Below are 218,386 nucleotides of genomic sequence, written 5' to 3' on the forward strand. Positions count from 1 at the left end.
TACAGTTAATCTCCCAACAAGGAAAACTCCAGGCCCAGATGGTGTCACTGATGACTCTTTTCTCTTCCCACATCTCACTGGTACTCTGTGGCAGCAGTGACAGGAGCCACTGTCATGACTGGCACCTGCACCCGAGGTAGCTGCATGATGTGCCACTCCACCCTCCTTCCCCCACCCTCACCCCATCCCTGCCTCTGCTGAACCCCCTTTGATTCCCATGAGACCCCCATGTCTTTCTTTCCCCTTTGCCTCTCTAGATGCCACACAGGAGAGAAAACACACTTCTGAGTTTGGCTTATTTTGCTTACATGATGGTCTCTAGTTCCATCCACTTTCCTGCAAATAACTATTTCATTCTTCTTTATGGCTGAATAAAACTCCTTTGTGTGTGTGTGTGTATACACACACACACACACACACACACATATATACACACATATATATATACATACATACATACACACACACACATACACATACTTACATTATTCATCCACTGAGGGACCCCAGGATGGTTCCATAGTTTGGCTATTGCAAATCATGCTGCTATTAACAGGGGATGCAGGCATCACTGTGGCAAGATGACTTTGATTCTCAAGGATTGATACTGAGGAGTGCATAGCTAGGTCATGTGGTGGTCCCTACCTACTCTTCTGGGGAACCTCCATACTGATCTCCATGGTGGGATCATAGGTATCTGTCACCATGCCCGGCTGTGTTTGTTTTCAGCACTGAGAATAGAGCCCAGGGATGCCCTATTGCTAAGCTACATCCCAGCCCTTTTTATTTTGTCTTATTGACTCAAAAGTTGCTGAGGCTGGCCTTGAAGTAGCAATCCTCCTGCCTCAGCCTCTTGAGTAGTTAGGATTCAGGTGTGTGCCACCATGCCCAGCCTCTGCTTCAAAAAAATTTTTTAATCAATGTAAATCACCTTAACAGACTAAAGAGCCAGAGTTTGAATATGATGATTTGTTGTTTGCTGTTGACACTTTCCAGACTTGAGTGAACACTCTGGAGATAATGTTTCTTATTTGGGAGTGCTGTTTCAGCCCATCCATGATTCACTGTGGAGCTGTGGATGGAGACCAGCCCTTTGTGCATGCCATGTGCACTCTGCCCCTGAGCTGCAGCTGAGCTGTTGACCAGGTACACCAGCAGGCCATTGAGGTCTAGGCGTGCAGGAGCTGTGTTGCCTCTCGAGCCCCATGACCTAGCAGATCCAGTGATGCCTGAGGCATCGTTGGCAGAGGGGGCTGCCTGGACCCTCTGGCAGACCCCATAGGTGAACTATAATGTAGGCCCTTAGGACTTTGGGGCAAGGCCCATGTTTATGTAGATAAGTAGTCTCCTTTTGAGAACCAGCTTTTGGCTTGCTACGGCGCCTATTAAGAGTTGCTTTAGGAGGCTGGGGCTGTGGTAGAGCACTTGCCTAGCATTGAGTGAGGCACTGGCTTCCATCTTTAGCACCACATAAAAATAAACAAATAAAAATAAAGGCGTGTTGTCCATCTACAACTAAAATAAATAAAGAGTTGTTTTAGTTTTAGTTGGGGTTTTTCAAAGAAACAGAACCAATAGGATATATGTGTATGAATATTCATGTGTGTATATACAGTTGGCTCACAGTTTGAAAAGTTACACTACAGCTGCTTACAACCTGGAGAGCAGAGAAGCCTCAGAAGCAGGAAGGCCAAAGGTGCAGCCCCAGTCTGTAGTCAAAAGGCCCACAAATCACTGGAGGGCTGCTGGTACAAGCCCCAGAGTCCTGGAGTCATGTATCCAAGGGAGCAGGAAACCTGAAGCTCAGGAAGAACCGGTCTTCCTCTTTGGCATTCCGGTTCCATCTGAGCCTGTCCCAAACCACCCCCACCCCCGATTGGATGGTGAATGGTGCCTTCCCACACTGAGGATGGGTCTACTCTTGTGTTTGCTCACTGATATGCCAGTCTTCTTTGGAAACAACCTCACAGACATGTTCAGAAGTAAAGATTTTCCAATTCTCTAAGCATCCTTCAATTCAGTCAAGTTGACACTCAAAGTTAACCATCACAGGGACTGAATGTTACCAGAGTCCTAAGCCAAAGGCCTGACTCTGGGGCTCTAACAAATCAGGTCTCCATTAGCCCCAAACAGCAGGTGGAAAAAGTAATGATGATGTGCAGTGATTAGTGCCACTACCCTGGGAAGACGGGACTGTGTCCTCAGCCCTGTCTTCCAGGAGTTGGCAGTGGCTTTGAGGCCTGATAGACATGGGAATGGAGGCTCTACACAGCTGCTGAAGCAGGGGACCTTGATGAGGTGTGGTCTGTCCATCATTATCTCAGGACTGGCTGGGGGGGTCTTGTCAGAGGTAAGAAGGTTGCTGTTACCTGGCTTAGTTTTGGTTCATCTCAAGATGTTTATTGATCAGACCAATTGTCCCTGGAGTGTAGGGTCACTCAGAACAAAGGAGACAGATGCAAAATGAAGGAGGAAGGGCAAGCAAAACTTAACAGTGTAAGTGTTTGCTACATGAATACTTAGCAATGGAGCACCAAGTCATTGAATGGAAAAACATGAGAAAATGGTGATGTCCCCATGAATGTGCTCTAAAGGAAGGCCTCAGCTGAGCGGGGCTTCAACAGTCAAGTGCACAGGGCAACCTGGTATGTGAATGTCAGCCTCTCTCCCCAACCTCCCATGTCACTACTCGAGAGCTCATGAACAAAATGGCCACAGTGATGGGGATGGAGGTTACTCATGGGCTCAGCAACATTGACTTCCTCTCACCAAGGCGGACCTGGCCATGGCCACTGCTGAGTGCCCATCTGGCAGCAGTGGAGATTGATGCCAAGCCTCCCTATGGCATCCTTTCTTAGGGCATCACAGTGGACCACTCCGTCATGGAAGGGCAGCATGCTGTTCATACTGGAACAGAAGCTCTGCATTTGCATCTGTCTTCCTGAATGCTTCATCTCTGCCAAAACCACCATCCAGAGATTCATGGATGCCACGTCCCTCATGGTATTCCACACCACGCCAATTCTGAGCAAGGAACCAACTTCACAGGAAAACAGGATCACCAAGGGCCCATGGGTGATGGAATTCACGGGTCTTGCTGTGCTGGGGACGTCATCTTACTCATCTACTTCTCTGGTGGAATCCAGAGAAGTAATACATTGGTTAACGTCAGACCCCATATACAATTATGGTCCCCTAAGATGATAATGGGGCTAAAAACTCCTATTGCCTATACTCTTACTGTTCCTTTTCTGTTTAGATATAGAGATACCATTGTTACAGCTGCTCACAGTATTCCATATAGTAACATGCTGTACAGGTTTGTGGCTTATGAACAAAGGTCTAATAGTGTACACCCCATGCCCAGCACACTCCTGCACCCAGGCTTTGCACATATACCCTGATGGGCACACAACACTGCCCAGTGAGGCATTTCTCAGACCACACCCCGTCTTGAAGAGAGGCAGGGCTGTGTGTGGTGACAGATGTCTCATCACTCCCTCCACCACAAGTCCATGATATCCCAGAGGCAGTCACTGCTGTTCCCTTGTGCAAACTTTTAGAAAATTTTAGTAGGAGAAGGGAGGGTGTTATGTGTGGGCAGGGGAGTATTTGGGGTCTGCCCTGGGGTCTTGCACATCCTAGACAACAGCTCTACTACTGAATTGCATGCCAGCCCTTTTATTTATTTTGAGACAGGGTCTCTGCTAAGGTGCCAGGCTGGCCTTGAACTTGTGATCCTCCTGCCTCAGCCTCCTCAGTCCCTGGCCTGCCTTACTACCATGTCTCAGAGATGTTCTTATTTTTGCAAATATAGGTGGAGATGCATTTACCCACCTATATTTACGAATGTTTATATATGTATTATTATTATTATTTTATTTTATTTTTTTTTACAAAAACTGGTGCCTACCTCACACTTTAATACTAAATTCGGAGGTCTTCACCAGTGTAGACCGCTGCTTGGCTCCTCCGAGCCGCCCAGAAGGCATGTGCACAGCTGTGCCCACCATCATTTGGTTCTCAGTCATGTTTCAAGAGGGCAGAGAACGTTGTTCTCTGAACCACACCCGGGAGTGCCGCTAGGTTCCACGAAGTGGGACAGCCGCGTCAAGGAAAGGGAACTGCACGTGGAAGGACGCCGCAGACCCGCCTCGGAGCTGGGCTCCCACCTTTTGCTCCCACCAACCCTGTCTTTCAAGGGCGAGAGCTAGCCCCGACCGCCAGCCTGTCCCGGCTCGGTAACCCCTAAGTGACAACGGGGTATGAAAGTCATCCCATTTACATTTATCTCACTACAGGTAAAGCGCACCGTCGCTTCTATCGCCGAAAGGCGTGTGGATTTCAAGTAAGGCTTTAAGAACCGTCGCACGTCCAATCCAGAAGTCACTGCATGCCCTTTGCCCCAACATAACATGGCGCCCACCGCAGCTACTTCCGTGATCCCAGAAGATGAAGTTGTCCCTGCCAGCACCAAAGATGGCGGTCTGGTCCGCAGCCTCTCGTCTGCGCACACTCCGCTGGTCGCAGGCCGACTCTTCGTGGCCGCTCCCCGGGCCGCTCTAGCCGCCGCTCTCGGTGCGTGTCGCCGCCAACCAATCGCAGGGCGCGCCGGGCGGCCCCGCCCGCGGATCAGCTGAGGGCCGCGATGTCTGTTGACAGCGGCGGAGCGGCCGGTTCCGGGGCCGGCGCGGGGCGCGGGGTGAGTGGAGGCTGTGGGCCGGAGGCCCGGGGGCGGCGGGCGGCGGCGGGTGCGCAGAGTCTCGCGCGCCTGCGGGCCGACGGGGCCTCCTTCAGCAGGCGTTTCCGGGTCTCAGTAGGCGTGAGTCCGATGGAGCCGCCCGGGGGAGGCGAGCAGCCGCCGCAGCAGCCCTGGGGGAGGCTCCTCCGCCTGGGCGCAGAGGAGAGCGAGCCGCACGTCCTGCTGTGGAAACGCGAGTGGACCATCGGGCGGAGGCGAGGTGCGCGGCCCGGGGCGATGGAGCGGAGCCGAGGGGGGACAGGGACCGACCGGGATTGGCACCGAGGGCAAGACGCGGGTGGGGAGGGACAGGACCGAAGGCGGGACCAGCAAGAGAGACGAGGACTGGGAGTGGGTGGCGGGGGAGCCCACCAGGCTGCTGGGGGTGTACTGTGCTTTCCACTTTCATGAAATGGGCTCATGTAAGACCTGCCATTTATTAATATATTCGTCTGCCCCAGGTGCAATTCCGAATGCTTCGTGTAGTTCATTTATTCCTTATTCATGGCTTATAGACTAGTTTCATTAATATATCCTTCAGAAAACAATTTCTCACGTTCGTTACTATACAAAGTTTCTTCTCTAAAAATGGTGGAATGAAATTAGCAAATTCACAGTTATGTAGGAATTAAACACAAATCTTAAATGATGGGGGTCAAAGAAGCCACAAGGGACATTAGAGAATACCTTGAAACAAATGAAGACAAAGAATATACTGATATTTATGGAATACAGGTAAGCAGCGAGGAAGGTCAGTTTATGGTTGTAGTGTCTACATTTAATAAGATCTCATTCCTAGCTCCTAAAATAATTATTTGCTTAATGAGTATTGGAAGCTAAAGACTTGAACAAAATTGCACACAACTAGGGAGAGAAAGTACCTTCAACTTCTGCACTACTTGTTTTTAGACTCCTCAGCTGCCGTCTGGTAATTTGACTTCCCTTGTAGCTTTCCTGGTTGGAGAGAAGTAAGCTAGTCAGGTCCATAACATGTTTAGTTTGTCTGAAAATTAATATATCTGACTTCATAGGTTTTTGTTTTTGTTGTTTGTTTGTTTATTTGGTTGGTTGGTTGGTTGGTACTGGGGATCAAACCCAGGAGCACTTATCCACTGAGCCACATCTCCATCCCTTATAAAATTTTTAAAAATTTTCAGACAAGTTCTCACTAAGTTGCTTAGGGTCTCACTAAGTTGCTGAAGCTGGTCTTGAACTTGAAATCCTCCTGCCCTAACTTCCTGTCACTGGGATCACAGGCATGTGCCCCCATGCCCCACTGACTTCATGCTTTAAAAGAGGGAGAATGAGCCTGGTGCCTTGGAGTATGCCTATAATTCCAGCTAATTGGAAGATTGAAGCAGGAGGATCACAAGTTCAAGGCCAGCCTAGGCAATTTAGTGAAACTCTGTGTCTAGATGTAAAAAGGACTGGGAATGTAGCTCAGTTCAGTGGCAAAACACCCCTGAGTTCTATCCCTAGTACTGAAAGAAAAAAAAAAGAGGGAGAGAGAATGGGAAAGATTGTTATCCAGAAACAAATATTTTAGGTTAGTTTCACCTTTTACAATGTGCCTGCAACTTTATACTAAGATTTGGTGAGAGTAGAGGCCTTGGAAGCAGGCTTCCTGGTTTCCAACCTGTCACCAATACAGTTAACAACATACCTTTCCAAGTCTTTGTGTCTCCTTCGTAGAGTAGCTGTAAGAATTAAATAAGATCATATGTGAACTGCTGAAACAAGCCTGGCTTATAGTTAACACTTTCATCAGTCACTGTTATAGCACATTATGCATGCTATTACATGTCAAGACATTCAACTTCATTTTGAGGCAGGGAGGAAAAATCTGCTTTAAGAAAAGTACTTTCAGTAAATGCATTAATAATGGTGCTATCAAAAACATAAAGGTGCTGTATTAGTCTGTTCTTACTGCCATAATAAAATACACATTCTGAGTGGCGTAAACAGCCACATTCTGAGTGGCTTAAACAGTGGCTTAAAAGCTATTTCTCAGTTTTGGAGTCTGGGAAACCCAGGTAAAGTCCATGCTGGCCACTTTGGTTCCTGGTGAGAATGGTGTTCCTGCAGGGGCTGCCTTCTAGCTGTGTCCTCTTCTGGTAAAGAAGGCACATGCTGGTCTCTTTCCCTTTTCTTAAAAGAGCACTGACCAGGGCTGGGATTGTGGCTTAGTGGTGGAGTGCTTGCCTAGCATGTGTGAGGTGCTGGGTTCTATCCTCAGCACCACATAAAAATAAAATAAAGATATTGTGTCCATCTACAGCTAAAAAAGAACACTAACTGCCTGGCACATGTCTATGATCCCAGCAACTCAGGAGGCTGAGACACGAGAATGGCAAGTTCAAAGCCAGTTTTGGCAGTTTCGTAAGTCCCAAAGTATCTTGGCAAGATCCTGTCTCAAAATAAAAAATAAAAAGAGCTGGGGATGTGGCTCAATTGTTAAACATCCCTGGGTTCAATCCCTCATACCCTCCCCAACAAAAAAAAAAAAAAAGAAAGAAAGAAAGAAAAAGAGCACCAATTGCATCAGATCAGAGCCATGCCCTTGTGACCCATTTCGGTTTTGTCGACTCCCCACAGGTCCTACCTTTAGGTAGTCACTTTGGGGCCTCTACATGAGTTGTGGGGGACACAGCCTTGGGTCCTCAGAGTTGTGTGACTGGATGTTTATCTGAAAAGAATGCTTGCCTGCCACGTGCCAGGCACTGGGGAGGAGCACCGAGCTGCATCTAGGAAGGAATTTAAGAACCTCACCCACAGTGGCAAGCAGGGCAGATCATCTTGGTTCCAAACTAGAATGTGCGAGTGCTGGCATATGGAAGCCTGTCTTGAAATCTATACTGGTGATGCAGTTGGCACCTGGGGCTTGGCTATGAGGGGATTGTCCTGGTGGATATGCTCGGTGGAGTGAGAATATCTTGACCACAGGTGATATTCACCTTGGATAAATGTAACAAAGTAATTCCAAAAATATATAAATTGAACCCAGGGGTGCTTTATGACTGAGCTATATCCCCAGCCCTTTTTATTTTTTATTAACGAGACAGAGTCTCATTAAGTTGCCAAGGCTGGCCTCAAACTTGCAACTCTCCTGCCTCAGCCTCCTGAGTCACTGGGATGACAGGCATGCACCACTGTGCCCAGCAAAAATATGATTTTTAAATCTATTTTTATAGAGAGATTTACATCTGTTTTGGTGTTCAGTTCCAAAAACCAGCTCCACCAGTCAAGATGTAGAATATTTCTAGCATCCAGAAAGTCCCCTGGTGACCATAAAGAGCACATCTTGGTCCCACAGCCCCTTCCCTCAACCCCGGCTCCTGGAAGCCACCAGTGTGTCCACTTTCTATCCCTGTGGCTCTGACTTTCTGGAGTGCCATCCAGGTGGAATACAGCATCCCCCGCAAACCTGTACCCACTCTGCAACTCTCCTTGGAGGGGTGTTCTTTGCTCTTGCTTGTTTCCGTGATTGTTCCTTTTGTGGTGGGTAGTATTCTGCTTTTGTACATACCACATTTTGTTTGTTAGTTAACTACCAATGGATGGACATTAGTTTGTTTCTTGTTTTATCAGAAATAAAGCTATTATACATATAAGTTTACAGGTCTTTTTTTGGACATGCATGTTTATTTTTCTTAGCTAAATACTTAGGAGTGGGATTTCTGTGTCATGTGTTAAGTGTATGCTTATCACCGTCAGAAGCTCCCAAAGTGTTTTCCAGAATGGTTTGCTGTTTTTCATTCCCCCTAGCAGTGCATGACTGGTCTGGTTGTTCCACTTGCTTTTTGGTAGCCTTGGATGTAGTCAGTCTTACTTTGAGCCAGTTCTGTGGTGGTGTTGGAAGGCTTTCACTTTCATTTCTCTGACTAATGATGTTGGAAGTTTTTCATCTGCTTAGTTGCCATCCACATCTCAAAGAGATTATCAAAGAGATAAAGTGTTTGAATCTTTTAAAATTGCATTGTTGACTTTCTTGTTATTGAGTTGCCAGTGTCAGCCGTAAATTCTGGATACAATACCTTTATCAGATGAGTGTTTCACAAATATTTTTACTAGTCTGTGGCTTGTCCTTTCATCTTCATAGGCAGAGTCTTTTGAAGAACAGATGTTTAATTTTGTTTGTTTGTTATGGTGCTGAGGATACAACCTAGGGCTTTGGAGATGATACACAAGTGTTCTTCATTGAGTTACATCCCCAGCCTCACAGCCCTCCCCTTTTGAGACAGGGTCTTGCCAAATTGCCCAGTCTGGCCTCAGACTTGTGATCCTCCTGCCCCAACCTCCGAAGTATCTGGGATTACAGACAAGAACCACCACATCTAGCTAGATATATATTTTGGATGAACTTCATTTTATCAATATTTTTCTTTCTGGATTATACTTTTTGCATCCTGTCTAAGAAATTCTCACCAGAGCAAGCATCAGTAATTTTTTTTCTTTGTTTTCCACTACAAACTTCGTAGTTTTAGGTTTTGCATTTCTCTATGACTGGCCATCCTTACACCAACATAACACTGTCTTTCATGCTAAGTTAGTCAAGATATCTAAATCTTCCAACTTTATTCTTTTTCAAAATTCCCTTGGATATGCTAATAAATTTTTTCCTATGAACTTTAAAATCAGTTTGCAGTTTCTGTAAGCCTTCTGGGCTTTTGGTTGGAATTGCATCAAATATGTGAAATAATCCAGGAGAGAACTGTCATCTTTTTTTGGTGGGGGGAGGGTGGATACTGGGTATTGAACTCAGGGGCACTTGACCACTGAGCCACATCCCCAGCCTTATTTTGTATTTTATTTAGAGGCAGGGTCTCACTGAGTTGCTTAGGGCTTCACTTTGGCTGAGGCTGTCTTTGAACTTGCAATCCTCCTGCGACAGCCACTGGGATTACAGGCGTATGCCACCACATCTGGTGATAACTGGCATCTTTTTTTTTTTTTTTCTATCTTTTTTTGGAACTGGGGGTCGAACCCAGGGCTTTGCGAATGCAAGGCAGACTCTTTGCCACTGAGCTAAATCCTAGCCAGAGAATGGCCTCTTAACAATAGTGAACTTCTGACTACTTCTGTCATCCACAGCTCCCAGACCAGTGTTGCCACATCCTCAACCTTGCCATGACCTCCTCCTACAGCTATCTCAGTTCTTGGCCACTTTATCCTTTGGAAGCCCATATGGCAGCTCTGTGTGTTTTGGGGTTGGGGGCACCTTCCATGAAACCAGCTTTCATGGGACTTAGATGGGCTGTGACATGTCCATATCTTCCACTGCTTTGGGTTGTTGGTCTCCTCTGGAGCTGTGAATTACAGGTGTGTGCCATCATGCCCAGTATCAATTCCTTTTTTAATTGCCCTTAATTCTTTAGTATCATTATGTATCATCTTAGACTGCTCTTATAAGCAGTGGTAATTAGTGATTAGACATTTAAAAGCTTCTGATAGTTTTCCTTTTGATTTAAAACGAGAGCAAGTAAGTATTTGAAGATATCCCCTCTTATATGTATTGAGACACAATGACTTTAGTCAGTTGTGGACACATTCCCCTTCTGTTTTATATTTTCTTATACATGTGCCTATGATAATTTGGTTTTATATATTCTGTGACTGTCATTGCTTCAGTTTTGTGATGACTTATGAAACCTAAGTTTACATAGAGAAGAAGTTAAGGAGTAGGTGAAATACTGAAGAGCTAATTAAGCCCCTGAGTTTTTTTAAAACTTCTGATAATATTTATTGGACTAGATGTGCATGTGGGCATGCTGTAAAATTGCCCGGAAAAAGCTGTTGAGGTGTTGATGGGGGTGGGCCATACCCTGTCCCTCTGGATTAACGCTCTGGCACACGAGTACTGTTTCCAGGGATGTGTGCCACTGTCACCTGCTTTAGTGAAGCAAGGCAGTAGTGTTTGCCGAACCCGAGAGTCATGTCCAGTGTCCTGCTACCCTCTCTGTTTTAGGTTGTGACCTCTCGTTCCCTAGCAATAAACTTGTCTCTGGAGATCACTGTAAAATACTTGTGGATGAGAAGTCTGGCCAGGCAACACTGGAAGATACCAGGTGAGAGTCCTGCACTAGTTTCCTGTGAGCTTGTGTGGCTCAGGAGACTGAGGCATTGTTTTGCGTGCAACCCCATGGCTCCTTCCTCTGACTCAGGAGCTCCTTGTGGCAGATTTCAGGTTTCCAGCAGGGACACCTGGGTGATGTGTGGTGTCTGTGGCCCATGCATTCCTATTAAGTTAAATATGGCTCATAAAAAAGACTCACAAGCAATGGATGCATTTTTGGTTTGAATACAGGGATGCCCTATGATGTCTGATAAATTCATCATCTTAGTTGTGTAGTTTCAAAGTCCAACATGGGTCTAACTAGGCTAAAATCAAGGTTTGGAACAATACTGACCAAATTATAGTTATATCACACACACATGGAATGTGTGACAATGAATCCCATTGTTATGTGTAATTGCAATGCACCAATAAAAAGCAAGGAAAAGATAAAATCAAGGTCTGGACCAGTGGTTCCTTCTAGAGGCTCCAGGGAGACTCCACTCCTTCCTTTCTCTAGCATCCAGAGATGCTGCGTGCCTGGGCAGAGGCAGGCTACAGGGGAAGGGGCAGCCGGGCAAGAGGCACTGCATGGCCAAGGCCCAGAGGTACTGGGATATGTGGTCAGAGTGGTGCACGGGAAGCCACTCCAGGGAGTGTGGGCTCCAGCTGAGAGCAGTAGGAAGTCATTGCAGGAGCTGGGGAGGAGGATCGTTGAGGGTAAGCTGTGGGGGCTGAGGGCCTGCTGCGCTGCATGGTCAAGGTCAACGCACTGATGCACTGCTTGTTGCAGGTTTTTTTTCTTTTTCTTCCAGTACTGGTTATCAAATCCAAGAATGCTTTGCCAGTGAGCTATATCTCCAATTTTTCTTTTGAGACAGGGTCTTGCCAAGTTGCTGAGGCTGGCTTTCAACTTGCAATTCTCCTACCTTGGCCTCCAGAGTAGGTGGGATTACAGGTGTGCACTACCACATCTAGCTTTTTTTTTTTTTTTTTAATACCAGGTATTGAACCCAGAGGTGCTTAATTACTGAGCCACACCCCCAGCCCATTTTATATTCTGAGACAAGGCCTCACTAAGATGCATGGGGCCTCTCTAAGTTGCTGAGGCTGGCTTTGAACTTGTGATCTTCCTGCCTCAGCCTTCTGAGCTGCTAGGATTACATTTGTGAACTACTGTGCCAGCTCATATCCAGCTTTTGTTGTAGGTTTACTGGGCAAGGCTGTGACTGTTTACATGCTGTCATTGGCGGCTTTTACATTATAGCAGCAGAGCTGAGTAGTTGGACAGAGACTTTGTGACCACAGAACGGGAACTCTTATTGTCTGGCTCTTTACAGAAAATGTTTCCTGTTCCCTGACCTAAGTGAACTGCTCAGATGTGAATCCCCTCCTCCTAGTGAGCCTGCAAAGCTGAGGCATGTGGTGGTTCAGGTGCTGAGTTTTATGCATTCAGTATCTGTCATGTAGCTGACTCCTGGACACCATTAGTTCTTCCCCAGGAAGCACTTCCTATTCCCTCTTACTTGGTCCTCCCCTTACACCATGGGCCTTGACCTCTCCCATCCAGCAGTGTGGCCACTGCTGATCCAGGCTGTGTATTCTGAGCACAGGGGCCAAGTCATCTTCCCAAGAGCCAGCACCCATCTCTTAGGAGGCAGCTATGCTTATCTGGGGGATGCGATGCCAGGGTGTACATGTGGACAGTGTTGCCCACAACTCACAAGAGGCTGGAAATGGAAGCACGATGCTGCTGAGGGGCCTCGGAACCCACCAGGAGGCACGCGAAGGGAGTCTGGCATGGGAGTAGCAGAATTATTAAAACACTCGATGAGACAAATGGTTTGGTTGCCAGGTAGGTTGTCAGTAAAGGAATAACAGGCAAGCTTTTCCCCCAAGAGAATTTTAAGAAGGTATTTGAATATGTGCATTGTAAAATAGTTACATCATTCCTATGAGTATTTTCAAAATGATAATATTGAGCCAGTTTCCTAATGGTGGTAGAAAAATAATTTAATCCCAAGTTACTTTGAGAAGGATAAATTGCACTTTGTTTTCTTTACAGTACCAACGGAACTGTGATCAACAAGCTGAAGGTGGTTAAGAAGCAGACTTGTCCTCTGCAGACGGGGGATGTCATCTACTTGGTGTACAGGAAAAATGAGCCCGAACACAGTAAGAGAGGAAAACATACTGGCTAGACTCATCCCCAGTGCTGTGCTAAGGGAGTGTCCAGCTGAGGCTGGGGCATATCTTTAGAAAGTGTTGGCACAGGTGTCTCCTGTATATATTCCCTTTGTTGTTGTGTGAACTCTTGGTGTAAACAGCTGGAGAATGGTAGCGTCAACCACAGTCAGAGCCTTTCTTCAAGAATGCCTCCATAGTTGTGAGCAGCGCATCAAAACAGCCGAGGAGGAGCAAGTAGGGCCAGGTGGAAGAACTGGAGCTGTGGGGAGCAAAACCTAGGAAGAGGGCCTGGGCCCTTGTTGGCTCTGCTCTTGGAGACTGTATAGGAGGCAGTGAAGGTCAGCTCCAGGACTGTGTGTGTGTGTGTGAGAGAGAGAGAGAGAGAATGATGTATATTCACAAAATTGCATGCCCATGATCACTGAGTAGGACAAGGAGTGCTGGGAGCCCTCTGATTTAAAGGCATCCTTGAGACTCAAAGAACACAGGAAGATCTTCCTTGGTAAGGAAGAAGAAGCAGGGGCAAAGGTTCCTTAGGGCACAGTGGGCATAAAACCAGCCCCTTGCCACATGGAAGAATCTTGAGTTTGTTCTTTTCTTTAATTATGAGCAGCATGTATTATTTGCCTTAGTCTGCCTCCTGAGGTCATTCCCTGAGGCTTGCTTATTTTAGTTGGCAAAGATGTTGCATGTCAATTGTGTTAGAATGTGGTTACTGGCTGGTAAGTGAAGATAATCAGCAGGTAGATGGGCTTCAAGATGAGGGGCCCCTCCTACATGGCCACCCTCTGATAGGGTTGATTTACTCCTAGATGTGGCATACCTCTATGAATCTCTACATGAAAAGCAAGGCATGACACGAGAATCCTTTGGTAAGTGATCTTGTGGCAAAGACATGGATGCGTGGGGGGCAGTGTACTTTGGTTTCAGCCCTGGGATGTCTTCCTGGGCTCTCAGTATGTGTTCCTTGTGTTCCTTTTGTGCTTGCAGAAGCCAATAAAGAAAATGTGTTCCATGTGACCAAAGAGTCCTCAGGTCCAGGACGGGGTGACGACCCCCGGGTCCCACCTTCGTTGTCTCCCGCCACTCAGGCATGCTTGGAGGAACCACAGCCATCAACGTCGACATCAGACCTCTTCCCCAGGGCCTCCACCTCTTCCACAGAGCCGACTGCCACAGGGCGAGAGCATTCCTTCAGCTCTGGTGAGTTGGAGGAGGTCACAGTGACAACCACGGTGCTTTGTTTCCTAATCTTTACCACATTGTCACAGACAGAAAAGCCTCAACCAAGGCTCTCCTTAGCAGGAGTTCTGTAGTGGCAAGTATTGACCTGTCCTTCCCCAAGAGAAATGCTGCAGGTACCATGGTATTCTATATTCTCTTATTTCTTATTGAGGTATGCTCCATATACTATACACATCACACAATTACAGTGTACACATCAGTGGTTTTTAGTATATTCACAAAATTGCATGCCCATGATCACTGAGTCTGTAACATTCTGTCACTTGAAAGGAAATACGTTGCTTTACATTTGCCTGTTTTGGACATTTCACATATGTGGAATCATACAGTATATGGTCTTTTGTGACCAACTTCTTTTACTTGGTATAATATTTCAGGGTTTATTCAGGGTAGAGTATATTTAAAAAAAAAAAAAAAAAGTGGTACTGGGGATGGAACCCCAGGCATTGTGCTTGCTATACAAGTGCTCTATCACTGAGCTATATACCTCAGTCCTTTTTATTTTATTTTGAGGAAGGGTGCCCTAAGTTGCTGAGGGTGGCCTCAAGTTTATGATTCTCCTGCCTCTGCCTGCCAAGTCACTGGGACTACAGGAATGTACCACTAAGCTCATCAGAGAAATGTATAGTTTAAAACCAATTTTACATGCCTTGTTCCTGATAGCTTAGCTCTTTTTGGCTTCCCCCACAGTTATTGGGATAAAGTCAGAACATCCAGGTGCAGTATGATATGAATGTGTCCTTGCAGGTGGTGTATACATGTATTCAGTAATTAGACCACAGTCTATGCTTTGATTTTTTTTTTTTTTTAGTTTCTCAGTTTTTCACTTGTATTTTTCATCTAGATTATCTTTAGAATTAGCTTTTCAAGTTAAAAAGAAATCTTTTTGAGATATTGATTTGGGGAGAATTGATATTTTTACAAAAACCAGGAAGATGTTATTTCTCCCTGGTTATTAAGGTCTTTGACATTTTTTTTTTTTTTTTTTTTTTTTTTGCTACCAAGGATTGAACCCAGGGGTGCTTATCCACTGAGCCACATCCCCAGCCCTCTTTATTTTTTGTTTTGAGACGGGGTATCATCAGGTTACTTAGAGCCTTGCTAGATTGCTGAGGCTGGCTTTGAACTTGTGATCCTCCTGCCTCAATCTCCCAGGCTACTGGGATTATAAGCATGTACCACTATACTTGGTGTTCTTTGATTTTTCAATGAAGTGTCCCCCCTTCCAAATACTGGGGTTGAATCCAGCCAGGGGCACTCATATCAATGAGCTTTTAAAAAATTTTTTGTTCTGAGATAGGGTCTTGCTAAGTTGCCCAGCCTGGTCTTCAACTTGTGGTCCTCCTGCTCAGCCTCTTGAATGATTGGGATCATAGGCATTGCCACCATGCCCAGCCCACGTAAACTTTTAAACTAAAGCCCAAGCTTCTCAAAGTCTCTTGATATGCCTTCATTTTAACATAATTACCTCAAATTTATGAATGAAAGAAATTGTAATCACACTCAAAAGGCAAACATGCCAGACCTGAGTGATCAACTAGACAAAGTCTTAAAGCTCTCTAGGCCTGTGTACCTTCACCAGGGTTCCTCAAGTATAGATAGCACAGGTGGGATGTGTGCTGGCTCTCCACAACTGGTTCCAACACCTGTGACTCATTCCATGCGATTATAGTCCCAAAGAAGTAGAAGTGCTACTCAGTCCATTTGCATGGCTCATCGCACTCAAGGGCAGGCTCTGGATTGGGTGCAGCTCTCTAGCCACATGCTTAGGTCAGGCATGCCACATCTGTCATCCTAACCTGGCATTTTATGAATATTATAAGGAATTCCTCAGAACTCAGGCATGGGACAGTTTAAAGAGAACCTTAAGTTAGATAATCTTTTATTCCGTCCATCTGTGTGCATTGTGTTTAGTCTGATAAACTGTGATTATGTTCTAAGTTCTTTAAAGAGGTAATGCATTCATATATTTGTAAATTTTAAATAATAAATTTTTTTCTGTCCATATGCTTAAGCATATATGTATAATATGCTTACAAATGCTAACACTAACACTAAGAAAACAATTATACTTATAAACATTAACAGTAGCAAAACACTTACGCTAACAAAGTAACTATGGTGAAGACTTGTTGAGCACCTATTAGACATGAGATAGTGTAGTAAGTGCTCTTTTTTGGTTAAGACTCATTAATGGAGCCAGTCAGGGAGGAGCCATTACCATGCTCTTTATGCTGGAGATCAAAGCACAGCAGCCTCTCACAGTTGTAGTGTGAGTGAGTGGTGGGGACAGGAGCCAGCCCAGGAGCTGTTAGCTTTTCCCCTCAGTACAGGGGTTCAGCTGTTTCCAAAGTCATTCTTTTCTCCTCAGCTACTCTAAGTCAGTTTATCATATAACATGGTTTGAATATCATGGACTACATACCTGTCATACTGTGATATTCCAAACTAGATCTCAATGAAGACAGAGGATGTAGTAAAGTGCCAAACTCCTTCCAGTTATGTGTCTCTAGCTTCTTCTGCTATGCCTGCCAATGACCGCCCTCTTCCTTCCCATGATCATACAACTGCTCCACTCCTGCCAAAGGCCTCTGCTTCACATGAGCCTCTATTTGGAACATTCGCCCTGAAATGTGCACTGTGTGATTGTTGGCATGTGGGTTTGCACATGGTCCACCAGTGCTCAGGGCTGGTCCTGTCAAAGACATCTCTGCATTTCTTCCCTTGTGAATGTGCTTTTGCCCCCAGCTCCACTCACACAGAAATGGGCCCAAATGCATATAAGACATGTGGTTCATGGTATTGACATAGCAGAAGTAGTGTGTCATTCTTACAAACTATGACATCTTGGACTGCGGATTGCATTTGGCTTAAATCAGTGATACTTTACCAGCATGATCTCTCATGAAATAGAGAAATTAGAACCTGTCTTGTTTTTCCCTTTTCACAGGACCTGGGGGTACAGGCTTCTCCCTAAAAGGATGTGGTCCATCTGTGGGAAGTAGTGAACTCTCCAGCCTTACGTCAGCTCTTCCAGACAGAGAGGGAGCACAGTTTTGTTTGCTGGAACCCCAGAACCAGGAGGATCTGGAGCCCATGAAAAAGAAAATGAAAGCAGGTTGGTCTTGCAGCTCCATGCATCCTCTGCCCTCTCCACGAGATGCTAGGGGTACTCTGGGCTTGGTGGCCATGGCCTTGCATGTGGCTTCATTTGTGCTTACCCATGGAGACCCCCTCAGATGATTACTGCAGCACCTCACATTTGCTAAATGAAATTGGGGCCTTTTCTTTCCCATTGTGTGATCTGGATGGAACTGCTTGCCACCAGGCTACAGTCTTGGATCTAGAGGTAGTATATTCCTGATTGCAACATGGATGCCAGAGTTCTCTCTCTAGATTTCTTTTTTTTTTTTTTTTTTTTTTTTTTTTGTGTGTGTGTGTGTAACTAGGATTAAACCCAGGGCTTTGTGCATGCTGGACAGTGCTCTGCCACCGAGCTGCAACCCCAACTTATTTTTTATTTTGAGAAGAGTCTCTCTAAATTCTCAGATTGGCCTTGAACTTGCAATTCTCTTGCCTCAGCTTCCTAAGACTTATAAATGTGCACCACAATGCCCTGCTTTGATGTTGTCTTAGATGATAGTTTGAACCTTCACATTGAAGATGATTTAGAGAAAAAAATGTCTGTACTTTAAAAGCCAAAATTTAAGACATTATGTTTAAGATGTGGAAATGTGGTGGATAATGCTGGCTGTGCAACAGGCCCAGGGCACTACGGGACCCAGGAAGTTGGTCTTTGGGAGAAATGGAGCTATGTGAAGACTGGGGAGTTAGTTAATCAACTTGGGGAAGGCGTGAGAAGAATCAGCAGCAGTTTTATAGCAAAAAATACACACATATAAAAACTAGGCAATTATATAACTCCAGAAAGATGAAAAAATGTATAAATCAGAAAAGGTAATTTTGGTATATTGCTCGGCCCAGCAGAGAATGCTTACATAAACACAATGAAAGCCATTTGCTGCAGTTAACCCACAGTCCTGTTAGATAATATTGGGAAGAAGGTTTCAGGGGCCAAAACACCTTCCTGTGTTGGTAGATATCAGGTGATGATTTCTAAAATGGGTAAATCAAGGCTGTGGATGTAGCTCAGTGATAAAGCATTTGCCTAATGTGAGTGGCCCAGAGTTCAATTTCTAGCACTAAATGAAACAAAATTAATAAGTCAATGTAGCATTATAATTTAAATACATGGAAATGAATACCAAAAGGTGCAGTAAAAGACGTGGAAGTGGTTTCTTCACCTGGTGAAATTGCAGTGAAGGCAGGCTGGGCAGAGGTGACTGCATTCTTCTATATGACTTAAGTTGAATGTTTAATATTTCTTTAAAAATAAAAATTACCAGGCATGTGGCACACAGGCCTCTATAGTCCCAACAACTTGGGAGGCTGAGACAGGAGGGTCACAAGTTCAAAGCCAGCCTAGACAACTTAGCTAGACTCTGTCTCAAAATAAAAAATAAGAAAAGGGTGTAGCTCAGTGGTCCAGTACCCTGGGGTCAAACCTCAGTACCAAAATAAATAAATTAATTGACCTGTGACAACCAACATCTGAGCTTATACCTGAGCAATAGAAACATAACAGGAGAAAGAGCATCTTAAAGCCACTGGTGCCATCTTAGTCTTGTTTTCTAGCATGTTCCTGTGTACTCAGGCATCATGCTTTTTCATTTGTTTTTTTAAAAAATTACATTTATACAAATACTATTTAACATGGACTGGGGATGTGGCTCAAGCGGTAGTGCGCTCACCTGGCATGCGTGCAGCCCGGGTTCAATCCTCAGCACCACATACAAACAAAGATGTTGTGTGCGCCGAAAACTAAAAAATAAATAAATATTAAAATTCTCTCTCTCTTAAAAAAAAAAAAGACAAATACTATTTAACAGCTGGCCCATCTCTCTCTCTCTCTTTTTCTTTCTCTCTTTTTTGTAGTAGAAATTCTATCCAGGGGTACTTAACCACTGAGCCACATCACCAATCTTTTGTATTTTTTATTTTGAGACAGGGTCTCACTAAGCTGTTAGGGTCTTGCTAAATTGCTCAGGCTGGCTTTGAACTTGCATGCCTTCTACCTTCCAACTTGCTGGGATTACAGGTCTGTGGTCCCTAACCCGAGCCTCTCAGCCTTCCCCCCCACACACACTTTTTTTTTTTTTTTTTGAGGTAGAGTCTTGCTGTGCTTCCCTGGCTGACTTTGATTTCCTGAGCTCAAGTGACCCTCCTGACTCTGCCTCCCAAGTAGCTGGTAGTATAGGCATGCACCTAGCTTATCCTTTCTTTCTTAGCTATACATCGTGTGTGTCATATTATGTCAGGAACTGTTCCTCTACACCAGAACGTAAACATACTGGAACATGAGCCTTATCTGGAGCCACCCTAAAAATGGTCTTTGTAGATACAAACGTAAGGTCAGCACTGCGTCTGCAGCTTGAGGAGTCCCCTTGTCTCCAGGCTGGGCTCTATAATACGAGGCTGTGCATCAAGTTCTGCTGTGGTGTGCCTGTCACAATATATGCCTTTCTCTCCTAGGTGAGGCACTTGACCCGAACCTGCAGCAGTTGGTTGCAGACCAGGATAGAAATACTCAACCTCCCCGTGAGGACGTCAGAGCTGCTGCCATGAAGCCAGACAAGATGGAGGAGACACTCACATGCATCATCTGCCAAGACCTGCTGCACGACTGCGTGAGGTGTGCTGCCAACCACCCCCAGCTGGCTCATGGTGGATCGCGGGGGCAGGGGGTGAAGAGGGGGTTTCCAATGGAGCAGCTGTCAGGTCTTTTTTGGCGTGAGGTGTGTCGCTGACACCCCAGCTGGCTCACAGTGGACCCTGGCCACTGGGAGGAGGAGGCTGCCAATGAAGCAGCTGTTAGGTCCTCTTTGGCATGGGGACTACTAAGGTGCTGTTTTCATCGTACTTGAAGAGCCACCCAGGAGACTAGGGCTATAGAATCCACAAGATTTTGGCAGTATTGGTTTTGACTGACATGGGTTATGGGTAACCCAGTGAACCCAAAGTCTAGCTTGCAGACAGATCAGATGCACTATACCAAGTTTTAAATGTTTCCTGATTAAAGAAATGTTTAACACTGTCATAGAATGTATATCCCAGGAGCAGCCCAGGTGAGCCTTCTCCTTACTCTAGTGTCTACTTAGAAGGTGTAGCCTTACCCAGCTTCCAATCCTGAGATGCTGGTTCCTATTGCCCATGTTTCTGCAGTCATAATCTGCTTTCCTCTGTCCCTTTTGATGACACAGAAGCAGTGTGACCTCTAGTTTCTTTTTATCAACAAGCCTGATTAAAGTGTTTTCTGTGAGAGTGATGGCCGGGCTCCACAGTCAGCCCCTAGCTTTGATCAGCTTGCCCTTCTGCCTGGGAAGGCCTGCTGCATGTCTTGCTCCAGGGGTCCTAGTGGCCGATCTTTGGAGGTTTCTGTCTGAAGAGGGGTTCCTCTTGTTCTAGCTTGCAGCCCTGCATGCACACGTTCTGTGCAGCTTGCTACTCTGGCTGGATGGAGCGCTCCTCCCTGTGCCCCACCTGTCGCTGTCCAGTGGAGCGGATCTGTAAGAACCACATCCTCAACAACCTTGTGGAAGCATACCTCATCCAGCACCCAGGCAAGTGGGCCAGCCCCCCCAAGACTCTCCCTTCCTCAGGGTGGGGAGCTCAGCTCTGAGGAGAGAAGGCTGTGTGTCTCACTGGTCATGCTTTGCTGTCAGTGAAAGCTACTGTGTTCTTTGAATCTAGACAAGAGTCGCAGTGAAGAAGATATGAGAAGTATGGATGCCAGGAATAAAATCACCCAAGACATGCTGCAGCCCAAAGTCAAGAGGTCTTTTTCTGATGAAGAGGGGAGTTCAGAGGACCTGCTGGAGCTGTCAGATGTTGACAGTGAGTCCTCAGACATCAGGTAGTCCCTGTTCCTGCCTGGGAATGGGGTCTTGGAGCCAGAGGTGCAGCCAGTTCTCTGATTAAGAGTTTGCTGTGGGGTGGGTAGCTGGGTTCCTGTGGTCTGAGCTTGTTTTCTGATGCTGGAGAGTTGCCAGGACTGGGTGAGCTGGCAGAGAGTGGATGTGCAGCCTTGCATGCACACGTTCTGCGCAGCTTGCTACTCTGGCTGGATGGAGTGCTCCTCCCTGTGGCCCACCTGCCGTTGTCCACTACTACAGGTAACAGAGACAAGCTCTGTACCCTCTTCCAGTGGAGCCAGTTGCCTCACATGGGTCCTGACTCACTGGTCCTAACAGAGTGTTGTAATTAAGTTTTACTTTTTCCCCACATAAGCACGATGTTTCCCTGTAGTTTATCTAGTGACAGTGTTGTCTTCTACCATAAATGGCAGTATCACAGAAAAGGCACTGTCCCCTGGCTAAGAGGACATAGCCCTAGATCTTCTTCCCCAACTCTGAAATCAGAGTTTTCATTTTTGGTCAAGGCTATGATATTTATTTATTTATTTTTTAATATTTATTTTTTAGTTGTAGATGGACACAATATCTTTTTTTAATATTTATTTTTTAGTTGTAGGTAGACACAATATCTTTATTTTATTTGTACATGGTGCTGGGGATCGAACCCAGTGCCTCACGCATGGCAGGTGAGCACTCTACCTCTGAGCCACAGCCCCAACCCTGGATACAATATCTTTATTTCATTTTTGTGTGGTGCTGAGGTTCAAACCCAGTGCCTTACATGTGCTAAGCGAGCACTCTACCACTGAGCCACAACCCCAGGCCTAGGCTGTAATATTTAAAAAGACAATAAACAAAGCTCAAAACTTTTAATCATCTTTATTTGTTTTTGCAAAATTTAGTGATGGTGATCCAGCAAAAGAAAGAAAACCCAAGAATCACTTAAGTGTTGACATTTTATTTCTCTTTTCTTCTTTTTTTTTTTTCCTTTGGTTCTGAGGATCAAGCCCAGGACCTTGTGCATGCTAAGGCAAGTCCTCTACCAGCAGTGACACCCTCAGCCTGAGTGTTACCACTCACTGTGTCCACTGGGTTTTTCGTGTGTGTTCATCCGTGTGCATCTTTACAAAGTAGAATGTAAGAACCAATTGAGTGTTTTGTAAAGATGGGAGCATGTTGCACTCAGGATTCTGAAGCCTTCCCAACACCCTGCCTCTGGATGCAGTGCTGCAGGCCGTCCTGTGGTCACCCCTGTGCACACGTCCAGCAGTTTCACCAAGATGACTGTGGAGATGGGCATGACCAGGAATTTTACCTTGCTGGACTTTTATGCATGTTATCCAGTGCCCACCAGAAAGGTCACTTTAATGCTACTCTCTGAGGTATATGTGAAGGATGCTCTTTGCCAGCTTAGTATGAGAAAACAGTAATGTCCTTTTCATTTACATTTTTTGTTTACGAATGAGCATCTTTTCACTGTGGCATTTTTTATCTGATCAGCTTATCCATTCCTGACCCTCATTGCCTTAGAAAGCATTCTCTAAGATAAGAGCCTCCTACTTTTTCAGAGGATTCTTTTTTACAGTCTACCTTTTTGCCTAGTAGTTTCTGGGGTTCCATAAAGACAAGCAATCCACGGCAACACGGGCCATAGAGATGAGCAGTGCGGGGCTCCCGCTGTCCAGTTGGAAGGTCACTAGAGGAGGGTCTCTTCAGACGTGGCACGTGCGCTGGCTTTAACAAGGGGAAGCAGTGCCTGTGCTGTGGTCTCATGTGAGCCCAGGCCCCTCGTCAGCTCAGCGTGACCCAGGATCTAGTGTGCTGAAGCCTGGGGATGAGCAATGGCACAGGGTGGTGGCCTACATGGGTGAATGGGTGCCCACCCTCAGATTCCTGTTTGGGTGGTTTTGGATAATGCCCTCTCCAGCAGCTGGGGCTGGGCAGGAAAGAAGGGCCTACCCTGTCCTTTACACGCAGTGGTGGGAGTGGAGCTGTGCAGAGCCAGAGAAAAAGTGTGAAGGGGCTGAGGCCCCACAGAGGAAGACAGCTTCGGGTCGGCATGGTAAGGTGCTGCCCAGGGTCTGTCCTTGTCTCAGATGCAGAGCTGCACCAGTGCCTGGGGGCCTGCTCCTCCATGGCTGCAGCTCTGCCGCTTGCTCTTCCTGCAGTCAGCCATACATCGTGTGCAGACAGTGCCCCGAGTACCGAAGGCAAGCGGTGCAGCCCCTTCCCTGCCCAGCACCCGACAGTGAGCTGGGGGCCCAGCAGGCCCTTGGTGGGGATGCACCATCAGCGTCTGCCAGCTTCACGGCAGGTGAGACAGCAGCATCTAGCTCCACGTCGCGTTGTTGTGACCCCTGTTGTTCTGGCCTCCTATACTGTTTCCACTTGTGGGGCTTCTGCCCTCCAGTCCTTGGCCTGCATGGCCCACTGCCTCTGAGATCCTCTCAGTTTTTATAATCTGTCTCAGGGAGGATCTGATAAATACCTGCTGTTTATGTGGGGGTCTCCTCTGGACTTGCCTGGGAATTACTAGTCCTGATTTTAACACTTGGTCCATCCCCAGTCCTCTGCTTTAGGGCAGGTGATGTCTCAGTGGGGTTTGCCAAAACCAAAATGGGACCACACATCTGTCCCTCCATGAGAGGCTGGCCTCTCTCCAGCAGTGGATGCCCAGTCCTCAGAAACAGGCTCACATCTCCAGAGTCGCCCTGAGCTCTCTCCTGTCAGTTGCCCATTTCCAACAGGTGGATCTCCAGATGCCTCCCAAAAATGCAAGAGAGGGGCTGGGGGATCTAACTCAGTCTTAGAGCACATAATTAGCATGTGTAAGGCCCTGGGGTCAAATCCTAGCACCTGGAAAAAAGGAGCACTCTTGGCTCCACCCATTCTGTGGTCTCTGCAGAATGTAAAGATAGCCTGAAGCCCCTAGCCTCTCAGCCAGGGCTCAGCCTGGGCTTGTCATGAGACCACCAGCTCAAGATTGTGCCTCAGAGCCATGTCCTTGACCACCCTGCTGCACTGTAGCCACAGTTCTCCTGGTGGCATCTAGGACCTGTGTATGGGACAGGCAAGGCAGTGTTCTGCTGTTGGCAAGGGTACTCAGTACCCAGTGACTTCCCCACTCTGCATGTTCCTGTCTTTCATAACAGGATGCACCAGTGTCTGGCCTTGGGCCGTCAAATTACTAATTAGGCCCATGCATGTAGAATATGTGTCACACACAGATACAGCCTGAGTGCTGTAGGTGCTCTGTGACCCTTAGAGTGGATTGAGTTGTGATGGTTGGCATGGTAGCCTCCCCATGGTCTCCTCTGTATGGGTGGTAAGTGTCTAGGGAACGTACCATGTGGACAGAGTTCCTGATGCCAGATCAGGTGGTCCTTTGCCCACCATGCCTGCCTTTTGTTATTGGAAGGACATAACTGTTCTCTTGTCTCAGCAGAAATTAAATATGTAGCATGTTTTGTTGTTTTATAATATACATGCTTTTCCTTTGTAGGAAATATTAGAAAACCTCTGACTGATCTTTGAAATCTGGTTACAACCCCTGAACCAAAAAACAGTTTTTGGTTCTTTCTATTTTTATTTTTTTTGGTGCTTGGGATGGAAGCAGGACCTCATACATGCTAGGCAAATGCTCTACCACTAAGCCAGACCCCATTTTTGGTTATTTTTCAATCTACTCAAAATCTCTTAGTTTACATGGCAGGATATCATCTGACTCCTCAGGGATAGTCTGAAAATCTCCTGTCCTCTCTCAAGCCTGTCTCTCCTCCTGTGTGCTAGCTGCTTCTCTAGTTGTGAATCTCTTATCTGCCGTCTTTCTGCCTATGTCCCAACATGCCTGTACCTCAGCAGCCCAGGATTATGTGTGCCCTCTACAAGGAAGCCACGCCATCTGCACCTGCTGCTTCCAGCCCATGCCTGATCGGAGAGCAGAGCGGGAGCAGGACCCACGTGTGGCCCCTCAGCAATGTGAGTAGGCCAGGCTGCCTGTGGTGCCCCTGGCTCATGTTTCAGATGTGTTGACCTTGTGTGAGGTGTGAAGTAAGATGTAATGTCGTTTCTTCCACACCCCCACCCCAATACTGGAGGTTGAACCCAGGAGCTTTTACTTGCTGGCTAAATGGCCCACCACTGAGCTGCATCCCCCTCTTTTTATGTTTTATTTCATGGCACAGTCTGGCCAAGCTGAGATGTGATGTCTCAGTGGGGTTTGCCAAAACCAAAATGACCTGAAGCATGGGACCCTCCCGCAGCAGCCTCCTGAGCTGCTGGGATCATAGGTGTTGACTCCATGTGACTGTGTTGAACTGTACTAATGCTGCCCTGTGGAGACCAGGTCCTCTTGGGTTCTGGATCTACAACCATCCCCACATCAGCACCAATCACTGTATGATGTGTCACTTATAGATCTAACAGATGAAATAGGGTGTTTTTAGTTTACAGTTCTTGCCATCAGATCAAAGCCCATCATTTATTTGATGGCCATTTGAATCTACTCTTGCCTGAAATGTCTGTCCATGTACATAGGCTTCTTTTAAAATATTTCCTGACCACGTGAGCTCTGCATGTGTTAAGCTGTTGCTGTTGAATGAAGAGAAGCATGGACCCAAATGGCACCATCAACCAGTCCCTGCTGGGCGCAAGCTGCTGTCCTGGATGCCAGGGGCACAGCACCAGCACACCATCCAAAGTGGCCCTTGGAAGGCACTGCTCTTGACACTGAGCTTGGCAGGCTGGAGGGGCCTGGCAGGGTGGTGGGCTGTGTATTGCAGGTCAGGCAAAAGGGCACTAGGGTATCCTCTGGGCAGTCACTGCCCACTGCATGGTGTATGACCAGCCACAGAGAATGCTCACCTCAGAGTGCCTGAGGCACACAAGATGGCCAACAAGCCACAGCTCAGGGAATAGCTCTACAAATTGTCAAAACTCCAGCTTTGCTGGGTGCAGTGGCCACACCTATAATCCCAGCAGCTCAGGAAGCTTAGACAGGAGGATCACAAGTTTAAAGCCAGCCTCAGCAATGGTGAGGCACTAAGCAACTCAGTGAGACCCTGTCTGTAAATAAAATATAAAATAGGGCTGGGGATGTGGCTCAGTGATCAAGCGCCCCTGAGTTCACTCCCTGGTACTACTACTACTACTACTACTACTAATAATAATAATAATAATAATGACAAAGGCAATAGTGTGACAAAATACTCAGGTAGAACAGATGCTCAGAGCCAGAGGGAATCCCTGCAAGCTGTTTGGATGATGGGACATATGTGGTCATGGGTCTGGCTTTTTTCTAAGGGCTTAGTCATTACAGTTCAGTCAGCTTTGATGCTAGGCTTTGGCTGGAAAGTCACCTCTGTGCCCACTTCCTTGGAAACCCCTTCTATGTTGTTTTCAAAGAGGTGAGCCCCTGAGTCTGGTGCTGAGTGTTCTCGCAGCACTTGGGACCTGACTGACTGTCCTCTGTCCACAGGTTCAGTATGCCTACAGCCCTTCTGTCACCTGTACTGGGGCTGCACCCGTACTGGTTGCTTTGGCTGCCTTGCCCCTTTCTGTGGTAAGATCACCTCTTCAGCCCTGCATGTGTTCTCTTGATGACCTCAGAGCAGGTGGTGGTGGTGTTTGTGGCCTGGTGTGTGCAGGGGCAGGGGTGGGCCCTGTCATTCACTAGGTACCCACCTGCCTTCTCCTGCTAAACATGTTGGAAGTGCGGAATTCATGTTGGCTCACAGTCAAGCCACGTGGAGCAGTTAAGGAGATAATGAACTTCCAATGCAGGAGGGTTTATTTATGCATATAGAATTGCCTCTCCTGAGAAAATAATCTTCCTCAGTGGTCCCGATTTTCTGACACCAAGCCAGGTGTTCACAAACTCAGACTTATCATTTTAAGGAGGGAGGGTGATGGAAATAATTTTTCTGTATTATAATCTCATTTTATTATGGAATTTTTAGTTTTTGCATAATCTATAATGAAAAGAAATTTGGTTATCCCATCAGGCAAACAATTCTTTGATGCAATGTTGTCTTTATAAAACAGATAACTCTGCTTCCCTTCCCCTGGCAGAGCTCAACCTGGGGGACAAGTGTCTGGATGGAGTGCTGAACAGCAATAACTACGAGTCAGACATCCTGAAGGTGCCTGTCACACACGCCTGGCTCAGTGCCAACAGGAGGCCTCCCCCTCACTTCTGTAGTTACTTTCAGTGAATCCTTGTAAATTTTCTGAATAGTGATCTGCTTAGCTCTGCCCCTCCCATTGGTATATGTCTGTTTTTCCACATATTTCAAAAATAGGCATTTCCTTTTTGCCATAGTGTCATGAATCCATAGGAATTGGTTCCTGCAGTTCAGAGAGGGTTTCTGGGAAGTTCTGGCCCTCCTCTCTGACTGTATTCCTTCCCATTTCAAGTGCTTAATATGTACCTGTGCTTCCTACTGTGGACCTGGCTTCCCTCCTGCTTGCGTCCAGCACTATTGACGGCCCAACAAGAGCAGGGCTTCCTGTTTGCCATGGACATTTGACAGGCATGGTCCTCTCAGCAGCTCTACACCTGCTTTTGGGTCTATATGGGGTATTTTTCTTTTTTTCTTTTTTATTTATTGTTTTAGTTTTTGGCGGACACAACATCTTTATTTTTTATTTGTATATGGTGCTGAGGATTGAACCCAGTGCGCCGCACGTATGCCAGGCGAGCACACTACTGCTTGAGCCACATCCCCAGCCCTATATGGGGTGCTTTTCTGTAGGCTTCCATGAGAGGGGCCAGCTGCTCCATGTTTCCAGAGGGCAGACAGCAGATGCCAGGTTTTCATCCTCTCTTGTCGTGGGACGTTGACAAGGTTGTTTCAGCTGTACCTGTGCTGTGAATGCCTTTGTAGGATTTTGAGAGACTCTGATGCCTCTTCCACCTGGGGTTCAAAGGCTAGCCCTCTCTGAGGCCCAAAGAGGCTCATACCAGAAGCTCTGTGGGCCAGGGCTGCCCATGTGCAGCTGTGCCATGGGTTCAGCCACCTCAGAGGCTTCTCATGAAGTGCTTTCTCTCTTATTGTTTAGTGTTTCTGCCTCTAGACTAGTCTTTATTCTTATTGCCTTTTTTTCCCCTCCAGAATTACCTGGCAACCAGGGGTCTGACATGGAAAAACATGTTGACAGAGAGTCTTATGGCTCTTCAGCGGGGAGTGTTTTTACTGTCTGGTGAGCTTTATTTCATTCACCTTGTTCTACTTGCCCTCTGTAGAATGGAAATGATTTCTAAGGCTGCCTTTGCCTCCTGCCCAGCAGTGAGCACCTGGCAGGTCACCCTGGGTAGTACTACCTGTCTGCTTTCCTACGTTTATGACTTGAACCTCCACCCACCCCAGCAGAGACAGAAAGTCTTCATTTTTGAGTTTGAAAAGCACTGTGCTTATGCCTGCATGACATACTCCAGAACTGACTGCTCTGTAGGGATGGGAGGAGCATAGCTTGGGAGACTCCACCACTCACCTACACCAGTCCTAGGATGGTTTTTCCCAGACCCTTGTTTGTCCCTTGGTGTGTGAATCCCTCAGTGGGGGCTGTTCCCCCCCCCCCCCCGCAGGGTAGCACAGGTGCCTTGTAGTGTATGACTTTTGCCACCCAGGGAGGCCGAAGGAATATTAACAAGCAGGTTTTTTTTTTCTGAGGTATTAATTATTATGAGAGAAAGACTTGAGAGATTTGCTTAAAATTCCATCGAGGGGTTGGGGATGTGGCTCAGTGGTAGAGCACTTGCCTAGCATTCATCAGACCCTGGCATTAATCTCTAACACCACAAAAAAAAAATAAAAATAAAAATATGCAGAGATGGTATTTTTGTGACCACTCTTCTAGGCCCTTCCAAATACCTATTTGTGGATGGCCTTCCAGATAACACCCTCCTGTGCTGTTTGTGTATGGTTTTCCCTCAGCAATGTATCATGCACTCCTTCTGCCAAGAAAGGTCTGTACCCTGGTTTGCATGGGTGCATGTGGTGCTGGGAATCCAGCCTGGGCTTGTGCGTGCCAAGCAGGCACTCCACTGCTGAGCTGAAGACGCATTCCAGTCTCGACTTTTATTGTTATGCAGCCTTCTAATGCCATAGTGTATTTAGCTAATTCATTAATAAAGGGTATTTCAGTTATTTCCAGTTCTTCACTATTTTAAACAATGCCACATTTGTTGAGCATGCAGTGTTGTAGATCCGAGAAGTCATCACCTTAGAGTAAGCAGGACTCTCAGGGCAGGTGGAGACTTTGTCATATGAGCACGCTGTCCTTCCTGAGGCTATGTAGGCTATGTAGGTTCCCACCAGTGCCTCAGAGCATGAGGGTGAGCATCTCTCTGCCTGTCAATTCCACATGTCTCTCTAAGTCTTGTTAATGGGAGAAAGGTCAACAGTGACATGTCGTCGTTTCATTTGCCCATATTTAGTTATTATTGACAACTGTAGCCAGTCTTTTTTGCATTTGTGTGGCATGTGCTTACCTGTGATCTTGGCCTTTATTTATACTAGGTTTTTTTTAAAAAAATTTTTTTTAGTTGTAGATGGACACAACACCATTATTTTATTCATTTATTTTTATGTGGTGCTGAGGATCAAACCCAGTGCCTCACACATGCTAGGCAAGTGCTCTACCACTGAGCCACAACCCCAGCCCAATATACTAGGTTCTTTAAGGGTTTGTTTTGATGTGGATTTGTGGGATATCTTTGTTAATTAAGTACATAGCATTGCTGTTTGTGTTTTAAATATATTGCCACTTATAGTCATATCATGAGTATTTCACATTTGTTATGTTTCCATTTTGATGTAGTCAGATTTACCTAGTGTCCAATTTATTTTTTCTCTTTTCTTTCTTTCAACATTGGAGATCCCACCCAGAGTCTCATGCACTCTAGGCAAGCGCTCTACCACTGAGCTATATCTCCAGCCCTTTTTATGTTCTAAGTATGATCTCCAATATTGAAACAAAAAAAAAGAGAAAAATTAAGTTGGAACCTAGATTGGTTCTGATGTTCTTTTTCAGCTTCTGTGTCCCATTGTGTGAATCAGTGTCCTTAGCATTGCAGGAGTTTGAGGTGCAGCATCTGTTCTGTTGTTTGAAAAATGACATTGCCCGATAACCGACTGTGTTCCCTGCAGATTACAGAATCACTGGGAACACTGTACTGTGTTACTGCTGTGGCCTGCGTAGCTTCCGTGAGCTGACCTATCAGTATCGGCAGAACATTCCTGCTTCTGAGTTACCAGGTAAAGAACTCCACAAACTCCAATTCTGTCCAGTCCAATTCAGGATTGGTGTCTGTCCTTAACAGGTGCTTGTTTGGGCTGTGTTCTTGTCAGAAGTCCACAGCAGAAGTGGGAAGAGCCACCCAGGCTGCGTGAGGCCATGTTTGCCTCCACCAGTCAAGACAGTGTGTGTTGCTAAAGGAGAGGTGCATGGACACTTTGGATAGAGTGCTAGAGGACTCCATTTCCTGAATGTGTCTTTTACCAGTTTGATTTCCTTTCCTGAAATCCTGCACAGTCCTAAACTGGTGATGAAGAGTGACAGGGCCCTTTGTGCTCAGTGGTGGCTTCCTTGGGTATCTATTTAAATGCAGCAGCTGAGTGGGGGTGTTGCCTGTAATGGCTGTGCACTGTCTTCTTTTCTAGTGGCTGTGGCATCCCGTCCTGATTGCTACTGGGGCCGTAACTGCCGCACTCAGGTGAAAGCCCACCATGCCATGTGAGTGAGACAGGGGTACCAGGCTTGGGGAAGTCACTACAGTGGTTCATCGTCTGCTAAAAAATATGCTAATTTTGGTGGGGCACAGTGTCATCCCTCTGTAATCCCATCTATGTGGAGGCTGAGGTAGGAGGATGGCAAGTTCAAGTTCAGTCTGGGCAACTTAGTGAGACCCTGTCTCAAAATAAAAAATAAAAAGAGCTGGGTAGGTATTTCTGTAGTAAGGCAACCCTGGATTTAATCCCCTTATTTAAAAAAAAATTGGAGGGAGGTGTATACACATATGTAAATGTATATGCATATACATACACAGACAAACTAATGTATGGGGCTGAGGTGTAGCTCAGTGGCATTCAGGGATGTAAATAAAGATTCCATTATTGGGGCTGGGGACATAGCTTAGTTGGTAGAGTACTTGCCTTACATGCACAAGGCCCAGCAACACACACACACACAAAAGATTCCATATTGCCTCTATGACCTTGGAAAAATCTCCAGAGTGCATGCATAGTATGTGTAAGGCCATAGGTTCCATTCCCATCACCACCAAAAAATGTGTGTGTGTGTGTGTGTGTGTGTGTGTGTGTGTATGTGTACAGTAACATTATGCTTATGTAAACTCACACAGCATGTAAAGTAGAATCTTCATGGAGAGATTTCACCTCTTTTGATACCTCATTTCCTGTTTTCTTTTTTTTTTTGAGGGGGGATGGTGCTGGGGCTTGAACTCAGGACCTTGTGCCTGTGGAGCAATGCTCCACCCCTGAGCTACATCCCCAGCCCTCATATCCCAAAATTTCTATATGCAGACGTTCATTTGCTCTCTGTTTTCTTGGCTGGAGTCACCTCTGACAGCTTCCAGAGCACAGCAGACATGAGAGGTTTAGCACTGAGACAGTGGCTGTGGTCATGGAGAACATCTGTTGGAAGCCATAGGCCCGCAGCGTAATGCTATGACAGCTGGTTGTCTTCCATACTGTATGTGGGTGTTTGTGATCACTGTAGCGGGGTCACCTCCACTGTGGTGTCTTCAGTGTGTCTTTAAAGGTTGTTCTCAGAATTTAGGACTAATCTCTCTGCCATCTCCTTAAACAACTGAGTGAGATGATCACTCTCAGTCAATTCCTTGGCCTATATATAATCCCCAAATAGGCATGTATGTTTCAAATTGAAGTAGTTGAGACAATGAGAGAGATGTGGACTTGGACAAAGACAAATTCCATCAAGCAGTTATTTCTTGGGATAAAATCCTTGTGTTATATTTGAGCTTAAACAGCGTTGGAAGAGGCCATTTTTTCCCTAAAAAGGAGATTTCACTAGTAACCAACATTTCTTATGAAAGTAGGGATTCAGGTAACACAGACACATCCCATCTCCCTCCTCAATGTCTCTGCTCTTGCCCATGGCTTGTGGAGAGGGGAGGTGCCACCGTCACCTGCCTGGTCGCCTATCTTCACCCTGTCAGGAAACACACAGGGTACTCAGGCTCTCTCTGAAAAGGCACAGCTCTTATGCTTTTCTCTAAGGAAATTACCCAAGATGTTTTCACCTCTATTTTAAAATTTAAAAAAGGAAAAAGGCTACTTTGGGGTTTCATTTCTTTGATGTTATTAAAAACATACTGCTGTGAGTCCACAAACACACGCACTTACACAATTCTCATGTGGTTCCTCCAGTTTGTGGTTTCAAATCCTTGTTAATTTGAATACTTCTCTGATGTTGTCTTGTGTGATGTGACCAAATTCTTTTTGCAGGAAATTCAATCACATCTGTGAACAAACCAGGTTCAAGAACTGAACATCAAGGGGACATACAGTCTGATTGAAGCACTGGAGGCAGGGACGCTGCAGTTAAGAATTCTGAACACCAACACATTAAGGGCATTTTTACAGTCCCCCTAAGCAATGCTGAGTCTCTGGTCAGTTCTGTTGTGTGACTTTTCCTTTTGTGGAGTTTATTCCCAGGCAGCCTCTGGCCACAGCCATCCTCCTGGTGAGTGGTAGTAGCAGCTGGCTGAGGCCTCCTGCCAGGTGCACAGCTGCCCCACCCATGGAGGTGGTGTAGTACAGGTTTGCTCTTTATGTACCTTTTCCATAACTGCAGTTAAAATGGAAATCTCTTTGCAGGAAAAATTTCACGGGAGAAAGAGGAAGTTTAATCAGAAGCATTCTGCTTAAGGAAAGGGAGAGTAAGTTTACAGCCTACAGGATGTACAGAATACAACGCTGTTGAGGAAACCATACCTTTTATATATTTTTAATGGGTTTGGTGCTTATCTGATAAGATTTAAATATTACAAACTGTAGCACAAATAATATAATTTGCAAATTTACTAAAATCGGGGATAGTATGATATCTGAAAGAATGAGCATATGTTTCTATTTGTTAAAACAATCATCAAATGTCCACAACAGCTAACCCTGGATATGACTTTCAGGTTAGCAGCTCCTTTCTAAAGTGTGTGAGTTGCGTCCACTATCCTCAGTGCAGGGCTGGCAGGTCCTTTTGTGGAGGGAGGATGAGGTTGCCAGCCCTGCGAGATCCCCCTGCAGCTGGGTGGGTCTGGGGCCATTGCTTCCTGATTCCTTTCCTCCTCTGTTAGGTTTGCCATGTCATCTGGAATAATACTTGAAATTTTGGTTTTTGTTAAAAAAAAAAAGAAAAAGAAAAAGTTTTTTTATCTTTTGTCAAAATCACCTGTTAAGTTTGTTTGCAAACTGGTAACTTTTTTGCTTCTTCTCAGGAATACAATTTTCAACTGTTGTCTTGCTCTTGATACAGATTGAGAGGCAGTATTCTGTATTTGTGGGAGAAAGTTCTCTTTTTTGATTCTAATAAACAAGCTGTGTTTGTTTCTCCTCTCTGTATGGGGTTCTGTGTGGGGCTGCCCTGTGTTCCCCATCTTGATGGAGATAGGCTCCATGAAGATTTGCTAGTTCTTTACTGCTTGTCCCATTTATTGCCTTCTGGTCCATCTGTGGCTCTACCAGCAGACTAACTGATCACTTGGAGTGAGCTCACCTCTGGAGTCACACAGGACCTGAGGTTGGGCCTAAGCATCAAGGAAAACAGCAGAGAGTCTCTTTACCCTTGCCAGCCCCAGGAGCCACAGCCTTTTGTCCAGTGTGGGTACTTTATTTTCAGCCGGGTAGGGAGGCCTGCCATGGTCTTGCTATAGAGACGGACCATACCTACTCCCAGGGATTAAGATGAAAATGCCAACCTTATAGAGGATGCAAAACAATTTTTTTTTAATGCTGCTCTGACTCAGACCCAAGGCAGTTGCACAGAAGGCAAGTGATCTACCACCAAGTTGCCCCTGAGCCCTACAGCAAGCAGTTCTTCATGCCCAGGGTGAAGTGGGACCAGTACCTTTGCTCTGGTCTCACTGGACCAAGGTGGGAGCACATCCCTGGGAGCATTGAGCTTTACTCAGTCCACTAAAGAACTGGACACTCGGGCTGGGGTTGTAGCTCAGCGGTAGAGCGCTCACCTAGCACATGCAAAGCCCTGGGTTCGATCCTCAGCACCACATAGAAATAAATAAAATAAAGGTATTGTGTCCAACTACAACTAAAAATAAAAAAGTAACTGGACATCTGGTCCACACTGAGGGGACTCCAGTAGACTTCTGGTGAGCATGTGACAGAACAAAGCTTGCATCCTGCTCTAACTTGAGGGAGCCTCAGGCCAGCATGGTCATTTCCGTGGTGTGACCTGAGCTGTTTAGAGAGGCAGGTGGGCAGGGCTCATGCAGTGTTTATATGTTTTTCTGAACTTCTCTTAAAGACCCATCTACCTTACACTAAAAATCACAAAATCTTCAATTGCATGGAGCTTTGCTGACCCTGGGGTGAATGTATGGGTTTCCTCACAGGCTTGCCTTGCAGGGGGGTGGCCATTGTAGCCGCTGCAGATGCCCAATGCTTCTGTGTGGCTCTTCAGCCCAGTCTCAAAGCAGACTCAGAGCTAGGCCTCAGCTGTCCACTACCCTCCTGTGCTCCTGGTGCCAGTAAGGTCACCCCATTCTCCCAGTGACCCTGCCCAGTGCTAGGTGAGTGTTGCCTACCTCAGCTGCACACCCTCCAGTGGGCTATCCGGAGAGCCCTTCCTGGTCTGAAGGGTCTGAGATTCAAGTCAGAGGAAGCGGGCCTCAGGGGCTGTGGGCCTGGGGGGTTTCTGTTAGTTGGGGGACCCTGGTGACAGTCTATCCCTTGTTTTGGTCTGGCAACCCAGGAAAGGGTGACACTGCTCTTCTCACAGTCTGTAGCTGGGCTCAGAAGAGACCCGGAATCTGGGTCTCCAGAAGCTTGGCAGTAGAAAACTAGACTCTCAGGAGAAAGAAAGCAAAAAGAGGAATTTGCTGAATTCAGAATGCCCAGAATAGATTTGATTTCAAGTGTGGCTTGATGGAGGAAACTGAACCTTGTCCCTAGAACCATCTTCTCCCTCTGCCCTCTCCACTTTGGCTCCACTTTGGCATGAACAGTAGTTGCTTTTCTCCCTGAGGTTGTCCTGGCTGTAGAGAGGCTGGGTCTTGCTTTCCTGAGGACAAAGGCCCATGTGGGGGGCAAGGCCCAGTCCTGTGGGCAGCAGCATAGGTGAATCCAGGTGATCTGGCAGGGCCACCTCCCAGGAGCCAGTGCCGCCGAACACAGCCAGTGCTTTAGAAATCATGTGAACTTAGAACTAAATCAGTTGTATTTAAGAAAAGTAATAAGCACTTGGCCTCACCACTTCCTAGTTGGGGGCTGGAATGTCTGCATATGACCAAAGGGTTTGTAGGAAGATGTGCAGCTCTGCAAGCTTTCTGAAGTAATCACTGAGTTGTATGCAGGGCACATTTTGTGGTATGTAAGCTATGTCAGATCAGGCGAGGCAGGCAGTGACCAAAGGAGGCATATTTAAAAGGGCCGCTGAAAGAGGCTTTATTGAGATATCACTCCCGGTCGGAACTCCTTCAGACCCACAGAGTGGAGAGGGGAAGGGTCTGAGGAGAAACCGCATGGAAGCTCGACTGGACTGGACTTTTATGGGGCTTACAGCAGGAAGGGAAGGGCTTGGGACAGGAAAGGTGTTTTGGGGGTCCTTTGCCCCCTTGGAGTTGGTCAGGGGAATTGGCTGAACTCCAGGATTGGCCAGGGGGTCCTGCTGATTGACAGGAGTTAGTCAGGAGATCTGGCTGATTGACAGGCATTTCCTCCGGCATCTGATTGATGTTCTTTTCCCGCGCGGGCTGCTTTGCTCTAAGTTGCCACTAAGTCACCACCACCAACCTAACAAGCTATACCTTAATAATGCTGCAAAAAGTTTTCCTTAGGGCTGGGGATGTAACCCAGTGGTAGAGGCTTGTCTGGCATATGCAAGACTCTGGGTTCTGTCCCCAGCACTATCAAAAAAAAAAAAAAAAAAAAAAATCAGTATTTTTTTCCATGTGGACATGGCTATCAATTTAACATAATTTGGTTAGGGTTGGGGTTAGAGTGTTTGCTTTTAGACTTAGTAATTGTCACATTTTATTTGCTGATTAAGACTTGCTCCAGTTCCCCGTACATCTTACTTTACATACTATAATATACCAGTCAGGAAGCTAACACTAATCTTTTTTTTTTTTAATATTTGTTTTTTAGTTGTAGTTGGACACAATACATTTATTTTATTTATTTTTATGTAGTGCTGAGGATCGAACCCAGGGCCTCACAAGTGCTAGGCGAGCACTCTACCGCTGAACCACAATCTTAGCCCCTGGATTAAGATCACATAGTCTTAAACGAGTTTATAGATCCATGTCGTTTAATGTCACATGCAGATCCATCGACACTATCACGAGATACACATTTCCATGCAAAGACTCTCCCCCGCCCCAGCCCCCTGCTACTGCTTTTCCAACCCCATCATTACTAATCCCTGACAACCAGTGGTTTGTTTTCCGTTTCTCTAACTTGTCACTCCCACAGTGAACGTATAGTATAAGTGGAACCCTCGTTCAGTACAGGCCTTGAGAGCTCTCCCTCCGTGGAATGCCCTTGGAATTCGTGGTGGTCTGTGCCTTTCACCGCCCACCCACGGACACATTTGGTCGTTTATTCTTTGGGGCCGTTACAAATGATGGTGCTAGGAACAATTATAGGCAGGTTTCTGTGCGGGAACAAGCTTATTTCTCTGAGATAGGTGTCCAGGAATGTGGATGCTGGGCCATATAACTATAATTTGGAGGGGAGGTACAGGGCATGGAACCTTGGACCACTCTACCCCTGAGCTAGGCCCCCAGTCCTTTTATTTTTTATTTTGAATCAGAATCTCGCTAAGGTGCTCAGGCTGACCTCGAATTTACCATCCTCCCGAGTCACGGGGATCACAGACGTGTGCCACCGCGCCCATCCGTGTGTCTAATTTTTTTGAGAAATCGCCGAACCATATTCCAGAGCGGCGGCGCGACCTGTGCCTCCCGCCCGCCACCGACGTCTGCTAGCAGAAAGGCAGACCCTCGCCTCCCGTTTTCCGCTTTCCGCTTTCGGGCGGAGCCCAGCAGACAGCCCAGCGACGGCTGCAGGCACCCGGCCGGCCTTGGGTCTGGCAGGCGGTGACGCAAGCGTGCCACGCCCACCAGAGGCGGAACCCATGCAAGCCACGCCCGCCTACGACTGGGGAGGGGCGGGACGCCGCTCTCCCTGACCACGCCACTTCCGCCGGAAGGTTAGTTGTCCGTCTTTCTGTCGGAGTTAGTCCTGCCAGTCTGGAAAAGAGGCAAAAGAGTCGCAGAACCTTAAAGTCTCTTTCCGAAGCCTGCCTCGGTCCTGTGCGGGTCAGCCCAACACCGCTTGGGCCCGAGTGCGGCTGCGAACAGAGAAAGACACTTTTATTCCGGAACGGAGATCGCGCGCAGGCTGTTTCCGGGGGCTCGAGGCTGTCGCACCGCTGTGCCCCGCCCCTCGTGCGGCCACGTCTAGCCAAAGCCGCAGAGTCGGCGGTGCCGGGTGAGGGCCGCGGGCGGGGTTTGTAGGCGTGAGGGGCGAACGTCCAGGGCAGCGTCGGAGCACTGGGGTGAGGGTCTGGGGCTGCGTCGGGGGAGCAAGAGGGCGGTGTCTGGGCAGCATGGGGGCGAGTGTCGGGGGCCTCGTAGGGGAAGCCTGGGGATGAGGGTCTGGGGGCACGTCGGGGGAGCTTGGAGGCGGGGGCCGGGGCGGCCACGAGAGGGGCCGGGGAGGCGCTGGTCAGCGGCGGCCCGCTCCAGTCAACCCTCTGTGTCCCGGCCTGGACACCTCCACTGGTCTCGGCATTGGCTCTATAAACATGGAGGCTCGCTCTACGCCTCTTGAATGCGATCTGCCCAGAAGACGTCTGCTGCTGCCGCTTCTGCTGGGCCAGCGTATTCAAAGTCTGGTCCTTTTACAGCTGATGACAAACGTGACGTGATGGCGGGTACTTCCTCGTTTGCCTCAGCCCTGGGCGGACTTACTCTTTTGATTCTGATGCTCAGATGTGCTTCACCATTTAGTGCCATGGTCCAGACAGAGAAGGACAAGGCACTGTCCCCAAGCGTGAGCCAGACCAACAGCTCACTTCTTTGCACAATTGCTTATTAAGTGCCAGTGGAGTAACAAGCCTTGTTGCAGATGTTAGGATATAATGGTGTGGTCTCTGCCCTTACCCTGCTCACCTTCTAGTGGAGGGACAGGAATATCTAATAGGGCCATTACCAAGAAGATTGGATGGTGGTTGGGTGGGGTGAGCCTTTGGCGGAGATGATCTCAAGTCCAGACCTCCGTGTCAAGAAGCTACTGTGCAAAATTGTCAGCGAAGCATTTCAGGCAGAATGAACAGGAAATGTGGAGACACTATGGAGAGCTAGTTCCGTGTGTCTGGGTATAGAATGTGGCTAAAACATGAAAAAGGAGGAAGGCAGTAAGAGTAAGGGTGTAGAAGTAGGCAGGAGCCACATGGAATGTGGCTTCACAGTTTATGGTGAGAGTTTTGTGTTTTATTGTTAATAGGACATTGTAAACCATTTACAGGTGCCTCATGGCCATTGCCTTTATGACCCTTTAGCTTTCAGTTACAATAAACTTTGAGTGGCAAGAAAAGGAAATGAAAATCATATTAACTCTAAAGTGGCTTAGTGGTAGAGCATTTGTCTAGCATGTTCAAGGCCTTGGGCTTGATCCCCAGCACCACAACAAAATAGACAAACAAAAATAGCTGTTTTTCTCCAGTTGCTTTAGGAAGTTGTATTCTTTCTCAAGTGAGAATATCTTTCGTTGTCTTTTACTGTCAGACAGTAGTTGAAGGGAAAATGAGGCTAATCATTGCACCTGTTTATTAAGGGCATGAGACAGATACTACCTGATTTTTATTTGGCAGAGTTTTGTATTCATTTCTCTTTTATTGATGAAGAAACAGGTTAAGAGTAGTTCAGAAATCCATCCAAGGAGTTGGGATTTGAGGCATACGTGTCCAGTTTGTAAGACTGTCCTTACATCCCCATTGTAGAGTGACCTGAGGCTCTCCTTTGGTTTTTATTTGCATATATCCTATTTGTATTTGGCTACTAGTGTGGCCTCAGCCACATTATCTTCTTCAAAAAATTCTGTTTTGTCTTTGGCAATGTTCTGTTTCTAATTCCTGATAGGAACAATCTCAATATGGAGGTTGGAGCTGTTTGATGAGTATATACTGAGTTCATGGACTCTGCTGAACAGGGGAACTGGAAGTTCTGTAGGTGTCTGAATTGATGATTTCCCAGTATGAAGTCCTTTGCCTTTAGGCAGGAGTGAACCTGAGTTTTGTATACCTTCTAAAGTTCTTGGTGCAGCTTTGCTCAGTCTGCTGTCTAGGAAACTAGGAATGCAAGTGGTCAAAATGATCTATGGTGAGTCTGGCCTCTTTTTAATTAAAAAAAAAATCATGAAATGGAGTGCACATTACTAATAACAGCTTCCATGTGACACATCCTTAGCTGTCTAATCCTCCAAGTTGCCCAGAGATTTGCCTTGACCAGCAGTCTGAAGTATTGGGGACCTGAATGACTGCGTCACGCTAACTAGAATTCAAGGGAGACTAATGCTGGACAAAGAGTGCAGTTTATTGCCCTTCAGGGAGAAGGACACTGCCCCAGGTTCTGCACTAGGCACAATCAGGAAATTCTGTCTGCTTGGCTGCTGAAGGAGTTGAGCATGACCATGGGCCATCTTCACAAGTTTCTAGAGTAAGTCTCAGTCTTGGGTTCTGTGCTCTGGAGGTCCATAGCATCCCAGAATCTAAAGGTGTCTTTCTCAGCAAGAAGTCAAAGAAGGGGAATTGAGGGTGGAATATGTAATGGCTGTGGGCCCAAGCTGTTGTTGCCATGTTTGTTATTACTAATGGAACTTGAGCATCCTTTGCTGGTGTTCTTCCTGGACAATGTTAGATGAGGGTACTGTAATTACTTGCTCTAAGGCACATTTTCTTTGGGACTCCTGGCTGCCCTCTTTTGCATATTCATCTTTGTAGATAAGTGTGGTCTCCTGAGTCCTGCTCCTCACTAGGTCACGGGGCTTCTCTGGACTGTGCCCCTTGTGTGCTGCTTTTCAGTTTGTAACTCCAGAAGCCATTCTCTGACCCTCTTTGGAACTGGAGTTTCCAGGTATTTTCAGTATGAATAGTTAAGAGCTTTTCTGTACTTGAAAAGACAGTGTTGATACTCAGGCATTCAGATATTTTGTCACTTTGTTTTGGAACCATTAGCTTAGCTGCAAGGTGGAACTTGGCAGAGCCAAAGGTTAAGTCAGAGAGGTGTGCTGAGCACTTCTGTGAATGGGGAGTGTATGCAGTAGTGGGGAGGCTGACTTGGAGTGATGGAGTCTGCTTCTAGGGATCTTAGGGTACAGTGGAGTAGATGGAACATGCTGCAGTGTGAGTGCTGTAGTGGGGCCAGGGGAAGTGTAGTGATAGCAGGTAGAGTGGATGAGACAGAGGGACTGGCTTCTGCAGTCACACTTTTCATCTGACATGCAGTGCATGTGGGAACTGTGGGAACATATAGTGATTTGGACATTAGCATCCCCACACAGGGCAGAGGTAAAGACATTTCAAAGCTAAACTTTTGCTAAGAAATTTTGCAATAGGAAGATATCTGCATTGTACTGGTATTCAGTGGTACAGTGGATTTTCCATTTCACAATATTTATTCAGGTATGTCTGTGTATCATTCATCTGTCCTTTAAGAGGCAAACTGAGAGGAAGGGGTCACCTGGGGCATTGTTTGATAAAGTGCCTCACTTGCTTTGGGGTGTCTTCACTGTGTGGGGTCCTGGCTTAGCCGACTCACACCAGCTGCATCTGGGATTGTAGCTGTGGATCAGGCTTAGTGGGTGCTCAGTGGTTTTCCATGTTCCATACAAGAACCTATAAAATGACGATGTTCAGAGAGGTCTGTGGGATGTATGTGGACAGGCTCCAGGGGTCTGTTCACCCCCCACCCAGCTTGTGACCAGGCTCCAGGAATCTATTCACCCCCCACCCAGCTCAGAAGTCTCCAGTGGTGAACGGTGTCTCTGATGGCACAGACCAGAGGGAGGTGAGAACTCACTGCATACGGGATCATGTTTTGGCCAACCTCAGTGACTCCCTTCATTTTTGTGACTCAGACAAGCTTTTCGTCTGACATGTAGATGTTACGTGTGCTAGGCCCTGTCAGTGAGGCAAACTCCCAGAGCCTGTTCTTTACAGTACTTTTGATTAGCTGCACTGGATTTGTAGTTCCTGTTGCTTTCACAGGTTCTTATCAGTAGTGCCTTCTAGTTACAAGCCCCTCAGCTGGTTTCTCATTAATGTTCTGTTTGTTTACGTTGTCGATGGACCTTTATTTTATTTATTTATATGTGGTGTTGAGAATCGAACCCAGTGCCTCATACATGCTAGGCAAGCGCTTTATCACTGAGCTACAACCCCAGCCCTCTATTCATGTTCTGAACAGCACTGTTATTAATTCATTGTCTCTGGCCCATAGGGTGCAGAGAGGAATAACTGGTCATTAGTTATGAACAATAGGTCTGCACAGATGGCACTTGAGTAGCTAAGCCATGGGTCATGTAAATAGGTGGGTTCTGCCCACCGCCAGGGGTGACTTCTTTCACGGGTGAATAGTGATGGAGGATGGGTGGAGTCAGATGCGCCTGCAGTATAGGCTTATTTTGTGTCAGCCTTTTTTTTTTTTTTAGAACGACCTACTTGGGATTCTTACCTGTAATTTCTATATGGCATTTGTAAGGTAGGAATGAAGGTTATATAAGTTTTTCTTATCTACAAAACACGTTAAACACATTAAACAAAACATAGAATAATATGAATTTTTTTTTCCTTAGTGATACTAGGTATTGAACCTATTGATACTAGGTATTGAACTCTACCACTGAGCTACACCCCCAGCCTTTCTTATTTTTTATTTTGAGACAGGATCTTGCTAAGTTGCTGAGGCCTAGAACTTGGGATCCTCCTGTCTCAACTTTCTGGGTAGCTGGGTTCATAGGCATGCGCCACCGTACCCAGCATAAAACTTATTTTAAAGGAAATAAACGCCAGCATTTCTACAGAATTCTACATATACTTTATACATTTCTACATATACTTTATCTGTTGATAAGAAAGAATTAATCATAGTATCAGTACATTTCAGAGTTGATAAACAAACTTAGGGTTAAGATTTTCCCTTAAATTAAGCTTAGGAGGACAGATCAAAAGCCTGAGTTTGTGACCTTGGAAGTTCCCCCAGAACTCTCTTTGGCCAGCCCTGCAGAGACAGGAGGTGCCTTCAGGAAAGAGTTTAGGTGTGACTGAGTTAGCATTTTGTCCTCAAAACCCAGGAATTCTAGGGGCTGAAGAATTGCTTATTGAATGAGTCAGTCTCTACTTATTGGCAGTACAAATGCAAAGTGGGAATCAAATGTTAATTTTGTAATTTTTACTTGAAATCTGTCAAATGAATTTTCATAATATATTTTCTTTTTTATTCCTATCAGGTATCATGATACTGGTTGGTTTGACTTCAAGCCATTTATGAGACTTCAAATCACCCCCCAAATGGGAAACAGAGTGAGGTCTTTCCCAGGAACTCTGGGCTGTTGCTGATGGTAGAAACCGAATGCACCTCAGGGTCACTTGTAGTCCTCAGTGTCAGCTCAGCCTGGGCCGTCCTGAACATGGACAATATGTTGGCCAAGCAGGACGGGCTCCTGGAGGACAATGCCAACAGTGGCACCTCAGCTTGCCCCGAGGCCCTCCTGCAGCCCCTGGACTTGCTGGCACCACCTGACCAGCTGGACAAAGCTCAGTGTAAGTGGCTTACCCCCATGGCTGGTGCTGTGCCTGTGAGCATAGTGTGGCCAGCTTGTGTTTGGAGAAGGATGCAAACATTTATTCATCCAGAGTGTGTGTAAGTAATCCAACAAGTGTTGTTTTCAGTTGGCATTAACTTAAATGAAGCACTGTTTGTATTCGACCACCTGGTTGTGCACCTTTTGACCCTAGTGGCTTCTGTGGGTCTTCACTGATATGTTATTGTTCCATACCTGGAATTCTGCTGTTTTGGTTGATTGATCACTGAAGGTCTCTCTCTTTTTTTCATTTCCTTTCCTCCCTCTCTCCCTTCCCACTCGCCCCTCTCGGGGTTGGCAAACTTCTGAGGAAGAAGGGCACTCTACCTCTGAGTCACATCCCCAGCCCTTTTTACTTTTTATTTTGACACAGGGTATTGCTAAGTTGCTTAGGGCCTCACTCAGTTGCTGAGGCTGCTCTCGAACTTGCAATACTCCTGCCTCAGTGTCTTGAGCCACCATATGCACCACCATGCCTGACTGGTTGCTAAAATTTTAATAGCTAGAATCCAGAAATGGTTGAGCAGAGATCTAAGGATTCTTGCATCGCATTTTTACATTAGCTGCTACATGGGAAGTAAAAGGTGAATTATGTACTTTGTTTCCATGTCCCTTCAGTCAGAGGCTGTTGATGCAGTATGTACCTTTAAAATTCTAGATTTTTACCATGTAAATACATGTAACTTACTAGCAAAAATTGTGTTCTAAGATGGTTCTGTTGATTATTGTTACCTAAGTGCCAGGTGAGGCAGGTAATGGCATTCAAACTGAGACAGTGCTTCTGAGTTGGACAGATGTGGAAACAGCTATTAGGTCTGCTGCTTATGCAGATTCATGGTACCCATACCACAGGGGCTTGTGAGCATTAGAGGGTGCACAGCATGCCAAGGGGGCTGGAGTGTGGCTTGGTGGTAGAGTGCTTGTCTAGCCTGAGTGAAACCCTGGGATCCATCCCCATACTTGATGAGCAACCAGTAAATGGTTATGTCTATTTTTGTTGTCTTCATCCTTAATGTTTATCCATAATTTGTCTTGTGTTTGGAAACAATTAAGTCTTAATATTTTTTTATTTTATTTTTTAATAAAGTCTTAGCATTTAATAGACTTGTAATAAAGTCTTAGTATTTATTGGGCCTTTTACTTTTAGACTTTTTAAAAAGTACAGTGTGATGCGTAAAACTTAATTTGTTATCTAAACAGAAAGTTTAGAGACTCAATCATCATAAAGTGGTATTAACCCAAGTAACATGAGTGTGAAATGTGGACCCCAGTGGAACTGGTGTGGGGTGTACAACAGACAGTTCTGTGGGGTATTGGCTTTGCTCCTGTTTGAGATCCTCGTGTGTCCTCTGGAGACAAAGCTGTGAGTGCTGTGTCAGCAGAGACTGACATCTGCAAGTGACAGGCTCCGACTGGCTGACTAGAGCTAGGCATCTCCTGGGTGCATCCTGGTGCATTATTGTGCAGCTCATGGGGCCCAGTAGTGGTTAAGGAGAGGTTGGGGCTTCTGGGCCTCCTTCCTCCTTCTCCTCAGCTGACAAGCTCACAGGTAGGCTTTCACCCAACAGGTGGTCATCAAGCCTAGAGCATTTCTTTGCAGAATTGCTCCCATCAGCTTATCTACCTCTTTGCCTTAGATTTCTCATTTTTGAAGATAACATGTGCTTTGAATTGACTTTGGAACCAGCCCTTGAAAATGTGAGCAAGGACACTGCCAGTTAGAATAATTCTCAGCTTTATTTCAAGCTTTTGTTTCTTTTCCTATTTTTGAAAACAGATTCTTATGAGATTTCTCATTGTTCTTGTTTAAATGGAAAGGAATTGCCTTAAATTCTGTAGCCATGGCGTGAAGGGTGAGGTTACTTACAGGGGAGGCTGTAATGGAAGCCCATTGTGTGGCTTGCCCCAAGAAGGAGGCATGGGCTGTCTCTTCTCACAGGGCTCCGTTGTAACACATGGAGTTGTTCCTGCTCCTACATAGTTGCCTGTCTGAAATGAGCTGATCTTGCTGCCTATCTGAAATGACCACCATGGTGGTCCAATATGTTCTCTCTTTTCAGGTACCAGCATTGAGGCTGGCAAAACTTCTGAGGAAGGAGGAAGCCTTGATGGGCCTGGCCAAGAGACCCTCTGTCAGAATGGGCCTGCACCACAGTTCCCAGACCCTCTGCTGCCTCTCACCTCCACGACAAGCCCAGTGGGTCCTGATGCCTCTTCAGGTGTGGCTGGTTTCCATGACAACCTAAGGAAGTCTCAGGGAACTAGTGCTGAGGGCAGTGTTAGAAAAGAAGCTTTGCAATCTCTCAGACTCAGTCTTCCCATGCAAGAAACGCAACTGTGTAAGCATCTGCTCCTGCCGGGCCCTTCCCCACCCTCCAGAGTGGGTGCCTGACTGCTCCTTTGTGGGCAGTGTGCCCTGCCCTATGCCATCTTCTTACTGGGGGGCGGGGTGGTGTATTTAATGAATAGCTTCATTTTAAAGACTGAAAATACTGGTGGGTGTTGGAACTTCTCTGCTATTTGGTATTAGTGGTGTTTCTAGAGTCCCTGTCAGTCAGCCTAACTCTTGTGTCCTTTGTCACCCATTGGCCAACAAGCAGATAGGGGGATCAGTCCTGAGATAGTTCTAATTATACTTGAAAGTATTCTTTTATGCCTTTTTTGTTTGTTTATTTGTTTGTGTTTGATACTGGTTATGGAACTCAGCCTTGGGCATGGTAAGCAAATGCTCTACCTCTGAGCTACAGACCCAGCCCTTTTCATTTTTTATTTTGAGACAGGGTCTCACTATGTTGCCCAAGCTGGCCTGGAACTTGCCATCCTCCTGCCTCAGTCTCCCAAGCAGCTGGGGACAAGGTTGTGGCCACCGCACCTAGCTTTTTTTGCATTATTTCCATCAGTATTTACTTTCTGATGGTCTCTGGCATTTCAAAGTTGAACAAGTTTTGCACTGGCAACCTTTGAGCCCTAGAAACCTCAAAACCTTTTCCTTAGCTTTGCATTTTGTGTGTACACATACATCAAATTTTACATGATGAGATTGTGTCCTCAGCTCCCTCGTTGTCTTGCACCCCAGGTAAGCCATATTTTCACAAGGTTCTTGCGGGCCTCTATAAACATGCTCAGGGCTTGGCTGTTGTGTGTGGTATTGGGAGTGAGTGCTGATCCTGTGTTGCAGTTTTCCCACTGGGCTTTATTCCATGGCATGGAATCTCTTGGCCCCAGCACGACCAGGTCAGCCCCTGGCCCCTACTGCCTGCAGTCTTCCTGTCCATGGCAACAGTCAGCATTGCCGTGGCCAGCTTCCTGGCACGCGTGTTTTTGGGCCTTTGACTCTCTGCTCTGTGGGCCATGCCTATGTTTGGTGCTGTCCCACCTGGTCAGATGCCAGGCACTAGGGACCTGTGTTGACACCTTTTCCCACATGCCTTCACCATGTGGACACTGTTTTTCTGCTTTTTGTATGTTTGTTTTTGAGACAAAGTCTATACAGTGCCCAGTCTGGCCTCAAACTCCTGGGCTCAAGCAATTCCCCCCATGTCAGCCTTCCAAGTAGCTGGGACTGCAGGTGTGCTCTGTCCACATGTGGGTGTGCGTGGTGAGTGATCCACTTTCCTCGCCACAGTCTGAGCATCTTGCTCTGCTGGCTACCCTGGGCAGTCTTTCTTGTGTGTTGTCTCTTCACACCTTGGCCTTTGTCTTCCCAAGTGTTGTGTTTTTTAAGGTTTCTGAAAATGGGCTACCAACATTTAAGTCAAGCAATGTCATATAAATGCTGCATTCCTGATCCTACAGATTTTGTGCTCTGGTCTCAGGTGCCCACACGGCAGCACCTGCCCAGTCTGCACTACCCTGTTGTGGGGCAGTCTCCCACCGTCACCCTGACCTGAAGCTCTGTCTGGGTAGTTTGTCATCTAGCTCTGGTGTTGTTTAATTTACAGCCGTCCCATTTTGCTGATTGATGGCAACTCCTTGGTGGCCAGGAGCCTTAAGTGTGCCACTCAGATGAACTGGCCATCTGGGCCACACAGCCTTGCAAAATGTACTGGAGATCTGTTTGGTGATCAGAACACTAACAACAGTGGTCAGCTTCTGGTGACCTTAGCACTGCCTCGGTTTTAGGGATTTTTTAAAAAAACTATTGCTTTCTTAGAATCCAACCATGTCTGAAGAGGGTATAAAAAGTTGTTAAAATACTGCATTTATCTACTTTGGTCAACAGCTGGACCGTCTGGTGGAATTCCACCTGCAGGGCTGCAATGTTAAAGAAGACTAAAGCTCAGGCCCAGTCCTGGGGAGAGCAGCCCCAGGTTTGAAGCTGTAATACCTCTGCACTTTTCATTCAACCTTTTAACTACTCAAAGTAGGATGTTTGGGTTTTAATAGTTTGAATTTTGTTTTTGGGTACAAAGTTATTTCCCATTCTGTCTTTGAGCACAACCTCTGGATTGGAGTCTGTCAGGAAGTGAGTTGGCCAGCCCACCTCTGCTGTAGATTCTCCTGGGTCTGCACTGACAGTTCCCTGGAACCAGACTGCTCAGTCCTTTCTGTCCTTCAGGGAATAGTGCACAGGTCCTGCTGGCTTATGTAATTTTGCAAAGCCCTATAAGATGGCACGTTTCTGTAGGAAATGAAACAAGCTGTGGATCAGTCGTATCCCCAGGTGTGAGTGCATGGGGGAAAATGTCCTATGTCATGATCCCATGGTGGCTCCTTATATTGGTTGTCCCTGAGTATAGCCCCATTGTGACTGCATTTGGGTCATATTCCACCCACAACATCCCCAGGGGGTGAGCGCCTTTAGCAGCTTCAGAGCAGAGTCCTGGCCCACACCAGCAGAGGGTCTTGAGCCTGTGCACACCTAGCTCTGGAGCCAGCTTTAAGTTCACCCCTTTATGTTACTAGAAGGCACTTGTCTCCTGTCTCTGGTTTTGCCAGGCAGATGCCTGTCTTGAGGAGCAGCAGTGACCAGCTCTTGGATGTGTCTCCTACAGGATGGACCCTCTCTGTGGTCAGTGGGCCAAAACTTATAGTTTTCTCTCAGTCTAGAAATTAGATGGCTGTGCATTTTTTAGGAGCTAAAATATTGGCAATTAAACACAAAACAGCCACATTCTGGTTGCCAACTTGTTCTCTGTGCCCTGCTCCCTTATGTGCCTCTTAATGGACATTTCCCCTGAAGGCTCCACGATGTCGTCACTGCCACTGGAGGAGGAGGAGCAGGTCCGACTTCAGGCCCGGAAGCAGCTGGAAGAGCAGCTCAGACAATACCGAGTAAAGCGCCAGCAGGAGAGGGTGAGTCTCCTCCTGAGCCAGCTCAGAAAAGCTCTGCACGTAGCTGGGCATGGCAGTGCACGCCTGTCATCCCAGCAACTCTGGAGGCTGAGGCAGGAGGATCCCAGGTTTGAGGCCAGCCTCAGCAATTTAGCAAGGCCATAAGCAACTTAGCAAGACCCTGTCTCAAAAAATAAAAGGGGCTAGGGATGTGGCTCAGTAGCTAAGTGCCCCTGGGTAAATCCCTGGTACAAAAAAAAAAAAACAAAAGCTCTGTGTGTGTCGGGTGTGCACACCTGTTAATCCCAGTGACTCAGGAAACTGAGGCAGGACAATTGCAAGTTCAAGGCTAGCCTGGGCAACTTGGTGAGACTGTATAAAAATGAAAAACTAAAAAGATCTTTGGATGTGGCTCAGTGTATAGCACTCCTGGGTTTAGTCCCTGGTACCAAAAAAGAAAGAAGGAAAGCAAGCTGGCCCATGCTGTGTGAGGTGATCTGTCAGCGCTGGCTCAGGCATGCAGATGGGTGGGGCTCTCATAGCTGCTGCTGTGCATGCATCCCCTTGGGAGACTCCAGCAGGGTCAGGTCAGTCCCATCTGGTCCTGCTGCTTTTGGAAGGAGTGCATTTTATTCCTGCATCTGAAAACCAGAGAAGCTGAGCTTGTACCTTTGCTCTCAGACCTGAGCCACCAGGCTTAGGTCTCCATTTACTTCATGAGTGACAATCCCAGTGAACTCTACTGCTGTACATGGTTGTGCCTTCTGAAGGCCAGGCACAGAGCTTCTGCTAGGATCACTTAAATCGGTCTCCTAAAGCCCGTCGCTTGGCTCTAGGCAAGGTTCTATGAGTGCTCCATTTTTAGTTCTTCCAACTTTTTTGTGGGGTTAAAAATTTTTAAATGAAGTTATTTAAGATTTAAAGTAAACTAAGTTAAAAACTCATTCAGTGAGATTTTGTAAAAACAGTCTCCACCGGGTTAGCATTGTTCTCCTAGAAGAAAGTGCTGTTTCCAAGGTGCTTCTGCTCTGCAGGGGATGGGGCTCTGCATAGCCAGACCTGTCTCTAGGGTGCTCTGCCAGGAGCAGTCATAGTGCAGGACAGTGTCAGGGACTGCTACATGCTGGTGTTGTGTTAGTTCCCTGTTGCACATGGGCCAGTGAAGAGGTGACTTTCAGGAGGAGAAACAGACTGAGTTAAGGACCTTGCTGGAAGTCACTCAGCAGTGATGCGGAACTCCTGTGAGGTGTGCCTCCCCGAGCCTGTATGGAAGTTCCAGACCTGCCCGAATCTTCTGGCATTAATTGATGAATGTGTCAGTAGTAGTGTAACACTCCAAATGTGAAATTTTAGGACTAGTCCTCATCTTAAAAAATTAGGTATCCAAATAACAGGTAAAGAAGTTGCATATAATTATGTAACAGGGGAGTGCTTCCTTAGTCCTGGACCTTGAGACTCGCTCACCATGTCAGGTCTGACATCAAGTCCCCATTCCCAATCTCCCACTTGCTCAAGGAGGGCAGATTGGAAGAGGCCATACTTCCTGCCTCAGCCCCTCTCATTTAGTCGTCCCCACATCCTGGTGTGGGAGCCGGGGTCAGGGTAATGTGGTGCTCTGGGTCAGCCGCCCCACTATCCCCACCGGATCGAGGCCACATGAGCATGGTGCTGTGCTTCCTGCTAGTTCATAGAGTAAGAGGTTCCCTTTGAGACTGAGGTTAGTTCAGAGTGTGAAGTCACAGTAATGGGTCCCCATGAAGACTCCTAGGGTCGTGTCTGGTGGAGTTGAGAGCGCCGAGTGAGCGAGCAGCAAGGGACTGGACCAGGAGTGTAGACTGTGCAGCCTGAGCAGTGCCTCAGGAGTCCTGCCAGGTGTGGTGTGGCCAGGGCACGCTGCCAGGTCTGCAGGACCCGGGCCTGCATGCTCTCATCTACACAGACAGCTGAGAGCGACCCTTCCATGTAAAATCTGCCAGCATTTAATCAGTTTCTAGATTTGGACTGTAGTGTTTTATATCTTGGTGTATCTTGGTTGGTAAATCTTTTTTCTGGAGGGGGCTACTGGGGATTGAACTCGGGCACTTGACCACTGAGCCACATCCCCAGCCTTATTTTGTCTTGAGACAGGGTCTCACTGAGTTGCTTAGCACCTCACCATTGCTGAGGCTGGCTTTGAACTCTGGATCCTCCTGCCTCCGCCTCCCAAGCCACTGGAATTATAGGTGAGAGCCATTGTGCCTGGCTCGGTTGGTAAATCCTTGACTATAAAATTATGGTAAAAGGTTTGGGGTATTTGTTGTTTTGATATTTATTGCCCTCCATGTAAGCTGAACTAGTTTACGCTCTGGTTTGCGGTGTGTAAGATTTGTCAGTTTTCTTACCCTTGGCAGCTTTGGAAACAAAAGTTGAATGTTGAATTTTTCTCTCCTGGTGGTTCCTAACGCTGTCATCCTGTGTATGGGCTTTCGGTTCTTTTCATGGGTGTCTTTACTGTGTATGCCAGGAATTGATCACTTCTTGGTGTATGTTGAAAGGATTTTTTCCATGTCTTTTGACTTCTAGCAACTTTTTTTTAAGGTTATCTTTGAGTAAGCATGATGATGAAGTTTTTTGTTTTTTTTTTTTTAATCTATTAAGTTTTTTTTAGTTGTCAGTGTACCTTTATTGTATTTACATGTAGTGCTGAGAATTGAACCCAGTGCCTCACACATGCTAGGCAAGCGCTCTACCACTAAGCCCCAACCCCAGCCCAATATATATATATTTTTTAATTTGACTGAAAAGCCATTTGAAATATTCATTGTCAAAATCTGTCTGTTCTTATTTCTTTTGGGGTCTGTGTCATATTTCTAGAAGCTCTCCCTACTGGGAGAATATAAATACATTTTATATTTCAATGCTTTCTTATTATACTTTTAAAATGTTCTTTTTTGCAGTACTGGGGATCAAACCCTGTCTCACCCATGCTAGACAAGTGCTGTGTCACTGAGGCACATCTCAGCCCAAGAATATGTTCTCAGTATTTGAATCTAACCCATCTGGGGTCTCTGGGCATAGAGGAAGAGGACAGAATTGGGACGCCTGGGGTATAGCCAGTCAGTCACACGCGCTGGCTGCTGCCCTGCACGTCACACCTGTCAGGCTGGTGCTGGGCCTGCACCCTGTCTCACTGGCCTGTCTGCTGCTATCAAGTTCTGTGGCCCCATGGCCCTTGTACACATCTGTACATTGCCCACCCCTGCCCTTCTTGTTCTTGTCCAGCTGCATCCCAGTATCCCAGGCTCTTCCTGCAGAGTAACAGGGTTGGACATTTCTCTGTGGGAGAAAGTCAGATCAACTTGGCAGGAACACTTCATGTCTCACTCAGGGCCAATTGAAAGGTCTGGCAATACAGTAATACTAGAAGTGAAGGGGACATTGACATAGGAGAAGCCCTGCTGGTGTTTGCAGATGTCAGTGACTTCTTAGAAAACATGAGAGTCGACTGAAAACAATTGTTTGATTATATTTGGGTTTAGAAATTGTCTGTGTGTAAATACAAATATAAAAATCAGCAGTTACTCTGCCATAATCAGTTATAAAACCAGTGGGAAAAATAACAGAAATGTCGAAAGAGAATTAAAGAAAAATGATAATGAGAATTAAAGAAAAGTACGATGTATAACACAAATGATAAACATGAATCAGAGGGTTCAGGATCTAGATGAGAACTCCACATGACTTCTGTGTTGAAGGACATGTCAGATGTGAATCCAGGGGGATAGCTCTAATTCAAAAGGACTTTAGGTGTGTGTTTGGGAGGGTGTTGGGGGTTGAACCCAGGGTGCGGGTCATAAAAATGTACACAGCCATTTTTAATTGCCCAGGCTGTGCTCCTCCTGCCTCAGCCTCCGGAGTTGCTGGGATTATAGGTGTGTGCCATCCTGCCCAGCTAGGACTAATTTTTTCTTAACCTTGAAAATGTTATGTGTATTAGGAAGAAGGAAGCACAGTATTGGAGGGAAATCTTATCAAGGAAGCACAATGGGGAGGAGCCTGCTCGGGAGCGTGTGCCTTTGGCTTCTGGTTGCTCAGACTGGTCACGGAGCACCACCCTGAAGCAGTGCACACCTGAGGACTAGTAGGCTGACCACACCTGCACAGCAGATGCTTGGCAGATCCTGGTCATCAGTCAGGGGGATGCCAGTGTGTGCAGGTTTGTGGGTGACAGTTTTAGGATGTTACTTGCTGATTTTAAACATTTTTGTACTTTTGTTTCCTTTCAGTCTAGTCAACCTTCAACAAAAATGAGACTTTTTAGCACACTGGATCCTGAGCTCATGTTAAACCCTGAACACTTGCCAAGGGCCAGTCCCGTGGCTCTGACCACAGAGTACTCCTTCCTGCGCACGAGTGTCCCTCGGGGGCCCAAGGTGGGCAGCTTAGGGCTGCTAGCACATCCTAAGGAGAAAAAAAGTTCCAAATTAAGCAAAATTCGGTCCCTGGCTGATTATAGGACTGAAGGTTCAGGTGATGCTGGTGGCCCTGGTCCCACTGCTGATTCTGTCAGGGGCTCCCTGAAGCAGAGCAGAAGTAGTACCTCTATTGTTTCTGAGGTCAGTCTGTCTCCTGAGGCTGATGGCCGCCTGGAGAATGCCTCGCTGACTGGGGACAGTGTGTCTGAGGCTGATGGAAATGACAGCGACAGCTCCTCACACAGCAGCCTCTCCATCCTTGGGACTGGTGGCATTCCAGGGAGCATGGCAGGCACCCAGGGAGCTGCCTATGTGATCGGTGGCCAGGAGATTGCTGCAGAGGCCCTGGGCCAGTTCCCCTCAATCAAGGATGTGCTCCAGGCGGCAGCAGCTGCGCACCAAGACCAGGGGCAAGAAGTCAGTGGGGAAGCACGGAGCCGCAGAGACAGCGTCTGTAGCAGGTGGGCAGCAGCATGGCCCTCGGCACTGCACTCTGGGGCAGGCCTCATAGTGTTTCCTTTCTAAGGCCACTTCCAGTCTTCACCTGACATTGCATTCACACACAGATGTGTTGTTCAATGAGCAATAGAATTAGGTCTCATCAGTGACCCTTTGTAGCCAGGAAGACCTGTGGCTAAGACTGCACGGGTGTCCCTGGAGAGGCCTACAGTGGAGGCCACACAGTCTGAGCTCTGCTCACTGTGGGAGAAGGAAGCAGGGGTGTGAGATTTGGAGAACGTGGGGAAAGGTGAAGGAGAAGTAACCACTGGCCTGTTCTCTGTTGCTCCCCAGCATGTCCATGGACAGCTCACTTACAGAGACACAGGATGAAATGTTGCAGGTTCTTAAAGAGAAAACGAGACTTGAAGGACAGCTGGAGGCTTTATCCCTAGAAGCTACTCAGGTGAGTGATGTCAGGTTGGTGTGTCTTCAGGAGTGGGCCACAGCTCCTTTGTCTCATTTGTCCCCTTGATGTGTTAGCCCTCTTGCTATTTGTGTTAGTCCCTGCCCTCTGCCTCCCTGCATCGTCTTTGGGACTTGCCCAGAATGTTTCCTAGATGTAGGTACCTCACAGTCCATAACAGTTCAATTCTTCATGCAGTTTCTTTTTCTGAAATAGAGAGGTTTTCATCTTCCTTCCTTTTTTTTGCAGTGGGTTCTACTTTGTTCAACGTTAATTTTGCTGTATCTGGTTAGCCTTTGCCTGAAGGTGCTTTTCCCTCCCTTAACTTTGAGCCTTCGTTTTTGGTGTGTGGGGTATAGTAGAGAAGAGCTAGGTGGTTGTCTTTCTGTCCACAGTTAGAGCAAGTCAGTTTAGTGGAATTCAGCCATGGCACTCAACTTGAGAGAGGAAACACCTCTGGGGTCCAGAGCCCATTTCCAGTGGGTCCGTGCTGCAGGGTGGAGGGCAGCAGGACGGCACCACGCCAGGTGCACATGGGGAAGTCAGCTCGCCTAGCTGGCCACTGGGGCTGTCAGGGTCCTCAGTCACAGCAGCCATGTGGAGGCACGTGGAGCTGTCCATGGAGTGGTGGTCTCAGGTTTCATAGGTGGCTCTGGGGTATGTCCTTGTGCTTCATGCACTGCTTCAGAGTGCAGCCGTCCAGCCCCGCACAGGTCCGTGTCCTCCATGTATGCCATCTCTGCAGTCAGGAGCTTCATCACACTTTTTTCTTCTCCTGGGATGGCGCATTTGTGCTTTGGTATGTCAAAGCCAAATTGTTTCAGTTTGTATGGTGATACTCTAGCACCTCTGCGGATGCCAGCTATCCTTGTTCTGCACCCTATAGAGCTCACTCAGCGGGGTTTCTCTGGGTGTTTTTGGACTGTTGGCAGTGTGGTTTACCCTCGTGCATGAGTTTTGGACTCCCTCAGATACCTTTAGATAGATCTGGGGGTGAGCAGGAGATGCTGGTGGCAGGGTGGAGCGTGTGCCCCAGCTTGCTTGCTTGTTTTATCGTGGGGGGTGCTAGTGTTAGAACCTGTGGCCCTCAACATACTACGTGAACAGTTGGCCACAGAGCCACCCTTAGCCCTCACTTGTCGTCTTGTTGGGGCTGTTCTCAGCAGCTGCTGGGGCCAGCCCTCTTGCCCTGCTCTGTCCAGTGTCACTCCTGGCTGCTCCTGTGGCCAGGCTGGAGCCCTGGGGGCCTCCCTCATAGCAGCAGCCTTTCCCTGCAGATGTGTGTGCCCATTTGCCTTGGATCTGAGCTAGAATGCCTTTGCCTGGGGAATCCCTGTTCCTATCTGGTGTTCTCACTGTGCAACTATGTATGGTTTGGGAACAAATGTGCTTTCCAGTGTCTTTAACAGGGAATAGGTGCTCCCACAGCTCTACCTGAGTGCTGCCCTCTTAGACTGCTCACTCCCCCTCCTGTCTCCTGGGATTTTTTGGAAAATTGTCTTCTTTTAGGATAACAGTCATAGTGGAGTGACTAGGTGGCTTGGGGATCCAGGATTTCAGAGTAAAACTCACCTTTCTGTCTCACTGGTCATTCCAACAGTCTTGATAATACTCTGGATGGAAGTGAGTCATTTTTCTGAAGCTGTTGTTGTTGGGGGTCTTTTCAGGCACTTCAGGAGAAGGCTGAGCTGCAGGCCCAGCTGGCGGCCTTGCACACAAGGCTGCAGGCACAGGTGGAGCAGACCCACAGCAGCCAGCAGAGGCAGGACTCCCTCAGCTCCGAGGTGGACACTCTGAAACAATCTTGCTGGGACTTGGAGCGAGCCATGACTGACCTGCAGAACATGCTGGAGGCCAAAAATGCCAGCCTGGCGTCCTCAAACCATGACCTGCAGGTGGCAGAGGAGCAGTACCAGAGGTTGATGACCAAGGTGGAGGACATGCAGAGGAACATGCTCAGCAAGGACAACACAGGTGAGCGTACAGCACCCTACTCCCGCCTCTGGCCACTGTGGCCTGGCTGTGGCTGTGGGATGGGTTAGCTTAGAGTTGATGCCTGGGGTATTGATTTTTGCATAAACTCGGGATTCTCTTCATTTTTGTGTGAGCATCCAGGGGGATGGGTTAGATCTCAGAAATTGAATTTGAGTCCTTGACGGTCAGGAGTAGTCATTCCACTCATTGCTTCTGGTGCCTCGTAAGTCCAGTGTGGTGGGGGAGGAGCACAGCCTCCTTGTCTTCCACTCACTCTACATGCTTAGGCCTGGATTGCTGGTTGGTCATCCTCCTCCCATTGTGAAGTTCAGCATTTTAGTTTGTGGGCTTACTAGAGAAAGCCAGGGAACTGCCCTAAGTGGTCACACACAGATAGCCCCTGCCCTTGGTCCCCTCCATTTGGGTACTGAGAAGACTGGTCTGCTCACACCGTGTTGTGTGAACAGGATGGGAAAGAGAGTGAGGCAGAGTGGGAGACTGAGGACCAGAGCATTAGGGACACAGAAGGCCGCAGGCTGCTCACCTATAGCTCTTGTCCAGAGTTGTGAGGTCTCAAGGTGGAGCTGTGAGGCTGGACACCATCTCCTGACCCGAAGGAGAATCACGTGCATTGTTGTCCACAGAGAGGGCCTGCTGAGCCACGAGGTGCTCTTTTTTTTTTTTAATTTATTTATTTTATTTTATTTTTTTAATATTTATTTTTTAGTTTTCGGCGGATATAACATCTTTGTTTGTATGTGGTGCTGAGGATCGAACCTGGGCCGCACACATGCCAGGCGAGCGCGCTACCGCTTGAGCCACATCCCCAGCCCCAAGGTGCTCTTTTGATTGCTGTTAATTTTTCAACTATTCAGCATTATTGATACTCAACCCCTTAAGAAAACTAAAATCCAAAAATTCCTGAATACCAAGATAGCTTTATACCTCTTGGGGTTTGGGGCCTCACTGGACAGTACTTCTGGGGCAGCAGACACCTAAACATGGGTGAGTGACTCAGTCGTGGTCAGCAGCCCTGCTGAAGGTCCCGCCTGAGCTACAGGCTTCCCTGCTATGTGTGTTGTGGTTATAGAGTGAGGCCGGTCCTTCTGTGGCCTAAGGACCACACCACTCTGAACTCTGAAGCACTGCACATGGACTCATGGGCCCTCTTGAACAATCTTGTTCATCTTTCTTTAGAAGTTTAGGAAAATATCTTCAGAATGACTAATGCTTTCTTTTTTTTTTTTTTCTCTTTTATAGTTTTAGATGGACACAATGCCTTTATTTAATTTGTTTATTTTTATGTGGTGCTGAGGATCAAACCCAGTGTCTTTTGCATGCTAGGCAAGCGCTCTGCCACTGAGCTACAGCCCCAGCCCCATGACTAATGCTTTCTTGAATTTGAAGTGTAATTCAATTTTAAAATATGTGGCTTTTTTTTTTTTTTTAAATACTGGAATTGAACCCAGGAACACTTAACCACTGAGCTATACCCCTAGCCCTTTTTTTTACTTTAAGACAGGGTCTCACTAAGTTTCTGAGGCTGACCTCAACTTGCAGTCCTCCTTCCTCAGCCTCCTGAGTCAATAGGATTACAGGTGTGCACCACTGCACCCAGCCTAACTTATTTTATTGGTATTGGGATTTGAGTTGATATGGCTTCTGTCTCTCCTCCTCGCCCTCCTTTCATCTTCCCTTGCTAGTGTTGAGTTGGCCATATGTGCAAACCAGCAGGTGCTGGTGTAGAACCAGCCATATGTTGCCATTGCCCAGTGTGTATGGCTGGTGGACTCAACAGGTGGTTCTGAGATGATAGCCATGGTGTCCACAACAGTTTCATGGACGCAGTTGCTTCTCAGCAGCACTCACAGATGCCGTGACTTACAGTGTGACTTTAAGTAAGCTTGCATTTATAATCCCCAAATCAGGGCTCAGGGCACTTCTGTGCTCATTCACTCTAAATATGAGAGTGGAAGATTTTATTTATGTATTTATTTATTTGGTACTGGAGCTTGAACCCAGGGGTGCTTCACCACTGAGCAACACCCCCCCAGCCCTTTTATTTTTTATTTTGAGACAGGGTCTTACCAAATTGCTGAGGCTAGTCTTGAACTTGTGACCCTCTAGGCAGGATATTTGAGATTCCAGATGCACGCACTCCCCGCTGAGGCATTAGGAGTGACGTTGCACTCTCTTGCTTTCCCTGAGACTTGCCCTCAGCTCAGACTATGAATAGGTGTTCCCTCTGTGGTCTGTTTGGTATCCGTTGTGCATTCTGTGCTTTTTGCAGGTTGGTTTTGGCCCCACACACTGTGTTTTTAAGTGTGAGGAGGCCAAATTACTTCATGGAGACACATTAACTAGAGATATTTTTTTGAAGCCTGTTGGCTAGTGGATAGAGCAGCTGGCTTTGAGCCAGCTGTTCATGAGTAAACAGATATTAAAGAGGTGTCTTTAAATAAAATCACATGTAAATGAAGTTTTATGTTGGTGGGGTGATGAAAATATGAATGAGGCTTAGAGGAACATAGCCTTGTGTCTCCAGGAACAATGACAGTGCTATATTCATGGGAACCTTACGAACATAACCACTGAGGTGGCAGCATCACCTGTACATCTTACTCACTGTGGAGCTTGACTGTGTGTCAAGTGTCTGTGGAGAGGCAAGGCTCCTGGGATACCAGATAGCCAGCTGAACGCGACTGACTGTTCCCTTCCAGTGCACGACCTCCGACAGCAGATGGTGGCCCTGCAGAGCCAGCTGCAGCAGGTACAGCTAGAGCGCACGACCTTGACCAGCAAGCTGCAGGCCTCCCAGGCAGAAATCGCGTCTCTGCAGCATGCTCGGCAGTGGTACCAGCAGCAGCTTGCCCTGGCTCAGGAGGCCCGGGTCAGGCTGCAGGGCGAGGTGGCCCACATTCAGGTACGGCCCTGGGACTCCCTTCAGAGAGAAGGCATGTGGTGGGCAGGCATACTTCCTAACTCCTTGTGGAAGGACACTTCTGCCAAATCATGGGTGCATTTTACAGTCTACTGACCACTAGGAGAACCCACACCCTCTCCTCTGCAGGTGCCTTCCGGCTGCTCTTTGGATTTGCTTCTAAAGTGCCTACTTTAGGAAATCTCCAGCCAGTCTCTTCCCACCTCCTTGGCCTTTACCTTTGTGTCTGTGGGGTCTCGGACTCTCCTTCCCTGGCTGCTCTGTGGAGTCCCCTCCCTCACCTTCTCCATCAGGCACTAAATGTGGCACGTGCTCCTACCCTGCTGGAGCCTCACCTTTTTCTGGCTGCTTGAACTCAGAGATGTAGAGTCATCAGACCGCCTTGGAGGACACTCTCCTCTTTACTCTTCATTTGTTAATGGATGTAGACTGTTAGCTGTTGGTTCTTGTATGTGGGAGTCTGTGCTGACCCACATGTCTTCGGGGCCCAGGCAGCACTGGTGCAGTGCTTCAGCGTGAGGCCTGGCCCGTGGCCTGTGGCAGCCTTTCTCTTGGTATAGTTTTGGTTCTGGGGATTGAACCCAGGGGTGCTCTACCACTGAGCCACATCCTCAGCCCTTTTATTTTTTATTTTGAGACAGGGTCTCATTAAGTTGCTGAGGCTGGCCTTGAACTTGTGATCCTCAGCCTCTAGAGTCTAACTAGTTAGAAAATTTAATGTACTGTCCAGGCTACTGTGCATGTATGAGGCTGGACTATTTAAAGCCACATTAAGGTATAAATAATTGAGAGGCACTCTGGAAGATGAAAGTAGAGGAGTGGAGGTAAGTGGCAGTCCTCCCTGCCTGCCTTGTGCCTCTGGTGCAGGTACAGTGTTCTGAGTTAGGTTTCAAACTGCTTCTGAGCTTCCCCTTCTGTTCTGATAGAGGATGCAGGTCAGGCTCTCTGCTTCCATTATCTTGAAGCAGCCCCAGCAGATGTTTCCCTCCCTTGCTCCAGCAGCTTTTCTCAAGCCCTGCAGCCCACTGCTCTGTCACACCTTACATCTTGTGGTCCAGGAAGGCCCACTGGGGATAGTTGTGGCATGGGGAGGACCAGCCACAGCCCTGTGCCCTTACCTTTATTCAGCTCTGGCTTCCCTTTGCTCCTCTCCCCTGAGGGTCCTGGCACCAGGCTGAATGAGATGGTCAGCTGAGGTAGCATGACTATCCGTGATGCCTGTATGGGTTCAGCTGGGCTTGGTCAGTTCAGATGAGCTGCTTACTGGGGTTCAGGTGCCCTTGGTAGGAATGCCTGTGTAGGTCCACCACACTACACAGTCTTAGTTTGATGACCTGACTCTGGGTGGCCTGCTTCCCCTATTTGGCCCACAGGATCCATAGTTTAGCCCAACATTTGAGGTGGGATGACTTGTGGTGGGCACGGGGAGCAGAAGCAAGGCATGCGGGAGCTTGCCTTGTTGTGAGTGCAGCGAGGGACCATTGGTGGGCAGAGCCTTGCTTAGGTGGCTTGGGATCTGCTCTTGGTGCCGGAAACTGAGCACCTGCTGCCTCGGGTCTCTCTGTGAAGGTCGGACAGATGACGCAGGCTGGTCTGCTGGAGCACCTGAAGCTGGAGAATGTGTCCCTGTCCCACCAGCTGACAGAAACACAGCACAGGTCCATGAAGGAGAAGGAGCGCATAGCTGTCCAGTTGCAGAGCATCGAGGTGAGGGTGCCACTGGCTGCCAGTTTCCGCCTAGCTTTGGGTCACGCTGGGAAGTGTGAGAGGCACACATGTACATGTTTGAACCCACACTGCAGGTTTGAGGTATACACGCATGTGTGTTTGTACCCATGACTCCAGCTTAAGGTGTACATGCATGTGTGTTGGTACCCACAATGCAGGCTTCAGGATGTATACGTGTGTGTAGATGGCTGCAGTACCTGGATGTGGAGAATATTTAAGAGCATTTTGAAACATTGTTTTGAGCAGTCTGCAGTGACAGCTGTGCAAGTTTGGGGACCCACCCCTCCTGGCCCACAGGTCAGCAGTACCTTGAAGCCCTTTTCTTCCAGTCCCCAGCCATGGATCCTTGTCACCTGGGAATAGAGCTGGGCCCAGAGTCGCTGTGGGGACAGTGTTTCAAAGCCAGGTGCTGATAGGTGTTTCCACCTGCTGTACCCGTACGGCTGTGCCACCCTCCACTGTCCTCCCTAGGCACAGGAAACACACTGGCTGAGGCCTTGACCAGATTCCCTACCTGTGAGAATCTGGGTGGTTTTTAACTTCTGTTAGTCTAGTTTCCTTTGTATAAATCAGGTAGTAACACCTATTCAATTTCCTTGTTAGCAAACCTGTAGCAGAGAACAGTGTGAGCCATCTGGTCATTTTGTGCTGAAAATACCACCAGGCTGCCTGTCCTGACCCTTTGTGGTCGTGCAGGAAGCAGCTGCTGTGGGTTGTCTGGTTTCTCGTCTTCTCATTACTCTGCACCTACCCTTTTCCCTGTGGACCACACAGCCATTCGACTTGGATGATGGAAGAGAGTCTGTTGAGTCAGCCATAGTGATTAAGGGCTCAGTGTAAAAGAGCCAAAAACATTTCGAGTTGTGAATTGATGTCTTTTTTCTTAACAGTTGTGCCAGGAACCAGATCTGGTTGGTCAGTCTGAATGTGAGGAATGCCATGCTTGGGGTACAGTCCCTACTGTCTCCCTGTGTTCCTAAGTGGTGCTGGGTCAGGCGGCAGTCTTGTCCAAGAGAACATCCTGTGAGGCACTGTAGGGGAGAGGGTGCCACCACCTGTCCTCGTGAGAGCAGTGGCTGGGAGGCTCACCCAGCACTTGATCCCATTTCTTCTTTTTCTGTTTTTGAGATGGGGTCTTGCTGACTTGCTCAGGCTGATCCTGAAGTCCTAGGCTCAAACCATTCTCCTCCCTCAGTCTCCTGAGTAACTGGGACTATAGGTGCTGCCACCACAGCCAGCTTGATCCCACTTCTTTTTTTATTTGGTGCCAGGGATCAAACCCAGGGGCACTTAACTATTGAGCTGCATCTCCAAGCTCCTTTTTTTAAAAATTATTTTTGTATCTATTCTTAGGTGTTGATGGACCTTTATTTTATTCACATACTTATATGCAGTGCTGAGAATCGAACCCAGTGCCTCACACATGCTAGGCGAACAACTCTATCACTGAACCACATCCCCAGCCCTTTTTTTAATATTTTATTTTGAGATGGGGTTTCACTAAGTTCCTTAGGGCCTCGCCAAGTTCCTTAGGGTCTCACTAAGTTGCTAAGCCTGTCTTTGAACGTGCCATCCTTTGACCTCAGCCTGCAGATCACAGGGGTGTGCCACCACGCCCAGCTCTGAATCTAGTTCTTAAAACTGGGTTGTTTGCCTGCTTCTCTCAGGTTGGTCTGGGCCAACTGGGAAAGGAGCTTCATGCCTCATGGGAAGGGCCAGTGTGTTAACCTCTTAGGACTCCTGGAGCAGTTGAGACAGGATGGAGGTGTGATTGATGGGCCTTTCATGGGAAAGTGGGTTTTCCTGTGTAGTGTAGGGCTTCCTGTCCACTGTTGATGACCAGGTTTTCCTGCTCTCTAAAAAGCAATTGTTTCCTGGGTCCAGGCCGACATGTTGGATCAGGAAGCAGCCTTTGTGCAGATTCAGGAGGCAAAGACGATGGTGGAGGAAGACCTGCAGAGGAGGCTGGAGGAGTTTGAAGGCGAGCGGGAGCAGCTGCAGAAGGTGGCGGATGCAGCAGCCTCTCTGGAGCAGCAGCTGGAGCAGGCAAGTTGTGGCTACCATCCTGGGCCCCAGGCCTACAGAGCCTTGCTCAGACTCGTGAGCATGTCCAGCTGCACATAGTGGCTGTGGGGTGGCACTGACAGCACAGGTTTACATTGGGTTGTCTGTTGAGTGTGTGTGAAGGACCATCACCAGACCATTGCCGCTGCCTGCGCACCGTGTTTGGGTTCTACTTCTGTTCATGTTCTTCAATAGAATTTTCCATAGAAAGGACCCTGCAAGGAGATCACCAGAATTATTTGAGTCCTTACAGGGCAGAGGTGTACATTCTTGGGGCAGGGTGAAGAGAGCCTATGAGGCCTGTCTGCTGTTTTGCAGGTGAAGCTGACTGTGCACCAGCGGGACCAGCAGCTGGCGGCCCTACAGCAGGAACATGTGGAGCTGATGGGGCAGCTCACCGCCACACAGGAGGCCCTGCAGGCCCGGGGGCAGGCCCTCGATGACCTGCACACGCGCTACGATGAGTTGCAGGTGCGGCTGGAGGAGCTGCAGGGAGAGGCTGCCTCCAGGGAGGATGAGATCCACTTCCTACAGAAAGAGAAGATTGTCTTGGAGGTGGCTCTGCAGGGGGCCAGGAGTGGCAAGGAGGTTCTGGACCAGGAAGCAAGACGCTTGGAGGAAGGTACCGAAGAGACCTCAGGACGCCTGGAGCAGTTGAGACAAGAGCTGGCTGTGAAGTCCAGCCAGGTAACCCTATCGCCTGCTGTCATGTCTTGAGCTGATGGTGACCACTGGGTCCTTTATTTTGTCATATTCTTTCATAAATGTGGGTGAACTATGGAGGAATGCCAGTGGCTTGTGCTCTGCCTGCTCTTGGGCTTGTTGCTGAGTCTGGAGAAACCAGTTGTGGGCAACTGAGTTTCCTTTGGAGCTGTTGAAGGTAGTCTTCCAAGAACCATCAGTTCTGTTGAGGTTGTGGACTCAAGGAGAAGCTGCAGGAAACATGGTTTCTTGTAGTGTGTGGAGTGGGACAGGCAGTGGCATGACTGACATAGGCCTGGGTCCTCTGCCATGCTATGCTGCTGGGTGAGAGCACAGTCTGGTGAGCAGGACATAACTTGGGTAACTAGTGCTGGGACTGGGGGCAGATGGGAGGAGGATGACCTGGAGGTAAGGTCAGCCTCTGGGTGGCTGTCTTTAGATTAGCTCAGAAGGGTCACAGAGAGGGCTTCACTGGTACCTTTTCCTCAGGGGTGACCAATTTAGAGGGAACATCAGAGATTTTTATTGTCATCTGGTAAAAGGACTTTGCCTGCATTGCTACTGATAGTTGCCTGTGGATGCTCTCGGGTCGTGATGATTTCCCAGAGGTAGCTGGAGGGTACAGGCTGGTGCTGCCAGCACAATGGGAAGCTGTTCTCAAGTCTCATTGCTGACCAAGGGGATCAGAGGCAGTCCAGCTGGGAAACAGAGCTGCCTTCCAGCCACCGAGTGCCCAGCAGCTAGCCATCCCTTCTAGCCTCGCTCAAATGTCACATCTTCAGGCCTCTGAGACAACTCTGTCCACATAGAATTTCAAGGCTTGAGGACTCTGGCTCCCTTTGCCTCCTTTCAGTCTTTCACTGCTTTAGGGTCACAGGCATGTGATGAGTAGGGAGGTAGCATTTCTGAGCAGCAGGGGGATTCCTGGGGAGAAACTCAGAACCACCCATGCCAGGGAAGAGTGGCCCCACGACCCCTGGGCTTTCGGGGAATGATGTCGACACAGAGCTGCATCCCTGAGCCCATAGCCCCAGACGGGTCTGATGATGTCTGCTGTTTCTGTCACTTGGTAGCCTGGGGAGTCTTCCTGCTGTGTCACATGGCTACTTCAGGAGCATTTGTTGTGGTGGCTGAGAGTGTAGCCTGGCAGTGGGGTGCTTGCCTGGCATTCCCGAGGCCTTAGGCTCCATACTAGCACTGTGCTAGTTTTTGAATCCTGGGACTCTCCATGTGCAGATCTGATAGGGCCGCTCTAGCTCCTGGGAGTGTAGTCCTCACAAGCTCCTGGGCAGTGGGGGTGGGTGAGTAGTGGGTATGTAGGGCCTGCAGGCCTTCAGACCCTGCCGTGGACCCACCTGCCACCTGTTTTATAAGTTGAGGCTAACTGGAATAGGCCCTGCTTAGTCCTTTACACACTGTCTGTGGGGTTTTTTTTGTGTGTGCTGCCAGATGAGAGCTGAGAAGCTGTGGCAGACTGTGTTGTGGTTACAAAGCTGACGATGTTTTCTCTCTGGCCACTCCAGGAAAGACCCACAGACCCCTAGGCTGCAGCATCCCTTCCCTGCCCCTTCCCTCACCTCCTGCTCCCTTCTCAGCTCCCTCCCTGTCCCTTCACCTATGTGCTGTTAGTGGCAAGGAAGGAGGACACAGGGGCTGAACCGTTGAGCCCTTCTGAGCAGCCCTTGGGCATCATCGGCCTTTGGTTGCAAAGCCAAGGCCTTCTCTGCAGGAGGCTGGCTCATAGGAAATGCAGCTGGTCACAGGTCCTGGAACCCAGGCCACTCTGCAAATCTGTCCTGCAGGTAGAGACCTTGCAGCAGGAGATGGCCTCCCTGAGGAAGCAGATGCAGAAGGTGAAAGAGCAGTTTCTTCAGCAGAAGGTGAGACTCGGGTCTATTCAGGGGAGACAGGCATCACCCACAGTCCTTGAGGCCTTTGTGCTTCAGGGCAGGAGGCAGGCACCAGGTCCCCCTTGCCCTTTTGCAGCTTTTGGCTAATTCTGTGTGCACTTCCCTCTCCCATTGCAGTCTCTGTGAGGTCAGCCTAGCTCGCAGCAGTGAGGAGGGGGCTGACCTTCACAGGGTGCTTGTGGGACCTATAACTGCAGTGCTGTCAGGATGCCCCATTACTGTCACTCAGAGAGCTGGGTGTGCTCTGCTGTTACTACCACATTGCGTTTGCTGTCTTGGATATCTTTGAAAAATTCACACCATGGTCCACCATTAAAACAAGTTATAGTGTACCCAAAAGGCACAAGACATACACTCTGAGAGCCTATGTCCCCTGCTGGAGGAGCGGCTCTGACTCCACACTTTCTTGCAGAGCACCAGACACCCCATGGGGTCTGAGAAAGGAAGACCCCTCAAAGCAGTGCCATGAATGGTGTTTCATTTTATTTCTGAGGGGCACACAAGGGATTATCTGTCAGAAGCCAAGCAACATAACCAAAGGGAGAACTTTCTAGAGTCCTTGAGGTAGACAAGCTGCCTAGGAAGCCGACAGGATGCCTCAGGTCACCTAGATTTGTCAGGGCTTGGGCATCGTCTAGTGCTTAAAGCAGTGGTGTGCCTTGGTCAGCAGTGTCTCACCTTGGAGAGTGGGTGCTGCCTTCAGCTCAGAGTAGTTACTACCTATGTAAATGGCAAGTATTTTTATTTAAGCCAGTTTGACCCTGGAGGAGACCCCACTTGATCGTTGTTATGTGGCTCATGTCTCATCTGGCAGGTGATGGTAGAAGCTTATCGACGAGATGCCAACTCTAAAGACCAGCTTATCAGTGAACTGAAGGCCACAAGGAAGCGGCTGGATGCAGAGATGAAGGAACTGAGGCAGGAGCTCATCAGAGTGCACGGAGAGAAGAAGGCTGTGGAGGTGGAGCACTCTCGCTTGCAGAAGGAGGCCGCCCAGGCCCACCAGCAGATGGCGGGTCTCCAGGGGCACCTCCAGGCAATGCAGAAGGAGCGTGATGAGATGGAGATGCACCTGCAGGTCTGCAGAATGGGCCAGAGGGCTTCTGGGGAGTTGTGGAGGTGCAGCTGAATGTGCATTAGGGTGGGGGGGTAGCCCAGAGAGGCTTTTGAATACATAGTCTGGAACAGGGTTCCACCTCTGGGAGTCCTTGCTATCATCCTGGTAGGGCAGACAGGTAAGGCTGTCACATGAAGGGGACAGGCAAGGTACACTGCATGAGTCTGGAGGTACCACCTTTGTGATAGGATGTGGGTAGCCATTGTCTGAGCTGAGAGCTGCACAAAGTCAGAGGTAGGCAGAAAGATGGGAGGGAGCCCTCATAGAGATCCTGAGTTCTGGCAGGGTGGGGGCCAGAGGCATCATGGAGCTGCCATAACACCTTGGCAGCCTTGCTGGGGCAAGCCTGGCTGTCTCCTAAGCAAGGGGTGCTGGTGAGCGAGGGTGACTGGGTGGTGGGACAGGTGAGCCTGGAGGCAAGGGTCAATGGGGTGTGGGCTGAGAGCCTCCTGTCCAAGTGCAAGCTGGATGAGGCTTCCTGATATTAGAAGTTGAGAAGAATCATGCTATTGGGGATGTGGTAGGCAGGATATTAAAGGGCTCCTTTTGTAGATGATGTATCAGAAGGCCCTGAGAGACCAGGTTGCTGACGTGTCCCTGAAAGGATCACTGTTGAGCTGATGATGTCTTGTCAGCATCGGGAAGCACAGGTGGAGTGGGGCCTGACCCAGGGCACAGGAGCAGCCTCGGCCAGCCAGGGTCTGGTGGAGGGTGAGGTTGGTTGAGGCCAGGATCAAGCCCAGGTCTGGGTGGAACTTATTCCCTGTGCTGCTATGGCTGAGCCACTCCTGGAAGACTCACTTCAGAATGGACCAAAAAAGCCAGCAAAAGAGAAGATAGGAAGCCATACAAAGAGCAGGTCCTGGTCAGGTCTGGGGATGGTCCGGGGGCTTTCCCCACTGTGCCCTGGTGTGCTGGACGTGGCATCCAGGTCCTTGGGCCTGTTGAGCGTCACTTCTCAAAGGCACAGCTGCAGAGCGGCTCTGCATATGTCACATGCCTTCCTCTTCTTGAAGTCCTTGCAGTTTGACAAAGAACAGATGGCTGCTCTGTCGGAGGCCAATAAGGAGCTGAAGAAACAAGTCGAAGAGCTACAGCAAGAGGCTAAGAAGTAAGTCTGCCATGGTGGCAGTGCCATCTGAGCACAAGGTCCATCCACATGTGGCTGGAGGCCCTGATGCCTTGTTCTCTTGGGCCGTGGAAAGGCTGTCTAGAGTGTTAGGTTCCAAATCTGAAGTCCCACTGTGATTTGGCACTCGAATTTTCTGCAGAGCAATCCCAGAATTGATAAGTAGATTTGCTAAGTCATCTCTAACAAAAGCTCCCCGTTTTAATTGATGATCATTTTTGTGCTACTTGGGGATGGCACCCAAGGCCTTGTGTATGCTGAGCAGGGACTCTAACCAACTGAGCTACCCCCAGCCTAAAATTTCTCCTCCTGATTTTATTTCTGTTCAACCTTTTGTGCCGTGCTCTTGCAGTAGTATCTTCCTTCCTGTTCCCTCCCCCAGAGGTGGGGCTTAGGCAGTTGTCCTTTGCACCTTTATGCTCCTGTCATCTAAGCACACAGCCCTCGAGGCAGCCTTTGGGGCCTTCCTGCTCCATGCATGTGCTGTGCCCCATGTCTTTTATCGGCTGGTGGTGTGGCTGGCTGGTGGTGTCCATGTGAAATCTTGAATTCCTTGGTGATCTTTGGGAAGGATGTTGGATCTTTTTGGTAGGAGGAGGCTGTGTCTTTGCCCTCACGAGATCGTTTTAAAACCACCTGAGCAGCAGCAGATCTGGTGGTGGTGGATGTGGTTCCCAGCCAGGGAGCTCTTGCCAGTGGGCTCCACAGGGATATCTGGCACAGGCGTTCCTTTCCTTCACTGCACCTGCACCAGGACAGGCATGCGCTTGCCCAGGCTTTTACACAGGAGCCAGGCGGTGGGGTTGAGCTGAGGCAGTGTCTCCTCTCGGGTCTTGGGGTCTGCTTCCCTGCCTGGCGCATGAGGGTGGACTGGAATGTACTTTGCTCACACTTGGTGTGCCAGGAAGTTGGGCAGGCACACTACCAGCTCAGCTTCCTCCTCTGCCTCTCTGGTGGTGTCCAGGGCCATCACAGAACAGAAGCAGAAGATGAAACGGCTGGGCTCAGACCTGACCAGCGCCCAGAAGGAGATGAAGACCAAGCATAAAGCTTACGAGAACGCCGTGAGCATCCTCAGCCGCCGCCTGCAGGAGGCCCTGGCTGCCAAGGAGTCTGCAGACACAGAGCTGAGCCAGCTCAGAGCTCAGAGCGCTGTTGGCGGCAGTGACCCTGCGCTACATGTAGGTAAACACCACACTCCTCCTGCTCAGGGTGCTGAAGACCAAGTGTAGGGAAAGGACTTTCATAAACATTTTCTCTCTCTAAACCCTCTTGGTCCTGGTCTTTGAACTCAGGGGAGCTTCCCCAATGGACTGTACTCCCAGCCCTTTTTCCTGTTTTTGTTTTTTTGGGTACCTGGGATTGAACCCAGGGGTGCTTTACCACTGAGCTGCATCTCCAGTTCTTTTTATTTTCTATTTTGGAACAAGGTATGGCTAAGTTGTGGAGAATCTCAGTAAGTAACTGAGACTGGGGTTGAGCTGGTGATCCTCTTGCCTCAGCCTCCTAAAGTCACTTGGGATCACAGGTATGCACCACCACACCTGCTGATGCTTTCTGTTTGAGACAGGACCTTGTTAGTTGCCCAGACTAGCCTTCCTCTTGTGATCTTCCTGCCTCAGTCTTCAGAGTTGCTGGGATTAGAGGTGGGCGCCACCATGCCTGGCTCTGTAATGGGGTCTTAAAGGTGGTGGTGGTCTCCCACCTGTTCCTCAGCCCAACTCGGTGTTTGCCTCTGCACGTTGCTGCAGTTGTGCTTGTGGGGCTGGGCCTGGGTCTCTGCATCCTCTGCCTTCCATCCACCCCAGGGTGGTCCTATAGACCTCCTTGCTGTTTCCTGCTGGAGGGGGGCTGCAGGGCACCTGCCAAGTAGGGGCATTGGCCCTTTGGTCTCAGCCCCAGGAGAGCCCCAGCTGTGGGTCCTTTTCTTTACTTACCCAAGACTCCATTTAGGGCTTTCCTACTGTCAGGGGAGGCCCAGCAGCTGGGCAGGTGGAGAGACCACCACCTTCTTTAAGACCCCATTACAGCTGGGGAAGAGCAGGCTCAGGTGATGCAGCCCAGCCGGCTTCCCCCGTTCTGGCCTTCATCCCGGCTGTGGCCTTGGTCCAGCTGCCATTCTCGTCCCCTTCTCTTTATGTGAGCCTGCCTTGCTCACCCCTGCCGACCCCTTCAATCCAGCGGGGGCAAGATGAACGAGTAGAAGGGGTGTGAGGCTCTGGTGCCCTATCCACAGGATAAAGCCCTGGACTCTGTTACCCTCCTCCAATTTTTTTCCTTCTCACTTGGGCCAGGCTTGGGAGAGGGAGCAGTTGGGCCAAGGAACCTTGCCCACCAGATCTCACCTCACAGGGTGGTTTTCAGGGATTCTTTAGAGCAGTGGATTTAAATCTCGCCAGTCGAGAAACTGACAAAAAGTTTCCAAGCAATACGTGGTTCTCTTCCTCTCTTATTTTTAAAAAGAAAACCCCAGAAACATGTTGTATTTGTGTAAATGAGGGTATACCAAAGGGTGGCCAGTTTTGCTTTATAAGCTTGAGAAGAATATTGGTAATTCTACACATACATATGTACACACACTCGAGAGCATACTTATGTATGTCCCAAGCCAACAATGGGACTTTGTTTTCATTGCAAATAAATATTTTTTTCTTTTAAAACAGAAGAGGGGGCTGGGGATGTGGCTCAAGCGGTAGCGCGCTCGCCTGGCATGCGTGCGGCCCGGGTTCGATTCTCAGCACCACATACAAACAAGGATGTTGTGTCCGCCGATAACTAAAAAATAAATATTAAAATTCATTCTCTCTCTCTCTCTCTCTCTCTCTCTCTCTCTCTCTAAAAAAAAAAAAACAGAAGCGGGAAGAACTGAAATGAGTAGGTGTGCTGTTGGTGCATGCCTTTAATGACGTGTATGTAGTATCCCACCTGGCCCTCCTGAAGTGTATGTGGTCTGTGGTATAGACTGTGCATCCAGGAGCCGCAGTGGTTTGGAGACATTCAGCCACTACCTGGGGGAAGGGGAGCGGAGGCAGGCCCTGCCCCTGAACTCCCATTGTCTCTGCACTTCCCAGGGCCTGGGAGTGGAGGCACTGACAGAGGAGGCATGGTGACTGGTGCTCACTGGGGCTTGTAGTGAGGTACAAGGGGCCAAGGCCAGTGTCAGCATGGTCCAGGAAAGCTTTTGAGGACAAGGAGGTGCTGGAGGGACAAAGGGGGCATCTTGGGTGGGCAGGTGCAGCGATGGGGGCTATCACAGCTGCTTGGGCTTGGCCTTGCCCATGGTGAAACTCAAGACAACTGTGTGGGGTGTAAGTCCAGTACTCTCCTGTCCTGGGACAGTGACAGGCAGTGAGTTGGGAAAGTAAGGTGGGCAAGGCTGCAACAGGAAGGCCGGGGGACTCTGCTGCAGGTGCTGAGAGCTGGTGAGAGTAGGCTGAGCACAGAATGGGAAGCAGGCTGCTGGGAGCAGCGGGGTGGGTGGGTTTGGGACCATCTGGGGTGAGGGGTGGACAACTGCATTGGGTGGCTGGGAAAGAATCAGAGCTTGAGGTCAGGGTTGAGAAAGCAGAGGCTCAGAAATGAGGGCTGGGCAGGACCAGGTGGGATGGTGCAGCCAGAGCTTTTCCTGCTGCTCTCAGCACCATGAGGGAGCCTTTCCCTTACTGTAGGATGAACAGAGGCTGTGGCTGAGGGTGGTGGAGGCCCAGGGCCAGAGGGGCATCTTGTGCTCCCAGGAGTGCCCAGCACTCGCTAGCAGGAGACCTGCTCCTGTATTTCCTCCTGGACAGCTTTGATTCTTACTGTCTTTCATTTTTACTAGTAGGTGTTCAATTCTATCTGACTGAATTCCTCTTTGCATCACATTTGATATCTTGTCTTCATCATGACATCTCTTCTTACGTGCGGTTTTTCTCCATCTCCCATTGTCCTGTCCACATAAGAATTTATGAGTAGAAAGTGACTACATCGTAACATGGTGCTTTCTTGGCCAGTTGAATAAAGTAAACATTCCTCCCAGATACTCTATAAAATATCAAGGGGCGTCTATTCAATCATGCTCCTTTCTGCTATAAAATGTGTCTTTTTAGCCCGTTGGGTCACCTGGTGAGGGCAGCAGGCTCAGGGCTCTCTGGAGGCTTTGGCTAAAGGCAGGCACAGCTAGCAGCTCAGGCTGTGTTCCATCTGCAACACCACCACTATTAAGGTGCTGCTTGGGCAGGTTGTGGGTCTTCTGATGCTGAGCATGATGAAGCCAGGGCTGGCACCATGGCCCCACCTGTAATCCCACCCACTCAGGAGGCTGAGACAGGAGGATCTCAAGTTCAAGCCAGCCTGGGCAACTTAGCAAGACCGTGTCTCAAAATAAAACATAATAGGGGGATGGAGTGTACCTCAGTGGTAGAGCACGGCAGCCAAAAAAAAAAGAGTCAAAGAGTAGAACCTTCTCCTGAGGTGACTGAGTGAACCTAGAAAGTGCTTGAAACAGTCTGTCACTATGGTGGCTGTAATGCTGGTGCACATGTGTGAGCGCAGGCATGAGTGTGTGAGCAGTGTCTGCAGAGATGTGCATGCATGTGAGCAAGCATGTGTGCAGTGTTCTGTTGCACTGAATGCTGCTTACTTGCTATTTGATGATAATTTACAGCCCCTCTTGTGGGTCAGAGTTCTTTCTGTGTTTTCAAAGCATTTAACTCAAAAAGGTTTCTTCATTTATCCTAGTAGTACCTGGGGGTCACTAGTACACATGCCGTGGATAATGGTCTCACATCCTTTCTCAAGAGAGAGGGAAGCGTTGTGGGGATGGGATCAGGCCTATGGCCACAAAGCTTCATGCCTGTAGGTGCCGCAGCAAGAGAGTGGGTGAGGGCCTGCCCTGGGCCAGTGATCAACATGCTTTCCCATCTGGCTGTTAGGAGAGGATCCAGGCCTTGGAGGTGGAGCTGCAGAGCGTTGGCCACAGCAAGATGCTGCTGGAGAAGGAGCTGCAGGAGGTGATTGCGACGACCAGCCAGGAGCTAGAGGAGTCCCGGGAGAAGGTGCTGGAGCTGGAGGATGAGGTAACTGCCATGCGTCCTGGACACCGAGCCTCACGTGGCACGTGGTCACTTCCTAACAGTGGGCAAAGTAGACTGTTACCAGCACTATGGCAACAGTGACAATGGTTATAGCCACTAACGTGCCTGTAGAGCAGCCATTGGGATAACCACCTCCCAGTTAAAATGCCAGTACCAGGGACTGAACCAGGGGTGCTCCACCACTGAGCCACATCCCCAGCCTTTTTTATTTTTTATTTTGAGTCTGATTAAGGGTCTAAGTTGCTTAGGGCCTCACTAAGTTGCTGAGGCTGGCCTTGAACTTGAGCTTCTTCTGCCACTTCCTGAGAGTCACTGGGATTACAAGTATGTGCCACAGCTGCTGGCAGGAGTGCGGTTTGCACATTAGAAACCCAACTTAACCTCTCAGATGTCTCAGAACTGAGAGACAGTTAGGCTCCCATGCCCTGACTGTCTGTACTATACTGTTGACACTGTCACAGCTGCTTACCTGGCCCATATGTCAGGTAGGGGTTGTCAGTTTCTGGGGCTGGGTGCTTTGTTTAAGCGTCCTGTCCTGTCCTGAAATGGTGTGGCTACAGCTAGCTTGGTTCTATGCCACATGCCGAATGCCTTGGCCTAGGCTGAGGCAATGGCCAGACCAACTTCTGGAAGCCTGTGGTATCAGGAGAGCAGTGGCCACTAAGCCTCTTGGGTCACGAGCCAAGGGAAGGTTGTCCTGTTTCCATATTGGTCCTTCCTGTCAAAATTGTGGTGTGTGCCATGATTCCATCCAGCAGAGCTTGTCATTGCACAGTTACTCTGATGATGTGTTTCAGCTTCAAGAGTCCAGAGGTTTCAGACGGAAGATAAAGCGCCTTGAAGAATCAAATAAGAAGCTGGCTCTTGAGTTAGAGCACGAGAGAGGGAAGCTCACAGGCCTCGGACAATCCAATGCTGCTTTGCGGGAACACAACAGCATCTTAGAGACAGCGCTGGCCAAGAGGGAGGCCGACTTGGTCCAGCTGAATCTCCAGGTATTCACACTCATCTGCCAGGACGGAATGAGGGCTGCTGAGGGCTGCTGTGGGCTGCGTACACTCAGTGCCCTGCTGTATCAGATCATTGTAGTTCCTCCAGGAGAGGCTCAGCATCTATCAGGGAGAAGGGAACAGGCTTAGAGAATCTGGTTATTCCATGGCCTGAGTCCCTAGTCAGTGTGCAGCTTCACAGGTTCTGTGAGGGGGCTGTGAGGTCAGGCAAAGTGGTTTTCAGCTGTGAACGGTAATGTGTGTGGTAGACACTACCTGAAGTCCTAATGTGTGTGTGGTGGACACTACCTGAAGTCCTCGTGGGATTCAGAGCAGGATACCTGGAGCCCTGGCTGCATCTTGCTGCAGACCTTGTTCTTGGCTTCAGTTACATAGCGGCTGTGGGAATTGCAGCAGTGTCTAGGTGTCTCAGGGAATTCTTCACAATGGCTGCTCAGGACCACAGTGCCCCCAGCCTTTGAGCATATAGTGTTTGGGGAGTTTGGTGATGTGCATTCTGCCCTGGCCTCATCCCTCTATTCTTATTTTGCTTTCTTACATTTGTGTTTGTAGCCTGATGTCTGTGGCCTTTGTGGTACCCACCAATCTTGAATGTGACCAAGTAACCATACTCTCTGTGATTTCAGATTTCTGCCTTTGTAGCAGTTTTCTCCAGAGGTGGGCTTCTCTCTCCTCTTCTGACTAGTGCCCTCTCTGGCGAGGCACTGTGGCCATGGTGTGTGTGCTCGCTATTAGGGGCCCCATGCTTCATCACAGGTTACGTAGGTGTTGGGATTCCTGAGACATCTGTCTATCCCTATGCACTGCAACCTAGGTACAGGCAGTTCTGCAGCGGAAAGAAGAGGAGGATCGCCAGATGAAGCAGCTCGTCCAGGCTTTACAAATCTCCTTAGAGAAGGAGAAGGTGGAGGTGAACAGCCTCAGGCAGCAGGTATGTGGCCATGTCCAACTGCTTTCAAATTTGTAGAACCTTCAGCTCTTTCAGTGCCAGATAGTCACCTGGGTGCCCTTTATATCTAAGCTTCTCTTCCAGAACTTTGCTGTAGGGAGAAGAGTTGTCATCACAATGTTGTAACAGGCTACAGAGGACCTGGCATTGTCAGCAGAAGAGGGTGTCAGATTAAGTGACCATATGGGGTAGCCTGGGCCATATGTACATATGCATGTTCATCTTTACTAGAAAAAATTGTTCTTTTGTAGACGAGTTTCAAAAGCATACTTCCTGTTGGTGTTAAGGAGCAGACGGAAACATGTTTGCATCTGACCTTTTTATGCAGAGAGACAGCTTCTTGTGGCTGGCTCCTTCTCCTGCTCTGTGTGTTTGCTGATGTGTCAGGTGAAACCCGTCTCAGCAGTGGCATGTCCTGACCACTATTTGCTCCACCATAGGCCTATTGGTGCTCACCTTTCTCTGCTGTTAGAATGTGCACTTCCTGGCAGTGCCCCAGTGCACATCTTCTCCCCCACCACTCACTCTCTTTTTTTTTTTTGTGGTGCTGAGGATAGAACCCCAGGTCTAGCACATGCTAGGCAAGCACTGTGTTTCTGAGCTACACCCCCAACCTAACACAGGTGCATCTCAATGCTTACATACCAGAGGGAGTACTTGGGAAGAACTGTCTTTATTTCTGGAAAAATGTGGGAGGGGACACATTACTTTTCCTTTGAACTTTGAATTGCAGCTGTGTTTGGTAGTATGTGTCTGTTATCCCATCTATTCAGGAGACTGAGGCAGGAAGATCTCAAGTTCCAGGCCAGCCTGTGTAATTTAGTGAGACCCTGTCCCAAAATAAAAAGTGAAAAGGGATGGAGCTTAGCTCATTGGTAGAGCTGTCGGTTTCTACAACTAAACACTCAGGGTCATTCCAGGTAAACTAAGCTGCATGAAATAACCACACAGAGACAGAGAAGTACGTTTTTCTTTGGGTCCTGTGATGGCTTCTCTGACCTTAGGGGTCCATACAAAGAGAGAGAGGAGCATTTGCTGAACCCTTTTAGTGGGAAGAAGCCATTCAAATGAGGTAGGATTACAAGGGAACCCGTGAGTGTAGCTCAACCCTTCTGGGTGCCGCCTACACCTAGGGCCACACATTATTATCCCAGTGACGGAAAAGACTGAGTCAGGTCCATGGCACTACTGCACCAGACTACAGTGATCTTTCAGATCCCCGTGGTGCATCAGGACTTAAAGGTGAGTGCATTTGGAGTGGCTCCCCAAATATAGCCCCCTGAGTTCAATCCCCAGTGCCACAATCGATCGATCAATCAATCAGTCAATAAATAGAAAGAAATTCATAATAAAAATACTGGGGGAAATGATATATGCATACTTCAATTTCTTTTTCTTTGGTACCAGGGATTGAACCCAGGGGCACTTTACCACTGAGCCACATCCGTAGCCCTTTTATTTTTTATTTTGAGACACGATCTTGCTAAGTTGCTGATCTGACCTTGAACTTGGGATCCTTCTGCCTCAGCTTCCCAAGTCACTGGGATTACAGGCATGTGCCACTAGGCCCAGCTATTACAAATGCTTTTGTTAAATTTTATTTTAAAATAAAGTACTTGGTAGGACAATTAGACAAGAAAATTAATGTATTGGAAAAAATATAAATGTTTGTGATACTTAATTACTTATCTTTTTGGAAATATTGAGAGAATTTATTTTAACAGCAGTGAGATTTCAGAAAGGAGACTAGTTACATCATAAATAGAATTAACAGCCACATTATTGTTAGAGGGTATAATGCAAAAGTAGATTGCTCTCAGAATGCACAAGCTGTGGATAAACTCAACTGGAAACATGTAGATATGTTGGAAGAATTTGGAAACCGTTTAGACTAAGGGAACCATGAATAGACCTGTAAATTTGATAGGCACTAGCAACCACTTCTGATGCACTCCCCCGAGCTGAGCATCAGGGCAGGGGATTGATGGGGCTTCAGTGCTGGTGCTTGGGCACCATTGAGCCTTGGGTGTCCTGTCCAGAAAAAGGTATTTCTCTGTCTCTTGTGTGTTTATTTCATCATTATAACATCAGCTTCCTGCCTCCTTTCAGGTGGCTGCTGCCAGGGCAGAAGCTGGACACAACCGCCGCCACTTCAAGGCGGCCGCTTTGGAGCTGAGCGAAGTGAAGAAGGAGCTGCAAGCCAAGGAGCACCTTGTGCGGACGCTGCAGGCTGAGGCTGATGAGCTCCAGTGAGTGCCAAGGCCTGGGGAGGGCCAGCACTGCCAGTTGGGGACCATGCGCGCGCAGTGCATCCTGAGCAGGCAGAGCTATGTGAGCCCTTCCAGGTCTCTAGTTCACACCCACATAGGGAGACTCCTGCCTGCTACCAAACTGCTGAGTACTGAGGGGCCAGTCCCAGTGGCCTGACCCCCTCTGAGAAAGCCCAGGCTTTACTCTGGTTGCCTCACTCCTTCCTGCCTTGCTTGACCTTCCCAAGCAGAAGCTGCCCAGGGCAAAGACTCACCCTGGGACTGTGCCCTGGACACTGAGAGGATCACTGATCTCACTAGTGCAGCATAGTCAGACACGTAGAGGGTCTGGCTGTGCCATGCCCAGAGCTGCGTGTGCACACACACACGAGCAGCTCTAGAGGTCCCTCTCACTGGATCTTGGAATGGTCACTCAGCACCATAATATGAATTGTATGAACAATGCATGTCTCTTGGAGGACTTTGCAGGGTTGGTCAAGGCACCCAGTCATCCATTGTCTCTGGGGAGCAGTCTGGGTCTCACCAGGATGGCCATAATCCACAGGCTTCATTTTAGAATGGGGTGGCAAGTTGGGAGGATGCTGACATTTCATTCTTACCTTTTTTTAATGCCAGGATTCGGGAGGGGAAACATTCCCAGGAAATAGCACAGTTCCAGGCAGAGCTGGCAGAGGCCCAGACTCAGCTTCAGCTCCTGCAGAAGCAGCTGGACATGCAGCTCAGCCAGGAGCCCACAGGGAGCCAAGAGGTGAGAGCTGGGCCCTATCTGCTTGGAGAATAATTTTTTTTCCTAAATATGATATTAAAAGATGTGCAGAAACCAGGTGCAGTGGTGCACACCTGTATTCCCTGCGATTTGGGAGGCCAAGGCAAGAGGATTGCGAATTTAAAGCCAGCCTAGGCAACTAAGCGAGTCCCTATTTAAAAATAAAATAAAGGCTGGGAATGTAACTCAGTGGTAGAATGTCCCTGGGTTCAATCCCCAGCACCACCAAAAACAGAAGAATGCCTCTTTAATGTTTTCTTGATTATGTGACTTTTTTCCACTTTAGATGGAAAATCTCAAATGGGAGTTGGATCAGAAAGAGCGAGAAATCCAGTCCTTGAAGCAGCAGCTGGACTTGACAGAGCAACAGGGCAGGAAGGAGCTGGAAGGAACACAGCAGTCATTGCAGGTAACCATCCCCAGACTCTAGGGGGCAGTTGCTGCAGGTGGCTGTCATGCAGGTGGACTGCGGGCTCTGGAGTTTGAGTTAAGAGTGTGCAGGATGTGATCATCACTAGATCCTTCACAGCCAGGAGAACTGGAGAGGGAACTGCTGGGCTGGAAACATCCTGTGATTCACTGTGTAAAAGTCAGGCCCTCACCAGCCCATTGGTGCATGCTTACAATCCCAGCAACCTGGGAGGCTGAGGCAGGAGGATTTCAAGTTTAGCAAGGCCCTGTCTCAGAACAAGGCCTGACTTGAACCCGGAGGTACACTTCCTGACTCTCAGGAAGTGTACCTCCGGGTTCAATCACTAGTACCAAAAAAGAAAAAAGAAGAGTCCTTCGGAACTGATCTAGAAACAGATCTTAGCAGTGTTTAATCATTCCCTTTTCTGAATCCAAATCTACTTTTCTAGAATATCAAGTCTGAGTTGGAGACGGTCCAGGAAGACCTGTCCATGACCCAGAAGGATAAATTTATGCTTCAAGCCAAAGTGTCGGAACTGAAGAGCAACATGAAGACTCTGCTTCAGCAGAACCAGCAGCTGCAGCTGGACCTCCGGCACCGTGTGGCCAAGGTGGTATCCAGGCCCACCACCTTTCAGGCTGACTGACTATGCCCAAGGTTTTCCTGAGCGAGAGGCTGGCAGACTTTCTAGGCACGCACACATGGCCGCTACATGAGACGATATGGGGCAGCTGCTAGGGCAGAGTCCTAGTTTGGTGCCTTTTCCAGTAATGTTGGCTTTTCCAAAATTCAAATTCCTTCTGCATTCCATCTTTGGGAGTTGTCACAGGGGCAGGTGCAGAGAATTCTCTCAGGCATCATTTGCTATCTGTGGAAAAGTTTTGGGTTTAGAGAGTCTGAGCAGCTGGGAAATGTACCTGATTTCCTAGGGAAGCCCAGTGTCGAGGCTGTGGGTTTAGGGGACGCTCTTGAATGAGGCTCTAGGGTCCGGTGGATCCTCCCAAGGGTCTGGACTCAGGTTGTTTGCGTTTAGTGTGTGCATTCGGAATTGAGCTGTTTACCAGCCAACTTCTTCAACTCCTGTGATAGTCGGGCTGTGCTGATGCGAAGGCTAGGACAGTCTCCTTTCTGGGGTCTTCTGTCATGTGGGGGTCTTCTGACTTCTTGTTGTGTCAGCAGTAACTGATGGGGGGTGGACACGGGGAAACTAATGACATGTTTTTAATGAACAGAGGAAGGAGCCAAAAGGTGAGGCCAGTTCCCCAGGCCCTGCAACACCCATCAGGATCCCAGACTGCCCCGTCCCAGCCTCACTGCTGGAGGAGCTGCTGCGGCCTCCACCCGCCGTGAGCAAGGAGCCCCTCAAGAACCTCAACAGCTGTCTGCAGCAGCTCAAGTACGGTCCACATTCTGTGCTTTTAAAACAAATGGCTTGTCTGGCTGGAGGAGCTCCTTGTGCCACAGGGCGTGCCCACAGTGGGGGGCAAGCTTGCTCACAGGCAGGCCCTCACGCCACACCAGGCCAACACTGCTCAGAGCAGACTGCCCTGACCAGCCTTTGGAGTGAGAGACCACACATATTATGCCTGTGCACTGTGGGTTGAGCCTCCTGACTCAGGACAGCAGAGGCCAGCATTGCAGAGCACAGCCACCTGGGAGACCTCATAGGTGATACTGGGGGTGCAAGTCACACTGCACTGGCCTTGGGGGACAGCTTCCACACAGCTACTTGGTTGGCCTGGGGCACTTAGGTCTGTTTCACACGGTCCCAGTGGAGGTAGGGCTCTCCTTGAAGCAGACACCTAAGCTAGACAGTATGCTGGTCTCTGCACAGAACAGAGAACAATGCTGAGAGACCTGACCTATGACTGCAGCTGATTTTGTGGGACTGTGATAGAGATCCACTGTTATGCAGACACGGGGGATCCTCCTACCACACCTGAGCTTGGAAGGGGCTGTGAGTGTTGGCTCCTGCTTGGCCCTCCTGTGACCTGGGTTTCTCATGCTTCCTCCCGTCTCCCCAGGCAGGAGATGGACAGTCTGCAGCGCCAGATGGAGGAGCACACCTTCACTGTGCACGAGTCCCTGTCCTCCTGGACGCAGGTGGAAGGCCCCGCAGGAGAGCAGGTGAACCCCAGGGCAAACCCAAGGCAACAAGGTGGAAGCCGGGCTCCCCAAGGAGGACTGGACCAGTGACCGCACGGTGCTCACACCATGTGTACACAGCTGCTCCAAGGAACGCTCTTGCATCAGTGCTACTCCTTTGATCGTGTGCTCCGCATTTTCTGAGAGTGAAATTTGAGTTTTGCTTTTGCCTTTGATGAAGAATGAAACAACAGAAGGAGAGTTGAGGATTAGAGGAGTAGTCGTTTGAAATCACAAATGGCTTCCCGCGAAGTAGCCAGACCTCAGGCCTGGCTTCGGGCTCAGTGAGGACTTGTATCTGTCTGACAGGTTATTTGCAGAAGGGGGCATCTTTGATTGACAGGGATGCTGCTCGTGGAGGGCCATGCCAGCATCCAGCCCCTGCAGAGACTGCTCAGTAGGATCCTCGGGCAGCACATCCGGGCAGGCTGGGTGCGGTTCTCACTGTCCTGTCCACTCAATAAGAGCTCTCCTTTTCTGCAGAATGAATTTTTATTTGCACCTTTGGATTTTTATTTCATTTTTTTCAATAGCCATCCCATAATAGGATGTACATAGAAATACTGAAAATCATAACCTTTTAAAAGCATATGCCTATATTATTTAAGAAGAATCTAATTGTCTTTTTATTGATTGCCTTTTGAAAAATTACTGTTGGAAAATAATGTACACGTAGGATGTAGGGATATCAGAAAATTATATTTTAAGAAGTATAGTTATTTTATTTACTCTACCTTCTAAAACCAAACATTCTTGCCCAGAGGAGGCTCCTTGTTCTAATTTTTACTTTTTCCTGAGGGTTTTTGCTTCCTGCCCAGTAGTCTTCCTAAGTTTGTGACACAGGCCTGTCAGGTGCTGGCCCTGTGTGGGCCCACCCACTTTGGCTGACCACTGGGCTGGAGCAGGTGGGACCCTCAGTCAAGCGCAGTGGTCCTAACAATCCCCAGGGGAAGAGGGCCTAACTTGTGTGGGTCACAGGCTTCTTGCTGTGCCCCCCACACCATGGTCATCAGGAGGCCCTGGTGTTGCCAGTGTCACCTGGTCAGAGGCCATGTCTGGAAGAGACGTGGTGCCAGGGGAAGGCAGCTGTGGTCTCTTGAGGAATAGGAGGTTCAGAGACAAGTGCCTCTTCACTGTGGCACGTTTTCCACCTAGAGGCAGTGCTGTATATGCCAGCTGACTGGGAGAGTCCAGGTCTTTGTTTCTCCCTCAGTTGCTAGGAAAATCTAAAAATAGTATTTATTGTTTCAAGGTAGGAAGGAGAAAAAGAAGGGAGGTCCAGGTACCCTCGTTCAGATCTGCCAGTCTGCAGGTGAAGTTCTGTGGCAGGGACCCACCTAGGCTCGCTGTGTCAGCAGGGTACTGGTGTCCTGGAGAGAACAACATGGAGTTTCCAAGCAGTTTGTGGTATGTTGTTAGAGGGTTGATTGATACGGCTAAAGTGGCATCACCATGAAGATGTGTGGCTTTTAAAAAAGTATTCCCTAGCAAATATTAGAACTTGTAAAATGTATATATCATCTGTACAGGGTTAATCTTGAAATGATACTTGAAAATTTCATTTTAAGTATATTTTATTTCTTAAGTTGGAAATTGTTTCTGACTAAATTTGTTCTTGCACCATTAGAAAAGAAAAATGGAAGTTTATGTTCTTATTTATTTTGGCTGTTACCTTTTGTCTAGTCTGAGGCAGGACACGTCCCTGGACTCACTGGGGTGGCAAGGCTGCCTTCTCCCTCTGTCTCAGCAGAGTCTCTGCACAAGCTCCTGTTTCTTCCTCCTAAGAGAGGATGTGCTCGTGGCCACCACTGCGCCCCATGTCTGTCCCCCTCCCTTGCTTGGCAGTCCTGGGCCTCACCTACCCTAGCTACCACTGCCCCGTGTGGGGCCCTGGCCAGCACTTCTGGGTTCTACCAAGGACCTGGCCTGTCTCGGCTCAGCCTGTGCAGCTGTGGCTTGAGGCTCATGCTGGAGCTGCCACTGCCCTTACATTCTTTGAGGTTTTCTCGCTGCTGTTTTGGAAGGTTGAAGGCACTTTTCTGTCTCCAGGGGATCCCGGTTGGAACGAATGTTCCTCTGGGTGAAGTGCAAGTGACGGGTCTGGGTCTGGAGTGTGGTTCTGCCAGGGTGGCTGTTGTCTGCATGGTGTTCGCCCTGTCCTGTTGCACAGAGCCATGGTACATAGTTCAGGATGCCATTGCCTGGATTGCAGTGGGTCTCTGTTGATCTTTTTCTATGGTACCCATCAGATTGATGCCCCACACATCTTGCAGATTTATATAGCTTCGTTCCTCTTTAGAAGATGTTTTGATAGAATGGCAGCTGACTACCCAGGCCTGGGTCAGGGAGAGGGGCAGCCTATGGGCAGCCTCTGTGCTGGGATCGGGAAGCTTGTGGCTTGCCCTCGGCGGAAGGCTTATTCTCTGCAAAAGCCACAGCCTACAACATTACCATGACACAGATTCCTATTTACATTTTTTTTTTTTTTAAACAAAAACTATCAAGTGTCAAGGTTCTGGGGATGAAGGGGACCAGCGTATCTGAAAGGGAAGAGTCCTGGAGCCTTCCTACCAAGGACCCAGCAACATGGATGCCTGTGGTGTGGGATCTTGGGTCCCATGCTAACAAGATCTCATTCTGTGGTGGTCTCAGGTTCTGATCGGATTCTTGAGGGTCCGTGTTTTAGAGGATCTAGGAAGTTCGTTGTTCACTGCCTTCTGCTATTCCCTCATTTCTCATTCAGAGTTAGTCATTTCTATAAAAAATCTTTTCACAAAAGGAGTCACTAGCTGGGGGCTGTTTGTGTGAAAGGTGTCACTGTGTGCAACAGATTGTAACTTTAAAAAGCATGTTGATTTTTTTTAATAATATAAGCGTGCTTGGGAATTCCTTAAATTTTGTGCAATAAACTATTTTTGGTAAAGGTTTTCATATTTTATTGAGGGCATCATTGTGATATTTACATTTTGTCATTTGGGAGTGACTTTGTCATCTCTGTTGTCACACCCTGTTGTGTGTTAAGGAAATGCTGTTCTGCCGAGTTTATGGCAGGACGTGGAGCGTAGCTCCCTGTTGTTGCTGTGGATCTGCACTTGACCGGCCATCACATGGGCCGGGAGAGAAGGGGGCACGTGAGGCCACAGCTGGAGCTGTGGCTTCCTGGCCAGGTTTTTTTTTTTTTCCTTTCTGAGATGTATTTCTTTAAAATAAGTCATACAAATGGTTACAGTCACAAACATGATTTTAACCAAAGTATTGCTAGCCTACCACATCAGCAGGACAGCGCAGCACGGGCAGCACTTCACCGCCGTCTCCATTTCGAATAAGGGGGTTCATGCCAAAATCAGGAAAAGAGCTGTTGTTTTTCTGAATCATTCTAAAAATAAGACAAGCAGGGAGAAAAGACAGTGCACTGTGCCACATGAAGGAAGCGGGAAGGACCCAAGTCCTGAGAAGGGGCTCCAGCGTCCAGCAGAGGGAGCTGAAGACTGTACACAGACAAGACATCCATGATAGAATTAACTACTAACTTTTGCTCAAAAAGGACACAGGACAGTGAGCCAGCCCATGGGACAGGACAACTACAGTCAACACGGGAGGCTGCACTGCCTTTCGCCCTGCCCATGCCTGGGCCAGTCTCTGGGGTGCCAGGGCTCTTGGCACCTCTCGGCACACTCCTGGCTGAGGTGCAAGACGCCTTGAGGCTCACCGCTCCCCACAGACTACAGCTGGTCTCTGTCCACCTTGAGCATGACAATTTGCTGGCCAGAGTCCTGCATGCCAGCTGCAGCTCTACCAGGTGGTCCCCGAGAACACAGGTCATGACGCTCCCATATCAGCACTGTGGCTCTCCCAGTGTCTTTTTTTTTTTTTTTTGTACTGGGGATTGAACCCAGGGGCACTCGACCACTGAGCATACCCGCAGCCCTATTTTGTATTTTATGTAGAGACAGGGTCTCACTGAGTTGCTAAGTGCCTCCCATTGCTGGCTTTGAACTTTCCATCCTCCTACCTCAACCTTTCCAGCCACATGCGTGACATACCTTGCTTCCCAGTCTCTCTCGTCTTTTTCGTTCTTTTCCTTTCTGTACTGGGATTGAACCCAGGGGTGCTCTACCACTGGGGCACATCCCCAGGCTTTTTTTTTTTTTTTTTTTAAGACAGGTTCCCACTAAATTGGCCAGGCTGGCCTGGAACTCACCATCCTCCTACCTCTGCCTCCCAAGTAGCTAGGACTATGCCACCATGATTGTCCCACCCTTTATTTGAGGTCTGCTGACTGCAGTGCTGCAGTCTAACAATGCCCTGGCCACCTTTTCTGCCTTAACTTCTTTAGGCATTGAGGTTGCACTGTTTCTGTATGCAGTGACCATGAGGGGTTTTATGTATTCAGAACTATTTCCAGCTGTATAAAAAGTTGATAAGTATTAGCAGGCACAGAACTAGTTGGCATATTAATCTTTGTTAAATAGCTGCTCTGTGGTCCAGCCTCTTACAGTGAGGATGTGGGAGTGGGCTTTGGTGGGACTTACTTTGGTGGGCTTTGCAGGGGACTGTCAGGGATGGCCATACCCTACCTGCGTACGGCTGCCACCCAGTTAATCCTTATCAGTGGATTAATCTGCCGATTGGTTCACCCTAAAATCTAATCATTTCACCTCTGGAAATTCTTGCTTGCCTCACTTAAGAGCTTTTGGGGGATTCTTCACATCTAACCTGTAATGACAAATGACGCAGACTCTGAGTAAGTGTGCTTTGACAAAGTCCTTCCTCCTGGAAGTGGGGTGGTGTTAACTGTGTTGTCAAGAGCTGGGGTGCAGCTCAGTAAGAGCACTCGCTTGGCCTGGATTCAGTTTCTAATACCAGGCATTTTTCCTTTAAACTGTTGACAAGCCATCTGTGCTATTCTTTGTCTCACTATCCAGGGGGCCCAAATGCACACTGTCTCCATCCCCACGACCCTTAGGATGGAGCAGACTCAAGCCTGGCCCACCACACTCTGGCCAGTGACTGCAGGCCATCTGCTTTTCCATGCTCCATCTGCAGCTAAAGTTAGGCCTGAAGATGGTGCCTCCAGGAGCCCGAGAGTAGGGGGATCTGGAGCATTGGCCCCTCTCTGAAGACAGAGCTGTGTGTGGTGGCGGGGCAGCTTAGCAGGCTGAGCCAAAGACCCTCCCATTTAGTCCTCCTCCACCTGGGATTGCAGCAAGTGGCTTGTGGCTTTCTCACACATAATCTCTGCAACATCACCTTCACAGCAGAATAGTTTTGAGTGTTGCATCTGAATACCCTCAAGTGTGGCAGAGTTCTGTCAAGGGACAGTCCATAGGGAGGTGTGTTTGTGTGTTCAAAGGTCTCTTCTGAAACCTTTGAACACACAAACACAGAGGTTTCCAGAGACTTGCAGGGGGTCCTGGGATGGAGCTCTACCACTGGGCTACTTCCCCAGTCCTTCTTTCTTTGAGAGAGGGTCTTGTTCAGTTGCCCTGCTGGCCTCCTGCTGCAGCCTCCCGAGCAACAGGGATGACAGGTGTGCACCACCCAGCATGCAGACTGGACAGACCAAGGTGCTTTTCCCCAGTACTTGGATGCCTCACCTTCATCCAACCCACAGAGCGCTTCCTTTGGCCTCCATGTATGGGACAGGTGCTTTAGCGCCTGCAGGACCCACCTTAGCATTTTGGGCCCTGCTTCAGTGCGTCATTTCCTTGGCTCTGTGTGCCTGCCAGTCTTACCATAAGATGTGAGAAATCCAGCTAATGCAAAGCATGCTGAAAGTGAGAGAGGAAGGTGTCACTGGATGTTCCCGGATCCAGAGCTTATTCCAAAGCAGCCCCCCACCTCCCGTGGATTAATACTGCTTTGCCTCACCTGCCTCAGTTTATCGTGAGGGTTAAATTGGAATATATATCTTTGGCTTATAAAGCATAAACCCTGGGGCTGTGAAGGGTCACTGGAAGTTCTTGGTGTGGCTCAGTCCACGGTTGCACTATGCCCACCTGGGCCATTTCCTTTGATGGTGCCAGCCTCCCTGAGTCTGCTCTGAGGTCACATCATGAAGGGAAGCTGCCTCGGGAGCATTCTTCCCCATAGTGTCTCCACAGCTGGCTATGGGCCAGCCTTCAGGTCCATCTGTGTGGCATGCACAGCCCCCATGGGCCTTTCCAGGGCACTTCTCGGGGCCTCCCCAAGTCCTCAGCAATGTCTGGGCCAAGGAGGCAGCTCCTGTCTCCCAGCACAGCCCCTCACCAAGATCTTCACGTGCCACTAGGACACACAGGGCCTCTGCCCCGTCCCATCAGGGACAAAGTGAAGCAGGAGTTCAGAAAACTATCACCAAGAAAGAGAGAAGTACCTCAAACCGCTCCTCCAAGGCTGCCATTCTTCCAAGCTTCATCAGCTCAGCCATAGGGATCCAGCGCCACCTGGTGGGCAAATCCTCTCACTTCTGCCTCATGGTAGATGGAGGCCAGCAGCAGAGCAGCTTACCTGGGGATCCTGACCTCCACCGTCTGACTCCTTCTGTTAACTGCACGTAGGTGGCACTGGGTGGGAGTGAGAAGACGGTGCCATCAGGACCCCATCATGACAGTACAGTCAGAAACCCCATACTCAAGTGACTGCAATGAGACACTGGTCTTGCCGATGGCAGGTCAAGCGTAAGAAAACTGATGAGGGAGGCTTCACAGCTCTGGGGAGGAGGACCACTGTGGGCTCTCAGGCACGGCTGTTGTGAAGCGTGAGCACAAGACCCTGGCTCTCCTGTTGCATGGAGCAGCCCAGGAGCTGGGCACCACTTGCATCTGCTCCTTCCTGTGGCAGCGCTCCTTGCAGAGGACATCTCTTCACCGTGGCTTATTCTCGCGACGGTTCTCTCGGCACTCCAGGAATCCTGGGTGACTGGGAGACCTCTGCCCCACTGAGAGGCCTGTGTGTGGATACAAGCTGGCAGCCGGGCTCCAGCAAGGACAGCTTCACAGGACAGAGGCTCTGTGGCCAGGGCATGGCACACGCTGCCTCACCTCCAAGACAGGTACTCATTCCTGCTTCACCACAGGAATCGAGTTTGTCACCTAAAGTCACCCAGAAGGCAGGTGATCTGGCCAGGCCTGGTTGGCGAGACCTGGTGCTGTCACAAAGGCTGAATGGTAAATGTTGGGGACAGCCACGCTCACGGTACCATGCTCCCCAACTTAGGGTGGGGTTACCTGCTGCTCGATGAACTACTATAGGTTGAAGGTAAGTTGGAAACGCACTCAACACACCTACCCCAAGCACCACTGCCCAGCCATGCAGCTCACGCCCTAAGCCAGTGCTGGCTGAGAGCTGTCCTGCTGCTGCCGGCACTAGGAGGTTTTCTTGGAAAGCTGGCCACTTCATACCACGGGAAAGCTAAGAGGGTGTTAGAGTGGGCAAGTCGATGCACACCTGTGGTCCTAGCCACGCCCAGGCTGAAACTGGGAGATCTCCAGCTACAGCCCCTTCAGCAGCTCAGCAAGGTTGTGTCCAAAGAGTAAGGCTGGGGGTGTAGCTCAGTGGTGGAGCACCCCTGGGATGGATCCCTAGTACCATAACAGAACACAAAAGGGCATAGTACCAAATGGTAAGGCTTCATCTAACGTCATTCTGTAAAAAATGTTGGCATAAATCAAAAACCACCTTTCAGTATGTGGTTTTATGAGTCTGACAAACGTGTGTCATGGTGCCATAAACCCTAACAAGTGGCCCAAGGCTCCAGTCAGCACCCCACTGGGGCCAACTGCTGTCCTGAGGCTCACCACCATAAGCTCTGCCTATGCCTGCACTACCTTGTGGTCCTACACTAACAAGACAACTCCAAATCTGTGTACCCATGTATGACATTTGGGGTGTTCCCAGTTTTGAGGCTATTAGAATAACTTTGCTATGGACATTTTCAAATGACCCTCTGTTAATTTCCATTTTCACTCCTGAGTAAGTTCCTAGGGCTGCACTGTGGAGCCACAGGGAGGTGGTCTTGGTTCCTTGGGTCGGGGACTAGGGACTGTAACAAAGTGCTCTAAGGTGTGTGGCTTATAGACAATGGGAAACTTCTCAGTTCCTTTGGCTCGAAGTCCAATATCAAGACACCTGTAGACGCAGAATGCGTAAGGGCTGGGAAAGGCTAGGGGTCTTAGGCTCCTTTTCTAAGGGCTGTAATCCTATTTATGGGGGTTCTGCCCTAGGATGGGATCACCTCCACTGGCCTCACATCCTGATACCATTACCTTGGGAGTTAGGGTTTCAACACATTAAGTTTGGAGGACATGAACATTCAGACAAGGACAGAGTGACATCTTTAAAGTTTCTGCAAAGTGGTTATCTCACTTTACACTCCCACTAACAGTGTCTGAGAGTTGCAAACCTTCTACATTCCTCATAAAATTTGATATTGTCATTCTCTTAATTTTAGCTATTCTTGAAGGTATAAAGCAGTATCCATTGTGTGTGTGTGTGTGTGTGTGTGTGTGTGTGTGTGTTTGGCAATACTGGGAATTAAATCCAGAGATACTTTACCACTGTGCTACATCTACATATTTAAGACTTTTTACTTTTTCATTTTGAGACTCTTACTGAATTGCCCAGGCTAGCCTCAAAATTTGGATCCATCTGCCTGAGCCTGAGTGGCTGGAATTACAGATATGTGCCACACACTTGATTTCATTGTGATTTTAACACATTTCATTCTTTTCAAATTTACTAACCCTTTCTTCTTTGTTGTTCGATCAACTGTTAATACCATTCAGTGATTTTTTTCTTTAATCTGTGTGTGTGTGTGTGTGCACGTGCGCGTTATTGAACCCAGGGGTTCATTCTAAGCTTCATCCCCAGGGCACCCCCCATCAACTGCTGTTTTTGAGACAGTATCTTGTTAAGTGCTGAGGCTGGCCTTGAACTTGTCATCCTCCTGCCTCAACCTACCCAGTTGCTGGAATTACAAGTGTGCATCACAGTGCCTAGCTCAGATTTTTTTTTAAATCAAGGACATCAATTATATCTTAAAATTTTCCATTAAACACATACATGCTGGGTGTGGTGGTACACGCCTGTAATTCCAGCTATTTAAGAGGCTGAGACAGGAGGATTGCAAGTTCAAGGCCAGCCTTAGCAGCTTAGCAAGATCCTGCCTCAAAAATACATATATATTATGAACTAATATATATAGTTCATAATATATATATATATATATATATATACACACACACACACACACACACACACACACACATATATATATGAATGAACTAGGGATAAAGCGCCTCTGTGTTGAATCCCCCAGTAACACAGGCACAAAAAGTTTCTATATAAATCTCGTACACTTGGGGGTAAAAATGGGAGTTCATAATCCACTTGATTCTAATATATGTAATATGAGATGTCAAGAGCTTTGTAATATTTTGAACAACCAATAAAAATCAATCAATCAATCAATCAATCAATCAATCAATCAATCAATCAATCTCGTACACACCTGACGGGTTTGAGAAGGGCAGGGCCCAGAAGGGCCGACAACAAGGGGCAGGACTGCGGGGGGGGGGGGGGGGGACGGCGGCGCGGGGGTGCGGGGCTGCCGGGAGGGACGCGGCTGCCGGGAGTGGAGGGACGGCGGAACGGGACCCCTCGCGGCTGTCCACAGCTTGTGGCCTCAGGGACACCGGGCTAGTTCCTGTTCAGCCGTGAGATGGGCCAGGCACGTCCTGCACGGCTGTCGTTGAAACCGCACCTGTCCCTCGTGCGTGGCCACTTGCCCTCTCCTTCCGGCTCGTCCCGCCTGACAGCCCGCCTAGACTCTCCGGGTCCCAATCCCCCCTCCGCTCCCGGGCACTCGCCTGCCCTCAGGTCTGGAGGGCCTCGTAAAGGCTTCTCCGACTCCGGCTCTGGCGCTCCTGACACTTGCACCCGGACCACTGGAGCAGCCTGGGTTGAAGCGCCTCCCGGCGGCCGCCCTGGGCGTTGCGCCCGACCCCGCCCAGCCGAGCGTGGCTGCGAGTCAGGTCCCCGCGGCCGCCCGCGACGCTGCCTGAGCTGCTGCCTACGCCACTGCCTGAGTCAGTCCCCGCAGCCGCCCGGAGCCGGGGCCGCTAGCCAGCCCCAACCTGCCCCGAGCTGGAGCCGCTGGATTGGGAGGGGCCCCCGTCCCACTCCCCGGGGGGAGCGCGGCGCAGGCGGGGCGCGGGCAGCCGGGGGCCTGACTCGGCGCGGCGCCGCTGGGCGCTAAGGAGGTGCCGCAGGACCCGCGCGGCTCGGCCGGGCGGCGGCGATGCTGTGGCCGCGGCTAGCGGCAGCCGAGTGGGCGGCGCTGGCCTGGGAGCTGCTGGGTGCCTCGGTGCTGCTCCTCGCGGTGCGCTGGCTGGTGCGACGGCTGGAGAAGCGGCCGAGGGGCCTGGGCCGCGGCGGGACTCCGACCCCGCCGCCCTGCGCGGCCCCGGCCCCCGGAGCAGGTAAGGCGCAGTTGCCGGTGGGACCGCGGCCGTCGCGAGGCGGGCGGGGCGGCCTCCGGGGGCCGCTGGCCCCCAAGAGTTGCGGGCTGGAGCTGGAGGAGGTTGCGGGAGCGGGGCGGGGCTGCGCGGCGGGAGGCCGGCGCCATATGGCCTGGGGCTCCGCGGCGGGTTAGGGAAGTGGAGCCCGGCGCGGCGCCTGGAAGTGCCCGAGATGAGGGCATCCGGAGACGTCGAGGAGCAGAGCTGGCGAGTCGCGGCGGCGCGGGGCTCGTGCGCGGGTGAGGGCGTGTCTGGCGCACCCCGGGCCGGCGGCGAGGTGGGAAGTGGGGGGCTTCGTCAGCGAGGTTCGGTGAGAGCTGGGTGGGCACAGCTCCGGTTCTCAGCCCGCTATTGCGCGGGGAGATCTGGAGAGACCTGGAGTCCCCAGTGTGTGCACAGTGGATCGGCTGTAAGGCTGGAGTTCTCGCAGGCTGCCCCAGCGGATTTGGGAGTTTCTTAGTGGAACCCCAGGTGGCCCTCTTTTGGCTGTCGCCTGCCTCCTCTACTGCAGTCCACTGCTTGCCAGGTGGTGTGTCCTGCATTCATCAGGGAACGTGTTTTATTTACACACACAGATCCACCCCGCAAAGTCTGACATCTTCCTGAGTTGTTTACTCTGATAGGGGACACTTGGCAGTAAACGGCTGATGACAGGCCACTTTAGACCTAAGCGCTGAAGGGATGCTGAAGGGTTATTTTATTTCTCACATACTGGATTTGCAGCTGAAGAAAGGCTCCAGGAGGGTCAGGATACTGCTGAGCAGCAGCCTGATGGGATGTAGGCCTGTGGACACTGGGCTCTGTGCCTTCCATCCTGTCGAATTTTACCTTCTCTCAGCCCCTTAAGGAGGTATCAGGGGCATCTTTTATAAGTGGAACCCTGATTTGTCCATTTACACTCAATATTGCCACAAACTCTGAACAGGACACAGATTGGTAACCAGACAGTGAAGAAAACCCCATGTGTTGCTAGTAAGGTATAGAGCTGAGAGGTGGGAGTCTGAATGTCTTTTTTTTAATTAATTTTAAAAATTGGCAGAAGTGGCAGAAGTTGGGCGGGCACAGTAGTGTACATTTGTAATCCTAGCAACTGGATAGACTGAGGCAGGAGGTTAACAAGTTCAAAGATTTGTGTTGTTTTTAAAACTTTGTTTAAATTTGAAATTATATCAATTGTATAAAAGATTATAGACTTAGTACACACCAACTTAACTCTTGTGAAAAGATGTTCAGTATTGCCAGCTGGTAGGGAAATATGAGTTAAATCTGAAATGCAATATCACTACACACATACTGAAATGGCTAAAATAAAAAATATAGGTAGTTCCAAAATGGCAGAGGTGTTAAGAAGCTGGGTCCCATATGCTGCTGGTGGAGTATTCAGTAGTACCGTCCCTGTAGGAATCAGTCTGGCAGTTTCTCCAGAAAGTTAAATCTGCCCTGCACTCATGCATTTGTCCTAGATAATTGAAAGCTTATTTTCACATAAAAATCCATATGCAATTTGTAATTGCCCAAGACCAGAAATGACCCACATGTCCCTCAAAGGGTAAATGGTTTAATAAACTAGCATGTTCACATCAGGGGTATGCCTTAGCAGGGCCCGTGGCATGATCTGTGTTGGCCTCAGGGGTGTTGTACTGAGTAAGGCCACTCAGAAGGTCTTTCCAAAATGATTTATGTAACATTCTTAAAGTGCACTACTCAGAGTGATAGAGAAGAGGTTGGTTGCCAGATCCTAGGACAGTGGGCAAGACTGAATGTCACCATAAGGTGCAGGAGAGTGATCTTTGGTGATTGTGGGATAAGTTCTCATGGTGGTAGGTACACAAATCTGTACATGTGATAGGCAAGTGTCAGCCTTGGAGAAATGTGAGTAAGGGGTCCTCAGGATCTTTCTGTATGATTTTTATAACTTCTTATGGGTCTATAATTATTTGAAGATAAAAAGTGGAAGTAACTGTGCACACTATTCTATTTGATTCCCTAAATGTTAGTATCTTGGATGACCACATACGAGTATGAAAATCAGGAAATTAACATTGATGGATCACTATCATCCAGTCTACAGATCTAACTCAATTTCTCATGTCTTTGTCTAAGACCAGTGAGGTCATACTGCTTCATCCAATTCCAATGTAGCAGCACTAAGTTGTTCTAGCCAAGGGTCAGCAACCTGTGGCCTCCACCTGTCTTGTGAGTAAAGTCCTGCCCTTTCCTTTACTTGTCACCTGTGGCTGTTCTTGAGTGCTGGAGAGGCTCTCTGGCTAGCAAAGTCTTGGGTGCCTTCTCACGGGCCCTTCCAGGAGTGGTTTACTGACCCCTTCCTTTCTCTGTCAGTGAGAAGTCTGCCTCTCATTAGCCACAGTCTGTGCCCAAGTACACATAAAGTAGCTTCACAGTGCTGCTCTACACTACTGGGGAACCTCCAGCTGACTGGATTGTATGATTGCCGAAGTGCTGCTTGTCTTTAAAGGTCACCATGCTGTCTTCAAGAGTCACTTGGGTTGGTTCTCCCTACTCTCACATTATCCATTTGCAGTGTTAGCTTTGTTTGGTTTGTGTTCTGTGTGAGCATCTCTATCATCTTTTCATTTGGTTACTTGAGTGTGGGAATCCCAGACGTGTTTCCAAAAGTTAAAACTTTTCTTCCACTTGGTTCCCCCACCTTATAGGTAGCCAGGAGTTTCTCTATACACAGGAGCAGACCCTTATGTCTCCTAATAGGAATAATCTATCACTGTCGGACCCAGTGGGACAGACTTTGTGTGCAGTACTGCATGTTCTCCCTATAGCCTGAGGATAGATCCATCCTCACCATTTTGTTGGTGAGGAAGCTGAGGCTAAGTGTTGGCATGACCTGCCCAGGCTTGCAGCAGGAGGTTTCAGGAGGGGTTCAGTCCTGTGGTGAGGCTTGCCTGCCTGCAGAGGACAGACCTCCCTCAGACTGCCAGCCCAAGCTGAGAAGATGGCTTTAGAGTAAGGACACATGGTGTGGAAAGTGGGACCTGCTCTGCCCAGCAGGTTGACTTGTTATTTTGGACCTAGGTGACATGACAATGGATGCTGTTTTGGCTCGGTTAAAACTCCTGAGTCCAGATGACCTCAGAGAAGAAGTCTTCAGAGCTGGATTGAAATGTGGCCCCATTACATCAACCACAAGGTTCATTTTTGAAAAGAAATTGGCTCAGGCTTTACTAGAGCAAGGTGGAGTGCTGCCTGCCTCTCTTCCCAACCTCAGGGAGACAGCTGTAGCACTCAGCCAGGACACACAGAGGACTCTGCCATCTGCTGAAGGAAACCTGACTGTGCAGGCCAGTTTTTCTGAAGACAGAGATTTTAATTACAGTGTGGGCTTGAATCCGCCAGAGGAGGAAGCTGTGGCATCCAAGGCACGCCCAGAGCCCCTAGGTGCCTCCCTCAGGAGTGACACCCACCAGGCTGGAGCAACGCCCTCTAAGGAGCCATCCCTGTACTACGGAGTGTGCCCAGTGTATGAGGACGGCCCAGTGAGAAATGGTAATGGGGCCGTCAGGATGGGGTGCCCTGAAAATTCAAAGTTACAAATTAAAAAAACTGTCCAACCTTTTTAGTTTAGATCTTTAATATTGAAATTCATGTTTTGGTACAGTGTAGTATCATAAGATATGAAGTTACATAATAGGTATACAATAATATCGTGCTTTGTACAGATATATATAATCAAATTTATTAATGTGGTTCTCTTTGCTAGCTGAGCCGCTCTTGCAAGCTTAAAAATCTGAACTGTGAGAGTAAAATCAGGAGACTGGGTAACACTGTTTGAGTCAACAGTTGGCCCAGGTGTGATAAAGCGACAAAGCTCCAGTTTCTTGTTGCTAATTGTTTTGTTGCTTTTCCCACCCAGAAAAGATCCATGTTTATGAAGATAAAAAGGAGGCATTGCAAGCTGTCAAAATGATCAAAGGGTCCCGATTTAAAGCTTTTCCAACTAGAGAAGATGCTGAGAAATTTGCTAGAGGAATTTGTGACTATTTCCCTTCTCCAAGCAGAGCTTCGTCACCGCTGTCCCCTGTGCGGGCAGCGCCACTCCTCAGCAGTGGTGGGTTGAAAGGTAAATCATGCTACCATCAGGCTCCCCAAGATGCCTTGTGCCCTCCTTCTGACAGATGGCATCTTATTCTCTCCGTTTGTGGGAGAAGTCTGGTGTGAGCAGAGGCCCCTGCAGTGGGGCAACAAAAGGGGAGAGTCTCAGGGCTTGGTCAGGAGGTTTGGAAGGCAGGGTGGGACCTTGGAAGCCTCCTGGGGTCTGGAGTAGACAGGCCAGGACTTGGCAAGAAGACTTCTATTGGCCCTTCCATGTGTGCTTTGTCCACCCGCTGCCAGCAGGGTCCAGGTCTCTCTGAGACAGTCTGCAAACCCATCTGAAACCTCACCTGCTTCTCGGAGCATAAGATGGGCTCCCCTGGGGGAACCAGAAGTCTGACCACACCTGCGCCCTGCTAAGAGCTGGGATCTGTTTGAGAGGCCTGGCCTTGGCTCTCCTTACCTCCTTGGCTTTGGTTCCCTCTTCTGTGCATTTTTCTGGGCTTCCCCACTGGCTGTGTTCTGGAGGGAAGTCGCCCTGTCGGGAAGGGCTGGTCTTCAGTCAAGGGCCTTTCTGTTGACTATTCTCTTTTCCCTTGCTTAGCCTTACACAGTCCACTCCTCACAGTTGTGAGAGTTCGGCTGAAAGACATTTAAGACATTCTCAGGTGTTGTGATTAGACTTATAGAAACCATATGTGGAGCCCCCCTTTCTGGAAATTCTTGCGTGCTGGAAGTCATAGCAGTTCGAGGCTGCTGATCCTGCTCCACCTGCCAAGCTGCCTGGTTAATTTATTCACTGTTTTGTTCAGATCGCACTAAAGGACATGTCATTCACACAGCCACTCCTGGCTGGACTTGGTTGGTGGGTCTGTGCATGAGCACAGTGCACAGGTGCTGCCCTTGGTTAGCTGCAGCACACCCACAGCTTTCCTTGCTTCTCGCCTGTCCCTCCTGAGGCTGCCACACTGCCTGGGAGGTCACACATTGCAGCACAGAGAGTGGTGAGGAGGTGTAGTGAGTGTCCTTCACTTCTGTGTCCCGATGGCAGATGGTCTGTGCTTATCTGAACCAGAAACAGTAAACAAGGAGCGAGCAAACAGCTACAAAAACCCCCGCACTCAGGACCTCACTGCCAAGCTGCGGAAAGCTGTGGAGAAGGGGGAGGAGGACACCTTTTCTGATCTTATCTGGAGCAACCCCCGGTATCTGATTGGCTCAGGGGACAATCCAACCATTGTGCAGGTGAGTCAGCTTTCAGCTTCTCTTCTGCCATGTGGTCACCGCACTTATGACAAAGACCATTTGAAATCAATGGGGCTTGCAGTGTGCATTTGTCTTTCAGGAAGGGTGTAGGTACAATGTCATGCATGTTGCTGCCAAAGAGAATCAGGCTTCTGTCTGCCAGCTGACGTTGGAAACACTGGAAAACCCCGAGTTCATGCGGCTTATGTACCCGGACGATGACCAGAGTATGCTGCAGAAGCGCATCCGCTACATCGTGGACTTGTATCTGAACACCCCGGACAAAGTGGTGAGTGCTGCTTCAGCCTCAGGCAGACTTGCTTTCTGCACAGTGTGCTGGGCCCTGGAGAGCAAGCAGCTCTGGTGGACAGAGTGCTTAGGGGGTGGGTTGAGAAGGCAAGGCCCTTCCCACAGGAGCCTCCCAGGGCCTGGTGTGGCATGGCCCAGGTGTGCCTGTGTAGAGTGAAGGAGGTTTTCTGCTTTGTGTTCTAGTGTCCTATGTGTGTCCTCCTCCTCCTCACTGAATGTTGTGTGAGGTGTGTTGCCTGTGGGGTCACAAAATTCCAAAGGCATAAATTCTGGTGACTGCGTAAGGTGTGAGGAAGGGATCTTGAAATGAGTTTATCTGCATGAAAGCATCCAGTGGCAGGTTGGAGCCAGGGCCGGAACTCCCAGCAGAGCCTGGCAGTTGGGAGTGTCCTGGGTAGAACTGCAGGAGGACATGGTGATGGGTGTGGCTTTGTGACAGCGTCTTGTGCAGGTTCTTTTCCTTGTTTCCTAAGTGGTGTAGTACAGCAGCTGTTAGCACAGGTTTACCCTGCGTTGGGGATTATAAGTGAGTAGAGGTTATTTAAAGTGTGTGCTGTTGTATATAAGGACTTGAGCATTCAAGTGTTTTAGTGTCTTGTGGGGAGGATCAATCTCAGGAGGCCATCAAGGGACTACTGTAAGTCACAATATCATAGGTGGTTTCAAAAAAGTAGTAGCAAACATGGAACAGGAAAGAATGGATATAATAAAAGTGTGCTGAACTAGTAGTAAACTGAGCAGAGGCATCACATTTATGTACTACCACCCACAGCCAGTCTGCACAGCTGTGTAGGGCTTTGTGTCCCACAGAAAACACCTAGCAATACTAGGATTCGAACCCAGGACTCCAAGCTAGCTAGACAAGCACTATACCACTGAGCTACACTCCCAGACTTTTAAATTTAATTTAATTTAATTTTGAGACAGAATCTTCTTAAGTTGCTAAGGCTGGCCTTGGACTTGGCGAGCCTCCTGCTTCAGCCTTCTGGGTAGCTGGGGTTATAGGTGTGGCCACTGTGCTAAGCCATCTGTTTGTTTCTAAAGGATCATGCAAAATTCATAGAAAATGTCTGTGTTAGAACTAACAGAGCTAGTCATGGTGGCACACTTCAATGATCCTAGTGACTAGGGAGGCTGAGGCAGGATGATGAGAAGTTCAAGGCCAACCTCAACAACTTAGTAAACCCCCAAGAAATTAGTGAAACTGTCGCGACCCCTTGCCCGCAAGGAAGACGCAACTCAGGAATCTTCTTTCAGCAGTTTATTCAGGCCTTGATTTAAGTATCTTTTAGTGACTCCCTTTTTTTTTTCTTCTTCCTTCTCGAGGGCCCAAGCACAGCCTAATAAAGCCTCCCACGTACCAATCTTAAACCGCCGCGTGGGTCTTTCTTATATGGTGGCAAGAGATAGCGTGCCAACTCTCCACAAAGGAATTTGATTTATCACAGGCCACAGTGGAAGCCGGCACCATCTTCTAATGGCGGCCACAATTTACAACAATGGCTTACTACAGTTCCCCCTTCTAATTTATAAAACAATGCAGGCGAAAGTAGAGGTCCTATCCTACTGTGTAGAAGTGGCTGCAATGTATGGTTCAGTCCTAAGGAGGCGCCTTCCCCAGACCTGACCCCATATCAGCCGACGCCTTTTTTCGTAGGGCGGGGGTGTGGACGTCAAACCCGCATGCAATAGGACATGCTTTCCTTGAGGTCCGTTGAGGGATCACTCAAGTGCAGTGCTTTGCCTCGCATCCTGCATCGTGATGAAGGTGGACGAAGGGGGACAGCTGAGGCTGTTCTGTGGCTGTACACAATGACAAACGAGTTGACAGCACCCTGAAAGAAAGGCACGGACTTTAAGGCGATAGAGAAGCATTAGTGTGGAAACCCACCTGTGTGCAATGGCAGCAAGACCGGCAGAGTGCAAGGGCTTTCCAACACTAAGAGAATAACGAGGAAAGACATGTCGATCCCAGTGCAATGTTATAACAACTTGGGGTGCAACGACCATGTCAAAGATTTATTGTTTAAGCTGCGCAAGCCAGACTTGAGGTGAATTGCCATTTTCTAAAGCTGCAAGAGCTTGGATGATCATAGCCTTATCGTGAGCATTGCGGGCCTTGAGGCGACAGAGAAACCACAAACAGAGAAACATACCGAAGCAACACATTGCACCAAAAATGTCTACCCCCACCCACTCTTTAAAAAAGGAAAAAGCAGAAGATATCCAATCGGTGAATTGACCCAAAGTCATGGGATCAACACGGGTGTTATTCAAGACAGCTATCTGGGTTAGTTGAGACTGGATCATGTCTTCCGCTTTCATGGACCAATTTCCAGCCAAATATTCGCCAATGATGCGGGAAGCATTTCTGGAATCATTAAATCTGACAGAGGTTATGTAAAAATGTGTACGTTGGTCAACACAACTCAAAAGTACTAAGTCAGCCAATTTTTTTACCTGAGTTTGGAGTAAATCTATTTTTTGGTTGGCAGCTAAAATCCCTGACAAAATATGTTGATTAATTGTATTTTGGGATTCAAGTATAGTGGAAGTTTGTTGGATAACTTGATTAATGGTGGCAGCAGTTTGTACTTGATTGGCCATAGCCATTCCGGCCGTAACCGCTGTAGCAGCAGATATCGCCACGGCTGTCACTATAGCCGCTGTGATTCCAAAATCTCTGTGGATTCTAAGTAGCTCAACAATAGGGAATTTATCAGGATCCGCAGTGACCGGGATTGGGACAAAAGTTGGAATTTTTATAACCACTGCTACAGTCCAGGAACCATTCCAACACTCAGATAAGAGACAGGTAGTATGAGAACAATCCAGCATGCCCGATGAGGTGGCCTCAGCCAAAAGGAATAAGAAGGGGGATTGGACACAGACCATTGCAGGAGGCAATGTGGCATTATACAACAGAGAGTTGAATGAAACAGATGTAAGTCTATTACCTTGTTTACTTTTCCTAACAGTACCAGAAATATTAGCCAGCCAACTTTTGGCTCCTAGCAACTGAGCCAATGCAGAAATATCGGCTGAAGCCCCCTTTTTATTGGAAATCAGCCACTGAAACCAGGACCAACCTACTCCTGTAGAGGAGCTGGCACTATTGTTAAAGTTATAAACATACCTCTTAAGAGAGGGGGAAAGGGAGAAACCTTTAGCAACTTGATGTTTCTCCCAAGAATGATCCTGACAAGGCGTAAATGTTGGGGGGAAACCAAGATTAGGGGAACAGTAAGGAGAGGCCTTAAAATGAGTGGCCTTATAAATACTACTAGAAGAAGGAGGCACTGGGATTAGTACCTCGGAGATAATAGCCAAGGTAGTTATGTTGAGAGCAGAGCTGCTGTTTGCGGGGGTCCCTGAGCCTGATTGCTTCCCCGAAGCTACTTTGTTCAATACAGCACTGATAATGCTTCCTGAGACCTGATTGGACCGTAATGGCTCCTCCCAGTTAGTCAAATTTTTGGTCTTAAGGCTAATGTAATTAGCGTTTCTAAGGCTGAAACAAAAAACTCCTGTAAGATTAACTTGAGATTGATTAAAAATTTTCTCCATGTCCCCTCTAGGAGAGGCACAGGGAGCAGACATCTCACATGAGGTAGAAAAAAGAGTGGGGAGGACATTAGAATTACCATGAACCGGCATCGGCATTGGCCAGGCCCGTGCCACTGCCCACCACCGCATTGGTGTCGCCTGTGCCATCGGCACCAGCACCAGAGCCAGAGCACTTAGCAGAATGAAGATCCTCATCACAGGATTGCTGTGGTATCTCTTGTTGCTGGTCAGCTGATGTCGAGACTCTTTTTGTCAAGCGTTCAGGGACCCACAACGGTTCCGTACGATCCTGGGGAAAAACACATACAGATCCTCGTGCACATGTCAGCACGGGGTCAGGGCCGTTCCATTGGCCCGTAAGAACATCCTTCCACTTAACATAGCCAATCACAGAGGGCTGAGGGGACACATGTCTATCGGCCGCAGAGCGACCATGAATATCCAAATTCAAAAAATTAATGGTAAAGAGAGCTAAGGACAGGCGTTCTTTAGGAGTGTGTTCAGCTCCTATTCCCCCTTTTTGTTTTTGTAAAGTTTCCTTTAAGGTGCGATGAGCACGCTCAACAATGCCTTGTCCTTGAGGATTATAAGGTAAACCATGAGTAAGTTGCACTCCCATAGTAGAACAAAAAGCTGTAAATTGTTTGCCAGTATAAGCAGGTCCATTATCAGTCTTAAGGGATGCAGGTGCACCCCATGTTGCCCATGTCTCTAAACAGTGAGTAATGACATTACGTGCCTTTTTTCCCGATAAAGCAGAAGCATGGATAATTCCAGAGCATGTATCAACGGAAACATGTACATACTTAAGGTTACCAAAGTCAGGTATATGTGTCACATCCATTTGCCAAACAACCAATGGCTTTAATCCCTGTGGGTTTACTCCATAATTAGGGGGATGAAGAAATGTGACACAATGGGGACATTGCAATACTATCTGCCGAGCATCCGCTCTTGAAATGGAAAAACGCCTGCGCAGCGTTAATGCATTAACATGGAAGTTTTGGTGAAACAATTTAGCCCCCTCTAAGGAGGAAGCCAAGCATATCAATTGACTTCTAGTGGCTAAGTCCGCACAGGCATTACCTTGGGATAACGGACCAGGAAGAGAGGTGTGAGCCCTGATATGCATTGGATAAAAAGAAGCAGTGCGGTTAGAGATAAGCTGTTGAAGCTGAGTAAAGTAAACAGACACATTGTGGGCATCACTAATAGTTCCCACGGCCTCCAGGACTTTTAGTGCTTGTACCACATAGCTGGAGTCTGAAATAAGATTAAAAGGAAAAGAACACTGTTTAAAAACTTCAATAACAATTTGTAGTTCTACCCATTGTGGATTTCCAGGAGCAAATTGATGTTGGATAGGGGGAGAGTCATTAATTACGTAAGCTCCCATTCCAGACTTGGAACCATCAGTAAAAATGTTAACAGCCCCCGGAATTGGACTGGATGAAGTTACCTTAGGGAAAATGATGGGATGTTCTTTAACAAAATGGAGTAATGGATGAGAAGGGTAGTGATTATCAATACTCCCTTGAAACGAGCAACACAGAATAGCCCAGTTGTCTAGAGTAGCACATAAAACATTAAGTTGAGCTTTAGTGTAGGGTATGATAAGAGAAGAAGGTGATTGGCCGAAAAATTGAATGTTTTGTTGAATCCCTTTAAGTGCCAATGCTGCAACAGCATCAGGATAATATTCTAAGGATTTTCCTGGGGATACATGTGGGTGGATCCATAGTAAAGGCCCATCTTGCCACAGTACTCCAGTAGGCTGCCGCATAGTGGCAAGCACACATAACTGGAAAGGTTTATCACTCTGGAGCCTGCATAGAGTGGCCTGCTGTATAGCTTGTTCTACTTCTATAAGGGCCGCTCTAGCCTCAGTAGTGAGGCGACGAGGGGAAGCAAGATCTGGATCACCCTTAAGAGTAGCATACAAAGGCTGGAGCACAATATTAGGAATATGTAAATATCCTCTTATCCAATTAATATCTCCCAGCAATTTTTGAAAATCATTTAGAGTTTGGAGATCTTGAGTCCTGATGGTAATTTTTTGTGGTTTTAATTTGTCATACCCAATTGTCGCTCCCAAGAACCTGATAGAATCCCCCGTTTGAACCTTTTTAGGTGCGATGTGCAGTCCATGTTGAGCCAACAGCATCACGAGTTCTTTATAAGCCTCATAAACTGTCTGTTCTAATTTTGCGGCCAATAACACATCATCCATATAGTGAATGATCTTGGTGGAGGAATACTTATGTCTGAGAGGTGCGAGTGCCTTCCCCACATACATCTGGCACATCGTGGGACTGTTAGCCATCCCCTGTGGCAACACCACCCACTCAAACCTTTGATCTGGTTCCTCATGATTACACGAGGGAAGGGTGAAAGCAAAACGTTGGGAATCTTTAGGATGCAAAGGAATGGAAAAGAAACAGTCTTTAATGTCAATAACAATTATATGTCAGCCTTGAGGAACAGAGGAGAGCAGAGGCAGCCCTCTTTGAATGGGCCCCATAAGCTGCATCTGAGCATTAACTGCTCGTAGATCATGCAGTAGGCGCCACTTCCCTGATTTTTTCTTAATGACAAATATGGGAGTATTTCATGGAGAAGTAGAAGGTTGGATGTGACCCAAATCAAGTTGTTCTTTGACTAGATCATGGGCTGCTGCCAGTTTAACCGAGGGAAGAGGCCACTGAGGCACCCAAACAGGCTCCTCGGTGAGCCATGTTATGGGTATTTGAGCCCCAGTGGCCCCTAGGAAAAACCCAGACCAAACCTGTTAAGCTTTTGATGACCTTGCACAGGATGCTTACGTCCCTGTAGGTGCCTTCCCAGTCCTAGACCTGGCTTATACCCCATATTTTGCATGATATGTTGAGACACTGGGGAATAGTCATTACTAAGAGTGAACCCCATGTCTTTCATCAGATCACGGCCCCATAAAGAAATAGGTAAATCAAGTACATAAGGCTGAAAGGTACCATCGTGTCCTTCCGAGTCCTTCCAAGATAGATGTCTACAGCTGATTTGAGGGGCTTGGGCATATCCAAGTCCTCTTAAGGATTGATCAGAAGCCTGCACTGGCCATCCCCTAGACCAGTCCTTAAGGGCTATGATACTATGATCTGTTCCTGTGTCCAGCAATCCCACAATAGATTTACCTTCTATGCTTAATTCCAAAGTGGGGCGATTGCTCATATCCAGTGACAAATAGGCACAATTTTCTCCGGTGGTACCAATCTGATTTCCTGCCCGTGACCTTGAGTTAGCAGGGAAGTGATTATGCAAACTAGGCAAAATTAGCAATTGAGCAATCCGATCCCCTGGGGAGATAGACACAATGCCCCTTGGGGCTTCCACCATAACCTTTATTGCCCCTACAGTATCAGGGTTTACAACTCCGGGGAAAACATGAAGACCTTGTAGGATAGAGGATGCACGTCCAATTAACAAACCTACAGTGCCAGGGGGTAAAGGCCCTTTTAACTCAGTTTCCACCAATTGGACTCCCATCTTAGGTGTTAATACGAGTCTGGAGGTGGAACAGAGGTCCAATCCCGCGGCACCTGTAGTGGCTCTCCGCATCTCGTGGGATGGCGCAGAGAAGGCCATGTCTCGGGTTCGGGTGTGACATTCTCCATTGCCCCATATATTTGCGGGCCCTGGGGTCGGGGGCCCCTTCGGCCGTTTTTTGGCCCAGCTGAAATAGGCTGTCCATGGACGTCCCTCACTGATCTACACTCTCTTGCCCAATGTTTCCCCTTTTTGCATTTTGGACACAGCCCCGGTTGACGAGGGCCATTAGAAGGGCCACCGCGAGGAGGTCCAGTAAAATTGCCTTTTTTTGGACAGTCACGTTTGAAATGGCCGGATTGACCACAATGGAAGCATGTTCCGGCACCAGAACCGCCCCCTTTTGCAATCCGAAGGACAGCAGCTGCAAGACCTGCATTAGTTAAAGGTCCTCCAAGCTCTCTACACACTTTCATCCAAGCTTCCATGCCCTTGTTTTTATAAGGAGCGATTGCTGCTTTACATTCTTTGGTGCATTGCTCAAAAACAAGTTGTTTAATCAAGGGCATTGCTCTATCAGGGTCACCAAAGATTTTTCCTGCGGCATCCACCATCCTAGCAACAAAATCCGAGAAAGGTTCTGTGGGGCCTTGCATGATTTTTGTTAAATTGCCAGACACTTCTCCTCTATTTGGGAGTGATTTCCATGCACGGATACAAATGTTATTGATCTGTTCATATACCTCAGGGGGGTATCCTGTTTGTTGATTAGCAAATCTGCCTTGTCCCAAAAGCATTTCCTTGTCCCAATGGGGGTGTCCCGCCGCATAGTTTTGGGCAGCCTGCTCTACAGCACCCTCTAGCACAAAGGCTCTCCAGTCCAAATATTTGTCTGGAGAAACACAAGCCCGAACAAGGCTAGCCCAATCAGATGGAGTCATACAGTATCTAGACAGACTCTCCACCTGAGTTAATGTGAAGGCGGCATCCACCCCATAAGTACGCACAGACTCTGCCAGGGTCTTCACAATTTTGAAATCTAAGGGCTCATGGAATCTTCCCCTATTGTCATCCTGGAAAACTGGATAAGCAAGACCCATCTCAGCATTAACAGCCCTCCATGTTTGGGCATGGAAAGCTCTCCTCGAAACACCCTCACCGTACGTCGGCGGGTCCGGAGGATCATTTTTCTTGAGCTCCTGTTTATTTTTGTTTCCTTCTCCCATAGTTAAACTCCCTAGCTGCCGAGACAGTCTCCCGAGCTCCTCCTGTTCATCCTCCTCCTCTTCTGACCCACTTTTGCATGGGAGTGTGCGCAGTGTACTGAGATCTGGATACAAGCGTTTCCTCCCCCGTTTCTCGCTCTGTACATTCCCCTCCTCCTGAAATATTTCACTCCGTGCCAGAGACAATCGCCTCCTCCCCTGTTTCTCGCTTCGCACACTGCCATCCTCCTGAAATACGTCACTGCCTGCCGGAGATAATTGTTTCCTCCCCTGTTTCTCGCTCCGCACACTCCCACCCTCCTGAAATACCTCACTGCCTGCCATTTCTGATTTTTCTTCATGTAACTGCTCTAAAACTTCTTGTCCTTTAGTAAGTGCTTCCTGACATCTGCTATCTGTGAGGCAACTACGAATCATCCTCCAAAGGGGTATCACCCCACCCTCTAATATGCCCTGCTCAGAAGTAAAGTCAAGGTCTGTGCCTAACTTATCCCAGCTAGGCAGAGTAAGACTGCCAGAAAATGCAAACCACGGTGCAATAATATCTGTCTTCTGTAAAAATCTCTGTAAAGTACTACGTTTCACTTTTAGGCCCTTGGAACGTAACAGGTTATCTAGGGCCAGGAGAAGCGGACTTGAAGATACGGCACCCATGACACAACAAAAGACACACAACAAACAAGAGTGAAAGTAAGAGCAAAAGTACACAGTGCAGCTGCAATAAGATTTAATGCTCTCTCTGGCTTTACAGAGGAGCTGCCGCTTTGACAGCGGGTCCTAAATTACCTAGGACTAATCTCCACTTTAACCGGGGTCCCAATTAACCTGGGACTAATCTCTGCTTTAATCGCAGGTCCCAATTAACCTGGGACTAATCTCCGCTTTAATCGCGGGTCCCACCTTACCTGGGACTAATTGGTGCACCACCCCTGACTGCCGAAAGTTCTGGTTCCCGGGTTTCGGCACCACTTGTCGCGACCCCTTGCCCGCAAGGAAGACGCAACTCAGGAATCTTCTTTCAGCAGTTTATTCAGGCCTTGATTTAAGTATCTTTTAGTGACTCCCTTTCTTTCTTCTTCTTCCTTCTCGAGGGCCCAAGCACAGCCTAATAAAGCCTCCCACGTACCAATCTTAAACCGCCGCGTGGGTCTTTCTTATAGGGTGGCAAGAGATAGCGTGCCAACTCTCCACAAAGGAATTTGATTTATCACAGGCCACAGTGGAAGCCGGCGCCATCTTCTAATGGCGGCCACAATTTACAACAATGGCTTACTACATGAAACTATCTCAAAATGAAAAATAAAAAAAACTGGGGGGTGTGGCTCAGTGGTTAAGCATCCCTGGGTTCAATGCCTGGTACCAAAAAAAAAAAAAGTAAGAAATTATTTCATAGTTTAGCAAGAAAGCTAGCTTATTAATTATTAAAGTAGAGGTTTCAGGGCACATCTTAACATGACCTTAAAAGTAGGAAATACCTGATTATTTAGAAGGTCATGGGTCTGTGAGCAAACAGCTCACTGGGACATAGTGGTGAGACTCAGGACTCCATGGGTCAGCAGGATGTGGGGAGAGTGTGTAGCTCTGTAGCGGGTACCCGGCATGGCAAAGGGAGGGCTGGAGGACTAGAGCATGGAGCATTGAACAGGCTAGAGAGTCTGTGTGGGCCCCTATGTGCCCAGATCCTTGGAAGGCAGCAGGAAGTATTGTCCTGTTGTGTAGCAGAGGTGAGGGACTGGGTGAGAGTATGGCTGAAGCGAAGGACCCTGGGATCTGAGTGTTCTGAGGAAGGTGTGAATGGAGAAAGGCCGAGTGGTGGGGAAGGTCCTGCATGTTGCCAGCTCTCAGCTGTCTCTGGAAGCTGTGAGCTCATCCATTGATGTTTGTCTGTGGCTGTTACAGGGACAGCATTAGGCAACAGCAGCAGACAATCAAGAGAAAGCAGGCTAGCTCCCACCAAGGGGACAGGGTGCAGGGTAGAGGCATCATGAGGACCAGGGGACTATCCAGCAGGGGACAAGGTTCCGTGGAGAGGCGCCATGAGGACTAGGGTTAGGGTATAGTCCAGCAGGGGACAGGGTGCAAATCTCTCGGACTCAGCTAGGGACAGAAGATAAATGCATACAATAGTAAGACCCAGAAGCAAGAGTATGATGTTCTTGGGGACAGTGGAGAGTGACACTGGAGAGCTGGGGTTGCTGTCTGGTGCTGGAGGAGTCTGAAAGGATGTGCGTTTGCTACTTCTGGACCTTCCTCTGCACATCCCAGCTTTGGCCTTGCACAACTCAGTTTGGGGGTCCTGTTGACCATAGGCCTACTGGCTGTGGGTGCCCTCAAAACTGCCTAAAGGTGGGGGTGGGTGGAGCTGTGCTGAGGGCAGGGGAACGTATGGAGCCTGGGCCACCACCGTGTTGTCAGAGCATCAGGAGGCGAGGTGCTCAGTGGCCTGAAGGCAGTAATTAAGAGAGACCCATTTCCTGTGGAATCCACAGCAGAGAGCTATCCTTGTGGGTAGGCCATATCCATGGGCTTTGCTCTGATCTGGTCATGCCTTCCTATTCCAAGCCCTGGAATAGACTGGGTACATCCCAGCATGCCAAGTGTGTGTCGACTACAACAGCAACATCTTCTATAGTCTTTTTAGTTTTGAGGCTTTTTTTTTTTTTTTTTTTTTTTTTTTTTTTTTTTTAGTAAATACCTATTTCACCTCACAACTATATAAAAGGTTGAATAATTATACTTCCTCTGCACTTCTTTCAGGGCTATGACACACCTTTGCACTTTGCTTGCAAGTTTGGGAATGTGGATGTGGTCAGTGTACTTTCTTCACACCCTTTGATTGTGAAAAACCCAAGGAATAAATACGGAAAAACACCCGAAGATGTAAGTAATTCTTAAAAACGCAATTATACTGTGGTGCTAGAAATGAAAATACAAGCTGGTTGCATTGGTGCACCTCTGTAGTCCCAGTGACCCTGAGACTGAAGCAGGGAATCACAAGTTCAAGACCAGCCTGGGCAATTTAGTGAGATCCTGTCAAAATACATACATACATTAATAAATAAAAAAAAGATCACACTTGGTTGTTTATGCCTGTAAGCCCAGCAGCTCAGGAGGCTGAGGCAGGAGGATGATCTGTTCAGAGCCAGCCCCAGCAACTTGGTGAGACCCTGTCTCAAAGTCAAAAACAAAAAGGGCTGGGGATGCAGCTCAACATAGAACATTCCTGGGTTCAGACTCCAGTACTGGAAAAAAAAAGAAAAGACGTAAATGTGCTGTCTGTGATCACAGCTCCAGTGAAGTCAGAACGATTATGTTTGCTTGCTTTCAGGCGTTCCTGATACCCTGCTGAGCCAGGGGAAGAGCTGGCCCTGTGTGTTGATTTGGGTCAGTTATTCCACACACTTAGCAGTCATTTGTCATATTCTCCTCCTCCTCCTCCTCCCCGCCCTCCTGCCCCCCCTTCTTTTTAGCTCTCCTTCCCTCACTTTCTTCCTTTCTTCCTTCCTCTGGGGATTAAGCCTAGGGACCCTTAACTTCCAAGGTACATAGATAGACCTTTTCCTTTTAATTCTGAGTCAGGATCTCAGTAAGTTGCTGAGGCTGACCTCAAACTTGGGAGGCCTCCTGCCTCAGTCTTCCACATTGTTGGGATTACAGGTGTGCACCACTATGCCTGGCCATATTCCCTCTCTGAGCTTATCAGTTGACCAAGTTCAGAGTGAGTGCAGATGGTGATGATGGAGATTGTGGTAATGGTTGTGATGGTGAAGATGGTGTTGAGGACCATAGTGCTGATGGTGCTGACGGTGATATTGAGGAGCAAGCAGATGGTGCTGCTGTTGAAAGGAGCTGATGTGTTCAGTTGGGTGTGCGTCAGGCACCTTGCTGACCCTCACACATGTCGCCACAGGATGCAGTCAAGCCTTGTGAAGCAGGCTTCCTCCCGATCCTTAGCAGTTGAGCAAAACTGGTGCAGTGCACCTTGTGCCCTTGAAATGGAAGAGGGAACTGAAACTTTGGAGAGTGGAAAGACAAGCAGGGGTCACGCCCTATAGCTGACTTGGACTACCAGTTAGAAATGAAACCTGGTAATACTTTCCCCAGGCCCTTAAATTGTTGTTATTATGTTACTAATGCCGACTTTTTGTAGAAAATATAGAATGTATGTTAAAAAAAACCACCCGAGCCAGGTGCGGTGGCACACACCTGTAATCCCAGCAGTTTGAGAGGCTGAGGCAGAAGGATTTTGAGTTCAAAGCCAGCCTCAGCACTTAGCACAGCCCTAAGCAACTCAGTGAGACCCTGTCTTTAAATAAAATATGAAATAGGGCTGGGGATGTGGCTCAGTGGTTGAGTGCCCCTGAGTTCAATCCTAACCCTAACCCCAGAACCAAAAACAAAAAGAACACAATTTATAGAAAATTCTGCAGCTGAGAAATTACCATTATTTTACATATGACTCAATTTTGTTTTTCTATATTTTTCCAGTGTAAAATGCTATTTGGTAAAAATAGCAAAAACAGCTTTAAACTTGTGTTTATTTGTTTGGACCCTTGCCCCCTGTACTGGGGATTTGGAACCCCAGGGCTGCATATGTTATACCTTGGTGCTGCGTCCCCAGCCTAACTCATGCCATTATTAAAGCATTTGACTTTCACTTAGAATTAGTTACAGACTTAAAAATACTTGGCTGCATTGACAAGTTTAGCTTGTTTCTCTCAGGCTGATAGTTTTGTTGTTCCTTCTCAGCTTTTATTGGAAGGACCTTGTATGGTGGTAATGGCTGTGTTCCCAGCTACTCCAAAGGCTAAGGCAAGAGGATCACAAGTTCAGGGCCAGCCTCAGCAACTTAAGGAGACCCTGTTTCAAAGTAAAATATAAATAAAAAGTGCTGGGGGTGTACTTCAGTGGTAGAGTACCCTGGGGTTCAGTCCCCCATACTACCAAAGAAAAAGAGACAAAGAAAAAAAGACTGTTGGTTTTCTATTGTACCTAACAAAAATATCTTACTGCTATAATTCTCCAGGGGTTCAGAAGTTGACTTCCCAGTTGCAGAATTAGGTTTGCACTCCATGTTGTATGGTGTTCTGCCTCTGCCCAGCTCCACAGCAGCAGATGCTCCCAGGTCTGGGGACCTGCCGAAGTCTGGCTGGGCACAATTCAGGAGCCACTTGTCAAAAGAAACAAACTTTATTTTTAGAACACACACACTAAACCACACAGCTCCTCAGGAAAAACCTTCAGAGCCCAACTGCCACCACCGGCTTCCCACAAGCCTCAACCTCCCCCCCCCCCCCACTGCTCTTGAGGCCTATTGGCTGGGTCCTGTGGGCAGAGCCAAAAAAAGTCCCCCAATGAGCAGCTCCGTGGTCTGAAAGGGCGGGGAAACAGCCCAATGAGCATCACCGCAGAGGAGCCAATCAGTTGGCAGCTGGAAGTTTGCTGGGGCCCCTTTTGGCTGTGGCTCTCAACAGGGTCCTACAAAGCGGAAGAGGTGGAAAGAGCACCCACAGGCTGCTGCTCATGCCTGACTGCACTTTTTTGTGGTTCTGGGATTGAGCCCAGGGTTTCAATGTTAGGCATAGAGAGGTAGCAGGTGCTCTGTCACTGAGCCCCATCACCAGCCCCTGGAGAAACACATTGTTAAGTTTTCCTTTCTTTGCAGAAATAGAAAAATGTGGAGTTGTACAAAGAAAATAAAAATTCACCCATATTCCTGGAGTGCTTTGTCCTCTTAAGCTTTTATAAAAGTGTGTTAAAGGACAGAATGGAAATTTTTTTAAATAAAGTGTAAACTTTATGAAAATTTAGCATTAAGATCTCTTCCTGGAGCTGGGAATGTGTGCAGCGCTCGCCTAGTGCTGTGAGGCCATGGGTTCGATCCTCAGCACCACATAAAAATAAATTAATAAAATAAAGGTACAGTGTCCATCTACAACTAAAAAATATTTTTAAAAAAAGAAAAAAGATCTAAAGATCTCTTCCTATTTTGTTGATTTTAAAACTTGCTTTTAATAAGTTCTGCATAAGGAAACATTGTGATAAAATGAGCTTTGGTGTTCACTTACTGTTTTGTTTAAATAGGTGATTTGTGAACGAAGCAAAAATAAGCCTGTGGAACTGAAAGAGCGGATCAGAGAGTACCTAAAGGGTAAGTTTGGGGATCGCAGGGGCCTGCACTGCGCCCTGTGTCAGGGCAGTACCACAAGTTGGTTCCTGGGCCCCAGAGAGGGTGCTGTGCCCTACCTCAGGGGCCTCTTCAGGAACCTCCACCCTTTTCTGCCACTTCTCTTTTGTGTCTGTTCTTTGAGCTCATTTCCAGAGTGGTCTGTGATGAGCCTGTCACCAATTGCTGCACATGACCTCTCCCTCGTCCTGTGGGTCTCACGTGGCCAGTTCCTCTGCTCCCTTCTGGTTGGGATGGTGGGTTTGGCTTTTGTTGGCTGATTTGTTTCTAGGAGAGTGCATCTGCATCGGGACCAGCCATCCTCTTGGCTCAACCTTTTAAGACCAGAACTCTATCTTGAAAAAAATAAAATGTGACCTATTTTCCTAGTGTCTGTTTTCTTGCTCTGTCTGCTTAAGCTTTCACGAAAGCCTCTCACAGGACAGAATGCGCAATGTCTGAGTGTGTCTTCTGCGGCAGTCCCTCTGCAGGGCTGGGAGGAGCCAGTCTGCTCTCTGAGGCCTCCCTCCTCTGGTGAGCAGCTTCCAGTGGTGACGCCTATGCTGGTGGCCTGTGGGCCTGACGGGTGGGGAGAGGGCTGGCTTCTGGAGGCCCTTCTGCTGTCCTCCTCTGTGTTGCTTCCCTGAGTCTCAGGAGACACCCTGGAAGTGCCTTTCCTTTACTGTCTGGAGGTTCTGCTTGTTGGGTGAGGTTGCAGCTTACTGAGACCATGTGTGCCTGCTTCTCCTGCTTATGGCACATAGCCATAGCTGTCCCTTGGCACTGTGTCTCAGGGCACTTGCCCAGCTCAGTGATGTTGTGGCCTCGCAGCCCAATTTTACTGTCTGGTCTTTTGTAGAAATAGGTGCCAATCCCAAAGAGCTGGACCACCACTGTTCTCTGATCTCCTCTAGTCCTGATTATACTTCCTGTGTACGTACCTGTATGTAGAGGAAATGGACCCAGGTGGCAGCACTCCCTGGGCCGTCTGGGCATGGCCAGAGGCCCCAGGGTTGTTTCAGAACATCTCTAAGCAGCCAAACAGACTGACCCACTCTGGCATTTTAAGCCACGCTTTAAGAAGTGCCTTATGTCTTAACACTGGCATTACTCTGCTACAGTAGTGAGATAGTTACTCGGTTTGCTAATGCCTTTCCTGTTGGAGACCATAAAAGTGTGAACCCTAAGATCTGCTGATCCAATTGTTTTCTAAGGAGACGATTATGCTTTGCTATCCAGCTTTTCCGAGCCCCCAGACATCTTCCTTGGTCCTACTGAGGGACTCCTATAATGCTCAGGCATTGGTCAGCCTTGATGGTCAGGTTGTGGCCTGCCGCTCTTTAGATTCACACACCAGAGAGCGTGCTGCAGATGGCCTGTGCTGTTGCACACTGCCCCTATGCCACCACGATCCACGCTTGTATAAAGAGAGGGAAAAGTCCAGGCATGCACCTTTGAGAAGGCCTGAGTCCAGTCCCCAACATCAAGGTACTGGGGGTGGGGACTCAGGGTGCTTCTCTGACCCTGACTGAGCTGCCTCCCCAGTGCTTTCAGTTTATTTTTTAATTTGAGATAGAGCCTTGCTGAGTTGCCCAGGCTGGCCTGGGACTTGTGATCATCATGCTTCAGCCTCCCAAGTAGCCCCAGTCATAGGCGTGTCCACCACGTTGGGCACGAATCTAGTTTTTTTAAAGATCTTTTTTTTTTTTTTTTTTTAGTTGGACACAATACCTTGATTTTATTTATTTATTTATTTTTATGTGATGCTGAGGATCAAACCCACATGTGCTAGGCGAGCACTCTACCACTGAGCCACAACCACAGCCCATGAATCAAATTTTGTAGATGTAATTTTTCTTGTTCTTTCTTTCTCTCTTTTGTAGATAGACAGAATACCTTTACTTTATTTACATATTGTTATGTGGTGCTAAGGATTGAACCCAGTGCCTCACACATGCAAGGCAAGCACTCTGCCACTGAGCTGCACCCCCAGCCCCTAGATAAAATTTTTCTTTCCTCGGATGCCAGGGATGGATCCCGGGACCCCACAAATGCCAGGCGATTGATCTATTGCCAAGCTATAACCCCAACCCCCCAAAAAACCACTATTTCATGTCTACTAAAAGAAGAACCTGTCAGTTACTTGTGAAGTACATGCAAGATGCATTACGATCTTGGACATTCCAATGTGAGACGCAGTGTTTCTGTTGCTGTGGTCTCAGGGATCCTCTAGGTGAACATACAGTACTTCTGTGATGAAAAAGCTGCAGGGCGTAAAAACTATCATAAGCATGTAAAGTAAATGCCCAGGTGACCTCTGGGTCATGATGGGCAGTGCCCCGCTTGCCTCCACTCGCGTGGCAGGGATGAGATGCCAGCTCCTCCCCGAGCTGCCTCTGGCCTGTCTTCCACAGTCTCCTTCCTTCCCCACTGCTTTCCTCAGGAAGATGTGAGGCTTACTACATTCCCTGCGTCCTGCCCAGAGCACACAGGAACCTGGTCCCTCTGTCAGGCCAGGAAGCAGGAGCCTGTGACTGATGCCTGTTCTTCCTCAGGTCACTACTACGTGCCACTTCTGAGAGCAGAAGACACTTCCTCTCCAGTCATCGGGGAGCTATGGTCCTCAGACCAGACGGCCGAGGCCTCAAACACCAGCCACTGTGGAAGTGACCCCAGAGAACCTGTGCTGACCCTGAGAGCCTTCGCAGGGCCCCTGAGTCCAGCCAAGGTGAACTGCTGTCCTGGCTGTCCCCATACCGCAGTGCCGGCTGCTCCAGCCGTGCTTTGACTTGGTCGTGGAAACCCAGAGTTCCATCTGAATTTGTTTACTCCGAGGTGATGGCAAGGCTTTGGGACGTTTGCCGTGTTGCTCAACTGTCAGCTGGGTGTGTGTGTGTTGGGAGCCCACCTCTCAATACAGCAGTTTACCTGGCCAGCCCCTCCTGTGCCATCCAGCGTGGTTTTCCTGTCTCTGAGCACCCAGCTCATGCTGCACGCGTTGCCAGGCCAGGGCGGCTATCCAGTGTCTCTCGGGACCCCTCGCAAGCTCACATCCCACTCTTTCTCCTGATTGCACCTCCCACCCTTTGCTCCCAGAGCTTGAGCTTCTAGCAGCCCCTCCCTTTGCCCCTGAGCTGAAGCTGCTGGTTTGTACCCACATTCCTGGTGTTCAGGTGAGTCCCTAACAAGTGGTGTTGCTAGGTCAAAGGTCATATACATTTTTAAGTCAAAATACCATTGGTAGCTCTTTCTCCAGTGAAATTTTATACACTGACATGTACATAATCTCTTGTTAAAAGCTTTCTAAATAAGCCAGTGTGATAGTGCAGGCCTATAATCCCAGCTACTTGGGAGATGGAGGCAAGAGGTGACACTTTAGAGCCCAACCAGGACAACTTGGCCAAATACTGTCTCAAAACAAATAAACTTCTCTTAAGTTATTGGTTAAAATGTCTCCAAGATGAGTTATATGAGCTGAATTAATCAGAGCTCTAGTAAAAGTGACTCAGGAGACGGCATCTGTTGTCTTGTGTGATAGGAAGACATGGTACCAGGGAGGGCAATTCAGCCAGGCCTGCTGACCTCAGGACTAGGCCTCAGTCTTGGGCCCTCTGGGCTGGGGCTGACTGCAGTCGGGTGGCCTCTCCTGGCTGTAAGACAGGCAGCCACATGGCTGCAGGCTGCTAGAGGATATGGGCACAGTCGTGGAGATGGCTATGGGGTCTGCATGATGTTGGTTCTGAGTGCTGGGTGATCGGCACAAGCCACAATGTGACCACACTTCTCTCTTTGTAGGCAGAAGACTTTCGGAGACTCTGGAAAACTCCACCTCGAGAGAAAGCAAGCTTCTTCCACAGCGTCAGGAAATCTGACCCAGAAAGAGGCATTGAGAGAGTGGGAAGGTACTGGGGGAGCTCCACCAGGGTGCAAGTGGTGCAGGAGCGTGTGCAGTGTGGTTACTTACTGATTGACAACCAGGAGCCTACTGTGGCTGCTTCAGAATGACAGTCTTCTGAAGACACTTTCTGGGAGCTATTACAGTCTTTTCTTCAAGGCTAAATACATTGCGGAACCAGGTTCTGTGGTGTAATTCCAGGGACTTGGGAGGCAGAAGCAGGAGGATCACAGGCTCAAGGCCAGCCTCAGCACCTTAGTGACCCTGTCTCAGAACATGGGTTGGGGGTGTAGCTTAGTAGTTGAGCATCTTGGCTTCAGTCCCTGTTACCACCAAAAAGAAGGAAGGAAAAACTTTGCAAATGTTACACATGCTGCAATTTGCTTTGCAGAACCATAAGATAAAACATTCCCTTCCCAATCTTTGAGCAGTCCTACAACTTTTCTGTGAGATCTTAACATTTTGTATAAGGTACTCTGTGTATTGTATTTCCTTTGAGGAAAAAAAAAAAAAAGATTAAGTGCCTTCTGCTTAATCACAAGAGGTGACTTGTGATGGAACAAAGTCCACAAAGGCAAAGCTAAATTATAGTGGAATCAAATAAAACTTTGTTGGATTGTTGAGACCTTTTCTCAAAATAAGTGTCCAATTTGAAGTTTACAGCTTGAACCTACAAAGGGCCTTTACATTTTATGTACGTGGCTAAAAAAAACATGTGTTGGTGGGCTCTTGCTCTGTGACCTTTTTTCTGTGAAGTGGGGTGGTGTGAGGATACCTGGGGCTTTGGACTCTTTGAGTTGACTGTGTGTGGTCCACTCCATCACCAGCAGCTCCTCAAGGGACACTGCTAGGTCTCATCCTGGTGAAGAAGTACTAAAAAATGCAAAATTAATTTTAGTCCCAAGTTTAGGACAAAATACATACAGCCAGGCCCCAGTGCCAGGTAGTGGGCCCACAGCGTTGTGCATAATAGGTAAGAACTCCACCCGGGCTGCACCTCAGACCAGAGATAGCACAAGATCATGCCCAAGATCGCAGGCACTGCTTAAGACATCAGGTGGCTATTTTCTGTGCATTTGGTTCTGTGGGTATTTTTTCCTGTTTCTCAACTGGTATACTTGTGTTTTATTTTTTACAGGGAGCTAGCTCATGAGCTGGGGTATCCCTGGGTTGAATACTGGGAATTTCTGGGCTGTTTTGTTGACCTGTCTTCCCAGGAGGGCCTGCAGAGACTGGAAGAGTATCTTGCTCAGCAGGAAATGGGCAGAAAGAAGGCCTGCCCCCGAGACCAAGCCCCGACTTCTGGTGAGCAAGTATGATTTGGGGAAGCTGCAGCCCCTCGGGGAGCATCCATCTGTCTCTCTTCTCTCCTGTGTTTTTATTGTAATAATGGGCACTTTCCTCGGACTCACGTTGGGGTGTCTGTACAGGTGCACGTTAAAAAATACCAGCAACAAGCAGCATGTGCTTCTGGCTCTTGTTCTTACCCAGATGCTTCCCTCTGGGCTGTTTTTCCAAAATGCAGAACAGCTCATGTTGTTCTAGATGTGGTGTTTCTCATGTAGTTTTTCTAAACATACCTTTATCCTTGAGTAGACTGCATAACTGCAGGGAAAAGGCCAAGTTCTGGAATGATAGCCTCCTTGTCAGACCGCAGGGTGCAGGGCAGCCCACAGATGTCAGCAGCACCATCAGCACAGAAGTCAGGTCTGGGTGCAGCAGCGGGTGGAGTGCATGCTTAGCATGCTGGGGGTCCCAGGTTCAATCCCTACTGATGTAAAACATTCTTAAATATTAGTAAGAGAAAAGTTTTTAAAATACCCCCAAAATGAAATGGACATAAACATATTTCCAGTGGAAATAAAAACATGTATCTCCCTAGTGTCACACAGACCTTTAAACGCACCCCTTGTTGGGACGGCATCCTCCCAGGCCCAGACATGGCAGGCCTGCCTCTGGGCAATAGTTTGCTCTGTCCAGAGTCTCTCTCTCTCTTTTCTTTTTTTTTTTTTTTTTTTTTGGTACTGGGGCTTGAACCCAGAGGCACTTAACCACTGAGCCACATCCCCCAGCCCTGTTGTGTTTGTTTTTAGAGACAGGGTCTCACTGAGTTGCTTAGTGCCTTGCCATTGCTGAGGCTGGCTTTGAATTTGCGATCCTCCTGCCTCAGCCTCCCAAGCTGCTGGGATTAAAGGTGTGCACCACCGCGCCCAGCCAGAATCTCTGCAGGAGAGGAGATGCTCGCATGCCCTGCTTGTGAAGCATCAAAAGGCTGACACTGCTCAGTGCTCAGCAGGGTGGGACTGGCTGAATGCACTGTCGTGTTCCTGCACAGAACTTAAAATCACGCTTCGGAAAAGTGATGAATGATTGATGTGAATCAAGGCTTAGCTATAATGAAAGATGTGTAAACAATGACAACAATCAGTGGGGGACCTTTCCATGTGGCTGTGTCAGTCAGCCAAAGTCAGAAAGCTCCTTCCTGAGAAGCATGGACCACATTCGAGTGGCCACTGCCTTGACAGCATTTCCATCCCGGGAGGACGTGCTGCTCTCAGGTAGTACTTCTGCACGCCACCCACAGGGAGAGGATGTGGTGGTTCTTAGGGGATTGTTCTGGTTGCTGTTTCAGGGCCCAGCAGGGTCTCAGCTCCTGCAGGTGTGAGCTGGTGCCCACCACAGCCATTCCTGCCCTTGAGGGGGATGGCCCAGGAGCTCGTATCGGCTTGTGGTGTCTCGCCTTCCCCCTTTCCCATGGGTAGTGCAGGTGATTTCTGCCTTGAAATCTGGTGAGGCTGTGGGTTAAAGGGTGGTTTCTTGCGTGGGTCCCAGGTCTGCAGTGCACTTGAGGATCACTCAGGCCTCTGAAGTGCCACTCTGTCACCCTCACAGGTAGCAGGAAGAAGTGCAGCAATTCCATTTCTGTGGGGGCATTTCTAGATGAGGACAATGACGTGAGCTTGGAAGAAATTACAAATGGGCAGAATGCAGCTCCCCATCAGAGCCAGCCCACAGTCAGTGCTTTTGGAAACTTGGAGCACAGTGGCCTTTCCCAGGGGCAGCAGGCAGACCCAGTGGGAGCCTCAGACCAGCACCATCTCCACACCAGCAGAAACAAGTTCTGCAGTCCCTTGACCCATAGCAGGATCCCAGGCGTGGAGAAACCAGAGGCCCTCAGTGGAGAGGAGGCCCTTTTGTCACCTGTCTCCTGTTTGACTCTTGAGTTTGATAAAATGGATTTGCGAAATCTAAAAGATAGCCTTTCCAAGACAGCAAATAAAAATATGAAAACTAAAGATAAGATCCTGACTTCAACAAAGGACATACCGCCTGCTGCTGCAGTCGGACTGGGAAATGACCAGATGAGGACAGATGGTGAGATGTCAGCTGGTCTGGCAAAGATGTCCCTGGACCCCAACAGTCCTGAGTGGGGGAACCAGCAGATGTGCGGACCTCAGTCCCAGCCCACACCCCTGTCTGCATCCTCCCCCTCCACAAGGGACAGCACCAGGAGACTATTCCTCTTTGGGTAAGTGTGTGGCGCTCTTTGCCCAGGTGGCACTGTCTGTAGTTCCTCTCACCCTTCCCCGCAGTTTGATTTAATGTGCACTCTGGTTCCTCTCTGTCTTGAGTTCATAGCTCTTTCATTTTTTAATTGGTACTGGGGATTGAACCCAGGGGTGCTCTGTCATTGAGCCATCTCCCAGCCTTTTTTTTTTTTTTTTTTTTTTTCTCTCTGAGACAGAGTCTCGCTAAGTTGCCCAGGCTGGCCTGGGACTTGGCCTCCTGCGTGTCTGGGGCCACAGGTGTGTGCAGCTGCCCTGGCAGGAGTGTGCACCTTCTTGCTATCTTCTAGAAGGCTGGACTGGCTGCTTCTCGTGTCTGCTGTTATATGCTAGGAAGTCAGTGCCACCAGGATTAAGTCTGTCCTAAGAATAAATTTGTTTTAGTAGGCAGAGCTTCCTGTCCATAGCAGGATAGATGTGCCAGTGTGGGGCCAGCTGATTAGTGACCTTCTCCTTAACCTCCTCATTCTCAGCACAGGACAGTGGGGTTGCCATGCCCTGTCAACCAACTTCTTGCTCCTTCCAGCTGATCCCTGAGGTGGGAATGATTTCATGGTTCACGTGCCCGAGTCAGTTTGGTTCTTGTACACCATTCTGTTCACTTGCTGGGTTCTAGAGTTTAATGATGTTTTGAGAGGCTTTGTTTTTGTTTTGCAGTACTGGAGACTGAACCAGTAGTGCTACCACTGAGTTGCTCAGACTGGCCTTGGAATTGTGATCTTCTAGCCTCCACCTCCTAAGTAGCGGAATCACGGGTATTTCTGCATTTTCTTGTATCCTTTTATTATGCATTCTAGAGAGGAGCCATCAAAACTCGATCGGGATGTCTTGGCAGCTCTTGAACGTGCAGATGTCGACCCTTATCAGTTCCCAGCTGTGCATAGATGGAAGAGCACTGTCCTGTGCTATTCCCCCTCAGACAGGCAGAGGTGAGGAGGGTCTGTCATGTGGTCACTGTTGGAAATGAGGTCTGGGGTGGCTGTGGTTGGAGACTGGTGGTCCTGCCCCATTGCAGTCCCGTTGGCCAGGCCACCATGTGCAGTCCTTGGACGTGGGCCTGGGTTCCACATGGCCATGACTCTCACATGGGATATGTCTCCAGTTGGGGGAAAATGAGAATAGCTGCTTGAGTGTTCGGAGTGACAGCAACCACGTTTGCAGTCAAGGTCACACACCTCTTTTTGGAACATCTGCATGTGCACATTCCTCACCTTCCAGTGCCCAGGGCCCTAGGTTCAAGAGCGCCCCCCTCTGCACTGTGGTGGCCCCTGTCCAGGCATGGTGTGTGTATCAGGTCCTGGAGCCTGTTCTCCTTGAACCTCCACTCTGCAGGTGTGCCCGCTGAGGTAACAGATCTTATTCTGGTTTCCGTAGTTGGCCAAGCCCTGCACTGAAAGGAAAGTTCAAGTCTCAGCTGCCAGATCTTGGATGCCCTCACAGCTATAATCCAGTGCGAAGCGGTGCAGCCGGCAGCAGCCCTGGAAAACTCAGCCATGCTTCCTGTTCACCTGGCCTGGGAAGCCCCAGGCGCTATAGCCCTGCACATGGGAGCCATCTCCGCAGGGTGGCACACATGGCCCAGCTCACAGCCCTGTAGGGTTGGCACTTGCTGCAGAGGCTTGGGGTTCCTAGGCTTATTGGTCAAATTTCATAAAGGAGAGAATAATTTATTAATCCTCACTTTGAGGGTATAATTTTAGAAATGCAAATGTTCTAAATAAAATTTACATTTCTGATAAACGGAAGAAGTTATCAAAAGTACACTCAGATACGTGTTTCGAGTAATGATCCCGGGTTTGTTGTTGGGCAAAGGTGCAAAGGCCCTTAAACAGCAGGTGACCATCACTTCCCAATACTGAGCAGGCGCCATGGACAAGAGGTGACTGGCCCTGAGGTCAGCATCACCCTGTAGCTCTTGTGCTTGCCTCTACTAGAAGGCTGGACTGGCTGCCTCTTGTGTCTGCTGTTATGTGCTAGGGAAGTCAGTGCTCACCCAGACAAGGGCGAGCTGCATGTTATCTCGCCTTTTCTGGGGCAGCCGCATTCTGGTGCAGGATAATGGCCAACATGAATGGTCTGCAAGTCTTCCTGGATGGGCAGCAGGGAGCCAGTGAGCTTGCCTGTGTCAGATACTCAGTGGTGTTCAAAACACTGCTGATCAGAGTAGTAGGTGAAAGTAGCTTTTCTCTTGGAAAAAAATGTCTAGCTATTGGGATCCATGCAGATGGTCAGAAAACTCACCAGCACATGAGCTGACCCTCTGCTTCCCTTAGTCACCAGCTTCGTAGTGACTATTAATCTGTAACCTGTTCCCTAGCTTTGAAATTTGTCCTGAGAATTAGTTAAGCATAAATTTTTCTATTGCAGATTGTACAAGTGGATCCCACGTTTAGAATTCATTTCAATTGAATTTCCTTGAAAAGAGCGTTTTGATGCAGTACAGAAACCAAAATTTAAGTCCGTTCCAGTTACTTGTGGTGTTGATGTTAACCTTTTCCCTTGGCACCAGCCTGGGGAAGGTCTGTCCCTAGAGCATGTGGGGAGCAGGAAACACTGCCAGCTGCCAGGGTGCCTGAGGTAGGGTGGCCTTGCAGCAGGCCAGTCTCTTCCAGGTGTCAGGACAGTGGCTCCCACACAGCATTCTGTGGACATGTCCAGTGTTTGATCCAAAACAAAAACTGCTGCTGCTCTTGCCAACCTCAGTGCCTTTTGTAAATCATTTTTAATTTTCCCGAATTTACTTTTTGAGACTATAAAATAATATTAAGTAGGTATTCCTTTTCTTATGTAAAATTGCTGAATTAAACTGTGTAAAGAAAAAAGTTTTATTTCATGTGATAAACATGTTAGTTGAGAATATTGGAATTAATATTTAGGTCTTAAATCCAGGTTTGTCACACAGGGTGTTTTCATTGTGCCACAGACAAGCTCTGGACACAGGACGGAATAGCACAGTCTAGACAGTGGCATCTTAAAAAGGCATCTCTGTTCTAAAAAAAAAAAAAAAAATCAAAACTTGGATATTACACTCAAAGAGATGCTCTGTTTTCTCCAAAGTCTTACCTTATTATTCTATATATTGTTGTAAATGTGCAGATTGAAATTAAATAGTTTTTGCTCTAATTTTACAGACTCCTGTTTTCTGTAGTTTTAGGCCCCTTTGACTATTTCTCCATTTGTTTGAACCTATCCTCAGTAAATGCTTTGTTTCCTGGGTGATCTTGTGTCCTTTTAAAAAACTACTGAATGAAGTAAGTTTATTTTTACACCATGCCTTCAAAAGATCTCTCACCTGTGGCTGGGCAGAATGTTTTTTAGTGAAACTTTGAGCAGTGTTTTGATGAAACAGTACATTTACCTGAGGGATTGATTTAGTTGGAATTTTCATTTGGGGTCTTTTGGTTTTGTTTTAAGATGGGGTCTCCATGTAGTGCCCAGCTGGCCTCTTGAACTGCTGGACTCCACAGTGCTGGGACTATGGGCACACACCACTATTCCCAGCTTATTTGCCTTTTTCTTCCCCTTTCTTTACTTACACAGTCATAAGAAACACTGGTATCAATTAAAGTAGCACAAACTTTATAGCTGCATTTGGCAGTGGGAGGCCTCTTTTTGTGAGATGGCATGTAATCTTCTATCACAGGAGAGTTGGCACCCTGTCAGGGTAGGTGTGAGCCACCGGAGAATGATTGATTAGTAAAGAATAAGAGAGCCAGAAAAAAAGGTTTAAGGAGACAGAGCGCCTAATAGGTCCTCCAGTCCACATAGGCGCTGGAACTAAACAACTGAAAAATGGCTCTGGTCTTTTATTTAAGGGAGCACATCAAAGACGGGACTAGAAGCAAACAGGTTGATTGGCATCTTGGCAAGCTACACCCATCTCCAGGAGGCTTTGTGACTCCAGCTTGTTACCCATCTCCAGTGCAGTGCTGAACTCGGAGCTAGGTAGGAAGCCACATGTACTGGGCAGTCTCAAACCAGCAGGAGTTCTGCTGGGAGTTCCCAGGTACCAGACTTTCCGACCTAACAGCTTCCATGTTGTTTTTAGTTCTTGCACAGTTGAAGGATGGCTCTGGGAAGTCTTTGGTTTGAAGATGATCATGTAAGATATTCCCCACAAAGAGGTGGATGGGTGGAATCCAGAACAAGTCCTCACTCCTCTTTTCAGGGGAAAAGCAAGCTCAGGTGCCACTAAAACAAACAAGTGCCCTCTACGCTGGCAGGGACCATAGCCAGATCCTTTTGAATGATGATAGGTCTCTCCAGAAACATTCACAGCTTTCTTGGACAAGGATTGATCAGGGCCTAGTGTGGGCGTCACTTGAAGCATCCACTTGAGCAGTCCTGGGGTACCAGCTGCCATCTCAGTTCAGTTCCATCAGGTCGTGCAAGTTTTGTTTCAGATAGAGGGACTGCTGTTCCCACTGTTTAAGAAATCTCCGTCCATCCGAGCATGGCTTCTGTCCCCAGCATGGTTCCCACGTCAGTGTCCTAGAGACCCTGGAATGAAGCCATCCAAATGGTGAGGTCCCTCCATGGGTGTGGATGCTGTAGAGACTCTGGCGTCCTGCCCCTCTGTCTTCTCCGTATCCAGCCTTCAGGAGTTACCCTGCTATGCGGAGCCAGCAGCCATCCCCACCGCCAGGACTGAGGTCAGGTCCTTACCACTGAGAAGGTGAGCGGGGAAGACCACTCTGAACAGCAAACACAAGGAACAGTGGAGAAGAAAGTCTGCTGGGAATTTATACGGTGGCGCCGCCTGTGATGGCCGCGGCTCGGGACTGCGAGGTCACAGCTGCCCTCAGCAACTTAGCGAGGCCCTGTCTCTAAATAAAATACAAAAAATGTCTGGGTACATGCTCAGTGGTTAATCCTGAGTTCAACCACTGGTACCAAAGGGAAAAAAGCGAACAACAATGAAGCTTCATACAGGGCACAATCGCTGCGAGCTTCTAGAAAGGGGTGTAACTTTCCAGACAAAACCGACTTCAAATGTAAGGTCAGCAGTTTTCATTGTGGGGATTTCTTGCAGGAGCATCTGCAGATTGCTAGCTCTTCTGGTCATCCGGTGACTTCTAAGTCTTTCTACCAAGGTCTCATTCCAGCTCCTCTGCTCCAGGGTACCCAGAATCCCAGATCCTCCACTCCTCGCTTGCGGCATATGAGATGGACTCTGCGCGACCCAGAAGTGAGGAGCAGAGCGGAGGTGAAGGGCAAGGGGGGAGTGAGGCGGAGGTGAAGGGCCAGGGCAGAGCCAAAGCCGGCGAGTTGCAGCGAGGTATGGCTGGTGTGGAGGAGGAGACCCTGGCCTGCCACCACCCTGAACTGTGTCTGGTTCCCATTTGCTGGCTCCGAGGTCCAGGGAGGAGACTGTGCCTCGGAATGGACTAGGCATCCGAGCAGGGCGTGTGCAAAAGCGGAGGCTTCCCCGCAGCCCTGCGATACACACATCCTGCACCAAGTTCCGCACAGGCGGGCTTAGCCCTGCCTCGGGGTGGCAGGACGCTGAGGTACCCAGGCTGAGGACAGACAAACGCCCAGCAAAAGGGATTTCTAGTGATGCCACTGCTGTGTCCCGGCACAGGTTTCCCGTTTTCTTTAAAACAATCACAATTTGTACTTTTAAAATTTTATTATGTAGTTATTTCCAAAGAGGCCAGAGAAATGGATCAAATATCCCAATTCATTGTATTGATTACTGAAAGTGTTAGTGAGCACTTGGTAGAAACTGGACTGTGTTTGTTGAATTAACAGATATTTGGGGTAGGCATATCATGTCCAAATGTTAACCCACAAGCCCAGAAGATGAACTGTGGCCAGGAGCAGACTAGGATGGAGATGTCAGCCCTGGGTATCTTCCCTGCCTGGCCATCACAAGCCCGCAGTCCCTGCCTGGTATGGCCAACCCCTGGACATGGCATTCTAGACTCACTTCCTCTCTCACCCAAATCCACTGTGCAGCTGGCCAGTCCCTGTGTCTTTAGATCCTACAGCATCAGGATCTCTCACTCTGGTGAGAAATTGGTTTTCAAAGCAAGAACCCAAATGAGGAATAGGTTTTAATTGACGAACACTGAAGTGACAAAGGCTTTTCAGAATAAGAACATGTGAATGAAATGAGTTGTTTAGAAAGCTTGTCCTGCTGCACCAGCTTGGGCGGAGCCCAGAGTCACTTGCTGCTGTGGCCACCCATGCAGGCCTGCCATGGTGGTCCAGAGGGATGGCAAGCAGGGCTTGTTCAAAGCCCAGCATAGGTTGTCCTCTTGCCTGAGAAGGTCCTCACCCCACACCCATGGGGCTGTCCTGGCAGGCCAAAGGAAGGAAGTCAGGCTGTCTGGCCTGAAGGTCTCCCTTTCAGTGGGCCAGACACAAGTGTCCCCAGCATCTGAGACGTTCCTACAGCCTCTTCCTCAAAGCTGCACTGCAGCCTGGACAAGGAACAAGAGGGAAGGCTACACGCAGAGAAGGGTGGAGTCCCAGAGGGGCCCTCAAGACCGGGTGATCTTGTTGGGGGGCATGAACCCCGTGTCCCCAAGGGTCCTGAGTGCTACTCGGCCATCCGGTCGGATCACGAGGTGGGTGATGCTGCCATTGTTGAGGGAGAGACGGAGCCAGCCTTCTGGAGGGAACTGCAGCGCTCTGCGGGAAGAAAGAACATGCCAGAGGAAGCTCATGCAGAGGGGGCCACAGCGCCCTGAGGGACAGGCAAGGCCCAGACCCTGGAGCACCAGAGCAGAGCAGACACTTCAGCTGGTCCCTTGGAGGGGGAGCTGGTCCCTCGAGGGTACTCAGAGGAAAGGGCCCCTGGATCCACCAGGACTCCACCAGACTCAAGCTGTGTGATCAGCACAAACAAGTTCCTTGCAGGGCATGCAATTTTATTTCTTCTTTACAATGTAACAAGTAAGAGGACAAAGTACACTAGATCCATTTCTCATAAAATTCAATGTTTTGTGCCAGGGGATGGAGGTGCAATCCACAACCCTGTAGCATTTTCATGCCCTTAAAAGTGCTTATTAGGAACAAAAAACACTTGCTAAGAAGCTCAGTATCACATCTTCCTTGAGTCACCAAATGTCCTTCATGCTTCAGAAGCCAATCTGATCCTCAAACCCAGTGGACATGGTGACATTTTTCTGCTGCAGGTTTGGTGAATGTGTTTGTTTTTTTTTTCCTTTTTTTAATACGGGGTATTGAAACCCAAGATGCCTCACCACTGAGCTATAAGGGTCTAGCTGGGGCTGGGGCTCAGTGGTACAGCACTTGCCTAGCATGTGTGAGGCAGTGGATTCAAATCCTTAGCACTACATATAAGTAAATAAATAAAGGACAATCAACAACTAATAAAAACATTAAGGAAAAAAAAAGGGTCTAAGTTGCTGACTGGCCTTGAACTTTTGATCCTCCAGCTCCAACCTCCTGAGATTTCAGGCGTGCACCACTGTGGCTCCATGCTGCTTTTTAAAATCCTCTCAGTATCACCCCTCATAGTTTGCAGGGCGTGCTCCTACAGACAGCACAGTGGAGACCATGTGACTGCGTGGCCGCCCTGACTGCCCTGGGGAACTCCATTCACGGGGCTTCTGGTGCATCCTGGCATCAGGGTCACCTCCCATAACTGTCAGGGTTCACAAGATAATGTGGTGTCAAGAGCACACAGAGTACCAGAATGGCCTGATCACAAGCAGGAAGTGCACGACACAGGTAGCAGACAGGGGACGGGCCATCCCGGGAACCTTGTTCTTGCTGCAGGTTGAGCACAACACCCCGCCACCAGCCGCATCCCTTCCTGCCACCATGAGCCAGGGGAGGATCCCAACTCCCCGACAGCTTTGTGCATTGGGGGGGGCACTCTCTGACTCTGGGGATCCCCCACCATCCTTGAGCTTCTAGCTGGAACACATATGGGATGCCTAAGCAGATGGGTCACCAGAGCCCTGTGGACACACCACAGACAGGAAGAGAGACCGCCTCACTCCAGACAGTACCACTGACCAGACTCTGGGTGCAGAGGAGAGGCAGTCCTTGGTGACGGAAGCCCTGCTGAATGTTTTCTAGTGGATCCACTGGTGGAGACAGGCTTCCACTGCTTCTCAAAGTCTGCACTCTACTGAAATTTGGTCAGTCCTTTTACATATTTGAAGTGCAAAAGCCTTCCCATCAAGGGGACATAGACGCTGCCTTGGCATTCATGGAAAACAGGCTGATTCCAGAGCTAAGACCAATACAATACATGAGTCATGCCAGGAGCAGTGGCGCACACCTATAATCCCAGTGACTCAGGAGGCTAAGGCAGGAGGATTCCAAGTTTGAGGCCAGTTTCAGCAATTTAGTGAGACCCTTGGTAACTTAGCAAGACCCTGTCTCAAAATAAAAAAAATAACAACGCCTGGTGATGTAGTTCAGTGGTAGAATGCCCCTGGGTTCAATCCCCAGAATCAGGGGGAAAAAAAACCCAAACATACAAGCCCAGAACATTCCATGGTACCAGAGTGTAGGGAAGGTCCAAAACATAGGTGACCCCGCAGAGCAGCCTGAGCAGCAAACAAGTCGCACTTGTGATCAGCACAGTCACAGTTCACGACCCAGAGAGCAGACACCAGCACAGGCAGTCACAGTGTTGGGAAATGGCCCGGTGGCCTAGGTGTTCAAGGCCCTGGGCTCTATCTCCAGCCCCTCAAAGGCAAGAGAGAGAAGAAACAAACAATTCAACACACCCAAGGAAGAGGCGCAGCCCTCAGAAGGTGTTCAGGGAGGAACAAAGAGTGCAGGAAGCAGAATCCCCTCCGAGCTAGTCTTGGTGACTGTTGCCAGGGTCCCCTTAGACCCTCCCAGACGCTGGCACCAGCTTGAGGGGAAACAGGGTTTTTGCACAGTCCCAGGTATCTCTCCATCACCAAAGGGTTGGAAGCCCAGCATATAGTACCCTGACCACGGCAGCTCTACCTGTCCACCCAGAAGACCCTCTGACACCAGGGCCCCGTCCACCTGTGCTGTTCTGCCAAGACAATCAGAGAAACCCCACCTCACAGACGTTTTCCACCAGAGAGCTGACCAGACTGTGTGACAAGGCCTGGAAGCTCCCAGAGGAGACAGAGGGGCAGCCACACACCCACAGAGATGGCAGGCGGCAAAGGGAAGGGACGGGTTGTGGTCTGGGCTTTTCTCTAGGTCTACACCCTCCAGCCCTGTGGGCCAGGCAATGCCTACCTGCAGACAATGTAGCGGATAACATTGGCATGGCATATGAAGATTTCATAGCTGTCTTCCTCTTGCTTGGCATCTGCCCTGTGGATGTAGTTCCGGAAAGCAGCCTCAATCCGAGCACCATCTTCGTAATACTGCTGGGGGCAAAGTGAGGACCATCAGGGGGAAGCAAGGCAACGTGGCCATCAGAAGGTACGTCCAGCCCTTGCCCCAGTGACCCATGGGGCAGTGTCTTTACCACAGCTTCTGGCTTCCAGTGAGACACAGGAGGGTCAGGCTCGATGGGTGCACCTTCCCGCAGCAGGTCTGTGCTGACTCTGGAGACACCTGAGGAGGAGCACAGTGTTTTCTACTCCAGGAGCCACCCTGGGCCCTCCCCTGTGGGCAGCATACACCCCAGGCTGCACTGCTCCTGTGCAGAGGCCCCTGGCCCACACTTACCTGGCAGGTGCTTGCTGATGATGTCTGTGGTCTCCACCGCACGGGTCATGGAGGAATGGATGATTTTACTAAACTTCAACCCCAGGCTGGCAAGTCGGAGCCCCGTGAGTTCAGCCTGTTCCCGACCTTGAAGGCAAATACCCCAGAACCACATATACCTTGATCCCTCCTTTAGCCAGTGACACCCACATAGGATCACGTGCCCCCCACGGTCCTGGGCCTAGCAGGGGTTAGGGCCTCGATGAGCAATGCCAATAAGATCATCAATTCAACTGTCCTCAACCCCATGCAGAAAAATACACCTCAGTCTATTAGCAGTAAGGAGCAGATGTGCCCCACTGTTGGAGTCCAGGCAGGATTTACTCTGCCTCAACCAAGTCCACACAGCGTAGAGCACCATGATGGCTACCGGCCGTGTGACACCCTGGTGGCCAATACATACACACTGAGGATTCAGTATCACTGAGTACCAAGCAGCTCCAAATATAGGTGCTTTCTTTTAAATGTATTTTAGCATCTGGCTGGAAATCGCCAGGAAGTCAGTTTCTGTCAGATGCAGAGACCTCTGCGCTTGGCGCTTCCCTTCCTGACTGTACAGTGTTTCAGGGAAGGAGCAGTCTGCACGAGAGCAGGCCAGAAAACCCTTTCACTATCAAATTTTTCCATATGAGCACAGATGGGGAGACCCCATCCAAACAGAGGAACTGTTCAGGCTAAGCTCAGCCAGGCACAAGAACAGTGTCTGCAGGGCCAGCTACTAGAGAAGCTGAAGTGGGAGGATCGCTGGAGCCCAGGCATTCGGGGTCAGCCTGGGCAACACAGAGAGACCCTTCCTCTACAAAGGTTGAGTCTAGACTCTCCCCACACCCCTTGCATCTCCATTTCCAGGATTTCTCCACAGGTGCACCTGCAGGCACGAGACACTGCTGCCCAGCAAGCCACCCAGATGCTGCGGACAGCTTGCAGGTGCTGGGCAGATGTCTGCAGGCTGGGCCATGAGCCTGGCACAGAGTGCAAGAGGCGCCACTTCTGGAGCAACAAGAGCATACGCCTTGCTGGACTGGGAACTGGGCCTGACCTCATGCATCAAGACACCACGGCATTTGCTTGAGTGTTTCCTTCAGTGCTGGGGATGGAACCAGGGACTCCCCCATGTTGGGAAAGCGCCGTGACACTGAGCCAACCTCAGCCCTGTATGTTCTGGCACAGGCACGTTAAGAAGCCTGTCTCCTGTCCAAGTTCAGCTGAAAATCACAGGTAATGATGATGTCAAAGTCTGGGCTAGTGGTCCCTGAAGGTTCAAGGGGACCCATGCCCCAACACGCTCAAGGCTGACCATGGGGATCAGCTGGGCAAAAGACCTAGGCACATACCTAGTGGGGTCAGAGTGCGGTCCTTTTCCAGGCAGCCGTCCATGTGGTACTGGGAATGCCTGATGAGGAAGATGTGCCTTGTGGCCTTCGCCCTGTAGTGGTCCAGCCTGGACGCCTGCTCCTCCTCTCCAGATTCCACGTTCCTCTTCCGCAGGTTGACCAGAGAGAGTGGCTCTCGCCTAGTATTAAAGATACGATGGCTGGGCTGGGGTTGTGGCTCAGTGGTAGAGTGCTGGCCTAGCAAGCGTGAGACCTTGGGTTTGATCCTCGGCATCACATATAAATAAATAAATAAAAAGAAAGGTATTGTGTCTGACTAGAACTAAAAAATAAATATTAAAAAAAAAAAAAAAAAAAAAGATACGACAGCATGTGCTGTGGCCTCTGTTACAAATCCCTGTGAGAACTCTGCCAAGACAGTGACTTCTCCAGAGAAGCCAAGGCAGCCGGGGGTAACACCTGCACACACCGTCCACCTCACGGCTGTAGCCAGGCCTGTTCTGTACCTGGCAAAGCCTTCCTGCAAGGTGTGGCCCAGTGAGGATGAGCAGGCCATGGACAGGAGGACTCAGGGCCAGTGTTAGAAAGGGGAGCCATGTGCGGTGCAGGGGGGCCTGCAGGCTAGGACTGCACTGTCTGACTGAGGCCACTAGCTGTGGGCTGTTTAAATTCAAAGTACAGGTGGCCCCTGAGTCTGCGGTATCCGCGGTCAGCACCAGAAGGGCACGTTTGGAAGACGATGCTCCTGTACTGGACACGTGCAGGCTCTTTTTCTTATCACTGTTTCCTAAGCAATATAGCATGACAACTACTTACATGAGGTCCATGCTGTATTGGGTGTTGTAAGTAACCTAGGTATGATTTAAAGCACATCTGCATCAAACACTACACCATTTTACATAGGGATTTGAACTTCCATAGATTTTGGTATCCACAGGTCAACTGTAATTTAAATTAAATTATAATTGCATCTAAGCATACTTTATCTGATTTAAGTGGGGTAGTGGCTGTCAACTGGCACTTGGCGGGGTAGGGGTCATGGAAATAAAAGTACTAAAGGTTAAATGTGGGGGGCAGGGAACTTGGCCAGAATCTACCTGGTAGAGACTGTGGTGGGAAAGGAAGGTCTGGAGGGCCACTGACCCTCATGACTCAAGGATCATTTAGGCAGGGTTAACTTGGGGTGCTGGTCACACACCAAGCAGAGGTATGTTAGAAGGCACTGGGGAGCCTGAGACTTATCCATGCAAAGCTCTGGGTATGGGGGTGAGGGCACAAGAGACAAGCCCCCTATATATTACCTTCATTGTGCTGCGCATCCCTGCCTGCCACCAGCCCTTCCATCCCCAAGCTCATCTCCCCATCCCCAAGCTCATCTCCCCACCCAGAAGTCTAGCATGGCAAGCAAACAGGGAGCCTTGCTGCAATCAAATAAGGCTGCACTCAACTTTAGGTTAATTTCAAACAAGTTCTTTGACCTCAGAGTGAATGTTTTCCTTTAAAAGTCCTGAGAAATTCAGAACACTTTTCTGATTTTTTAAAGCGAATGAGTCAGGCACAGTGGCGTACGCCTATGATCCCAGCAGCTCAGGAGCTGAGGCAGGAAGATCACAACTTCAAGAATGGCCTCAGCAACTTAGCAAGGGCCTAAGCAACTCAGAGAGACCTTATCTCAAAATAAAAAGGGTGGTGGATGTGGCTCAGTGGTTAAGTGACCCTGGGTTAAATTCCCAATACCAAAAGCAAACAAAAAATAAAAAAGAGAATGACTACAGTCTAACCACAAGTGAAACATCAGACAAACGCCAACTGAGGGACCACCAGGAAACTTCCCCACCATCATGAAAGGAAGTCTGAGAAGCTACAAAGTTAACAGGAGCCCAGGGACACCAAGAACCAACTGCCATGTGGGACCTGGGAACAGAAAGCAAAACTAACGTTATCTCAACAAAGCACAGACTTCCATTATTATTGATCAGGATAGACTTATTAATTGTGATAAATCTACCATACTTAATGTTAAAACATTAAGAACAGGAAATTAGATGTGGGATATAAAAGGATTCTATTTGCAACTTTTTTATTATGTAAAATATTCCAAAATAAGTTTGTGTTTTAATTAAAGATTAGCCAGGCACAGGGGCACATGTTTGGAATCCCAGCAACTTTGGAGGCTGAGACAGGAGTATCACAAGTTCAAGGACAGCCTCAGCAATTTAGTGAGGCCTTATCTCAAAATAAAAAATAAAAAATAAGGGGCTGGGATGTGGCTCAGTGTAGAGCGCTCACCTAGTACATGCAGGGCCCTGGGTTCAATCCTCAGCACCACATAAAAAGAGATGAATGGAATGAAGGTATTGTGTCAAACTACAACTAAAAAATAAATATTTAGAAAACAAATTTTTAAATAAGTAAATAAATAAATGGACTGGGGTTGTAGATCAGTGGTAAAGCACCCCTGGGTTCATTCCCCAGTACCAATAAATAAATAAATAAAATTAAAGGTTAAAAAAATAACTATGAAATTCCTGATACAACTAGGGATATGATATTACTTACCTCTGTGCCCAATTTCTAAGTGTCAGTGTAGAGATAACAGCTGCAGGTACCTAGGAGGTTTAACTGGAACTGGGTAAATCCCACAATAACCAATCCCTGCCTCTAAAGCAGTCTCTCTAGTAGAAATAGAACCCAGCAGCATATGTAATTTTAAGTTGTCCAGTAGCAGCATTAAAAGAATAAAGAGAGGCTGGAGTTGTGGCTCAGTGGTAGAGAGCTTGCCTATCATGTCTGAGGCACTGGGTTTGATCCTCAGCACCACACATAAATAAATAAATAAAGGCTCTAAAAAAAGTGAAGAGAAACAAGTGAAATTGAGTAATACACTTTATTTAATCCAATATACTAAAAGTACTGTTATTTCAACCAAATATTGAAAAACTGCACTGCTTCGGGTTTTAAACTTATATTGACATTAAATAAAACTAAAAATCCTTGTGTAATCACAGGAGCATTTCAAAGGCTCAATAACGACAAGTAGATGATGGCCACAGCACTGACCAGATCCAAGAAGCGCCTGGTCTACTCTGGCCTCCTCCTAGCAAATGGACCCTCAGCGGGGTGGACCCTCCTTGCTCACTAGCCCTCAGGCACCAGCACGGTCATCCTCACACTCGGACCCTCAGGACCACTAGTTACAGCCATCCTAACACGGGACGCTGTCACTCCAGACACAGCTGCTATGGCACACAGACCCCGGGCACAGACTCCGGCACCTCGGGCACGGACCCCGGCACCCGGGCACGGACCCTGGCACCTCGGGCACAGCCGCCCCAGGTACGGACCCGGCACCCCGGGCACAGACCCGGGCCGACGTCCACCTGTCGGGCGCCCACACGCCGCCGCGCGCCGGGGGCGAGGGGAAGGAAGCCCGCCGCCCGCCGGCCCCGCGCACCTGTCCCAGTTTGGGTCCCAGACGCCCCGGCACGGCCGCGCGCCCCCCGCCCAGGCCGGCGCCTCCGCCGCCCGCGGCTCCGAGTCCCCGCCGGCGCGCGGCTTGCCCACCGCCACGGCCGAGAAGAGCACGGCGGCCGAGCCCCCGGCCAGCCCGCAGGCCGCCAGCTGCAACGCCTGCCGGAACGCCATGCCGCCGTCCGCGCCGCCCACGGCGCGCCGCGAGGGACACGCTTCCGCGCGCGCCTGCTCCGCTGACGGAAGCCCCGCCCCGGCCGCGGGGGCCGCTGGGAGGGCGCGGCGACCGCTGCGGTGGGGGAGAGCAGACCCGGGCGTGTGCAAGGGAGGCGGACGCGGCCATTGCGCGGTCCGACTCCGCCGGTTCCTGACGCGAGCGGCACGGGTCCTTTCACGCCCCCGCCGTCCGACGCCGCCCTGCTGGCGGCAGTTGCTCTGGAGACCGCGGAGCGACCCTCAGCCTGGGAAGGCGCTGCACCTGTGGGTGCAGGCCGGCGCCCGCCTTGCTGCAGGCGGAGGGCGAGCAGCGTGCGTCCCGGGGCTTTGCCCTGGCAGAACAGTGCAGCTTCATGGACCTTTGTATGGGTTCATTTTGTCCAAAAATACAACTAAAATATTATTTATCAAGGTACCCAGAACTGAGGATAATAAAAGTGCTTCTCTTTCTCTTTAAACCGTGTCCAGTCCGTGTGACCACCTTTACATATTTTCCGTATCCCTGGTAAATGGCCACGTGGGGACACTAACAGCCTCGCTCCCTGCTTTCCTGTGTGCCTGGCAGCTCCGGGTAAACGTGTGTGAAATGAACCGAGTGAAAGCAGGCCGTGATAAGCCAGAAACCCAACAGTATGAATTTGCATTACTTTAAAAAAAACACTACCCCCAATTTTTTCTTTTTTCCTGGCTTCACCCTGACATCCTGAGAAGCCATATGTGAAAGTGGTGGCAGAGAATCCTGCATCTGAATCCAGGATTCACCAGTTAGCGGGTCTTGCCTCAGTTTCCCCATTTGTGAGATGGAAACAAAGAGTGATGCCTACTTTATGGGATTTTCGTAGGATCAGCATGAGCTCCAGCACAGTAACTCTCTCAGCAAATGTTGGTGCCACGAAATTGGGAACTGGACTTTTTTTTGAGAGGTGGGGAGGGGGTCTTGCTGCTATGTTGCCCAGCCTGGCCTCAAACTCATGGGCTCAAGTGGTCCTCCTCTCTCAGCTTTCCAGAGAGCTGGGTTCACAGGCGAGTGCCACTCCTCCCAGCCAAACTCTAGAACTGAATGTAAACTCTGCCAAGACAGGAAGTAGTGTGATCATCAAGGTCTTTATCAATTGCAGGAGCACCTGTTACTCTTGCAAATACTCTAAACTTCCTTCAGCAACTGCCCCACCCCACCCTGATGTATTTTGAACCAAAAGAACAGTTCTTTGAAATTGAGGGTAAGCAGGCACATGAGCAGATACCGTACTCAGGTGTTCATAGCAGGAGCACAGCAGCCAACAGCTGAAGACAATCTGAATGTCCACTAACAAAAGTAAACAGGACATGATATCCACACACACTGAAATGAACATTCAGCCTTAAAAAGGAAGGACATTCTTAAAATGCTATTAACATGGATGAGCCTTGATAATGAAATACCACAGGCTGGGTATTTGATAGAGTATTTCTCATAGTTCTGGAGGCTGGGAAGCCCAGGGTAGAGTTACCAATCACAACTCTTTGCTTCCAAGATGGTGCCACTGAAACCAGTTGGACAGGCAACCACATTCTTTGCCTCTGCTGCTGTAACAGCCAGTGGGGTTACAGCCCATGCAGCAGAGGACAGCAACAGGTAGCCACACCACAAGGGTGTGAGTGCCAGCAGCCAGCAGGATAAAATGTCCACTTAGGACTACTGTTAATCAGGCATTGGAAAAGTGCCGAGGCTATTGGTTTGGCCCATGACCTTCTAACTGTGCCCTTGAGGCTTTCCCTTGTAGGCTTCACTCAGGTCTGTCCCTCTTTTCCTTTTTCTGATGCTCTGAGACAAAGGAGTAGCTGGGATTTTTGGAATGTTCCTAAAGGTTAATTCACGGAGTAGCCGTACATTTAGAGAAGGCTTCTGGAGGGCCACTGCCTTGACTGCCTGCCGCCCTTTTACCTGTCCTAGTTGTGCTGAGCACTCTGCAGCACTGTCCCATATGGCACTCACAAGGGGCTTGACCACTCCCTAAACCCCACTCTTAACAGCCTCCCAGCAGGGTTAAGCTTCCACTTGAATTCTGAGGGGACACATTCAGACCACGGCAGATATTATGGAGGCGACTGAGCCAGTCATGAAGCCAAGTGCCCTGTGATGCTGCTGTAGGAGGCACCCTCACTCAAACTGACAGTGGGATGGCGGGGGCCCAGGGACAGGGCTGGTGTTCATGGGGTAGAGCTTCACCTTGGGAAGGTAAGAGTCCTGGAAGGGTCAGCAGTGGCCACATAATACTGGCCACATTTTGGGCCACTGAGTTGTGTGCTTTGACAGCAAGCTATGTGTTGTGCACGTGCCACAGCACAGAGGGAAACCCCAGTGACCTGTCCTCTGAGAAACCACACCAGGGAAGCAGCTGATCATCTCTGTTTATTGCAACCTCTTGGTCCAGGCATTGAGGCCACCTCTGAGACACAGCACTCTTACATTTAGAGACTTCTGTTTCTGCAATCACAATTCTGAGGCATCTCAAATCACATGATTTAAAGTCAGAAGACGTCCTGGCTGGGCTCTGCTCTCCCCTGTCCAGATGCACCTGATGTCCTCCCCAGGCCAGCGTCACTACCCCAGAGAGGCCAGATAGACGTACCATACCAGAGCCGCCAGGTTGGCAAAGAGCACCCGGAACTGCAAAGAGAACAGTCAGGCCGTGACAACACCTAGCACCAGCCACTCAGTGGACAGAGGTTACCTGACCACTGCTGGCCAGGTGGTCGTCTGTCAAGTCCTGCACTGGGGCCGGCAGAGGAGAGGACAATGTCACAGCTATGGCAAACAGGCAGTGACAGGCATCCAAACACCAGCTTAGCTACTCACCCAGTACTGCCCGTGTTGTGGCCTGTCTCTGCTCTCACCTCCCTCTGTCCTGTTCCTACTCCTAGACCCCCCCTGAAATAGCCTTGGTCAGATGCCGCTACCAGGCTCATCACCACAGCCCTGGACTGAGCTGCAGGGCACTCGGTTGGTACCGTCTGTGCTGGCTCAACAGCTTCCTTCCCCCAAGCACCCTCCTGCAACCACCTAGTGTGAAGACTGCCACAGCCTCCCAGCACTGGCCTGGCTGTAGGAGCGCTGCTGTCTGTCCTCTTCCTGCCTTGGAGGCCTGCCCTCTCCCTTCTCAGGACCCCAAGCCACAGCACAGTTCCTTCTTGCTGCACTTCCCAGAAAGTCTCTGACCCTGGCCTTCACGCCTCCCCAGGGACTGGCCCAGGCCCAGGCCAGGGGGATATTCAGCCTCTGCCAACAGTCCCCTTCTCTAGGAAGCTCACTCGCCCAGTCTTGACAGTGCCCAACTCCCTCCTTCACTCTCCCAAATGCCCAGCCCACTGCCTCTGCTCAGACAGAGTCCTGCTCCCACTGTCACCCGAGGAAGGGCCCCGCCTAAGCACCTACGTGAGTACCCCAACACCTCCGCCTCCAGGGAACCCTCTGCACATATGTCCGCCCATATGTTCAGGATGATATCACACTTGCGATCCTCCTGCCTCAGCCTCCTGAGTGGCTGAACTATGGATGTGCACCAGCTCCCCACTTTCCTTTTTTTTTTTTTAATATTTATTTTTTTTAGTTGGACACAATATCTTTATTTATTTATTTTTATGTGGTGCTGAGGATCGAACTCAGGGCCTCGCATGTGCTAGGCGAGTGCTCTACCGCTGAGCCACAACCCCAGCCCTTCCCCACTTTCCTTTTAACTCTTGGAGTGTGTTCATGTCCATGCATGTGGGTGTGCACACATGTGCTGCATGCAGATGTGTGTGGGTGTGTGGAGGTACTGCTTTTACATGTAGTGTCTGTGTGATATACAAGACAGGTGTGGTGCCATAGTGTAGTGTGGTATGTGTGTGTGGCAGGTGTAGGTACTGTGTATGTGTGTGTGTGTGCACACGCTGCAGGTACTGAGTGTGTATGTGTGCGCGCGCCAGGTGCAGGTACTCTGTGTGTGTGTCAGGTGCAGGTATCTGTGTGTGCGTGTGTGTGTCAGGTGCAGGTACTCTGTGTGTATGCCAGGTGCAGGTTCTCTGTGTGTGTGTGTGTGTGTGTGTGTGTGTGCGCGCGCATGCCAGGTGCAGGTATTCTCTATGTGTGTATATGTCAGGTACAGGTGTGTGTGGCAGGTGCAGGTATCTGTGTGTGTGTGTGTGTGTGTGTATGTGTGTATATGTCAGGTACAGGTATCTCTGTGCATGTGTGTGTGTGTGTGTGTGTGTGTGTGTGTGTGTGTGTCAGGTGCAGGTATCTGTGTGTATGCCAGGTGCAGGTACTCTGTGTGTGGCAGGTGTGCGGGCCTGCCTCCCTCTCCCCTCACCCTTTGGAGCTCTTTCCCAAGGGGGTTCTGAGCCGGACCTCTCTCCCCCAACAGCAGGGGTGGAGCCCAGCCTGTGAGTGCCTCCTAGGCTGGCTGCTTAACCAAATGCCTCCTGCCGAACTGACAGTGGATGGGGCACAAGGACCCCTTGGGAGGCCCCCTGTGGCTTCAAAGCTCTGAGACCAAATACAACATCTGGCAGATACCACCCAAGGATGGCCAAGGAACCTGGAATAGGGGTGAAATGTGGCTGAAGAGAAAGCATGGCTTGCTGAAGGCACACAAGATGGGTGGAGGGAAAGCGCTTGTGGCAGGTGCCCCTCACCTGCAGGGGCACATAGTTGATGTTGACAAACTGCAGGGGTGTCCATACTCGCCAGTTCATCCTCAGGGCAGGCCAGAAGCCACTCCTCATCTTGGTGGCTAAGGTCTCAGCATCCTTTCCCTGCAAGGAGGGCAGGGGCAGAGGTGAGCAGCTAGCCATCCAGGGAGCCACAGCCCGGGCACCTGAATGGCAATGACTGTGTCCCACCCAGCACTATTGGTGGGACCCCAGGCCTCATGCAGACCAAGCAGGTGCTCTACCACCATGCTGCTGCCCCCTCCTTACTTATTGGTTGACCACGATCTGATACTGAGGATTCAATCCAGGGGCAATTTCCACTGAGATACAGCCCCAGCCTTTTTAAATTTTATTTTTCATTTTAGGACAGCATCTTGCTGAATTGCCCAGGCTGGCCTCAGACGTGCACTCCTCTTGCCTTAGCTTCCCAAGCAGCTGGGATTACGGATGGGTACTACCATGTCTGGCTTGGCAATGATCTTTTAAAACCATACTGAGTGGCTCTGTTCTGTTTGTGTGTGGACACAGCTATAGCCAGCCAGCCAACCAGCTGGACATCCTCAGTCCTGACAGGGTGGCAGGCTGCACACACACAGCGGGGACCCGTCTCACCCTCACAGCCCTTGGACTTAGTCTGACAGTGGTTCACTCCATGGTCCCAGCACCAGAACTTCTACTTAAGGCTACACTGTGAATTCTTTCCAAAATAACCACCAGAGTTGAGGCATCCCCAAGAAAACCTTGTCAGGAGTTTGACACACACTGGTGACCCCAGCACTCAGGAGGCTGAGGTGGAAGACTGTAAACTGGAGGCCAGCCTGGTAAGTTAGTGAGACCCTGTCTCAAAATAAAATTTTAGGAAAGGGCTGGGGATGTAGCTCAGTGGTAGGGAGTTTGTCTAGCATGCATGAGGCCCTAGGTTTAATTCCCAATCTCCCTCCCTCTCTCTCCCTCTCTCTCTCTCTCTCTCTCTCTCTCTCTCACACACACACACACACACAGCCCCAATAAATTGAAGAAAATAAATATTAAAGAAAATAATAAAATATATAAGGGGCTGGGGATCAGTGGCAGAGCACTTGCCTAGCACGTATGAGGCACTGGGTTAAATCCTTAACACCACATACAGCACCACATACAAAATAAAGGCATCCTGTCCATCTACAACTACAAAATAAATAAATAAATAAATAAATACACAGAACCAGAAAGGAATCAATCATACTGAAATACAGTTGCCAACACATTTGGAAAATACCCTGGGGTACAGTTGAATGACAGCTTCTGTCAGCACCCATGACGAGCCCTGACAGCAGGTCCAAGCAGCAGTGCACGCACAGGAGTCATGAGGTGCCTATGACAGCTGATGTGGAGAGCCAGTGTGCCTGGGAGCTCACTGGGGACCAGCAGCAGTGCCAGCCCTACTGTGGCCTGCTTCCTACACTCACAGAGGAAAGTGCACACTTCCAGGTTGAGCCCGGTAAGAAGCCCACAGCCCATGAGCTACCCAGGGATGTCTGGTCCCTGTGCTCAAGTGAGCCCTGGCAGGTGCTGGGGAGACACCCACCTCCAGCAGGTTCATGACGAGGAAGAACAGCAGCAGGAAGGCAGGTGCGAAGACCAGGCGGTCCAAGAGGAGCCTCCTGATGCCTGCCCAGGGCGCCCCGGGAGGGATCCAGTGGTCCATGAGCAGGTAGAAGTAGTGGCTCAGCGGGCCTGTGATAAAGAACCTGAGGTCCAAGGCGGCGTGAGCAGGAGGAACTTCTGCCTGCCCACGGCCAGGAAGGCTGGGCCTCACCCCAGATCCATCCCAGGTCCCATGCCCCCCCACTGCGGGGTGTCACATGGTCTATAGCAGGGCTGCTCAGAGAGCACACTGAAGTACCTGGGACGCTACCTCCCAGCTGTTCTTCTTGTGCACTGCTGTCTAGGGGAATCCATTTGAGCCTCACAGGAAAATGACTCATGCTAGCGTGCTTGCAAGTATAAAAAGACTGTGAATTACAGGTTTTTTTTTAATATTTATATTTTAGTTTTCGGCGGACACATCTTTGTATGTGGTGCTGAGGATCGAACCCAGGCCGCACACATGCCAGGGAGCGCGCTACCGCTTGAGCCACATCCCCAGCCCTGAATTACAGATTTTTAAAAAGTTACTCTTGGGCTGCGGATGTGGCTCAAGCGGTAGCGTGCTCGCCTGGCATGCGTGAGGCACTGGGTTCGATCCTCAGCACCACATAAAAATAAAATATATTGTGTCCACCTAAAATTAAAAAATAAATATTTTTTTTTTTTTAAAAAGTTACTCTACAGGCTAGGAGAGTGCTTGTCTCATGTGCATAAGTCTGTAGGTTCCTCCCAGCACCATGCACACAAAAAAGATGCTTCTGTTGGAAAGCATTCAGCCAAGGTCACATACGTTCAGGGTGGTATGCCCACAGACTGGAAAAGACTTCAAAATAATTCATCTACAAAACTGATGTTGGTCCAAAAGCTCAAGGTAGACTAAGCTGTTAAAACTCCTAGCTGGGCACAGTGACAGGTACCCGTAGTCCCAGATACTCTGGAGGATGAGGCCAAGAGATCATCTGAACTAAAAATTTGGAGCCAGTTAAGACCCTGTCTCAATCCCCGCTGACCCCTGCAAACAAAACAAAACAAAAGGGGGTGGGGATGTGGCTCAAGCAGTAACATGCTCGCCTGGCAGGCACGGGGCGCTGGGTTCGATCCTCAGTACCACACAAAAATAAAATGAAGATGTTGTGTTCACCGAAAACTGAAAAATAAATGTTAAAAAAAAAAGTCCTGAATCTTTGTGTCTCTGTGATTCAGAAAGTGGTTCACAACCTGGACATTCTTCAAGACACAACATTTGTTTTCTGGTGGAGCTGTAAAAACAACAGAAACTGACTCATTCCCTCTGAGCTGTTTCCTCTTTGTGAGCTCAACTAGGTTGCTGGCAGCATCTTTGGATTACTGAAATCTGACTCTAGATTGAGGTAAGTCATGTGCCTACGGGTCCATCTCAGAGAGGTCAAGATACCTGTCCTCCTCAAAATGCAATTCAAATTAAGAACTACACCTCAGCAGCAGCATGTGCCTGCAATCTCAGCTACTCAGGAGGATGAGGCAAGAGGATTAAGCCACAGGCGAGCTTGGGAAACACAGCAAAAGTTCCATAAAAACTGTTTCTCAACAAAAGTTCCATAAAAACTGTTTGGGGCTAGAGCTGGAGTTCAGTGGCAGAGCACGGTCTAGCATATGTGAGACTCTGATCAGATCCCCAACACCAGAAAAGAACAAAAAACTAACGTGCATACACACAGTGCACAAGCCACACAGATTTCCAACTCTTTGCCCAGATGGCCACCACCATGGTGCTGCAGCCCGCCTCTGCTGTGCTTGGCTGGCTGGGTCAGCCGGCCCCGCTGTGGCCCTCACCCATAAACTGCATATCTGAGAGGCCCACTGATGTCCAGATTTTGAGAGTCTTCTTTTTTCCTCTTCTTCTCAATCATCTGGGCCAGGACATTGCCAAGTGCCAACAGAGCGCCACTGTGGACAGATAGGAATGAGAAAACAAGAGCACTCCCACAGAGACACGCCTTTCCTTCGCGGAGCTGGAAGGCTGCTGGACCACACTGCGGACAGACAGTGGATCCTCATCAGGCAGCTGCCAGAGCCCCAGGTCAGAGTGTGGAGGCAGCTCGGCCTCGCTCCACACATGTGATCCATGAGCTCCAGCACTGGGCGCACCAAGGCCAATATCCGGGTCATGCTGTGAACCATCTACACAACACCACCATCCTGGGAGTCAGGAAGGTGACACTGCTCTGTATTTTGACTGTGGTGTCAAAATACATACCATATAATCCCACACACGAGGTAAAACTTCAAGAACTCAACACACATAGAAGAACACAAGAAAAACAGAATATCTGATCATTTGTGGGTCAAGAGTATGCCAACATTCTGGATGTGATACTGTATTATGATTTTGAAAACATTTCCACCTGGTTACAGTGGTGCACAACTGTAATCCCAGCAACTCAGGAGGCTGAGACAAGAGGATCCCACATTCAAGGCCAGCCTTGGCAACTTGGCAAGACTTTGTCTCAAAATAAAAAATAAAAGGACTGGGATATAGCTCAGTGGTTAAGTGCCTCTGTGTTCAATCCCCAGAGCTGTAGGGGGAAAGTTTCCAAAGGGTACTAGAGATATTTGTGTTGTTTCTTACAAGTATGTGCAAATCTACATCACTGCAATAAAAATTTCAATAAAGAAGGTAGAAAAAGGCCTAGTCACACCTTCTGAGGCTGGAGTTCATAGCTGCTTCCTGGAAGCTACAAAATCCAAAATTTTAGCTGGGCACAGTGGTACACACCTGTAATCCTAGCACTGGGGAGGCTGAGGCAGGAGAATCACAAATTCAAGGCTAATCTAGGCAACTTAACAAAATGGTATCTCAAAATTTTATATTTTAAAAGGCTGAAGGTGCAAGTCACTGGCAGAATACCTCTAGGTTCAATCCCTGGTACCAGACACACACGCACAAATCCAAAATTCTTAGTGTGGACTTACAGACACCCCTACCCCAGTACTGGGGAAAGAACCAGAGGTGCTCTACCACTGATCTGCTGCACAGCCCTCAGGCTCCCCTCTTTTCTCACCTATCTACCTTCCCACTGCAACCTGCACCTGCACCACCCCCAGCACCTTCCTCCTGGTGGTGCCCTCTGCCCCCAGAGCTATTGCTTCATGTCTCTGCAGCCCGTTCAATGTTACTTCTGCAGGAAAAACTTCCCTGACCGTTCTAGGTCACGTATTTATCTGCTGTTTCTCTAGTTCTTCTTAGTTCCGGGAGAGGGGGAACTTCTGCACCTGTTTTGAACGCAACTTTTTGCCCAGCACACACAAAGCACGCCATGCATTTATGAAAGGCTGAATTAATAAAACAAAGAGAACAACCTTATAAAATTAGTAAACCCAAGAAAGAAGGAATGACTCATAAAAACTTGAATACTCAAAGAAAAGGCAGAGCTCGCCAGCTCTGTCGTGCTGGCAACAGTCTTTTGATGGGGAGGCCCCTCCAGAAGGCTCTGGTCTACACCTGAAGGGGCGACGACCTCGCTCACGACCCAACCTGCAGGCCGCCCCTAGCTTCTGCTCAAACAGGACAGTGGGGTCACCTTGACGCCTGTGGCTTTTGCCCTGGGCGCCCACGGGCTGCAGAGTGGTCAGCGCTGCTCTGTGCTGCGGGGTGGCCCTCCCTCCCGCCAACTTCCTTTCCCCTGAGCCCCCTTCTCCTCCCCTCTGCCTGCCTCTCTTGCCCTGCAGCCCCTCTCTCCCGTCTCCGACGACCCCTCCTGCAGCACGCCCACCTGCTGGCCGCCTTGGTGAGCACCGGGTAGAGCCGCAGCAACAGCAGGTACTGGGTGAGCGCGCGCCGAGGGAGCGACCCGAGCGCGGCCTCGGACCGCAGCCTGGACGCCACAGGCGCCATCACCGTCCCCGCTGCGCGCAGCCCCGGGCGCCGACCCGACCGCAGGGCAGTCGGGCGCTGGACTTGGGGCCCGGGGTCGAGGAGGCGGGGCGGGGACAGCCTGACATTTCCCGACTCACCGCGACCCGCAGCGCGGCCGGGCACCCACACTGCCGTGCGCGGCGCGCACCTCCGCACACTTTTCCGCGGTCCCTGGCAGTGCGCCGTACCCCAGGCGCCTTTGCGGATTGGAGCCCCTCAGGGCGGAGCAGGGCGGGGCCTCTGCGCGGACGTCAGCCGCCCGCCTCCGGATCCCTTCCCCAAGGCAGTGCGCCTGCGCACGCGCGAGCCTCGGCTCCGACGGAACGGTCGCCGATTGGAGCGCAGCCCTTCAGGCGAGGCGTCTGATTGGACGGCCGGTGCTTCCTGTATCTCGCGAGAGCCGGTGGGAACGCGCCAAATTCGTCCCGGAGGCTGAGGAGTTCCGCGAGCGCTGCGATGGTTCTGAGGAACAGCGGACTGCGGCGCGCGGAGCCGGGCGCGGACGCCGAGGCCAGCCGGTGAGGGCCAGGGTCCTGCTCCCCGGGCGCCCGCGGGAGCTGCGGCTGAGCGGGAGGGGGCGTGGTTGGGGAGGCTGCGGGCCTCAGGCGGGCGCGGGACCTGCGCGGCAGCCTCGCGGGTGGAAAGCCCCAGAGGTGCTTGCCGCCCGCGCCTTCCCCGGTTCGGGCGGAGCGGCGTTCGTCTGGGTTCACGGGTGCAGCGCGCCAGCGCCCAGCCGCGTCCAGGCCCTGGAGTGCTCTTCCTGCCGCCAGCCGTCCCCTGTCCGACGCGCGCTTGGTGCTGTGTTCACCGCCGACGCAGGCGGAGGCCGTCCAGCCTTTGTACAAAGGCCCAAGGTCGCCTCCAGTTTCCGCAGAGCCCTGGCTGCTCCGAGCAGTTGGGTGAGCGGGTTCCCACCGGCCGAGGGCTGTCAGAGGACGCCTCGCCCCTTCTGTGCAATGTGGATGTATAGGAAGTAACCTTTTAACATACAGACGGTCCTCTTCTAAGGCTCACCGTGAAAACTGAATGACAGTGTCAGTGGTGCCGAGCGAATATCGCACTTGCTGCCTTGTGACGGTCCCCCGTTTTCCAGGTTTTGTCCTGTGACTGGATAAAAAGGGACATGCGCAGTTTAGAGAAAGGGTTCGAGAGAAGGTCGAGCTGAGCGAGCAGCTTTCCAGCCCCACCACTCCATGAGCAGGCTTCACTCGGCCTTTGTTTTGATAAAGATCTGGGCCTCAGCCTGAAGCCGTGCTCTCTAGCAAGGCCTCTGGGTAGTTTTTCTGTGTTCTTGATTAAAGGTGAATCCAGATGTTGTGGAGATAAAGTCTACGGTAGACCTTGTGATTACCTGAGTAATCCTTACCTGCAGATCCTTAACTATATCTGCAAAGTCCCTTTCCTCCTGTAGCAGACACAAATTTGGGGGATTAGGACATATGGGGCCATTAATCTACTTACCATGGTGATTATCATTCTTTACAAAAAAGTAAGGCTTTTAGTCTTGTAATGTAGTCATTCTCTTTCTCAAATGTAGGTGACCCAAGTAATAACCTTCACACAAAATAAGGCTTGTTCTGAAGAAACAGTTATATATCCACTGGTTTGTAAGCTAACAACTGGTGTTATAATTAAGGGCATGAATTATGTGTGGGCTTAGGCTTGTATGTGGTGCTGAGGATCGAACCCAGGCCTCACACATGCCAGGCATGCGCGCTACCGCTTGAGCCACATCCCCAGCCCCTCCTCACTGCTTTTTAAAGTGCTGATTCACATTAAACAGAAACAGGGTGTTGGGTGCTTTGCTTCTGTCTTTGAAGAGTGGAGAACATGGGCTAGGGATGTGGCTCAAGTGGTAGCGCGCTTGCCTGGAATGCGAACCGCCCGGGTTCGATCCTCAGCACCACATACAAACAAAGATGTTGTGTCCCCTGAGAACTAAAAAAAAATAAATATTAAAAAAAAAGAGTGGAGGGCTGGGGATGTGGCTCAAGTGGTAGCGCACTCGCCTGGCATGCGTGCGGCCCGGGTTCGATCCTCAGCACCATGTACAAACAAAGATGTTGTGTCTGCCGGTAACTAAAAAATAAATATTAAAATCCTCTCTCTCTCTCTCTCTCTCTCTCTCTCTCTCTCTCTCCTCTCTCACTCTGTCTTTAAAAAAAAAAAAAAAAGAGTGGAGAACATGCTTAGATTAGGAAATAAATAGGCCTCTGGTCAAAATTATAAAGGCTTCAGAGTCTTAGAACTGTGTTACCCAGAGGAAACTAGCTTTTTGTATGTGTGTACATACTGGAAATTGAACCCGGAGACACTGTACCACCAAGCTATATCCCCAGCCCTATTTATTTATTTTTGAGGTTGGGTCTTACTATGTTGCTGAAGCTGGCCTTGAGTTTGTGATTCTCTTGCTCTATCCTCCTGAACCACTGTGTCAGTGAAACTAGCTTTTTTGAAAGTTAGAATGCTAATAAACATAAGGATTGCTATATTTCGAAGATTGGTAAATTGAAATTGTACTGGTTCATCCAGGTGTCATTGCTCTGTGAAGCTAAAGACTGTGAACATTTGGGGACAGGAACAGCTCTGGAATCAGAATGGGTTTGATAGTTCTGGTGGTTGAAAATCTTCATTAGGATTTAAGATTTATGATAAAGTCTATATGAATACTTAAGACTTATTACAAGATCTGATCCAGAGAAAGGTGTGGGAAGTTTGAGGCTGATACATTGTTACTATAGAGCTGAGAAATTAGTTAGTGGAGACCATTTCTCTCCCACAGAAAAATAAATCCTCATTTTATCAACATTTAACTGCTGACCTCTAGAGTCAGGTGCCTTACAGGATATGATACCTTTTTAAGGTATAGTTTATTTTGCCACAGCAGGTATTTTTGTGACCCTAGTTCATATCAATTGGCAAATGGTTGGAGGGTATCAGTAAAATTCAGAGATGGTTAATCTGGAATTTTTCCTAGACAAGAGGAATTGCAACAAAAGAGCAGAATTATAATCTTTCATAGGAAAGGGAAAAGCTCTTAGCTGGAGTCTTTTACATATATGTGCCCTGTTGGCTCTGCTTTAAGAAACTTAATATGAGCACCTGGGCTCCCTGTGCAGAGTCTCATCCTGGTCCTTGCTTGATTCTCAGCGATGGTGGACTGCTCTTTTCTCCTGTATTTAGAGTCCACTGCATCTTTTTCATCTCAGCAGTCATAAGCCAGCATCTCTACTCTCATTTTTGCATATTTAAAAAGAAACACCTTTTAATGTTGAGATACAATCAGAAATAATAAAAACCAGATTTCTCCACTGGTGCTGTTGTACATGAGGAGTTTTGTGTCGTAGCTGGGAATCAACACTGATCCCATCCCCTCAGCCTCACATGCACTCTGATGTATGTGTGTGCACTTGGTTTTATGCAGTTTTGTCATAGGATATCCGTGTGGCCACCACCCAGATCAAGCATGGAGCAGTGCAGGAGAGTTCTACATGCTGCCTTTTATGATTGTAGCCATTCTCCCATGCTTGTTGATTGTTAATCTGCTTTCCATTCCTATAATTTTATTTCAAAAGTCCTATATAAGTGGAATCGTGAAGTTTGTGATTGGGGGTTTGGCTTTTAATCATGCAGTATAATTCTCTTGCAATCCATCCAAATTGTGTGAATCCATTTGTTGCTGAGTGTATTTGTATATGGATAAACCACAGTTGACAACTTGCCTGTGGAGGAATATCTGGGTCATTTGTCGGTTTTGGCTATTATGTGGGCATTCACATACACTGTTTTTGTATGAACATTGGTTTTCATTTCTCTTGGATAAGGAATACAGCGCTGGTTTTTATGTATTTATAGTATCACATAAGATAGAGCATCCAGCTGTAATTGCTGTTTTGATTAGTGTTCTCTTTCCAAAGTTAGACAGGTTTAGAGGAGTCTGCTGTTGTCCTGCTTCTCCCTTGGTGAGGCTTTCGAGCAGTCTTGGCACGTACTGTGCCAATCAGAAGCACTTAGCTCAGTGAGTTGAGGATTGTGGGGTGGGTGGTGTCATAAGTGGTAAGACCTGGATTCTCTTCTTTCATTCAGCGATGATGGCCCCACTTCCTCAGTCTCTGCGCTTAAGCGCCTGGAGCGGAGCCAGTGGACAGATAAGATGGACTTGCGATTTGGTTTTGAGAGGTTGAAGGAACCTGGTGAGAAGACCGGCTGGCTCATCAACATGCACCCTGTGAGCACTGTATTTTCCTCAGCCTGTCCTCCCCAGGCGGGTGGCTGCATCTTTTCATGTAGTGTGACCCTTACCCAAAGAGTGGGCAGCTCTGGGGGCCTGTCTGTTGTGTCTGACACAGGTGAGAGAGCTGGTTCCTGGCCCGCCTTCTCTGCTCCCAACATCATCACAGGCTTTGAGAGGCCCCTGAGAAGAATAAAGCAGGGGTACCCTGTCTGCCATGGGAATGAAGCTTTTAAGGACAATGAAGAAGAGACTCAGAGAGATCCCCTTTTGGGAGCTGCTATGATACAGTGCTTGTGAACCAGCTTGGTGGTGGTTTTGCAGGGTGGAATAAAGTTTTGCAGGGTGATTTGTTCTGCTTTCCTATAAGGGCTTTAGGCTGTGCAGAGGATAATCTGCCCATGTTGACCTGGTTCTTTTGCAGACTGAGGTCTTAGATGAAGATAGACGCTTAGTCAGTGCAGTGGATTACTACTTTATTCAAGATGATGGAAGCAGATTTAAGGTAAGCTTCTGTCCCCAAGAAACCAAAACCCACCTGTGAGGAGCAGTTGTCCAAAATGACAGTGTTTATTTAGTGCTGCAGCTATGGGGGAAGGAATGGGAGGCTTCTAGGGTGCAGCTGCCTACAGCCTGTCAGGAACATGGTCACTGGGAGCCACTTCAGTCACAATTAAGATGTCCAGGGAGAAGTTAGCTCAGGAAGTGACAGTGTTGTATTTCTTAGGTTCTTGCCCCTGAGACACAAGCAGATCTGAATTTCCTATATGCTCTCCCTCCTAAGGGTTGTCAAAGTTCTGATGCCTTGAATTCAGGTTGCTTCACTTTGTCTCCCTTTTTTCTTGCTCATTGCCTTTGGGTGGATTGGTGACTCCTGCAGGTGGCCTTACCTTATAAGCCGTATTTCTACATTGCAACCAGAAAGGTAAGTCTGTTCTTGGAGTCAGGTCAGACAATGCACCTTCCTGTGGTTGGCTTCAGAGCTGGGAAACAGATAAGGAAGAAACAGACCTTACTGATGGAAAGTCCTTTCATTCGGATCCTGATTTAGGGCTGTGAACGAGAAGTTTCATCTTTTCTCTCCAAGAAGTTTCAGGGTAAAATTGCAAAAGTAGAGACTGTCCCCAAAGAGGACCTGGACTTGGTGAGTACCACCTAGACACTTCCAGGGACAGAGAGGCTGGGTCCAGTCAGTATCAGGCAAGACTGAAAAAGTAGAAAGGCAGGTCATCATTGGGTTTTGTGTAGGGCAGAGGACGGAGGATGGGGCTGTTCCGAATGCTCTCCAGGAGGCTGGTGCCCACTCGGGGGACAGGTGCTTTGCACCCAGTCTGATTCGTGTGTGCATCTGTGCTGCTTTACCCCCATCCACTCAACAATGATGTCTTGTTTCTCTTGAACTCACAAGGTGGTCTCTTCACTTTATAGCCAAATCACTTGGTGGGTTTGAAGCGAAATTACATCAAGCTGTCCTTTCACACTGTGGAGGACCTTGTCAAAGTGAGGAAAGAAATCTCCCCTGCTGTGAAGAAGAATCGGGAGCAGGACCGTGCCAGTGATGCATACACAGCCATGCTCTCCAGGTAAACAAGAGGAAGTTTACCTGGAGAGCTCCAGCAGGTCCAGGGTGACAAGATGGACCAAGATGGGGATTTCTCAGTAGTCACCTCACTGCCGAGCTCTGCTCAATGTAGAAACTCTTGAGCACTGAGAGGCGCTCTGTTTTAGTTAAACAAGCCACAGCTTCCCATGTCATTTTTTACATCTTAGCTGTCTCCCCCCACTGTTAATGCTAGAGATAGAACCCAGGGACCTCATGTTCTAGTGCTCTGAACTACATTTCCAACCCTTTTTGCTTTTTATTTGAGTCGAGGTCTTGCTAAGTTGCCCAAGCTGGCCTCATATTTGTGATCCTCCTTCCCCAACCTCCTGAGTACCTGGGAGCACAGGCATGTGCAGCTGTACCCAAGTATGGTTCTCTGTTCTTGTAAGAGGGGTGGGCTTGTGGCTCTACAGTTGAGTTGCTTTAACACTGGACAATTGGAGAGGCCCCTCATCTAGCACCTTGACACAGCCCATCCATAGCTTGTATTGAGTGCTGAGATTTGTAGAACATGTCTTCCCCAGAGATCCTTAGGTTTTACACAGAGATTTTAACTAAAGAATACCAAATGCTGTTCATCGTATGTTTAGATGTCAACAAGGAAGTAAGAGTTTAAGGAGAGAATACATTGGGTAGTTAAGTTTGGGTGTCTTTAGAAATGATTGTACCCTCTGATAAAATTCAGTTTGGCCATCTGAACACTTCTGCAGTCCATCCCCTCACCTCCCCTTCCCAGTGATGCCACAAATTACTTTTCAGAATATTGCAAGTGTAATCAGAGACTGAGTCTACAGAGGCCTCAGCCATCTCTCAGATGCTTTTTTTTTTGTACTGGGTATTGAACCCCAGGATTAGTCCATTCAGTATTTGAGCTTAGTGGGCTAATAGTGAAGCAAACGTTCTGGTGTCAGATCTCTGGCTTGGATAGAAGATCAGCTGTCAAACAAAGTTAACATTTACTATTGCGTTACTGTGTAGTGAGCCAAGGGCTGCACAATTATTAACTCATGTGGTACTTACCACTCCCCTGTGGGGTGGGCTGGTTGTAGTCTTACTCATTTTCACAATGAGGAAGCAACCCCTCTGTAAGGGTTGGCCACGTCTGTCTACACAGTGGAGAACTTACGTAGGTCTGTGAATTCGGGGTCTGATCTCAGCCCTGCGTGGTGCAACCTCCGCAGTAGCAGAGAGAACATGGTAGGGTCTGGCCAAACTTGGGTGCTCTCCTGATCTGTAGCACTTGAATGTAACTTATGTAAAATGCACACACCTCAAGTGTGTACTGAACTGAATTTGTCGTATGGCCAGTTGCACAGGAAGTTGATTCCCAAGGCTACTGCTCAAGGGACCGCTCTAGTCATTGCAATCATCTCAGTTTACCCTTTGTGCTAGCTAGGTGTGGACTCTGGTCTTCACCTCCTCCAGCCCCTATCAGGGTGTAATTGAGTTAGTGGCTCTCTCTGCTTATTTCCTAGCGTTCTGCAAGGGGGCAGTGTAATTACTGATGAAGAGGAAACCTCTAAGAAAGTGGCTGACCAGCTGGATAACATAGTGGACATGCGCGAGTATGACGTCCCCTACCACATCCGCCTCTCCATCGACCTTAAGATCCATGTGGTGAGAGTCTGGCAGGCTACTTCTTGAGTGAGGTCCCTACTGGTGTTAGAGATAAGTCTGTGGAGAGGTAGACTTCTCAGGATGCAGGGCCCCATGAATTCCCTGTGCACTCTGCAGGCTCATTGGTACAACATCAGATACCGGGGAAATGCTTTTCCAGTGGACATTACCCGCCGGGATGACCTTGTTGAACGACCTGTAAGTACTGCTTGGATTTCCTCAGTCCTGAAACTTCACCTTGTTTTCTGAAGGGATAGATTCAGTGCTAAAGGGTGAATTTGATTCATAGGTTTGCTTGCTTTTTCCTCAAATGTTTTCTAAACAGTATCACGGAGTGAGAATTCTTCCTATCAGCGTCTGACCTGAGAGTATAACTTCATGGTCTGGCATGGATGTGGAGCTAGACTGGGTTTGGACCTCAGGGGGAAGACGGTGACTCTGGGTAGCTAACAGTGAAGTTTACTGAGGACAAATGGGTTATGACAGGAAGACTTTGGTTCAGGCCTCACTTGCTGGTCTGGGGAAGTCTTAGTGTTCAGTTTTCTCAAATCCAAAAAGAAAAGGTCAGCCTTGCCACGGTCGCTCGGCAGGGTTGCCCTGAAGGTCACGTTGGGGCAGTGGTTTTAAAGAGCATGGAGCTTGGGTGGTGTGTACCAACCTCACCGCAGCTCTAGCCTTACCTGTGTACTTCAGCTGCGCACCGTGGTGAGCCTCTTGGCTCTCTAGCAGTCTTTAGCTCTTTCCTGGAGCAAGCAGAGGTGGAGCAGGCTGGTGGTGGGTGTCCAGATCTTGTCTGACTTTGTTGCTGACTTCATGCTTCATTTTCTCCCTCCAGGACCCTGTGGTGTTGGCATTTGACATTGAGACCACCAAACTGCCCCTCAAATTTCCTGATGCTGAAACAGACCAGATTATGATGATTTCTTACATGATTGATGGCCAGGTGAGCAGATGGCTTTTGGGAGGTAAGCTCCCTGGCGGGACTGTGTGTGGTCACCTGCAGCTGGGAGTTGCTGAGTGAGTGAGGGGGTAGAGTCCAGAGATGTGCACAGCCCTCCCTCCTGGAGGAGACCTAGGTATGTGGCTCTCTTCTTGGGAGCTTGCTGTGGAGCCCGCGTGATGAGGCTGCGGGCAGTGCTGGAGATGTCTTGGCCTTGCTGTCTCTGACTCCTGCTGCCTGCTGTGAACTTGGCCAGGGCTACCTCATCACTAACAGGGAGATCGTTTCTGAAGATATTGAAGATTTTGAGTTCACCCCCAAACCAGAATATGAAGGGCCCTTCTGTGTCTTCAATGAACCCGATGAGGTAAAGAGCCCTCACATGGAGGAGACTGCCCTGTATTTGGGGATAAGACATGAATCTTTGTGCTGATCCTTATGAAGCCTCGGGCATTCCTGGAATCAGGGCGGGGATGCCAGCTTCCTTTTCAGGGCCAGTCCTCATCCATGGTCAAGACTGGGGTGGTGTGGGCCCAGTGCTGGACTGTGGGGAGGTGTTTGGAAGTTGATGGAAGCAGATTAAAGCAGTGCTCTGACCTCTCTGCTTTGTCGAACTCAGGTCCATCTGATCCAGCGATGGTTTGAGCATATCCAGGAGACTAAACCCACCATCATGGTCACTTACAACGGGGACTTTTTTGACTGGTGAGCTTAGCGTCCCATTTATGGGTCACTGATAAGTGTTGGGGAGAAGGAGAAAGTAGTAGGAACTCGGCCTGATGAAGAAGAACTTCTGTGAAGAGTTCCTGGTTTGCTCTGGAGTCTCCTGGGAGCAGTCTTCCCTGTGCCTGAGGAGAAACGGAGGAAGGAGGACTAGAGACTCACCTCTTCCTGTTGCTCCTCTGTCCTGTACCTAGGCCGTTCGTGGAGGCCAGAGCAGCGGCCCACGGCCTGAGCATGTACCAGGAGATCGGCTTCCAGAAGGATAGCCAGGGGGAGTACAAGGCGCCACAGTGCATCCACATGGACTGCCTCAGGTAGAGCCCATGCACGGCTGGCCGCTTCTCACCAGCCTGGTGGGTGAGGTCTGCAGACTGGAGGAGAGTGGCCTCTGTAGGGCCACCAGTCACCTGAGGGCACCACTGCTGCAGCTCTGCGGAGCCCTCGCACACGCAGTCTGACATTGCTGATGCTCCATTTAGTCAGCAACACACCGAACGTGGGCCTGTGGGGAAGTCAGACCAGAAGGAAGTGCTGGCAGTGTGACTCAGTGTGGCTGTGCAGCCAGGTCCAGGGTGGCGTGAGAACGCTGGGTCAGTTGGCCCCCAGCACGTCTGCTTGGAGGAGGTGTCGGCTAGAGAGGTGGCTTCTGTGCTGGTGGGGAGGTGTGTCCTTCTCAGCCATTATGTATGCTTCATGTTAGGTGCCGCACTCGGGGTGGGGGAAGGCCAGGAGGCGGAACTGGTTTACAGTGTGGCAGGGGTAAAGAGAGGCAGAGCTCCATCTGCTACTGCAGATGGGGGCCTCAGTGGGGGGTGGGTGCCTGGCAGTCTGCTGTCAGTCAAGCCTGGGATGAGGGCAGAGAGCAATTACAGATGACAAGTGTTTCTGCTGTTATCCTTGTACTAGTCTGAAAGCCCCACCCACTTGGAGAATCCTGGAGACTGTTGACCTTGGTGACATGGAGCCTAGGGTTGGGTTGGTTGGGGCTTTTGTCCTGGATTAGGAGTCTGGCATGTAGGTCTTGGTAAAAGCCCTGGTAGTCAATGAACTCAAGATGAGAAATAAGAGAGTTTGCACGGAGGGAGGGGACGACACCTGGCACAGAGGCCACAAGAGGTGGAAACAGTGCTGTTCCCAGGGAAGGTGTTGGTGTGAGCCTGCAGGCTGATGGGCGGGGGTGGGGGGGGGAGGTGGAGCTGCGTTCCCAGTGTGGGGCAGGGATGGTCCTATTTCATGCTTGGGGATCTTATAAGAGAAGGAAGAAACACCCCATATGGTTTGGAGAACAAGGCTGGAGGTGGCAGAGGGGAGGTCTGGGGAGTGGCCTGAGGATTCTTGCCAACTTGCCTTTTCACTTCTCTATTGAAAGGCTGAGTACTTTGCTGAGGGTGGGATGTGAGGCCAGGGGCCCCAGGGAAGCCCTGCATTGCCTTCTGTTTTGTATTTTGTGAGGTTAGCTCCAGGTGGAGGGTTTTGCGGGGCCTGCACTGTGGGGTCTTAGTGTCAGTCTTAGATGTACTCTTGTGTTCACAGAATTGTATTTGGCATCTACTTTCCTCTTCCCAGGTGGGTAAAAAGGGACAGCTACCTTCCCGTGGGCAGTCATAATTTGAAGGCGGCCGCCAAGGCTAAGCTTGGCTACGACCCTGTGGAATTAGATCCTGAGGACATGTGCCGGATGGCCACCGAGCAGCCCCAGGTACATGAGCCACGTCCCAGCTCTCCTTGCAGCTGTGAGGTCACCCCTGTTCCCACCAGAGAAGCCACATCCCCGGGCCATGTGCTGGCTGTCTATGCTGGCTGCATTTGGCCCAGTGGGGTACTCTTCCTCTAGGAGGCGACTGTTCTAAGCTTTGCCTGCTAAGCCTGCTACCTTTCCCTGGCCTTTGAGTTGTGATGGCCCTGCCCTCTGTTGCTCCCTCCACAGACTCTGGCCACATACTCTGTGTCGGATGCTGTTGCCACTTACTACCTGTACATGAAGTATGTCCATCCCTTCATATTTGCCCTGTGCACCATTATCCCCATGGAGCCTGATGAGGTCAGTGTCCCTCTACTTCCCTGCCATCTTCTGAATGCACTGGTGCCTCCCAAATGCGCTGGTCTTAACGGGCTCTGGGGGAAGGCAGCAGCAGGATTTTGGTGTGTGAGGCCACACCTGGGGCTCCATGTGGAATAATCGTGGAGGCCTTCTCTTTTTTCCTGTGGCAGTCACTTTCTGAGGTCTTTCTGTGGGTCCTGGACTTTCCCTGGGCTGCAGAGCCTTTGGCAGGCTCTAGGGGTACACAGCTGGACATGGTATCTCCTGCAGGTGCTGCGGAAGGGCTCGGGCACACTGTGTGAGGCCTTACTGATGGTGCAGGCCTTCCACGCCAACATCATCTTCCCCAACAAGCAAGAGCAGGAGTTCAATAAGCTGACAGACGATGGCCACGTGTTGGATGCTGAGACCTACGTGGGGGGCCACGTGGAGGCACTGGAGTCGGGCGTCTTCCGTAGTGACATCCCCTGCCGGTTTAAGATGGTGCGCCTCCTGCCTGGGAAGCCACAGCTAAAGCGGAGTCCCTTCTCCCTGCTCTCCCCAGTTGGCCCCTCTTACCGGTGGTTCCTCTGGCCCAGCTCTCTGCCAGGGCAGGCCTCACGTGGTGTGCTTTGGGAGCATTCTTGCCGCACTTCCTGCCATGTGCATGGTGCACAGTGGGGCTCTGTGTTTGGTTGCATGTCACACCTGTGGCATAGGTAAGGTGCATTGTCCCTGTGACCCGGGTCCTCTCGTATTTCTTGCTCTAGAATCCTGCTGCGTTTGACTTCCTGCTGCAGCGGGTGGAGAAGACCATGCGCCATGCCCTTGAGGAAGAGGAGAAGGTGCCTGTGGAGCAGGCCACCAACTTTCAAGAGGTAGCTGTCCAGAGTGGGGTGTTCTGTGTCTGGCTCTGCCCTTCCATCAGTGCTCAAGCATCTGGGCCCTAAGTGTTGTCTGTTGTGGTTACTCTCCTTTTTTGTCCAGTTTCACCTTGGACACCAGCATCCCTTCATTTCCCTTTCTCTGCAGGTGTGTGATCAGATAAAGACCAAGCTCATCTCTCTGAAAGATGTTCCCAACCGAATCGAATGTCCCCTTATCTACCACCTGGATGTGGGGGCCATGTACCCCAATATTATCCTGACAAACCGCCTGCAGGTGAGCCCTCACTTCCCACATTGGAACTAGAGCTGTCTCCGCAGACCTTAATGTTTTCTGTCTCCTGCAGCCCTCTGCCATGGTAGACGAGGCCACCTGTGCTGCATGTGACTTCAACAAGCCTGGAGCAAACTGCCAGAGGAAGATGGCCTGGCAGTGGAGGGGCGAGTTCAGTGAGTGTGGGCCTCAGAGGTTGCTTGGCATGGTGGGCGGGACCCACATTCTGGTCTTGTTGGAACCCCTCCCGTCTTCTTCCCAGTGCCGGCCAGTCGCAGTGAATACCATCGAATCCAGCACCAGCTGGAGTCAGAAAAGTTCCCCCCGTTGTTTCCCGAGGGGCCGGTGCGGGCCTTTCACGAGCTGTCCCGGGAGGAGCAGGCCAAATACGAGAAGCGGAGGCTGGCAGGTGAGTGCCCAGGAGGCTGCAGCTTTGCACACTAGCTCTGCTCTGGCCAGCATGTGGCAGCCTGTGGGCAGCAGAGCTCTCGGGTCACTGTACATGGTGTTTTTTCTGTGGTCTTGGTTTCTTTTGTACCCAGAGCCTGTTCTTTTTTGCTGTGATAAACCAGTGGTTCATAAACCAGTGGGTTTTCTGTTCCTTTATGTTAATGTAGAAAACGGGGCTCCTGGGCATCCCTGTGTCTCAGTTTGCTTTTTCACGTCTGGAAGTCTCACATGCCTGTCCCCACCACTCTCCATGATACTTAGATTACTGCCGGAAAGCCTACAAGAAGCTCCATGTCACCAAGGTGGAGGAGCGCCTCACCACCATCTGCCAGCGGGAGAACTCCTTCTACGTGGACACGGTGCGCGCCTTCCGAGACAGGCGCTACGAGTTCAAAGGGTTGCACAAGGTGCGCATTGCTGAGGAAGAGCCAAGCTTGGCTTCCTGGGGCCTTTGCTTGGGCCCGTGTGGACATTCATGGTCCTCAGTGTGCAGGTGCTGGTGTGGATCCCCTGAACTGGCAGACGCATCTGCACAACATGCACAGTGTCTGTGGGTGAAGAACACACAGCCCTTCATCCACCCTGGCCTGAGACCCCAGGAGGATTCTGAACAATCGTTTCTCAGCTAATTATTTAGAATTTAGAGCAGCAGCCTGCAGACTCTGGCTAGGCCAGCTCTTCTGAGAGTCTCGCTGGCACCAGTTGGCTTGCAGGTTTCTGGCTGTTCTCCCACTACTTGGGAGGTGAGTGGAGCAGCTGCATGGCGCTTTGCTTGGCTGACCTCTGGTAGGGAAACTAGGGCTCATCCCATGAGAACAAGGATGATATGTAACAGTGCCTCCGTTGCAATGGGAGGCTGTAGTTTTGTGTCGCACCACATCGAGTGATTTCTGCTGGGAGGCTTCCCCTCGCTGCTAGACCTGGAAGGCCCTTGCTGCGTGTCCCATCATTTCAGCACCGCCAGAATGTGGGTGGCACTCATCCTCACTTTATTACCATCACCTTTAACTCTTGGTGGTGGTGATGTGGGTATGCGTGGAACTGAAGGCTCAGGTGCTGCTCGGTGGTGCACACACCGCCTGCTGTTTTGCACCGTCAGCCCCCTGCTTCTGCAGAGCTCTTACCTCTTCCAAGACTGAGCCCTGTGTCTAGCCCCAGCCCAGCCGTGTCGGCCACTGCCTGTCTGAAGGCAAGCTCGGTGCCTTACGCAGGAGAACCCTGCGGTGTGTGTCTTCAGCTGGTTCCTTGACTTAGTGCAGTGTGCAGCACTTGTCCCTGGCATTCCTTCAAGTGCTCCATTGTGAACAGAATTCAGCATGTGTTGTCTGTGCGTTTGTCCACTGATGGGTTGTGGTTACCTCCACCTTTTGGCTATTATGCATCATCCTGTGGATGTGGGAATACAAATATCTCTTCAGATTCCTGCTTCAAAATTTTTTAAAAATTCTTTTGGATAGATACCTGGCAGTAGAATTGCTGGAGCTTATGGTAATTCTGAGCTTAACTTTTTAAGGAACTGCCCTTCCCCCTCACTTTATTTTAGTGATGCGGGTACTTGTTCATCTGTCTTCCCTTCCTCATCAGATAGGCCCTGAAAGTGAAGTGACTTTACCTGGCTTCTTCAGAATCTAACGGGATTCCTGGCATATAGTAGGCACTCGTAAATATCTTATTGTTTTCCTCATATTTATTTATAAGTGGACACGTATCTTTATTTTATTTTTATTTGGTGTCTCATGCATGCTAGGCAAGTGCTCTACCTTGAGCCACAACCCCAGCCCTTCTCTGCATTTCTGTATCGATGGCTTTTACCAGAATCCACTGAGCTGTTTCCTTCACCCTGACTAGAAGCAGGCACACCTGACTTCTAGTCACGGGACACAAAGCCGGCCAGACAGGCCCAGGCCTCAGACACCCCACAGCAGGGCTAGCCAAGACTCCACTGAGCCATGACCTCCCAGCTCAGTCCTCTCCTTCCACCATAGCAGCTCCGCCTCCTGGACTCACATTGGGAGGGATAGAAGGCATGACCTGCCCACATGAGCATCCTCCTGGCCCAGCATGTGTGATCCAAAGACTTTTGGTCTCATGTAAACTCTGTGGAGTCTCGATTGCCTAAGACTTTATTCAGTTCCTGGAACATCTCGACGGGGGAGCAGGGGTCTGCTGGGACCAGGAGGGTGCTGTGTGTTGGGCTGTGGCTGTAGTGTCTCTGTGGTACAGCATGGTAGGAGGGCCAGCGGGCATTGGTGAAAGTGAGCTGGATCTGCCATCACCTGAACCCACCGCAACACCTCTGGCAGAGTGTGTTCACCCTCTTTTGTAGAGTTGTGTGGTTTTGATAAATGTATTTGGTTGTCTCTCAGCACCAGACATCATTGGGAACACTGCACGCTCCTTACTTGGCTTTGCAGCATCTATTGGCCAACGCTTGCTGTATCTTACGAGCAGTCAGGAACCTAAGCACTGTCACAGCGGGGTGGCTGTAGCGGTTGTGCCGGCTGTCTGCCTGGCACGGGTTCCTGTTTTTACGATTGTACACTGTAACTCACTTGTCAAACACGCTGAGCATGGGGCAGCGGGGCAGCGGGACTTGGCCTGGGAGCCCCAAAGAGACCCATCAGTGGTCATCAGCTCATTTTCATGTGGTTCTGCTAGGGGTTGCAACGACCTCAGGTCTAAGGTGTGCAGGTGGATCATTGCTGTAGCGGGTGTTTGTTCCAAGTCTGGTCCCATGGGGGAGAATGTGCTGTGTTTCCTGGTGCTTGGAACATTTGCCTCCCTATGGTCCACATGGTAGGGATGTGCTGGAGATGGCTGGGTGAGGTTAAATGTGAATTTTGGCAAGTGTCCACGTTGTTAGATGTCTTGGTCACAGCGGAAGTGTCGTGGTGAAGGAGGAGAAGGTCCATGGGTTGTAACCTCGGCAGTTTTTGAGTGGGTCTGTTCAGACACTCTCGGGGCTTGGGATGGAAGGAAGGCGATATAAATTCTGGGCTGTAGACCTTGTGAACTGTGAAATGGGAAAACTAGGCAGCACTCACGGCTTGCATGTTGCAGGTGTGGAAAAAGAAGCTCTCTGCAGCCATGGAGGCGGGTGATGCAGCTGAGGTGAAGCGCTGCAGGAACATGGAGGTCCTGTATGACTCGCTGCAGCTGGCTCACAAGTGCATTCTCAACTCCTTCTACGGTTACGTCATGCGCAAGGGGTATGGGCTGCATCGGGTGCTCAGGGACAAGTACATGGGCAGAGTGTCCTAATGTCCGGAGAGATGGGGGGATAGCTCGTTGATTTCTGGAGACGTGGGCTCAGGGTGGGAGTGGGAGGCCACAGAGAGTTGGGCTGTGCTGGCTGGAGGAGATACAGGCTGCTGGACCCCTGGTCTGAACACTGTGGACTACAAGGGCACCTTATTGATTTCAGCATACTGTGCCACTTGTTGTCATCCCCTGGGAGTATGGAAAGGGCCTGGGTGCTTGCCAAACAGAACCAATGCATTGAAGGGTGAACAAGGCATGGACCAACAATGGCCATGGAGCTGGCTGAGGGGCCAGGATCTTAAAGCCACAGTGGACACTGTTTCCAGGGGGAGTAGGAAGCAGGTTCAGGTGATGGTGGGCAGTGAGGCCTGAGCTATGTTTCTTAGACAGGAATGGTCAGGGCCTCAGGAACAGCAGGCAAGACAGGCCTCTCGATCAGGGGTGTGGTGGATGAGAGGACTGGCAACTGGCAGCTTTGGATAAAGGTGGGAGTCTGGCCCCTGTCATCAATTTTGAGGGAAGGATATATTTACTTGTTGTTGCTTTTGGAGGGAGTGACATGTTTAATGCCACTGGGGCAGAGGGGGTGGAGAGACTGAGACAGGAGGTGGAGGACTGGCCCAAGCAGGCAGTGTGGTGGGCTAGCTTAAGGCTGAGGGCATCTCCCAGGCAAGCAATTGGAGTCCTCTTAGAGGCCAGAGGTGGAGGGGGAGTATAGAGGGCATTAGCTGGGTCTAGGAAGGGACTGCGTCCTGCCAAACTGAGCTGGTGCCAAGGCTGTACACTGCACCCTTCTGGAACTTTGCTGAGCCACACTTTGCTTCCTGAAGTAGGAACAGAAGTGTCCTTGGGGCAGAGCCAAATCCTACCTTGGTTTTGTCCTGTTTCAAGCTTGTGTGGCTGCTGCCATCGTCCCTCCGGAGGTCCTCCCTTCCTTCCCCCAGTCCCTGTGGCGGGACTCCCACAGCCCATCCATTGCAGGCCAACTGTCTTCCCCAGGGCACGCTGGTACTCCATGGAGATGGCTGGCATTGTCTGCTTTACGGGGGCCAACATCATCACCCAGGCCCGAGAACTGATAGAACAGATCGGGTGAGTGGGCTTAGGTCCTCAGCCAGGGCTCACACAGCAGGGTAGGGGCCTTGGGAGGATTGATAACTAAAAGATCTCTCGCTGGGAAGATGGCTGGGTTTGCTGTCATTGTGTTTGCGGGATCTGACACTTGGTTCTCTAGTATATGGGTCCACCATCTCGTATCCGTGAGGCCTTAGTCCTCTCTGTCCCTAAAGGAGGCCCTTGGAACTGGACACAGATGGGATATGGTGCGTCCTGCCCAATAGCTTCCCAGAAAATTTTGTCATCAAGACGACCAATGCAAAGAAACCCAAGGTGACCATCTCCTACCCTGGGGCCATGTTGAACATCATGGTCAAGGTGAGTCTGGGTTGCAACAGAAGGGACATCTCATCCAGCATGGACATGGGCAGCCCTCAGGGAGGGTGATTTCCCTGGTTCTTTGCAAGACCCTCAGCTCACCTGCTCATCCTAATTGATACAAACACACTTTCTCACCTCCTCAAGTCTTTTCTGGCCTTAGGGTCTGTGGTCAGTCTGCAAAAGTCACCAAGTGAGTTCTTTCTCCTGTAGCATAGTATCCACACTGTTTTAGATCTTTTTTTTTTTTTTTTTTTTTTTTTTTTTTTTAATTTAAACTTACAGAAAACTAAAAAAGTAGTACAAAAATTCCATGTACACTCTAACCTGCTTTCCCTGCATTAACATCTACATAAGCCACAGCACAGTCATCAAGATGAAGGAACACCTATTGGTGCACCCTATAACTAAACCAGACTTCACTGGGATCTCCTGCTTCTCTTGCTTCTGCCCTTCCTCTGTCCCGAGCCTATACTGTATCCCCTCCAGCCTGGGGCTATGCCTTGGTTTCCTAGCCAGCCATTTTGTTGCCTAAGCTTGATCCAGGGCTGTCTATTGTTCCTTGTTATGAGGCTGAGATTATTAGGGCTCTCTGGGAGGACCACCATAGAACCAACACCCCACTGTTGAGTCCTGGTTGTGTTGGGTCAACTTTTAGGGACATTGTGTGGGTCACCAGAAATAGGTGCTGTCTGCATCTGCCATACCTCTCTACTCTGAGGTTCCTTCTCTCTGCTGCATGTGCCATTCTTAGTAATGACACCCAAAGAAAGAGGGTCAGTCCCCTTCCTGGGGGAGCACAGAACCTGGGCAAATTTGGAGCCACCACAGTGGTTAAGGAGGGTTATAGAGGAGAGAATTAGAGACTTTGCCAGTACCCTGTTGCTCTGTAAGCTTCAGCATGCTAACCCGGATCTCCCTTGTCTCCATGTGGGTTTCCTATGGTGGGCTTTCCCCATTTCTTCCATTTACATTAATTGAAATTCTATAGGAGCTGTCAGCCTTCTCCCATTTATTCCCTTGTTTATCTGTTGGCTTATTTATTTGCATCAGCAGGTGGTGGGTGTTGTCATGTGAGGTTATGGTGCCATCTGACCCATGCATGTTGGTTATCAGATCCCCCTGTTGGCCTGGGGCTCCCTCACCTCTGCCGTGTGCTCTTGGGCATGCCCTCTTTGTGGTTTTTGGCTGTTGTTTTTGGAGTACTTATTCCTGGTACGAGACCATCCAGCCTTGGCTGTGTTCTCCCTAGAGTCAGGCAGTTCTCCACAGAGCCCCCGCCCACCTGAAACCCCGGCAACCATGGTGTTTTTCCTGGAAGGTCCTATGTGGAAACAACAGCCTGGAACTTGGACTGGGCAGAGTGTACTGGAGAATCAGCAGGCTATTGTGTGTCTCAGGGCACCCTTCCTTTCCGCTGCCAGGTTGTGACCACTGTATGGAACAACCTCAGTTTGCTGACCTGTCCACACCTTAAGGGACAGCAGATGGCTTCCAGGTCTGGGCCTTTGTGAGTGAAGTTATCCCTTCTCACTTGTTTCTCAGGAAGGCTTTACCAACGACCAGTACCAGGAGTTGGCAGAGCCCTCCTCACTCACCTACGTCACCCGCTCAGAGAACAGCATCTTTTTTGAAGTTGACGGGCCCTACCTTGCCATGATCCTTCCAGCCTCCAAAGAAGAGGGGAAGAAACTAAAGAAGAGGTAGGGCCCTCACAGCCACTGTGCTCTGGAGGAGATGCTTTGAGGTGGATTGGGCTCCACGACCCATCTGGAACTCAGGCCCAGAGCAAGGGTGCACAGGCCTGGGTATTGGTAGGGTTTTCTCCCTGGCTTGACTTGAGAGAAGCGGAACCCCAGTGCGGCAATGCTCCTCACACTGCCCTCCTCTGTTTCTGTAGGGTAGGCCCTTGAGTTGTTCTGGAGTTGAGAACCCTTTGTGGGTGGAGTGCCGTTGGCTGCCACTGGCGATGGGGGGCGAGAGCGGGCTGAAGACTGCAGAGGCGAGACAGAAGCAGCCAGTGCCCCGCCGAGGCTTTGCTGTAGGGCCCTTCTTTTTTCAGATATGCTGTATTTAATGAAGATGGTTCCCTGGCTGAGCTGAAGGGCTTCGAGGTCAAACGCCGTGGGGAGTTGCAGCTGATTAAAATCTTCCAGTCCTCTGTGTTCGAGGCCTTCCTCAAGGGCAGCACCCTGGAGGAAGTGTATGGCTCCGTCGCCAAGGTGGCCGACTACTGGCTGGACGTGCTATACAGCAAGGTCAGAGCCACCTCCTTCACCTCCGAGTCAGTGGACCAACCCTCTCCTGCAGGAAAGGGACCTTGTGCCTGGGCTCCTGGAGAGCAGATGGACATGGCTGACCCTTAGCACTGGTGTCCCAGAATTCCCCCTTGGCTTCTCTGTCCAGCGACAACTCTAAAGGAAGCATTTTTAAGTTGACATGATCAAATAGGGGGAAAATTTACCAATGATCACATGGACTTCTCTGATTTTTAAAGTCTCTATAGGCCCTACACAAGCACACGTAAACTCCAGTTTGTTTTGGTTTGGTTTAATTTTGTCTTGTCTTTGTTTCTGTACTGGGGATTGAACCCAGGGGTTTTGTACTGGGGATTGAACTCAGCTTTGCTACTGAGCTACATACACCCCTAGCCCCCTTTTATTGTTTATTTTGAGACAAGGTCCTACTAAATTGCTGAGATTGGTCTCAAACTTGCAAGCCTCCTGCCTCAGCCTTCCAAGTCTCTGAGATTGCATATATGCACCACTACACCTGACCATAACTTTTTTTTTTTTTTTTAAAGAGAGAGAGAGAGAGAGAGAATTTTAATATTTATTTTTTAGTTCTTGGCGGACACAACATCTTTGTTTGTATGTGGTGCTGAGGATCGAACCCAGGCCTCACACATGCCAGGCGAGCGTGCTACCGCTTGAGCCACATCCCCAGCCCAACTTTTTTTTTTTTTTTTTTTTTGTAGTAGTTGGACACAATACCTTTATTTTATTTATTTTTATGTGGTGCTGAGGATTGAACGCAGGACCTCACACGTGCTAGGCGAGTATTCTACCACTGAACTACAACCCTAGCCCCTGACTATAACTTTTATAACTTATTCCCTGCACTGTAATAAAAGAAATACAAAATGAATTACAGTGACAGATATTCCTCAGAACATTGGGCTGCCCCTGTGCTGCTGTGTATTCTGTATGTACAAGCTGCGTGCCACCTGGCAACTCGAATCTGCCCTCCTGAGATGGTCACTGCTGTCTGTCAGCTGCCGTCAGTCAGAGTCTGCTACCACCACTGCTGCTGTGTGCATGTGGCTCTGCCTTTCCTCCTTTGCTCTGTTTTTAACAGTAGTCTTTCTTGGTAAAAGGAATGTTGAAATGTTCTGGAACATTTTTCTGGCTTTTAGGAGCTGAGCAGATCTTACAGATGGCAGTAGGGGAACAAGTGTGCCAAGAAACAGCTGCATCAGCCAGGCATGTTGGCACAGACCTGTAATCCCATCTGCTCGGGAAGATGAGGCAGAAAGATTATAAGTTCAAGGCCAGTCTCAGCAAGTTAGGCCCTGTCTCAAAATACAAAGGGGTGGCTCAGTGCTCAGTGGTGGAGCACTTGCCAGCGCACATGTGGCCCTGGGTTCAATCTCCAGCACCACATATACACACAAATGAAAGCTAGAACTGCACTAGCACCATTGGTGCCTCATCAGGCCAGAAGGCAGAGTCCCCTGCTAGTCCCAGTGGCTCTCCTTCCTCCAGTTCTTCCCTCCTTCAACTCCTTCCTCTGCTCTGCACCTTTAGTGCTGCTCACCAGTACACATTTCTTGTGCAACTGAATAAAATAAAAACTCAAGTCTTGTGCTCTTTTTGTTTAGATATTAAAATGAGCAGTAGGGCTGGGGCTAGAGCTCAGTGGTAGAGTGCTTGCCTAGCATGTGTGAGGCATTGGGTTCAATTCTCAGCACCATGTATAATTTAATAAACAAATGTCCATCAATAACTAAAAAATATTTTTTAAAAAAGATATATTTTTAAATAAATAAATAAATAAAATGAGCAGTAATAGGAAAGCCTTTCAAAAATACAGAGCCTGCCTTTATCTCCTCGGGTGGGGACACTGCTGGTCCAGTGGGATCAAAGTCCTAGTGAGCTCAGGCCTGACCTCGGCCTCTCCACTAGGGCTTCACCCGTTGCCTCTTTTTCTAGGCAGCTAACATGCCCGATTCTGAGCTGTTCGAGTTGATATCTGAGAACCGCTCAATGTCTCGGAAGCTAGAAGATTATGGGGAGCAGAAGTCCACATCTATCAGCACAGCAAAGCGCCTGGCTGAGTTCCTGGGAGACCAGATGGTCAAGGATGCTGGGCTGAGCTGCCGCTACATCATCTCCCGCAAGCCTGAGGGCTCTCCTGTCACTGAGAGGTAGGGGCACCCTCCAGGGAGGGACTGGCTATGCAAAACAGCATGGGTGGTGGAGCTTCCTCAGCAAGAACATGTGCTGGTTGGTGTTGAAAGAAGTAAGCCTTGCTGGGGTCCTGGTGAGACCCTGGGGGTTTGAGCCTGGAGAACCTGAGTTTGGGGAGTCAACTCCTTTCTGTCGAGGGCTTAGAGTCAGGGTGTCTTGGAGGGTCATATGCAATTGTCCTGTCACCAGGCAAGGTCTGGGTCGAGCTCCCTTCCCTGTGTCACCCAGTTCCCTGTGCTGACAAAAAGGTGCCCTCTGGCTTCTAGAACCACTTCAAGGGCAGTTGCAAAAGATGCCAGTCCCACCGGGAAGCTTCAGTGTGCACAGAGGCTGGAACCATGTGGGGATGACCCGAAGGAAACAGGAGGAAGCTGTGACTGCCTGTGGATGACACACAGAATAAAGGGCTTGTCCCTGGTGTGCTCCTGGTTGAATTTCTACCAGGACTTCAAGAGCTGGGATGGCTCCATGGGAAGCCTTGAGAATAGCCAGTGGTGGGGAGTACACGTTAAACCTGTCTTTTAATACAATGGAACATCATCTAGTTATTGAACATTATCAACATACATGAGATGCAATCTGTACAGCATAACATTCTTTAAAATGTAGGTTATAAGCTCTTATAAACACTTCCATGTACATTTAATTACAGTTACAGTGGATCTGGACGAGTCTCATTGTGAGTCTCTTTGTTTTCTTCCTCACTCAGGGCTATCCCACTTGCCATTTTCCAAGCAGAGCCCACAGTGAGGAAGCACTTTCTTCGGAAATGGCTTAAGAGCTCATCCCTTCAAGACTTTGATATTCGGACAGTGAGTACGAGTTTTTTTCTACTCTTAAAAATTTTAGAGGAAAGCTAGTGAGAATAGAGCAAAATATGCCTGCCTTGGATCATATCTCCTGTCTTGTCTGGAGTCTTCATTCCTGACTGCCTTCTTTCTTGTGTGTAAGAGGTGAGGAAATAGAGTATTTTAGGGCACAAATGGAAAAGCAAAATGCTGGGAGGCCCTTCGACTGTTCTTTTGGATAGACTAAAGCTAAGTGTACTGGCTCAGCCTATTGGCTTGTAAGCTCATTCAGCTGTCTACCAAGTTTCCTCCTCTGAAGCAGGCACCTGGAATTCTAGGGGATTAAGTAGGACACAAAACATTTAGCACAGTGCTCTGCGTGGGTTGAGACTGAACACAGAGCTCCCCTGCTGCCATTTCTCTCTGCTGCCTGCTCATGCAGATTCTGGACTGGGACTACTACATCGAGCGCCTGGGGAGTGCCATCCAGAAGATCATCACCATCCCCGCGGCTCTGCAGCAGGTGAGGGCGAGAGCCAGTGGACCCAGCCCGGCGGCTGGGAACCCAAGGAGCTGACACATCGATCCCTGATCGATATCCTTGTGCAGGTGAAGAACCCAGTGCCACGCGTCAGACACCCAGACTGGCTGCATAAGAAGCTGCTGGAGAAGAGTGACATCTACAAGCAGAAGAAGATCAGTGAGCTGTTTGTCCTTGAGGGAAAGAGACAGGTAATAGACTCAGCCAGGAGACACAGGGTGTCAAGGTACTGGAGCTACCATCCATGGTACTCGGTATCATCTTTAAGATGTTTTTTTTTCCCCCTAAAAATGTACATCTTGGTACTTTGTTCTTTAATGCCCTCCGGTGTTAACTAATGTAATTGGAAACAGATTGTGAGTCATCAGGTAAGGGTAAAGAGCTATCTTACGCTTAAACATTGAGGTATATGAATGAAACCTGGGAGCGTGAGCACATCACTGCACCATGTAGCCTCAGTTTTGCTACTATAGACACACATTCTTTCCTGTAGACACACTTGGAAACAGTGGAGATAATACAGTGAAAGAGTTAGCTAAATTCACAACAGTGAAGAAATATTTTCAAGTGCTGAAAAATTAAAGTGAACTATAAACCAGAGCAACACAGTCCCTCACCTGATTTTTTAAAAATCCAGACTCTCGGGTGGACTGGATTTTAAAGACTTCACATGTCTCATTTGTAAGAGCTGTACCTAAGAAATGAGGGTACAGAAGAAGTAAATGCACCAGGTAAATGTTAACCAAAAGAAAAACAACATCACTATATTAATGCAGACAAAATAATGTCTAAGCCCAAGAATATTAGCAGACATAGGAGAGTTATTGAATAATCCTGGAAGTTTTAATTCATTGGGAACATAAAATTCTAATAATGTAGCCTCAAATTCAGTAATGTAAAATTTTACCCGATTATAAGAAAAATTGGCAATTCGGGAAATTTTAACTCTCTCAACTGACACATTAAGCAGACCAGAAATTAGTAAAAACACATAAAGTTGGAATGATATACTTAACTCGATTTAGTAATTAGCTACTTGTAGTAAACAAACAAAATCTTTTTTTTTTTTTAGTTTTATTTATTTTGTTTTATGTGGTGCTGAGAATCAAACCAAGGCCTTGCATGTGCGAAGCAAATACTCTACCTCTGAGCCACAACCCCAGCCAACAAACAAAATCTTACACTCAATAAGTGAGGGCTGGGGGAGCTGGGTTGTGGCTCAGTGGTAGCACACTTGCCTAGCATGTGTGAGGCACTGGGTTCGATTCTCAGCACCACATATAAAACAAATAAATGAATAAAGGTCCATCAATAACTAATAAAAATAAGTAGAGAAGCACATTCTTTGCAAGAACACAAAATAACAACCCTATATATACTACAAAGTAAGTTGTAACAGGTTCCAAATAATTTCAATATAGACCATGTTTGGAAGTTAAGAAACAAGGCTTATAAGTAATTCATGGATCAAAGAAGTCACAAAGGAAATTAGACAATACTCAGAACTGAGTGGAAATACACTATTGAGATTGGTAGTGTGCAGACAGTGTATGCACATTTGCATGTCTACACACATGTGTTAGGAAGAACAGTAGACATAGATTCAGGTTTTATCTGACAGAGTCAGAGCAACAGACACACAAGAAGTAGAAAGAAACCCTATGGCAAGGGCAGGAATGAAGAGACAGCCGGAGCCTCTTCCAAGCACAGACTGGCTCCAGACATGAGCAATTAATGAAAACCAGAGTAATTACCAATAAAGCCTGAAAAAAATGAAAAAATTCCCATTCTGTGCTAAACTGGAAAATAAATGGAATGGACAGCACCATAGAATTGTGAAAACCAGCCCTGGAAGAAATGAGGAAACCTGAACAGAATTTGAACCATTGAAGGAGAACTCAACCACAGGTGAAAAGGAGCCAACACCAAACCCACACAGGTCTTCAGAGGAATTTTACTCAACATTCTGTGCTTAGTGACCATTGGTAGTGCTTATTAGTTGGTGACGGAACCAATAACAATGTGAGATAGGAAGTCTTAGGCCATTTTTAGTTAAAATAAACAACAGATGCAAGAATATTAGCAAAAGTCAATGGGGTAGCACAAGAACAAGAATGATTGACCAAGTAGGATTCACGCCAGGAGGGGCAAGTGTTTTAGTAAGCTGCTAATTGAATTATTCCTGGGAGAGTCCATTTAATTCATCATTAAGAAAGAAAACTCAGAGGATCATCTCAAAGAGATGCAGAAAAAACATTTGATAGACTTTAATGTTGGTTCAGGATAAAGCTTTCAGCAGTTGAAGTCGGATTAGATGAGGTGTTTCTCTCTAATAGAACACATCTTGGCCCCAGCTGCAGACCTCTGCTTTGTGGCAAAACACTGGAAGCTTGAAGGAGGGGATGAGAGCGGTATGTGTTAGCATGCTGCTTTTCAAGACTGTTTGGAGGTCTTTGCTGGCATAATTAGACAAGAAAAATTAAACTTTAGGTATTGAAAGAAAAGCTGGGTATGGTGGCACACACCTCTAATAGCAGCCACTCAGGAGGCTGAGGCAAGAGGATCGCAGGTTTGAGGCCAGCTGAGCAACTTAAGACCCTGTCTCAAAAAGGGCTGGGCATGTAGCTCAGTGGTAGAGAACCCCAGGGTTCAATCCCCAGTGCCAAAAATGCAAAAAGAGGGAAACAAACTCAGTTTGTAGATAATATGATCTTGTAACACAAAATATAAGGAAGCCTAGATGTTATTTTTACATTTAATAGGACAAGAGTAACACATTTGAGCAATACAGATACAATATAATATATAAAAATCTAGTTTTGGGGCTGCGGTTATGGCTCAGCAGTAGAGCACTTGCCTAGCATGTGCAAGGCCCTGGGTTCGATCCTCAGCACCACATAAAAATAAATAAATTAATTAATTAAATCTGCAGCTTTTACACTGGAAACATTAGAAAATACTTTTCAAAAGGTACCATTTATAATAATAGCAAATAAATTCTTGGTAACAAATATATGTAAGGTTTTCATTGAAAAAAATGTGACTTTATTTAAATATGTAAAAAGTCACCTAAGAACCATCTTCTTGTGTGGAAGGACTCAATATTAGAAGCAGTTTGCCCCAAATTAATCCATAAAATTCACTGTGATTCCAGTAAAATCATCTACAGAGTTTTGGGGCTACAACTTAATAGATTAATCCTGAAATCCATGTGAAGAGTAAAGATCAAAATAACTGGGGCTGGATCTTAGTGGTAGAGCACTTGTCTTACACATGTGAGGCACTGGGTGGGATCCTCAACACCACATAAAAATAAATGAATAAATAAAAATCTTGTCCATCTACAACTAAAAAAAAAAAAAAATTTAAGCTTGAATATTCCGCACTTTAAGAAAAAATAAATAACCAGAGTTTTGTTTTTGTTTTTTTTTTTTTTCTGTTTTTTTTTTCCCAATCACTGGGGTCTGAACCTAGGAGTGCTTCTTACTAAGTTGCTGAAGATGGTCTCAAACTTGCAATCCTCCTGCCTTAGCCTCCTAAGCCTCTAGGATTACAGGCATGCACCACTGCACTCAGACAACCAGAGCAATTTTGAAGGATACAGATCTTTTTTTTTTTTTTAATATTTATTTTTCAGTTTTAGGTGGACACAATATCATTATTTTTATGTGGGGCCGAGAAACAAACCCAGGGCCTCAAACACACTAGGCGAGCGCATTACCACTTAAGCCACATCCCCAGCCTGAAGGATACATATCTTTCATTGTGCCTTACTGTATCTGTAAATGTTAGAGAGTAGAGCTAACTAGGAGCCTGAAAGAAGATCCTTATGGGGCTGGAGATATAGCTCAGTTGGTAGAAGATCGCCTTGCATGCACAAGTCCCTGGTTTCAATACCCAGCACCAAAAAAAAAAAAAAAGAAGAAGAAGAAGATCCTTGTGCCAGGGGCCGTTGGCATATCACAGATGTGCCATGACAAGTTCTAGGGAGAGAAGGGACCACTGGTCAGCTAAGGTGCTGGGGAAAATGGCTATTTATATTAAGTTACCATATCTCCAAATATGAAAATAATTCCAAACAGAATGAAGACTTCTTTCTTTTATTGTTTTCTTTTACAGTGCTATGATTGAACCCAGGGCCCCATGCTTCCTAGGTAGGCACCACCAAGCCACATCTCAGCCCCAAGTATAAAGATTTCAATTGAAATCTCTAGGAACAAATACAAGAGAGTGCCTTCCCCATGCTGGGATAGGAAGGGCTTCTTAAAGCACACAAGAAACACAGCATAGGGAAAAACTGATTCATTAATGTAAGTCTAAATACTCTGGTCTAAAAAAGAACAGCAGAATGACTGGGTACTGAACTGGGTAATAAGAATTGGGTGGAGGTGGGATGTGGCTCAGTGAAAGAACACTTGCTCTGCATGTGTGAGGCCCTGGGTTGATTCCCCAGTGCTGAGAAAAAGTGGGAATTATTTTTATGTGGAGCTGAGGATCAAACCCAGTGCCTCACACGTGCCAGGCAAGTGCTGTACCACTGAGCCCCAGCCTCAGCATAGTGCACACTTTTATAGCATACAAATCGCCATAAAATTGAAGAGACAAATCATAATTTGAAGATAGTTGGAATACACCAAAGTTAGGAATGGTTCATAAACACATTTAGTTAAATGTTGCAACACAACATATGTCCCCCAAAACATAGCAGCTTGAATACCACATGGTGCAGGTCACTCTCGAAGGGTCAGGAGTATGCACAGCATGGCTGAGTGTTCAGCTTGGGGTCCACAGCTGGGTTGTTGTTTCACTTGAAGGCCCGACTGGGGAGGAGCTGCCTCCAGGCTCCCTCCTGGGGTAGGGGCTGGACCTGGCTCCTTGCTGGCTGTGTCAGGAGCACTTTAGGGGCACTCTACAGGACAGCTCACAGCATGGCACTGGGCACCTTCAGAGCGAGTCATGGGTAAGAACCAGTCATTGTGGACAAGTGGAAGTCACAGCGTTCTACAGCTGGTTTCAGGGAACCCACCACTATGTTGTAATCTGTTCACTGAAAGCAGTCCATTGCATCACCACACTCAGGGAGGGACTCACGGGTATGAATGCCAGGCGGTGGGCATCACTGAGCCACTGTAAGGCTGCCTGCACAGGTGCCAGAAGTCGCCAGACCCCATAGCATGAGGTGTCCCAATGGCAGCCACCCTGAGTGATGACAGTCATGTGAAGTGTCAGGACCAGCAGATGGGAGCTTGTTGGTATGTGAGGTACAGGCAGCACATGCAGAGGTGGGCACTAGTCACAGCTTGTGGTTCTGAGGAAGTGGGAGCTAGCTCTTCTTCATCTGGAAAGCAACAGAAGGCTGGCTTTCCCTGTGACAGATATCCTGCTGCAGTTAAGATTAGAGGATCTGCGCGTGCACCAGCAGGTGCCCGTCCCAGATACCTGGTCCATGCTACAGTCAGTAGGGGGTATACCACATATTGCTGTTTTCCTGAAGTAAAACAGCTGTGCTGCTTGTTGTTTATGGTCAAGCAGAATACGTAAAAACGTGGGGAATGAGGCTACTCCTGAGAGCAGTGTGGTAGGCGGGAGAAGGGGCACATTAGCTATTGTTTACAATCATTTGTCTTATTTAAAAAGAGCATCCTCTAGCAGTCACTGGTGGTACTTGAATGACGTTGTTTTCTAAACTTTTCTATTTGCCCTCTTTGCTATTAAAGGTTAAATCAGAGCTGGGGTTGTGCTCAGTGGTACAGCTCTTGCCTAGCATGTGTGAGACACTGGGTTTGATCCTCAGCACCATATTATATATTTTTATTTATATAAGTAAATAAATTAAATAAAGGTATATACAACTAAAAAATTTTTTTTAAGTTAAATTGGGTCATAAGTCTCTATCCCGTTTTAGGTAACATATTAGGTTCAAGTGGTAGAGTTTATAGGAACAAGCTCCTGAAAGTTAAGGCAGATTGGGTCTTTCCAGATCGTGATGGCTCAGGGCCTAGAAGACAGCCCCAGGCCAGGTGCTCCCGACATGGAGGACTTTGGCCTCATAAAGCCACCCCATCCAGCAATCCCTGTAGCCACCAAGAGGAAGCGTGTCCTCTGGGAGAGCCAAGAGGAGTCTGAGGAACTCACGCTGACAGTGCCCTGGCGGGAGATCTTGGGGCAACCTCCTACACTCGGCACCACCCAGGTGAGAAGCTAGGGTGACTGGAGGGCCATTCAGGGACCCCAAGGCAGGTCCTGGCCCCTGGGGAAGTTGGGTGTGATGATGCCTTAGTCATCCCAGAGCACATGGAAGCTGCAGAGCTTAAAAGCTGTCAAGGGGGGATGGTTCTACCTCACAGTGTGCCTGTTGGTTGTGTTGCCATCTGTCCCAGGAAGAATGGCTGGTCTGGCTCCGGTTCCACAAGAAGAAGTGGCAGCTACAGGCCCGACAGCGCCTGGCCCGCAGGAAGAAGCAGCGTCTGGAGTCGGCAGAGGATCTGCCAAGGCATGGGGCCATCCGAGACGGGCCTGCCACAGGGCTGGGGAGCTTCTTAAGAAGAACTGCACGTAGCATTCTAGACCTTCCCTGGCAGATTGTGCAGGTGTGGGCCTTGACCCAAGCGGGCAGGTGTGGACTTTTTATCAGGGAGGCAGGACACCCCTGAACCAGCAACACTATTCATGGGTCCAGGGAGTGCCAGGCCAGCCCTGGGGTCCAAATGAATAAGACCTTCAACTTTCCTGCCTGTTGCAGGGGTCCTGAGCAACTCCTGAGTGGCTTGTTCACAGGTGTCCATGTGTTCTGTCACATGCTATGCGTTCTCATTTCCTTTCAGATCAGCCAGACCAGCCAGGCCGGCCTGTTCAGGCTGTGGGCCATCATTGGTAGTGACTTGCACTCTATCAAGCTGAGCATCCCCCGTGTGTTCTATGTGAACCAGCGAGTGGCCAAAGCAGAGGAGGGGCCTTCCTGTCGGAAGGTAGGGGGCTGCTGCTGTTGCTGTCACATGGATGGGGGGGGTGTTAAAGAAGTGACCAGGAGTGTGCTTTTTAGACCCGAGGACCTAGGTACCTTACTGGGACATGGTTAAGAATTACTTGAAATGATATCTGAGTGCTGAGCACAGAACCAGGGCCAAAGCAGGGCTGGGGTGCAGGAGCTGCTACTGTCACTGTCCTTGGCTGTGAGGTGTGTGCACTGGTAGACTTGATAAAGGGTACAGACTTTCTGTAGACACTGCTGCTGTAAGTAGCTTTTTTGAGGTATAAATTTACACACTGTGCAGTCCATCCATTTAAAGAATGTACTATTTTGTGGCTTTAGTGAATTCATAGCACTGCCACTGGAGCCACCTCTGATTTTAAGATATTTTCATCATCCTGAAAGGCAGCCTGTACCCTCCTGCCCAGGGTTCTCCTCCTAGCCTTGTGTGTAGGTTTGCCTGTCTGGACATTCCTTGCAAACGGAGCCCTGCAATACGTGGTCTTTTTTGCTGAGACTCTTCCCCTTAGGATGCTTCTGGGAATGTCACCTAGGTAGCATGTCCTTGTCAGCTCTTACTGCTGTCTCAGATGAAGCTCCACTTGACCCACTGTGCTCTCTGAGGTTGTCCTGTTATATTTCTTAGTTGGATACTGTGACCTATGTAGCAAGTGGCACCCAGGTGAGCAGCTGAGTTGTGAACATTTGTAGCTGGAGAAGGCAAAGCCTAGGCCCATTCAGTCGATTTGGTGAAATGTGCACCTAGAAAGTGGGGTGAGGTTCTCAGGACCACAGGGGTAGATGGTACGGGGGGATTGCCTCAGCCCTCCAGAGAAGCGCAGCACGGCCACGCAAGAGAATCCTCACTAGCAGAACCTCGCTTCCTTTGTGACACGACTCACCTAGAGAGATGCATACCTGTCCTCAGCCTCTTTCCAGAGCCACTGAAGATGCTCACCTGGACCCTGCTCCCATCTGGACTCCAGGGAAAGGACTTCTAGTCCTGCCCTTCTGTGTTCACACGGGAACTTAGTGTGTACCAGTTAGAGATGAATTACAGTTTGGTTTGGTCTTTGGTGGTGTTGGGAATTGAATCCCTGGCCTGAGTATGCTGTGTGTGCCCTGCAACTGAGCCAGTCCCAGATCAGACATGAATCGGTTTCTTTCTTAAAAAGCAAGATAAATGCATAAGTTTCCAAGAAAAGAATGAATGGATTTTTACTTTGTGTCCTTTTAAAGCATCACTATGGCGTGGTGCTCACCTATGATCCAGCAACTCAGGAGACTAAGGCAGGAGGACCGGAAGCTTGAAGCCAGCCTGGGCAACCTGGGGAGACCCTGTCTCAAAATAAATTTTAAAAAGGTCTGGGGATGTGGCCCAGCTGTAGAGCACCCCTTTGTTCAGTCCCCACTACTAAAAAAAATATATGTATTACTGTGGACTTGGGAATACGTGTTGTTTAATATTGTAAGATCACTTAGTCAGATCTCCCTGACACCCAGGAAGTCCATGAGGTGTGATTACAGTTCAGTGGGACTTAAACACATGGTCTTGCTGGTTTTGACTAGAGTCTGCCTGCCTCACCCACGCCACTGCCCAGGCCAAGTGCCTCCACCCTGTGCAGCCAGGTCTGAGGACGCACCCCTGCTACAGATGTGTAGACCTGCTGGAACCTTGTATCCAAGAGGCATTTCCACAGCAGGACAGTCGTTGCCTCCTTGAGACCCACATCACCCTGTTGGGCCAGCAGGATCCCTTCAAATGGCTCCCAGGTCATCTTGTTAAGACAAGCTGGATATATTTACCTTTTATTGATCTGTTTTCCTTGTTAATTTTAAGGGGAGTAGGTTTTTGGTTTTGTTTTTTTTTTTTTTTTTCCATTTTGATTTAATTACAATGAACTTAGTGCTGTGCTGGGGAAATCATCCAGACCAGTACTAGGACTTGCTGTTCCTAAGGTGTCATGGCCCACGCTGCATGCTCAGGGACAGCCTCTGCTGCTTGCCTGACCGTGGACAGCTGGACTGCCCCCAGGTAGAGCCTCAGTGGTAGCCTTGGGCCTGTGTCTGTGGAGTCTGTCAGGGTACACTAGGCCTCTGAAGAGCTTTATTTCTTAAACCACACCACCATGTTCGTATAGGTGCTTGCCGACAGTGTCGAGAATATGCAGATGAGATGGTAACGTCCTTTCCATCATTTCTGCTTCACATTTTCCAGTTCTGAGGAAGGAGGAGAGATGTTGTTTATTTTTCCAGGCTCTCTTACAATTTAAATGCAGTAGTGCAGTCTTCTTGATGAAGTTTTCTAGTTTCCTAGTGTGTGTAGAGTCAAGGTGGAGAAGGGTCCCATCACCTTGCGTTCCCTTGTGCTGTCTTCTCTGCCCTTTTCTGGGATCTGGCCTTGGCCATTGGTGTCACCATTCCTGCGCCCTCACAGTGGATCATGCAGGTTCCTTCTCTCCCTTAGGTGAGCCCCCACAGGGATTGCCCCAGGGAAGCCAGGGACTCTTCATGGTCTTGCCGAGAACAACCTCTGCTTCCCTGTCACCTTTTCTTTCCCCACCCTTGTGAGGCGGCCTTCTGTGTCTGGAGAGGGTAGAGAGTGACTGATCTGTTGTGAAGGGGTCTGCTTTCAGGTGGATGGTTTCTGCCAACTCGGCCTTGGGTGCTCACAGTTTTCTCCCTCTTGGGGCTGCTGCTGAACCCCTGTAGATTGCTGTGTTCAGAGGCTGGTTTTCAAGTCGATTCTTTCTCCCTTTTCAGTCCTCTGTTCATCCAGGTGAGGCTGTTGGCCTGTGCCTGGTGGGAAGCGACTGTAGCTGCTGCACAGGCACTGTTGGTCACAGGTCTGGGTCATCCCAGGGCCGACCCTCCTGGCTCTCTCCTCCCTGGAGAGCCGTCCATGTGTTCTTGGTTGGACGTTTTACTAGTGCTATTGAGGCTTCAGGCGTTGCTTTGCAGGACTGAGGGTGGAACCCGGAGCCTTATGAATAAGGCCACCCCAGTTCTCTACCACTGAGCTACACCCCAGCCCTTTTCATTTTGATTTTGAGATAGAGTCATGCTGAGTTGCCCAGGCTGGCCTGGAACTTGGAATCTCCCTGTCTCAGCCTCTGAGTGCCTGGGATCAGAGGCCTACACCACCACACCCAGCTGACTTTGGGCATTTAAAAGAATCCTTTAGAGAATGTTGAGGAAGCCACCCAGTTAGTTTCAGACCCCAGATTCTGTCTGACCCTCTTTGTGGAAGCCTTCAGTGTTGGCAGCCTTTGCTGAGCTGCCTGGTCTGTCTGACCATGCAGAGCTCAGGGTGAGCTTGTCAGACATGCTGGTCCCTGTGCAGAATTAGGGTTCAGCTTTCTTCTCTGTAGGGTTCCCCTACACAGAAGCTCCTTTCTGGGTCTTTGGCTAGGAAAACATGGTTTCTCTCAATGTTTGCTACTTGCACCCTCCTATTGAGCCCAGGAGAGATCAGAGGACAATAAACTGGGCCCCCCCCCAAGACTGGTATTGACACTTGTCTGATCCCTTCCCAGGTGTGCCAGGGCAGTGGGCCAGGTTTCAGACAGGCCAAGGAAAGTCCCTGGAGACAGCAGGAGAGCCGTTCAGTTTACTGGGGAAAGCTCACGAGAGATCAGGATTGCTCCGAGCAGAGCTCCTGGTGACAGCACCTCCTCTCCCTGGTAGGGCTCTGCCCAGAGGTGTCCAGCTAGAGGAGCGACCCTGTGCTTTCCACAGTGCCCTCTGCTCTGTGCCCCTACCCATTCAGGGGTTTTATAGGTGGATAGCAGATGCAGGGACACTAGCAGCTTTAGCTTAGTTGGCTTGTCTGACCAACATCCCAAGGAGCAGTTGTCCTGGTGCCAGTGCAGTAAAGGAGCTTTCCCCAGATAAGACCATTCCGCCCAGCTCCCAGCATTGTGCGCAGAGACAGCCAGTGCCCGCCAAGATGGCACGTTTCTGGACCTGCCAGCCTGGGCCTGTTCCCACTACTCCCTTAACATGACTGGGTTCTGGGGAACAGAGGGGGGCATTCAGGGATGTGGTGCCTTACTGCCCCCTTTGCTTTAGGGTGATACAATACCTCAGTCTGTGAGTGCCTCTCTACTTTCAGAGGCCACAGGTTGCTTTTCTAAGTTACATTGAGATCTTGTAGTTGTGACACTTGGGAAGGCAGGCTGACCACTGTAGGCACAGGAAGTTCTAGGATTCCATCGACATGCCCCTTGGAGGCCATGACAAGACCACCACTGTGTTGTCACCAGGTGAACCGCATTCTTCCTCGTTCCAACATGGTCTACAATCTCTATGAGTATTCAGTGCCGGAGGACATGTACCAAGAACACATCAATGAGATCAACACTGAGCTGTCAGCGCCGGACATCGAGGGTGTCTACGAGACTCAGGTAACTCTCCCAGCCATACCCTGCTGAACCCTGTATGGGTCCAGCTGGACCTGGACCAGGGACAGCAGTGACAATAGAGTGTCCTGGGAAGGTGGGTCTCAGCAGGCCTGTTAGAGGAGCCTGTGGGTAACCCAGGGTGAGCCAAGGGTGCAAGAGCCCCCATCAGCCTCACCGGCCTATCTGCCCACTCTTCCAGGTGCCGTTGTTGTTCCGGGCGCTGGTGCAGCTGGGCTGTGTGTGTGTGGTCAACAGACAGCTGGTGCGGCACCTCTCGGGCTGGGAAGCCGAGACCTTCACCCTAGATCACCTTGAGATGCGTTCTCTGGCCCAATTCAACTACCTGGAACCAGGTACGGCTTATGCCTCCTGCTCTGCCACCCATACACCTCCTGCACACCTCCCGTGACGTGCACTTCCTTCTGCAGGCAGCATCCGCCACATCTACCTGTACCACCACACGCAGGGCCACAAGGCACTCTTTGGGCTCTTCGTCCCCTCACAGCGCAGAGCATCTGTGTTTGTGTTGGACACGGTGAGTCCTTGACCCGGTGGGTTGGCAGGGCCCCTGCTCTATCTATCAGGAAGGGGCTCACACGGCTACTCTCCTCCAGGTGCGCAGCAACCAGATGCCCAGCCTCAGCACCCTGTACTCAGCGGAGCACAGGCTTCTGCTGGAGAAGGTGGGGCCCGAGCTCCTGCCACCCCCCAGACATACCTTTGAAGTTCGTGCTGAAACTGACCTGAAGACCATCTGCAGGGCCATCCAGCGCTTCCTGCTGGCCTACAAGGTGAGGGAGGTTAGAGTCCTGCTGTGAGAGACCACTGCTCTGAGGCTGTATCTACCTGGCCTTTTTTTCTTCTGCCCAACACAGGAGGAACGCCGGGGACCCACCCTCATTGCAGTGCAGTCCAGCTGGGAACTGCAGAAGCTAGCCAGCGAGATCCCTGTGCTGGAGGAGTTCCCGCTGGTGCCTGTGCGCGTGGTCGACAAGATCAGCTATGGAGTCCTAGACTGGCAGCGGCATGGAGCCCGCCGCATGATCCGGCACTACCTCCACCTGGACACCTGCCTGTCACAGGCCTTCGAGATGAGCAGGTGAGCCCAGAGGCCAGCAGCCAGGCCCAGGCCACTACCGTGGCAGGTGAGTGGTCCCCAGCGCTGCCTGGGCTGACCATGCACCTCCATACAGGTACTTCCACATTCCCGTTGGGAATCTGCCAGAGGACATCTCCACCTTTGGCTCCGACCTTTTCTTTGCTCGCCACCTGCAGCGTCACAACCACCTGCTCTGGCTGTCCCCCACAGCCCGTCCTGACCTGGGCGGGAAAGAGGCCGACGACAACCGCCTCGTCATGGAATTCGAGGACCGTGCCACCGTGGAGATTAACAGTCCTGGTTGCTACTCCACGGGTGAGTAGGGCGGGGGCAGGCTGTCCTGCCGTCTCACCGTGTGCTCTGGGCAGTCAGACTCAGCGCCCAGCTGCCTGCCAAGAGCTGAGACCACAGAGGGTATCCCAGAGTCAAGGCCAGAAGCTGATGGCCCTGCAGTTCTGCTGGAGGTCAGGGGGTACATGCCACACCTGAACACACTGGGTAGTGCTGACTGTCCTGGCAGTATCAGTGGCTGGGTCTGGGTCCTGGAGATAGTGCTAGAGGTGGCCAGGGTGCATGGAGAGCAATGTCTCCTCTGCAGTGTGTGTGGAGCTGGACATCCAGAACCTGGCCGTTAACACCATCCTCCAGTCCCACCACGTGAACGACATGGAGGGTGCCGGCAGCATGGGCATCAGCTTTGACGTGATCCAACAGGCCTCACTGGAGGACATGGTCACAGGCAATCAGGCCTCTAGTGCTCCGGCCAGCTACGACGAGACAGCCCTCTGCTCCAGCACCTTCAGGTGCCCCTTTGCTGTATGCTCACCTCCTGTAGAACAGTGGAGAGGCCTAAGGCAGTGCCCCTCGGGCTTCCCTTCTCCCAGTCTCATGTGGGTGTTTCAGTCAGTGTCCCGTGGCCCATGAACGTGTCCTGCCTGGTTATGACAAGTCCTTGCACTCCCTCCTGCCCTCCTGTGGCCAAAGGCATTTGGCCCAAAAACCCTTCTCACATGGCTGCTTCTCAGCTGACTGAGGCGTGTGTGTGAGAATCCCCAGGCACTTAGCCTGGTGAGTTGTTATGGTCACTGTTGGCTGTCAGGGGCTTGATCAGCCGTGGTCCTGGTGACATGCAGTGTGTGCCGAGGGGCACTTCTGTGGGTGGGTGGGGGGGTCATGTTCTCCCTCAGGCCCCAGCAGCTTGCAGAGTGGTACAGTTGCCCATCATGGAGAGGGAAACTGAGGTCAGGATGGCCACAGTTGTGGCCACTCTTGGTGCAACTGAGTGTGAGGATTTGCACTCAAGAGGAACCTGATTCCAGATTGTGTGCCTCAGCTGTTACTCTGGGGCCTCCCCACAGAAGGAGGGAATTCGCTGGGATGGGGCGAGGTAGGGAGAGGAGGAGGGGCCGGGAACAGTGTCTTGGCTGCAAAGGACACAAGTGGTTCAGCCTGAGAGGCAGATGGGATCAATGCCAGATGGCAGAGACCATCACTGTGGCAGTGGGCAGGGAAGGTTCCATGAATGAACTCTGTGACCATGACAGCCTGTCACAGGCAAACCCCGCCCCCCCTCCAAAGTTCCCAGCAGGTGAGGTGCTGTGTTGAGAGGTGAGCAATGCTCACATCTCTGGTGGTAGCAGCACTTAATGTGTGGAGGAGGTGACGCTGTGCAGTGGGACAGGCAGAGGGAGCTCAGGGCCCACGGTGTGGTCTGGACACTGGGAGTCAGAGCTGTCGAGGGGTGGTGGCACACCTTCCTGCGCCTGTCTTCCAGGATCCTCAAGAGCATGGTTGTGGGCTGGGTAAAGGAGATCATGCAGTACCACAACGTCTACGCCGACAACCAGGTGGTGCACTTCTACCGCTGGCTACAGTCCTCGAGCTCTCTGCTGCATGACCCCGCCCTGCACCGGAACCTCCACAACATGATGAAGAAGCTCTTCCTGCAGTGAGTACTCACCCAGGCCAGGGCACACAGCAGTGGAGCGGCCAGGCCAGAAGGTGCCCTGCAGCCTGTCTGCACTATGTGTCCACCTTGCTGTGGTGAATGCCCCTAGGAGGGCTGCGTGTGGAGGTACCATACCAGTGGACCTTTAGATTGTCCTGCTTCACGCTGCTAGGAGTACTAAGTCACAAAAGGCTCTGTGCATGAGCAGCAGTGGCATCTGTGGAGGTCCTGCTGTTGCAGCTTCGATGGGCCTTATGTCTGGGTGGTTGCTATTGCCAAGAGCCCTCTATGCAGGCTCATGATTCAGGATACCGTGCCCCTGCTCCTTGCTGTCACAGCTGGGGATTTGCCAACATCAAGGAATGAGGGTGCTGTTTCGTTGTCATCTTACTGTACCATCCCAATTATGAATGAAGTTGAACTTTCTCTTCATGTTCTTTACTCATTTTCCTGTAGTTTTGTTGGGTTTTTCTCTTATTAAAAATGGAATGAGAGGCTGGGGTTGTGGTTCAGTGGTAGAGTGCTTGCCCTTGAACATGTGAGGCACTAGGTTCCATCCCTAGCACCACATAAAATAAATAAATTAGTAAAACAAAAGTATTGTGTCCATATTCAACTAAAAAAAATATTAAAAAATGGAATGAAGCTGAGAATGGTGGTACATGTCTGTAATCCCAGCTACTTAGGAGGATGAGGCAGCAGGATGGCATGTTCAAGGCCAACCTCATCAGTTTAGTTGAGCCCCTGTCTCAAAAGAAAATATAAAAGGCTGAGGTGTAGCTCAGTGGTGGAGAGTCCCTGGGTTCAATCCTCAGTACAGGGGGCAAAAATGAATTCTCTGTGTTTAAAACAATAGCCATCTTTCCATAAGAGCTTGCAAATTTTTTCTTGTTTTTCCTTTTGGGGAGGTTTGTGTGTGTTATCCTTTGCCTCTGTCATATTTTCTTACCATGCAGAAACTGCTGCCAGATACTGTGGCCTGTGTCTGCAGTCCCATCTGTATGGGATTCAGGACAGTCTGGGCAGCACAGCAGGGCCTGTGTGGCTCCAGTGCAGCTGGGAGGCCTTCCCTGGGGCTGGGCTCCCAGGCTTCTCTGCAGTGTTGGGTCCAGGGCACTGGGCCCCTCCTTGCCGTTGACTGGACTTGTCCCACAGGCTCGTGGCTGAGTTCCAGCGCCTGGGGTCATCAGTCGTCTATGCCAACTTCAACCGAATCATTCTCTGTACCAGAAAGCGCCGCATTGAGGACGCCATCGCCTATGTGAAGTACATCACCAACAGGTAGGTGGAGAGGCGTCCTGCTACTGCAGCCTGCTGTGGCTCTGCTGAAGGGCCAGCATCCGTGACACATAGCATGGTGACTAGAGGACACCTCATAACCCACTGGGTGTCAGGCACAGGTGTGGCACTGAACATGCTGTGGCTTGTGGATGGGTTGTATTGGCCTTTAGCTGCTACAGCTCTGGCTTGGGGCAGCAATGGCTCTTGCACCAAGCCTCACTCCCAAGGACCCTGTAGCCCAAAGGCTCTGGTTTATAACTGAAACTCATACTTTTGGGTGCATTCACATGGACCAGGAATGGAGCACTTCCCTAAACACAGAGAGATCAGCGTAGGCAGGAACCCTGGGTGGATCCACTCTGCCGTCAAGTCTCATCACTCCTCAGTACCAGTCCTGGGTGGCAGGGGTGAGGTCACCTACTTCGACACACACACACAGCCTGCACAGACACGACCACGGCTCTGCAGACCTGCTGCCTGTCCTTCCACATGGCCTAGGGGTCCAAGCCAGCTTTCAGTCTGCCAGTGTCATGCTATATGCCTACCAGGAGGGTGGGGGCGGCTGAGACACTGGGGGCTGTGGCTCAGCTCCAGGAGGCCCAGCACTGAAGTGGCTGGATTGGGTCACATCGAGAAGCTGCCACCATTCTCCCCTTGTTCTGAGACCAGCCAGGACAAGTGCCAAGGTCCTGGAGGAGCAGTGTCTGGGTTGTCTGGCTGCGTGTAAATACATCACTTAGGGTTCCTCCACTATTTCTCCCCATCGGAGACAGAGCCATGGATCAGTCAACTTGGCTGAGGGTGCTGGGAATGAAGGAAACTTGCAGCCCTTCCAGTCACCCATAGTCACGAGGGTGCAAGGCAGGCTGGCCCCCGGAAGACCCCCAGCAGACAGCACAGCCAGTCTCCCTCAGCCCCAGTTCAGGTACCACCCTCCCAGGGCAGTCTCAGTCCTGCTGGCTGCCATCCCCAGGAAGTCTGAGTAATCTGCATCATTCCAAGCTCTCTTTAAGTAAGAGAAGGATGAGCAGATACCAGGAAGGGAAAGACAGGAAGTGGAGGAGAGGGACGCCGTTGGTTTCACATGCAGCTTCTCCCTGGTTCTCTGCAGCATCCATTCTAAAGAGCTCTTCCATTCCCTGACCATTTCCTTCTCACGATGCTGGGAATTCCTTCTGTGGATGGATCCATCTAATTATGGTGGAATCAAAGGAAAAGTGCCATCTGGAATTCACTGTGGACAGGTGAGAGAGCTGGGCATGACTGGGAAACCACCCTAGCTATATTTGCCCCAATGGTGAGTGCTGCCTGTCTGGGGCCTCCTTGTGCCCAACCTCATTGGCTTCCATGAGAAGGGCTTCAAGTACCCAGGAAACACAGAGTGCTGCCTCAATCCGGAAAGAGCAAGGAGTTTACTGTAGGGTGGCCCTGAAGGTGTGACATGGAAGTGGGGTTCTGGAAGATGCACACAGTCCGTGTGCTGCTCTGGGCAGGGAGGCTGGCGAGTCGGGGGGGGGGGGTAGTTGCAGGTGCATCCAGAGACCTGGTGGAGCTGGTCACATGGATGAGTGATGGAGGAGGACAGAGATGGGAGGACAAGGGTAGACCCCGGTTAGGGTCAGTGCAGAGGAGCAATGGGTTGGCCTAGAAGATGGGAAGGACTTGGGTGAGATCTGGGCAGGGCCAAGAGGCAGCAGGGTGTGTGTGTGTTGGTGCCCAGGTGTGCAGAACTGGCTGCCAGAAGCAATGTGGGGAAGGGGTCTTATGTGACAGGTGGGATAGGTGGAATGTGTGAGGCTGAGACACGCGTTCAGCTGGTATTGGAGTGCCCAGGGGACAGCTGGAGGTGGGTTGAGAAAACAGAGGCCTATGTCCTCCCTGGGTTCCTCTTAGAGAACCAAGAGGGAGCCACCATCAGGGAGCACATGCCAGGAGCTGGGGCCTCGGGAAGGAGGAGATGGGCAAGGCTGCTCTGCACACCAGGCTTCCTGAAGACTTCAGCAGGGTTGAGGCAAAGCCTGCTGGGGTTCAGAGAGTGTGAGGAGAGCAGAGCACAGGAGTGGACATCTGTTGGTGTCTATACACAGAAGCTAATGCACTGTGGTGGGAAGGCAGGACCACACTTGGGGAACTTTGTAGCCGGTCCTGCATGGAATCAGGTGCCATTCCAAGAAAAGGTTCTTTTTTATGAAATAGGGTCTCGCTGTGTTGCACAGACTGGTCTTTAGCCCCTGGGCTCAGGCAGGTGGTCCTCTGGCCTGAGGCTTATGCCACCCACCTGGCTAAGGAAGATCCTTGGACTCAAGAGAAGGGAGCTGCATGCTAGGAAGCCCTGGTTAATTCTTCCCTCTTGGGAGGTGAGAATTTAATAATTTTGCAGCAAATCCTCTGAGAGAACTGCAGTCACCTTGCACCAGGCCTGCTACACTGGTTCTGGAGCCCTGCAGGACCTGACTTGGGCACAGGGATCCGGACGCCCAGGCTGGAAGAGGCCTCTCTCCCACACCTTGGTACCACTGAATCTCATCACTGCCTGCTGCTGCTGCAGTAGGCACACAGGGGTTGTCTCTGTTCCAGCAAGAGCCCCAGAAAGGAGAGGAAGCAGAGGACGAGCAAGAAGACGAGGAGGAGCAGGAGGAAAGTGTGGAGGAGTCTGAGGTAGAGGACCTCCTGGAGAACAACTGGAACATTTTGCAGTTTCTGCCACAGGCAGCCTCCTGCCAGAGCTACTTCCTCATGATCGTTTCGGGTGAGCCAGAGCGTGGGCCAAGGGTGGAAAGCCAGGTCTACGTGGAGCCACTCCAGGGGCAGGGGTGGGCTGTCTTCCTCCAGGCCACTGCCTGCCAAGACCCACCCCCAACCTTGTGTCATGGAGGGTTTTCCTGCTACCGAGACCTGTTTCATATAACGCGGCTGCACGCATTTCCTCAGAACACTTGTGCATGTGCACACAATGGTCAAAAAAACCCCAGCACATCCAAGTCAGCGGCCCATCGCTAGCCTTCAGGCCTCCCTTCTGTTGCAGGAAGCCCTGTGCCTTGGCTGGGCTGAGGGTGAGGCTGATGAGCAGCTGGGCATGTGAACCAAGCACACCCTGTAGTTCAGGGCACTTATCAAAACAGCACTTAGTGACGAGCACGGCAGGTTAAACAGCAGGTAGCCCCCACACCTGAGGTGGCAGAGATGGTTTTGGCCCCATGTTTATGTTTTGTTTGCTGCTCTTTGAGTCTGTTCTCCAAGTTGTCTCTTGAAATGTCCCAGAGCATGGGCCTGGGAGTTCCAGAGGAGCATGACGACACAGGTCAGCCTCACTTGTGGGAGCCCCTGTTTGTCTCACCCTCTAGCAGGAGGGCTGGGTGTCAGCCTGGCTATGCACTGCTCTCTGTCAGTCCATTTCTCTAATTAACTCTCTCAGCTCTTCTGAGGGCAGCAGATAAAGGCATCACCAGCAGTGTGGCCATGTCTGCCTGGTGGTTGGCCTGACCGGACACAGGCCCCCAGTCTGGGACAGCCCCCCTCTGAGCTGCAGTGTGCCTGCCTCTCTGCAGCATACATTGTGGCTGTGTACCACAGCATGAAGGAGCAGCTAAGACGCAGTGGCCCGGGCACCACCCCTGTGAAGAGGAGAGGGGCCAGCCAGTTCTCCCAGGAGGCTGAAGGAGCGGCCGGAGCCCTCCCTGGTGAGTCCCTTGCCACACCAATCCAGTGCTATGTGCCTCGGATGGTCTGGGTGGGCATGGGAAGTGCCCAGTGCCAGGGTGAGCCCTCTTCTCTTCCCAGGAATGATCACCTTCTCTCAGGATTATGTTGCAAACGAGCTCACTCAGAGCTTCTTCACCATCACTCAGAAGATTCAGAAGAAAGTCACAGGCTCTCGGAGCTCCACAGAGCCCTCAGAGATGTTCCCTGTCCTCCCTGGCTCCCACTTGGTGCTCAACAACCCTGCTCTGGAGTTCATCAAATATGTGTGCAAGGTGAGGGGCTGCGGAGGCCTCTGGGCTCAGGCAGCCAGGACGCTGGGGCCCTGCCCTCGTGTGGCCTGAGCCCATGGAGCAGGCCAGTGCACAGGTGCTGCCCGTGAGGACAGAGGCCCTGAGGAGCCAGGGGTGGGTGAGTGGGTGGAAGTCACAGGCGGGGTGGGAAGCAGGCACTGGGACAGGGAGCTTCTGGGCCACCGGCCACCAGTTGGCTCAACCAGGAGAAGCTGAGCTCAGAGACCTGTGAAGTGGCATGGAAGCCTGCCTAGCGGGGAAAGCAGGGGGTCCCAGGAGGGCTTAGGCTGCCAGCTGGCACCACACAGTGTCCCAGCAGATGCACAGACTGCTCGTGGTCTGGCCGTGGGGAGGGAAGGTTTCCAGCTCGGGTCCCATCCGCAGCTCACCTTCAGGTAGGTGTTTTATGTCAACCGAGTCGTGCACATTGGCGGGGTAAAGAGGCTTGTGGCCATGCACCCTCTGCCAGGATCCAGAGGTGGAGTGCTCCACCCCTTCCCAGCCCTCCCTGTGCCCTCCCCAGCCCTGACAGCCAGTTGGAGATGGTGTTTTAACATCACAGTGGGTGCACTCTTGTGGGATGCAGGTGTGGACATGCTCCTGGTGGGTAGGGTGGTGACACCCACCATTGTGGTACAGAACTGTCACCCCCAAAATACTCCCCCTTGGCACCAGCCACCCAACCCTGGATCCCTGACTGTCCCTCCCAGATGCCGCCTAGGTGTAGCCCTATATCCTATAGCCTGGGGGTCTGGCTTCCTTGACTCTGCAGTGACGTGGGACCCCCTGGTATGTCAGAGTGGCCTTCCCATGGCTGCTCGTAGCTCTGGGGCAAGGACATTGGGTTGCTGTCCCTTTGTGGTAATTAACAACTAAGCAGCCATGAAACACCTATGGCTTTTGTGTGAACATAAATCTCATTTATCCTGGGTAACAACCCAGGAGAAGAATTGCTGGGCTGTGTGAAAGTATGTTTGGCATGGAAAGAAAGTACTAGGCTGTTTACTCGAGTAGCGCGTGCTCTTCGCTGCGTGGCTGGAGTTCCACTCTTTCACCCTCTCCAAAGCCTGGTGGTGGTGGTTTTTGAATCCCAGCTGTTCAGGTGGACATGCAGTGGGATTCGCTGTGGTTTTGATTTGTACTTCCCTAGCAACTGCTGATGGGGAGCACATTTTTATGGGCCCGTTGGCTGTCCACGTCTTTGGTGAAGTATCCAGATCTCTTGGGTTTTGTTTTGTTTTTTTGAGTGGCTGACACCTTTTTGTTTTTTTTTTTTTTCAGTGCTAGGGATTGAGTCCTTAAGTGCTCCCAAGGGCTCTGCCCCTCAGCCTCAGCCCTTGCCCCTGGTTTTTCCTGTTCTTGAGAGTTCTTTGTATGTTCTGGACACAAATCCCTTGTCAGATGTGAGTTGTGCCTCTTGTGTCGTGAGTGAGGAATTTTTGCTTTAAAGACACAAAGGTTTCCTGCTGTTTTCTTCTCCAAGTCTTACAGTTCAGGATTCTATTGTGGACCGAGCTGAGGTGTGTGTTGTTCAGTTTCTTTCTTTTTTGTGGCTCTGGGGAGGAAGCCCAGGCCTTCTATGCCAGGCAAGTGCACTACCACTGCCCTGCTACTCTGTGCACTACTCTGTGGCCAGGCTGGCCTGCAGCCTGCACTCTTGCCTGAGCCCCAGGAGGGGCTGGAATCGAGGTGTGCCCCACTACACCCATCCGAGCTCACCATCCTGCAACATACCTGTTGTAGACCTGGTTTCCTAGTCCACAGAGGGTCTCCAGTTATTCCAGGGCCACTGGTTTTGTGTCTCTGGCTTGGATATCAAGGCGAGGTGGCCTTCCAGGACGAGTTGCAGCCCCCTTTGCCTGCTGGAAGGTGGTGTGTGGATCCAGCATTGCTTCTTTAGACATTTGGTGGGTCACAGGGAAGCCTACACTTCCTGTGGAGGACTGCCACCATAGGGAGGGATGGGTTGACACCGTGAAGCCATGCTGATGAGGGCTCCAGTGCCGCCGGGCACGGTGGCCCACGCCTGTGATCCCAGCAACTCGGGAGACTAATGCAGGAGGATCGCAAGTTCAAAGCCAGCTTCAACAAAAATGAGGCCCTAAGCAACTCAGTGAGACCCTGTCCTTAAGTAAAATACAAAACGGGGCTGGGGTGTGGCTCAGTGGCCGAGTGCCCCTGAGTGTAATCCCTGGTATACCTCCTGCCTCACCAGAAAAAAGAGGGCTCCCGTGTCTCCAGCAGCAAGACTCCCTAGGAGCTGCTTCCTGACAGGCGTGTCCTCCACAGGTGCTATCTTTGGATACAAACATCACCAATCAGGTGAACAAGCTGAACCGAGACCTGCTTCGCCTGGTAGAGGTTGGTGAGTTCTCCGAGGAGGCCCAGTTCCGAGACCCCTGCCGTTCCTATGTGCTCCCCGAGGTGATCTGCCACAACTGCAACTTCTGCCGGGACTTGGATCTGTGCAAAGATTCCTCCTTCTCCCAGGTGGGCTGGTTTGGGTGTGGGGCAGACGAAGCTGAGGCCATGGTCCTGCCATCCTGCTGTCCACCCTGCTGCCTGCTGCCTGCTGGCTCCCACGAGTCAGCTGCAGGCTCCTCTTGAGCTATTGTGCCAGAGGTTGTCATGAGGGTGGGGGGCCCCACAGGTGATGAGTGCCTCCCCCAGCACTTCTCCCTCCAGCCTCTTCCCCCAGCTTTGTGGTGGAGGCTGCAGACATGCTGTGGCCCAGGGGGCTGTGGCCACCACTCAGGTGCTCACCCCTTACCCTGCTGTCCTAGGATGGAGCTGTCCTGCCTCAGTGGCTCTGCCCCAACTGTCAGGCCACCTATGACTCAGCTGCCATTGAGATGGCCCTGGTCGAAGCCCTGCAGAGAAAGCTGATGGCCTTCACCCTGCAGGACCTGGTGAGCTCCCTGTGGTCAGCACAGGAGTTTCTGGACACAAACTTGGCACTGCGGGAAGCTGACCTGTTCATCGGTCACCCTTGTAACCTCGGGGGACCACCCCAGAAGTCAGTCCCTGCCCCTGAGTCCAAGTGACTACGTTCTATTGACATCTGTTGACCCTGCCCTTCCAGGAGCGGGTGTGGGTGCAGCAAAGGCTGCTTAGGAGAGCACCAGGAGCAGGGGCTTCCACAGCACCTGCAGCCAGCACTGGGTCCTCCCAGAGACAGGCCTGGTTGACAGCTGGCATGGACAGAGGAAGCCCCAGGAAACTTGGTGTCTATAGCCAGGTGCCTGCAGCAGGGCCGGTGATGTGGGAAGGAGCCAGCGAGATTTTGGTGTCATTTATAACAGACCTGAGTTGCAAGCAGCAGGGAGGTGAAGCTTATGTCCTCTCAACAGCAAGGACAGGGGCTGCTGGTGGGTCTGGCATGGGGACAGGCTGCTGCCTCTTTTCAGGTCTGCCTAAAGTGCCGCGGCGTGAAGGAGACCCACATGCCAGTGTACTGCAGCTGTGCCGGGGACTTCGCCCTCACAATCCGCACTCAGGTGGGCGCAGTTGCCTGCTCAATCCTTGCCTCCTTTCTCTGGTAGGACCAGGTGTCACTGTGTCTTGTCTTACAGGTCTTCATGGAGCAGGTTGGCATCTTCCGGAGCATTGCCCAGCACTACAGCATGCCACACCTCAAGGAGACCCTGGAGTGGCTGCTGCAGAAAAGCCCTCAGCCAGACCACTAGCAAGCCCCAGCCCTAGACACCGCGTCCTTACAGGCACCCTCTGCTCCCCGTGATGTCCCACTGACCACCTGACTTCCAGTCTCTTGGAAAAGCAGACCGTCCAGGGAATGGGGTAGACCACCGAGAACATGCCAGGGAGTGCAGAGGTGGCGTGAACAAGCTGGAGCAGGGAATGACCCTGTCCTCCACATTGCTGCAGGCCCCCTTCTGAGGCAGGTCATCAGGCAAGAAGTCTCTTGGGTCCTGAGGGGTCGTTTCTGCCAATAAACACACTTTGAAGCCTCTGTTGCTTTCTGCACCTGCCGATGAGGTGGACAGGAGTCTTACTTGTTCAGTGGAGAACAAATGCCTGTGGGGGCCAGGCTTTTGCTTCTCTTTGTCTGCCAGAATCAGGAGGGGAGGGTCCTGGCAGACCTGTAGGTTGGTGAGCAGGGCCTGAGAACCCACAAGGAAGGGCTCTAGGTATGTGGTTTTTTTGGGGACCTCCTTAACATTCTGTTTCAGCCTGGATGTCGGAAAAGTATTTTCTCACATGCAAGATTTAGGCTCTTTGTCTGTGAAGGGAGGATGAGAGAAGAGGAAAAAAACAGTCCCAGGGCAACTTCAGGGACCCGCCCACACTCCCAGGAGTGGCCTGGCCTGTGACCTGGCATATTCTGAGGGCTGTACCCCAGGTGCAGGTGCAGAGGCTCCCTGCATGCGCTGAGGTTGGTCCACCTGTACAACAGGACTTGCCCTCCCACTCTGCCAGGTACCCACCTCCTGGACTTGCTGCACATCTCCCTCTAAGCCAAGTGTGGCCTTTTCTTGCACAGGCCCAGGCGACTTTATCAAGGCAGTAGACAAGTGTTAACCCCCCAGGACTCAGGCCTGGCAGAGGGGTGGGTGCCCTGGGGCCAAGTGGCAGTTCACTCCAGACCCTCCCTGAAGTTCTTCCTGCTGTCACTCAGCTGTGCCTTTTTCACACTTTTGTACTTTTGTACAAAAGGGTGGAGGTCTCTGGAAGGGTGGAGGGCTGAGCTTCTCTCCCCAGGCCGTTTGAACCCTGAGAGTTCAGGCTGCCTTTGGGGAGAAATCCGATGCCCGCCTGGTCCTGCTTGCTTGGAATGTGGACTGAGCCGAGCTGTGCTGAGACCTCCTGAGTGGGGATCAAATCAAATTAGGGCGAGGGAGAGGAGGCGGGGCAGCTAACTAGGCTTCCTGGAAGTGAAGCTGGGGAAGATGGGGGAGGGACAATTGGGTACAGCAGGACAGGCTAGCTGGGCACAACTGAGACAAGAAACCTGAGCCTCTGGCCCTGGTTCCTGAGCTGCAGCCAGGGACCCAGTGGAAAGGCCAGTTTCTCTAAAACTAGAGCAGACATCTTGTGAGCCCAATACGAGGATGTCACAGGTGTTTGGTGACCCATGGAGGCTGGAGCTGCATGAGTGCTGGGAGCCAGTGTTCCACTACTTACAAAGACCACCAGGTATAAGGACTCAGGAGCTGGGACCAAGGCCCATCCAGACTCAGGCACTGACAAAGGTCTTCCCAGCTCTTTGGCCTTAGAAGGACATGCCACCCTGAGACCTGGTGTACTGGTCTGTGGGGTGGGGTACCATCTGCCATGGGCATTCTGCACAGCGCCTTGCCACTCCCTAGACATTCATCGCGGAGTCACATCCTGGTCTCAGTCCAGCAAGCGCCACCACACTGACACAGCACCCTTGAGGATGCGGTAACCAGATTATCCTCCAGCCCCAACATCCCTAGTGCCAGCTCCTGGGCTCAGTCCATCACATTGCTGTTCCCCAGCAGTGCCTCTGCCCGTGCCCTCTGTACCTAGGCTGGTTGCAAGGGAGATAACCCAGGCCGTGGGCAGTGAGCCAGCAGAACCCCTTGACCAAGTACTATACTCCTGGACTGGTGGCTTTCCCCCAGAGAACAAGGCTAGAAGGCACCAAACACAGGTTTATTGGACTCAGCATGCTGCAGCTTCTAAGGACAGGGCAGGGCAGTTTGGGGTTATGATGTTGTAGGTGTGTGCTTCAAGAGCAGGGACAGAGCCCCCTTGGATCTCAGCTCTGACTTGAGGTCCCAGCTGGCTATGAGAGAGAATGGTGAATAGGAAGGAAAGTGACAAGCCCTGTGGGTGTCCACTGGCAGGGGGGGGTTGGCAGGCCCTGAGAGGGTGGGGAGACAGGCTTAGTTCAAGAGTGAGGCCCCCTTTACGTGGGGTCCTTTCATGGGCTCTTGGCTACTGAGGCGGGTGGGTCCTCGGTGCTGCCAAAGCAGCTGGGCTCTGGCAGGGTCCCAAGCTGCAGCAGTGAGGATAGGAACTAGAGTTGGGCCAGGCCTCTGGGGTCTGCAGGTGTGGAGTCCTGCTGAGCCAGCCTAGAGGTGGGCAGTCCAGCATGCTGATCCGGGGCATCCACCATCTGCTCAGACAGGGCAGAGACAGGGCAAGGCCGTGGGGGCCAGACAGTCGGGCCTAGCTTGGCCCCTTGTTGGCCCTCCTGGCCTGACAGAGGGCTGGGTGGCTGGGCCTGGGAGCCGTGCCTGGGTGGAGGAGGGGCCTGGCCCAAAGCAAGGGCAAGGGTCACAGGCCAGCTACTGGTGGACTGGCGTGGCATACACACCTTGTCGAATTTCTTGTGACTGTAGACCTTGTTTTTGTTCATGAACGTCAGCAAGATCCAGTCGCACAGGAAGGATCCCTGAGATCAGCAGAGACCAGAGAATAAGGGCCTGCAGACCACCCACCCCCCACCCAGCCCCCAGGTGGGCTCCTTACCACCCCGATGGAGGTCAGAGCAGTAGCCAGGTTAATGATGGTGGGAATCAGGCTAAACTTCCCTGCCTGGGGAGCATCTTGCTTTTAGACCAAACAGCCCTTGGAGCAGGAGTGGGGCTCATGGGAAGGCTGGGGATCAAGTCAGCTCAGGCAACCAGGACTGGCCAGCCCCAGGGGGGTGTGTACCTGTCCGTGCACAATGACATCGATGCGGATTCCGTAGGCTTTGATGAGTGTGCGGGTGGTAGTGCCATTTATCTTGTAATACTTGGCAAACCTAGGGTGGAATGAGCCAGACGCTGTCCAGGCTGCCTGCACACCCTTCCTCTCTGGGGCCACTGCTGGAGGGCCAGGGCAAAGGCACTGTCCATCTCCTGGGCCCAGATGTCCCGAGCACAGGTACCTAAAGTTGTAGCCTGAAGAGGCAGGAACGTGCTTGGGGTCCAGCCTCCGGAAGGAGTACTTGGGGTTACATTCCGACGCAGACAGGTCCAGGTCACAGTCCCAGTTAATGATGGCCCCAATGACACCACCCTGTTGGGGGAATGGGAGGTGGTAGGGAACCCTTGTGGCCCAGCAGCTCCAGGGTGCAGGTGAACACCTAGCCTTAGAGGCCATGTGGGCTGGTGTCAATAACTGAGCAGACACATGCATAGGTGGGTCAGCCAGTCGAGCCTCTTCTGCCTGAATGCAGCCAGGGCTGGTCCAGACAGGAGGGATGTCCTCCTGAGTGGCAGACGCTGCCCAGCCTTGCCGTCCCACCACCCTCACCCTGTGTGCAAGCTCCGTGAAGTTCTCCCCTGCCTGCTCCACAATGAAGCCCAGCTTGAAGATGGGACAGTAAGGGTCAGAGATGTAGTCGAAAGTGCAGTGTTTGAGGTAGTCATCCTTGCGGCCTGCGATGTTGCCCCTGAGAAGCAGCAGAAGGCAGAGAGGCCTGTGCCTCCAGGCAGCAGCCCCTCCACAGTGGTCCCATCAATCATATGCCCTGCTAGCTCTTACTTGGAGAACTGGAATTTGGGGTAGTGGATGCTGTTCTTGATGAGGATGGTGAAATTGGGAGCCATTGTACCCAGAAATTGGCTGAGGAGGCACAGACAGGTTTAGTCACCCGTCCCAGAATCCCCCTTCCACCCTCCTACCCCACTACTCCTGCCCTCCTCCACCCATGTGGACTCAGGTCAGAGAGGAGAAAGGAGCTGGGCACTGCACACCTGACAGAGGCCCCATCCTCCACTGGGCACCAACCAGACACCTCACAGGTCTTGGAGGCCCCGTGGTAATAGGGTACGCATCTGCCAGTTCGCAGTCCTGTGGAGCAGAGGCTGGCTAAGCTGCCTAGGGAGGCAGCTCTGCCCTGCTTCCCCACTGCCCTCCCAGGTGCACACTGACCGTTGCCCAGCATGTCCAGCTCCCCAGCCACACAGTCGTTGTCCGAATGGCAGGTGGCATTGTGGACCCTTATGCTCTAGGATGGAGACCGCAGAGTCAGAGACCAAAACCCTGCAGGTGGTTTAGAGTTCCCCAGGACAACCGGAGAATGTAAATTAATATAATTAATACATTAATTAATGCAATCCCCAAAACAACCAGTGGCCTCACCTCCGGGCAGATTCCCAGGGTCTGGAAGGGTGTGACCTCGATCCTGGTGATGATGCTGAATATGCTGCCCCCCTGTGCGCAAAAAGAGGAGGCAGTGGTCTAGGCAGCTCGCTGTGCCTGTACTGTGGGGGCGCAGGGGCTAGGGGCGCAGGGCGCACCTCGGGGGGCTTCACATACTCCTCCACGTCCCACACTTTGTGCTCCGAGGTGGTGATGCCCTTGACCTTGGTAATGATGGAGCTCTCGGGTCCTGTCTCGCTGTCCTGGTAACTCTTTTGCACGATGAACACGTACCTGCGCGCAGGGCAGCACCGGTCCTAGGCGGCCTGGGCGGGGCTGGAGCCTGCTGCAGCCCGCCCCTGACCCAGAGCTCCCGACCCGACCCACGCCCCTTCCCGGCCCGGCCCGGCCCGCGCACCACACGAAGTAGAGCAGGATGAGCAGCTGCACCGTACGGTACACGACCCCCAGGCGCCGGTTCCTCACCACGATCACCTTGGGCGTCTCGTAGTCCCAGAACGCGGACCAGCAGCCCCGGGCCAGGCGCCGGGCCGCGGCCGCCCCCACAGGGGCCTTGGGCTGGTCGGCAGCCATGGCGCGGCCCCCACTCGGCGCCCGCACTCCGCGGGAAGCGGTGACCAGTCGTGCGACACCCGCCGCGGCAGGGCGGACGCCGAGGAGTCTGCGGGCCCCGCCCCGGGGTGTGGCCTCGAGTGCGCCGCTGAGCTCTTGGCCCGACCCCAGGCTCCCAGCAGGTGTGTCCAGGTGGGCTCCCAGTGGCGAAGTGGGAGAGCCCGTGCGCAGGAGCGGCCTCTGACCCCCAGGAGGGAGGAGTGGCGTCGGGGCTCCCTGCCGGGCAGCCTCTGGTTTCCACCAATGCGCGCAGGCACCAGCGCGGTCCTCTTGGCTGGATTGCTGTGGCTCCCGGTTGTGCTATTGTCCACTTCGGACTCATTTGCCTCTGCAAACTCTGGTAACTATTTGTATTCTCACCCGCCCACGTTATTTTGAAGCAAATCCTAAATGTCAGTGTTTCACATAAGTATAAATGTTTACATTTTATCTTTTTATGGAGGCGAAATACATATAACATAATGAACCACTTTGTATATTTATTTGGTACTGGGGATTGAACCCAGGGGTGCTCGCCACTGAGCTACACTTCCAGCCCTTTTTATTTCTTGAGACAGAGCCTCACTAAATTGCCCAGACTGACCTCCAACTTGCGATTTTCCTGCCTCAGCCTCCGGAGTCGCTGAGATCATAGACATGTGCCACTGAGCCTAATTAACCATGGTAATTGAACAATTCCATGACATTTAGTACAGTCACACTAGTGTGCAATCACACCTCTGTCTAGTTCCCCACTCCCCAACGGCCTGCTCTAACAACCGCTGATCTGCTTTCTCTCTCTATGGGCTTTTCTGTTCTCTATTTCCTATGAATGGAACCATATGGCTTGCATCTGGCTTCATTCACTTGGCATGATGTTTCCAAGGTTCACCCAAATTGCACCATGTATCAGTACTTCACTTTTCTGTGGCCAAAAAAAAATATTCCATTATGTCGATATATCTAGACATTTTGGTTTTTTCCACCTTTTGTCTATTGTGAGTAATTCTCTTCTTGCAAACAAAAGTTTTCTTAGCACTATTACATTTACATTTGGCAGGAGGTTGCCTCCCTACCTTGAATCCCTAGGCAGTAAATTGCAAACTAAATTAGAACATAAACTGAAATGTAACTTAGAAGTATACTTTGTAACAAATGCCTGGGTCTTGTGAGAAACAGGCTGACCTGCCCAACCCCAAAGAATGGGCAAGGAGACATCAAGTACAGAAAGGAAAAAAAAAAAAAAAAGTGAGACTTTAATAACAGTCTTGCAAGATCTGGAGCCTGGGGGTCCACAGATCCAGAGCAGTTACAATCAGTGTTTTATCCCCAGAGCACAAGGTCCCTCCCCTGGTTCCTCATTGGTTGAGTACAGTCTTCTTGAAGTCGCCTAGATTTTACTGTCTCCTGTTGAGTGATTTAAAGAAATATACCTTTAATTGTACCCACCTCCCCCTTTGTTCTCTTGTGGTGGGAAAACTTTGTAATCCCAGTAGCTTGGGAGGCTGAGACAGGAGGATCTAGAGGTCAAAGCCAGCAAAAGTGAAGTGCTAAGCAACTCAGTGAGACCCTTTCTCTAAATAAAATACAAAGTAGGGCTGGGGATGTGTCTCAGTGGTGGTTGATCGCCCCTGAGTTCAATCCCCGGTAGTCCCTCAAAAAAAAGAAGAAGAAGAAGAAAGAAAGAAATATACATTTAGCTGTCCCCTCCTCCCTTTGTTCTCTTATGACAGGAAAACCTTGAGGTGAATGCTTCTGACATATACGCAGCTCTAACTTCTTTACCTAAGTTACTCTCTCTTTTTTTTTTTTTTTTTTTTTTGGTACTGAGGATTGAACTCAGGAGTTGCTTAACCACTGAGACATATCCCCCAGCCCCTTTTTATACTATATTTGGAGACAGGGTCTCACTAAGTTGCTTAGGTTCTCCAAGTTACTGAGGCTGGCTTTGAACTCTCAATCTGTCAGGAGCTGCCACATAGGAACCGAGCACCCCTTAGCCTTGAGTGATGAGTTTTCTTATAGATTCTTGTAGATTCCTTGGGTGTTGTAGATGTATGATCATGTCATCTGTGGATGGTTTTACTTCTTTCCAACTTGGATGCTTTTCTTTCTGACTATACAGTTACTCTGGCTAGACTTCCAGTACAATTTTAGATAGCAGTGGTTTAAGTGGGCACCCTTGCCTTATTCCTTCTCTTACGGGAAACATTTCCAATTTTTCACCATTGTGTATGATGTTAGGTGTGGATTCTTCATAAATGTCCTTTATCATGTTGGAAAAAAAAATCTTGTCTGTTACTAGTTTTCTGAGAGTCATGATGATAAAAGTATATTGAATTTGGCAACTTTTTACGCATCAATTAAATGGACCCAGGATTTCCCCTTTGTTCCATTTATGTGCTATATCACATTGATTTGTGTTCATTACTTATTTATTTTGTGGAGCTGGGGATCAAACCCAGGGCCTTGTGCATGTGAGGCAAGCATTCTACCAACTGAGCTATCCCAGTTCATTATTGACACACTCCTGAGATACTGGGATGACTTCTACTTGGTTGTGAGTCTGAGCCTTTCGGTATTCTGCTCCATATAGTTGCTCTGATTTTGTTGAAGATATTTGCATCTGTATTCACAAAGGACAAGGTCTGTAGTTTCCTTTGACTCTAGTATCTTTGCCTGGCTTTGTTATAGGGGTTTGAGGATCTTAGTCTCATAGAATGAGTCCATTTCTTAGGAAGAGTTTGACAAGGATTGGTGTTAATTCTTTAAATTGTTAATTCTTAAAAGTTCTAACTTTCAAAATTTAGAAGTGTTAAAGAAGACGAAACAATTCTCAATACACCCTGTGAGGTCAGTGTTACATAAGAAAAATGCAGAACAATGTCCCCTGTAGATAGAGATACAAGAATTCCCAAAGAAATCAAAGCCACTCTGGCAATATCACCAATTGGCCAGACTGGTGATATGAGCTGGGTTCAAAGGAGCTGGCTGTATCAATAACTAAGAAAATGGCAAAGAAACCTCACAGCATACGAAGGCAGGACAGCTTGGTGACCCAGCAGTCAGCTCCAGCGCTGGAAGGAGCAAGAGAGGGAGCACACCTGGAACCTTCTATTGGGGAAAAGACATTCAAGAATATTCCAATCGAATAAGGCAAGGGATTGGGTTTTGAAAGGTGGAGTCTTGCTTGCTGATGTCTTGAGGTCAGCAGATTGACATCTTGGAAAAACACACTCATCTCAGGTGCTGCGTGGGATCACAGGCAGAGCGAGAGGAAAGGCACACATATGTCACACAGCCCAGTCAGGCAGCAATGTCAGGCCAGTCCTCTCATGAGCGCAGATGTGTATAGCTCACACACACAGCCCATGGCTGGCTCGTGACATGACAACGTACGAAAGGTTTCATCATGCCTCATCCAGGTGGGGTTCTGGGCCTCTGGGAATGCAGGCTAATTATATATCCCCAAATCAGTACCATTATATACCACAAGAGTGAAATAAAGGACAAAAGTCACATGATCATCTCAGTAGGTACTGGAAAGCATTTGAGAAAATGCAGCATTTCCTGATAAAGCCACTCAACTAATTAGGAATGAAAGGAGTTCCCTAAAGCTGATCAAGCATTTGTATGAAAACCCACAGTTAACATAGTGGTTGTCCCTTGTTTTCAAATTGTTGTAAGAACATCATAGGAGAACTATCCTCTGATGGAGTTTTTAAATGCCCAGTACAGAATTGTTGACTGTTGGCACGTTGTAGAGCAGACCTCTAGGACTTATTCATCTTGCATAACTGAAACTCTACACCCCTTAACAGTGACTCCCCAGCTGCCTGCCCTCCTGACACTGGCAGCGATCCTCTCTGCTTCTGTGACAGCGTCACTATTGATAGTTGAAACAATGAATGCATTCTCTCTACACCAGGGGCAGGACAAGATGTCTCTCTTGTCACTCTTGCTAGATAGTCACTGGAAGCTCTTAAGGAAGCAAGTCGGCAATAAAAACCTGGAGAACCTGGAGGAGAGGATGAAGGACACCTGTGTCCACCTGGAGGGGGCATGATGTCCAATGGAACCCTCGGAGCACTGAACAACAAGTGCAGCAAGGTTTTGAAATACAAGATCCATATACAAAAATCAGTTGTATTTCTAACACTTGCAATGAATAATCTGAAAATTAAATTAAGAAATAATTCCATTTAAAATAGCATCAAAAAGAATAAATTAGGGCTGGGGTTGTGGCTCAGTGGTAGAGCTCTTGCCTAGCACTAGTGAAGCACTGGGTTAGATCCCCAGCACCATATAAATATAAATAAGCAAAATAAAGGTATTTTTTAAAATGACACCATGTTTTTTAAAAAATAAATTAATTAGGAATTGCCAGGCACAGCAATGCATGACTGTGTTCCCAGCAACTAAGTAATTCATTCTGCCCAGTTGCTCCAGGTTTTTTGCCTACTTGCTTCCGTAAGAGCTTCCAGTGACTATCTAGCAAGTGACAAGAGATGACATTTTGTCATGCAAGTTCCAGGCCAGCCTCAGCAACCTAGTGAGACCCTGTCTCAAAATAAAAATTGAAAAGGCCAGGGTGGTAGCTCAGCTGTAGAGCACCTCTGGGTTCAGTCCCCAGCACTGTAAAACAAATACACCAAATGTTTAGGAATAAATTTAAGCAAAAAGTAGTACACATATTATCAAGTCATACCCTGAAACTAATAAAACATTTTTGAGGGGTACTAGGGTTTTGAATCCAGGGGTACTTTACCACTGTACTTTACACCAACTGTTTTTGTTTTTTATTTTGAGACAGAGTCTCAGTAAGTTACTTAGGGCCTTGCTAAGTTGCCAGGGCTGTCCTTAAACTTGTGATCCTCCTCCTCGACTTGCTGGGATTATAGGTGTGCACCCTCCGCTCAGTCGATAAAACATATTCTAATTCAGGAAGGTCTAATCCAATGGAAAGGCCTCCCAGCTCATGGAGCAGAAGCATAATGCTGTGGAAGTCAAAGCTCACAGATTTACACCAGCTTCAGTGCAGGCCCATCCACGCCCTGGAAGCCTTCTATGCTTGTAGAGGAGGACATCCTGGGCCTAAAGTTCATATAGAAAGGCCTGGACCCAGGACAGCCACAACCGCCTGAAAGAGGACAGAGGTGGAGCACTCACTTCCCAACTCAGAATGCTCAATGCCACGGCCCAAGGGTCACCCAGTGAGCCAGCAATCCCCTCATGGTGTGCACCTGGAATCAGAGACCTGTGAGGTGGAGCTGAGGGCCCAGGAATGAAGTGTGAACATGCAAAACGGAGTAAAACCAGTTGATTTTTGACAATATGCCCACATCACTTATTTTTTTTTTGAATTTTTTAATATTTATTTTTTTAGTTTTCGGTGGACACAACATTTTTGTTTGTATGTGGTGCTGAGGATCGAACCCGGGCCGCACGCATGCCAGGCGAGCTCGTTACCGCTTGAGTCACATCCCCAGCCCCCACATGACTTATTGAGGAAAGATTAGTCTAATGGCGCTGGAACAATGGAGTCACACTCAGAGGAACAAAGATGGACTTCTTACCTGACCCAGGTGTTAGGGTTAGCCCTGAACACATGGAGGACCTGGTGCAGGAGATGAACCTGCAGAGCCGAGCAGGAAATGCAAGTGCACGTTGGTGACCTCTGAGCCGACGGGTCCTAGGAAAGGAGACACAGCAGGCCCTCTAGGGCAAGGGGGCTCTGCTCCGTTCTGCACGTGGGCAGCAGATGTGGGCCTGGCGGGCACGGCAAGTCTGCCAAGTAGGCAGGTTGGCTATGAGCACAGCTAAACCCGTGTGCCGCAAAGAACCATGGGAAAGTGAGGACCCCCCCCCCCAACAGAGGGGACGAAAACACCTGCTCTGACTTGTACATTAAAGGACATGTCCAGAATGTATTGTTAAAAACCTTACAACTCAAAATGTCAAATAACCAGTTTGATTATTTGGCAAAGATTCAGAAAAGTTTTCCAAGGAAGTTACACAAATAGCCTCGATGTCCAAGAAAAGGTGCTCAACACCTAGAGCTGGGGAGTGGCTCAGCCAGAGCATGCTCTACTGGCCTGCATGAGGCCTGTGTTTCGACCCCACAGTCCCCTTGGAAAGGGGCTCAACAGGTTGGTAAGGATGCAAATCTAAACCATGACGTGCCCCTTCACACCCACCAGGCAGGCGTCACCGAGAGACAGCATCGGGTGCTGTTAAGAGTGTGGATCTTTTCCATGCTGTGAGGGGCATGAGACCCCACAATTCCACTTCCAGGTGGACACCTTCAGCAACAAAAACAAAAACATGTCCCCAAAGAAATAGACACGCACAGCAGCATTATTCATGACTACCAAAACTGGCTGGCGCCGTGGCCATGCCTGTGATTCCAACTCAGGAGGCTAAGGCAGGAGGATTCCAAGTTTGAGGCCAGTCTCATCAACTTAGTGAGGCCCTAAGCAACTTAGTAAGACCCTGTCTCAAAATAAAAAGTAGGGCTTGGGGTGTAGTTCAGTGGTTGAGTGCCCCCAAGTTCAATTCCCAGTACCCGCCCCTACCAAAAGATTTTCCAAGTGAAGAAAAATTGAGTTATTCAATTGAATTCTAAAGCTTTTGGTTTAGGAGTTGTTTCTCTCTGGCTCAGAGTTACATCCTTTGCCTGGAGGTGCATGAGGCCCTGGGCTCCATCCCCAGCATCCAAACAGAAGCTGTCTCTAAATGACCGTGTGAAACCATGTCACAAGCAAAAGTCTAAACAGACTTCCTTAGAAGACGTCTTCACTGGCACAAATCACGGGACTGCAGCTGCCACAGATTTCCACTCATTAGCACCTGTGACCCCTGCACCGCAGTCACTTGCTGAGCACTGTCAATACGAAGAAGAAGCCTTCTCCCTTTGACATCCATGGCCCACGCCAGCCAGAGGCTGCCACTTTCCTTCCTTCACCAGTCATATTATTCATATTTATTGTGTGAGAACACTTACTTACTATCATCCACCTATTATTTTTCCTTTGCATTGCTGGGGACTGAACCCAGGGGTGCTCTACCACTGAGTTGCCCCTGGCCCTTTTCTGAAACAGGGTCTTGCTGGCCTTGAACTTGCTGGGATGACAGGCATATGCCCGTTCCCACCTATTAAGCTCTGAATGTACCCTGTGTTACTATGGCAGCAGCCCGATGATGTCCAGCATCTCGAGAATCTGTCCATCATGCTGGACCAACCTGTTGTTGCAGAGCAGCCCCCGCCCAGCACAGCAGATTTTGTGGATTTGACTCAACCCTCCAGCAACTGTGGTGACAGAAATCCTATAGCTGCCTGCGCAGCAGGGTCTCCTGGCAGGTGGCTGTCCCTGGACAGTACCCATCTTCCTGAGGACATGTAGGTTGTTTTCCACTAGTCAGCTCTGTTCCTATGGGTCTGCCTGTGCCGGGTGTTTCTTACAGATGAACAGTCTTGTTGCTCTTCTGAAATCATAGAGTCTTTCTAAGAAATGTCCTAACAGCCCTTCTGAGGTATGATCCATGTGTCCTAGGATCATACCTCACCTTTGAATGTAACCCATTCAAAGTTCCTGGCTTCAAGTAGATTCATAGGGCTGTGTGAACATCAAAATGGTCTAATTTTAGAATATTATCTGCCCAGAGAAAAGCTGAACTGTGGCCAGTGCCCCCTCTTTTTCTGCCAGCCCCAGCGCCTTCCCTGCTAGCCATGTGCACACACCAGTCTTGAGCTGGTACAGGTGCTGTCTCTCTGGCCATGCTGACCAGGGCTGTCTCTGGGCCCTGCTGGCCATGGTTGTGGTGGGAGAGATGCTGCACGGCTTCCTGCAGGGGGAGGCGGGGCCTTGTGGCTTTGGGAGTGTGGTCCTGGGAAGGCAGCCAGGGAAGGGGTGGCCATGTGGGAGGAGGCCCTGCTGGCCAAGGACATGCTGCAGCCCAGCCACCCCAGCCCCCTCCATGTCTCTGACACCCAGTGGTGGACACTGGCCCTCTAGTCCAGCTGCTCGAGGCCACCCAGCCACCTTACTGCTGCCCCAGGAGGTCTTGTCCACTGGTCAGTTTGCATGCATAGGGATGGCCGCTCACCCTCTCTGGCCACTGAGTGGGGAGCTTTGCTGTGCAGAAGAGAAGGTGTGTGAACGGGAGTGCCACCCTCAGTCCTGTCTCCAAGCACCAGAGCCCCAGGGGTACCCAAAGTGCCCCAGCTCACTGCCCACTGCCAGGCCCTGACCTCACCTGCCTGGAGCCAGCCTTCTATTCCCTCCTCCCTGGCCAGCAGCAGGCTCATCTCTAGGCTCTCCCTGTCCAGCACAGGTGGCCACAGTGTGACCAACAGAGGACACGCAGGCCCTGCTGACCCTCCCACGCCCTCTCTAAATACCCTGTCTGGCCGTCTTTGCCCTCCGCCTTCTATCCCCTTGTCTGGGGCTCTCTGCCCTCTTCCTTACCTCTGAGTCTCCCTGACCTCCTTGCTGAGTAGGTCAACATCAAACCCCTAAAGAGCCCACCCTCTGCCTCCCTGCAGGCCACCAGGGCCTGGCTCACAGTAATCAGAGACGAGTTTGTGTCCATCAATCTGCACAGACAGACATACTTGGAAACAAAGGGAAAAAAACCCAGGCTATTCAGAGTCAGGTCAGCTCTGCAGCGGGCACTGACAGGCAGGCCGGGGCAGGGCCTTCAGAATGGGGAAGGGGCCCTGGTGCCCAAGTGGACTTGTCATCTGGGGAAGCGGTGACCTGGGAGGTGCCAGCGCCCCACGTGCTGATGAGGGTTGTCTTTGGCTCTCTCTGCTTGGCCCTGAGCCAGAGGTGGCAAGATGCAGGGACCACAGCTAACTGGTCAAGACCTGTCTGAACCAACGGCAGCTGCCTCAGGCCCCCTGGGGGGCAGTCCTGCCTCCTCGTGTGTCTGTGAGTTCAGTTGCATGCCGAGTGACAAGGACTCTCTGGGCTGAGGGTGGGGCAGGAAGGAGAAAGCGGAGGTGGACACGACTGGGCAGCTCTGGAATATCTGGCTGTGGGCTGCCCAGGACCTCTGGGCTTCTGGGCTGGCATCTCTCCTGGGAGCAGCAGCCTAGCTGGTCTCACTTCCACACAGAGGAGCTGTGACACCAAAGACAAAAGGTAGGCCCAGAGTCCTCCAGCAGCACCTGCTACCATCATCAAGGGAAGCCAGTCCTGGGAATCAGCACCTTTCTGTCCCTCTGTAAAGTGTCCGAGAGGCTTTTGCAGCACCCAGGGCCCAGGGCTGGGTCTCCAGGGCTCACCGTGTGCTCCTGGGGTGGTGGCCCTCCACATTGATGCCAGAAGCCAGGCCTGGGCAGCCAGGGCCACAGCACCAGTGGGAGGGGCCTTGCCAGAAGGCAGCTCAGGCTCAGGCTTCTTCACTGGGATCTGTGACGTCCTGGGCAAGAGTCACCCCCGCCTTTAGGACTGAGAGAGTGTAGCCAGCTGATGCTCAGGAGTCAGGAAGGTCCCATCTGAGGCTGGCAGCAAACACCAGGAGGGACCTCCCATGTGGGTGGTTCCAGCACAGCCAGCGCAGTGGCTGCCCCTCAGGGTCATGGGCAGCTGTGCCCCGAGTGCTAGTCCCATCGGGCTGGACCTCCACCTTGGCTTTCCCAACACACTAAACTTTAGGTGAGCACAGCCCTGTGGTGTGGCTGTCACCACCTCCCCAGCCACTGCTACCCTGTCCTGCCATCTGTCTCTAGGGCTCGGTTCTGGGGGTCCTCATGGAAGTGGGCTGGGCAGGGTAGCCCCTCAGTGTCTGGCCAGACCTGCTCAGCTCAGTGTCCTTGGGGCTGGTCCTGCTGCAGAGCTTCAGAACTTCCTTCTCATCTGTGCAGACCATGCTTGCTTTGCCCATCTGTCTATGGGGACATTGGGTGGCACCCCTGGGCAAGTGTGCACTGAGCTGCCATGCGGCAAGGTGGCTGGGAACCTGATGAAGCAGCATTCATGGTGGTGGGGTGCTGCTTTCCATCAGTGCTGCACATCTGGGGACGGTGCCTGTGGGCTTGTTGGGGGCCAAGGAGGGAGAGGAGTGGGACTAGGGGCCGTTTCCCAAAAAGCACATCACTGATGTCCAAAAACATCCAGCTGTGAACGTTCGGCTTGGCATGGTTCCTTTGGGCTGCACTGGGGGCTAATGTGACAGGAAGTGGCCAGCAGAGGACACAGTGGCAGTTGGACTTGGAGAAGCTCTGCATGCCTGTGTTTCTAGTGACAGGACCCACTGTGAGGGACACAGCAGCAGGTCCCCAGGCCCTTCTCCCCCACAAGTTCTTGGCCACAGAGCACTTCACACCTGCAGCGAGGACAGGAGGCTCAGGAAGCAGGGCCCAACGCGGGCAGAGGACCAGGGCCCGTTGGCCCAGAGCCATGGTGTGCAGGGAACGGGGCAGTCGGTGCTCCTGTGGGGAGGCAGAGCATCTGCAGGTCAGCTGGCAGCACATCTAGCTTTCTCTGGTTCTGAGTTAAAACCGGGTGGAAATTGGAGTGGAAATTGCAGAGGTGGTGGCCAATGACTGAGGGCTAACCACAGGAAGCTGGGCAGTGCAGGGTCTGCCTATGTCTGTTTACTCCATTTCATGACCTCTCCTGGGGAGAAGAGGTGTGCGCTTGCCAGACAGAGTGGCCTGTGTCCACCCTAACAAGGAATAAACTGGCAAAGGGGCTTCCCCAGGAAGGGACCTTGGGCTCAATGCTCAGTGGTGCCCGGGACAGGCCATGGTGCTGAGTGAACAGGGCCCAGCCACTTACCAAGGGTTCTTCTGCAAGGACGCCTGTCCAGTCTCGGACCTAACCTGACACTGGCACCACAGTGGCCACCACGGCCAAGGTCACTGTTTCAACCCCTGCTCACCCTCCTCAGATTGCCTCAAGAACTCCCTGCCTCCTCTGGTCCCAGGGGCTCGGGAGCCGTGATTAGGGTGCACATGCCTCCCCCAGAACCACCCCCCAGCCAGAGCTGAGGCTGGCAGAGGCACCAAGCAGTCCTGGGGACCACATGACTCCAGGAAGGACCCCACACCCCTGAGGACATGCACCTGGCCGGGAAGCATGAGAGGGGCCTGGAGACACAGGTCGGCAGCCAGCGTGGCTGGAACTGAGCCCAGGACCCCTGTAGCTCCAGCTCAGGCCCAGGAAGCTCTGTGGGTCAAGCCTCTGGATGCCAACACGAGCACAAGGGGCCTGGGCTGCCCCTCTCGCCCCACGTCTCCCTTGCTGTTCCTACAGTGAGCCAAAGCAGGATCTGTGAACACGGGCAAGCCACGTCCTGCCTCTGCGTCTCAAACACGCCAGCCTGTGGCCCTCAGCGGCACACAGATTCCACGGCAAAGCTTCGCATTCCCAGATGCATGTCATGGTGGTGTTAGACTGAGAGGAGAAGGTCTCCTCTCCACAGGTGACCCAGCTTGGGGTCCAATGTGGAGAAACTTGGTGAACGTGTGTGAGAAACTTGAGACCAGGTGCAGTGGCCACGCCGTGATCCCACCCGCACGGGAGGCTGGGACAGCAGGATCACAAGTTCCAGGCCAAAATAAAAATAAAAAGGACTGGGGCTACGGCTCAGGTAGCAGATGCCCAGGCTTAAGCCCCAGGGCAGAAAATAAATAAGTTAAACAGAGAGGGAGAGAAACCCAAGATGCCAAGCATAGCTCTCAGAGCTGCCGTGCAGGGTGCAGGGGTGGACAAGGGAGCTGCTCTCCGGGCCTTCCAGCCCTCCAGCCCCTCGAGGGCTCCAGATGCCACCCTCACACGTGGGTTGTGTCCAGCAAGCTTTTTACTTCTTTATGTTTTGGTTCTGGGGATTGAACCCAGGGGTACTGACCACTGAACCACATCCCCAGCCCTTTTTGTTGTTTGAGACAGAGTCTCACTAAGTTGCTTGGGGCCTTGCTGAGCTGCTGAGGCTGGCCTTGAACTCTCAATCCTCCTGCCTCAGCCTCCGGAGCCAGGGTCACAGGTGTGGCCAATACACCCACTCAAGGTAGCACTTTAGAGGAGGAAGTGCTATATTTCACTAAGCCTGGGAGGTGCCAGGGGCTCTTTCCTGGCTCTGCTTCACACCACCCTGGGTTCTTCTGACCCGTGCACCTGACTCTGGCATGAAGAATACCTGTGCTGCTCCTGAGCCATGGCTTGTAGGAAACCTAGACCCCAAGCACAGACCCTCACGTAGCAGAGTGTTCTGCTGGGCGGGGCAGGGGCTCCGTCCTAGCTGAGGTGCTGCTCTGTCCTTAGGGGAGGTCCCCTGGGCACTGCAGGGTGACCCTCATGCTCATGTGGGACGGGGGCGGGAGTCCTGTGACACAGTGGGTGCCGGAGCCCAGACCTCCTGGGTCCCTCCCCTGTCCCACACCTGCCAGACCCAAGCCCCTCAGATTCACAGCATGTCCCTGTGACCACTGTCCCCAGTCAAGGGGGCAAATAGGGCAGGATGGCGTGTGTTCCGCAGCTGTGACCTGCCCTTGGGGACATTCCTGTGTCTGCTGATACCTCAGTCCAAGTCCCGCCCCCCCACATCCTGCTCATCTTACCACGTCTGCCCCGGGGCTGGGGGTCTGCCATCTGTGGCCAGCACCCACCACCCAGGGCCCTGCTGAGCCAGCAGGCAAAGGCAGTGAGCTGGGTGGAGACAGAGCCCTGCCTGACCCCTGGCCCTCCCGGGAGGTCAAGGGCAGGTTGTCTGCTGATGTCTCCAGCAGTCTGGGAAGTGGAAACCCCCAAGGTCAGCTGTGCTTTGCAACACCAGGAGACCTCCAAGGAGCCAAGGGGCAAGATGGCCATGACCACACTTCACAGGGGGACAGCCGAACCCAGGTGACTTCGTCCCCTCCAAGTCTCTGGAATCCTGTCTGCCCTGGTTCTGAGGACGGGGCTCAAGGGCACTACATCCTGCTGGGACCTGCACCAGGGCCGGATGGTGCCTCTCAAACTCAAGGCAGGTGGCCAGGAGGGGTCAAAGCACAGCTGGGAAGAGTCCTGCGTCCATGTGACTCTGGAATGCAGCCGCAGAGAGCAATGGAGGCAATGCCAGGAAGCAGCAGGTGCTGGGCATGGAGGGGGCACCTTCAGCAGCCCACCTGGCTGTGCAGTGAGGCATGGCTCACCCACCCTAGCCCTGCCTGAGGTCCCTGCAGACCCCTGAGGGGCTGGCCACAGGTGTCGATGGATAGGCAGGGGATCCCAGGGACTGGCTTCCTGGGTGGGGTGCCTTGGACGGGAGGAGCCGTGTGCTGAAGACACTGAGGCCATCCAACGTCCACCTGTTCACTGTGCAGAGCTCACCTCACGCAGAGCGCAGGGGCACTAGGGTGGCATGCAGCTCCGTCCCCCTGCAGCCCTCCACTGGACAGCATGGCATGGTGGCAGCCCTCATACATGCTTTGCTGACACCCTGCCCAGTCCCAATTGCTGCCCGGCAAGGACACCTGACGGGGAATGGAGTGTGGTTCAGTGGCCGAGACCTTGCCTGGCACCCACAGCCCCCTGGGTGCCATCCCCAGCAAGAGAAGGCCCATGCAGTCCTGAGGGAGGAGGCCTACCCCGTCCTGAGGGAGGAGGCCCATGCCATCCTGGGGGGAGGAGGCCCATGCAGTCCTGAGGGAGGAGGCCCACCTGGCCTGAGGGAGGAGGCCCATGCCATCCTGGGGGGAGGAGGCCCACTCTGTCCTGAGGGAGGAGGCCCACTCTGTCCTGAGGGAGGAGGCCCACCTGGCCTGAGGGAGGAGGCCCACTCTGTCCTGAGGGAGGAGGCCCATGCCATCCTGGGGGGAGGAGGCCCACTCTGTCCTGAGGGAGGAGGCCCATGCCATCCTGGGGGGAGGAGGCCCACTCTGTCCTGAGGGAGGAGGCCCACTCTGTCCTGAGGGAGGAGGCCCATGCCATCCTGGGGGGAGGAGGCCCACTCTGTCCTGAGGGAGGAGGCCCACCTGGCCTGAGGGAGGAGGCCCATGCTATCCTGGGGGGAGGAGGCCCACTCTGTCCTGAGGGAGGAGGCCCACTCTGTCCTGAGGGAGGAGGCCCATGCCATCCTGGGGGGAGGAGGCCCACTCTGTCCTGAGGGAGGAGGCCCATGCCATCCTGGGGGGAGGAGGCCCACTCTGTCCTGAGGGAGGAGGCCCACTCTGTCCTGAGGGAGGAGGCCCACCTGGCCTGAGGGAGGAGGCCCATGCTATCCTGGGGGGAGGAGGCCCACTCTGTCCTGAGGGAGGAGGCCCACCTGGCCTGAGGGAGGAGGCCCATGCTATCCTGGGGGGAGGAGGCCCACTCTGTCCTGAGGGAGGAGGCCCATGCTGTCCTGAAGGAGGAGGCCCACCCTGTCTTGAGGGAAGAGGCCCACTCAGTCCTGAGGGAGGAGGCCCACCTATCCTGAGGGAGGAGGCCCATGCTGTCCTGGGGGCAGGGCATCTGCACTCTCTATGAGGCTAGAGTGGGTGATGTTTTGGTGGTCCTCCCAGGGCCACTTGGAGTTGCAGCTGTTTGACTCGGCTTCCCCACCATCTGGGAGGGCCACCCCATCCTTTCCCCCTCCAACAGACAGAGCACCCGATGTCCACAGCTCGGGCTGCCAGATGCACGCTGCCCCTCCCGCGTGTGAGGGCTGGCCCTGGTTTTCTCTCCGCTCTGCAGTGGCCTTTGCCCCACAGTGCCCAAGGTGCCTCCTGGCTTCCTGAGGTCTAGAACTGGGAGCCCTGCCTGGCTCAGCCAGTGGTGGGTGCACTCGCCTGGGAGGGTGGAAGGTCCCGCGTCTGCAGAGGCAGAGGAGCAGGGGTGTGACTTGGTCCTCCTTCCTAGCTATTTGAGCTGCTATGAGAGAGGTGCTGAGTTTTAAATTGTCTTGTCTGGAGCTTTTGAACTCCTGTCACTCCTCAGTTCATGTGAGGTCAGTCAATTGTTCCCTGTAGTCTGTACCTTGGGAGGGGAAAGAGTCTCCCAACAAACCTCCTCCAATTCCACCCCTAAAATCCATCAGCAGGGTTCCTGCTGGCCAACTGTAGGTCCTGGTCTTTTCCTGGCCATTCCTAGTGCTGGGAGGTGGTGCAGGGGCAAGTGCCTTTGTCCACAGATAGTCGCTTATGGGGAGAGTGTCTGGGGCCAGTGGAGGGCCCATGGTGCTGTAGGACCAAGGGTTCTTGGTTGCACAGGGCGGGCCCTAGGAGAGCTGTGGACACATAAGCATGTAGGTGCTGCCCCTGAGAATTACAAACAGGGTCTCTGGTGCCAGTCAGGGAGGCCTCCCTGTGGGGCCCCCAGGCCAGTTCTGGGGAGAAGCAGCCCATGCACAAAGGCAGAGGTGGTCAGATCCCAGCACTCTGCCGATGCCCCACGAGCTCAGCAGAGGTGCAGCCTCACTAGGAGGAGGTGTTCACACTTTTCTGTTCTGCATTAAAACGAAGGCGCAAATGGCCAGGACAGGGCAGAGACGGCCCTTGGCTGTACCCTGCTAGGGGACAGTCTGTGGATGGCAGCAAGGACCCCAGTCTTCCCCTTTCAGGGACAGGCCAGACTCTAGAGATGCACAAGGGCCTATGGGGGCCGGGCTAGGGAGGAGCTGGGTGAGTGCAGGGGTGGGGTCTTCTAGAGGAGTGGACCTACGTTGAACAGCGGGGTGGGCACTGTCCATCAGGAGAGCTAGGCCCACAAGAGTGTGAGCCACAGACTTGGTGCTGGGCTGGTGGACTGGGACCCCCATGCCTGTTAATGATGGAAGACAGGGAGCTGTGGGAAACCTGAAGGGCATGTGGGGGCGGGGTGGAAGCCATGGGGGGGGCTCATGGCTGTCTCTGTAGGCCTGTGCTGTCATGGCCAGCATGGTGTGGAGCCTGCTGCTGCTGCTGCTGCTACCACCGCTGTTCCTGACAGGGATCCAGGACAGGAGGAAAGTGGGCCACAAGGTAAGGGCTGCCCTGCCCTCTGGGTGCCCTTGCTCTCTAGTGGGCCCGGAAAGGAAGGGCAGCCCAATGGGCTGGAACCGCAGCCGAACCTGGTGTGGAGACCCAGGCCTCACAGGGTCAGGGTTGGGGTGGCGGGGAGGCCTGGCCTCCAGGCAGGGCCTGAAGGGAGCTGCCATGGCACTACCCCGGACCCCTCTCAGTGGACCTACCAGGACACAGGAGGACAAGGGAGACCGCACCTGAGGGAAGGTGCTGGGTCTCAGAGCCTCCCTCACTCCTTCCTGGGCAAACATCCGGTTCCTCTGATCTCCCCCAAACCTTGCAGCCACATCCAGAGGATCTGATCCCTTTGAACCTCCCTCCCCTCTCTCCTCCCTGCCTCTCTCCAGCACAAACCCTCAGTCGACAGGATACATGTGCCAAAAATCTCCCTGGGTGGAGACCCCTAGGGGGTCTGCCTGCTCCAGCTCTTGGTTAGCTGTATGACCCTGGGAAAGTTACTTGTGCTCTCTGAGCCCCAGTCTCTTCACATATAAATGCCAGTTTGAGTCCCTAGTTGGAGGATGGTTGACCCCAGGAAGCCCTCTGGGGACCGCCCTCACGGAGGCTGGGTCTACGGGGCGGGTCCTGGAGCAGCTAGCAGCGCCGACCTTCCAGGTGATCCGAGAGCCCTGTGAGCACGACGAAGAGTGCCAGAGCAGATGCTGCGTCGTCAACAACCTGAGCCCGCAGCGCTTCTGCACGCCCAAGACCTTCTTCCTCCAGTGCCTGTCCTGGACCAAGGTGCGGCGGGGGCGCGGCGGGCGTTGGGCGTCGGGCATCGGGCGGCGGGCGGCGGGGGAGGGTGCCGGGTGCCGAGGCAGGAGGCGTGTGGTCCCCACAGCCCAATGGGTACAGCTGCCAGGATCACTCGGAGTGCCAGAGCAAATGCTGCGTGAGGAGCAGCCAAGTGCCGATGCAGTTCTGCACGTCCAAGACCCTCTTCCTGCAGTGCGTGCCCTGGCGCAAGGTGCGCGCCAGGTGGGGCGGCGCTGGGAGGCGCGGGGCGGCGCCTGGGGCGGCGCCTGGCGGGGAGGGGGGGAGGCGGTGACTTCGGCTGGTTTCTCCAGCCCAACGGAGAATACTGCCGAAGCCACAGCCAGTGCTGGAGCCAGTGCTGCCTCCACGTGCCCCAGATCAGCGCCTTCCGCTGCTCTGCCCGCAATGGCATCCTGGCCCAGTGCCTGCCCCTCGTGAGTCCACCCTGCCCCCGGGGTCTTCGCTGGACAGCAGTGCCTCGGGGCAAAGAGCAGGGGGCCCTGCTGGACCCCGGGTTCATTTGTGAGGTGGGAGAGTGTGTGGGGCTCTGGGTGGCGCTGGGCCTTCAGGTCTGGCTGCACACAGGTGCACATTAATGTAGGGCTGTCACAGAGGGGCCAGCAGCTGGACCAGGACCCAGAAGCCAAGCCCTGGGACTGGGTGGGACTGGCCGGAGTCACAGAGCACCAGTCCTCCTGCATGCCGGAGTCTGCGTGTCTGTGTGGGGTCCACCACGTCAGGCAGGGGGTTGGCCCTTCTGGGGAGTCCCTGTCCAGCCGGGTTCCCCGGCTCCGTGGTCCTGACTTCTGGCTGCCCCTAGTCATGAGCAAGAACCTGCGGCGGCGCCGAGCCTGGATTGCCAAGAAACGGCGGGACTCCGCGCTCCTTTCGTGCTCCCGCGCGGGCTCTTGCGCCTGTAGGGAGCAGAGGCCTCGGTGGCGCGCGGGTGGTCGCTGGCGTGGTGCGCGGCCCGATTGTGCGAGGAATAAACCCGTGACGAGGAGGCGGTGTCTTCTCCCTCCTTGCCGCTCATTACCGCGGCCCCACCTCCGCGGAGGCCCCGGCGCCAGGGGCCAGGCCCACCCGAGACTCCGTAATTAAGCCGCAGAAACGCATGTGGCCACCACCGGTGAAAGCATTAAGTTGGCCATTCAGCTGCAGAAGCGTCCTCGAGAGAAGCGCCGGTGGACTCAGGTCGGCGCCGCGCCTCCCGGAGCCCAGGACCTTCCCGCGCCCGGCCCTGGGCGCTCCCGAAGCCGGGCGCTCTCCGCCCCTCTCGGCGAGCCCTCCTCGGGTGGCGTGGGTGCCCAGCCCGTCGCGATCTGCGCGGGTCCCGCTAGGCGTCCCACCGGGGCCTCGGCCTCGGGCTGCCGCGAGCCTTGGCTGTTACTGGAGAGCATCGAGCGCCAGGCTGGCTCTCCAGCCTGGGTGTCGTTAGAAGCCCCGTGAGAGCCCCTCAACGTGGGCCTGAAGGACTACCAGAAACAGCCTCAGGAGGGAGCTCAGAATCCGGCGGCGGGCCCCTTTCCCGTGCTCCAGCTCATGGTCGCAGCCGGGTCCCGGTGCTGCGAGCTCAGGGCCCTGCAGCTCCAAGGGCGGCCCCTGGGTGGCGATGAGGCCTGGGGAAGTGGCCCAGGGCTGCTCCAGTAAGGGTGGAGGTCGCCCCCTTGGGTCCCTGACTTTCCCCTTTTCAGAGAACCCTGAAGTGAACACCTAGCTGCTGATGCAGGGCAGGTGCCTGCCAGAGGCACAGGCGACCTCCACCGAGGCCTGTGAGGAACAGCTTCACAAGGAACGTGCCCCCTGTGTCCCAGGGAGAGGAGCTCTGCTCCCAGCCGCTCCTTGCTGCTTTGCCTGCCTCTGAAGCAGCCCACACCGCTGCTGACCTCGATGGGCCTCCCCTGCCACCAGGAGTCACCTAGGCTGGTCCCTGCTGCCCTTCAGAAGCCCCCCAGCTGTCTGCAGGCATGGCATGCCCTCTGGCTTTGAGGGAGAGTGAGCCTGTGACTTTCCTGACCATTGGAGGGGCCAGCGAAATTACTTTTTGTCCAGAAGCTATAACATGGAATTTTAAAAAATCCTGGTAAAATACACACAGTACAAAATAGGCCACTTTGTTATCTATTCATTTTGCAGTGGTGAGGAGTGAAGCCAGGGCTGCTGCCACTGAGTCTCATCCCTAGCCCTTTTTATTTTATTTGAGACAAGGCCTTGCTAAATTGCCAAGGCTGGCCTCCATCCTGTGATCCTCTTGCCTGGACCTCCAGGCTTGCATCACAGTACCCGGCTAACACCCCCCAGTTTAAGCAGCTTTAAACATGTGGTTTAGTGCAGTAAGCCCATACTGCTGTCACCACCACCTCCATCCACACTGCCTTGAAGTCCCCTTAGACTGGATGTTTGTCCCAGGATCCATGTTAAAATCCTCACCCCACGGTGTGTAGTGTGTTAGGTGGGACACCCTCAGGAGATAGGAAGGCCCTGGAGCCTCGTGAGTGGGACCTGAGTGGGACCTGAGTAGGACAGGGTCCTGAAGAGAGACCTGAGAGCAGTCTGTCCCTTCCCCGGGAGGACCCAGGCAGGAGGTGCCTCTGTGACCCAGCAAGTGTCCCCACTGGAAACTGCCTCTGCTGCACCACCTCTTGACCTCCGGCCTCCGGAACGTGGAGAATGGGTGCCTGTGTCTCTGAGCCACCAGGCTGAGACATGTCATAGTGGTTGAATGGACTGTGGTCCCGAATTGAAACTGATACTACTGGTTATTGGTGACAAGTCCTGCTTCCCCACATGTTGAAGTTTGAACATTAGAGAAGCAACCTAGGCAAGCATATGAAGCAGGGTTTATTTTAAAAAGGGTAACGTAGACTTCTCCCACGAGGGAGAAGGGGGCCATGGCTGGTGTCCTGGAATCCCAAGAGGGGAGGTGTTCTGCCCTTTTTATGTCCTAGGCTTCCTTTGTTCTCCTGCCCTCTCCCCAGGAATGCTCATGGCCAAAAGGTGGGAGACAGGTGGGCTGAAGTGGGAAGGGCAGGTGGAGCAGCCAAGGACACAGTGACAAACTTATAGCTTCCTGTGGGGAGGGGCAGTTCCTGGGACAGGTTACCTTGGCAATAGGTTGAAGCAGGGGCAGGTTCTTGATAAGGGTGGAGGAAGGGCTCTAAGGGAATTAACATTTCAGTCCCTCAGGGGACCTCTCCAACTTGCTGGACTCACTCAAAATTGGCCTCCTGGATCCCACCTGATTCAATTGACCTGATTGCCTGTGCAATTCTGGCTTCAGGACTGCACCACTGTGCGCCAGACATTTAAAAAGGCCCAGGGCTGGAGCAGAGGCCACACCTGTGATCCCAGGGGGAAGTCAAGGCAGGAGGCTCCAAGTTCAGACTACCTGGGCAAGTTAGCAAGACCCTGTCTGGAAATAAGAAATGAAAAGCTGGGGTGCTGCTCAGGTAGAGCCCCTGGGTTCAGCCCCAGAGCCTGAGTAAGCAAAGCAGGAATGAATGGAAGGCTCCGGGGTCAGGGTCCGCCTGGCCTTGGCCTGGCTCCAAGTGCAAGACCCGCTGCTCTTTGAGCATGAAGTGCTCAGGCAAAGGTGGCTGGCCACTGTTGCTGTCCCTGCTCCACAGCTGCAGCTTGGGCCTCACAGACCAGAAAACAACCAGGTTTTCATTGGGCAGGTGGGGTATGGAGGCGCAGGTGCTGTCAGGAAGATGGGGAGGCTGTGGCTGCTGAGTGGCTCAGAAGGAGAGACACTCTGGAGGGTCAGGAGGGGCTCAGCCAGAGGACAGCACTCCTGCAGGGGCTTGGGCCTCCACGAGGGGGAGAGGAAGGGCCTTGGGCTCTGTCTGTGGTGGGGAAGTTGAAAACCTGCAGCTCCCAAGCCAGTTGGGCCGAGCCGCTGGGCTCAGCCTGGGGTGTAGGCCAGACAGGTGGGGTGCAGGCCGGCCAGGTGGGGTGCAGGGGAGGGTGCAGATGCTGTGCTGGCAGGGACACAAGAAGGCTAGCCTGGGGGCCTGTGGCTGAGGGTTTTCCCTGAAGCATGAATGACAAAGCCCATAGCAAAACCCCAGGAACCTCCAAAGGAGACTCCCAAGGAGTGGGGTTTCAGAAGACCATAGGGAGGAAGGGAGCCAGGGACAGAATCAGAGCCAGATGAACAGAACAAAAACTCAAGGGTTTTATTCCTATTTTTTTGCAAAGAAATAACAAATAATGATTGATGGAGAGGAAATACCAGCATCAGGGTTATGAATGGTGACAAAGTCACAGGTGAGGGAACAAAGCTCAGGAAGGCTGTTTCAGTGCTCAGGCCACTCCCAGCAAGTTTTGAACCGCCCAGGCTGTCCTCAAAGCCTGTGGGCATGCCAGAGCCCAGCAGCCTCTTAGAATCAGAGGGAGCTGACGGCGGGCCTGGGCACACCCTGGGCAGAGGCCTACAAAACCCTGGCACCAGAGGACAGCAGCTGCCAGGTTCCCGTGAACCTGAGTCCTGTGGGACATGTACATGCAGCACAGGGGCCGCCTTCAGGTCCCACATGGGCTCAGGAGGTGAGTGGGGGTTGCTTGTTCGAGGGGCCCCCTAGGGCGCTTGACCCCTGAGCCACTGTCCCCAGCCCTTTTTTATATCTTATTTAGACACAGGGTCTCGCCTAGTTACTTGGGGCCTTGCTAAATTGCTGAGGCTGGCTTTGAACTTGGCATCCTCCTGCTGAAGCCTCCTGGGCTGCTGGTGTCACAGGTGTGGCCACTGTGCCCAGATTCAAGAATATTTGAACTAGGAGTGCCTTCAGGGAGACTGCAGTGGACACAGCTTGCAGGAGCAGATGTGAGTAACCCATGAAAACTCCCGGGAGAGGATGCAAAGGTGACTGGGAGAGAACACCTGCTGTGCCTCTGGGGATGCTGTGGGCCAGGGGGGACTTGGTGGTGCTGAGGACTGCAGAGCATCCAACATCTGGGCTCTGTGCCCATGAGGGGTGTGGAGAGATGGCCACCCTTCCTGGAAGACAAGGAGTCACCTAAACCCCAGAAGTGGCGGTGGGAGCAGGAAGTGGGACCATGCCTGGGCAGCTGCACCTGGCTGAGATGATGGCCAGGGACTTGGGATGGCCATGCCTGGACGACTACCCTGGGCTGAGGTCCAAGTCAGTTCTACAATCCAAGAGGCAGAGTGGCTGCCCCCCCAACAATCCCCTCCTCCCTGAAAACAAGCACACTGGGGAGAAGTCCCACCAGGTGGCAGCACCCCTCAGGGTGGCGAGGAGGGGAGCCTACTGGGGAGGTGAGGAGTGGGGAGGAACCCCACCTAGGGGGATGGGGGGAGGAAGCCCACCTGTGGGGGACTGGGGGAGAGGAAGCCTACCTAGGGGGACTGGGGCGGGAGGGGAGGAAGGAGGAGGAAGCCCACCAGGAGAGACTGAGGGGGAGGAGGAAGCCCACTTGGGGGGACAGAGATATGGGGGAGAATGCCCACCTCTGGGAAGCTGAAACAGGCAGCCACTATGCCCACTACCTACTATGCACCTCACCCTCCACCTGGGCTGCCCTGAGCAGAATGTGAGCAGGCAGCAGAGCCAGCACTAGAGGTCCCCAAAGAGACAGAACCTTTCAAGACAGGAGCTGCCTGTGGTCTGCTAGCAGCAGTGGACTTGCCTTGGGTCTCCTCTGGAGGTAGTTGGTGAGCACCCTCACCATGAGGGGTCTGCCCAGCTGTGCAGGGCACTGGCTCCCAGCAAACAAGCACCCACACTAGCTCCCGGGATCACAGCCTCAGGGCCTGGGTGCAGCTCAGGCAGGGCCTGGCCTCTGGGAGCTGCAGTTCTCAGGAGGGAGGGACCCTTCCCAGTCCTGCCCCTTCCCAGCTGGGTCCATAGCCCATCAGTGAAACGGGGCAGCTCAGGCCCAGGAGTCACAGGACAGGCGTGCTGCAGGGACCCCTCCTGCCCCCCACTGCTGCACACAGGTGATACCAGGTGGCACAGGCCTCAGCAAATGGCCATTTCTTTCGGGAACTCTCGCTCTCTCTCCTGCCCACGTGGCCCTGTGCTGGAGGCTCCCTTTTCCCACGCTGCCCTGTCCATCCCAGCCTCTCACCTGAGACCTGCCTGCTGCTGACTGCCAGGCTGGTGGCCAGACCTCACCTGGTGTGGCCAGAGGCAGGCAGAGGGCTACAGAGCTGAGGGCCCAGCCAGGCCTTGGCCTCGCCCAACAGCTTCCAGTCCAGATCTGTTTCCCAGTTCTAACCGGGACAGGCCTGATGCTCAGTTCTTAGGAAGGTGACCCTGCCCTTCAGCTCCATAGGGCTGTGGCCACATCAGGCTCTTGGCTGCCTGACCCTCACATTGGCTCCCCAAGGCCAGGCCTTACCCTGGACCTCACCCATCGTGCGTGGACCGTGCCTTCAATATCCTATTCCAGACAGTGAGGTCCTGCCCACTGTTGTGTGGATGCAGCCCTCTCCTGACCTCTGGGGACCTGGTCCGGGGCTGAGGTTCCTGCTCCCCCCAGGGCTCCATGCAGTGTGTCCTTTGGCTCTTAACTCTGGTATTTGGCTCCTGGGCTCCCAGGGGGCCTTGGTCAATGGGTGGCCCTTGGAGTGGGGTCCGAGGTGCTGCGGGTTACAGCAGGACCCTGGGGCAGCTGCGACGAGTGCCACAGTCCACCACTGCAGAAAATGGGTGGGGGGGCCGTCTCTGAAGACCGGATGGTCAGCAGTGAGACCAGGAGGGCAGGTGAGGCCCAGTGGTTCTGTGCACAAGGCCTGAGGAACTCGAGTGGTTGCTGGCCTAGACACCACTCGGGGGTCAAAGGTGGCGGCTCCTGCCACCATCCCATGGCTTGCTGTGCTCATGAGCTGTCATTTCCCTGGCAAGTCCCCCCAGGGAGACGTCAAGGAGGGCTGAGGCCAGGCCTGACACAGGTGGGCGTGCCCAGGGGCCCAGCATCAGGCAGTAGCTGGTTCCCTGGGGAGACCTGCTCTGGGGTA

The 218,386-nt window shown here is 50.4% G+C and overlaps 8 protein-coding genes across 21 annotated transcripts; 5 read left to right on the forward strand and 3 right to left on the reverse strand.

The window, feature by feature from the left end:
- The first annotated feature begins 4,718 nt into the window (after nucleotides 1-4,718).
- Chfr (checkpoint with forkhead and ring finger domains) lies at nucleotides 4,719-33,792 on the forward strand. Of its 2 annotated transcripts, none has more exons than XM_076838325.2 (17): nucleotides 4,719-4,961; nucleotides 10,707-10,806; nucleotides 12,859-12,968; nucleotides 13,793-13,852; nucleotides 13,971-14,183; nucleotides 17,176-17,343; nucleotides 19,818-19,977; nucleotides 20,751-20,905; nucleotides 21,036-21,198; nucleotides 23,368-23,513; nucleotides 25,058-25,177; nucleotides 26,676-26,759; nucleotides 27,269-27,339; nucleotides 28,312-28,399; nucleotides 30,349-30,456; nucleotides 30,862-30,934; nucleotides 32,689-33,792. In XM_076838325.2, exons 1-17 carry the CDS (start codon nucleotides 4,832-4,834, stop codon nucleotides 32,729-32,731), a joined length of 1,992 nt encoding a protein of 663 aa, XP_076694440.2. In that variant the 5' UTR covers nucleotides 4,719-4,831; the 3' UTR covers nucleotides 32,732-33,792. The 2 variants fall into 2 exon arrangements, with proteins under 2 accessions (XP_076694440.2, XP_076694467.2); XM_076838352.2 differs by having other exon boundaries at nucleotides 25,061-25,177.
- A 3,866-nt stretch (nucleotides 33,793-37,658) lies between these two features.
- Nucleotides 37,659-83,031, forward strand: Golga3 (golgin A3). 5 transcript variants are annotated; one of them, XM_076838489.2, is made up of 24 exons: nucleotides 37,659-37,911; nucleotides 42,931-43,243; nucleotides 45,345-45,623; nucleotides 48,467-48,579; nucleotides 52,824-53,473; nucleotides 53,805-53,916; nucleotides 55,584-55,890; nucleotides 58,611-58,813; nucleotides 60,401-60,538; nucleotides 62,444-62,605; nucleotides 62,942-63,310; nucleotides 65,128-65,205; nucleotides 66,050-66,313; nucleotides 67,369-67,463; nucleotides 68,446-68,662; nucleotides 72,395-72,538; nucleotides 73,354-73,551; nucleotides 74,381-74,497; nucleotides 76,625-76,764; nucleotides 77,401-77,533; nucleotides 77,838-77,960; nucleotides 78,412-78,573; nucleotides 79,196-79,359; nucleotides 79,988-83,031. In XM_076838489.2, the coding sequence occupies exons 2-24, from the start codon at nucleotides 43,039-43,041 to the stop codon at nucleotides 80,157-80,159; spliced, it is 4,545 nt and encodes a 1,514-aa protein (XP_076694604.2). In that variant the 5' UTR covers nucleotides 37,659-37,911; nucleotides 42,931-43,038; the 3' UTR covers nucleotides 80,160-83,031. The 5 variants fall into 5 exon arrangements, with proteins under 5 accessions (XP_076694604.2, XP_076694596.2, XP_076694620.2 ...); XM_076838481.2 differs by lacking the exon at nucleotides 37,659-37,911 and adding an exon at nucleotides 37,916-37,978; XM_076838505.2 differs by lacking the exon at nucleotides 37,659-37,911 and adding an exon at nucleotides 37,916-37,978 and having other exon boundaries at nucleotides 45,345-45,503.
- A 7,307-nt stretch (nucleotides 83,032-90,338) lies between these two features.
- Ankle2 (ankyrin repeat and LEM domain containing 2) lies at nucleotides 90,339-121,259 on the forward strand. Of its 4 annotated transcripts, none has more exons than XM_076838528.2 (13): nucleotides 90,339-90,568; nucleotides 93,656-94,126; nucleotides 94,494-94,700; nucleotides 95,724-95,917; nucleotides 96,018-96,206; nucleotides 107,299-107,421; nucleotides 110,626-110,692; nucleotides 113,263-113,435; nucleotides 114,503-114,609; nucleotides 115,741-115,907; nucleotides 117,495-118,131; nucleotides 118,966-119,097; nucleotides 119,543-121,259. In XM_076838528.2, exons 1-13 carry the CDS (start codon nucleotides 90,388-90,390, stop codon nucleotides 119,763-119,765), a joined length of 2,871 nt encoding a protein of 956 aa, XP_076694643.2. In that variant the 5' UTR covers nucleotides 90,339-90,387; the 3' UTR covers nucleotides 119,766-121,259. The 4 variants fall into 4 exon arrangements, with proteins under 4 accessions (XP_076694643.2, XP_076694659.2, XP_076694651.2 ...); XM_076838544.2 differs by having other exon boundaries at nucleotides 95,748-95,917; XM_076838536.2 differs by having other exon boundaries at nucleotides 94,494-94,688.
- Nucleotides 121,260-123,781: 2,522 nt separating this feature from the next.
- On the reverse strand, nucleotides 123,782-132,846 carry Pgam5 (PGAM family member 5, mitochondrial serine/threonine protein phosphatase). Of its 2 annotated transcripts, none has more exons than XM_076866173.2 (6): nucleotides 132,644-132,846; nucleotides 129,190-129,368; nucleotides 127,817-127,942; nucleotides 127,614-127,702; nucleotides 127,379-127,509; nucleotides 123,782-124,807 (listed from the first exon to the last, which is right to left on the reverse strand). In XM_076866173.2, the coding sequence occupies exons 1-6, from the start codon at nucleotides 132,832-132,834 to the stop codon at nucleotides 124,657-124,659; spliced, it is 867 nt and encodes a 288-aa protein (XP_076722288.1). In that variant the 5' UTR covers nucleotides 132,835-132,846; the 3' UTR covers nucleotides 123,782-124,656. The 2 variants fall into 2 exon arrangements, with proteins under 2 accessions (XP_076722288.1, XP_076722278.1); XM_076866163.2 differs by having other exon boundaries at nucleotides 127,379-127,512.
- A 2,404-nt stretch (nucleotides 132,847-135,250) lies between these two features.
- On the reverse strand, nucleotides 135,251-143,346 carry Pxmp2 (peroxisomal membrane protein 2). Of its 2 annotated transcripts, none has more exons than XM_076838574.2 (5): nucleotides 143,173-143,346; nucleotides 140,992-141,105; nucleotides 139,118-139,280; nucleotides 137,533-137,652; nucleotides 135,251-135,526 (listed from the first exon to the last, which is right to left on the reverse strand). In XM_076838574.2, the coding sequence occupies exons 2-5, from the start codon at nucleotides 141,066-141,068 to the stop codon at nucleotides 135,461-135,463; spliced, it is 426 nt and encodes a 141-aa protein (XP_076694689.1). In that variant the 5' UTR covers nucleotides 141,069-141,105; nucleotides 143,173-143,346; the 3' UTR covers nucleotides 135,251-135,460. The 2 variants fall into 2 exon arrangements, with proteins under 2 accessions (XP_076694689.1, XP_076694681.1); XM_076838566.2 differs by lacking the exon at nucleotides 143,173-143,346 and adding an exon at nucleotides 142,932-143,166.
- A 166-nt stretch (nucleotides 143,347-143,512) lies between these two features.
- On the forward strand, nucleotides 143,513-189,943 carry Pole (DNA polymerase epsilon, catalytic subunit). Its single transcript, XM_076866185.2, has 49 exons — nucleotides 143,513-143,592; nucleotides 147,161-147,302; nucleotides 147,730-147,810; nucleotides 148,186-148,230; nucleotides 148,357-148,449; nucleotides 148,734-148,888; nucleotides 150,384-150,525; nucleotides 150,643-150,723; nucleotides 151,361-151,468; nucleotides 151,722-151,832; nucleotides 152,085-152,170; nucleotides 152,383-152,502; nucleotides 153,755-153,887; nucleotides 154,116-154,229; nucleotides 154,500-154,712; nucleotides 154,979-155,086; nucleotides 155,241-155,369; nucleotides 155,440-155,542; nucleotides 155,629-155,775; nucleotides 156,078-156,223; nucleotides 158,877-159,025; nucleotides 160,077-160,169; nucleotides 160,367-160,511; nucleotides 162,057-162,214; nucleotides 162,574-162,769; nucleotides 164,723-164,937; nucleotides 165,690-165,792; nucleotides 166,211-166,291; nucleotides 166,378-166,500; nucleotides 172,290-172,502; nucleotides 172,690-172,899; nucleotides 173,134-173,277; nucleotides 177,545-177,685; nucleotides 177,882-178,035; nucleotides 178,111-178,217; nucleotides 178,297-178,473; nucleotides 178,558-178,781; nucleotides 178,876-179,096; nucleotides 179,380-179,584; nucleotides 180,556-180,729; nucleotides 181,885-182,010; nucleotides 183,122-183,254; nucleotides 184,588-184,759; nucleotides 185,559-185,690; nucleotides 185,791-185,984; nucleotides 188,292-188,492; nucleotides 188,786-188,911; nucleotides 189,410-189,499; nucleotides 189,575-189,943. Exons 1-49 carry the CDS (start codon nucleotides 143,531-143,533, stop codon nucleotides 189,686-189,688), a joined length of 6,840 nt encoding a protein of 2,279 aa, XP_076722300.2. The 5' UTR covers nucleotides 143,513-143,530; the 3' UTR covers nucleotides 189,689-189,943.
- A 1,745-nt stretch (nucleotides 189,944-191,688) lies between these two features.
- On the reverse strand, nucleotides 191,689-194,693 carry P2rx2 (purinergic receptor P2X 2). Of its 4 annotated transcripts, none has more exons than XM_076866219.2 (12): nucleotides 194,482-194,693; nucleotides 194,222-194,357; nucleotides 194,064-194,135; nucleotides 193,854-193,929; nucleotides 193,676-193,772; nucleotides 193,464-193,544; nucleotides 193,233-193,371; nucleotides 192,865-192,995; nucleotides 192,648-192,738; nucleotides 192,462-192,527; nucleotides 192,307-192,384; nucleotides 191,689-191,772 (listed from the first exon to the last, which is right to left on the reverse strand). In XM_076866219.2, the coding sequence occupies exons 1-12, from the start codon at nucleotides 194,655-194,657 to the stop codon at nucleotides 191,746-191,748; spliced, it is 1,170 nt and encodes a 389-aa protein (XP_076722334.1). In that variant the 5' UTR covers nucleotides 194,658-194,693; the 3' UTR covers nucleotides 191,689-191,745. The 4 variants fall into 4 exon arrangements, with proteins under 4 accessions (XP_076722334.1, XP_076722327.1, XP_076722319.1 ...); XM_076866212.2 differs by having other exon boundaries at nucleotides 191,716-192,105; XM_076866204.2 differs by having other exon boundaries at nucleotides 191,716-192,384.
- A 15,826-nt stretch (nucleotides 194,694-210,519) lies between these two features.
- Lrcol1 (leucine rich colipase like 1) lies at nucleotides 210,520-212,004 on the forward strand. The gene is made up of 4 exons (XM_076855492.1): nucleotides 210,520-210,603; nucleotides 211,147-211,386; nucleotides 211,487-211,612; nucleotides 211,713-212,004. The coding sequence occupies exons 1-4, from the start codon at nucleotides 210,520-210,522 to the stop codon at nucleotides 211,995-211,997; spliced, it is 735 nt and encodes a 244-aa protein (XP_076711607.1). The 3' UTR covers nucleotides 211,998-212,004.
- The last annotated feature ends 6,382 nt before the right edge of the window (nucleotides 212,005-218,386 follow it).

Source organism: Callospermophilus lateralis, chromosome 1, assembly GCF_048772815.1.
Source record: "Callospermophilus lateralis isolate mCalLat2 chromosome 1, mCalLat2.hap1, whole genome shotgun sequence".
NCBI classification, from domain to species: domain Eukaryota; kingdom Metazoa; phylum Chordata; class Mammalia; order Rodentia; family Sciuridae; genus Callospermophilus; species Callospermophilus lateralis.

Excerpts from the sequence above, each read along its gene's own strand:
- Chfr (XM_076838325.2), top strand. The coding sequence starts at position 4,832 with ATGGAGCCGCCCGGGGGAGGCGAGCAGCCGCCGCAGCAGCCCTGGGGG. Across the intron at positions 10,807-12,858 it reads GCAACACTGGAAGATACCAG|TACCAACGGAACTGTGATCA; the intron begins GTGAGAGTCCTG and ends TTTTCTTTACAG. Across the intron at positions 28,400-30,348 it reads GGGAGTGTTTTTACTGTCTG|ATTACAGAATCACTGGGAAC; the intron begins GTGAGCTTTATT and ends TGTTCCCTGCAG.
- Golga3 (XM_076838489.2), top strand. The coding sequence starts at position 43,039 with ATGGTAGAAACCGAATGCACCTCAGGGTCACTTGTAGTCCTCAGTGTC. Across the intron at positions 53,917-55,583 it reads TATCCCTAGAAGCTACTCAG|GCACTTCAGGAGAAGGCTGA; the intron begins GTGAGTGATGTC and ends GGGTCTTTTCAG. Across the intron at positions 67,464-68,445 it reads CTACAGCAAGAGGCTAAGAA|GGCCATCACAGAACAGAAGC; the intron begins GTAAGTCTGCCA and ends GGTGGTGTCCAG.
- Ankle2 (XM_076838528.2), top strand. The coding sequence starts at position 90,388 with ATGCTGTGGCCGCGGCTAGCGGCAGCCGAGTGGGCGGCGCTGGCCTGG. Across the intron at positions 95,918-96,017 it reads ACAATCCAACCATTGTGCAG|GAAGGGTGTAGGTACAATGT; the intron begins GTGAGTCAGCTT and ends TTTGTCTTTCAG. Across the intron at positions 96,207-107,298 it reads TGAACACCCCGGACAAAGTG|GGCTATGACACACCTTTGCA; the intron begins GTGAGTGCTGCT and ends CACTTCTTTCAG.
- Pgam5 (XM_076866163.2), bottom strand. The coding sequence starts at position 132,834 with ATGGCGTTCCGGCAGGCGTTGCAGCTGGCGGCCTGCGGGCTGGCCGGG. Across the intron at positions 127,943-129,189 it reads CCGCACTCTGACCCCACTAG|GTCGGGAACAGGCTGAACTC; the intron begins GTATGTGCCTAG and ends TTTGCCTTCAAG. Across the intron at positions 124,808-127,378 it reads ATCCGCTACATTGTCTGCAG|AGCGCTGCAGTTCCCTCCAG; the intron begins GTAGGCATTGCC and ends TTCTTCCCGCAG.
- Pxmp2 (XM_076838566.2), bottom strand. The coding sequence starts at position 143,053 with ATGGCGCCTGTGGCGTCCAGGCTGCGGTCCGAGGCCGCGCTCGGGTCG. Across the intron at positions 139,281-140,991 it reads CTCAGATATGCAGTTTATGG|GTTCTTTATCACAGGCCCGC; the intron begins GTGAGGGCCACA and ends CTTGGACCTCAG. Across the intron at positions 137,653-139,117 it reads TCGTCATGAACCTGCTGGAG|GGAAAGGATGCTGAGACCTT; the intron begins GTGGGTGTCTCC and ends CCCTCCTTGCAG.
- Pole (XM_076866185.2), top strand. The coding sequence starts at position 143,531 with ATGGTTCTGAGGAACAGCGGACTGCGGCGCGCGGAGCCGGGCGCGGAC. Across the intron at positions 178,782-178,875 it reads CAGGCCTTCGAGATGAGCAG|GTACTTCCACATTCCCGTTG; the intron begins GTGAGCCCAGAG and ends ACCTCCATACAG. Across the intron at positions 180,730-181,884 it reads ATGAAGAAGCTCTTCCTGCA|GCTCGTGGCTGAGTTCCAGC; the intron begins GTGAGTACTCAC and ends CTTGTCCCACAG.
- P2rx2 (XM_076866195.2), bottom strand. The coding sequence starts at position 194,657 with ATGGCTGCCGACCAGCCCAAGGCCCCTGTGGGGGCGGCCGCGGCCCGG. Across the intron at positions 194,358-194,481 it reads ATCCTGCTCTACTTCGTGTG|GTACGTGTTCATCGTGCAAA; the intron begins GTGCGCGGGCCG and ends CCCTGCGCGCAG. Across the intron at positions 193,372-193,463 it reads CCCAAATTCCAGTTCTCCAA|GGGCAACATCGCAGGCCGCA; the intron begins GTAAGAGCTAGC and ends GCTGCTTCTCAG.
- Lrcol1 (XM_076855492.1), top strand. The coding sequence starts at position 210,520 with ATGGTGTGGAGCCTGCTGCTGCTGCTGCTGCTACCACCGCTGTTCCTG. Across the intron at positions 210,604-211,146 it reads GGAGGAAAGTGGGCCACAAG|TTTGAGTCCCTAGTTGGAGG; the intron begins GTAAGGGCTGCC and ends TATAAATGCCAG. Across the intron at positions 211,613-211,712 it reads AGTGCGTGCCCTGGCGCAAG|CCCAACGGAGAATACTGCCG; the intron begins GTGCGCGCCAGG and ends TGGTTTCTCCAG.